General features: G+C 42.2%; 3 protein-coding genes and 3 long non-coding RNA genes across 22 annotated transcripts; 2 read left to right on the forward strand and 4 right to left on the reverse strand.

The window, feature by feature from the left end:
* Nucleotides 1–1,857: 1,857 nt before the first annotated feature.
* On the reverse strand, nt 1,858–2,889 carry LOC123381730. Its single transcript, XR_006589084.1, has 2 exons — nt 2,397–2,889; nt 1,858–2,195 (listed from the first exon to the last, which is right to left on the reverse strand). It is a non-coding gene; the product is annotated as an uncharacterized LOC123381730 (long non-coding RNA).
* A 7,872-nt stretch (nt 2,890–10,761) lies between these two features.
* Nucleotides 10,762–39,698, reverse strand: CD4H9orf153 (chromosome D4 C9orf153 homolog). 8 transcript variants are annotated; one of them, XM_019815830.3, is made up of 6 exons: nt 39,415–39,691; nt 38,222–38,289; nt 24,225–24,390; nt 16,194–16,285; nt 14,229–14,724; nt 10,762–11,010 (listed from the first exon to the last, which is right to left on the reverse strand). In XM_019815830.3, exons 4-6 carry the CDS (start codon nt 16,257–16,259, stop codon nt 10,787–10,789), a joined length of 786 nt encoding a protein of 261 aa, XP_019671389.1. In that variant the 5' UTR covers nt 16,260–16,285; nt 24,225–24,390; nt 38,222–38,289; nt 39,415–39,691; the 3' UTR covers nt 10,762–10,786. The 8 variants fall into 8 exon arrangements, with proteins under 8 accessions (XP_019671389.1, XP_044899438.1, XP_044899440.1 ...); XM_045043503.1 differs by having other exon boundaries at nt 38,222–38,369; XM_045043505.1 differs by lacking the exon at nt 24,225–24,390 and having other exon boundaries at nt 16,194–16,281.
* Nucleotides 39,699–45,789: 6,091 nt separating this feature from the next.
* On the reverse strand, nt 45,790–58,648 carry ISCA1 (iron-sulfur cluster assembly 1). The gene is made up of 4 exons (XM_003995454.5): nt 58,450–58,648; nt 50,899–50,952; nt 47,682–47,787; nt 45,790–46,077 (listed from the first exon to the last, which is right to left on the reverse strand). The coding sequence occupies exons 1-4, from the start codon at nt 58,528–58,530 to the stop codon at nt 45,929–45,931; spliced, it is 390 nt and encodes a 129-aa protein (XP_003995503.1). The 5' UTR covers nt 58,531–58,648; the 3' UTR covers nt 45,790–45,928.
* Nucleotides 58,649–58,732: 84 nt separating this feature from the next.
* Nucleotides 58,733–60,236, forward strand: LOC123381729. Its single transcript, XR_006589083.1, has 2 exons — nt 58,733–58,961; nt 59,130–60,236. It is a non-coding gene; the product is annotated as an uncharacterized LOC123381729 (long non-coding RNA).
* A 2,681-nt stretch (nt 60,237–62,917) lies between these two features.
* Nucleotides 62,918–126,079, reverse strand: TUT7 (terminal uridylyl transferase 7). 10 transcript variants are annotated; one of them, XM_019815832.3, is made up of 29 exons: nt 125,945–126,079; nt 124,212–124,762; nt 118,966–119,147; nt 118,537–118,653; nt 117,858–118,035; nt 116,071–116,159; nt 113,855–113,906; nt 112,857–112,926; nt 111,933–112,059; nt 108,665–108,784; nt 103,013–103,165; nt 99,428–99,608; nt 96,952–98,030; nt 96,431–96,581; nt 95,154–95,240; nt 94,189–94,289; nt 92,491–92,548; nt 87,485–87,588; nt 86,781–86,870; nt 86,301–86,414; nt 86,049–86,126; nt 85,226–85,403; nt 81,109–81,156; nt 80,931–81,022; nt 78,954–79,069; nt 77,517–77,842; nt 75,477–75,553; nt 75,054–75,117; nt 62,918–63,978 (listed from the first exon to the last, which is right to left on the reverse strand). In XM_019815832.3, exons 2-29 carry the CDS (start codon nt 124,729–124,731, stop codon nt 63,911–63,913), a joined length of 4,620 nt encoding a protein of 1,539 aa, XP_019671391.2. In that variant the 5' UTR covers nt 124,732–124,762; nt 125,945–126,079; the 3' UTR covers nt 62,918–63,910. The 10 variants fall into 10 exon arrangements, with proteins under 10 accessions (XP_019671391.2, XP_019671394.2, XP_019671392.2 ...); XM_019815835.3 differs by having other exon boundaries at nt 125,892–125,978; XM_019815833.3 differs by having other exon boundaries at nt 125,881–125,974.
* A 62,866-nt stretch (nt 126,080–188,945) lies between these two features.
* On the forward strand, nt 188,946–192,520 carry LOC123381664. Its single transcript, XR_006588952.1, has 2 exons — nt 188,946–190,028; nt 191,495–192,520. It is a non-coding gene; the product is annotated as an uncharacterized LOC123381664 (long non-coding RNA).
* Nucleotides 192,521–283,417: the final 90,897 nt, after the last annotated feature.

Genomic DNA, 283,417 nt, shown 5'->3' on the forward strand with positions numbered 1-283,417 from the left:
AGGATGTGTGAGGAGGAGAGTCAGGAGTGACCTCCAGGCACTTTCATGGTGCCTGCTTTCAAGGAAGGGGCAGTAGTTAAACCAATACAATACGCGGTTCGTGGGTTCAAGCCTCACGTTGGGCTGGGTGCTGATGGCTCAGAGCCTGAAGCCTGCTTCAGATTCTGTATCTTCCTCTCACTGTGCCCCTCCCCCCCCTCAAAAATAAACACTTAAAAAATTGTTTTAAACCAATACAACGACAGCTGAAATTAGTCTACGTAGGGACTTTTCCCAGTGGATGAGCAATGATACCTCCTCTCTTCCCCAGGCCAGCCCCCTGCCATCCCTGTTCTCACCTGTGATTCTGCAGCAGCACCTAGCTCAGGCCTCAGCGCGTGATAATCGACACAGCTTTGTGGGGGGGGGGGGGGGGAGAGGGTTCCCACCGGCAGTGTACTGAGTACTTAAAACCTTGTAGCCAACTTGTGAAATGGAGCGGATTCAACGCAGGAGGGGCCAAATCAATGACTCCTTTTTGAAAGGGCATCAGTAAAAAGCATCAGCAGTTAGCAGAACGGCAGAATGCGAGATGTGGTATTATAACTGACGAACTGATTAAGTCAGAAGTTTTTTTTTCTTTAAGTTTTTTAAGTTATTTTGGGTGGGGGAGAGGCAGAGAAAGGGGGAGAGAGAGAGCCCAACGTGGAAGCTCAAACCCACGAACCGACTGAGCCACCAGACGCCACGCCCCCAACTTTTTTTTTTAAGTCTAAAGAGCATAGCAAGGACTAAAGCTTACTGCCTCTGCTATGTCACATCTGCTCTGCCTCTGTTGGGGACACCCTCCTTCCTGGGGCTCCAAATAACGTGAAAAGCTCCCATTTACTTTTTTGAGATGAGACTTAAACATCTCTGCCTCTGGGAAGCTGCTCATGATCCGTCCAAACCAAGAGGACTTCAGGGAAGGTATTTATACTGGCTCCAGTTCAATGACTGCATTTGAAAGGGCGGGCCTACGCCGGCCGACTCCATCTTGTTCTGTGTCCTCCACCTTGAGTGACTATGTCCCCAACATGACCCCTTTTCCGGGAAAATCGCAGAAACCTCAGACCTCGCCTCCTCCCCTTGAGTAACCTCCCGCTCACCCGTTCAAACTTCCTGATCAAAACAGCCCAGCGACCTGCGTGACAGGACTCCGACCCTTCCCCCAGCCAATTGGCTGAGGCCACAGCCATTACCTCATCAACTGCCCCTAGGCCCCAATAAAACCTTTGTCCTTTTGAAACTTGCTCTCTCTCCCCTGTATCTCACCGCTGCATCCGTGCAGGTAGGGGATTGAGCTCGAGGTAGCTCGAATAAAGGCTCTTTTGCTTTTGCATCAGACTCGACTCTCTAGTGGTCTTTGGGGATCACGAATTCTGGGCATAACACATTTACACCTCTGCACCTGTTTGTGTCCAGCTGTCCCCGCTGAGGACAGGGGACCTGCACTTTGCATCCCAGCATCCATTAGAATGCCTCTCGTGGTAGTAGTGTTTCGGTCTAAAATCCTTTTTTTTTTTTATTTAAAAAAAATTTTTTTTTCAACGTTTATTTATTTTTGGGACAGAGAGAGACAGAGCATGAACGGGCGAGGGGCAGAGAGAGAGGGAGACACAGAATCAGAAACAGGCTCCAGGCTCTGGGCCATCAGCCCAGAGCCTGACGCGGAGCTCGAACTCACGGACCGCGAGATCGTGACCTGGCTGAAGTCGGACGCTTAACCGACTGCGCCACCCAGGCGCCCCTCTAAAATCCTTTTGGGGTCAAAGTGATCATAAGGATGAAAGAGAAAAAGAAAGGAGGAAAAGAAAAGAGAAGAGAAGAACAAGAATGTTCATCAGTTATTGTTTAATAAGAGATTGAAAATAATAATCAGTAAACATTTATTGAGGTACACAAAGCACATTTTGTTCAACTCAAGTTAGAGGCGGCATAGTTGCAGGGGGAAAAAAAAAAGTGTTGGACCTTGGATGCAGAAGTACCAGTTTTGACCCTTGACTTTGCTTACCCTGCTGGGTTTGGGTTTCTCATCTGTTAAGAGACGAGGGTTGGGCCACATCTGTATGGTTCTTTCCAGTTCTGAAGAGTCCGGACAGCAAGGTGGATGTCAGGAGGTCTGATTCCTATTCTATTCAACTGTCAAACATTCCAGCCAGATTCTGTGCTCAGCCCTGGGGGAGTTGGGAGCAAGGCCGGGGGGGGGGGGGGGGGGACGAGGAGGAGGGAGGGGCAAGGGGGAGGGGTAAAATAATGACTCAGAGCATTTTGCCCTTTTTTGCTCACGTGATGACTTACATGTTTCCAAAAGCCAGAACTAAATGCCCTTTTATATGGAAAATGCCATTCTCTCCCCTCTCCCTTTAATCCTGTACCTCCTCACCCCTTGTCGGCAATCAACTTCATTGTTTCCAGGTTGATCCTCTATGTTTCCTTTTTCGAAATAAGCAGATATGTTATGTTTTCTTATTTTCCTCCTTAAGCAGAATGTCGCTTTCCACATATGCTCTTTTGCACTTTGCTTTTCTCCGTTAACAGTATCTCCGAGAAATCACGACATATCAGTACATAGAGATCTTCCCCATTCTTTTTTGGAGCTGTGTACTTCTCCACGTAATGTGTGTGTGCGTATTGAACCAATCTCTTGTGCTTACACGCGTATTTTCATACTGCTGGAGAGACATCTTCTGAGTATGTGCATTGTGACAGACTTCCACACTTGTTGCAAACTTGGCCTCCAGAAAGCTGTTAAGTTATGCTTCCACTTCTAGTGCTTTCGACTGTATAATATTAAAAAAAAAAATGAGGGGCACCTGGGTGGCTCAGTCGGTTAAGCATCTGACTTTGGCTCAGAGCATGATCTCACAGTTTGTGGGTTCGAGCCCTGCATCTGTGCTGACAGCTCAGAGCCTAGAGCCTGCTTCAGATTCTCTCTCTCTCTCTCTCTCTCTCTCTCTCTCTCTCTCTCTCTCTCAAAAATAAAACATTTTTAAAAGCAACAAAAAAGAAAATAGACTTTTTGAATTTCATGGAATATTTGGTATTGTAGAATTAAATTTCTTCCTTTCTTTGTAAGGTGAAACCATCTATCAGATGTTTCTCTGCTTATTGAAGTCAAAAATTCAACTTGGAGTACGTTTTTTCTTTTTCTTTTTCTTTTTTTTTTTTTTTTTTTGCTCTGAGAAGAGTCACTAGGTGGTGAGTGGAAAATATAAGTGACTAACATATTATGTTCATCCCTTAGTGTATTTGTTTGAATAAACAATAATGCTGTCTGAATAGCCTTAGGTGAGAGAGGAAATTGAGATTATGCTTTATAAATGGTAGAACTCTGAACAAATAATCATCAGCCTCTCTACAGCTCAGAGACCACAAAAGTGCATCAGAAAAGGGCATGCTGTCAACTGGGGCTAAATTAAGTGTCTAGGCAGGGGCGACCAGCTGGTTCAGTCGGTGGAGCACACAGGAGCACACAACCCTCGATTTTGGGGTTGTGAGTTCAAGCCCCAGGTTGGGTATAGAAATTTCTTAAAAATAAAGTTTATCAATCAGTCAATCAGTAAGTAAGTGCCTAGGTATTATTTGGGCAAGAAGGGGGCATCTAAATAAACATTATATCCTAAATCTAAACCTGAAGGTACAGGGTGGCTCTGTCTCGATTTGAGGCTTAGCTCAGCATGATAGGTTTTGCTTATTTTCCTTTCTTCCTTCTATTCATGCGTATCCCAAATGCTTTGATTAGTGTCACCGAAGGATCTGGTTTATTATCACCCTATGCCTCTGGCGACATGAAAAATAATTCCCTTCCGGGGCAACTGGGTATCTCAGTCGGTTGAGTGTTGACTCTTGATTTTGGCTCAGGTCATGATCTCACGGTTCAGGAAATTGATCCTGCTTGGGATTCTCTCTCTCTCTCTCTCTCTTTCTCTCTTTGCCTCTCTCCCTCTCTCTCTCTGCCTCTCTCCCTCCCTCTTTCTCTCAGAATAAACACTTAAAAAATAATAATTCCCTTTCTTAATATCACAATGTCTATTTCTATTTTCAGACTTGACAGTCACTCAATTATTCTGTTTCTGGACCTGGTAAGAACAGTTCCTTTTTAATTGGTCCATTTCCCGTTAATAATTTCTTAATAGAGAGCTACATGAATTCAGAATTATTGTGCTCGTTTTCATCATATGATTGTATCATTCAAGCATTAATTTTCCCACAGTAATTCTGCAGATGATTATATTTTAATTATTTCAGAATCCTGATTATATTACATGCTCTTTTAACGAAACACCATATATTTCTGCAGGCCCTAATCCTATTTTTTAAAATATGATTTAGGCTGATTTTATTACCATTTAGAAACAGATACAACTTACAGGGAGATCAGAAACAAAACTGGCACACAACAGGTCCTCAATTTCATGATGCATTAAATTTGGAGGCAATTTATTACAAATGGGAAAAGTTCAAGTGGCAGCAATGGCAAAATATAACTGAGATCTTAGTGAGAGAGATGATTTTATCTTTAAGATCCAGTGCCAAGAAAACTCATCTATTCCCTGCCTGAATAGGAGTGACTTCATGGCTTTCATTTTCAATAGGGAAGCCTACAGATTATTCAGGGATTGATTCTGAAGTTTTTACTTTGGAAAAGGTGATCTCATCAACCGTGAGATCACAACTGAGCTGAAACCAAGGGTCAGACACTCAACCAACTGAGCCACCCAGGTGCTCCAAAGTAAAGAATTCTTTAATTTTTTTAAGGTTTTTATTTATTTTTGAGAGAGAGAAAGAGACAGAATCCAAAGCAGGCTCTAGGCTCTGAGCTGTCAGCACAGAGACCAATGTGGGTCTCAAACCCACCAACCATGAGATCGTGACCTGAGCTGAAGTCGAACGCTTCACTGACTAAGCCACCCAGGCTCAGTAAAGAATTCTCAGCGAAGAATTCTTAAACAGAACACTCAGAGCTTTAGCCACAAAGGAAAAGACTGATAAATTATACTACATTAGAATTAAGAATTTGTTTATCAAAGGACACCATTAAGAAAATTAAAAGACAATGTACGGAACCGGAGAAGGTATTTGAAATACATATACCAAAGAATTCATATCAGAATAAGGATTTTTGACAAATCAGTTAGGAAAATAAGGGCAACACAATAGCAAAATAGGAATGAAATTTGAATAGCATATTGCACAAGAGTAGTTCTACCTGGCTGGTAAACACATGAAAAGGGAGATCGCCTCACAAGTAAGCAGGGATATTCTAATAAAAATACAATGAAATATCACTACACCTACCAGAATGACTAAAACTTAAAGGAACAACAATATAGTCTTAGAGAGTACCGAGAATCCATATACTCTGCTGGTAGAACTCTAAACTCCAATGGACTTTGGAAAAATGCTTTGCATTATCTACTAAAGTTACCTATCTTCAGACCCTGTAACCTACAATTCCACCCAAGAGGAGTGTGTGCACATGTATCAAAAGACAGGAACATGACTGCATAACAACAGTGCTGTAGGGTTAATTCCAGCAGGCCTGGAATTAGCCTGAGCCGTTCTGCTACAGGTGCATCGCAATGTCCTTTGGCCAAGCGAGAAGCTTACTGATTCATACATAGTGTTGCTTTGTAACTATAGGTCTAAGAAGCTTTGGGATGGTTTGTATACTTTTCGACATTGTTTATTGATGAAATGGATGATTCTCACCTGGTTTGATGAGACTATCAGAGGCTGGTTATGGAACAGGCAAATGCCTACTTGGCCAACAAAATGTGAAAAGTAATTGAGACTCTAATTCATGCTCTCTGATTCGAAAATGTTCCATGCACACATTGATTCCTGATTGGAGAAAAAGAGTATGGTCCTTACAGAGGGAAGACAACTAGAGCCTGGGTCTCGTCCCTCTGGACTCCCTGCTGTTGTCTGTGATGCATATCCTTATTTTAATGCTTTGCCATCATAAATATTTTTAGTATAATAACTCGGAGACTTACAAGCATTCAGACTTTGGGTCCTGTGAGTCTTTTCTAGCAATCAAACCTTGCTTAATTGCCACTGGTATCTCAATAGCATTATTTGTAATAAATGGCCCAAATGTTCATCAACAGACTGGATAAATAAGTGAGGCTACATTCATACAGTTGAATACTGAACAGCAATGAAAATGACTACTCCTACATACAGAACATAGATGAATCTTACAAACATAATGCTGAAAGAAGCCAGGTACAAGAGAATCCATTGTATACATGTACAAATGTATGTTTACATTTGTATGAAACAGTGCAAAAATAGACAAAACGAATCTAAGGTACATGCTGGTCACCCTCGGAGGGGAGGGATGGAGTAATGATTAGGGGAGGACAGGCGAGGGGCTTGTGGGCAGTGTTCTAGCTCATGATCTGCAGTGGTTCCGTGGACATTTTCAGTTTGCTGTAATTCACCAAACTTGTGGTTTTGTGTATGACACTATAAGTTTTAAAAAGCTTATTAAAAACAGAACAAACACCAATGAGTCCACAATGTTACTCAAAAAGAGAGAGAGAGAAGCACTTTGTTGGTGGCCTTTGGAAGTAACTAGAAGAATAACACCTTAAGGTCGGAAAATTGGACACTAACGAGGGAAACTTCCTTTCTTGTACAGACTGTACTTCAGTGTAACTCAAATAGCCCGACTTGATGAGGGAAAGGTCTTCTTTACAAATTATTTCTGATTAATAAATGTGGAATTAACAACGGAATTAGAAAATTATGTCAATAAACCCTCGTGAAAATAATCCAGGCGAAGATCACTCTAGTAGTTACCTATTGCTAATAACAGATTACCTCAAAATGTAGCAGCTTAAAACAAACATGTCACTGGGGCACCTGGGTGGCTCGGTAGATTGAGCGTCTGGTGTCGTCACAGGTCATGATCTCCTGGGTTGTGAGTTCAAACCCCAAGTTGGGCTCTCTGCTGTCAGCACAGAGCCCGCGTTGAGTCCTCTGTCCCCCTCTCTCTGCCTCTATCTCAAAAATAAGTAAACGTTCATTTTTGAAACACAAAATAAATCTGGAGTCTGGGCCTGGCTTAACTGGGTGCCCCTGGCTCAGGGTCTCCCACTGGGTTGCAGTCAGCTGCCTTCTCCAGGCTCGACAGGGGGAAGGTCTGCTCCCAGGTTCACTCATGTGGCTGTGGGCTGATCTCAGATCCTCGCCGGCTGTTGACCAGAGATACATCAATTACTTCCACAGGGACCTCTCCATAGGGCATCTCAGAAGAGGGCAGCTGGCTTCCCTATGAGGTAGCAAGTAAGAGCAAGAGAGGGAGTCCAAGAGAGAACCAAGGTAGAACCAAGATAGACTATTTTTAGTAACTTACAAAATAGAAGCCACAGTTTTTGCGTAACTTAATCTTGAAAGGAGATGCTGTTACCTTTGCTGTATTCTATACATAGAAGCAAATCGTAAGTCTCGCTTAGACTCCTGGGAGGAAATTACACAAGGGTGTAACTACTGGGAGGCAGAGGTCACTGGAACCCTCCTAGAGGATGCCAACTGTAATCGTCAATGGATGGAAGCCATCAGGTGAAAGGTTGAGGGGTCACCACCTGGATCCACTACTCAATCTCATAATCACTAAAGCAGGAACAACCAGATATTGTTTGCCTTGTTGTGAGGCTGTCTGAAGTACACAGCGTCGCCTAACAAAGTATTCTTTCAAAAAACAGTTGAGCCTGAAAATAATTAAACTTGTAGCAAACATCCAATTTACAAGAAATATGGATAATGGGAGAAGTTAAATGACACCATGAGGGTCCAAATCTCATTTGTGGGAACTTCCACAGGACAATAGACGTAGTTCCTCAGTAAGTCACTTGGATGAAAAAACAATGAAGAATTGCTCTAGGTGAAAAGAACTTTATGAGGCCAAACAATCAAATGCAATCTTTAGACCTTGCTTGGATCCTGATTTAAACAAATCAACTAGAAAAAGGAACTTTTGAGACAATAAGGGGATTTTAAATATGGATAAATAAATGGTACCAAGGAATTACTGTTAATCTTCTTGGTATAATAATGGTATCAGGGTTATGAAAGAAAACGTGCATATTTTTCCGAGATACACACTCAAGCATATAAGGATGATATCTTAGACATGAAACCTAAGATTTGCTTTAAAATACTTCAGCAGGGGTGCCTGGTTGGCTCAGTCCATAGAACATGTGAATCTTGATCTCGGGGTTGTAAGTTTGAGTCCCACGTTGGGTGTAGAGATTACTTAGAAAAATAAAATCTTTAAAATATTTCAGCAGACACAGCAAACCCAGTAACAAAAGGAATAGATTAACTAAGTGTGGGAAAGTCATAATAAATATTGAATTGAGGTGATGAGGATGTGCAGGTTCATTACACAATTTTATTTATTTTTATGACTGTTTAAGCATTTTCATAGCAAAAATGGGAAGAAAGATGTCAGGACTAGATGGTTTTATAGCTGATTTCTAGCTAGATTTTAAAGAATAAATATATATTTTTTAATGTTTACTGATTTCTTTATTTTGAAGGGAGAAGGGGCAGAGAGAAGGAGAGAGAAAATCCCAAGCAGGATACACACCTAGCATGAAGCCTGACTTGGGGCTCAATCCCATAACTGCGAGATCATGACCTGAGCCAAAATCAAGAGTTGGACACCCAACCGACTGAGCCATCCAGGTGCCCCAAGAGGAAATATTCTCTCTTTTTTAAAGCTTTTATGTATGTATGTATTTTTTTTTAAGAGAGAGAGAGGGGGCATGAGTGAGCAAGGGACAGAGGGAGAGGGAGAGAGAATTCCACGAGGGCCAGAGAGAGAGAGAGAGAGAGAGAGAGAGAGAGAGAGAGAATCCCACACAGGCTCTGCACTGTCATCACAAAGTCCAAAGTGGGGCTTAAGCTCACCCCATGCAAGCTTCGAACTCAGGAACCGTGAGATCATGACCTGAGGCCAAGTCGGATGCTTAGCCAACTGAGCCATCCAGGTGCTCCAAGAATAAATATGTCTAATATCTAAATAGCTATGGCCTCATACAAAATGATAACTCCCCAACTCATTTTATGAAGGTCACGTAACTTTAAAGAATTTTTTTAACTATAACATGCACGAAGAAAAGTCGACAGAAGTGCATAGCTGGGGAGATTTTTGCATGCTCAACACAACTGGGCACACAGATGAAAAAACAGAATATTATGAGCACCCCAGAAACCTCCCTCATGCCCATTTCTCATGCTGAAGGTTTTCATTATGCTGAAGGTAAAATCCAATTAAAAAAAAAAATAGTACCAGGGGCGCCTGGGTGGCTCAGCCAGTCAAGTGTCCGATTCTTGGTTTCAGTTGAGGCCATGATCTCACTGTACGTGAGATTGAGCTCCGTGTTGGGCTCTGTGCTGACAGCATAGACCCTGCTTGGGATTCTCTCTCTCCCTCTCTGCCCTTGCTCATGCACCCTCGCTCACTTGCTCTCTCTCAAAATAAATGAAAATAAATAAACATTTAAAAAATAGTGCCAAAATAGGAAAACATAGACTAACTTGACTTAAATGGAGGCAGATTTTCTAAATAAAATATTAGGAACTAGAATCCAGAAATACATTTTAATATCTACACATACACATATATTATTAATCATTTATTTGCTTACCATTATTTCTTTAAAAAAATTTGTTTATGTTTATTCATTTTTGAGAGACAGAATACAAGCAGGGGTGTGGCAGAGCGGGGGGGTGGACAGAGAATCCGAAGTAGGCTCCAGGCTCTGAGCTGTCAGCATAGAGCCCCAAGCGGGGCTCGAACTCACGAACCATGAGATCATGACCTGAGCCAAAGTCGGATGCTCAACTGACTGAGCCACCCAGGCGCCCCTATTTCTTTTTTTTCTTTAATGTTTATTTGTTTTTGAGAGAGGGCGGTCAGGGGAGGGGCAGAGAAAGAGAGAGAAAGACAGAATCCAAAGCAGACTCCAGGCTCTGAGTTGTCAGCACAGAGCGTGATGCAGGGCTCAAACCCACAAACTGAGATTATGACATGAACCAAAGTCAGACGCTTAACCAACTGAGCCACCCAGGTGCCCCATTAACTTATTTTGTAATTTCTTCCTTTTTCTTACTGTGATATTCTCAGTGCTATCTTTCAACTCACTAATCCTCTGTCTTAAGATATATCCAGTATACCACTGAGATAATTTATTGAGGGACATTATAATTATTATTTTACTTCCAATAATTAGATTTTTCACTTTCAGGATTTCCAAATTGTTTTTTTCAAATCTTCCTGTTTTTATTTCATATGCTACTTCCTTCCTCATGTCTTTGAGCAGTTAACATATTATTGTTAAGTTCGCAGATTGATCTCTATATCCTCAGGGGTTAATTCTTCCATTTGTTAAATTTACCAACTAGTTTTATGATAATATACTTCTTCGTGTGCTTACTTTTTAAAGAGGTATTCTTACTTGGTAGTTCTTCTTCCTCGGTATCCTTACCTTTCACATGATCCAGATTTGCCTCAGCCTTGGTCCAGATGGGTTTCACAAGTCCAAACCTGGTCTTACCCAAGCAGATCAATTCGAATTTTTTTCTCCGTATTAATGGCTTGATTTTGGACCTTCCATGAATATTGTATGGATCCAGTTCTTATGTTACATGGCTCCTCCCCTCTGCTTCTTTACTTTTCATGTATAAGTTCAACGCTGTCAAAAGCAAAATCTACATCCAAGATATTTTAATAAGCTACATGTTTTATTTAAGAGGAAGTTGTACTTTTTGGATAATCAACCTGAGGATAAATGACTAAAGACCTATAAACTAGAGGGGGGGAAATAACACCAGGCATCTGCTGGCTCTCCACAAATCTCTTCTCACTGTTGTATTTTATATTTATGAATGAATCTGAAGTACCGTGCTTGCACTTCACGATCCCCTTGTAATACCTCCACTCCAGATCCCTTAGATCCATGAATTGTTTTTCTGCAAAGAATCACATTTTCAAAGAATTACATGATGGAGTGACTTAACCTTCAGTTACCCAGAGATGCTTTATGGACAGAATGAAACTTAGATGAACTGGAGTCTCCTTCTCCCTTCTGGTGGAAAGCTGTTTCTAGAGCTTTATAAACTAAAAGGTCACCTAAAGTGTTCATCTGATCTAGAGCTTTCTTCCAAATAGGAAATTGGGTGGGTCTGGCTAACTGGGCCGGAGTGGATGCTGCAGGGCCATAGCAGGTGGATGGGCTCTCATTTGGTGCTTGGATATTATAATGTACAAATGGAGAGACCCTACAGAGCACTGAGGTCAACAGGGAGGATCCTAATGAGGGCTTAATACAGGGACAAAGATTGGTTAGAAGTACATAGATTGCTAGTGTCATTTCTTCCAAGATGTTGGCTTAAGCCCTGGGTATAAAATGGCAGTGGCTTAGCTAGAATTTGGCTATTTCCCCTACTTTTTCAGGATCTACAAATTTGGGGTATCACTAGTGGTTACAATCCCTTCAAGAAGGGATCTTTTAAATGTTTATTTTATTTTTGAGGGAGAGACAGAGAACATGAGAGAGGAGGGACAGAGAGCGAGGGAGAGAGAATCCTAAGCAGGCTCTGTGCTGTCACCGCAGGGCCCGATGTGGGGTTTGAACTCATGAACCGTGAGATCATGACCTAAGCTGAAATCAAGAGTCTGGCACTTAACTGACTGAGCCACCCAGGTGCCCCAAGAACAGATCTTTTAATGACTAAATAAATTGTAAACCACCACCACCCTTCAAAGGAGAGAAAAAAAAAAAAAAAAAAAAGCAAGGCCCAAGGCAGAGATTTGAGTGTAAAGCCAGAGGCCAAAGAGCCAAGATGGTAAATGTAATACAAGGAGAATAATGGTACAGCAAACAAGCAGGAAGTCTGATCTATTTCTCTCTTACTATTGAGTTAATACCTTCCCTAGCGGAATAGATACTGGAGCAGGCTATTGGTGGTGAACACTGGGGGTCAACAGTCCTTCCCTAAGGGCAGTTACCAACTGTCAGGGAGTTTAACAAGATCTTGGCAGGCCTGGCATCGGAAGATCTGGTTATAGAAGGAAGGAAAGGGATATCTGACAAGAGAAAGCCACAGAGTTGATTATTTTGATTACCACAGAGCTTTATGTTGTTATCCGTGGCAGATACTATAGGTTGGTTCATTCCATACCCATTATGGTCCTCTTCTATAGAAAAGGGTCACCCTCTGACTATAGAGGGTGAAAAGCTAAGATTTCTAGTCACCACCCAGCAGTAAGGGGTGGCTGTTGGATGCAATTCTGACCAATGGGATGTAGGGAGAAGTCACCGGAGGAGGAGTGTTTGAGGAAGTTTTGCTTCTCTATTAAAAGAGGACAGAAGTAGCCAATATGGTCCTTTGTCTTAGCCCCTTTTCCTGCCTGGAATGTGGCCATAGAACCTGGAGGTGAAGGAGACCTCTTTTGTCCATGAAGACAAAAGCCACACACGAAAAGGTGGTGGAGCCTGGGTCCTTGACAATATAAAAAAGCATTGTCCCAACACTGTCTGCCTGCCTCCAGACTTCTATGTGTACAAGAAAAATAATCTTCATTTGCTTTCTCTGTCAAACACATTCTTAACCTACATGGTCCCACATGATTTAGCCTGAGCAAGAGTAACTGATGTGATAGAAGAAGAAAATGGCAGCACTCACTCTCGTTTCCTCCCCCAGTGCTTGAGGCTAGTAAGGATATGTTCTATAACATTCTTTGGTACACCAGGAGTCCTAAAGTTCTCCTGGGCTGAGAATACTTTAGCAACTGGCTGGCTGATAAAATAATAGTAATGCTGGGGAATATAGGATTGTAAAAGATGAATTGTTACAATACCAATTAAACCTAAGAAATTACTGGGTATTCTTCCTATGGATGCCTACCTGGCCTCATGCATGTTCCTTGAACAGACAGGATGTGTGCCTGAAATCCTACGTAAGGATCTGAGGAAACGAGGTCACGAAGACAGAGAAGAAACTCTAACACAGAGTCTGGAAGGCCACACAAGAGACCTGGAGAAGTTAGGAAGCCAGGGAAGGGAGGACAATTTGTCTCCTGTGGGTGTGGCAAAGCCACAAACATCCTATGAAGCATCCAAAGCCTTCAGTACTTTTCAATAAGTTCTGGCAGTATCTACTGATTACCAATACTTTCCATGACTTTTCCTCTCTGGTCCAAGGCTTGACCTTATGCACTTCTGTGGATTATCTAGGCCATTCCTATAATTGCCCCGATTTCTACTTCTGCCTGGGCTCCAGAACACACAAAGTGTGACTCTACCGAAGGAATCTGAAACCTGCATTAGACTCTGTCAGGACATCAGTGTGGGGAGTTACGGCAAAGACTGTTGCAGTATCTTGGAACAGATACGAGCAAATTAATCAATCTGTGCCTTTAAGTTTGCTCCTCTGTCTCTCCCACGACTTTTAATACAAAAATGGTGTTGTCAAAATATTTGCGGTGCAGATGGTTTCTCTTGAGTCGAGAACCTACTTCAGAAAGGTTCAAATATTTTATATCATTGATTTAATCTATCATTTTTTTACAGCTACACAGACTCACAAATTGTTACCTCCCTCAAATTAAGGAAAATGGAGACCTTATAAGACACTCCCTTCTCATTAAAACTCGCCACCATATATTTCCAACTTTCTCTGAATAATCTTTGGTCTTTTATGAATACCTCCCTATTAAAGAATCAGAAATGAAGGGAGGAGTTTCCTCTTGTTAATGTAACAGTAAAGAAGAGGTAAAGGTTCGTGAAAAAGTATCTAAAAAAGCTCTCAGTTGCATTAAAGCCAAGATGCTTGAGAAAAAGAAGCCATCTTCCAGTAAATAATTGGTTAAGTTCACATAACTAGAAAAAATAGTTATGAGTGCTTTAGAGGCCAAGCTTAACCTGCTCGTGTTGTAAAGGTGAGTGTAAGGACTGCATCTATACTCCTTTTTGAGACTGGACCTGAGATTTGACCCTGGAATGTTCGAGTCTCTGTTCTCTACCTCGCGTTGGCGCTGTAGGCGGCAAGCACATCAGTCGTGGACACTGTGACTGCCAGGTTCCCAGGGGTCACTATTTGACTATTTTGGCTCCGGCAACCTAAGTCAAAATTGCAGTCAGATTTCCACGAATTTCATCTCACACATCCTCATCCATGTAGATTACCTGGATCAACTAAGAAGTACTTAGCAATTTTGTGCTCAAAGGTGAAATTTTCTGGCATGATCCTGGAAATGCCCAGCCCGTGTAATATGTTAATTCTCTGAGTCTTCTGCGTGGGGAACAGTGACGAGGAGCTGGAGTGATCGATGAGAATCTCATGAGGAAAAGTGTGTGCAGGGGGAGGAATCCCACTCCGCAAGAGCCTCTGTTGGGATCTGGAGAGTCCCTTCCCCGGAGAGGTTGAGCTGGTCAACAAGCTTCGGTATAGCAGTTCGGTCATCGATTCTGGTTGCTCCTTTTCTTTTCTAACCACCTTGCACGTGAAAATGGGCCGGGGGTCTTCATCCCTCACATCAGCTCCACTGGTGAATGACATGGCATTGAGGTTTTGACTAAGCATTTCCTGTGCCTCACTAGGTGAAATACCGTGAGTTTTTCGGAGACTCGATTTCTTGCTCTCCTTATTAAAATTCTCAAGAAATGCATAAAATTCTGGCAGCTGTAGGACAAAGAGTGGGAAGTCATGAGATTAGTGAAAATGTAATTGTCTGGTGGACCCATAAACCCTAGAATAAAGAGGATAACAAACAACCATGAAAACAGAAGCACTGGAGCGCCTGGGTGGCTCTTGGTTTCGGCTCAAGTCATCACCTCACGGTTCCTGAGATCAAGCCCCGAGTTGGGCGCTGCGCTGACAGTGTGGAGCGGAACCTGCTTGGGTTTCTCTCTCTCTCCTCTCTCTGCCCTTCCCACCTCTCAAAATAAAGAAATAAACAAAAATAAAACAAAACAGGAGCATCTATCTTAGGGAAGATATGTCTGCCTCACTGACCCGAGTTAACAATGAATGGCAATGTGGAACCGAGACCAAAGGGTCAAATCTCTCAGTCATTCCCAGAAAGACATATTTAAAAAAAAAATTTTTTTTAATGCGTATTTTATTTTTGAGAGAGAGAGAGTGTGAGCAGGAGAGGAGCGGAGAGAGAGGGAAACATGGAATCTGAAGCAGGTTCCAGGCTCTGAGCTGTCAGCACAGAGCCCGACGCGGGGCTCGAACCCACGAACTGTGAGATCATGACCTGAGCTGAAGTCGGATGCTTAACTGACTGAGCCACCCAGGCGCCCCTCCAGAAAGACATATTATTAAGAACATGTCACTGAAACCCTCCATTATGAAAGGAGCCCATCAAACTTAGACTCTAAACTCTATAAGGTTTTTCCACTGTGAAATTCAGTGAGCTGCAATGGAGAGAAAGAGCTGTGGGGGGTTGCAGCCTTTGTTTTGAGGAAGGCTACATTGCTCTTAAGGAAGAAAGAGAGCCAGATAGTATGGATATCAAAGCTTCATCCTGGTGTCCGAAGGGCTCAGAATGTTCTGGAATGCAGTGCAAAGGAAACTATAAAAGTCCTAATTCACGGAGATATTTTACCAAAGCAAATAGTTACATCTGTGGGGTGTTTGGCAGTAGTTGTTGGCAAAGACAAAAATATTCCTCGGAGTACGTTTCTTATTTAAAATCCCGTATTGGAGGAATAAAATATCATTTTCCAGAGCATCTTGCCTCTTCATTCCATTATCCCTAAGAAGCTTCTTAGGCCACTCAGCTGGAAGGCCAAAAAGGCCAAAGTGAGAGCCCAAATTTGGATCAGTCAGCCCAGCGCAGGGCTCCCCTTCGGTCCTAGGCACTTCTGTGCAACAGCAACAAATACAGAGCGGGCTAAGGTGGGTGAGTGGCATTTTCAGTTGGTTGCCATTATCACGAAGACAACTTAGCTCTCACACTGGCCTGCCCACGGAAGTGTTGCCTTTCACTGGGACAAAAGAGCGTACGTCAGTGAAGAGGAATGTCTGTATTCCCTGTGGCCCCCAGGCTTGTCACCGGTATTCAGTAGCTCCACATTTTCCCCCCGACAATGTTTGAACGTAACATTTCCCGTGTAGATTATGACAGAATTGTAAGCACGTACTGAACACCTGGGAGGCTTGTCCGCCGTCTCATCTTCAGTTGGATCGGTGGCCCCGGTGAGGAGCATTGTGCTGGGATTTTATTCCCAACTTCCTGACAAAGCGATAGAAGAGAAGACAAAGTGAAAGATCAAACATCCAGCAAAGTATACTGGCGGGGGCAACACCTTTACAGTCTCTAAAACTTCATAAGCGGGGCCCTTTTGGGTTTTTTTCATGCAAGTTAGTTCACATGCAGTGTAGTCTTGGTTTCAGGAGTAGAACACAGTGATTCATCTCTTACGTAGGATGACACCCAACGCCCATTCCTAACAGTGGCCTCCTTAATGCCCGTCACCCAATCAGCCCACCCCCCCACCCACTTCCCCTCCAGCGGCCCTAAGTTTGTCCTCTGTATTTGAGAGTCTCTTATGGTTACTTTTTAAATTTTATACCATTTTAAGTTTTCTTCTTCCTCTAGGACTATCGAATTACTCACATGCCCATCAAATGTTTTCTCTGAAACACCTCAAATTCTTACATGACATATATCCTCAGGCATTTCATACTAATTCAAAGAATCCTATATGGGTGGTTTAAGATTTTTGTCTTACATATTTGAACAATTTCAGTTTATCCAAAGAAAATCTCACTTATTCGTTACTCAGGAAGAGTACTTTTTATTCAAGAGGAAAAGGCCAATGATGATAATAATGATAATAAAATAACAATAACAATGAACATTTTGAAATAATTTGCTTTGAGCCAGATATGCCAGTATGCATTTTACAGATGGACTTGCGTTTAATCCCTTTGTGAGGGATTAAATGGCCACAGATGGGTGCTCAGCTGACTCAGTCAGTAGAGTGTGTGACTCTTGATCTCAGGGTTGAGTTTGGGCCCCATGGTGAGTATAGAGGTCGCTCAAAAATAAATTCTTAAAAAAAAAAGAAAGAAAGAAACAGCACAGAATCTTTACAGTTGGTCTCATCAGTAAGTGGCAGTCTAGCCTGCTCCCACATTTGACCGTGGGCTGGCCTTACGCTTGGGTTTGACCAACACCATGAGGGCTTGTCTTTGACCGACAGCATGTGGTGTAAGTGGCTTTGTGTGAATGCCAGAGCCTAGGCCTTGAGCTTTGGAGCTCTGCTTCACACTCTTGGAATTCTGAGCCACCATGCAAAAACCAACCACTAGACATGTAAGTGAGACCATCTGGAATCACCCAGCCCCATTCGAGCCTCCAGATGGCTACAGCTGCATGAGTGACTCCAAATGATCCCAAATGAAGAACAACAGCCACTCAGCTGAGCTGGCCAACTCCAAAATTATGGCAAATAATGAATTACAGGGGCACCTGGGTGGCTCAGTCGGTGAAGACCTGACTCTTGGTTTCTTCTCAGGTCATGATCTCACAGTTTTTGAGTTCAAGCCCCATGTCAGGCTCTGTGCTGACAGCACAGAGCCTACTTGGGATTCTCTCTCTCCCTCTCTCTCTCTGTCCCTCCCTTACTTGTGCTCCCTCTCTCTCTCAAAATAAATAAACATTAAAATTTTTTAAAAAATGAATTATAGGGGCTCCTGGGTGGCACAGTCGGTTAAGCATCCGACTTCAGCTCAGGTCATGATCTCACAGTCTGTGAGTTCGAGCCCCACGTCGGGCTCTGTGCTGACAGCTCAGAGCGTGGAGCCTGCTTCAGAATCTGTGTCTCCCTCTCTCTCTCTGCCCCTCCCCTGCTCATGCTCTGTCTCTCTTTGTCTCAAAAATAAATAAAAACATTTTTAGAAAATTTAAAAATGAATTATAGTCATTTCAAGACACTAAGGTTTGAGCGGACTGTTACACAGCAATAAATACTAGATAAACCCCACAGTCTTCACATTCTTGATTTAATTTATTCCAGTGAAACCTCTGTTGGAGATCAGGGAATGAATGTAGGAGGGAAAATACCTTCCTGGGAACCACTGTATCCTGACTAGTAGCCGCAGTAACTGGGATGAGAATCAGAGAAGAACCAAAAGTGTTTGGGATGAAGCAACAACAATTAGGTTCTTCCTCTGTTCCCGGCAAAGCAGGAAAACCCAGAATGGGGGCACCTGGTGGTTCAGTTGGTTGAGCATCGACTTCTGCTCAGATCATGATCTCGTGGTTCATGAGGTCGAGCCCCACATCAGGCTTGCGGCTGTCAGCACAGAGCCTGCTTCGGATCCTCTGTTCCCCCCCGCCCCTCCCCTGCTTATGCACGCTCTCTCTCTCTCAAAAGTAACATTAAAAAAAGCAAAAGAAAGAAAAATCCAGAATAGAAAGAGATGCAAATACATATATGTACAATATATATACATATATCCAAATATATTACAGTCACTAGTGAGTACACTATGTCAATATCTATGACCAAAAAAAGACAATATAATGCAGCATGATGACCCCCTTTCCTACATTTGCATGGTGGCTTCATAAACATGTCTATCACCACCAGTTAAAATAAGACTTGATTGTACTTTTGTTAGTTCTTGCAAAGGAAAATATTTCTCTAGCTTCCTTCATCTGAAACCTCTCAGCGTCTCCCAGGCAGCCACCTGTCTTCTGGTGGTGCCACCCACCGGGAGAGGACTGCCTTTTCCCATGACAGGTGGACACTACGTTTTTCTCCCTTCTCCTCCCCTTAAAGAAGGCTTGGCTCGAGCCCCAACTACACGCACAGGCTGAACTTTAATCCGAATTGCTGATGCAGACAAATGATTTCCGACATCAGTTGCCCGTCTTGCAACGCTTCATACATATATTCAAAGCAATATCTGAGAAATCTGTACCCATTTCATTACTGTGAGATTGACAATAGGGAACGGGACACAAGACAGGTTAGCTTCTTGCTGTGTCTCTTTGAAGAATTACTATTGAGGACACCTCCCTCATGTTGAATGCTATTAACAGATCATTAGCTCAAAGATGCTTTTTAAAAATTTATTTGTTTTTAATTTTTTTTAACGTTTATTTATTTTTTGAAGGAGAGAGAGAGACAGAGTGTGAGTGGGGGAGGGGCAGAGAGAGAGAGACACAGAATCCAAAACAGACTCCAGGCTCCGAGCTGTCAGCACAGAGCCCCACACGGGGCTCGAACCCACAAACCGTGAGATCATGACCTGAGCCAAAGTTGGACGCCCAACCGACTGAGCCACACAGGTGCCCCTCAAAGATGCTTTTATCCATTCTGATGCTGACTTCACTAACATACTTCTCACTTTGGGCTATTCCCCATTGACTAAACCTTAGAGTAGCCCTTTATTTTATTTTATTTTATTTATTTTATTTTATTTTTAATTTTTTTAATGTTTTTATTTATTTTTGAGACAGAGAGAAACAGAGCATGAGCAGGGGAGGGGCAGAGAGAGAGGGAGACACAGATACTGAAGCAGGCTTCAGGCTCTGAGCTGTCAGCACAGAGCCCGACACAGGGCTCGAACTCACAGACTGTGAGATTATGACCTGAGCTGAAGTTGGATGCTTAACCGACTGAGCCCCACGGGCACCCCCAAAATTGCATTCTTGAAGGCAATACTGACTTCTTAATCAATTCTAATGTTGTTTTCACAGTCCTCATTTTTATCCATCTCAACTCTTAACTACCCCCTTTGTTTTGAAACTGATTCTTAAAAACTATCTTACCTATTCTTTCCAAATTCATTGCCATGACTCTAATAAGAAGCCTGATTAACTTCTGGGATGTGTGGCTGGCTCAGTTGGTTAAGCATCTGACTTGTGATTTCAGCTCAGGTCATGATTTCATGGTTCATGGGTTCGAGCGCCACATCAGACTCTGTGCTGATGGCACGGACCCTGCTTGGGATCCTCTCTCTCCCTCTCTCTCTCTGCCCCTCCCTGACCATGCTGTCTCTCTCTCTCTCTCTCTCTCTCTCTCTCTCAAAATAAACTTTAAGAAGACTGATTGACTTCAAACTGAACTATTCTAGCTCATTTCTTAGCCCTTATGTTATTGTTGTTGTTATTTTTGTAATCTATCCTAAGTCACCTCTTTATCCAACCATTCATTAGTCCTTTTTTTCTAATTTGCTTCTTTACTACTCACTTTTAGGATAAGATTTATATCTTCCCGATCAGACTTGCAAAACTAACCACAATCTGCTTCTAACACTTTCCCATGATCTAAAAATCATATTTCTATGCCACCGCAAGGCTATAACGTCTTCTCCATTTCAGCCAGCTGGCCCAATTCATTTTTTTCTGAAACAATCTCCTGTGCTTCTGTGCATCCTTGCTTGAGTCTGTGCTTGCTCTGACTTCTCATTTAATCAGCCAGGATGCCAATCCAGCATTCCTTCTCTTTTATATAAATCTAAATAAAAATTTATAGATAATAGAGTTAAAGATGAAATTCAGGGGCGCCTGGGTGGCGCAGTCGGTTAAGCGTCCGACTTCAGCCAGGTCACGATCTCGCGGTCCGTGAGTTCGAGCCCCGCGTCGGGCTCTGGGCTGATGGCTCGGAGCCTGGAGCCTGTTTCCGATTCTGTGTTTCCCTCTCTCTCTGCCCCTCCCCCGTTCATGCTCTGTCTCTCTCTGTCCCAAAAATAAATAAAAAACGTTGAAAAAAAAATTTAAAAAAGATGAAATTCAAAGAAGTGCAATGTTGAGTAGCTATTGTGGCAAACAAAAGTAAAATGTAAACAGGAAAAAAAAGTTAAAAATTCTTTTTGGAAGACTAGTATAATCAATTGATTTTTATAAGGTGGGCAAGACAATTCAGTGGAAGAAGAGTAGTCTTCTGGGTTTTTTTTTGTTTGTGTGTTTGTTTTTTTGTTTTTTGAGAGAGAGAGAGAGAGAGAGAGAGAGAGAGAGAGAGAGAGAGAGAGAGCAAGCATGAATGGGGGAGAGGCAGCGGGAGAGGGAAAGAGAGAATTGTAAGCAGGCTCCGTGCTGTCAGCAAGGAGTCAGATGAGGGGCTGGATCTCATAAACTGTGAGATCATGGCTTGAGCTGAAATCAAGAGTCAGATGCTTACCTGCTAAGGCACCTGGGTGCCCCAAGAATAGTCTTTTCAATAAATGGTAGAGAGACAATTGGATATCTAAAGGCAGAAGAATGAAGTTGGACTCTTACCTCAATCCATACAATGAAATTCACATAAAATGGATCACAGACCTGAACGTAGGGGGTAAAACTATAAAACCCCTGTAAGAACATAAGAGTAAATTTTCATGATCTTAGGTTAGGCAATGGTTTCTTCGATACAACACCAAAAGCTTAAGCATAAGAATAATAAAGTAGATAAATTGGAACTTCATCAGTTAAAACTTCTGTGCAAATAAATAAATAAATAAATCTTCTGTGTTTCCAAAGACACCCTAAAGGAAGGGGAAACACAACTCACAGAATGGGAGAAAAAAATTGTAAATCATATATCTGACAAGTGACTCGTGTCCAGGAACACAAGAACACTTACAACACAACAATACAAAGACTCTTATGGTAACTGGATTTAAAAATGGGCAAGGGGCCACCTGCGTGGCTCAGTCGGTTGAGCATTTGACTCTTGGTTTCGGCTCAGGTCATGATCTCACAGTTTGTGGGTTCAAGGCCCGCATTGGGCTCTGTGCTGCCAGCGCAGAGCCTGTTTGAGATTCTCTCTCTCTCTCTCTCTCTCTCTCTCTGTCCCTCCCCCACTTGCACTGTCTCTCTCTCAAAATATATAAAAAGCTTAAAAAAAAAAACAGGCAAGAGGGGTGGCTGCGTGGCTATAAACACATGACTGATAAACACATGAGGTACACAACATCATGAAATATCAGGAAAATGCAAATTTAAACCACAATAAGATATCTTTCATTCCCACTAGGATGGCTGTAATAAAAACAGATAATAGCAAGTGTTGACAAGGATTCAGAGAAATTAGAACCATCGTACGTTGTTGGTGGAAATAAAATATGGTGCAGTCATTTCGAAAATCAGTTTGGCTGTTCCTCAAAATGTTAAACACAGGAGCAGCCATATGATCCAGGAGTTTTACTCCTAGGTATGTATCCAAGAGAAATAAAAACACAGTCCACACAAAAACTTATATAGGAGTATTCACAGTGGCATTACTCATAATAGTCCAAAAGCCCATCATGTAATGAATGGATAAACCAAATGTGGTACTTCCATACAATAGAACACTGTTCAGCTATGACCAGGAATGAAGTTCTGATACCTGCTACAACATGATAACCCTTGAAAAAATTACGCAAAGGTCACATATTGGATGAGTGTATTCATATGAAATGAACAAAATAGGCAATCCACGCAGACGGGAAGTAGATTAGTAGAAAGTAGCCTAAGCCTGGGGGGCATGCAGGAATGGGGAGTGACTGCTGGTCAATACAGGGCTTCTTTGTGGGGTGATAAAAGTGCTCTGAAACTAATTGTGTGATGGTTGCACAACTCTCTGAATATACTTAAAATTATTGAACTGTGCACTTGGGAAGAATTTAATGGTATGTGAACTGTTTATCAGTAAAACTATTAAAAATGACTTGGAAAGAAAGTGATAGATCTGAAAGATAGACGATGGAGATACAAAATATTTAACTAGATACCTCAAAGGGAAAAGCCCCAAATCATGGAATAGAAAAATATTCATGGGGGGCATGGGTGGCTCAGTCGGTTAAGTGTTCGACTTCAGTTCAGGTCATGAGCTCACAGTCCGTGAGTTCGAGCCCAGTGTGAGCCTCTGTGCTGACAGCTCGGAGCCTGGAGCCTGCTTCATGTTCTGTGTCTCCCTCACTCTCTGCCCCGCCCCTGCTCACGCTGTCTCTCTCACTCTCAAAAATGAATAAATGTTAAAAAAAATTTTTTTTTAATTCAGGAAGATTTTCCTAAAATAAATAAACTCAAAAAAAAAAAAAAGATTTTCCTGGAATTGAAGATTTGAATCCACATCTTAAAATATCAGAATGGCTAGCACTAAGACATGTTCTGGTAAAGTAATTGAGTTTCAGGAAAAAAAAGAAGTCTGAGTTTTTCTAATTTTTATTTACTTATTTTGGAAAGAGAGAGAGCAAGAGTGAGTGGGTTTGAGGCAGAGAGAAAGAGGGAGAGAGAGAATTCCAAGGAGGCTCTGTACTGTCAGCACAGAGCCCAATGCAGGGCTTGAACCCACAAACTGTGAGATCATGACCTGAGCCAAAATCAAGAGTCAGAAGCCCAACTGACTCTTGGGCTTCGCAAGCTTTCTTTTTAATGTTTATTTATTTTTGAGAGAGAGAGCAAGAGAGTGCACACACAAGCAGGGAAGGGGCAAAGAGAGACGGGGACACAATATCTGAAGTGGGCTCTGTGCTGAGAGCAGAGAGCCCAATGTGGGGCTTGAACTCACGATCCGTGAGATCATGACCTCAGCCGAAGTCAGACACTTAAACGACTGAGCCATCCAGGCACCCCAAGAAGTCTAGTTTTATCCATAGCAACAGTCAGACAAAAAGACAAAAAAGTGAAACAAAGTTTGAGCCAAGCATCTTTCCAGTTATCCAAGTTGTATTCAAAAGAGTAAAACCTCAAGAGAAAGTTTTTGATCTTGCAAGAACTCAGGGAATACTGTTCCCGTGGGTCCTTCTTGAGAGAACTACCAGTCGATGGACTTCAGGCAGCCAAGGGATGAATGGACTTCAGAAGTAAAGAGTCTGTCAGCAGCAGGACAACCTTTCTTGTAAGGGAGAACTACAAATGCATCTACTCTCTGAACTTGAATTCCCACTCATAAGTATTATACATTCTTACATTTGGAAAAATATATATATTTGCATAGATAGCAGTGAAACACGACCGAGGTTATTCACTGCAACACTGTTCATAACAGTTACAGGATGAAAACAACTGGAGGGCCCTAGGGGAATGAAGGCTCCAGAAAGCTCAATGTCCATCCCAAGTGTAAAGGATAAGATGGGCTTTTTCACACAATAGAACAATCTTCAAAAGAGTCTATATTTGATGTTACGATGTATATAACACTCAACTATGAGCAAGCTTAATCTACAAGGTTAGGAGTCAGGATAGTTTTTACCTTGGGAGGGGTCAGTGCTGGAACATGAGACTCCCACAGCTCTGGTAACGTTTTGTTGACTTGATCTGAATGCTACTTGTGTTTAACTTCTAGAAATTCATTGAGCTTCATCTTTATAATCTGTGCACATTTTCATATGTATATTCGACATCAAGGGAAACCTTACCTAAGGGGGAGAAGAACAGTTTCCAGGAAAAAGGGAAGAAAGCCAAGAAAAATCCATTCACGCTGTTTTGGGGCAACCAGTGGGGCTGGATACAACTGTCAATATTGAATGATTAATGACAGTGGAAAGGATCCAGTATGATAAATAGATGTCACCAAGTAGGAGAAAAACACATTGGAGGAGAAGTATAAAACAAGCAAAATCTAGGTTAAGGATATTCTATGGTGAAACATGAGGGATCATGGTTGATAACCAACCATTGACTGTGTAACTGCTTCATTGAAATTCATTATATTCTACTTTTTTTTGCAATTTTTAAATTATATTCTTATTTCCACTTTTTTGCAATTCTATTTTTGTTTGCAACTTGTCACAATAAATAATTAATTTTTTAATGTTTATTTATTTATTTTGAGATAGAGAGATAAGGGTAAGAAGGGGAGGGGCAGAGAGAGAGAGAGAGAGAGAGAGAGAGAGAGAGAGAGAGAGAGACAGAATCCCAAGCATGCCCTGCACCATCAACAAGGAGCCCAATGAGGGTCATGACCTGAGCTGAAATCACTAGTCAGACTCTTAGTCAACTGAGCCACCGAGATGCCCCACAATAAATAATTTTTCTTTTATTCTTACATTTTTAAGATTTTATTTTTAAGTAATCTCTACACCGAGAGTGAAGCTTCGCCTTACAACCTCAAGATCAAGAGTCGTGTGCTCCAATGGCTGAGTCAGCCAGGTGCCCCTGTCATAATAAATAATTTTTAAAACAGTTTATGGAAGAAGTATTACTCAAGGAAACAAGACAGTTTTATAATCAAAATTCTCCACGTTCTGAGTAATGTATAGAATTGCCAAATCACTACATGTATACTTGACATTAATAGAACACTGCATGATGACTGTCCTGGGATTAAAAAGCTTAATAAAGGGGCGCCTGGGTGGCTCAGTCGGTTGGGCGTCCGACTTCAGCTCTGGTCATGATCTTGCGGTCTGTGAGTTCGAGCCCCGTGTTGGACTCTGTGCTGACAGCTCAGAGCCTGGAGCCTGTTTCGGATTCTGTGTCTCCCTCTCTCTCTCTGACCCTCCCCCGTTCATGCTCCGTCTCTCTCTGTCTCAAAAATAAATGAACATTAAAAAAAATTAAAAAATAAATAAATAAATAAATAAATAAATAAAAAGCTTAATAAAAAAAAAAATCTGTTAAAAAAATTCTTCGTGCTCTGAAAGAAAATAAAACACGGGATCCGTGAAAGAGACGCCTCAAAGAAGGGATAAGACGACAGAATAAAATGAAAAAAAAAAAAAAAGAACAAAGGCATTAATACTATAAGACGATGATAATTCTAATCCCCTGAAATCACTGTTGCACTATTTGTTAGCTAACTTGGGTGTAAATTTAAAAATTAATTAGTTAATTAATTAAAAAGACCACGATAATCATAAAACATAGTAAAGAACCAACACATGCATACTCGGTTTTACTAAAGAAGAAAAGAGAACAAAATAATAAACGGTATAATGTTTTCACTTTGCTAAATAAAAGGCCCATAATAATTTATTGTGACTGAAAAAGTATTAAGAATGATAGACATGGAGACACACATTGTGAAGGAAAATAAGAATCGCAAACGTGCAGAGCGCTTACAACGGGCCAGATGTTGCACCGAGTTCTTTTATACATTAAGTAATTGATATTCATACAAATGAGTAGATGCCATTATCATCAGCCCCAGCTTACAAACTGGGAACTGAGACAGAGGTAGGTTAAGAACGTAGTTAAGACTCCAGGATGGCAAAAGATAAAAACATGAAAATTATTTCATGTCGATGAGCTTTTGGGAAAAAGGCAAGCTTACAGAACATTTGGGGGGAATACAGCCTTCTTGGCAATCTGGCAATATCCATTAACACTCAAAATGTTCTTTTTCTTTTACTGTTTATTTTTAAGAGAGAGAGAGACAGAGACAGAGCGTGAGCGGGGCAGGGGCAGAGAGAGAGGGAGACACAGAATCCGAAGCAGGCTCCAGGCTCTGAGCCATCAGCCCAGAGCCTGACGCGGGGCTCGAACTCACAAACTGTGAGATCATGCCCTAAGCCGAAGTCAGATGCTTAAGTGACTGAGACACCCAGGTGCCCCCAAAATGTTCTTTTTTAATGACTCTACAGTTGCATTTCTTGAACGTTTTCCTGTAAAAATTGTTGGCCAAATATATAAATTATGAATCAAGCTAATCATGCAGCATTTTTGTAATAACAAGAAATAAGGAAATAAAGATACTAAGGAATTAAGATAATGTGCAGAAGAGAAACAGAGGTAAGACAAAGAGACACAGAGAAGGTCCTGGTGCCATTTGATTTCCTGGTGCCCATCGTTCCTGAAATTGGCACCACAGTGTGCCTCCTGCCTTGTAGTTTCGTTTGCCCAAAATTTCCCCTTTGCTCATGATCACTTATATTTGGGTTTCTGCCCTCCGCAACCCAATTCTGATAAATATACTTGATGTAGAAAGAGTTTTTAAATTAATTTTGTAAAGTTTATTTATTTTGAGAGAGAGCATGAGTGTAAGTGGGGGAGGGGCAGAGAGAGAAAAAGAGAGAATCCCAAGCAGTTTCCATGTTGCTAGCTCAGAGCCTGACGTGGGCCTATCATCCCACAAACAGTGAGATCATGACCTGAGCTGATATCAAGAGTCGGATACTTAACTGAGCCACTCAGGAGCCCCAAGAGTTGTTTTAAACCCCTAAGAAAAAGATAGGGGCGCCCGGGTGGCTCAGTCAGTCCAGCGTCCGACTTCGGCTCAGGTCACGATCTCACGATTCGTGAGTTTGAGCCCCACGTGGGGCTCTGGCAGGCTGTCCGGCTGACAGCTCGGAGCCTGGAGATCTGCCTCAGATTCTGTGTCTCTCTCTGTCGCTCCTCCCCCCCAAAGTAAACAAACATTAAAAAAAAGTTTTTTTAGGGGCGCCTGGGCGGCTCAGTCGGTTGAGCGTCCGACTTCGGCTCAGGTCATGATCTCATAGTTTGTGGGTTCAAGCCCCCCGTCAGGCTCACTGCTGTCAGTACGGAGCCTGCTTTGGATCCTCTGTCCCCTCTCTCTCTCTGCTCCTTCCCCTGCTCTCTCTCTCTCTCTTTCAAAAATAAAGATTTAAATATGTAAATAAATAAATGTATTACCATAGCAGCGCCTGACTGGGTCAGTTGGTGGAGCATGTGACTCTTGATCTTGGGTTGTGAGTTTGAGCCCCACTCTGAGTGTAGACATTACTTAAGAATAAAAGTTTTAAAAATGTTTATTTATTTTGAGAGAGAGAGAGAGAGAGAGAGAGAGACAGAGATTGAGCAGGGGAAAAGCAGAGAGAGAGGGAGACAGAGAATCCCAACCAGGTTCCACACTATCAGAGCAGAGCCCGTAATGGGGCTCAAACTCGCAGACCGTGAGATCATGACCTGAGCCAAAATCAAGAGTCGGTGGCCCAACCGACTGAGCCATCCAGGAGCCCCCAAAATAAAATCTTTAAAATAATAAAACAAAATCTTAAAAAAATTAATTAATTAAGGTATTAGTTTATCTTATTCACACAACTAAATCTGTTCTTTCCTGCCCAGGAAGTCTGATGGTTCTGTTGTGCCACCAGATGGCGCTCACTGGAAGTTTGTGTCCACTATTTCCTAATATTCTTTCTATTTCTCTCTCTCTTTCCTTTCTTCCTTCTTGACTGAATTCTTGGCTGTAAGACAACATTGATCCAACAACAGTTAGTGTTTATAATGTGTCGGGTACTGGGCTAAGCCTTAGGAATACAAAGGCAAATGAAGTGTAAAGGAAAAATTTCTAAAATATTTACAAATAATTCATTGAACACCTGTTATTAACCAGGCACAGCTTAGGCCCTTGGGATACACTGACAAGCAGAACAAACATTTCTGCTCCTGTGAAGTTTACATGCCAGCGAGGGGAGGCACACAGAAAATCATACACATAAAAAATGAGTTAATACTCAACACCCAAAAAATAACCCAATGAAGAAATGGGCAGAAGACATGAATAGACACTTTTCCAAAGAAGACATCCAGATGGCTAACAGACACATGAAAAGACGCTCAATATCACTTATCATCAGGGAAATACAAATCAAAACCACAATAAGACACCACCTCACACCTGTCGGAGTGGCTAAAATGAATAACTCAGGCCACAACAGATGTTGGTGAGGATGCCGAGAAAGAGGAACCCTCTTGCACTGTTGGTGGGAATGCAAATGGGGGCAGCCACTGTGTAGAACAGTATGGAGATTCCTCAAAAAGTTAAAAATAGAACTACCCCATGATTCAGCAATTTCACTAAGTATTTATCCAGAGGATACAAAAATACAGATTCAAAACGGCACATGCACTCTGATCTTTATAGCAGCACTATCAACGATAGCCAAACTATGGAGACACCCCAAATGTCCATCGACTCATGAATGGATAAAGAAATGGTATATACACCATATATATATACCATATATATATATACACCATATACACCATATATATATATATATATATATATATATATACACACCATATATACATACACCATATAAATTCCATGATATGTATATATATATTACTCATCCATCAAAAAGAATGAAATCTTGACATTTGCAGTGACATGGATGGAGCTAGAGTGTGTTATGCTAAGTGAAATAAGTCCGAGAAAGACAAATACCATAAAATTTCATTCATATGTGGAATTTAAGAAACAAAACAGTTGAATGTATGGGAAGGGGAAAAAGAGAGAGGGAAACAAACCCTAAGAGACTCTTAGAGACAGAATAAACTGATTTGTTGACAGAGGGCAGTGGGGGGAGATGGGCTAGATGGGTGATGGGTATTAAGGAGGGGACTCGTGGGGCGCCTGGGTGGCGCAGTCGGTTAAGCGTCCGACTTCGGCCAGGTCCGACATCTCGCGGTCGGTGAGTTCGAGCCCCGCGTCGGGCTCTGGGCTGATGGCTCGGAGCCTGGAGCCTGTTTCCGATTCTGTGTCTCCCTCTCTCTCTGCCCCTCCCCCGTTCATGCTCTGTCTCTCTCTGTCCCAAAAATAAATAAAAACGTTAAAAAAAAAAATTAAGGAGGGGACTCGTTATGATCAACACCGGGTGTTGTATGTAAGTGATGAATCACTGAATTCTACTCCTGAAGCCCATATTGCAGTGTATGTTAACTAACTAGAATTTAAATAAAAATTTGAAAAAAAATAAATGAATTAATAAGTTTGAAGTCAGAGTACTCTAAAGGAAGTAAAATATAACAGGGACAAGGTGGATTAGGAGTGCTGGGGGGCCAACTCTAACTTTAAATACAGTGGTTAGGATAGAATTCATTGGGAAGGTGACATCTGAGCAAGGATGCATAGGAAGTGTGAGCCCTGATAATAAATGGGGGGATTCCAGACAGAGACCAGTCAGGGCAAGGGCCGGATTCTTGGCTGACCGGAGACAGAACAGGTTTCAAGAGGACTGGAACAGAGGAAGCGAGGGAAAGAGGGCAGAGAGGAGGGAGGAGGGCCCTGATGCCCTGGGGCCTTGCAGGCAGACATGGAACTTTGGCTTTCCTCAGAGGGAACTGGGGAGCCACTGTAGGCCCTGTGACAGGCTCTGACTTACATTTTTAAAGAAGCACTCTGGCTGCTGTGTGGAGAAACATGTCACTAGAATATGCTCCACAAATGTTAATGGTCATTGTACATTGATTCCACACGTACAAAAATAAAGCCACATATGTATTTCGTGTAGCAGAGAAATAGTTTTGCATATGAAGTAGATATATGAACACAGTTGTCAACTCACAGAGAATCATCTGGAAGGACATGTACAATTTCAACAGAAGAGAGGTAACGGGAAGGGGATGGAAGGGGAGATTGCTCCCTCCTATTGATTACTAGTGTACATCTTGTTGGAGATTTTTATACAGCAAGCATGTATTTCTTTTGTAACGTCAAAACAATTCCCTTAGGACATGGCCGACTTCCTGTTTTGAGGAGAAAGGGTTACATATGGGAAAGAAAGATAACTTTATGTCTTCTTGTGTCTACAGAGTTACTTATGTGCTCAGTCACGGGATAGGCCCCCCTGAGGATACTGGGAACAATATTTGCAACAGTTCTTACTCTCAAGAATATTTTGGGGGGGCGCCTGGTGGCTCAGTTGGTTAAGCTTCTGACTTCAGCTTGGGTCACGATCCCACGGTTTGTGAGTTCGAGCCCCGCCTCGTGCTCTGTGCTGACAGCTCAGAGCCTGGAACCTGCTTCAGGTTCTGTGTCTCCCTCTCTCTCTCTGCCCCTCCCCTGCTGATGCTCTAGCTCTTAAAAATAAATAAACATTAAAAAACATTTTTTTAATTAAAAAAAATATTTTTTGATATACAAAACTGGTCCCAGAGACTTTTCTGTCTCCCTCCTGAATCCAATAGGATGACAATAAAGGAGTTAGTTGTTAAAGTATAAACTTACTACTACAACCAAACAGCAAAGAAGACGCTTGAGAGGGGAGCCACGTAGGCGTCGTACAGAGGGAAGGTTTGGGTTTGCAAACACCCGCTCTCCAACACACGTACCTCACAGGGGAAAATATGTGCAGGTGAGATCAGGGTGGTGGGAGCCATTAGGTGTTCTGCGTCCCCATGAGAGTGCCCGCTCAGGCCTCCTCATGGGGATATGCTTTCCTGCTGTCTGGGCCCACTAACCCTCAACCCCTTAGACCCCACACCATGCTCCAGCAGCCTGACAAGGTTATAAAAACCACCTTCCGCAAGCTCTTCCCCCGAATCTACCATTGAGGCTCCAGGTTTGCTCTCTTGGATGCGTCCAGCCCCATTTCCCTACATCATCCTTAGGCTTTGTAATAATAATCAGTCCTCGGGGCCCCTGGGTGGCTCAGTCGGTTGGGCATCCGACTTCAGCTCCGGTCATGATCTCACAGTCTGTGAGTTCGAGCCCCGCGTCGGGCTCTGTGCGGACAGCTCGGAGCCTGGAGCCTGGCTTCCGATTCTGTGTCTCTCTCTCTCTCTGCCCCTCCCCCGTTCATGCTCTGTCTCTGTCTCAAAAGTAAACATTAAAATAAATAAAAAATAATAATAATCAGTCCTCCCACCACACGTCCTGCATTGTAACTACCGTCTCGTAGCAACTTCACGCTTTAAAATCTCTGAAAAGTGGGGTACGTTTTACAACCAGCGGGGGTCTCACGGTTGATGTTGGCCCAGTGGCCATCAACAACGCTATCTTCATGGCCTGTACTCGCATGAAACTGGACATGGCCGTTGGTGTTGCTTGGTCTGATTTTGTTCAGGGCAACGACGTTGTTGAACGCCTGTTGTTCATTCACCTTAATCATATGCAATATGGTAGCACAGGCTGTGTTGAATCGATGTTTGCAGTGTTTTTCTCAGTCTGCGCTGTCCAGTATGGTGGCCACTGGCTAAGCGTGGCCACTGAGCCCTTGATTTGTGACTAGTCCAAACGGAGACGTGCGGTAGTAAGAAAAAAGAATCAAGATATGTCACTAAGGATTTGCATGCTGGTTATCTGCTGAAAACACACTATTTCAGACACACTGGGTTAAAGGAAACGGTTAACATTATTTTTGCCCGTTTCTTTTACTTTTTTGAATGTGGCTAGTGGAGAACTTAAAATCACACAAGTGACTCACATTCTGCTCTTTTTTGACCACGTTGATCTATAAAATAACACCAGTTTAGCAATGATCGCAAGCAGGTACCAAATACAGCAGCAGATATATATATAATAAAACTCAATGCCTAAATAGGCGAAAAGAGCTCAGTTTCTTTACTAGAGAGTAAATAACAGAAAAGGCAATAGAGAAGCACGTCAGCATTCAAATGGGAATGAATAATCATAGAGTTCCGTGTGCCCAAAACACGGACTAAGAGACAGAATGTCAGGAACGGCACTCTGTCCCCACTCACTGCCACCCTTCCCTTACCACACCCGGGGAGAACCACCCTCCTAAATTTAGTGTTTAGCATCCTCTTCCTTTTTCGCTTTTCTTTTTTTCTCTCCTCCGCCTCGTTTTCTTACCTATATATGTCTCCCGACAGATCCCTCCTTCAACTTGCTTCCCTCTTTTTAAAATTTTAATTGCACGGGGAGGAGCCTAGATGGCGGAACAGCATGGGATTTTTTTGCGCATCTCACGTCCGTGAAATACAGCCAGACCAACACTAAACCATCCTGCACACCTAAAGTTTTCATCGCAGTAAAATACACATAATAGAAAATTTACCAACACAACCATTTCTTTTTTTTTTTAAAGTTTATTTATTTTGAGGGTGGGGGAGGGGTAGAGGGAGGGAGAGAGAGAATCCCAAGGAGGCTCCGCGCCGTCAGCTCAGAGCCCGACGTGGGGCTCCATCTCACAAACTGTGAGATCGAATGGGGTGCTAAAAAGCTGGCAGGAAACTCTGCTCTCACTGATGGGGCTTGTAGGCTTTGGGTAGACCATTTGGGGGAGGATCCCCTAATGCGATCATCTTTAGGCCTTTCCTGGGCTAGTAAGAGTCCACCCTCCCTGATCTGGAGGGTGTTAAAGTATCTCACTGTGACAGGATAAATCAGAGCCGCAGAGTGGGGGGGAGGGGGAGGACTGGGGGGCCCTCGTATCAGGCACTTACTGCACATACGTTCACATAATCCCTTGTTTTGTTTGGGGGTCTGTTCCTTGTTTTACAGGGTGATGCTTGCACCCCCTGGTGGGCCTGGCCCCTCCCAAGTCTGCAGCCCCTGGATTAGCCTCTCCAGAGAGAAGTTCTTTAGATTACGGGCAGAGACATGAAGTGGGGGAAGGCATCTGAGGGTCCACCTTCTCAGAAACCGTCCTCTTGGCCCACCTTCCCCGTTGCCCTTAGTTCCAGGAAAGCCGGTGTCACCTGCAGTCGCATTCTGAGAATTCTGAAGCATAATAGGGCCGTCCGGTTCTTAGCCTGCCAAACCGTTAGCAACCCCTCATCCTTTTACCTTCCCACTTCCGAAATGTTTCTGATGTTAGCATCTCTCCAGATCTCGTCTTTGGGCCATGTCTTTTTAAAAAACGTCCCAGTGTTGCAGTTCCGTTCCGATGTGGAGGCATGGAATTACTTGGAGGTTTTAGTCCGTCATCTTCACGGACACTTAGTGGTCTCACTCTGTCCCCGTTTCTTTACAGGGCAGGGGGGCACGCAGTGGCCACAACTTGATCGTACGTGGCGTTCGCGGTATCCGTCCCAGTGACATGAAAACCAAGAGGAAGCTCCCTGGGAGTGAGACGGTATGGGGCGGGGGGCATTCAGAGACGTGCCCTTCATTTCTGGAATGAAGCGCTCCTCCACTGCTCCCTCCACTGCCCCTGAGGTAGGACACCTGGGCATCTGTTTCTGCCTACAATCCGCCTCTCCAATGGCTCTTCACTGCATGTTCAGTAACGCAGAGCAAAGCATCACTGTGGCTTTCTTCCTCATGTGTATATACAACACATAACATCAACAGCTATAGACCAGCTCACGTCTGCAACTGGAAATGATTTTGTCATATTGCATATTATTAATAGCAGTACAATAAGGTCTTTTGATGGGGCGCCCAGCTGGCTCAGTTGGGAGAGTGTGTGACTCTTGATCTCAGGGTCGTGAGTTCAAGCCCCACACTGGGTGTAGATTACTTAAGTAAATTAATTAATTAATTAATACACTCTAAAAAAAGAAATAAAAAATTCTCTTAAAAAAATAAGATCTTCTCACAGTTCATGGGTTCGGGCCCCACGTCGGGCTCTGTGCTGACAGCTCAGAGCCTGGAGCCTGCTTTGGAGTCTGTGTTTCCCTCTCTCTCTTCCCCTCCCCTGCTCACACTCTTTCTCTCTCTGTCTCAAAAAATGAATACATGTTAAAAGTAAAAATAAAATAAGATCTTTGGGGGTGCCTGGGTGGCTCAGTTGGTTAAGCATCTGACTTCAGCTCAGGTCATGATCTCGTGGTTCATGAGTTTGAGCCCTGCATCTATTTTTGCTTCAATAAGTAAAACTTTTCAATAACAGGTTGGCCATTTTTGACTTTACTCTGTGTTCAGCAATTAATCATTTTGTCCTAGAGAGCAACTTTTTTACTTCTTCTGGAAAAGTCCCACCATCTTTGTCGAATAACTCAAAAGCTTCAGTGGTACCGTCTGACCAGGTTTTGTAACTTTGCTGGGGAAGACCTGGGCAAGTACAAGCTTTAATCTAGTTAAATTCAGCTTTCAGATATTCATCGTGGCACCTCCTATTAAGTTTTTAAGTAAGCGCTACATCCAACGTGGGGCTCGAACTCATGACCCCAAGATCCGGAGTCATATCTCCTATTGAGTTTCCATTTTTAACTTCTTTGTATAAGAGCACACCTGCAGATTTGCTGGATCCGGTAAATCCTGACATTCTATATCCTTCTGGAGAGACAGTTACCTTGGGTATTCATAAGATTTTTCCGATTTGTAGGATATATAACACTGTTTCCATCACTATTTTATGCTTCAGTGAACACTTTTGGGCCACTAATCCTCGTGAAAAATGAAATCGAGTCAAATATAACCCAATTACAATAATAAAGATTGCAAATTTGATACCAGCCAATGGTATGAAAAATACACTAAACCATAGTGAACTTTGTTAACCGGATGTTACTTAAGATAATTGGATGCTGTCCTTATGGAAAATGCTCAACATTTTTTTAAAGTTTATTCATTTATTTTGAGAGACAGAGAGAGAGAGAGAGAGAGAGAGAATCCCAAACAGGCTCTGCACCGAGCCTGATGTGGGGCTCGAACCCACAAACTGTGAGATCATGACCTGATCCAAAACCAAGAGTCGAATGCTCAACTGACTGAGCCACCCAGGGACCCCAAATGCTCAACGTTTAAATATGGAATGGTTGCAGAGGACAAAATAGGGTTTCTGTGAAGTCACTAACTACAATCTTTCAGTCCCAACTCAAGAAGTTTGACTACTATTGTGTTGTTGCTTTTTCTCTGAACCCCCCGGGTGCCTGTGGCCCACTGGAGAGATTACGGGGTTCCATGCTTTGGGTATGTTGGTCTAAGTGAGAAGAGGACCCCTTTGGGAAGCAGGTGAGAGCCCACAGGGAACCCAGGATTCGTCTGGGCTTCGTTAGCTCTTGCCTGATTTCTCACCAAAATGCCTAGAGGGCTTTTCCTGGCTGATTTCCCTGGATTCCTCAGCCTCGGAATCTGCCTGCCCATAGGATCCGCTTGCCCGGCTTAGCGGCTGGTGCAGATTAGGTTCTCCATCACTACATGCCGCCTGCTCAGGTTTTCAGATGAATTGCATAGAACACAATTGATTAGGGGGTATAATGTGCTATTATTGATTGTAACTCAATCAGAAATGGAAACATGGATCCATCAGATTCAGCACCTCAGAGAGAGGAAAAGTCTGTGGCATTGACTAAGAGCAGATGAGGCAAGAACAATGCCTCAGGGAGCGCATTGTGGAAGGCTGCACGCACCACCCTGCGGCTGCTGATGTGCTGAGAGAGCTTATCGGTCTCGAGCAGAGACCAGACACGAAGGCCAGAGTGCTTTCTGATGCGTGGCTTTTATGGCAGTCCACAGCCTACTATTAAACATGATCTTTATTGGGGTGCCTGGCTGGCTCAGCCAGAAGAGCACACGACTCCTGATCTCAGGGGTGTGAGTTTGAGCCCCACGTTGGGAGTATTTAAGTGTACTTATAATTACTTAAATTAAAAAAATGACCTTTGGGGCGCCTGGGTGGCGCAGTCGGTTAAGCGTCCGACTTCAGCCAGGTCACGATCTCGCGGTCCGTGAGTTCGAGCCCCGCGTCAGGCTCTGGGCTGATGGCTTAGAGCCTGGAGCCTGTTTCCGATTCTGTGTCTCCCTCTCTCTCTGCCCCTCTCCCGTTCATGCTCTGTCTCTCTCTGTCCCAAAAATAAATAAACGTTGAAAAAAAAATTTAATAAAAAAAAGAGTTACCCCTTTAAAAAAATGACCTTTATCATTGAAATTCTGGTAGGAAAAATGAACGAAACTCAATTCTCCCTTTGAAGCAATTGCTTTCAAAATGCAATTTTTGAAAACCTGAGTTTTCTTAGGAATGTAAAACTATTGTCTTATTTTGCTAATAAAACATGTCTATTGAATCACTCCATTGTGCACCTAAAATTAATATAACACTGTATGTTAGCTATATTGAAATTAAAAGTTTTAAAAATGTTCTTAAAAAAAAGACTTCTAAATAATTGATAGATTTTTTTTTTTTTTTAGAGCAGTTTCAGGTTTACAGAAAATTGTTTGGAAAGGAGAGCATTTCCCACCGTTATAGACAATTTTTCCTATGACTTTCTTACATAGTGTGATGCATTACTTGTAACTGACGAACCGATATTGTTATCAACTAAGTCTTTAGTTTACATCGGGGTTGACTTTGTGCTGTATGTCCAATGGGTGCCGACCAACATATGACATGTATCCACCATCACACATCATACCATCATACAGAACAGTTTCAGTGCCCTAGAAATCCTGTGCTCCAACTTCTTACTTTCTATAAGCCACGCCGGGTCACCCTTCCTAAAAGAGAATTCTGATCCCGACTTGTTCGCGCTCAAAACCCTCAGTGGCTCTGCCCTGGCCCACAGCGCACAGGACATCAGCCTCGTGCTTGGGGCTTCTCAGCCGAGCCGCGAACCATGACCATCTGTATCCCCATCACTTCCCTCTCGGGCGACTCTACTCCCCGTAGCGTATCTTCTGACGTTCCCCACACACGACCCTCACTCTCATCCATGCTGGCTTATCTGCCCTCTGCATACGAAGGCCCCGGGGGCCCTTCTCCTCACAGCTCCGGTGTCTTGTGAAAACCCATCTCTGGGAGCGTCTGGGTGGCTCAGTCGGTTGAGTGCCCGACTTTGGATCAGGTCACGATCTCGCAGTTCGAGCTCCGTGTCAGGCTGGCTCTGCTGCCAGCTCAGAGCCTGGAACCTGCTTCGGAGTCTGTCTAGGTCTCTCCTTGCCCCTCCCCAGCTTGCACACTGTCTTCCTACCTCCCAGATATAAACAAACATTTAAAAATAAGTAAACATGAAAGAAAACAAACATCTCTGGAGCCGCCCCTCTGACATCCTCTGTTCCCTCATGTCCTCTCTTGCTCCTCTGAGCCTCCTGGACAGGGCTCCTGTGCCCCCTCAATGGCATTTATTGGCCTCAGTACTCAGTATACACATACGTAAAATGGGCGTGGTACGTATGGCGCCAACCACCTAGAGCTGTGTGAGGACTCAACCCCTTAACTCCTGCAGACTGCCAGCCAGGCGGCCGGCCCCTAGGACGTGTTCTTATAAGCGCTGGCTGCCTAATCACGGCCACTGCCACCAGCCGCTACTGCTGTGCTCTTCCTCCTCCCACCACCTCCCCCCTCCCACAGGGCCAGGTCCCGGAGGCACGTCTTTGTGTCCTCCGTGGTACGAGGCATGATGATAGCAAGGGCTCCATAGACGCTTAGCAACAGAACGGCTGGGGCCCTGTGGTCGCACACGGAAGGCAAGCCTGCAGCAAGGCAACGAGACAGCCCCGTGTGCTAAGACGGGGGCTCCTCAGTGCACTCCCCCAATGGACCAGCCCCCATCCCCCCTGGGCCTGTTAGAAAGGACGCGGTGCTGAGCATCTCGTGGTGCCGGCAGGTCATGGTTTCCTGTGGCACAAGCTCTCGGGGAAGGGGACGTGGGGGCAGCTCAGGTGCCTCAGGAGTGGCCAGTGGAGGATGCCAGTACTTTTAGAAATGGGAATCGTACCTGGTGTAGCCTCCAGGGAAGATCTCTGCTTGTTTCCGGTTTGCTTGGTGAGGGCGGCAGCACTTGACCTACAGGATGGAATCCCAAAAAGGAGCCAGATTCCCAAAGACAGAAACCAGAGGAGAGGGACACCATTCTGCTCGGCAATCTAGAGGAGGAGGAACAGAGTTCCTTGGGGGTTCCTGGGGGCCACACCCATCTCTGCACCTACAACCATTTCTACTCCCTTTGATACCGAAGAGCTGTGCATCGGCAGTGGGGCTCACCTCCCCACCTCTCCCCCAGGGACCTGACGAACACGGAGCGGGGTCCTAGGCCGGTCTGGAAGCACTGGCTGAGTCACCAGCCTTGGCTCTGTCTGCTGTCCACAATGCCAGTGTACTTGTGGGTGCCCTCGGCACCCGCGAAATGGGTACATACCCATGAGATGTAAGGTAGCATGTACAGAAGGTTAGAACGAAGGCCTCAGGTGGATAGCAGCTGGGGTAGGAGAAGGCGGCATGGGTTGGGACAGTACAATTCCACCCAAAGGGATTGTCGTTGGGCTGATGCTTACTGTCCTGTGGACAGTCCCCAGGGAAGGGTGCCTGCTCAGGGCCTCCATTCGTTGGATGGACAGTGGCCTTAGTGGCGGCCTTGAGGACAGACAGGCCTGTCCTGGAAGCCAGTTTGAGGAGTTCGGGCATTTCCACCATTCAGTTTGGGCCCATGAGAGACAGCTTGTCCACAAAAGCTGGCTCCAGAAAAGGGAGAGGAAGCTCACTACCATTTTTTGACCTCCTCCTCCTCCTCCTCCTCTTTCAGACTCATCTCTACTCTCAAGGCTGGATTTGGGGACAGGGGGAAGGGGCTATGGGTGTAGTGAGAACAGAGGCCAGTCAGGGCTAGGAGTCAGTGGCAACATGGTGGCGAGGGAAGAAGGCAGAGAAATCCACGAAGAGGGCAAGGCTAAGAGGGAAGGCCCAAAGGAAGAGACGGACTGTTGAGGCGCAGTCATGAACTGCCGGAAGGTCGGTTTCCCAGCCCTGATGTGTCGACACGAGCCCAGCTTCACATCTCTCAGCTCTAGCCTCTGCTTTCTCTCTCCCTACCGCCCACTTCCCCCGCATCTCCTGGCCAAGCCCAGGCTGGCCGAACGTTCACTTCTCTGTTCTCTCATTATGCCCCAGGAGTAGGTCAATCACAGCACTTACCACTTGCTTTACAGTTATGTTTATGTGGCCATCTTGTTTACGAATCTGCAGGGCTGGGTCTCATTCATCTGGTAGCCCCGTGGGCTAGCCTGGCATCTGCTAACGCTTAGTGTGAAGGAATAACTCACTGTCCATTGTGACATACGGACGTCCTCAAGGTCACATAAACAGCTGCATGACCCCAAAGGCCAGGGGATTATTTTCCTTCATGAGGGTGATAGGTGGAAGGTGGAGGATGGAAAGACATTTTAGGGGCGCCTGGGTGGCGCAGTCGGTTAAGCGTCCAACTTCAGCCAGGTCACGATCTCGCGGTCTGTGAGTTCGAGCCCCGCATTGGGCTCTGGGCTAATGGCTCAGAGCCTGGAGCCTGTTTCCGATTCTGTGTCTCCCTCTCTCTCTGCCCCTCGCCCGTTCATGCTCTGTCTCTCTCTGTCCCAAAAATAAATAAACGTTGAAAAAAAAAATAAAAAAAAAAAGTGAACATGTGCCATGAAACGCTAAAAAATGAACGAGCTGAATTGTGATTTTCTAATCAGTCAAGTTTTTCCTTCTATAGATACGGACAAGATGCAAAGGAGAAATCGAGGCAGTTAATAGGACACAGCGTCCTACGTCTGCCTACACAGTCTGGCCACAAGTGGATTGGGGCTGCATGAGAAAGAAAGGAAGGAGTAGGAGGTCTGTTGTAGCACCAAATGGTTTCGCTGGACTTCGTCCTGACAAGAGCTATATATTTCAAGTCCTGTCTATTGAATTTCCTTTGTAATACCTGATGTTTCTGCCCAGACTCCTCATGATGAATTTCGTCTGGGTCAGCCTAGTGCACAATCTTTTGATGCTTTTCTTAAACTGCCCTCAATTGTCCATAAATAACCATCAGCAGACACATCATCAAAGGAGTTTCACAGCGGACAAACTAAAGACTCCATCCGCGGTGGGTTAAAGAGCAACCGTGAGAACTGTTGAGGCCACGTCTCCTTGCTAATGAAGACCAAAACTGTTACCTCCGGACCAGACACAAAAGGACAAGTACTACAGGATCCCACTGCTCTGAGGCACCTAGACAAATCAGAGACGGGAAGTAGAATGCTGGTTACTAGGGACGGGAGGTGGCAAGGAACGAACAGTTAGTGTTTAATGGGGGCAGAGTTTCAGTTGGGAAGATGAGAAAGTTCTAGAGATGGATGGTGGTGATGGCTGTGCGGCACTATGAAGGTTCTTATGGCCGCTGAGACGCACACTTAAAAGTAGTGGTAAGTGGTAAATTTTGTCCTGTGCACACTTCCCACAAGACACATTTCCTGAGAAAGGCAATGCCCTGTGCCACCTTTTGTGGTTGTACAGAGAAAAGAAGGGCCATGCAAGGTGTCCCCTTCCTTGTAGGTCTCCCCGAGATGTCAAACCCAGCCTATTTGAGGACTCTGGTTCCAGAACATTAGGATCAAAACGATTCATGGACCACCCAGGTCGCCTGGTTGTGCCGGCGAAAGCAGTGGGGACTGAGTGGGGACCCAGCTACTGAATGGAAACGGGGCTGGACATCCTCGAGACGGTTTTAGGATTTCACTGAAAGGAACCAGACAGTCTTATAAAAACTGATGGGTAAGCTGTTCTGTCATCTCAGGCTGGCCACGGGGCTCTCTCATGCTGATCAGAGACCCTGAACACCACGGTGGGCGGTAAAAGCTACAGGTACAAACGATCACTTAATACAACCAAGTACCCCTGGAGACATTTTAAAACCTTGCTACTCAAAGGTGGTCTGCAGAGCAACAGCATGAGCTTCACCTGACCCTTGGCTCAACGTGCAGAAGCCCAGTCCCCTAGACCTTGGGGATCGACAAGATACCCATTTATTTACACTTTGAAGCTTGAGAAGGACTGCTTGAAGACCTGACTGCACAGAAAATAACCATGTACTTTAAAGTTTATTTATTTTTCTTAATAACCTCTACACCCAACCCGGGGAGGGAGGGGGCTTGAACTCACGACCCTGAGATCAAGAGTTGCATGCTCTTCCGACTGAGCCAGCCAGGTGCCCCTAACGTGTACTTTATAGTGAATAGCTGGGAACTATGTACTTATGGAAGTAAATCTGTGATGCCGTCCACTAGGGCTATCAAAGAAACAGGGTTTTGTGCTAGGGGGCCATCGCTGGTGCAGAGTCTTTGCCCTGGGGAAGGTTGCATTTTGTGCCACTGAGAACCCCAGCCTTCACTGAGGATTTTGGGGGACAGCAAGGGAGGCAGATTTCACACATCCCACCAGGACTCACCCCTGGCAAGGGCTCCACATTGCAAAGGAGGGAGAGGGTAGGTAGGCCGCCAGCCTGGCTTTCCCGTTGACCTGACCCTCCACCCTCTAAGCCCGTGGGGGTTCAGCTCGTCAGTTAAGAAACGTCTCTCTACACGGGAATTCTCTTCGTAGCTAATCAGCTACAAAGAGAATATAATTTCTGTTATTATATCTGTAGTTCTTTTCAATTAAGCTGTTGTGGTCATGTAAAGAGATACAGTGAATTGCCCCCAGATTTTAATGTGGGGCAGTAACTCCCTAATTATATGAAAACTCTTTCCCCGCACTCTTGCCTTGACTGATAACCATGGGTAAAAGGGACCAGAACCACTAAGTACTGAGTGTCATCTCTCAGCTGGATCCTGTTTATGTGCAGTTAGCTCATCCAATTTCCCCCAATTCTGAGACTGTTCCACAGATAGGGCAACAGGCTCAAGAGAAATCACCTAAACTGTGCCGGGTCAAAAGGTCACAAAGTGACAGAGCCCACGATTTAAATCCAGATGTATCTGACCCCCAGAGCTCTAGCTCTGACATCCCACGAACTTGCGGACTGAGCCCCAGCCATCAGGCTGGCTGCATTTATATTTACTCGAGTCGACACAGTCTCGTGGGCCAGGTCACGTCTGCTCTGAGGCCCAAACTGGACACTTATAAAGAGCTTTGTAGGCCACAAGGGTCTTACAGCTCTTCGATGGCATGGGAATGACCAGGCAGCTTAACATCACAGGCTTTTGCATTTCCTGATCTCTCAGGCATCAAAACGAGACAAGAAAGGCTCTTTTTAAAAGGGATTTCCTGACGAATGAAACCTGGAAGTCCTGCAAATCTTAGGGACTTCTGATCTTGTAGGGATTTTTCCAACCCCTCCCCACTTTCCTCTTTGTCAACAAGAAAATCATTCTTGTGGGTCGGAGACAGGGCAGGGACAGGGACACTCTGCAGCAGAACACCGCTGCAGCCCCCGTCTCCTGAAATTCTTCTGGGGCACGTCCACCACTGGAGTGGGCTCCTAAGCGTGTTCTTTTGATTAAGAAACCATCCCGCACGAAGCTCCTGCCGCGGCAGCTGACGTCCTCCGTGTCACACAGGCACTACCAGGTGACCTCTCATCGGACGCCAGGGTTTGGCGACGCTTGGCTGAAGCGAGAAAGAACATGACGCAGCCGTAGGCGAGCCATTTTGCCAAAGAGGATTACGACGTGCCTGTCGCGAAGTGCACACCAAAGAAATGACAAAGCTCCTACTTTTCAAGAAAACCTTTCAGTACTGTGCAAGAGACCAAAACCAAAACACCCGGTAAAGCGTTGCCAGTGTGATCGGCCACGGGCCACAGCGCCACGGCCCTGTCGAGGTTGGTCTGTTCGACGGGAGTCCTGCTGACGGCAGCTCCGAAGGCTCACCCCAGTGAGCCTCAGGTTTGGGGGTTCAGCGGCACTTCCCCGTCTTCCTCCCCTCCCAGCCCCCGACTTCTGAACGCAGAGGTTTTGACGGCTCCCAGCACCTACAGCAGCTAGAGAAAGCCGCAACGTGCTGTCCCCTCTACTGTCCCTTCTGTCCCGCACAGCCTCCTGAGTGCCTAGCTTCCTGCAGGTTTTCAGTTCTCTTTAGTTTTGTCCATGTCTTCCCTTTTCCCCAAATCTCTCAGGGGTTTTAAAAGCCCGAGGTGTCACAGCTTTTAAGTTAGCCTCTTAGAAGTGAACCATCTCGGGGGCGCCTGGGTGGCTCAGTCGGTTAAGCGTCTGACTTCAGCTCAGGTCACGATCTCGTGGTCCGTGAGTTCGAGCCCCGCGTCGGGCTCTGTGCTGATGGCTCAGAGCCTGGAGCCTGTTTCCGATTCTGTGTCTCCCTCTCTCTCTCTGCCCCTCCCCCGTTCATGCTCTGTCTCTCTCTGTCCCAAAAATAAATAAACGTTAAAAAAAAAAAAAAAAAAAGTGAACCATCTTGGTTCTCACTACACGTGGCACAACCCAACTGCTAGCAGCACGGGCGGGTCACTGTGACCCGGCCACCTCCTGTGGGACTCAGGTCAACTATTTTATTCATCCTGAGCTTTTAATTTCTCATCTAGGAGATGACAACAGTCAACCTACTTCACTAGCTTGTTGTGAAGATGATACTGGAACAGCTCCTGGCACGGAGCAAGTCTGTGTCACATTTTACCTATCATGACACTTACCCTACTCTCTTCAGTGGTGTCTCATTTGTCCATTCTAAGATGGCCGAGGCCAGGGACTGTCTCCGGTCATCTGTGAAACCTCAGGGCTTGGATAGCAGGTGCTTCCAAAGATGCCTGAGGTGAACGGCTGAGAACCTTTCTGGAGGTGAACATAAAGCCTGGATGACGGATGTGGGAAAAGCATCGCAGGCAGGGACAAGGACACAGGGGCTGTAAGGAGTCCGTGTGGGAGGGAGGAAGGGAAGCGGGGAGAAGACAAGGCTGAAGAAAGGCGATGCTCAGGTCTCTGGGGCCAAGAGCGATCCCAAAGGCTCTGTCTGTCAGAGGGCCAAATGGAGAACGACGCCAGAAGACTGGACACAAATGCATCGGGTGGGGAGAATTCCTGTTAGCGACGAGACTGGTTAGAAAAACGCAGCCATTACAGCTACAGCAACAGCTACAGCTATTATTCCCAAACCCTTCTTCCTTACAAAGAAAAGGCAATCTTATGATCACACAGAGGCCACGTTCTTTTTTATTGACAATTCATTCTCTACACACGTACAGTATTGCACAAATGACAGGTGGACCGACAAGTGTATTAACAATACGAACTTGCAAGCACCTACAGAGCCACCACACTAGGTTTTGGTGCATTCCGTGCCGGGTACTTCAGTAAATAGGACGGACAGAAGTGTGACAGCTACCTCATGAGAACCGGCTTTCAAAAAAAGCATATGTGTTGTAGAACAGTATGTCAAACCCAGGAAAATCACTAAATGACAAAAGGAACACTGTCAAAGAAAAGGTGGTAGTGACAACGTTAGGTTAAGAATTTCACTGAACTTGAGATTCAGAAAACGTACACGTACTGGGAATTTGAAGAAAAGACCCTCATGTTTGGCCCTCATGAAGACCCTCAACATTCGAGAAGGATATTTCTGGGGCGCTACAGTGTCCTCTCTACTGTAGAAAACATGTCTCATAGTTCTAAAGAAACAAGACGGTAATTCACATGAGTGGGTTTTAAAATAAGATTCTTCTCACTCAAAATAAAATAAACTAAATAACGATCTTTGTCAAATTACAAGAAAATCTTATCAGAATGCCAACCAGATAGAGAAGCCAGTCCACACGCCAACCGTTGCTGCCTGCCTCAGACTGTGGAGCCGGCGTGTCCCCTACACAGAAGGGGACACGAGAGTGGTCCCAGCTCCGCTGCTACAGAGCCTACGGTGTGAGGGTGGACAGAAGTCCTTCAGCTTCCCCGGGGGTTGCACCCCAGGTACAGAATTGAGGGGTGGACTGGATGGCTTCTTAAACACCTTTCAACCAAAAGATCTAAGCCAGCTGGAGACTCCACCGTGGAGGGGACACGGAGGGTGGCAAAAGAAATGGATTAAAAATGGTGGGTGAAGTAATTCTTACCTTGAGATGACACTGCTCGGAACCTTTCTGCACTGCAGTTCAAGGAAACCTTTGCTCGATACTTTTGTCTGCCAGCTGCTGCTAAGGGGTAAAGCAAATGAGGCATCTGACAATGAAATTTGGGACAAAAATGTAGAAACGCTGTACCAAGTTTGGGTAGAAAAAACAGTGCACTCCCGCGTCCCGCCGGTAGTCAGGATCTTCCGCCTCTGAACTTTAAGAGCCATCAATCTGGTTGGTAAATGCACATTCGCACCATTCAATGGAGATCTATGCAGTGCACGTGTATCAAGTACGTTTCCTGAAATCCTCCCAGGAAGGCGGCTTTCATGAAACTGGTTCTAATAAAAAGGATGAAGACAAGGAAGTGCAGGATAGGATTTTTTTTCTTTATAGATTAGGAAAATGACTCAAAGAGAGTAATGGCTTCTCATTTTCTGCCCTTTAAAAATAATACAAATATCACTTCTTTAGGAATCTAATACACTGGCTTCACTTTCAAAATGCATCATTTTATTTTCCTCATAAGGCAGTCATACATTATAACCTTTCAGCACGCGACAGTCACATCATTTCTTCAGTAAGCCCTAGGACTTCCATGAGTGTTCCCGGAGCTCACAGCCAGAGCAGTCAAATATTAAAGCTTTCTCCACAGCCACACGTTCCTTTGATGTTTGGGTTATTGAAAACAAACTCACTGGATAACTTATCTTCAACATAGTCCATTTCTGTTCCTAAAAGTGTCAGTTGTGCTTTCTTCTCGATGAACACTCTGACTCCTGGCGGGAGAAGAAAACAAGTGTCACATAAATAAAACCTGCAGAGTAAACACTCACAAAAGTCAAACAGGAAGCTTCTGGATCAGTCCCACTATTTCCTTTAAGGGATTTAGTGCTCAGTTTCCTGTCTGTCCCTTCTTTTCCACCCAATAACCTAAGTCAAACACAATGACACTGGCTAGACTGTTGTATATAAGCCAATCCCATGACAATCCTATGCAAAACTAGAATTTGCTTTGCACTTCACTCCTTTTTCCAATATGCAATATGAAGGAAATGAGTATATTCTCGGTGAGACTTCTGTAAAGACAAAGTCCGGAAAATGTGCGAGAACTCTGCAATGACGTCTGTACACATGACACAATGGCAAGCCTAGAGGCACACAAGGACTGTGATACACTGGGCTGGTTTCATAAGACCAACCAGTGCACCGCAGCCGTTTTGTGCTGCTTAGGGGCTGGAAAACTGGTAACAACCTAACTCCCTAGTAATTACACAGGTAGAAGTTGGTATCTTCGTAAATATAATTAGCTTAAGAAAGCTTTCCAGGGTGCCTGGGTGGCTCAGTGGTTAAGCATCCGACTTTAGTTCAGGTCATGATCTCGCAGTTCATGAAAACAAGACCGCATCAGGCTCTGTGCTGACAGCTCAGAGCCTGGGACCTGCACTGGATTCTGTGTCTCCCTCTCTCTCTGCCCCTCCCCTGCTTGCACGCTCTAAGATAAACAAACATTCAAAAAAAATAAAAAAAAAACCCCAAAACTTAAAAAAATAATAAAATAAAAAAGAGAAAGCTTTCCTTCTTATAAGAAACTTAGTAATTACTCATATATAAACTACACATAATTATTAGAACTCCTCTTCTTAAAAATGAAAACATTTAAGATATTTAATGTATTGATCTAAAAAACAACACACTGGGGCACCTGGGTGGCTCAGTCGGTTACGTTCGACTCTTGATTTTGACTCAGGTCATGATCCCAGGGTGGTGGGATCGAGCCCTGTGTTGGGCATGAAGCCTGCTTAAGATTCTGTCTCTCCCCCTCTCCCCCACTCGCTCTTTCTCTAAAATAAAAGAAAAATAAAAACTACCTATTAACAAAAATAGGTAGTTTTTTGTTTTCAATAGGTTTTATCAGATTCTTGGGTTGGGGCAGGAGGCAGGACATAATTAAAGCACTGACATTTTAAATAAAAATGAAAAATACAGATTCCTCAAAAGCATGAGATGACATTACTTATTTGGTACAGACGTCAAACTGCTGCTTCACACACGATGCATGGTTCAGTATGAAGTTTAATCATTTTAAAACCTTTCTGCACACAGTGATTATTTTTTGTAACTGAAATAAACACACAAATGATAATCCATCAGTTACTAAGAGCACAGCCTATTTAACCTCTCCATGCCTCAGTTTCTTCATCTGTAAAACGGGGCACGACATGGTACCATTCTCACTCAGCTGCTGTGTATGAATCACTTAATACACGAAAGGCCATCAAACCAGATACACTGAGCACCACATACGCCATTCCTGCTATCATCTTTACTCTTCTTGCTGTTCAAGGTTAAAGATTTGACACCAAGTTTGCTTAAAACTCACCGTCTTGAACAACTTCTTCATCAGAATCTCCTTTTGTCTTTGTATATTCTAGAGTATAAGAAAGGCCATTACAACCCCTGGTTCGGACACCAACTTTCAGACCTACCTGAAAAAGCATTGTAAATAAAACTTAAGTTTTAAAGTAGTACATATTAAACAATTACATTCATAAAAACCCTGGCTGGTTGACCCTGTGTGTTTCTTCGTAAGCTCAAAGATAAATATTAGATTTCTCGCTATAAAATGTCCCTTTAGGAAGTGGAAGGGGGAACATGCACTTAAAAAATTTAACTATTTAACAAACATCACTGCAACACTAGTGGGGATCCTAAAATAAAAAAACAATTATATGCAAAGAAAACAGTACAGAGGGGTCAAAACTCCAAAAAGCCAGTCACTATCACTCTACAAAAGATATCTCCTATGGTTTTCCCATTTTTCTTCCAGTCCTCGTCATATATACATACACTCGAAACACAGGTTTTATTACAGCAGGAATAAAAGTCTTATTGTCTGCTTTGTTTCTGCCACGTAAGACATCATCTTTCCGTGTGATCAGCCTTCACAACTATCATTTGCATGTAATGCCTCAGTAATCCACTGTACCACAGTAAGCTGTGCCCCACCCGGGGCGCGCACTCACCACCCCGTGATCCAGAGTCACATACTCTACTGACCGAGCCAGCCAGGTGCCTCTTAAAGAAGAGTTTTAATTCTAAACATTAAGATTTTTTTTTTTTAAAGGAAAAAGAAAAGTATCTGATGGCAGAGATGGCTACCTACAAATTCTCGATTGTCTGTGCCCCACCTCACTGCAGGAGATGCTCTCAGGAAGTTTCTGTGTGGCTAGGTTCACCGAGGCTCACAGGCTGTCATCTGGCAATCACCCTGCCTCTACACGGGGCCTTAACTCTAAGGCAGACCTGTGTACACATTCTCGAGTACCAGAAATCAGAAGATTGCAGCCAACACAGACGTAAGAAGTTTAAAAGGTGACCAAACCGCACTTTTAAAATACCAATGTCTATCTTAACGTGACTGCCTAACAACACCTACCAAATGCCTACTCTTGGATCTTATCTGCTTTTTCATTGAAGTGTATGGTAAAACTATCACCATACAAAGGAGGATTTCAGCCAGTAGACCCTGATTCTCAAAAGCAGCGATGTGCACTTGCTTCAGGAAAACAGGGAGTAGGAAAGACGTGTGGCAAAGAGGGGGGCTTACAATGTTGGGGTGCCTGGGAATCTGGATAGCTGAAGCATTCAGACAGCAGAGTGTGTCCTTATACCCTTACACAACACGGAGACAGAACTGTGCTCTTATTCACTTTCAGAGTGAGAGCTGACAGAACACGGGAGGGAGTGTCCCGTACTGGGCACCATCAATAAACCGTCTAGCTCAAATTCTGAGGCACGTGTCCTAAGTATGGGTTTAAGCTAGCTTTTATCTTTGTCACTAAGAGGCCTCCAGGAAGCAGGAAGTCCTACTACTAGGAACGAATACAGATGCTTACAGAATACATGAAAATACAGCTGTAGGTACCTGGAGCCTGGAAAAGGGATTGCCTGTGCCCTCAGCAACTCCAACGAAGTATGTGTTCCATCCTTTTCACGTCACTATAAACAAACATCCCTCAAATCTACACAGCTAAGTTCGTGGTCCATTTGGTCATCGATCTATCAATGGAGCTGGAATACTGATATATGTATGCAGTAATTCTTAGGAGGACCGTCCAGAACTTCATTCAATTGTAAGGTAGATCGCACAACAGAAGCTGGAAACCACTCTGTAGTCTAATTACTCAATATTAATAGTCTAGTACTTGGATGTGATTTATGGTACTCCACAGGCAATTAACAATGCACTAAGATGAAGGTGAGGCACACACCCCCTACTGCACAATTCTGCGTCTAGGACAGGCTATGTAGGTGCACTACACCATGCTTACAGGCTTAGCCCTCTAAGCAATGGGCCTGGCACGCTACAGACACGAAATGTTTGCTGCGTGATGGTTGTGGCAGCACTGGATGTAAACAACCCCAAAGACCGTTAGTATGGGCGGTTGGCTAAATAAATAAAACCTGTTCGATAAAACACACTAATAGATGCAACCATTAAAAAGAATGAGGTGGGTCTTCCTGTAATGACACAGAAAGAACCTCAAGCTATTATTATTAAGGACAAAAAGTCAAGTGTAACCACAGCATGTATGGAATGCTTTTATCTAAGTACGAAGAGATATACACACAAACAAGCACAGGCATAGTCTAGGTCAGTAGTCCCCATCAGGGAATCATTATTGGTTGTTACAACTAAGGAGTGGGGCAGTGCCACAGGTACCTATATGCAGAGGCCCAGGATACTACTGAACATCCTGCATTCCACCTCCAACAAAGAATTATCTGGCCCAAAACATCAACTGTGCAGAGACTGAGAAACCCCGGTGTAGGCAGATTAAAAATGTACAGATTGTGTTGGGAAGGACAATGGGAGGTAGCCCCTTAGAAGAATGAATGACAATCAAGAGTCTGGGGTCACAAAACGATGTCTTCTCCATTTAATACCTTGTTATGAAATAATTTTGTTTTTTTTAAAAACCTTGAGTGTACCTTTACTCTTTTTTTTCAACATACTTAATTTTATTTTTTTAAATTTACATCCAAATTAGTTAGCATATAGTACAACAAGGATTTCAGTAGATTCCTTAGTGCCCCTTCCCCATTTAGCCCATCCCCCCTCCCACAACCCCTCTAGTCACCCTCTGTTTGTTCTCCATATTTATGAGTCTCTTCTGCTTTGTCCCCCTCCTTGTTTTGATATTATTTTTGTTTCCCTTCCCTTCATCTATTTTGTCTCTTAAAGTCCTCATATGAGTAAAGTCATATGATATTTGTCTTTCTTTGACTAATTTCACTTAGCATAATACCCTCCAGTTCCATCCACGTAGTTGCAAATGGCAAGATTTCATTCTTTCTGATTGCCGAGTAATACTCCATTGTATACATATACCACATCTTCTAATCCATTCATCCATCGATGGACATTTGGGCTCTCTCCACACTTTGGCTATTGTTGATAGTGCTGGAGTGTAGCTTTACTCTTTAAATAAAAATCCTTAACCAATGAAAACATACTGTTTATCACAAGATAAATTCATTGTGAAAACAGGACTTCAATTTTTTTAGTAAATATTCAACTGATTGGTTTTACTTACGTGTTCAGGCTTATCTTTAAGAAGCTGTTTTATCTTGTTTACTGCTGAAGGTGTCTGAAAAAAGAACAAGTTATTAAGTTTTTAGTTGCAAAACTTGCTTTTTTTAAAGCCTTATAGTTCCCTAGTTTTGAGACTATTCAAGTCTATCTTCAGCAAACTCATGTGACAAATTTATATTCCACTCTTGCCCAAGTACTTTATGGCTTTTATAAACAAACATATGAACTCTCAATACAAAGCATTTTATTTTTATTTAAAAAAATTTTTTTTAATGTTTATTTTTGCCAGATAGACAAAGCGTGAGTGGGAGGGGCAGAGAGAGGAAGACACAGAATCCAAAGGAGGCTCCAGGGTCTGTGCTGTCAGCACACAGCCCGATGTAGGGCTTGAACTCATGAGCTGTGAGATCATGACCTGAGCCGAAGTCAGACGCTTAACCGACTGAGCCACCCAGGAGACCCTAGCAACATCCTTTGAGTCTTGCTCCCCCCCGTCAAGGTCAGCTCCCTGTCATTAGCGCTGGTACTCTCTACTTACATCACAAATGTAATTTTTCCAAGGAGCATCTATTTTGTGCTGCTACTACATGCTCAGCACAAGTACAATTCCCAACACAGAGATCAGGTGCTCAACAGTCAATGAATGACTCAAGGAATCACTGGGGAAGCCGATCTTCAGGCGGTTTTTCTGTTGATTATTATTAACTCTATTGCTTTTTTTTGCTTACCCCTAATCTATGTCAAACTCGTCAAAATGCATACAGGAAACAGTGATACCAGCATCAACCCAGGGTGTGCCTCGGTACAGTCCTGCCACATGGTCCTACAGATACTAAATGTGGCTTAAAACAACATCTCAGGATATCCGGACAAACAGAAATAAGCTGGTCAACTATAGAAGCAAACACAGGGAGGCATTTTTCAGGAGTAATGCTGTTTAATCTAGCCCATTTGTCCTCAAGATGGATCAGCATCACCAACCCCGCTTTCTCAGGAAGTGCAATTTTCCAAATTTACCAAACTGGTACTCTTGGATCCTGTCTGCTTTTTCACGGTGCTGTCAGGGACAAAGTCTGTTCCAGGGCATTCCTGCTCCACTTCTTGGCTGTGTCCCAGCCTGTGACTTGGCTTAAATGGGGAGAAGAGACCCTCCTCCTCAGGACTGTTGTGAGGATTCAATAAACGAGCTCACGAAGTACACTCCGAGCAGTGCCAGGCACAAAGAGCTCAATATAAACCAGCCCTTATCACAATGAAGAGAGTATATTAGTGAGGACATCATGTCCTTCCTACTTTGTTTTATTAGCTCCTCAGCTGGCAACGCTGTGCTGGTCCTCCAGTTTTTTGTACCGGCATCTTACTGGTTTGTGAAATCCCAGTGGACATTATGACCTATGACTCAGAAGCAACTGTAGCCAAAACTCAAGCCCGTGCTGAGGGAACAGACCCAAAGGATGGCCCCAAAGCGTGCTCTTCTGGCCTGCCTGGAGGGGGCTCAGCCAGGTAAGGATGTTGAAGCAGAGTCTGGACCCAATTTAGAAAGGCCACGAAACCAATTTAGAAAATTGAGACTAGTATTTTTTAAAAACACAAACTAGGGGCGCCTGGGTGACTCAGTTGGTTAAGCATCTGACTTTAGCTAAGGTCATGATCTCACAGCTCCTGAGTTTGAGCCCTGTGTTGAGCTCTCTGCTGTCAGGGCAGAGCCCAATTCAAAAGAAAAAAAAAAAAAAAAAGGTAAAAAAAAAAAGTCACCACCAGTCGGTGGTCTATTAAAAAGCCTTTTCCCACAATTCTACCAGAACAGGAGCCAAGCGGTGTGACAAAAGCAGACAACAGGGAACAGTACGCAGGGGGAAGAAGAAGGAAATGGAAAAGAGAATTTTGTGGGTTTTTTTCTCTTGATATTATGGCATATCAACCTCAAACAGTTACAGAAATATTTCTGAAAAGATGTTTAAAAACACTCATTTGTCCTTCTCAACAACTGCCAGTAAAAACTAGCTTCCGTAATTTTCATGGTCATACTTCCCACATTGAGTCCTGAATCTAACTACTGTCCTTAATCTAACTACTGTCAAAGAGCAAAGGATTTCCAATAAGTGAAAAAACAAACAGACAAACAAAAGCCCAGGCAGGGCCATGGAAAAATATCCATTTCAAGTATAACTTGCCCTGTGATGCTGGGAAGTCAAAGATGAGGAGGGTTCACCATTCACCTCTCCATGACCAAAACAAAGCAGACAGGGTACCAACACTACTCTGTCAGCAGCCCCTTGTGGTTTTTATCTCCAAGTGATGATTAAATCGCCTAACTTGGCTTTCCAAAATGATGTATTTTCTTCTTTTCTCAACTCTTAGTAGGAAACACTTAGACACAGTAAGTAAAAACAATTCTTGGAGTGGTCTCCCTATCCCAAAGCGGCTGACTTCACGCCTTGTACTGTTAAGGGAAAAGTAACTGGTGTACCTGGGAAACGTCATTATAGGAGCCAAACCAAGTCTTAATGTTCCTGTGTCAGAGGCCAAAACCAAACATACTCCATTGCGAGGAGTGTTATTAATGATGGAAACCCAGCTGAGTACTTATTTAAGGGAAAGATATGCATCTTACAACTTGCTGAGAAATTTGATTTTCAGAACAAGTCAGAATGACTAACAGGGAACATGTGGCACTTAAAAAAAATGCTAGCTCTTAAAGGTACTTTCTGTATCTTGGGGCCAGGCAGAAGCTGAGGATCACGCTGGGTTCTTTGTCTATTTGCATACACTAGCACCTCTGCAAGAAGTAAACTCAGTCTGGCAAACAGTGCGAGAACTTCAGCTAAACAACACGCTCCAGGCCTGGTAGCCTTCCAATTTCCAAGCACTCCCCCCAAACAACTAAGACACCTATACTTTTCCAAGGAAAGTATAATATACCTTAATTTAGGTATAATTAAGGACTTATTCACCTGAGATTTGACCAATGAATTAAAATTTAAGATTCCAGGGGCGTCTGGGTGGCTCAGTCGGTTGAGTAACCGACTTCGGCTCAGGTCATGATCTCACGGTTCATGGGTTTGAGCCCCACATCAGGCTCTGTGCTTAACACTTGCTCAGAGCCTGGAGCCTGCTTCCGATTCCATGTCTCCTTGTCTCTCTGCCCCTCCCCCGCTCACACTCTGTCTCACTCTGTCTCTCAAAAATAAATAAATGTAAAAAAAAAAAAAAATTAAGATTCCTGGGACGCCTGTGTGGCTTGGTCAGTTAAGCGTCTGACTTTGGATCAGGTCATGATCTCCTGGTTGTGGTTCGTGAGTTCGAGCCCTGCATCGTCTCTGCACTGACAGTGTGGAGTCTGCCTGGGATTCTCTCTCTCTGCCCCTCTCTCCCCTCAAAATAAATAAATAAACTTAAAACAAAATTAAGATTCTTGAAACTTGATTAACTACAAAGATAGTTTTTAATCTACTCATATGTATATCACAGAACAAGACAAAAGGCCCTTAAAAAAAGATTTCAGCCTGTTTCTGTAGCAGAAACTTTTCATTCGCAACACTGTATTTCCTTAATTCCTCATGCAATTTTAGTATTTTGCTGTTCAAGAAAACAAAATTAAAACCAGAGCTAACTCCAGGATTACGTATACTAAACACGCGTCAACAACTACAACCTATTTTAATTTCATTATAAATATGGCATTTTAATGTTTAGAAGATGGTAACTAGCAGCCAATGAATAAGTCACAGTATATTTTAACTTGTTCTTTAACAGCTAGGGGTGGCATTATAGTGTTTTCCCTTTTGTCTTTTCCTATTCATCTCTGTGTATTATGTAGCCCACATTTTATTTTTTTTTTTTAATTTTTTTTTCAACGTTTATTTATTTTTGGGACAGAAGGAGACAGAGCATGAACGGGGGAGGGGCAGAGAGAGAGGGAGACACAGAATCGGAAACAGGCTCCAGGCTCCGAGCCATCAGCCCAGAGCCCGACGTGGGGCTCGAACTCACGGACCGCGAGATCGTGACCTGGCTGAAGTCGGACGCTTAACCGACTGCGCCACCCAGGCGCCCCAGTAGCCCACATTTTAAAAGTTTAACATGTCTCTCATTTAATACATGGTAATAAGCACGTTATTAACGATTTACTAAGTACGTTCCAGGTGCTTAATGGTTTACATGCATCATCTTATTCTCACAATTCTGTGATTTAGGTATTAAAGATTAAATAATTTGCACAGAGACAGTAAGTTAAAGAACGAAGAGTTATGACTCCCAAACTTAAAAAAAAAAAAAAGTATTATTTACAGTGACTACACCAACTGAATGTACTCACCAACCCCATCTACTCTAATTTAACCAATCTCTCATTGTTACACATTTAGGCTACTCCCAATGGTTTCTTGGAGAATACCCTTAAATGGCCTAAATACAGAAATCTTACTGCTTGGTCACTGTTCCAAAGGACTTCTGGTACTTGTCCTTCAACGAATTAACAGCTCCTTACTGGGACTCTAGTATCACATTGTTCCCTACCCCTTCTCAACCAGGTGCCACCGGAAAGTTAAGTCTTAAGGCACCCACTGAACATAATGAATTAACTTCTCTGTGCTCATGAAGAATGATGCTGGCTATGAATCATTATTCTCTTACAGCTTTGCTTGAGCTTTATGCACAGCTGTAGGTACACCCCTCATCCTAAATTATGGTTACATTAATTCTGATTTGTAGAATGATGGAAATAAAAGCCTCTGCCAGCAGGGCAGTGTTAAATCTTCAAGTTCTTTTGTCATTTTTCACTCTGCCCCCTACAAACTCAATTTCAACCGTCAGTTCCTGGATATGTAGAGTAGGGACAGCATCCTCTTTGGATGTGCCTCTGAAGATGTCCAAAGGTACTCACTTTCATGCGGTGGGGTGGAGTCTTAAAACACTCAATCAAGGAACCATCTCTGGTTTGCACCAATGTGTTTAGGGCAGCCTATCACCAGATGAGGCCTTTTGTTCCAGCAACCCACCAATCCTCTCCTGGATTAACATCAGTTAATGTAGATAATTTGGAAGCATGGAACCATGTTTTCATTTCATCAATTCCTTTTCCTAGCCTTTTGATGACCTCTGGTAGGCTGCACAGGCACAGCACTTTAACAAGTTTGCGCCATGTCAAATTCCTGATGTGAAGTTTATACATCTAGGTAGCGCTGATCTCTTCCTCCTCATTTTACTGAAATCTCTAGTTTCATTTGCTTTCATCCACATTCACTCATTAGCCCTTTGATCACCTCCTTGCTTCTGCACTTGACTTAAAATATTTGCAAGGGACTTAAAATATCTGCTGGGACTTAAAATATTTTTTGCAAAAACACTAGAAAACAAACAGCAATACATGCATGCCATAATGTCTGGAGACTAGGGAACATATGCTAGGATTAAAACGACTGCATCAGGTGGAAAGGAGCAAGGACCTTTGTCTTTAGCACCAGCTAAGATCACAGGGAAAGAAACTTAAAAAGTCACCCAGACAGTTAAACAGGCTAAGTTCAGACAATGGACTTTGGCAAGTTAATCAGAACACTTGATCAGATGCCAACAACAGAGCCCTGCTGAAATAAGACATGACAAGGTAAGGGGCTGTTACAATTCTGTTAGCAGAATTAGCCTGGTAAGTGGTAACAGGTAATGAAGCAGGAGAAAGTAAGTGTAGACAGCTCAGGTCTGAGAATGTATACTGTCATTATTCCTAGTAATTCCTAAGGGTGGCCAAGGCCTGGCCCACAACTGTGTCCCTGGAGGGTGGGAAACTGTGTGACACATTCATTTCTTATACTGAAACAAAGGAGGTCTTAAATGTCAGCTGAATGACAAGGAGCAAAAGGGAATGACTTAGAGATTTTGAACGAGCAAGTAATGATATGCTAAATGATGGACTTCTCTTTCTGGCTCTACCATTACCAGTGGTAGAATTCTTTTCAATTCTGAGTACTATGTTTTTTGTTTTTTTAATGTTTATTTATTTTGAGAGAGAGACAGAGTGTGAGCAGGGGAGGGGCAGAGACAGAGGGAGACACAGAATCCGAAGCAGGCTCCAAGCTCTGAGCTGTCAGCACAGAGCCCAACGCGGGGCTCAAACCCACCAGCCACTGACATCATGACCTGAACTGAAGTCGGAGGCTTAACCGACGGAGCCACCCAGGTGCCCCAATTCTGAGTACTTGTGAACTGAGACCGAAAGACACAAAGTATGACTCGTGTCTTCTAGTATGACTTGTTGTGATTTCAAGACTTTGGAAAATTCTAAGCTCTGATAATGATTATCTTCCAGACATGAAAACAGGTGGGTGGTACAGAAAATAGCAATACAGAATAATCGGGATAACCTCTGTACAGGCTGAAAACAACGAACCATTATAAAAGTGAATTTTTACATCACAACTTTCTTCTGTTTTGCTACAACTAGTTTTCTGGCAACAGGCTTTCTTATAGCATTAGCTTGAATGGAATCTAGGATTCCTTTAGAGAATCTACTTTCCCACTCTCTAGGTGGTGAATGCTTGCACAAAGGCTTCTCCTTCATCTCTTGATGGGTGTGTGAGAAGTTATGCTGATCATAGGCTTTCCTATAAAATTCAACTCTTTCAAAATGGCAAACACAAGTGACTGCTTAACGGACATGAGAGTTTTCTCGGGGTGAAATGTTTTGGAACGAGATACAGGTGATGGTTGCACAACACTTGGTGCTAAATGCCACTGAATTGTACATTTTAAAGTGGTTAATGTTCTGTTATGTGAGTTTTCCCTAGGCTAAAAAGAAAAAAAAAAAAAAAAAAAAAAAACAACTGCACAGTGCACCAGGGATCCCGTATATGCATGGTAAGCCCTGCGGTGAGCATCTGCGGTATGGACTCTGGGGCTCTCCGAGTGTGTTTGACCTTTCACCTAGAAAACGCTCACCCAGGGTGGAGATTTTTATCCTTCTTTGTCCTTTGTGAGAGCCGACCGCGGCGGAGGCCTGCTGGAGGCACACAGGGTGTTTCAAAAAGCCTCCCCTCCCCGACCCCAGGAAGAAACCCTTTGTGCGCTGCAGCCTTGATCTCGGCGAGGGGTGGGCTTTGTTGAAGCTGCGCTCTCACATCGCTCGCCGCGCTCGCCCGGAGGTCCCTCGGCGAGCTACCGCCCTCCCGGCGCACCTCGAGGGCAGGGGTCGCGGTTCCCTCCCCCAAACTCCCCGGAGTGCCGGGCGCCGAGCTCTGAAAGGCCCGCGACGCACGCACAGTCGCGCCCCTGGGCTCGCGGCGGGCTGCCCCGGCCGGCCGGGGACTCGCGCACACGCGGCGTCCCCCAACCTCCGCATGCGGCGGCGCGCGGCCTGCTGGGAAACGTAGTTCCGGGGGCGCCAAGCTCCCGTGGAGCAGCCCCGCCCGGGCTTGTTTATCTCTCCAGCCGGGGCGAGGCGGGCAAGGCGGCGACGCGGCGGCCGCGGAGCGCGCCCAGAGCCCTGCTGCCGTGACCTCCTCGAGAGGGCGGAGGTGAACCAATGTCACCCGCCCGACCGAGCGCCCCGGCCACTCACCAGGGTGAGGGCGGCCCGAGTGGGCTGCAGCTTCCTCTTGCTCACAGCCCGGACAGTGGCCCGGACTAACGAAGCCGACATCCTCGCCGTCCCGGCGCCCCGGTGCCTCGGGCCGGAACTCGGCCACCTCAGCCTCTCTCCATGGACACAGCGGCCGCATTGACGCCACAAGCTCCGGCGCACGGCGCCCCAGGCCCCGCCCCGCGCGAGCCCGCCCCCGCCACCGCCATTGGGCGGGCCGTGTGAGTGACGGACAGAGGGCGGGGCGCGGAGCTCCGGCCATGGACACGTGACTTGATAGGCGCAAGGGCCCGGGGGCAAGGTTGTCTTTGCAAGGACGGCCTCCGCGCTACGTGGGGAGTGGGGCTGGGGCGCGCAGAACGCCTGCACTTGTGGACTCTGGAGGCGTGTCGCTCCACCACCTGCCCCTGGGCAAGATGCGGCGTCACTCCTTAAGAACGCTGAGCCACGAGCGCTGGTACTCTCCAAAGCAGAAGGGTTCCGAGGCGCAGGTACACACGTTGGTCTTCCTTTTGGTTCAGCTAGGCAGTTCTTAAGAGCATGGACTTACCGCAGAATTGCGAAATAAACAACCCAAATACTCACCAGGCTACCTCCTCACCGCAGGCTGTACTGCACCGGATGTTGGAAGATGGTGCTAATGCAAGTTTCGCTTTTAGGTGCTGACTTTGGAACGCCGACCAACCCGAAGATGTGATTGGACAGATCTGTCAACATTCATAGCGAGAACCATTCCGTAAGATTGGTTGAACGCCTGTTTGTCAGACCTTGTAGTGGCTGCTCAGGGCCTCCTGCCTTTTAATTCTCCAAGTACACCTAAGCTTTAGGCATTATACCAGGCATGCACTCACAGGAAGCCTGGTCAATGGAGGGTCCAGGAAAGAATGAGAGATCCTGGAGAACAGAAGTGCTGCAGGGTTAGCAGTAGGGGGGAGGAGGAGAACATAAAGGATGGGTGGCTTTTCTCGTGGAAGTGCTAGAGGTAGAGGGGAAAAGTAGGATCTGTGGAATGGTGATGGCGAGGAAAGATTCTTGCTCAGTGTTTTGATGTGAAAAGAACTAATCAGTGTGTTTTAGAGCCCAATTTATCTTTCATCCCCTAGAGCCTATAGGTTTGGATGGTTCAGAATTCCCTTAGGTAGTTCTGTCTCCCTGCTACTGAAATAGAACTGCACGACAGCAAGAGAATGGTTATCTTTGCCTCTAAGCCCTCTAAGCACGAAAGAAGCAGTGAGATTAGGCGATGGTAGTATGGTGGGTTTGTATCTTGGCTTCCTCTCCCTAGCTCGGTGATTTGGGACGGGGTATTTTACTTCTTGTGCCCTTCCTCTTACTGATGCTATGAAGACTAAATGGAAAGCCCTTAGAAGATTGTATGGCACCTAAGTACTAGGAACTCAATAAAGGTTGCTAGTTATTCATGGATAAAGATGTCATATACTGTGAAACCGTGGAACCACAGCGGTGGATACACATGCCATTCCACATTTGTCTAAACCCATAGAACGTGTCACACCAAGAATGAATCCTAATGTAAACAACGGACTTTGGGCGATAATGTTGTGTCCACATAGGCTGTCAGTTCTAACAAATACCCGACCCTGGTGCAGGATGTGGATAGTGGAGGGTTTTGGCTTGTGTGGGGACAGGGGTATCTGGGAATTCTGTACTTTCCATTGTTTTGTTGTGAACCTAAAACTGCTCTGAAAAATAGTGTTAATAAAACGTAAAAAAAAAAAAAAAGCCATGTATCATTCTTAATTATTGAAATATCATTATGCAGTCATGTAGCACGTTACAGGTTTCAAAAGCACCCTCGAGGGGCGCCTGGGTGGCTCCGTCGGTTAAGCACCGACTTCGGCTCAGGTCAGGATCTCACGGTTCGTGAGTTCGAGCCAGGCGTCTGGCTCTGTGCTGACAGCTGGGAGCCTGGAGCCTGCTTCGGATTCTGTGTCTCCCTCTTTCTCTGGCCCTCCCCTGCTCATGCTGTCTCCCTCTCAAAAAAATAAATAAACATTAAAAAAAAATTTAAAGCACCCTCGAGCACATAGTCTCATAGCAGCCTCACCGTTTTTTTTAGGCAGGTGTATTGGCATAGCTAGTTTAAAAATGATACATAAACTCTGGCCTTTTAGTAGGGTGTGCCAGAAAGTATTTTTAAAATCTAGTTCTAAATGTTCTGATTCAAGATCCCATGTATGCTTGATTCGTTCATCTATTTAATACACACTACTCAGTTTTGTTTTAACTTGGCTGGCTGTTTTGCATGTGAGTGGTAAGTCCCATAATCTACTTGTTCGTGGGTCAGGCATACCTACTGTTATTTTAAACTGGTGTAGGTGGCTGAGCTAAACTGGCGTTAGAAGAAAGTTTTCACGACTGTGTAAGAAATATGTGAGCGCCCTTATCTCAGGGCAGCAGCTGCCCTGGGGTGTCAGGAGGCGGCCGTAGTTAACTGCTGAAGGAGTTGGCAAGCTGGAACCACATTTAGATTCCCACCAATAGGAAGGACTTAAAATAGGGAAATGTTTAACACTGTGCACTTTGGCCCTTAGTTTCAGGGTTCTAGACGTTAAAGTGTTTTCCTAGTAAGACCTCCCTTGAGCATCACTGCTCTGTGAAAGGGCAGATATGCTTTGCATTTTGCAGGCAAGGAAACTGAACTGCGCAGAGAGAGGCTACGGGGATTGCCACAGTCTGCTGGAAAACTGGCAGAGCCAGACCCTAATGAAGTCTAGAATTCCACCCGGTGAAATGCGCTAAATTCTTGACGGCTGCTGTGTAAACACACCTGCTTTCAAAGAAAAAAGTACTGAGCGCATCTTCATGGTTTTATCGGAGTTTTGTTGAATACTATTTTCTTGTCAACAAATTTCTTTTTTTTTGCCTGTAACACTATGAACCCTTTTGACCTTCCTACCCAGGATTTTTTCCACTCAGGACCTTTTTTTTTTTAAATAAAACCATTTGTGAAACACATTTGAAAATGAAAAGTATACTGAAGTCATGTCAGAACATTTTAGTAACATCTCAGAAAGTGCGCACACTGTTGATACGTACGCGCTGAGCAAGGGATTAAAACATGTAGACCGGGGATGGAAGAATAGATTTCATCTTCCTGTTTGTTCCCGAGAGGAGGAGGAAAGGAGAAGTGGGCTAGTGGAGCCTTCGTGGAGCCTGCTGAGAGACAGGCCAGCTGCGCCTCAGGGGCTGGCCTCAGCGTGGGGCAGATGCGGCTGTCCCCTGGCTGGGGCGCTGAGAAGGGGCTGTGACCAGGCCCATGCCAAGGGAGCAAAGAACCTAGGGTCATCCATTCTCCAGGGCTGGTAAACACTGGTCACTGTCCCGTCGATCCAGTGTGAGGGACTGAAATCTAGCACAGGAATTAGAATAAAATGTAGGAAGCTTTTTAACATTCTCAAAAAGATAGAAGAAAACATGGTTTCCATAAAGAGGAAGATAATTAAAATTGAGAGGAAAGGGAAGGTGGCTGAAATAAGCTGAAGACAATTATAAATGAAATGACAAAATCCACATGAGAAACAGCAAACAGCAGAATGACACCAAAAATCCAGTCACTCATGTGGAGATTAAATTTGAAAAGTGTTCCTAGCATGGAGAAAGAGGAATACTGAAAAAAAGACAAAAGCATTTTTGAGAAAAAAAAAAAAAATTAAGAACACACGTTCCCAAGATGGAAAAAACCCAACAACCAAAAAACCAAACTGGGCTAGAGATACATGGGATTTGCTTTGGTTTCAGACAAAAGTCACTGACACAAAACTTATAGGGATAAACAAACACTGGAGCATCCAAGCAGAAAAATAAAACCTACCAGGAAACAAAAATTAGGCCGGTCTCTGATTTCTGGTATCAGGCCAGAAGACCGCATCACTAAGCTTTCCAAAGAAAGTGTGACGAGAAGTGTGTGCCCGGTCAAGCTCACTTTCAAGTTGAAGGCAAGAGAAATCAGAAGAGGAGCAGCTGAGGAAAGTCACGGGGAGCAGCTTCGGCCCCGGGTACATAATTCATGCTTTACTTCAGGAGTTTGGGTTCGTTAAAGCTGAGTAAGGAACGATCGCCGATCCTACCACAACTTGCCCAGATTCTGTAGTTCCTGGCGATAGGATTCTTCCTTAACTGGAATATGTCTTCCGGTAGGTGAAAAGAAGGGCTCACAGATGTCTTATTTTCCGAGCCCTCTCCTACCTGGGAACGCTTGCCCAGCAAACACCCTCTCCGTCCTTCTCTGTTTCCATCCCCCCAAGTCTGTGCCTCTCCCCTGCGCGTTCCCAGAGCTTGGCGCACAGTGGGGCCGATGGCCAGCAGCTGGCATGAGCACGAGGAGAGGGGGCGCCAGATGAAGAGGAGCAGTTCTGTACTGCCCTCCCTCCATCCGGTTTCCTCACGACATTAGGACTCTCGCTAGAAAGGAATGTGGATAAAATTACAGGTTGAAATTCTGATTTTATTTCAAAATGATAAATAAACCGAGGCATAGTTCTGGCCACGTACTACTTCTGGAAGGGCTTGTGGAGTTAGAGAAACAGTTCCAGGAGGGCTCCAGTCAGACCCCAAAATGACACCAACCAAACTTGTGATTGGCAGAGATGGCCTCTTTCATCTTCAGGGAGTTTTAAAAGGTCTCCACCCTAATTTCGGAGTATCATAAAAAGTAAAAAGCACTTCTATATTTTGTCGTTTTTCCTTTGAAAATGTTTTTAGCAGCAAACAGGACTATTCGTTTCCCTTACTTCATTTGTAGGAGCATAGTAATTTTATGTCAACTTAAAATTAGAGAGGGGGAAAAAAACCAAAGCCCCTCAGTGGCGCTGCATACTCCGGAAGGCTCACACAAATATGTACTCGTGTTCGCGTCATCACTTCTACAAATATCAATGAAATCGGCTTGTAAATCGTAGTAAGTACAGTAGTAGCGGTTCACACATATTTGATATGCTTTCACACAAGGATTCAGTAAACAACAATAAATATAATCTCCCCTCTTCAAAACAAAAAAGGGATTTATAGATGGAAAAAAAGGGGTAATTTACTAGGGGTTTATCAGCACACCAGTTTTAGTGTGCTCTGAAAGAATTAAAAACCATGAAATTGTATTCACTGAATACTGGCCCACAATTATGCTTTTTTTTTTTTTTTTAAACCTGGCTTAAAAAAAAAATAAAACCTGGCTTAAATACATACGTCATGGCTTTCTCTTAAAATCCTTATATCTATGGGGATTTGTCGTAGGTTAAGACTCTATTAATTTTTTTTTCCTCATTAACAATTTCATTAAGTTAAAAAAAAAAAATCTGACATTTCCCTAGAGTGTTAAGTAGAAGCCTGATCTACACTGCTGTGTCCTGTGAAATGAACCTAATTTCAAAGAGAATGGGACCGCCTGAGTGGCCATTTAGAGTGCTGCATTTTCCTTCCCTCATGATTCCTGCTGGGTCCTCTTCGCTGAGGCTTTTCCCTGAGTCATATATTTACTGGAAAGGCTACCTAGAGGGGGGGAAGAAACAAAACCCAACATAAATAAAACAAGCCTCACTTTATCACAAAAGCCATAAGATTACTTCTTATTATTCATTATTTACAGAAACTTTTCACACTGGCATTGGTCACTTGTTTTGAATTGAGTGAGTAGGGCTAGGTATAAAAAGGGCACGTATGGAACATGATCAATTAAACACACACCTAGTCAAAATTCTTTCTAAAGGCAGGCAAGTTGCTAGAGTGACATCATTCTAATACAGTGGCGTGTTCATTACGTCCGTATCGGTGCAGAAGGTCAGTGGACTTTTCAAAACCCCTGCTTTGCATAGATCAGTGTCTTCGTTTCCAACCACACAGAACAGATTGCAAAAAACTCTTTGGTTAGAAATAAATATCTTGCATCACTACTTTGTGGATATGAACCTGTGGATGGTCACATTCTAGCAATAACTTATGGATGTAAAAAGGAAAAAAAAACATTTATTATATTTACAGAAGGACAGAAATGTAGATTACTAATTAAAACCATACTACAGAACAGTTAATAAGTCTTGTTCTGGAGCATAAACAAATAGATCAATGAAACAAGAAAACTGAAAATCCTTAAGTGATTACATATAAGAAAGTAGTATATGCCAAGGGTTGCATTTTTAACCAATGAGGTAAAGTATGGATTGTTCAATAACTGGTAACGTGTCAAATAAGTATTTTGGGAGAAAGGGGGCTTAGGTATCTTTCTTACAACATATCCTTCCTCTCCACACAATTCCAAATGAATTAAATCTGAGAATTAAACAGAAGAGAGTCACAGTGTAAGAAGTAGTGAATATTTATATAATTTTGGGGTGGGGAAGTTTCCTAAGCTTTACCTATGAAAAAGGCTTGCTATGCTTACTACTAAAGAATTTACAAGTCAATAGGGAAAAGATGAACACCAACATACAGCTGGGAAAATGAAAAGCAATTTTGGGAAGAGGAAAAAAAAAAGCAGGAGTATATATAACAAACATTCAGTATCATTGGGTGATCAAAGGAATGCAAATTAAAATAATTTTTGATCACCAAATTGAAGGAAGATCAGAAGGACAGAGAGGTGGGTAGGAATTTTGCTAAATGAATAGTCATAGAAACCTAATAATAACTTAAGTATGCAAATAACTTAAATGTCCAAAACTTGTGATATGGCTAATGGAATATGAGGTATGCATAGGACAATTAATAACATAAAAAGTTATAAAACCACATGAATAGTATTTTCGTAAACATGAAAAATTAAAAACAAATGAAAAATCCCATCAATCATGTTTGGTGCCTCATTCCTTATCTGTAAAATGTGGGCCCTTACACCTATCCGCATTGGGATTATTGTGAAGAGTAGATCAATTAATACAGATAAAACAACTAAACAGTACCTGGGGTACACAGAAAGTACTCAATAAATGTTAGCCATTATTAGTGCATTGATAGAAAAAGATGGGAAGACTTTACTTCCAAAACCTAAATAGTAGTTATGCTCTAGAATTAGGTATAAATGGCTCTTTTTTCTTTATTTTGCTTAACTATCTACATTTTCTAAGGTAAACATATTAAGTATGCAAATAGAAATTTATGCCCCACAGAAGCAAACTTTTCAAAGCATAGCATCTAGATGATCAACTCATAGTGAAAAATGAGTGCTATCAGGAAGAAGCAAAGCATTCTCCTGTGGTATTTATACCCTAGAGTATCTACAGGCAACAAATCTTTGATATTCTGAACCGCCCAAAGTATCTAGGATCGACTTTTCATTCAAGCGACAAAAAGTTTATATCACTACACTTCATACTGTACGTACAATCCAGATGGGTTAAAGATCTAAACAGAAAAAGTTTTAAAGGTATTGGAAGAAAATACAGATGGATGTCTTGGAAGAATTTCTTGAAAAAAAAATTTTTTAATGTTTATTTTTGAGAGACAGAACACGAGCAGGGAAGGAAGGAGCAGAGAGAGAGGGAGACACAGAATCCGAAGCAGGCTCTAGGCGCTCGAACCCATGAACCGTGAGATCATGACCTGAGCCAAAGTTGGACGCTTAACTGACTGAGCCACCCAGGTGCCCGAGGAAGAATTTCTTAAAGATGACCCTAAAATCACTGAGCCACATGACCATGAAAACTAATCATGTAAAGTCAATCATTTGATTATCTTAAAATTTAAAACTCTGGAATGGCAACAGACCCAAGTAGAAAGACAAGATATACTAGAGGAAGATACATAGAATGTATATAATAAAGGAGCAGTATTCAGAATAAATGAAGAACACTTACAAATTAATAAGGAAACAATAATGCAACAGGAAAATGGGCAAATGATAGGAACAGAGACTTCACAGAAGAACTCCAACTGGTCAGCAAACAAGTAAGATGGGCTAATGATATGAACAGGCAACTCACAAAAGAATAACTCCAACTGCTTAATAAACAAAAACATCACCACAGTCTAGAAAATACACATGAGAACACCACCAAAGTATTTTTCACCTATCAGGGTTGCTGGTGGGAGTGGCAATTATTTCAACCAATAATTGACCATATCTAACTAAACTGAAAATGCACATATGTAATGACTCAACAGTTTGACTTCTAGGTATAAAAACTATAGAATCGCTCATATATGCTCAAGGAGACTCAGAAAAGAATGTTCACTACAGCACTGTTTATAGTAACAAAAAAACAAATGCAACCTAAATGCTCACGTGCTAGGTAATGTATAAAATATTCTGTATTCATACATGGAATACTGGAAAGAAAATAAAACTAAATGTATAAATAGCAATATATATTAATTTCAAAATTACTTCATTAAATAGATATGAAAAAGCAGGTTGTAGAACATTCTTATTACATGGTATAATACATCATTTAAATTAAAAAAATCACCAAGGACACATTCGTTAAAGGCTACATATGCAAGTTTAGAAAAGAACTGGAAGAACATCTGAATGCATAACAGATGCCTCTGGGGTGGAGGGGACACGATGCATGGAGTGGGTATGGGATGGTAGTCAAAGGGGACTTGTACCATCTTAATGATCTTTTATTAAAAAAAGATTGAAAAGAACATGTGAAAAAAATAAAGTCCATTCTCTAATAGATGGCTTCTATCTGTATCTTTACATTTTCTCCAAAATGTTCACAAACTACTCTTTTCTAAGAATAGTACTAACAGTCTTATTACTGCATCCCCTATATATAAAAATACATCTCCTGGAACCTGAAGAAGTTTCATATAAAAAATGTGCATGTAAAAACGTAAAACCACCAGAAATAAAACGTGGATGAACTTTCATGTAATGAGGGGCAAGAACAAGAAATTTACAAAACTATAAGCATGACTTGAAAGGACCTGAAAGTTGGCTAGATGAAACTACTAAACCAAACAAGCAAGTGACTACGTGGCAAAACGAATCATAAATGAGGCTGAAAGAATAATAAACTGGGATGGTAGCGGTGAAGGACAGAACATGTGACAAAACATGTATGGCTTTCTATGTGGAAAGAGCTAAAAAACAAAGATGAATACCCTAATTGAAAAACACAGAAACATTAAGAAATACAAATGAAAACATGAAAAATATGAGCCTTCAATGGAGGATACAAGCCAATTGGCAAAAGGGGCTGTTGCCATGACGTGAGGGTAGGGGAAACAGGCTGTCGGGGACTCCCTGGGATTGTCAGTAATCCCGTTTTGGCATTGCTGGCATCACTGTGAAAACGTGCATACTTTTTAACCTATCGCTCTTCTGACTAGGAATTTATCCTGAGGAAGTAACTAGGCAAATGTGCCTGATAGAGTTTTATATAAACAGTGGTCTTGAAACTCGGGCACGTGTATTACTGAGCCAATGGAACAGGACAAGAGGGCAGGGAGCTTGAGGGGACTTGACGGCAGTGTTCCAAGGCTCTGGGCTGGTTCTCAGGAGGCACACCTGTCTTTCATTCACAGTTCTTCTCCTACTTTAAAAAAGAGTGGCATGTCTCCTACTCATCCAAATATTAATGTGGTATGTGGATCTGGGGTGATGAAATGCTGGTATCTGTGGTCAGTGTGAATGCTTCTAATAAAAACCCCAAATTTTTAGCTTTCATAAAATTACACTGATAGCTGTGATCATCAAAAATTACTTCCTGATGATACACTACTATGTAATTTTTGGGCATTTAGTTAAAAAGAAATGACAATAACTGAGTGGCACTGCTGTAAAACATCTTCCATTCCCTGAAAAAGTATCTGTTATTTTTAGTATCCTATCATAGAGACTACTGAGGTTTCTCCACGGTTGCCAACTATAAAAACAAAAGATTCAGGGAAAAAAAATGGTTAAGGAACATCGTTTCATTCCTGCAATAAGTAGTATTGATCCAACAATACATGAATGCATGGAGAACTCCCATCTATCTCACTGAATGGCCGTCACATTTGGTACGTGAATATAAAAATTTTGGGGGGCGCCTGAGTGGCTCAGTTAGTTGAGCATCCGACTCTTGATTTCAGCTCAGGTCATGATCTCACAGTCATGGGATCAAGCCCTGTGTCGGGCTCCACACAGAGCATGGAGCCTGCTTAAAATTCTCTCTCTGCCCCATCTCTGACTTGTGCAAAAAAAAACAAAAAACAAAAAAAAAAAAAAAACAAAAAAAAACCAGTTTTTTCACCCATAAAAAGGTCATTTTTAATGAAAATTTGTTAACATTTGATCAATTATATATTCTAATGCAAAACTCAATTTAGAAATTTTTATACTTTGACAAAGATCATAACGATCCAATGTATGTATAAATATTTTTGTTACAGATGAGTAGGATAGGCTGATTAATAAAATGCTTGAATTTTAATCTTTTTTTCTAGGATTTTAATAAAAAAAATTTTTTTACGTTTATTATTTTTGAGACAGAGTGTGGCAGAGACAAAGGGGGACAGAGGATCCGAAGCAGGCTATGCGCTGACAGCAGAGAAGCATGATGTGGGTCTTGAACTCATGAACCGCAGATCATGACCTAGGCTGAGAGGTCAGAGGCTTAACTGACGGAGCCACCCAGGCGCCCCTTAAAATTTTATTTTTAAGGAATCTCTATATTCAACATGGGGCTTGAACTTATAACCCTGAGATCAAGAGTCGCATGCTCTACCGACTGAGTCACCTGGGTGCTCCTAAAATGCTTGAAATATATATGATAAAAATATACCACCTTAAGATGGAAGTAAAACAAAGGAATTCAAGGAGGAAAGTAAAATGATATAAAATTTCTGCCTGTTAAACAGCTGTAAATGAATAGTAGCTCATATGAAAAAGCATATTAATTTCATTTGAAACATTTAAGGCTAATTGAGAAGTTTTATTTTAAAATGTCAATATTTATTTTAATTTTTTTTTCAACGTTTATTTATTTTTGGGACAGAGAGAGACAGAGCATGAACGGGGGAGGGGCAGAGAGAGAGGGAGACACAGAATTGGAAACAGGCTCCAGGCTCTGAGCCATCAGCCCAGGGCCTGACACGGGGCTCGAACTCACGGACCGCGAGATCGTGACCTGGCTGAAGTCGGACGCTTAACCGACTGCGCCACCCAGGCGCCCCGTCAATATTTATTTTAAAAGACCCTGGGCGTTATATACTTTGCAATTCTAATGAAAAATTTAGATATCAACTTAAAAATATATGAGATGTATGGGTTTTCTCCATTTTGGGGGAAGAATATGAAAGCAAAAACGTCCTGGAAGACACTGACATACCAAATATTTGAAAATAGCTAGTCCATTAATAAGGAATGATTAAATAAATGGTATATTCACATACTGGAATATCAAAAAGGGTATCAAAAAGAATGATCTGTATTCAATAAGGTCTCCCCATATTGTTTACAAAGGTACTTCTGTTATTATATTTTTTAAGAGATTTTGTTTTTAAGTAATCTCTACACCCAACTTGGGACTTGAACTTACAACTCTGAGATCGAGAGTCACATGCTCTACTGACTGAGCCAGCCAGGTGCCCTTATCATAAAGACCCCCCCCCCTTTTTTTTTTTTCAGTAGGCTTTTAAATTCTGGTCAAGGAAAAAAGTTATACTAGTATATATACATCATTATGAGGGAGAAAAGATACCACCAATCTCTTACAACATCTCCAGTTTTTAAGATTTCAAACCTCTGGAATAAATGAAGAGACAGATGTAGTTTCTTTTTGTTGAAATGTAATTTTCTTTGCAAAATAGGGGAGGATTAAGGAATAGAAAAATGTTAGTTTTTTGAGATTCTCATACTGAATAAATTGTTACACGTAAACCAGAGTAATTCACTTAAGCATAAAAATCAGTTGATGGCTATGGTTCTACAACCTCCACGTACTCCTGTTTTTTTTGTTAAAAACTTCCATTATACATTTGTCCTCTAAGTTAGAAGAGGTAAGTAACAGTGGGGCAGGTTTTGTTTACAACAGTTAACAAGGCAGTGATAACTTGAGGGATAATATGTGCCAGGTGCTGTGTGAAGGGCTTTCTGTAGATGAAATTAATCCTTACAATTGTCCTGTGAGATGTTAGCCCCAATTTATGAATAAGGAAACTGAGGCACAGAGGTTCAGTAAGCCAGCAAATGGTTGGGCTGTACTTCAAACTCAAGTATGTCTGACCTGAAAGCTCATATTCTTGACCATTCTCCCACTTAGTTTTCCTTGTTCTTTCAAAATGTGTACACCTCTTATCAACAAGACTCACCGGACATCTAAGGCATTGTGGCAGCTGTGTGTGTGAGGTGGGGGGGGGGGGGGTCACAGTGAAGAACACGGGAATTCACCGAACTGTCTATCCACCGCTCTTCCCATTTGGGAGTTAAGAATTCTATACAGCCTAGTAGAAAGGAATGGAAAGTCAGGAAAGAGAACTTGGCCGAGTGCTTATTATGGGCTGGGTGTTTGAATCTCAGGGTCTGATGGGCTAAATGGTGCCGTCAGCACTGGTAGATGAGACGTCTGGAGCCCAGAGAAGCCGGGCTCTTGCCTACGGCCAATAAGGCTAATAGGAGAGAACAGGGGCTGTCCTACCAGCAGCTCGCTGGGGGGCTACCCGTGCACCACACATTCAGCACTGTGGAAAAGAGCAGCTCTGGGGAAATTTAATACTACTTACAGTCGAGACATATTTCAGATTTATAATATAGATAATTTGGGTAAATACACTGTGGGTAAATTTGACAAGTCTTAATAGCTATCATATACTTACTTGAAGAGTTCAATTAAGATCGATTTTAACCACCCATTAATGTTTTCTTTTTTTTTCTGGTATGAAGTAGACATATTTATTGTAATAATTTTTCTTCTGTAGCAAATGCAAGTTTTAAGTTTTACAGTTGCTCAAAATGTTTATAAATATGCAAGTCTTATGCAGAAGATAATTACAGTAATCCTTATTGTCAACTGGTAATGCCATTTCCAGGTATATGTCCGGATGTCCAACATCTGTATTCTTCCCCCACTTACAAACAATTTATAAAATCAGAATAAACTTCTGCATTCAAGATGTGTAAAAACCTTCAGCAGGAGCTATGCTGACGGATGCAGTTAGGAGCATTGATGCAATCACCATCCCTACAAACTTCTGTGCTGCTTGCTACACACAGGTGCTGTCCCAGTGCTTTCACATGGATTTCTCAACATCCCTACAAGTCAGGGATGATTATCCCCTTGTAACAGATGAGGAAACTGAGTCAAGTAGAGGCTAAGCAGGTTTTTCAAGATCACAGAGCTAGAAATCACACCCTGCAATCTGCCTGTAGAGGTGATGTTCTTCAACACCCTGACCTTAGCAAAAGGAACATCTTGATGAAGCAAGGATCGGTATTTTTCCTATGTGTAATGTTCTGGAAGTATCTGTTCAAGGCTGAATCTCGTAAAAACAACATTCTTTTGGCTTGTTTACATACGGTAACTCTGTGACCCTTAAACTCTCGCAGGATCTATGGGAAGTGATCCCACAAACGGCAGTGGGTCTGTTTCCCACATCTGGCTTTCAGACGCTGCTTGTCACCCTCCTCCTCTGTCCTTCGTGGTTGCTCTCACTGTCCATCAAATTGGCTCACGACAGGGCCCCGTTCCCATTTCACTTCTGTTTGATTTTGGAGGTTTCCCACTAGAACTCTTCTTGTTTTTACATCCATGCATTCCACTGAGAACAATTACATCTTCCCTGGAAACAGCTGCTCCTGCGTTTTCTCATAGAGCCTCCTGAGTCCTTTACCTTTTCGCACACCATTCCCTTTTTAGGTAAGGGGAGTAATTCTCTCAAGATTTCTGGTTCTTTCTCTTTGAATCACCTGACCTCTGTACCAACCTAACACCCATTCCTCTTAAATTGTAATCGTAAAGAGATTTGAGGTCACTTCACATGTTTTCTACAATCATTACACAAAACAGACCAAAAAAACCCAAAAAACCCTAAAATTCACATGGCATAAAAAGAAATGCCTAATCCTATTATTGTATATACTTGAGATACTTCATCTCCATCCTGACAGAAATGGAAGTAGCTAAATAATTTCATTATTCCATTTATTTTTCTCTTGTTAACAACATTCCAAGTAGAGACAACCAAACACTCCTTGTCTGGAACTCTCTTTGCTTTCCCAGGGTGGGGTCACTGCGCCCCAGCTTATTTCAGCCTGGGTGGGTGAGCGCAGGGAGGCACTCTCTCTACCGCGGGGGTTCAGAAGGCTGCCCCGGAATCGGGAGCGCTATTTCTCAGTGACGGTAGAGACAGCTTGTCTCTTCACATTCTAACTAACACAGCCACTCTCCAATCTAAAAACAGTGTGCCCACATTACACATGCAACATATATGGACTGAGCATAAAATATTGAGTTGCTTTACACTACATACAAAAATGTCGTTATATCAATGAAGTTTTAAAATTTCAGAAACTATATAATCAAGTTAAAAAGACTACACGTGCTCTATTTGCTTATACAATTTCCCTTCTTTAAACCTACTTTATTGAAACACACACACACACACACACACACACACACACACACGGCAAAGTTACTAAGAGGGTCTTCAGGCCAGAACTCAGAATATTTGTATCAAGTTTAAAGTTTCATCCCTTCTTACTAAAAAAGTATCTCAGTATATTAAAGTTACTTTGTTTTTCCTCCCACCACCCCTCAATTTCTCCCCTTCCCTTTCAGGATCAAAAGCATACTTGAACACCAGAAAGGCCTTCAGAGCCTCCTGATCTTGCCGTCCTTTGAGCATCTGTCCACAGGCCTGGCAGGCCGGAAAGGATGCTGGGAGGTCTGGTTGCCCAGACTGGTTCCAGCGCTTCTCACCAGAAATCCCTGCAATCAGGTTTTTGTCCTCTCCACTCCAGAGGCAGGGCTCTTTTCCGACTCACTGGTGACTTCTGCACTGCCACATGCAATGCTTACTGATCAGTCTACACCGCCCCAGACTTCCCAGCAGCAGCACCCACACATGGCCAAGCCCTTCTCTGAGGCCCCTTTTCCACTGGACTCCAGGAGCCGGCTCACTTGTTCCCTCACTGACCGTCTTCTGTCAGTCTCCTTTGTTTATTTTGAGCCTCTGAATGCTTTTCTCTTTTTGTTCTGTGTTTACCTCGGAGGCGATCCCACTCCTACCCAGGCCTTCAAATACTATCTCTGCCCTGACAATACTCAAGTCTCTATCTTCAGCCTAGGCCTCTGCTCTGAACGCCCAGTTCGTACATCTCATTGGCTACCTGGCATCTCTACTCAAACACACAGCGGCCAAATTTACATGGCTAAGGCTGGACTCTTTGTCCCCAAATCTGTTCTTCCTCTTTCTCTGCACAGGAAGTCCCACTTCTGGTCTTCTAGTTGCTCAGGCCAAAAATCGTAGTGTCATCTCGGGTGCATTCTGTCCTATGCAATCATCCAACCCAGCAACAGACCATGTTGGCACCACCTTCAGAATATCCAGAGCGTGACCAGTCCTCGAGTGCCCTGCTGCTTCCACCTGAGTGTGAGCCAGTGCCGGCTCTCCCCTAAGCTCCAGCAGGAGCCTCCTCGTGGCTCTGTTGCCACCCTCACCTCTGCCCAGCAGACTTTTACAACGGGAACCTTTGCCATCAGAATTCCCACAATACCGCCTGTGCTCCAAAGCCTCCAAAAGCTGTCCATCTCAGGGAGAGAAAGAAAGCCATCCCTGCCAGCGCTCAAGGCACCTCATGATCCAGATCCATCTACCCTGACCTCGCCTACCACCCCTCCCTGCTCACGTCACTCAGTGACACGGGGGGACAATGTGGTTTTCGTTCTGTGGTAACAGTCTAACTCCAACTTCCCCTAACTTGCCCCTCTTTTTATTTCTTTGTGTAAATGTTACTTCATCAGAGACGCCACAGTCCTATCCAGCATTCCCTTCCCCTTCCCTGCTTTGTGTTTCTTAGCACCTGTTGCCATAGGGAATATTTACGCCTCTCTTCTGACAAGGATGTGGAGTAAACGAGAGAAGGGGCTGGTCCACTGCTGTATTGTCAGTGTTGAGGCCCATATTCTGTGCTTAGAGGCTGGGCGGTAGGGGGGTGGTGGCTTAATCACTATTTGTTGAAGGAATGAATAAATGATGCAGCCGAGAGAAGGAGAGGGAGGGGGGCGGAGAGGGAGAGGGAGAGAGAGATAGAGAGAGAGAGAGAGAGAGGAGTTCAGGCCAACAATTTCTTTCTTTCCTTACTTTTGTGTATGGTAGATAGTCTCATGAGGAGAACATACTGCTGACAAGACAGTGGCAATTTCAAATCAGAAACAAAAAGCGTGGAAGAGGAACAAATAATTAAAGGCTATGGTTCTTACTTAGGGGTGATATAGGAACCACCTTAGAGCACAGGCTCTAGCCTAACCTCTGAAGGGTGGGGGGAGGGCAGCTGTATTTGTAAAAGTTCCCCAAGTGATTCTGACGTCCAGTCCCTGTTAAAACCACATACTCAAAGGAAGCATCTCAAAAGGCATGTGGTAAACTATGCAATAAATAAAATAACACACATTTGTTTGTTTTTTTTTAAACCCACATACCTGACTGGGGACTCAAAAATATGGTTGTTTTTTGTTTCTTTTTGTCTTCATGTAAAAGCACTGCCTAAAAAATGAAATAGACTGGTTTACAAAATCGAAAGGAAGAGCATCTGAAACAGCCTTAAAATCGTAACCATATCCAGAGAGGGCTGAAATTAGGCGTGTGGAAGGCAGAACTCTGCAAGTTAATTGAAAAGCAAGACAGAGACTCAGGAGCCCTGGAAGCGCCCCTGCCATCGGCACACAGCAAGCCTCACCACACGCGGCGCGGGGGTGCTGAGGGAGGAGCCAGGAGCGTTAGCCAGAAGGAAGAGGCCAGGGCCTGGGGCGCCCAGCACCTCGCCGAGGACTAGCACTCGGGGAAGTGCGTGCTGACAGACAGATGAGCCAAGGGCCTCCTGCTCAGGTCTGAGCTAGGTTTACCTGAGCAAATGTGCCAGTTGGTCTCAAGGGACTAGGTGGAGAAGGGGATCCAAACACACAATCTGATTTAGACATACCTGAGGAAAAAATTAGCACTTTTTGTTCTCACTGTAAAATGAAAGCAGTAGCCCCGTTTTCAAGCTCTCACAGAACATTTTTCTGTGGATGTGACAGAAGTTCCCACTGAGTATACTGTGTGGACAAAATAACGTATTTGAAGAAACGCGAGGGGGCAGCATAATTTTCGGACAGGAAGAAGCAACTGATTTACTCTGAGTTGCTGCTGGAGGAAACGCCCCGTTCTCTCCTCCCACTCCCCCCTTCCTATCTACCCATCCCTGCCCCGGGATCCCCCTGGCTCTCCTTGACTTGCTGCTACTGCCCCTGCAGCCTTCCAGAAGCGCCGCTCTACCTGGAGAACTTCACTAGTAGACAACGTAGAACTTGCTACCCACTGGGAGCGAGGAACCCATCAAAGCTGGGGGGATGCAGGGGCATCCCTTCACCTCTGTGTTGTACCCAAGAGGAGCACGATGATAATGTGCTTCGTGCTACTAGTAAACACACACCGCCCGTTCTTCAGAAGGGTCTACAAAAATAACTGGTCGAACTTCATTACGTCTTATCTGTGCTGTTTCCAGTTTCCTCATCTGTAAACTGGGGTTATCGATACCGCCTCTCATGGGGCTGGGGAGAAAATCAGAAGAGACTGCCCGCGTAAAGTACTTAAACTAGTGCCCGACTGAGTGAACGTTAGCTGTGGCTATTATTTTGATTTCTCTTAAATAGACTTACTCTTATAATCATAAAAGATCTGGTCTATGTAGCACGTCAGGGCACAACGAGTTTGAATTTAAATTTGTCTGAGTCCCTTAGAAGCAGGGCAAGCTGTAACTTCCATAAGCACTGAAGTCCCATTTTAAAACCAATAATTAAATAATTTAAAAATATACTTTCCATATAAAGCTCCTTTAAAAAAAAATAAGTGCTCTAAAAATCTTGTCTTTAAAAAAAGAGACACTATATTGCTGCTATGATATAATAAAACGGAAGAGAGGTACGAGGGTTCCAGGGACAATGACCGTAGAGTACTTTAAGGGAATTGTCAGCAGTGCTGACTTTTTTCCACTGTCCATACACATATGCAATTGAGGACAAACATGAAAGGTTACTACTTTAATCTAGAAAATGACTTCCCCGGGTTTCTCTTCTATGCCAATCAGATTCCATCCACTCTCTCAGGTTTGTTCGGAGAAACAAAGTGAGGGTGTGTAAACCGCTCTGTAAATCCTAACTTTTTATACGTACACAGAAGGTACCCCCACTGCTAACAGTCTGTTAAAAAGATGCCCAGAGTGGACGCTTTACCCATTTAAGAGAAAGGGTCAATGCAGATCCAACAACTCAAAGGGACAAGAAGTATGGATGATTTTCAAGTATGGACTGGTCATCTATCTTTCCTCATCGTAAGAATAACTCTGCTCGCTGCAGGAAAGTATTAAAACAGTCACATCCTCCTCTCTTCCGCGGTTAGAACCACCAGTCGCCGTGTAACAGAGTTCCTTTCAGTGCCTTTTCTAGGCATGTGCATGTACACAGGTAAAGAGAAGTACCAGTGGCTCACTATCCACCGCGTGGGGTCCTGACATGATTCTGCTGTGCCTCCCCCACGGCCAATCAGTGCTTCCACTTCCAAAGTGCACCTACTGAGAAGTGAAGCTCAAGAGGCGGCATGTTTTCTGGTCACTCGGGCTAGGGTTTCTAGGCACTGGGGATGACTGGGTTTTCCACTCACTGATCATCTTAGAAAAGTCAACCAAATGACTTTTATAAGCCTCTAAATGAAACCGGGAATAAGTTTAAGACATCTAGAAGGTCAGGGTTAAAGAAGAGGGAGGGTTCGCTTTCTTCAAAACGAAATCTTCCTCAGTAAGTAGGTTTGTTAAAGAAATAAATATATCTAAAATAGTAAAGGGCTTTAAAAGAGAGATTTCCCTTGAGATGCCAGGGCAAACATCGAGGTATGACCGGTATCCATACCTGCAGAGCCTTTAAATTGCGGGCATTCCTTTTTAATGTGCCCTTCTCTTCCACAAATAAAACAACGTTTTTCTCGTAAGTCTTTGTCATCCTGCCTCTTCCATTTTTCCACCGGTGGCCTGAGGATTTTCTCTCTGCCCAGGTCGACAGCTGTCCTCACTGGCTTGGCTTTCTGGGGCGTGCACTGCACGGGCTTCTCTTCTTTTGTCAACACGTCCCTCTCTGTGTGCTTGTTCTGAATGTCTTTGTCCTCTTTGCTCCTCTTCTCTTTGTTCTCAGGGTATCTTTGGTTCAGGGTATCTTCCTGATCACGCCGCCGCCTCACTCTAGAAGATGATATAACACCAGTAGGAAAAATCTAGACAGACACCTGACCAAATATTAAGAGCACTCCAGGTTTGGGAGATGACCAGAAACAGAAAGTGTCAGAGGGGAAAACAAGAATTTAACAAATGTTAAGTCCATCTGCTCTATCAAGAAGCAACCTCAGGGTGATGGTGTAGGTTTTCTTTTTGATTTTCACAGTTACTCTAGTGCCATAAAACCAGGGTTTGCAGTTAGTGGAACTCCCTGGGTTAGTACCCTACTGTGATACGGATGTGATGAAACTCGAATTCTCCTGGGGGTGAATTCTTGAAATTCTGCGGCCCATTCTTTACTAGGCACTAGAAATTTAAGCCATGGAAGTTCCAGTTCACAAGGAAACAAGGGTTAGGAGATTTATGTTCTTAAAACGTTAAAAACATTTCTTTCTTGTCGTATCAGTGATCAGTGACTATTATCTCAATAAAAAACCAAACTACTAAATAAGAGCCTCAAATTCTAGATGGTGCCTTATTTTAAGTAGCCTGTTTTTCAAATGAGTACTGTTGTCCAGCTAAGACCACACCACCCAAAACAACAGTTCGTCCCAAGCAAGCAACCCAAACCTCCCCCCTCCCCGACCCTCCTGCAAACATCACCAGAAGCATGGTGACCAAACTGAGCGGCTTCGCCACGGCAATTATTAAGGGTTAAACTGCATACAAGTGAAGGGTCCTATCTGGCAATAAACTGTAGACGAGTCTGGTACAGCTCAGTTCCTGTACACTGGAAGTGTCACTGATGTCCTGAAGGAACTCATTTCACTTTTCTCATCTCTTCTTTCACCCCTGTTGGAGAGGCCGGTGACCGAATGGCTGAGTAACAACTGGGGCAGTGACCAAAATGAGGAAAGGGGACCAGGCCTGGAAGACTGTTATCTGGAAACTCGAGGGACTTCTGGTCATCCGTGCTTAAAGGCGTGTTTTAAATCACTTCATATTCATTGCAAAAAATCATTTATCTGAGAACTGCTGGATTTAACACAAGTTTATTTTCTGTTACAACAGAACCTCATTTAAAAATTGGTACAATAAGAAAGTAAAACAGAACCACCCCTTTTGAACACGGACTTACTTTCTCCTCATAGGACAATCCTTCATGAAGTGTCCAATTTTCCCACAAATTCGGCAACATCTATCATTTGGTGCCAGCTCTCCTTCAGTTAGCACTTCTGGATCAAAAAAGTATTCCTAGCGGAACATACATATAGAAAACTATGAACGATTAATGTGAGGTCAAAACACAACAACTAACCAGGTATCGATCGGAAAACTTCTTTTGAATAACGATTACTATACTGCTTAGGGACAGTTTTACCTAAATTTCATGTTGGTTTATTCCTTTTCATCCCGCGGCCCACAGTTTCACCCTAACCATAAAGGGAGCCTGTTTTTCCAGGACATTTCTACACGAGAGCATCACCCATGCCCGTGAGTCAGCTTCCCCAGGACGCGGGGGAAGCCGCGGCCAGCTAAGAAGGCTTCGCTTTCTCATAAAATGAAAAGGCTAGAACCCAATAAATTGAGGATTATGATTTGCATTACACAGACTACATAGAGCAAAAGAAAGGAGCCATGTGTTGTTGCTTTGTTTTGTTGTGGCTTTGGAGAAACATATCAAAAGGAAGGGAAGACAATGGCTGGAGTGAAGCCTCCTTGCCACTGAAATTAAGGTGAGGACCGGAAGGGAGCACGGCCATCACCTGAGAGCCTGTAAGAAATCCAAGTCTTGGGCCCTACCCTAATCCCCTGGATTAGAATCCCCAAGGACAAAACCCCCAAGAAGATCTGCTGGATCAAGTTTCAGAAGCCTTGGCGTAGAGGGCAGCCATGGCATATCTAGCCAAAACGAGACGCACAGACACGATCCAGTGCTGAGGATACCCCCATACTCTTAATACACTCATATGCTTCAGGCTCGTTTAAAAAGTCTTTATAAAGAAAATTAGTGAAGGAAAAAAAAATTTTATTTTTAACAGAAAACCCTCTAGTTTTTGCTCACTGAAGGGAATTTTTGTGCAATTTGGCTTTGTTTTCAAAAAAAATTTTTTTTTCAACGTTTATTTATTTTTGGGACAGAGAGAGACAGAGCATGAATGGGGGAGGGGCAGAGAGAGAGGGAGACACAGAATCGGAAACAGGCTCCAGGCTCTGAGCCATCAGCCCAGAGCCTGACGCGGGGCTTGAACTCACGGACCGCGAGATCGTGACCTGGCTGAAGTTGGACGCTTAACCGACTGTGCCACCCAGGTGCCCCAATTTGGCTTTGTTTTTAATGAGTCTGGTCCCATAAAAATCTTGAGTATCAGGTTATAGGACACCAGCGAGCTTGCCAGCACAAGTGACACTGACTCTCTCCTGGTCCCACTAAGAGATGCATTGCTCTCAAGTAGACTGAAGGATCTAGACTTCATATGAGCAGGTGGAGGACCCTTAGTTGTGTGCGAGCTGGGCTTGGCACAGGCTGGCACGGAGCTGAATGCTGCTGGAACAGCAGTGCCATCTATGTGCGTTACCAAGGAAAAGCAGCAGCGCCAAAAGGCCTATTTTCCCACCCAAATTCCACGTGTGGCTGTTTCTCCCTGTTCTCCTGATAAATGGCCTCAGAACTGGGATGTTTAGAAAAAGGGATTCTAAAGGGAATTAGTAAAGGGATTACTTTGTATTGCAACTGTTTATCTTGGCTAGCTTCGCCAGACTTTCAAGAGTATTTATTACTGGAGTCATGTGTACAAACTAGGTGCTTAATAAAGGCTTTTACTTTTTATTTATTTTTCAAATAAACTTAAAAAAAGTATTTTTTAATGTTTATTCACTTCTGGGAGAGAGACAGAGCATGCGTGGGGGAGAGGCAGAGAGAGAGAGGGAGACAAAGAATCTGAAGCAGGCTCCAGGCTCTGACCTATCAGCACAGAGCCTGATGCGGGGCTCGAACTCGTGAACCATGAGATTGTGACCTGAGCTGAAGTCAGATGCTTAACCAACTGAGTCACCCAGGTGCCCTAATAAAGGCTTTTAGAATTGTTTTTTGGTATTTCCAAAGGACACTTACCATTTTTGACGGGTAGTCCTTCGGAAATCCTTTGACTGGAATACCAAACACTCTTCTACCATTAATAAATGCTTTCATTATAAAATTTGTCACTGAGAAGAAAAGAGTTAAAAGTGCTCAGTTAGATGGATTAAAAGGAAAAGGGACCACATTAACATTTATAAACAAAGCAACTTACTTTTCCTCGATAATCCAGCTCCAAGATTGTGATTCAAATCAAAGGGATCTACATAAAAACAAATTAATGAGAACAAAAAAGATAATGAAATAGGAAATGCCACTATTCATACATTAATGTGTGCATAAAAGACAGAGGAAGTATTACATACTTTATCATTAATAAAAGTACAGTTGACCCTTGAACAATGATAGGAGCACCAACCCCCTACAAGGTCAGAATTCCACACACATATTTAGAGTCCCACAACACTTACTACTAATAGCCTACACTTGACCACAGCCTTTCCTATAACATAGTTGATTAACATATATTTTATATATATATTACATACTACATCCTTATAATAAAGTAAGCTAAAACAAAGAATATGTCGGGGCACTTGGGTGGCTCAGTGGGTTAAGCATCCAACTCTTGGTTTCGGCTTGGGTCATGATCTCATGGTTTGTGAGCTCGAGCCCTATGTCGGGCTCTGTGCTGACAGGTGCAGAGCCTGTTTGGGATTCTCTTTCCCTCTCTCTCCCTGCCCCTCCACTGCTCTGTCTCAAAATAAATTAATAAATTAAAAAAAAAAAAGAAAACATTAAGAAAATCATAAGAGAAAATATATCTACAGTACTGTATTTATTGAAAAAAACTCACATTTAAGTGGACCCACGCAGTTCAAACTCATGTTGTTCAAGAGTCAACTGTGTTAAATGACTTCCTTTTTAATGAGTTTCAAATGTGTAATACAGCTAAGTAATATATATTCCTAAATATAAGTCAAGTGTTTTCTCGAAAGTGTCCATCAGAAAAGAAGGTGTTACTTTATGTTTGATTCTCTATAGACTCCTTCCTATTATGAGGAGTTGCTTCACTTTAAACAACAAAATATTGTTTGGAGAAGACCTATTAATCGAATATTATCTAAGGGTGCTAGTTTGGGAGGCATATAGAGGTCACAAATAGACTTAAAACATTTTAGCACTGGATGTTCCTGCTAACTAACAAGCATTTTAAGGATCACATCAGTCATCCTGGAGATCATAAAACACAAGATAAATTAAGACACACACACACACACACATACACACACACACACACACACACACACACACCTGCCCTATGCTACTCAGACCTCAGTTTTTAGTAAAAGCTTCATGAAGGACTCCCATATGATCTTAAATGTGTGCATCTTAAATGCACTAGGTAGGTATATATATATATGTTGGGTTCTGGAATATTATTTATTAGATGACCCAGAAAGTGGTAGGAAAGATGGGAAAAAATGCTGATGTCAAAGATTTATTCGAGATCTGAATAAATTTGTTCATGAAATAAATGGAGGTAAAGCACTATTTCTAATTTAAAATACTATTTTATGTATGATTTAAAACATACATACATAATAATTCATGCTTTGAATGTTTAATTATTTCCAATAAATGCCTAAAAATATTCAAGAAAAGCAATGGAAAAAAAAACCCCAACCCTTTTTGGGGATTATTAAGAAAATGGAGGACTGCATGCATACAATATATACAAAAAGAATAAAGATGGGGCATCTGGATGGCTCAGCTGGTTAAGTATCCAACTCTTGGATTTCAGCTCAGGTCACGATCTCATGCTTCAAGAGATGGAACCCCATGTTGGGCTCTGCACTGACAGCGTGGAGCCTGCTTGGGATTCTCTCTCTCTCTCTCTCTCTCTCTCTCTCTCTCTCTGGCCCTTCTCCGTTCTTTTTCTCTCTCAAAATAAATAAATAAACATTAAAAAAAAATCTTTGAAAAGGAGTAAAGAAGTAAAATGAGGCATCTTTCTGGTTGTCTGTTATGCTTTTAATGTGCAATAAGTGGGGCACACCATTCGGGATAAAGACTCAGTAGCACGTTACTGGAGTGTAGAAGCCTTCACTCAGTTTGACCCTACACTAACAACTGCTTTCAGAAGGTTACCTTCCTAGTAGGTCTGGTCACATTTTCTTCTGGTAACTTGTACATGTATTTTTGGTTGTTGCTTAATGTAGCAGAGACACTATAATATTAAGCTACTGTACAGTAAAAAACATCACTGTCACCACCACCCCTGGAATTCCTCCATTCTAGAAGAGCTGGTTAAAAGTCTTCCTTCTAAGGGTGCCTGGGTAGCTCAGTTGATTAAGCTTATCTGGCTCTTGATTTCAGCTCAGGTCATGATCTCATAGTTTCATGGGTCCGAGCCCCAAATCGGGCTCTGTGCTAGCGGTGCAGGGGGCCGCTTGGGATTTTCCCTCTTTCTTTGCCCCTCCTCCACTCACGTGCTCACATGCATACTCTTTCTCTCTCAAAATAAATAAATTTTTTAAAAAGTCTTCTTTCTAACTTAGCCTATTACTAATGGTTCATCTGAAAGGAATGTAAAAATTAGAAGATAATGAGACTTCAAAAATTAAAAACAATATATGAACAATTGGAGACGGTAAGGACCCACTGTGATAATGGAAAGGTTTAAGACAAAGTTCTGTTTTTGACATATGACATCCTAAAAAGTTAAAGTCATATCTAAAGCCATAGTGATCTGAATTTAATTTTACAAATGTTCACAGTATCTTAATGCTGCCAATAGGCAGAAGTAATGACGGAAACATAACCTAAAGTAACACACATGATTTAACGAATATAAGTGTATTTCCAAAAAAATAAAAGATTAAAACCAATAAAATATTTTTTAAGCCATTTCTCAGTTCAGTTTTAAACATTTAAACTCCCTTTTGACCCTAAAATTAAAATCCCACAAACTGGAGGGGTGCCTGGGTGGCTCAATCAGTTAAGTGTCCAACTCTTGGTTTTGGCCTTAGGTCATGATCCTGCAGTTGTGGGATCGAGCCCCATGTTGGGCTCCGTGCTGAATGTGAATGCTGCCTGGGATTCTCTTTCTTTCCCTCTGCCCCTCTCCCCCACTCATTCTCGCTCACTCTCTCTCTCAAATTAAACAAACAAAAAATATATAGTAAACAATTGACTACAAACATACATGGCCCACGGATCCTTGCATTCAATGGAAGAAAAGGCTTCAGCATGGGCAAAAGAAATGCCAAAGTTTACATATAATTACTTGTAGGTAAACCCCTTCATCAATAAATAGCAAATAAGGATCTTGAAAATTCAATTAGTGCCCACTTTTCAAACCCTCAATTCAGAAGGTGTTAAAAGTCCCACTCTCTCTCTTTTTTTTTTTTAAGTTTATTATTTATTTTGAGAGAGAGAAAAAGAGAGAGAAAAAGAGAAAGAGAGCGAGAGAGCATGTGAATACACAGCGGGGTAGGAACAGAGAGAGGGAGAGAGAGAGAATCCCAAGCAGGCTCTGAGCTGTCAGCGCAGAACCTGATGCAGGGCTCAAACTCACAAACCATGAGATCATGACCCGAGCTGACATCAGGAGTCAGATACTTAATCAACTGAGCTACCCAGGTGCCCCCAAAGTCCCACTCTTTTAAAGCTGCCTTATCTCTATTGCAAACTTATTCTCCACTAAGTGTTCAACAAAAGTCAAAGATGTGTCATGGTCAAAAGAGTTCTGAAGTGGGGAGAAGCCCCACAGGAGGACACCAGTCATTTAAAAATGTCTTTTTTTTTTTTTTTAACTTTTTTCCTAGTGCTTATTTATTCTAGGGTGGGGGACAGGGAAGGAGGGAGAGAGAGGGAGAGGGAGAGAGGGAGAGAGGGAGAGAGGGAGAGAGGGAGAGAGGGAGAGGGAGAGGGAGAGGGAGAGGGAGAGAGAGAGAGAGAGAGAGAGAGAGAGAGAGAGAGACTGAACACGCAGGGGAGGGGCACAGTGAGAGAGGGACACAGAATCCGAAGCAGGCTCCAGGCTCTGAGCTGTCAGCACAGAGCCCAATGAGGGGCTCGAACTCACAAGCCGTGAGATCATGACCTGAGCTGAAGTTGGATGCCTAACTGACTGAGCCACCAGGCACCCTTAAAAATAACTCTTCATCCTGGAAACAGACAAGTGTGCTGATGTGGACAGTAACAGAATGGCAGTGCTGCACATCCCAGCTGGTGGCTCCCTGTTGTTCTCTGCAGGGATGGAGAACGATGCCCTCCTAGTTCAAACTCTATATTCTATTCGATTTTAAGCTTCATTTTATTTGTACCTTCAATTACAATGTATTTTGAGGTCCACTGTTTCTTAAAAGTTGTAAGCAGACTTTTTCTCCTGATGCTAATAACATGTTCTTTAAAATCAAATTCTTCTGTGTAGAATCGAAGAAGTCCCAACCATAGCTGCCCAACAGATTCTGTATTTTTCCCATATTCTGGCCAATAGGTGGGCTAGAAATAGAAGGGAACAGAGATATCATGCTCTATAGTAAAGTGTTAATATCTATCTTCATTTGTATCTTAGGGAGTAAGTTTGGACTTATTAACTGGAATTTAAATACATAAAAATATAATTCTGTAACTTTTCTCTCACATTTTAAAATACCATTTTCATGACTTTATTAATCTCTACCCTGTGGCCTGGAGATAGGGAAAGCTCAGGGTTTTAAATGTCAAACCCCCGAGGGCATGTTTGTGGAAGAATCTGGAAATAGATTTTAAGAGCCTTGATGATGCCTGGGTTATTAGATCTTTGAACTCAAAGAAAGTCTTTCCAAACTGTTTGCAGAAAACCACTTAGCAAATATTTGTTCATTTGAAATAAAGCTACATAGCCATTTGGAATTAACAGGCATTAAAGAAATCCTACATATAGTCCCTGGAAACTCACCTGACTTAATTAAAATGTTTTCATTTTTATTAAAATGAAAATGTTTTCAACTTCAAAGGAAACATCTATATAGGCTAGTTTTTTTACTATCATAATATAAATAAATATAACAAGTGAAAACATAGTTGTTGACCATTACAGCACAGCATAGTACAGCTAACTTCTAGTCAAGGATGTAAAAAAATCTTTACTCTTAAAATACGTACCAGTTCATCTATTTGATCAAAAAAATAAATATTCCAGCCATCAACAAATATTTCAGGTTTCTTTTCACCTTTGTATATCTGAAATTAATTTTTAAACTATTAGTATGGATTACAAATTTAATGCATTGATACAAAAATTTGTAGGAAAATAGTTAAAAATTTAACTACAGAATCACAGAATATTAGAGAAGGAAGAGGGCTCAAAGATCACCCAGTTTTACAGATGAGAAACACAATTTCTTTTACTAATACCTCTTGAAGGACAGGAATGACTGGTGGATTCCTCTGCTGGAGAAAATATAGCACCATAAGCGTGTATGCGTATGACGATAAGCTGCCTCTAGAAGCATCACCGATATCACACATCTAGAGGGAAGGAAAATGAGGAACAGATCACCAATGTTTCCTGCTAAATTTGCAGCTATTCTACTATCACTAAAAGGAAAATGCTTCTATTGGGCATTAACAAAAAAGTTACATTTTCAAATGCCAAAGACCAACCAGAAGGACATCAAAAACAAAAACCCCCAACCATCAGCCACTAGCAAGATTAGATTATCGTACGTAAAACTTAAGACGACAAAATTTTAGCTTGCCACAAGCAGGGTTCCCAAACTAGTTAAAAGAAGCATTTAACATGGCTATCATTCTTTAAAAAATATAGACATGTTTTCAACTAAGTTTGAAGATGCAACGAAATTTCTAATGAATCACAACAGGAAGCATACTCACCTTTGTAAACACTTTCATGGTATAGCATAAATATTTCACTCTGGGATCAATGGCTGAATAAGCAGATAAGAGCCTTGTGTTATGAAGGGCCTGTCAAAAGGAAAATTGTAAGTTACCAAATAGAAGAAAAACATTTAAACTGGAATATTCTGAAAAGGTTTACAGTGTAATTCACTTTAGATTGAAGACATTTAGACTGACACGAGTATTTTCCCCCAAAGATGAGCTTCATTAACTTACTAAATAATAAGAATTATACATGACATCTGAGCTCATGACTTCCATGTTAATATGTCCTTAGTCTGAACATTTCTAGAAATAAGGGCTATTAAAATAATTCCATCTGTGTAGACGTAAGGATCCCCCACTTCACCCTGGCATTATTTAAACTGAATGCCCATAGCATCCAGAGAAGGTCCAGAAAGCCCTGCAGGAAACAAAGTGTGAGACCAAAGACACACACACGGTCCAAAATTAAAACAAAATTCAAGCCAAACAAAAAGCACCTGCCGCTCGGACCTCATAATAAATAAATACTATCTTAACTCTTTGTTAAGAGAGTCTGCCAGGCAAAAGGCAAACACTCCTAATGAAAACAACGAATAAGATCAAAGGAATGGCTTAATTTTACTTGCTATTTTGTAAATTAAGAGCCATTCGTTCCCTTTCATCTCCCTAAAGAAAAGTCCTGGGGAAAATCTTACCAGTGTGTTATACAAGCTGATGTCCACCTCCAGACCACTTCTCAAATGGAAGAACTTTACAATTGGCACCTTTGCTGTTGTAATAGGCAAGATGTTTCTAAGACCTAGGTTAGGAATAAGAGAGTACTGTTAAATACAGCAGCTGGGGCCATAAGCGGTTCTTATGTTAATATCCCAAAATAAGACGATGTAAACCGAACTCTGGCTAGTTTCACTGCAGTCACTAGGAATACTCGATTCTGTTACTAAACATCTGGGAAGACTCTTCTGGCAAAGTTTGTATTTGTTAAACACATCGATATCTGAAGTACAAGGATGAATGGGGTAGCCACTGTCCTCCAGGAATTCACTGGATCATGTGCATGTGTATAGGGCTGTCAGTCTGATAAACACCAGAACAGAAGAAACTACTACAGAGTCTAGACTACTCGGGCTCTATCTATTCTCTCCACGTGACTATATCTAATACAGAGAAAAGCCTACAGGGTGATCATCTGAATCCTCAAAACAAAAGTTATGCATCATGGAGCTAGAAGACAGTGAAAGAACAGAATCAAGTTCAATAGGAGAGGAGTGAATTGCCTGAACCAGGCTTTGAAAAAGGAGAGCAACAGGTTAAAAACAGAGGCGGCTGAGGGGATTTAGGAGGCAAGGGAAAAAAAAGCACATAAGGACAGGGCAAATGCCTAAAGCAGAAAGGATGTTCGAGAACTTCCATGGGATCGTGAAGGCTATTGAGTCGACTTGACGGAAAGGAATGAGTGATAGGAGATGGGGTAGAAACCAGGAAGGGCCCAAATAGAGAACATATATATCCTGCTAAGAATTATCCTTAGAGGCAAATAGACACCAATGAACTGTATAAGTTGGGAAGAATCACTGGCCATATCTATTCGGACAATGCCCCTGGCTATGGACAGACTGGAGGCACCCGGAATGGAGGCAGAGTGACCATTATAAAAAATGATCTGGACCTGAACTACCACGGTGGCACAGAGATGCAGAGAAGCAGCAAGACAGGCTTGAGAGCAGGTGTACCTGGATGGGCTGGGGAAGTGGAGGCGGTGGGGGGTGGGGGATAAGCGAGAAGGAATCGCTGTTAAGAGTAAGAGCTACTGGTTCCTGAGCTCCTAGGATCCTTCACTAACATTACCTCCTAAGACTAACCACCTTCACCCAACAGATTGAAAGACAGAGCCCCAGAGAAAGTAACTTGCTTAGGAATATGCAGCTAGTGGGGCACCTGGGTGGCTTAGTGGGCTACGCATCCGACTCTTGATTTCAGCTCAGGTCACGATCTCAGGGTTCATGAGATCGAGTCTGGAGTCAGGCTGATGGCATACAGCCTGCTTCGGATTCTCGCTCTCCCTTGTTCTCTGCCCCTCCCCTACTCGCCACTCTCTCTCTCTCTCAAAATAAATAAATAAACATTACATTAAAAAAAAAAAAAGGAACATGCAGCTAGAATATGAGCTGTGGAGCCGAGATTCATGTGTGGGTGTGACCAACTCTAAATTTCTACTGAACCTATTCTAGGACGAATGAATGATCACTTGACCCATTTTGGTGGATCCAAGGATGTCAATGTCAATGACCAAGAAAGTGGATTCAGAAGGAAGAGTGGGTTGCAGCAGAAGGAAGGTAAAGAGGAGCTCATTCTGAGATGGAGTTTGAGGTTTTTCTCAAAAAGGTAAATGGCAATATCTAGAGGGCAGATGCACAGTGATCCAGAGCTCAGGGAAAAAGTATGTATATGACAGAAGAAATTACAGAAAAATACATCTGTGTGGGAGACAGAGGAGGTCTAACTTACATTGACGTTCGAATCTGCTGAACACTTGGCGCATGCCAGATGCCGTACTTAAATGTACGACACCTTTCTTAACCTTAAATCCCATTATTGCTGATCTACTTCTGAAGATGAGGAACGGAGCACTTACAATGAGGCTGAGTGTCTTTCCAGGCACACACAGCCAACAAGTGGGGAGCCAAGGTTTAAAAGCAGAGAATCTGATTCCAGAACCCCCACCAACTACTCTGTTACCCTGCCTCTAAATTAGATAGCCTTTTACTCCATTTCCTTCCCATTCTAGAATTTGACACTAGCCTGTCCCATTACCAGCCTGTCCTCTAGGATTTATCCACAGCACATCATCCTGGTTCTTGTCAGTCCAAGGGCTCCTTTTTCAGTGTCCTTACTTAATTTCTACCCACAGAAATTAAGGCCTAGTCCTTAACTTCTCTCAAATGATCCCTTAGAATTGTCTTATTCTTCGTCTTTCTTTCTTCAAGGATTTCAATACAAAACTGTTTTCTTTTGTTCTTCAGTCCTGACAACTCTGTATTTCCAATTGCTTGCTGGACTCTTAGAAATTAAACCTTTATGGCAAACTAAACACCTCCACATGGTGTTCTCTGCCAACGTCCCCATTTCCCAAGTATCCAGACATTAGCCTGAACTCTTAGTTCTTACTTGTAGGTACCAAATCTAGGAAACTTCCCCTTGGGAATCTCTCCTATCCTTTTTGTTTTAGTTACGGTCCTTCTAACCTGAATTCACTTAGATTATACCTGCCCTGGGAGACTCTACCAGTTGCCTAAAAAGCTTAGTTTTTATTGGGTTGCTCTTCTCTTGGAGAAACTTCACTGGTTTCCAAATATCTGTGGGCTTTCCTTTATATACTAATAGTAACCACTTGAAGCTCCTCTCTACAAGTATTGATCTTCCCACTGTCGACACTCCAAAATATACTACAGCAACACTCACATTCAGGTGCACGTCCCGTTAGGAATGACTTCTCTTTTATCCTTTTTGAATCATACTCATCCCCTGAGATCAGAATAAACCCATCTCTTACATGAATCTCCCCTATGCAACTCTTGCCCAGAACTTCTCTCCCCTTAGAACTTACCAAACACTTACTGCAGCTTCTGACTCATTCTGAAAAATGAATACTACCTTACAGTGTTACATGGTCTGTGAGATTACCTTCCTGTTTGTAAGATCTGAAAGCTGTCCAAGGAAAAGACTTCTGTAGACTTATTTTTATTGCTCCACCATCCCCAAGTGCCCCATACAGTGCTGAGCACATAGTAGGCACCCAATAAGATAGTTTGGGAGACTTAGATTTCAGGGCACCTGGGTGGCTCAGTCAGTTTAGTATCTGACTCTTAATTTCAGCTCAGGTCATGATCTCATGGTTTGTGAGTTCGAGCCTCGCACTGGGCTCTGTGCTGACAGTGGGGAGTCTGAGTGGGATTCTCTGTCTTTCTCTGCCCCTCTCCAGCTCATGCTCTCTTTCAAAATAAAATAAATAAACATTAAAAAAAAATCTTCACATTTAAAAAGAAAAAAGATTTTATTTTTAAGTAATCTCTACAACCAAACGTGAGGCTCAAACTTACAATCCTGAGATCAAGAGTTGCGTGCTCTACCTCCTGAGCCAGCCGAGTGCCCCTAAAAATGACCTGTTTTTAACAATGGCTCATTCTTAGGAAATATACACTGCCGTATTTAAGTGAAAGGAACATGGAACATGCAGTTTAATCTCAAATGGTACAGAAAAAAATTGTGAGCAAGGAAGAGACAGAATGAGTATCGAATGTGGTAAAATGTTAACAACTGGGGGATCTGAATGAAGTACATGCAGCGTTCTTTATACAATTTTTACTGCTTTAATTTTCAAATTATTTCAAAATAAAAAGTCAAAATCTAGCTCAGTACTAAATAATTAATAATTGTGGCAACTTAGCAACTTAGTTTCTTTGCACACTCTTCAAAAAAATTTAAAAAGCTCATGATCTTTAGAGGTAAAATTCCTAAGTGAGGGGAACACTTATTTTCGATGGCAAAGAAAATTACATCAATGCATGTTATTAAAAAAAAATACTGATGCTCCAGGTTACCTTTCAGAAGAAATAAACCAAAATTAAGATTATCTTGTTATGGAAGTAACATGGTACCCTTTTTATTTAAACTCCTGGAAATAAAAAATATAAAACAAAAAGGGGAGATAGCACTCACGGTGTACGTTTGTGTGTCTATGTGTGTGCTGCCCGCGATGTTAACTTAAGTCTACTCTTGACTGAGATAAAATAAAGCTTTTGATGGACACATCATGGATTTTAAGTGTCAGGAGGGTACGGACCATATCTTGTTCACCTTCATTCCCAGCTCCCAGCTCCTAGCACAGAAATTTGCTGCATCACATTTTATTTTATTTTTTTTTAATTTTTTTTCAACGTTTATTTATTTTTGGAACAGAGAGAGACAGAGCATGAACGGGGGAGGGGCAGAGAGAGAGGGAGACACAGAATTGGAAACAGGCTCCAGGCTCTGAGCCATCAGCCCAGAGCCTGATGCGGGGCTCGAACTCACGGACCGCGAGATCGTGACCTGGCTGAAGTCGGACGCTTAACCGACTGCGCCACCCAGGCGCCCCTGCTGCATCACATTTTAAAAGAAGATTCTCACTGTTAACAGCATCCACAGCTGTCCCTGACAGCAAAAGAACATGTCAATGGCATGTCAGCACCGTGCACTATTCATAGCATCTACACATTTTATAGCTTTCTCAATTTATCGATGGCAAGGGATCAAGTAAAGTTAGATGACTTGTTCAGGGTTGCATACAGTTGTCCAGCAATACAGCTACAAGTACAATCCATAAGCCCCCAGTGCTTTCCATGTACTTCACGCTGCTGTCAGCAACCCCTACACTTTAGGTAATACAAGGTCAATAAAGAAAAAAGGTTTCCAAAACTTCTTGCCTGTATGGTATATGCTTGTTTTGAAATAAAACTGAGCCAGGCAACGATATGCACACCAATGACCACTGATTCCCTCAGTCTTTCATACTGAATGACAAAATTTTTTAAAGACACCAATACCGCACACGTGCTACCGATGAGCCACTCTATGGTTTCACTGGCATTGATGAATTCTAAGGATGCAAAACACTAATTAAAAAGACAAGACTATTTTTGGAATAAGTTTGTAGAGGTACCTGAATGTTTTTTGAGGACTCTCGCCAATTCTTCAATAGTTCTTACACAGTCCAACCCCTGCAACAAAAATTGCACATACTGAATCGAAAAGGGAAGACAGGTTCCTAACCTGGTAACAAACAGTTTCCATTACCTTTAGAAATAATAAGTTCAACCCATCTATATAGATTTTCTTCTCGTTTAGGCAAGCCTTGGTCAGTATTCATAGGAAATATCCTGAGGATGCAAAAGGTCCCCGCAGCCCTCACTTACTAATTGTACAACAAAGGCTGAAATCAGAGCACCTGGAAAAGTCTGAACCATGAGGACCTCCATTTCCCCTTCTCTGTAACCATGTTACTCAGAAGTACCCTCTGTGCCAGAAGAAGTAAGAGGGAGCTTCTGTGGCCCCTCTTATTCATTCTGGATGGACTTTCATTATCTTTCAATTACAAGAACTGCTGTGGAAAGTAATGAAGCTTAGATGCTCTCTCCACAGGACGAGGCGAATCAAGGTCATGTAGCAAATACCAATGTTTCAAATAAATCATACTTAAAAACAGCGGGCCGACATTTTACAACATAAGCCCTTTTGATGGTTATACACATCGCAGAACATATTTGGAATTTGACTTCAGAAATGCCCGCAAAGCTAGTTTTATAAGCCAGGTAAAAATTCATTATTGATGATGTGCAATAAGGTAATTCCACATATCCGACCCAACCTTGTTTATCCTCTTTACTCACCAAACTCAGGGTAGGTAACTTTTGGCTATTTTCCCCAAATCAGATACATCCCCAAAAGACAAAGACTTGAAAATAAGGAAAAACATAAAAAAGACCTTGAGTGACAGCAGCATCACTCATTTGGATATACAGCATTTGGACTGTTGTGAAAAATAAAAAAAGGGACTTAGCACTTCTTAGACTTTATACCTTTATGCAGGATTTCATATCTGTCAGGGGCCAGCAAACCTTTTCTGCTTTGCAAATCATACGACTCTGTTGCAAGTACTCGACTCGGTAGTTATCAAGTAAAAGCAGAAGCCGTAACCGCGTCACAAGTGAAGGGGTGTGACTGTGTTCTAATGAACCTGTACTGACAAAATATGCCCGTGGCTGGGTTTAGCCCGTGGGCCCTAGTCTGCGGGCTCCTGACAGGCGTGATCCAAGCTGATGTGCACAACAATCTCTGGGGGCAAGAGGAACAGAAATGATCCTTTTCATTTTCTAGGTTTATCAACCAAAGACCACATGTTTAGGAACTCACGAAACCAAGTCTGTCTTAAATCTAGGTCTCTGAACTGTAAGTTTAGCACTCTTATCATCGAATCCCATTTGACTGCCTGCTAAAAACCATCTCAGAAAAACACACTGCCTGCCTCCTCAAAACTTTTCAAGAAGTCTTATATGGGGTGTGTGTGGCCAAGTCAGCCTCCGGGCTACGCCAGGGGGACCCTGCGGGGGCTGGTTTGGCTTTGTCACGTTCCCACGGGTCACTTCCAAAGGCACTTTGTACCGTGGGTGGAAAAGACAAGCTTCGGTGCTCCTCAGGTTTACCTCTAAGCTTCTTAAGTATCTGACCAGAGAGACTGTGCCACATGGCATGCTCCGTATGGTATGCTCTGGTAGATGTGGAAAGTACCAAGATGTCCTGTCAGTCAAGATGGTCAAATCACACTGCCGCAGCAGATTTGAGTTTTACGTGGTCACCGTACCTCCGCGGTTTCAAGCCCGTTAATTGTCATGCAGACGTCAAGGTCACTCTGTTTGAACCCAAATCCATTTTTGGAGGAGCCAAACAAGCTCAATTTAGTTCCTGTTGGGGACAGACGAAAAGTGATAACTAATTACCTGAGTACATTTAATGTTCTGATCAAAACGGCCCTCACATGGATCAAAAATGCCCATCTGTTAACTATCCTCATTATATTGTCGTATTTATGACAAACTACTTTCTCTCAAAATTTACTTTAAACAAATACAATGTGTATATGGTGTGAAAGACCACCAAGTGCCACTTTTTTCTTAAATTGCAAGGACATTTCAAGGAAAATGTGGATCACACCAGTATATTTAGTAATGTAAGCTTACTGCTCTCTAAATATTCACTTTTTGGAATATTTTCCAAAGTCTGGAGGTGCAAACTTTGACTTCAAACATAACACGAAATGAAATTTCACTTGTGGTGTCTGCTAACAGAAATCCCACACTGCTGCTGTCCTCTCCCGTCGGTAAAGCAGCAGAGCAAAGAGCATCCAAAGTACATCACAAAGTAACCACAGCCCTGTCCCCACCATCCCCGCAAAACTTTCTCGTTCTCAAAGTTAACATGCTTGTAACACATGTGCTCGTTCTGAAGGAAGGTCACGCTACCTTTCTTTTCTTTAAAATTTTTTCTTAACATTTATTCATTTTTGAGAGTGAGAGAGACAGAGCATGAGCGGGGGAGGGGCAGAGAGAGAGGGAGACATAGAATCCGAAGCAGGCTCCAGGCTCCAAGCTGTCAGCACAGGGCCCGACGCGGGGCTTGAACTCACAGACTGCGAGATCGTGACCTGAGCGGAAGTAGGACGCTTAACTGACTGAGCCACCCAGACGCCCCATTTTTTTTTTAAATTTTTTAAACATTTATTCATTTTTGAGAGACCTTTCTTTTCTTAAAGGTTAAAAAGTTATTTACCTGGAAACTCCTGTCTTATGAAACTTTCTAGGTTTTGCCGAATATGTTCACGAGCCTGATCTTCCAAAATAGTTGGAGAAAAATCCTCTGTTTAAAATAAAAAACATTCAGAAACAAAGATTGTTCACATTCTTTGCGGGGGGGGGGGGGGAGGGGGAGGAGGGGAAGATCACACTTTTTATAAAACAAAATCTAGCAAGTTAAAAAGAAAGTCCTAAATTTCGAGCATCTTCTTGGTAGACAGCATTAGTAATATACAATAGAGTCTGTCTTTCTTTGAAAAACTTCTGCCCCCAGGAACTGCTCCTGAAATAGAAACAAATCTGAGTAGCGGTTCTGCTACTAGATTTCAGAGACCCCAGGGGTCTATAAAGGTGGTCTTCAGGCGACTCTCCCAAGGTGTGAACACAAACCTTTATGAGCATGTGCATATGTTTCTGAGGGGAACCTAGTTTTCCTTTCATAGCTTATCACCTCCAAAAAGGCTTGCAGAAGACTAACTCACTGGCTACGAACAAGTGCCTTCTGGCAGGGACACCTCAGGACGGAGAGCGGAGCGCTGTGAGGCGTCAGGCTCATCTCAAGTCGCCTGCCTCTCCTTTAAATGTTTTTCCTTTGTGGAACTTTAACCCTTTGTATACCAATGCTTCCCCACACTGGTGTTCCTCAAAGGGCTGTTAGGGAGCTATTAATTAGTGTTAATTAAAAAGTATATTATGCCCACATTTTGGGAATATTTCAATAAAGAGTTAAACAGGTTTTTTACTAGAACATTTCTCAGAAGCCATTATGATGCTAATATGCCCTGTAAATCTCTTGCCCCAACCCCAACATCCCCAGCCTCCGCTGAGGGTAGACGCATTCCCTCCTTGACCTGTGGAACTATTTTAAGTGCGGGGCTTGAACTCACGACCCTGAGATCATGACATGAGCTCAGATCAAGAGTCTGATGCTTAACCTACTGAACCACCCAGGTACCAACTGTCACGAAATACTAATAACTGCTTAGAAAAACAGTCCAAGGAACACCAGTTGGGAATGCTAGTACTCCAACAGCAAGGCTTAAAAGGTCCTCCCTCTCCCTGTTTTTCCTGCAACAATTATTTACTATGCATCTCAGTCAGAATAGGCATTACACACAGAGCTCCATGGACACGGGGGAAAATGGGACAGACTTGGTCCCAGTGATGGAGCTAACAGGTTAGTGAGTCAGCGGACTCTTGGGGCAAATGCCAATGCGACATTCTGACAAATGAAAAGAAGTGTTAGTAACTTACTGTAACACTGGATGCAAACTTGATCTAAGATATTTGAAAATTTGGGTGTCAGTGGCGGCAAAGGTTCCAGCTGAATTCTTTTGAAGTCTTCGGGACAGTCCTTCTTGAGATGACCTTCTCGTTTGCATAAACTGCACACGACTGTAGGAGACTATGGGAAGGTGGCAAAGCAAACCAAGACTTCGTTTACAACTCTATTTGCCAACTAAAGGGGTCCTGAATCATTTTCTCAAAAGCCCCACAGCCTACTCTGACTTCCCAAAGGAACAAAAATAACGTGCAACCGCTGCAAACTACTTGAGATGGGGACATCTTCTGGGATACTCAGGAGTAAAAGGGAGTTATTTCCACTCCCGACAGCATTCCCTACGGCCTATGCAAATTCCCAGGGGTCTAAGGAGGGCAGGACATGGAGCGGCCACCCAGACAGGGCACAGCTCTGTTCTAGTCCACAAAATTTCAAATTACATGCACTAAAAAACCATTTAACGTCTCTTAGTTCGAGGAGTGGCACGGATTACCTTGCCTTTGGTGAAGATGAGTTTACTAAATTCATAGAAGAAATCAGACTGATCTGCAGTGCAACTTTCCTCACATGCATTTTCTTCTTTAAGACTGATTTTATTCAATTCCATTAGTAGAGCCCCGTCCACATGTTTTCCATCTTCTTTCAGGTCTTTATACTTAGCAGATCCGCCTAATTCATCGTCCTCCTCAGACAGGGCGTCCTCGTCCCCTGATCCTGTGTACGGATTTTCTAACTCATCTTCATTTGCCAAGTCGTCCTCATCTTCCCTCCGGGGAATGGACAGCCTGGGTTCTTCATCGTCCTCCTCTTCCTCTTCCTCCTCCTCCTCCTCCTCCTCGGAATGAATGATTCTTGACACGTGACCCTGTCTTGAAGGGGCAAAGTGGCCTAGAGCATCTTCCAGCTCATCAGGACCTTCTACGCCTTCTTCATCAACATCAGCCTTGTCCTCTGAAGTGACGAATCCATCACACTCGTCGGCCGTAGGACTGTGGAAGTCTTCTACATCCAAAGTGTTATGTGTCTCCTTATTTTGTGTGCCGCCACGGAGGACAAGCTCTCCACGTCTGCTACTGCTTGGCCCTTGATCACCGGCAGGCAAAGGATGCTTGCCCTCGCTCCCAGCTTTACTTCCCGCTGCTTGACGGTGTGCTTTAACATCCTCACAACCATCACAACCGGCCCCTGTCCTGATACGGCTGGAGTTTTCCAGGTGGATGCTGACATGCGCGTGCCCCATTTCCTCTGTTGGGGGGCCTCCAAAGCTTTCAGCAGTCTCTGTAAGTGGCTGTACCTGGCAGGTGTTTGCACCTGAACTGGCAGCACCTGGCTCTTGAGCCAAAGCTGAGCTTTTGAGTTCATCACCTTTTGCTCGTGCCCCCACGTTTGCTACTTCTTTAGGGTGTTCGGAAATACGTGTGACAGTATTCAGAGGCTTTGGAAGGCTGGATTTTGTAATTTTGTGTGGAAGAGCAAAATACTTATATGTTGTCCTTAAACAATGAAGTATATATTCAAACACGGGCTGATTATTTAGAGTCCTTGCCACATTTCTTTTAACAGAGTAGGGATCTGTAACGAGAAGAAAAACAAACAAAAACCCACCACTTCATACGTTTCCATTTCACATTTTAAAAATTAGCCTGCTGTAGACAAGACAACAAACACACACTACTAGAATTTAGCGTGAATCTTGTATGCGTTTTACCAAACTGGGGGTGGGATGTGGTTTCAGAACAAAAAGAAATGTTTTCTTAAACATCTGCTCTATGAAGAGAACCCATTCTGCTGAGAACCAGTACCCCTTCCCTAGTCTGTTTTGTGACTGTGGAGGTAAAAAAGGTGTCATCAGTGTGGCTCTCGCGCCCTGGGGAAGGGAGGTCTTCCCACCAGGCTCTGCTGAGTGCTCTGCCTCCCCACTCAGCCAGGCCCTGTGGTGTGTAGAGCTTACCTCCACTCTTCTGCCCTGGGAAGCCCCATCACTGAACTGGCTGGACTGAATTCAGGGGCGAGAGGGAGGCACCAGGAGGAGACACCACTTCTCTCAATCTTTTCTCCTCCCCTAGAACTCCAGCAGGTTAGGCAATTGGCCAGAAGAGCTGAGCCAGAGAAACTGCAGGGGAGGGTTTAAAAATGTGAGATCCCCATGACTGCACACAGAATTTATGCAAAATGCAAAATGCAAAAAAAAACAAAAAACAAAAAACAAAAAACAAAAACCCTCTTATGCAATATAAAAGCTTGAAAAAAATCAAGCAAAAATACGAAAATTCCATTTAGGAGGTTCTTTAAATTATCTGAAGGAGGAGAACTAAGATTTCTAGAGGGTTTTCAACCTCCTGATTTTGCAAAGCTGAGAAGAGCTCGTCCATTTAATGTAGTCTACAGGGCACATCAGCGACTCTTTCATACAATGGTTTTAGTTAAATGAGCCTTCACTAGAAAAAGTGTTTTCAGGAATAAGTTCCAAATGCTATTGTAGATATTCCAAAAATAACTAGCCTCTCGCTATGAAGAGGAATCCAACCAAGAATTATTTTTCATGAGGAAAAGTATTTTCTCATCTTAAACATCTAAACAACATCAACAACCCATGAAAGGGCTGAATCTAAAAATCCAGCAATGAGAACAGCAGAGAGGAAAGGAGGATTCACACATCACCGGGGGAAAAAACTTTTTTTTGCGTTTAGGTTGGTAAGCAATTTACAAAGAAAGCGAGGACTCGCCCAGCCACTGTTTAGCTATTTTTTAACTAAGACATTTTATTGCAGTGCATAAAAAACCCAGAAAGAACAGTCTGGTCCCTTGGAATGACCACGGTAACACATGCCAGAGTCTAACTGTTTATTTCACTGTTGGGGTCAGGCCTATGTTACACGTGGGAGCTGAAAGGAGAATGAAATACAAAGCATGCGGTTAGACTGGTACCTTAAAAGGAAAGGAAATTTAAGAGAAACATTCTGAGATACCTTCAATGGCAATGCGCTTTTTGGGCCAATCCTTGGATTCACGAGACACTGATTCTTTGACACGGATACTTATCACTAAATCAGCCAAATTAAATTCTAATGCATAGAATCGAAGCATTTCCACCCAGAGCTGCCCAACTGGTACTGACGGCTGGTGCTTGAAATCAAATATTAATGATACCTAGAACAGTAAAGAGAAAACACACAGGTAGTTCCGAGGTCAGCACAATCTGAGAAACTCGAGATCATTCAAGCAAATTACAAACACTCTGAAAAACCATAGCAAACATAGGAATGTGACAATCCATCTGGGTAAATTGCATCTAGGTTCTATTTTGTTTGTGGCAAATACTGCACTCCTGGGATGAGAGCAGGTTAAAATCTAACCATCATCACAGGGGCGGGCGGGCACTTATAGGTAGCCAGGTGGCTGGCACTCCTAATTTTGAAGCCTTAGGTTCACGGGTCTCAGCACAGAGCTCTCCCGGGTGCTGCCGCTGAAGGGCACCTTTACACTCACGCACACTAAAATGGGCGGCAGGTTAAGGGTGTAGAGCAAAAGGCAAAACACTCCCTTCCTTTGCTCTGAGAAGCTATGCCAGGGGCAACTGATCTTCAAGTTAAAAAACTTTCTGTCTTTTTCAAAGTTTATTTAAGTAATCTCTACTCCCACCATGGGGCTCGAACTCATGACCCTGAGACCAAGAGTCGCATACTCTTACGAATGAGCCAGCCAGGGGCACCAGAGTCAAAGAACTCTTGGTTTCAGAAATTGACGTCAGTTTTACACTGACAGGCTCTCAACAAATTGGAACATACTGTGATGGGATGTACTGGAAGGTGCACAGGACCTAGAATGGGGGGGGGGGGGGAAGAGTCCAAATATTGACTCTGCCACTTCTCTTTTAACTGCTCCCTGACTTAGCGTCTTCACTCTCAGCTGGCACGACAGCACAGTGGCTAAAACTGCCTTTGCCACGGGACTTTTAAGTTTGAAATCCAACTCTGCCATATACTGGCTGTGTAGGATCCTGGCCAAGCTATAGGCAGTCTAAGCCTCAGTTTCCTCATCTGAACAATCGGGATTACAGTACCCACCTCAGAGGGTTGTTGGGAGGACTGAGTGAGAGAATGTCTGTAAAGAGCTTAGCACAGTGCCTGGCACACATGTTCAAAAAATGGTCGCTATCATTATCTGCAGAGTAGGGACGGTACCACCTATAACACAGGACAGTTATGAGGATTAAATGAGAGACAAGGGAAAGCATCTGGCACATTCGGTTGCTCTCTGTATTTTTTCACTTAGGTATATAGGCTTTTAAGTACAAGGAATCCACTAATCACTGAAACATGATGTCACAACCGTAAGGTGCTCTTGAGAGGTAATCTAGTTCAGTCCCCGGATGTTAGGAGAGAAAATGGAAGCCCAGAGTTGACGTGACTTGTCAAAGGTCCCGCTGCTTGTCAGTGGCAGCACGAGCAGCGTCTCAATCCCAGGACAGGGCTCTTTCATCACACCATACAATCAATCTCGACCCTATCTAGGTCTCCATTTCTGAAGTGGCAGCAGGATTAATCTCTCCACACGACACAAAGATGTAAAGATCAAGTATTTACTTCCACTCACAGCAACAGCTTTTCCTTCTGAGGTATACAAATTTGTCTCCCATCCCACTTCATTATACTGAGGATCAAAACAAGTGGTATGGTGTTTTATTAGCCACTAAATCCTGACCACAAACATTCTGTCAAATAAGGTCAGGTCATCGGGTAGATGTACAAAGCAGAAGTGACTGAAAATGGAAGTGGTCCATGTCCAAACACTGTGGTTGAGGACACGAAGAAAACCCCTAGAAATTGAAAGCCTCATGAAATTTCACCGCTTTATCCATAAGCCTTATTCAGCATCACTAAGGGCTTTTAATCCTCTCACCAAAATGACTTGAGGATACCACATGGAACTTAAGAGACCTTTGATAGGTCTACATTAGTGGTACTTAAGCTGTTTTTCGTTATTGATTTTATTCTTTTTTTTTTTTTTAATTTTTTTTCAACTTTTTTTAAATTTATTTTTGGGACAGAGAGAGACAGAGCATGAATGGGGGAGGGGCAGAGAGAGAGGGAGACACAGAATCGGAAACAGGCTCCAGGTTCTGAGCCATCAGCCCAGAGCCCGACGCGGGGCTCGAACTCCCGGACCACGAGATCGTGACCTGGCTGAAGTCGGACGCTTAACCGACTGCGCCACCCAGGCGCCCCTGATTTTATTCTTTTAAAGTAGGGAACACTTTCTCCTCCCCCCCTCCCCCCCGCAAAAAAAAAAAAGAAAGAGAAAAGAATGGCAGCTAACATTTACTGTGTGCTTACCACATGCTTGGCACTGAGTTAAGCATTCCATGAGTCAGTGACCCTCTGAGAGGGTACCAATATCATTTCCAGTTTTAGGTGAGGAAACTGGGACACAGGAAGATTAAGTCACTTGCCCAAGGACACACAGCTAGGAAGTGCGAGAGCTGGGATACGGATTCACATATTCTGGCTCCACAGCCTCTACTCTTATCCACTCCTGGAACCCCAAACAGGACACAGAAAAAAAGTGGGGGTGTTCTGGTGGTGGCAGAGGTTGAGTGGCACAGCTTCCCTTCTCTCTCCAATGCTCAAGGATTCTAGAAAACACAACGGGAGAATCTACCACTCACCACTATCTCCTCATTTTAGGCACAGACCAGAGGAGTGACCTGACTTGTTTGTGTGTAGCTAGGGTTCGAATCCTGGTCTCAGAAGTATTTTGTGGGTATTGCTGCCATTTCATCCCATAAGGTTATGGAGAAAGGCATGAGGTCAGGGACTGTCCACCAATTTGGGGCAGATTCCTATCATTTCTAAAATAATTACAATGCTCAGATTTCTGTTTGAAATTAAAAATTTTTTTTTCAATGTTTATTCATTATTGAGAGGTAAAGGCTGAGCATGAGCAGGGGAGGGGCAGAGAGAGGAGGAGACACAGAATCCGAAGCAGGCTCCAGGCTCTGAGCTGTCAGCACAGAACCCGATGAGGGGCTCGAACCCGAAAACTGTGAGATCATGACCTGAGCCGAAGTCGGACGTCCAACCGACTGAGCCACTCAGGCACCCCTGAAATGTAAATGGCAGTTCCTTCCCTGTGCATATATTTCCTTGCCAACCTCTAATGGTATGGATGAGGACGTGAAAATACATCATACCAAATACTCGCTATGATTTTAGTACCTTTGAGGTCAACGAACTTTTCATATATTTAAAACTCTTAATACCATCTAAGACATAAGCTCTTTGAGGATAGACAGGGGTTGATCTCTGAATTCTCAGTAACCCTCACAGGACCTGGCACACAGAAGAAACTACAGAAATAACTGTATCTGATGATCTGCATTTTACCTTTTGTCTTTGTCTAGTTGAAGGACCGGACAGACTAGAAAATGAAACATCCACGAAAGAGTTAAGATAGGTAAAGACAGAAAGGAGGCCTGATTAAGTCACAGAGTCCACAATGAACAATGACATCAAATAGAAATTGTACAATTAAAAATGAGAAAGAGAACAGACCTGTCCCCGCTTAACAGGCACTTCTCTTGGTGCCTCGTGTTCTGCTGTTTCCACATCTCCGGCAGCATTGTCAGCATACTCCCAAACCACGGTGTCTTCCTGAACGTCTTTAAGGTTGAAATTTCCTAGTTTGTTCAACGAGAACCCTTCAATCTAGGAAAAATTAGACACACGCTATTATTATAAGGTAGAAAGGATTCGATATCGACCAGAGCATTATTAATCCTGGAAGAAATGGAAACACACTTATAGCTCACTGAAAATAAAAGCGGGGCAGGGGGAGGGGGCGGGCGCCTGGGTGGCTCAGTCGGTTGAGCGTCTGACTTTGGCTCAGGTCACGATCTCACGGTTCTTGAGTTCAAGCCCCTCATCAGGCTGTGTGCTGACAGCTCAGAGCCTGGAGCCTGCATTTTGTGTCTCCCTCGCCCTCAGCCCCTCCCCCGCTCACGCTCTGTGCCTCTCTCTCAAAAGTAAACATTAATAAATTTTTTTTAATTAAAAAAAAAAGAAAAAGGTATTGTTTCTGGGATACCTCCAAGACATCTGTTAATTTGAAAATACTTTTTAAACTAAAAACCAAGGTTGTAATTGGCAAAAGAAATGGTGACTTTGTGAAATAATTTTTTAGTGAAGAGTCTGGGAGAAGGTAACATGGCTTAGGCCTAGAGCCATGGGTTCTGGAGTAAAACTGCCCAGGCCCTGACCTCAGCTCCCTCCTGGAGCTGTGAGACTTCCAGTCAGTGCTTGCTTTCTTCCCGTCGCAGGTTTTTGTAAAAATGGGTCGCAGTAGAACTCTCTTTATGGGATAGTTGTGACGTGAAATAATGGACATAAATCACTGACACAGGCCACAGCACGCAGTGAATACTCAATCTAAGAAACTGTTTCTATCGATGTTGTTGGGATGCAAATGGCTAAAGAAAACAGTTTGGGCTTAAAAGTTCCAAGAAATTTGGAACAAAGTTGAACAGCTTTCTTTATTGTAAAACGGGACTGATCATAGCCTTTAAACAGGTGCGTGTAGGGGGCACCTAGGTGGTTAAGTGACCGACTCTTGATTTCGGCTCAGGTCATTATCTCGAGGCTTGTGGGTTCGAGCCCCGCATCAGGCTCTGTGCTGACAGATCAGAGTCCGGAGCCTGCTTCTGATTCTGTGTCTCCCTTTCTCTCTGCCTCTCTCCACTCTCCCTCTCTCTCAAGAATAAATATTAACAACATTTTTTTAAAAGTGCCATTAATTTTGGAAAATTTCAGTCATCATTATCCCCAATTATTTCTTCTGTTCCTTTCTCTTCTTCTGATACTCTCATAATACATATATATCTCACAACTCCTGGTAATTGTCCTGCAGTTCTTTGATAGTCTGCTCTGGTTTTGTTTTTTGATCTTTGCTTTTCAGTTTGGGAAGCTTCTACTGAATGAAGCACACTGATTCTTTGCCCATCTGTGTCCAAGCTACTGATGAACCCACTGAAGGCATTCTTTATTTCTGTTACATATTTTATTTGTAGCACTTCCTTTTGATTCTTAGGGCTCCCATCTATCTCTCCACTTCTATTACTCACCTGTTCTTGCACGTCACCCATTTTTTCTGTCCGAGACCTTAGCATTTTAATCTAAGTTGTTTTAATTTACCAGTTGGATAATTCCAATGCTTGCTCTGACTCTTTAAACTATGGTGGGTTTTTTTTTTTTTTTTTTTTTGCCTTTTTAATACGACTTGTGATTTTCTGGTGGAAAGCTGGATAGGTGTACTGGGTAAAAGGGACAGAGACAGGCCTTTAGTGTGAAGATTTTTTTATTTTTTATTTTTTTTGTGGAATGTTTATTCAATTATTTTGAGAGGGAGAGAATCCCAGGTGGGCTCCATGCTCTCAGCACAGAGCCCAGCTTGGGGCTCAATCCCATAACCTAAGCCCAAATCAAGAGTCAGACGCTTAACCAACTGAGCCACCTAGGCACCCCAAGTGTGAGGTTTTATTTTGCTAGGAGTTAGGCTATGTGTTTGTTGTAGCTGTAGATGTCAAGAGGCTAAAACTTCATCTGGTGTCCTTGTTTTTGTCTCCCCTGTTGTCTTTGGGTTTCCTAACAGATTTCTTCTGAAATGAGGTGTTTCTGTTATAATCCCATTTTATGCAGGAGCCCTAATGATGTGGTGGTGAGGTCTGGGGGGAGGGGAAGCATTCTATATAGTCCTATGATCAGGTCTCAGTCTTTTAGTGACTGAGACCCTCCCCCTGCCTTCCCCCAGGTAAGAAGACAGGAAAGGTCAGGAAAGGGGCTGGAGTTAGGTACTCTCCTTTCCTCCAGGTCAGTTAAGCCCTGGTTAAAAGTTTCCCTTGAAGGCAAGCTTGTTTAGAAGAACAGAATGCTCTGGGCATACTTTAAAATTGTGACTTTTTCTCTCCCCCGGCCAAAGCACGAGGGGATTTTTCTTGGATCTTCACCCTGAGAAGCTGGTGGGGGTTCCTGGAAGTAAAACCTGTGAAATTGTTGGGGGTCCCCTAAGACTGGGGCTCCCTGTTATTTTTCACGCTCAAGCTTGTCCATACTGAGCCTCCAGAGCCATAGTCTAAGCCTTCCTACCCTGGTATAGGCTCCGTTCCTGGCCTCCTGCTCTGATAAGTTATAATTTGCTCTATTTGCCTGTCTCTCCAATTTTTTGGGCAATGGTTTTCCCTGTGACCTCAATTCTCTGATGGATCTAAGAAGAGCTGTTGATTTTCACTTTGTTTAGGTTTTTTTTGTTTTTTTTTCCCCCTTTTTTCTGAGTATAGAGTGATGACATCCAAGCTCGTTAATCCAAAAGACTGGACCGGTTCAGAAGTTAGAGACGAGCTGATTTTATACACAGAGTTAAGGGTTCTACTTCTAATATCTTTCCCTTCTGGGTTCTTCCCCTTTATCTGGTAGCCCTAATTCCTCTTGCCAGAAAGGGGACTGGTTTTTCTCGCAGAGCTGTCTTTAGGGGTAAAGCCACAGAAAAAACGGACACTCGCTCTGTGTTGGCCACCTGCTCCAAGGTCTGACTTCTCTCCAAAGTCGGCTTGCACTTGTTCAGTCTCCAGAGCGTTCGCGTTGTTGGTGTTTTTTTTTTTTTTTGGCATTTTGTTGAGAATTTATAGCTGTTACTTATACACGGATCACTTGCTTAGGAGTTCATGCCTCCATTTCATAAGTAGAACCTGACTTCCCATTGAGAGAGAAAAGGACTACATTTGTTCTCCTACTTTGTTTTAGGAACTTTACATTCATGGTCTCATTTCAGAATTTTTCAGATAAGGACTCCGAGGCTCAGAGAAAATAAATTGCTGGAGGTCACAGGGATATGTATAAATAACAAGAGCTGGAGGAATTATAGGGCTATCAAACTTTAAACTACTCTTCTTTCCATTACATTCGTTACCTGGCATCCTTCATGTGTAAAGGACTGTTTGCTAAAGGCTAAGCCTATATAACCCAAAACAAGACAGATCCCAAACAATATTTACTAGGAGACTAATAAGATATTACTGTAGTGGACAAAAGATGATGAGCAGACAAGGTTAAACCTATTCATCAGTCATTATTCACTATGATTTCAACTTTTAGTCAAATCAAGGCCTACTAACAATACATGGAAGTTAAGAGGTCAGCGAGGACAGCCCCCAACATGGAAGAGGTCTGCATAGGTTGGGAGAGAATGGCTGAAGAATTTCTGAGGAGACAGATTAGGGCACAGAGGTAGGATATTCTAAACTTCTTCATGGAGAATTTTGTCTTATTCATCTGTGTATTCCCTTCAGGGCCAAATACAATGACAAACCTACATAGTGTTTTAAAGACTGTGAAGGAATGAACAGTTTAGATACTTTCATTCACATCATTTAGAAATCTTCAATGGATTTTCTACAAAAATAATGATGTAAAATTTCTGGCACCAATAAGGGACTGAAATTAACTTCTTTACCTTCACTTGCTTTATATTTCTGTGACTCTAGCAGAAGCTTCTAGCATTGGTAAGACTCTAGTACTGGCAATTGACTAGCTTAAAACATTGAAAACTGCAGATCATTTTGGTTCAAGCAGTAGAGTGTGCCTTATTTGATCCATAGAATTCAATCCATGTTTGACCACCACATACCTGTTTCTCTCATTAAATCTTAAATGAACAAATTGTATAATCACAATCAAATTCAGTGTCACCATAGAGAATTTCCAGTATCACTGCCTAGGATGTAATATACTGGCCACAGGAAAGGGTATATTGACACTACTGTAGTCTTAAGTAAATCCTGAGGAGAACCCCCTTACCAGAATAGAAACATCCTTTTTCCTGCATCCTCACAGCAGTGACAGAGGACTACTCAGAGGTGACCAGGACCCAAGGAAAGGCATATCTCACCAAGACAATAGTGAGTATGGGAACCCATACAATGTGCTCTCAAGAGTCTAACTGGTTTGGTTCCATCCTAACGTCCTGTCTCTATTGGACTAACATGAGAGGAAAACTTGAGAGACAGACTCCCCTCTGGGTCTGATGGAAAAGGTTCTTTATCGGCTAAGGGTTGACTGTTCTCTCTTCGCTCCACCAGGAGAGCAGTCTAGCAGACACCCGCTGGGCCTGTGCATCCTTTCAGTTCAGTACAAGCACAAAGAGAGGGCCCTTCAGGCCACTGGGACACAGAGCCGACTGCGATCCCTCTGCCGGGACCATTTACGAGGGGCTCATTCTGCTTTAGTCTTTGTTCCTAGGACCCAGCAGGTCCTTGCTTAATTCTCAATCTGTTAAGTACAAAGAAAAAACTTTTCCCTATAATCATACAATTTTGCCATGTACCCATAGGTAAGAGCTACTGCTGTAGAACATACTCTCCTTAAATGATGAGAATCCTGGGTGCAGTAGGAAGAAAAGTGGTTAAAATACCAAATGTGCCCAAATAAGCTTTTCACCAAGGGAGACTTTTTACACAGTAAGTGTACATATAAGTTGTTCTCAAGATAAACACTTAGGGTTTAAAAGTGAGGTTTCCAAGAGGATGAGAATGGTATCTTGACTTTGAGACGGTCTCTCCTTAAATCCTATTTGAATAAACCAATTCAACCTTAATTTATGCAGGAAAGAGCGGCCACATCACTGAATTCTGAATCATCTTAAACACGAAAATATTACTCAAGCGGTGACAATGCTCTGCATCTTGCAGTACAGCCAGCAATCTCAACTCCTTCCTTTTGTTTCACAGGGAATGGGGAATGCAGAGGGCTGAGAGACTAGAAACAGAAAGTTACAGCAACCAAATGCTTCACGCAGTCTGTCTGGAGGTGATTTGTAAATTCAAGTATCTAGTCATACTCAGAGGAAGTATGTACCAAAGGATAAATTTAATTCAGGTTCACACCCTCTTGTTTAAAACCCTTAGGCTCATGTGTGTTTCACAAATTAAGAGGGTTCTCAGTTTAGAGAACTATTGCTACCCCTAGCACAGTATAGGCCAGCATCTTGTAGTCAAATACATTAATATTTCAGCAGTGAGAGGCATGAATGTTCAGACGAGGAGGAAAAATAAATTCATGTCACTTCTGGTTAGGTTTTTAGATTTTGAAATTATGCGTAAGCAACTGTGGCCCTGTAATAAAATCACTATCAGATATATAAGCAAAAAAATGTTATACCCATGATCCTAGATAAACAGGCAGAAGGGGTTCTTTCCTCTGTTGCAGAAAGAAAATGGCCATCAGGGCGAACACGTATGGTGGCAAACCTCCTTCTTCAGGGTGATCTATACTGCAAAGCTACAAATGAGAGAAAAAAGAGTAAACGTTCTTTTCTATCAACGTATCATTTACACAATTTTTTCTAACACCTCTAACTTCGGGACACGTGGGTGGCTCAGTCGCTTGAGTGTCTGACTTTGGCTCAGGTTCTGATCCTGTGGTTCGTGAGTTCGAGCCCCACACTGGACTCGCTGCCGTCGGCACAGGGCCTGCTTCAGATCCCGTCCCCTTCTCTCTGCCCCTCTTTCACTTGCACTGTCTCTCAAAAATAAATAAACATTAAAAAAACCCAACCAAACAAACGTGTAACTTCATTCCTGTGTGTTAGATGGTTTACTTCTCAGAATAGAACACCACAATGACAAAAAATAAAACTTCCTCATACTTTTGAAGCAACCACTTACTGTGGTTGAGTGGCAACTTCAATTTCAAATTTTAATCTCGTTAATTAAACTAATATTTGTTATTTCATTTTTTAAAAAACTTTAATTTATTTATTTTGAGAGAAAGAGCATGTGCACATGTGTGCACAAGTTGGGGAGCGGCAAAGAGAGAAAATCCCAAGCAGGCTCCACACTGTCAGCGCAGAGCCAGATGTGGGGCTTGAACTCACCAACCAACCCTGAGATCATGACTTGAGCCAAGATCAACAGTCAGACACTCAACCGACTGAAACACCCAGGTGCCCGTGTTATTTCATTTTTTGACACGCACGGCAAATCCACTCACTTGGTGAAAACACTTATTTATGAAATCATGGGGTTCCTGGTTGGCTCAGTTAAGCATCCAACTCTTGACTTCAGCTCAGGGTCATGATCTCATAGCTGGTGAGTTTGAGCCCCAGGCTCTGTGCTGGCAGAGTGGAGTCTGCTTGGGATTCTCTCTCTGCCCCTCCCCCACTCATGCATGTGCTCTCTCTCTCTCTCTCTCTATCAAAATAAATAAATATTTAAAAAAAAACCCACTTGAAAAAAATGATGAATTTTTTTTTATTACAATAATGCTATCAACCACAAGCATTATTGTAATAAAAAAATTCAGTAAGTAAATACGTATCAGGCAGGCTTTGATCTAAACCAAAGTTTCATGTGCATTGACTTCTCAGAAGACTTTTTTTTTTTTTTTTTAATTTTTTTTTTCGGCGTTTATTTTTGGGACAGGGAGAGGCAGAGCGTGGGCGGGGGGGGGCGGGGAGAGGGGGGACACAGGGTCGGGGGCGGGCTCCGGGCTCTGGGCCATCAGCCCGGAGCCCGGCGCGGGGCTCGAACTCACGGACGGCGGGATCGTGACCTGGCTAAGGTCGGACACTTGACCGGCTGCGCCACCCAGGCGCCCCGTCAGAAGACCTCTTTTTAGAATGCTTGAAGAAGTTGAGGAAAACAGTCAATGACAAGAATGACATAACTTCTAACAGAACAGAGCAAAAATAGAAACATCATTTGTATGTAGCTGTGTCTAATAAACATATTTTGAAATGTTCATTCAAAATTTAAACAGGAAGACTGTACACTTTCCTCAGTTAATAAGGAATAAAACCTTCATTTTAGTGTATTTTTTAGAAAGGTATGAATATGAGTTACAGTGGTTTTATATAGGATCCCATATTCAACTTCTTGGTTAATTAAATTTCACGGTAAACTCAGATATACCGACAAATTCAAATCAACATTTTTAGTTTAAGATTATCAGAAGATAGGCCTTTAGCTATATTTACTTTAAAATCTCATCTATACCAGAGGGTGAAATTTGCACGGTGAATTTTGTATCTCAGCTGGGAGCACTCATTAATTCTAGAGCTTAATATCTCCTGAATCATAAACCACTTACTTCCAAGCCCTTGGTTTCCATAACAGTGCTTTTTTCCTCCCCAGTATAATAGCTAGAATTTTACCAGAGTGCCTTTCCAAACTGCATTAAGCCTATGAGTATCATTCCTTGGTGTCTTATCAGAATAACTGAAAACACTTAACAAAACTGAATGAAATATTTATATTCTAGCTGTCTACCAATATAATGGACAGTGGTATACAAAACTAAGATCTTTTGCTTACGTTATTGTGTGTGTGTGTGTGTGTGTGCATACTCACATAATCAGAAACAAAGTTTGCCTTTCTGCATTTGAATTGTTATTTGTTTTAATAATTGCTTTTTAAAAACCTAGCATTTTAGTAAAATAATGCATTTAATGTAACTAAGACTTGAAAAACATTTTTCTAGTTTCAGTTAATTTTTATTAGCATGTTCATATTCTTTAAAAATAAACTTTTAAATTTCAAAAAAAAAAAAAACCACTTATTAATGTAATCAAAATGACAGTTCAATCCCAAGTACAAGCCAACTGGCTCTGCTCAGTTGAGTGGTCCCCTCATCTGAAGCTACTGCCTTGAAAATTCATGCATTGGTCAAAAAGATGATTGGGGAGAGAATGTAGGCAAATTCATTAGCACTAACAGGAAAAACAATTTAAGAGCATAGCCTACTTAGGGATGAAGCAGGAAGCAGCTTTCAAAGGATGGCATATTGTAATTATCAACTCACCCGGTTAAGGGTAAAGCAGTCCCCTGTTTATCCCGGACTGGGGCAACAGGGACTACCTACTGTTACTGTCATATCTTAATTAGTAAAGCTTTGGCTTTTCTCTACAAAGCACCTACCCAGAATCTCAATTTTATAATCATGATGGGACCTTATGTTTTAAGGAAATACTAAATGCTTAATAAATATTGAGATGTCATATTTAAAACATTATAGAAATGTAAGCACGACGAGAGAGTGGCTTCCATTTTTGGAGTCTCTGGGTACATTATTGAAATGGTATGAGAAGGTTTACCTCAAACTTTCCTGTGCCTAACAATCACCTTGGGAAACTAGTTAGAATGTAAATTCTTGGACCATATCCTCTGGGATTTGACCTATAAATCTGATTTTTAATAAGCACTATAAATCATTTTGATCTTTTGAGCAATACTGTTATAGTGAAATAGAAATACTGAATTTTCCTTTCCATAGACATTAAAATTTCTGTTCCAATACTCAGATGCCTATTCCCTTCATGTCTATAAATATGCATCCAAACATTTAAGATTAAATTAACCATGCAAAAATCAAAGCATACTGTTTATGCATACACAGTATGTATTTGTGCATTTAAAGAACTCAAACCTACCTTTGCCCAGTACCTAAACGCAATCACCAAAGGAACCAGCTTTGATTCAAGTTTTCCAAGGGCAGTTAAATGGTTTGTTGTCAGACAAGCATTTTCATTTCCTGCACTCACTTTACAAAGAAGACCACTGGTGGGGTAAAGGGTGGGGATGGGAGAGGAAAAGAGAAGGATAAAAAGTGTTATACAGGTATCAGGTATCTTTTAAACGCTGACAACTAATTTATACTGATAATAAAGATCTTCAAAATGAAAATTAAAAACTTACTAAATCTTTATGGGTTATTTAGGCCATTGCATTAAGAAAAAGATAGGGCAGCTACTCTCTGAGCAAATTTTATTTTTCAGAACTAGAACTTTGTATTGTCATATACTAAAACTATTTCTGAGGGGAAATGAAAATAAGGAAAATACTGTAAGATGTTTCAAATGAGAGTATGGATTCATCTTTGTAAGAATAAAAGAGTGTTTTCCCAAGAGTTGGAGGAATCTGCCTAATGAAGACTCATTACAGCCTACAAACCATCCATTTAACGTGGTGATGATGCTTCCAGATGGAGGAAGAGACACATGGGGGAAGTCACACTAATTGTTATTCAGCGCTGCTAAAAATGCTGCTGAAAGGGATGGCAATGTAAGGTGGCTCGATCAAGTAATGATTTGATAAAGTTGTTTTATACTGAAACCAAATGGGTCAAGATGCTTCCTCCCTATACTTCCTTTCAAATAATTCTATTCTTCTTAAAATAAAACACCTTTTCCTACTGCATCAAATGCCAAAAGTATAGAGAGAATGCTAATAGTGAGCCTGTGAAATCAACCACATAAGAAGCCTGTTATTCTAGAAACTGGACATGAAGATAATAAAGTACATGTGCTTCTGGCAAGTTTCTATTTAATATATAAACAGCTTAAAGAAACAGAGACCTTTGCTTTTCTCTGCACACCACCACTGGTACCCTAGCATGGAAGTCTGCGTCAACATCAACAAAAGACTCTGAGGAAAGAAGAAAAAAATATTAAGTAGGTTAATTAAATTCTGTTTGAAAGCAGAACTAGATAACGTACAAGTTGTGACTTAATCTGTTCAGCCTTTTGAAGGATGATTGTGAAATACAGCTGAGATGACTTGAAAAGGAGAACAGTATTATGGACAATAATCAAGTAATCACATTAACTTAAAACCTTCATTTCGCAAAATTCACGTTTGATTAGAAACGACTACGTTACTGGATCAGGACAGGTTAAGTGTTATGTGGATCAGCTAATTCGAAATGTGGACAGGACACTGGAAAACAAAATTGCTGCAAAAACTACTAAAATATCTGGGCTCAAAATACATCTTGACTGAAGTAAGAAGAAATGTTTAAATGTTTCAGTCAACCAAAACAGGAAGGATGGAAAAGACTAATTGAGATGAGACAGTTTAATGAGGCCTACGGAGAGCATTAGAAACTCAAAGTCCTAAGCTGGACATTACTCCGGATGACTAGTAACCCTAACCGGGAACAAGTGTTTGCTGAGTTATTAATCAGAGTTGGGTCGCATCTGTTTATCGTCTATAAAGTATTAAGTTAAAGAATAAAGCAGATCACACTTTAGTTTTGCCCTCAAGAGTAAATTTTACGTATTCTGCATCTTTTCAGTCTGGGTTTAGGACTCAATCTTTACAAATTGTGACATTATCAGCAAGCTAAAAACTTTACTTACAAAACAGTTATTTTGCATTGTAGAACAATTAGCAGGACTCCCAACTAGCTAATAATTCATGGGCATTTGCTTTGGTTTTCTGTTTGGATATTACCCAGAGAAATAATTAAAAGACACATGACTTCCTATTTTCAACATCTGACAAATAAGATATATCTAAATTACAGAGAAAATAAAACAATTAAGAGCAAAATATGGGAAGAGTTTGGCCTTACCGCTGTTCTTTAAACATTCTTGAACAAGTAAGAGAACATCTGGCTGAGACATCTAGGAAACAAATCAATGAATACATCAGGAATCCATATATACTTCTATTTCACTGAGATAATACACAGTCATCTGAAGTCATCCAAAGACCTTTCCAAATTAGAAAGCACACTGCTACCCAAGTAAAGAAATTAATCATGCTATGTGCACACAACAGAGGCATGAGAGATGAGCACCAGATGAGGGCAAGAGACCAGTTACACAGTTAACTCCTGATTAACTCATTCCTGAGGTAATCGGCCTCACAGCACATCTCAAAGACATGACACTGTTAATATCACCTCTCCTCTAGAAGACTACTTCAGCCCTGCCTCTCTCCAATCCTTGCTCTGCATAGGAACCAAAACCACTTAACGTCATAAATCAGACCTAGTCGTGCCTCTCCTTAAAACTCTCAATGGCTTCTTATTGCCCTTAGGTCACAGTGCAACTTTCCCACGGCCCACAGATCCAGCATGTTGGGCTCTAGTCTATCCTACCTTAATGCTGCTTCTTTCTCTTGGTCCCTCCACCTTGGCTATATAACCATCCCTTCAGCAACTTGAATAGGTCACACTCATACTGATTTAGGGTGTTTGCAAACGCTGCTTCCTCTGCCCCAAACACTTACCCTTTCACTTCTCCACTCTTATTCATCATTTAGAGCCTAGCTTAAATGTTATCACTTCAAAGGGGACCTTCATGACTACTGGATCTACACATCCCTTGTTCTTTTCTGTCACAGAACCTTGTTCCCCTGCATAGCTCTCATTACAATCAATCGTATAGATGTAATTACTTATCTCCTCCACCAGCTATGAGTTCCATGAGGGAGAAATCCTACCTGTTTTGTCCTCTGGAATCTAGTATAGTTCCTGGCATACAACATGGACTCAGTGAATATTTGCTAAATGAATGATGAGACTAAAATAACCACTATACTGGTAAATTACTCATCAGAATTTAAGGTTAAAGGAAGAATAGAATCTATTGGTCAGTTGACTATGTAGCTATAGCAGTTAGGGATGGCAAGAAAGGGGTGGTTGTAAAATAGACATATAGGGTGCTTCCCTTTATTTTTATTTATTTTTTTAATTAAATATAATTTATTGTCAAATTGGTTTCCATACAACACTCAGTGCTCATCCCAACAGGTGCCCTCCTCAATGCCCATCACCCACTTTCCCCTCTCCCCCATCCCCCATCAACCCTCAGGTTGTTCTCAGTATTTCAGAGTCTCTTATGGTTTGCCTCCCTCCCTCTCTGTATCTTTTTTTTCCTCCAGGGGGGAGGGGATCCACATATGAGTGAAAACATATGGTATCTGTCTTTCTCTGCCTGACTTATTTCACCTAGCTTAATACCTTCTAGTTCCATCCACATTGCTACAAATGGCCAGATTTCACTCTTTCTCATTACCAAGTAGTATTCCATTGTATATATAAACCACATCTTCTTTATCCATTTGTCAGTTTATGGACATTTAGGCTCTTTCCATAATTTGGCTATTGCTGAAAATGCAGCTATAAACACTGGGGTACAAGTGCCCCTATGCATCAGCACTCCTGTATCTCTTGGGTAAATTCTTAGCAGTGCTATTGCCAGGTCATAAGGTAGATCTATTTTTAATTTTTTGAGGAACCTCCACAGGAACCTTCTTTATTAACTAGCAACCCAGGCAAATGGGCATAAGCCATCTGCAACCTGGCCTGGGGAACCACTAACAGATAAATAGATAATCTATGAAAGTGCCTTCCAGGTTCAAAATTCTGAATCATCAACATCTTTTTAAATTACATTAAACCAGAAATCCAGGCTAGGTGTGGTTCTTTAAAAGCACAATTCTTTAACAAAGTAGATGTATAGAAGAGGAAACTCAGGAGCGAGTTGAGCTTTTGGGTCAAAAATGTTTACATGTACACACGGTTTAAAATCTGAAATTCTCTGATGTTAGAAAAGTTGACTTTACCAAGATAATTTAACCTTCTTAAGATAACAGAATCTAAAAAGCCCCATTAAGGTAGGCAGAAGAGCATAAAACTTGAAATTTTAGGGAAAAAAAGCTGCCACCAATACATTTACACTATCTTCAAATATCTAAAACATATCAATACATAGCTCATATTTGAAAAAAAGAATTTCCATACCACTCTGTGAAAATTCCAACATTTCATTTTGTACTTACAATGGCTGGAAATTGAATGTCGATGTTTACATCTGAATTTCTGAAACCCAATCTGCTACAGGATGACCCATATAATCTCAGAGAACAATCTGAAAAAAAAATTAAGTCATAAATAAAGTGAAATTTCTCAAAAGTCATAACAAAACACTGCTATTTCAGGAATGGAATCACCAATTAAAACTACACATGAAAGAAAGACAGTATTCAAGTCTGGCATAAACAAACTAAAAGGAATCGTTGACTCTCTGCTGTTGTCTTCACTTTTATTTTATGTAACAGGGAAGGCTATATTGTCTGTGGTTTAGCTTAACAGCCACACTTTTCATGTCAAGTGTAAAACATGTCTAAAAAAATTTCTAAATTATTACTTTTCATTTTGTGCAGAAAATACTATTTGCAATGATTTTTACAATGTGAAAGTCAAAAGGGCTGCCTAACTTTTAGTAATAATTTCTAAATTATTACTTTTCATTTTGTGCAGAAAATACTATTTGCAATGATTTTTACAATGTGAAAGTCAAAAAGGGCTGCCTAACTTTGTCTCAGATCTATAAACTTGATAGTATATTAAAGAGTTAACGGAAACATTTTACCTTTTAGAAAACATGCATAGATGTAATTTACTATAAAGATCATGTTCAGTAAAATAACCATAAAAATGACCTTCAGCATAAGGTTACTTTTCAGTAGGAATACTCATTATGAACAAAAAAGCCTTTAACATAATATACTCTATTTCAGAAAACTTTTGAAAATAATTATATCACTGATATTAACTTAAAATGCTAGTCAATAAGCAATTCACTCTTCAGACGAAGGGGTGTGTGTGTGTGTGTGTGTGTGTGTGTGTGTGTGTGTGTGTCCTGCCTATATTTACATACAGCATTTTCCCTGCTAAGTTTTACTGTTTACTACCATTGTGCCAAAAAATTATTCCTTCTCATCAAGGGATTTTTTTTTGTGGGGTTTTTAAGGTTTGTTAAATCAAGTGATTTCTCTGAGTTTTAACAGTCTTCCGTGACAAAGTACATTCAGTTTTACAATGGAAATCTATGGCAAAAATTATTGAAATTACACATGCCTTTTCAGGAACTTGTCTACAATGTAAAGGATGAGACACAGAAATGATGAAATGAACAGATATCTGCCCTTTATTTTTATGAAAGTATACAGAAGCATGAATGATGTACTATATGAATGATTTCTCAGTAGAACAAATAATTCTACGGGTGATATGGTGATAAATTCTGAATAGTGATTCCAACTCTCACTGTGGGTCAGAATCACTTGTGGAGCTTTCTACAAAATAGTTTTCTCTGGCTCCACGGGCAAAACTTGGAAAATTAACCAACAGCACACAAGATCTATTACAAAATAGTTTTCAGAGCTCATTATAAATGTTGCAATTCTTTTGAAAAGTGGCTAAACAGAACTTTTCTGGTACCTGAAAATTACTCAAATGTACTTCTTAACTCAAAATATTATGTCAATTTAAAGAGACAGGAAAGTAAACAAATATATGCACAAGGGATTCACAGTGCCCCAATAATATGGGGCATTTAAAGTACCTGTGTACAATGAAATTCATAGTGAAAACAGGTTTAAAAATAATGCACGTAAAAGTCTTTGTTACCTTAGGGAAAAGCCAGGAGAAACAAAAACACACAAAAAACTAAGAGCTTCAGGACACGGCAAATCAAGTTCTGTTAGATGAAAATCGCTACTCGTAGGAAAAATGAATGAGGTACTTTTAGGTAGCTAAATAGAAAAACAAATCTAGAAAATACCTGGTAACTTGTGTTGGAACACATTTTCCATGATACGTTTAATTTCTAGTCTCTGTTCCAAGTTCTCATTGTGTAAGCCAAACTCCTGTACCACTTTGTCAATGGCAATACCAATTGCATTTATCTGGGAGGGTGTAGGCGGGGGTAACGTAGTGAGCAACTCTTCCTCCTGCTTCTCCTTTTAAGATCAATATTGAGATTAAAAATGACTCACACAGTTTTTACCTTCTACCATTCACTGAGACAACACCCTGTAGAATACTCTGGAATTATTTTTCTTAGCTCTCCCTCTCACCTTAGCTGTGTTAGTCTTCATCTCATCAAACCTATATACTTCTTTATGCACATAAAGTGATAACAGAAGGCAGGAATTAGGAAAAAATGCAGGGAAAGAACATTAAAAGCAGCAATGACAAATTATTTGCTTTATTATGACTGGCATAAGGGCATATACCTATGTCCTATTAATGACTTCACTCATCCTGATACTGTTCTTAAAGAAATTCACAAGACTGTCCCGCAAAACATACCTGACCAATGTAAAGTATTTTGGCTAAAATAAATTCAATAATATAGTCATGTTATTAATATCACAGTCTTAAAGGGAGGAAAGTCAAAAGATGACAAGTAAAAACAACTGAAAAGTAAAACATATTTGTTTGGGTTGCATTGAAGTTACCTTAATGTTTTTCTTGTGCCTCTTCTCTTTGATATGCTTATGGGCAAATGCAATGGATTCAATTAAAACATCACAAAGTTTGCAGGTGTACTTAGCTGTAGGGTAGTTTCTTGGTCGCTGTAATTCGAAGAGATTTATAGAGACATATATATGTATCTTCCAAAATACAGGCAAACAAAAATTAGCCAGAAATGATTTCCCCATCACTTTCAAAGCTGTTAATATATTATTGTCACTCTTTACTATCTTAATAGTCATTTTTTTTGAAGTAACTCTATTAAATCAAACTATCACTTTTATTTTTTAACCTGTAGTCCTTAAATACTAAAAACTACAGTAGGATACCTGACTCCTCAAAGCACATATTCCCAATTACTAACACAGTTTAAACCAAGACAACGATTTTAAGTAACAAATAAAAGACATTACCCTTTTGAGCCTGTCAATGAAGTCTCTCTTTAATCGCTCCTCTGCCTGCTGTAAGCCCAGGAGCTCTTTCATTGAAAGCACAGACTCATCAATCACCGGGCCTTCCAAGTCTCCGTCCTGCTCATTTTCCTCATTTCTAGACCTCCGTGGCTTCCGAGGTCTGGATCTCTGCTTCTTGTTTTCTTAAGTTAGGGGGAAAATATTATTGGCAATATTGAATAATACTGCTCTGATGAAAAAGCAGACCGTACATATTTATGACGTAAATCATGTGATTATCAGAATGACATCTGAACACAGCAAAAGGAAAGCTCTTCCATGGATAAAATGCGTGAATATTCATTAACCACCTCATCTGGACACATCAGTCCTCAGAAATCCTCTTTTTGGAACACTGAAAAAGAATCCATTTCAACCAATGTGATTTTCTCATTTCTTCCTGGTGTGCTCCCATACTCAAGCAATAGTAAAAATTATCCTCTGAAGGCAAGCATACTTGGAATTCTAATATACCTAGTATGTCATAATTACAATGTTAATGCATCATATTCTAGTGTGCCTGTAAGTATACTTGCCATTCCAATGAAAACTATCCATATGTGCTTTCATTTTTTGTAAGTGAACAAGCTCAACAGAGCAAAGGACAACAGGGTTATCTCCAAAGAAGTCAGAAATCAACTACATTCTTATCTGGAGTGAAAATCCATCATCTAGTTGTAAATTTACCTTTCATGTGATTGGGCCCTCCTCCCATATTCATACAAGAAGTCCAGGCCAAAATTGTATTTACTGAGGACTAGTTCCCATCTTATCTTTACTTTCATTTTAGCTTCTTTAAACAGCCTGCACACTAAGTACATTTCAAAGAAAAACGACCAGTAGTTGGAAAAAAAGTTTTCTGTATGTACAGACTAATTCATTTAAACTCTGCTGTTAGTTCTACAAGCTTTGTTAACTAACAAAACTTTTTTCCTTTTTTTAAACTTACAACTTTTCTATCTGGGAAACTGAAGATGACTGTGGGATTGATCTATAAACAATGGTTTTCAAGAGCTTTGATAACTTCTATCAAGCTCTGAAAATGAAGCTACCAGTAATACCTATGATCAAAATAAAACTCATTTCCCCAATTAAAATGGTGACAAATGGTTTGAATAATGTTTAAGTGGCTTATCAAAAATTACAAATTTCAAAATAGAAATGTACTGAAAAGCCCTGCATGAACCAATTCCTAGGTCAAGTTTACAGTGGAACTCATTTCTTCTATGGCACTTACAATGAAATCAGTTGACTGAAAAAAATTCTGAGTCAGAAAAGGGAGGTACAGGATCTCTAATTTGAAAAAAGCTACTGTGAACAGCTCTAAAGAAAAAGTAGCAAGCATTGTGCTTAAAGTACCAGAAGGTGAATATATAGTGAAATTCTGTGAATAGCTTCTATAGTATAAGTGGCAATTAAAAGAAATTGAAGTATTAGGACAAATAGTTTCTTTAAAAAGGCAATCAAAATGGACCAAATAAAATACTAAAAGGTAAGTATCATTTGCAGACAAAAATCAGTCTACTTTAATACTTACCACTCCTCTACTCCCAATTAATTTATCATAATCTTTTAAGGACAGTGCTCTTGGTCTGCATGAACTTTTTTTTTTTTTAAAGTTTTATTTTTGAGAAAGAGAGAGCAGGGGAGGGGCAGAGAGAGAGAGGGAGATGGAGAATCCCAAACAGGCTCCACACCATCAGTGCAGAGCCTGAGGCAGGGCTCAAACCCACCAACCGTGAGATCATGACCTGAGCCAAAACCAGGAGTTGGACACTTAGGACGCTTAACTGACTGAGCTACCCAGGTGCCCCGGTCTGCATAAACTTCTGAGACAAGAACTTCTTTTAACTTAGCTATGTGTCTATTCACATGTAATTTGCCTATCATTACAAGGTCTACACTAAATAATTACATCTGTGATTTCAGTGTTCATAATAAGTTTCTTACTTTGACGCTCATTAGAGATTTACACTAATATGTGCAATACCCATTAGAAAAGTCCACATTAGCTTACAAAACTGTAATTGCTATGGAACCCAATTTCTTTAACTCCTCCCTTCTTGATCACAAAGGCTTCTCACCTATTTGCTGTCATTTTCCAGAGTGACTTCGATTTCCCTCCAAAGAGTACAATTAATTCCTTATTGCTTTTTTAAACATTTTATTTTCAAGTAATGTCTACACCCAACGTGAGACTCGAACTCACAACCCTGAGACCAAGAGTCCCACGCTCCACAGACTGAGCCAGCCAGGCACCCCATTCCTTGTTTTTATACAGAGAAGTGGATGGCTGCAGAAATTCAGATGATGATGACAGCAGCTGTCATTACTGAGTATTTTTTTATGCGACAGATGCAATGCAAGCACTTTATGTGCACTGCCTCGTTTAATCCCTACAGTGATCCTGTCATGGATGCTAATGTTATCCCCATTGTACAGATGGGGAAAATGCTGGCCCAAGAAAATAACTTGGTTCAGGGACACATGACTAAATCAAAGTTAACAGGATTTGAAGTAAAGATTGAAGCATGGATGGAATTCTGAAATCCAGCCTTTTATCTAACAATGTAAGAACTGGAAAGAACTTACTAAAATCCATATCCATTCACATTTAGAACAGACTGTAACTGACAAGACAGTATCACCTTCTGAACTGAGTTTCACAGGACTGCATGGTAAAAATAGCAAGTAAAATCTCATTGACGGGAATCTTGGAAGGATAAAGCTGGGTACTGCTAAAGAGTTCCCATAATTCGAGGAAGGCAACCTAGCTCATCCCATGTGTCTTGTAACATGAATTCTCTATATACACTATTCCAAGTCTCCCACATTTTATTTGCATATGGCCCATTATTCCATTCACAAAGGACATGTGTATTTGAGTGGATATTTTCCAGCTAAGATCACTAATGGCATTGTCCCAAATACATTACATTGGCAATCTAGGATATGTGAGGGATGAAGTACAGGGCGGTAACATAGAACTGAAAGATAGAAAATAAGTATTAAAAAACAAAGCAACTCTAAGATAATTTTCATTGTATCTTCTCACATCATTTAATGAGACCCTTGCTTATTAAGACATAATTCTGATTCAAGAAAATTTCAGTCCCTTTAACGAGATCCTTTTTAGGATCCTGAGTGCAGTGCAAAGTTTATACTTCAAATTGAATTTCTCTCTACAGTAAGCAATTTTATACCACAGCTTAAAATTATTTCCTTTCTGAAGATTTTCAGGGGCTAGAAGCTGAGCAGTCCTTCATTTAGCAAATGTGAAAGAACATACCTCTTTTTCATATGGAGAGAATATGGGGGTTTGGGGATTGCCTTCAATTAAAAGGATAGTAAAAGTATGTACTTCCTGTTCAAAACCACTTAAAAGCAACTTTTTTGGTTGCTTTTCAGACTAAACAAGAATACATATATGAGGCTTTCAGTCTGTTAACAGTCCCTATTAGTATTTGTCTGGTTGCAAACTTTCGTTCTATAAATCTTTTGTTTCTATAATGCTACTCAAGATCAACTTTTTAAAAAAAAAAACAAAAAAAACTATTGGTAACTAAGTTAAAATGTCCATGTCCTACCTGGACACAGTAATACAAAAATACTTAAATGTACACAGACTTTTAAAAAGAAAAACACAAATCAAAAGTCAAGAAATTATCAATACATGTTCCATTTCCCTCTGTCAAATTCAAGGTCCAGTGAGGCTGTTAATGGCCAAAGCAGCACAGTACTCAATTTCAGGTTCACTTCCTCATCTACCACCCAGCATAATCAGTCTGGATAAATTTAACCTTGCCAAGCCACAGCTGCCTGCTTTGCAAAATTGTGATTCTACCTTGATATATCACGACAGAGCACTGCATCAGACACTTCCTTCAAGTTCTTTCTAGCATCCTTTCTAGCTTCAAGATTTATGAGGCCAAGATTTTCTCTCCTGACTGATTCCTTTGTAACACCTCATTCTGTTTGTACTCTTTGATACAAGGAATTTTCTCTTGCTTTTCCTACCTTAAGAAATCTAAAACAGCACCTTTTCTCTCATTTAACACTATCAAAAGACCCTCTAAAAATAAGTGACATTTTCTCTGTTAAGTATTCTACATGTCCAGGTCACAAAATCAAACGCCTTACCAGTAAAATACAGAAATGTAAGCTGGCCACTGTGAGATAACATGAAAGAAAAAAGGCCTCTGGACACCTAGGAGAGTGCCAATATTGCCTAGATGCATTTAAATTTAAAACAAACAAGCAAACAAACAACTTTAAAGTGCTGGCCAGTTTGCCACCCATTCTATATGGTCACTAAAAAAAGGCTCCCAGCCAATAAATTTAAAAGCCCATTTTCCCAAGCATAATTTGCATTTTCAGACTAAATACTGTTTTACTCTTTCCTTCATATTTATGAGTTTATTTCATTTCAGTAATTATTGTCCATTACATAATTTTCCTGTTTATAGAAATTATGGCTACATGGACAAAATCTACTATCCACCTTTGAGAAAAATGTATAAATAATCACTTTGGGGCAATTATTATCAAGCACACCTGGCCCTTAGAAATGGGTTTTGGTTCTACGGAAACTAAAAGGCAAAACTTATCTGTATTTCTGACTTTCGAAACTTAAAGTGTCCCAGTCTGTTTGCCGTGCAGCTCACTGTTGAGCAAAGAAAAAAAAAAAAATCCTAGACTATCCTCCTCTGGAGATCGATGCTCCCTCCAAAAGACATATAATCCTCTGAGACAGGAAATCTATGTGGTCTATATTGTGTATTTACATCGAGTAAGATTTTTTGTTTTAGCTTTATATTCTGTCATTTATATTATGGACACATTCACTATTCAAATACAAAATTACAATACATAATTTAGAAAATACATATACACCACTCAGAAAATATGAAACAGTCCCCAGGGGGATATCATCACCCTCTTCTGTAGAAAGCACCAATGGGAAATATGTTTACCGAAGGAAAATGAGCCTCACGGCACAGTAAACTTTTAAAGAGACCAATACATGCAACGTGTTGAAGTTGCCCAAATGCCACGATTACAGTTCTTTCTTAAGAGTATTCGCATTAAATAAGCAGAGACTATGAAAAATTGGAACTGCAGTGCTGAAAATAATAAACCTCATTTGGATGACAAAGAAAAGATACTGCGACTTTGGGCTTGTCACTTGACAAGTTGGAACACATTACCAGGGCTTCCTGCTTCCATTTCTGACATGGTTTCTAGGCTTGTCAAGTCTTTATGAAACAGTCGTCTTACAGTTCTGCAGCCTCGTCCATCCTGCCACCTATATCCATCTTCGCTTTCTTGAAAGGAGTCTTTTCTTGGTCGGTTTAGAACAGGAATTCTAGGTCCCGGTTTGAATTCCCTCCAGCTGTCTGAATTACCAGCAAGTTCATCAGAGAGCCATCTCTTACTCTGATCTTTGTGGTTGTCATTCATCCAAGCGGGCTGACTGTAAATTGGGTTTTTAAATGCATAGGGATTGCTGGAAACAGCATATGGTCCTTTTCTGGGGGTATTCCCATAGTTCCCTGGTGTTAATTTTTTTTTTGGAAGGCCTTTTTCCATTTTACTGCTATGGCCTTTAACATAGTCATCCATTATTAAATAATCTTGCTGGGGGTGAGCCCTTCTGAAATCCTCATCATCTATAGTTCCTCGGTCTTTAGCGCGTTTCACAAAGTAAGGTTTTGCGGCATCTCCCATGGTCTTTGACTTCAGTTTTCTTACTCTGCACCTGGAAGAAGGCATTTTGGGAAATTATCAAACCATAACAAGATATCATACCAAGCATGTGAAATACCACACGTTTATTGCACAGGTGCCCAAAAGTCTGTAAGAAACTCTTCCTTTCCTAATTTCCATCACATCCTAATAATCAGCACATTACACCAAAAGTTGGGAGGCTTGCTTGAGTCCTATCATAGTCTCCATGAAAATTAGTACTTACTATTTAACGTGACGATTACATCTGTGACTAAGGGAAGCTCCCTACAGTCTTGAGAACTGCAGTATAAAAAAAATGTTACTCACACCAAGTTGGTTGGCTTTACCTATAAAACAAAAGCGCTCCTCCACAAAACAAAACAAAACCCTCATCCCAAGCCTACGCTGTTAGAAAGCTCCGGAAACAGTCTTAAAAAAAAAAGTTGGCAATTACTTTTAAGTGTTATACAAAGTAACCAAAACTTTGTGTGAACGTAGCTCATCTCCTCTCGGCTTCACTTTTCTGTCCCTTCTCCGTCCTCCAGGGAAGGGCTTCGGCTCCCCCTCACTACCACTATTCAGAACCACAGGCTTCGGTCGCCTGGGCTAAAGAGGGGCTCGCTCCCCACCAAGAGTCCCCTCTAGTGAAAGGGACTGGGTTTCCCACCAAGAGACAAGTCCAGCTCACCTCCCCAGTCCTCATTCTCTAACCCCAAACAAGTTTGGTTTTGTCAAGAACAGCATTTCTCCCTCTTCAACCCCCCGTCTGATCGCCCCACCCCCGATCTGCCTCAGTTTCCACCCTTCGAGGCCGGAGGCAGAGAAAGAGGAGGCGTCCCCGCACTCCTGGCCACGAAGCCACCTCGGGGACCAGGAAGCAGGAAGTGACCTGCCTCCTCGATGGGGTTCCGGGGTCCCCCCGGCCGGCCAGGGGGCCGGGGTCGAGTGCCTCCACCCAAGTCCCTTCTTCCCCGGCGCCGGCAGGGTCTGACACAAAGTGAAGATGCGGACTCGAACCCGGGAGCTCAGTCCCCGCCGGCCTGGGGGCTCCCCGGTCCTCGCAACTGGGGCGAGGAGGCCGGCGGGGGAAGGAGCCAACGTTTCTCCCGGGCCGGGCCCGCCCTCTACTCCGGAGACGAGGGAACCCACCGGAGACCCACCCCGGAGGCGAGTCTGGGAGGGACGCGGGCAGAAGGCGCCCCGGAGCACTCACCACCTCCGCCGCGGTCCCCCGCCTCTTCCTGTCCCGGCCGGGCTCCCTCTCCGTGTTTTCCTTCGGCCCCACTTCCGGCGCTCAGCGCTGTCTCATTGTGCGCGATTCGAAGCCGGCGGTGCCCCCGCCCGAGCGCACCGCCGCGCACGCCGGAAACGCGCGCTGCGCCCGCAGGGCCGCCCGCCGCCCCGCCCCGCCTCCGCCCCGCCCCCGGCCCGCCCCGCCCGCTTCCGCCGCCGCCGCGGTCGCGCGCACCCTCCGGGGCTCCGGCGTCGAGTCTGGCCGGGGTGCCCCGCTCCGCCCCTCCTCTCCTCTCCTCTCCCGGGGCCGGCTTCCTAGGCCTCGCTAGCACCCGGGAGGCGCGGGCGAGCGAGTCTCTTGTGCTCCGCGGGAGGCGCGGAGCCCGGGCGGCTCGTGCGCCGGCGGCGCGGCTTTGCCCCTGGATGCTCTTGGTTGCGGGCGAGTGCAGGGCAAGTGCAGCCTGAATGTGAGGCCTTGTAGCGCTCTTGCTGTTTTTCTGACGATTACGATTCCGCGAGGTCTTAGAAATGCCCGCATCTAAGCCGTTCACCCAGATCTCAGTGTGGTCAAGGGAAATGCTTCGCTTTTTTCTTAGACTGGCTACGGATTTGTTTTACTGAACAACACAAAACCGTGTTTTCGAGAGTCTGTGTAATCGCAAAGGATGATCCGGGAGAACCATGCTCGAAATTTTGAAAGAAGAATGCACACCTGGCATTAGCAAACAACTCGGGGTTCCTTTTCTTTTCTTCTTTTGACCGTGTTACCTTCCTTGCTGTCTTGTTCTAAATGCTTTGAAAGCCTCGAACAACTAATAAAATCAGGGAGTGTTGAGAAAAGTTGACAGTTTTGGTCTCTCTGCTTTTTAGGAGCATTTAAATTTAAATCCATGAGATGCTGCGGAGCAAAGGTCTTAGAATAATAATGGACACATAAGCCCTGGGTATTGTCAGGCACTGTTCTGAGGGGCTTTACAAATATTAACTCTAATCTTCACAACAAGTCCTTCAGGAAAATACCATTATGCCCGTTTTAAAGATGGGGAAATAGTATTTATGCTAAAGTAAAGGGCGCTGCTGGAAACCACTTAATGAGGCAGAGTCCTTTATTAACTACTGTCTATGCTAAAGGTGATTTAAAACGTGTTGGTGCTACTTTTGTATAATGCCTTATCTAGATGCTTTGGGGTCTGAACAGACGTGAGAATCTAGCCAATAATCTGTCTGACAGGCAGACAATGGCCTTTAATAGGGTCTAAAGGGAGTGTAGTGATACATGAATACATTTATTATGGGACAGTAGCGTCACCACACCCAGTTGAGTAATTTTTATACAAAAGACCTGGTTGAGGAAAATTCGGCCTCAAGTGTCTCGAGTTCTACAGGATCACTGGAGGATACATCCTTTAAGAATTTAAAATATTTTTTATTTGCATTCTCTTCGATGTGTTCCCCAATGCCTAGCATCCATTCTGAATGTGCTTTTGAGATTTGTCTTGAGGGTAAACGAGGCTCTCTCAAATGAGATGCAATACTAATAAAAAGATAATGGCAACATAGCTCTTTTTGTCCATATTATACTGCAATGGGGATTTAAATTAATCATGGGGATCCTTAAAATCCAGTTGTAAAGTTTGGTTTGATTCTTCTTTGGTTGTCACTGTAGGGAATGCTGAGTTTCTCAGAATCTTTGTGAGGATTGTTTCTTGATCTAGACATATCTGTAGCAACTTGAAGCAGAAATTTTGGGGGCGGTCTGGTTCAGGGGATATTAACACTGCTCCGTGTGTTACCATGTATCTTCTGTCTTCAACCACATGCCTGACATTGTGATACATCTTGACAAGTCAACCTTTAACACACCCAGGGCTGGTGTTCTTTTTCTTTGTAGCCGGGGAGTCAGAAGTTCAGCGGTTGTGTTCATAGCTTTGTAGGCCAATTTTTTTCCTAGTGTGTTTTATCTACTTTGTTCAGGGAACTGTTGGCTCCTTCAAATATGTCTGAAATCCGGTGTCTTGCCATCTCCACTACTTCCAACCTGTTACTTACCACTATGATTCACGGCATTGCTGCAATCATCAGCTTTTATTTTTGCCTTCCTTAATCTCTACACGACAGCCAGGAAACTGATATTTAAAATCTAAGCCAGACTATGGTTTCCCCCTCAAGACCCCTCAGTGGTTCCCCATTCCTGTGGAAGTAAAAGCCACAGTTCATAGAATGGCTACAAAGCCCCTCCCTGTACTTCTGATCTCACCCCTAATGCCTCTTACCCCTTCATTCACTCCACCCTAGCCACACTACCTTCTTGTGATTCCTTCATCACACCAGGAGAGTTCTTGCCTCAGGACTTTGCACTGGCTGTTCCCTTAACCTAGAATGCTTTCCTTTCTTTGGTGTCTGTTTTGTTCACACTCTCATCTCCTTACTATCTTCTCTCAAAAGTCATTTCTCCCTTCTTTTTACTTTTTAAAATTTTTATTTATTAATTTTTATTTATTTATTTTGAGAGAGGGAGATAGAGCGCGCACGCATGAGTAGGGGAGGGGCAGAAAGAGAGGGAAAGAGAATCCCAAGCAGGCTCCACACTATCAGTGCAGAGCCTGACACAGGTCTTGAAGCCGAAAACTAAGATCGTGACCTGAGTCAAAAACCAAGAGTTGGACGCTTAACCGACTGAGCCACCCAGGTACCCCTCTCAAAGGTCATTTCTCAGGGCACTGGGTGGCTCAGTCAGTTAAGCACAGAGCCCAACACGGGGCTTGAATTCACGGACTGCAAGATCATGACCTGAGCCGAAGTCGGATGCTTAACCTACCGAGCCACTCAGGCACCCCTGTAAAAACCCAATTTAAATTGTAACGAGGGCACAGGGCTGCAAGAGCACCTGGCTGCAGGGGTCCCAAGCAGGCCAGCCACTCACTCTTGACAAAATTCGAAGGCCGAGAGACAGTGGTGGTGAAACGGGAAAGGAATTTATTTCAGTGAGGCCAGCACCAGGAAGACCACAGACTAGAGTCTCATAGACTGTCTCCAAAGTGCTGAAAATACTTCTAGGTTTCTTTAAGGAGAATGTGGGGCAAAGTTGGGCGGGTACGTGCAGGTAAGCAGTGAAGTTCAGGTAGATCATTGTCTTGGAGTCAATCACGTGGGGTCTTGCTGGCTCGGGGCAGTGGTTATTGCTTGAGGGAGTAATTTCGGGTTCCCATCACAGGATGCTTTGCCCTGCAGAGTCTTTTGTGTGAGTTAAGAGATAAGCTGGAAGGAACTTAATTAGGAAGTACAGACTGAAGTCAAAATAGAGGTAGTTGAAGTCCTCTGTCAAAACTGGCTTATACAATGAGGATTATTTATTGGCTCACAAAACTGGAAGTTCAGAGTGGTGGTATAAGCTTCAATGTCAGCTTTATCCAGAGGTTACACCCTCCTGTGTATATGGACCTTGTCTTCACATACACAGGAGGGCATAACCCGGGGGGGCATGATGACAGTGGCAGTTCCGGATGTCACATCAGTCCACCACCATACCCAGCAGAAAGGAAGGTGGCCTCTGGAGGCCAGGAACAACTTTCCAAGAAACTCTTGCAAACTTAAATCAATCTTTGGGAAGGGGGATGCCATTACCCTCAGACCAGTGTTTCTCTACTATTGGACTACAGGCATTTTTGGGTTGGATAGTATTTGTTGGGGGGGGGGGAGGGGCTGTCCAGTGCATGGCAACATGTTTAGCAGTGTCCTTGGCCTCTACCAGTGGACTTCCCCCTAGTTGTGACAATCCAAAATATCTCCAGGCAGTGCCAAACATCCCTGGGGAGCAATATCACCTCCAGTTGAAAACCACGTCTTAGACCTTCAGGCTCACCCTCGGAGCGAGGGGGTAGGGTCGGTTGACTTTGGGGCACTTGCATTGTTTGAGAGAGGATGAGATAATGGATGAAATCTAGGTCCTATGAGGAATGAGAAAGGTGAGAATGCCAGCCAACAGTGTTCATTTCACCTCTCTTAAACAAATTCACCTCCAGACTTTGCAGCAAACTTTGGCTTTCCCGTAAATCAGGGTATACGTGGGAAAATTGAAAAATGTGTTTAGAATTTTGCTGTTTGATCAGGGAAGACCTTCCAGTCTGATATCCACCTTCTTAGAATATCAGAAGAGACAGATGCTCCTTCCTCTGCTCCATGGAAGTCAGAGGACAGAAGATAATTAGTGTTGTATTGGAGGGAGACAACATTCAGGGGGCCTTTGAGGGGCTCTCATTGTACATTCTTTTCAAAGACCTTCCTCCAAGTCAGGTTTAGGCTGGACTTTTCTTTTAAAAAACATTTTTTTTAATGTTTATTTTTGAGAGAAAGAGGCAGAGCGCGAGCGGGAGAGGGACAGAGAGAGAGAGGGAGACACAGAATCCAAAGCAGGCTCCAGGCTCTGAGCCGTCAGCACAGAGCCTGACACGGGGCTCAAACCCACAAACTGTGAGATCATGACCTGAGCGGAAGTCGGATGCCCAACTGACTGAGTCACCCAGGTGCCCCAAGTCTGGACTTTTCTAATTTCTGTGGCTTGAGGAATTGCCAAGAGCTAACAGACTCTCCAGCTCCTGCCTGCCGAAGAGTCTTAGCTTACATTATTCCAGGACCTTCTGTTTACAACCTGGAACATATGTTGCATAAAGTAAAAGAAGTTAATTTCCAGTGCACATTGTCAAATCCCAGGAAAATCAGGAAGCTAGTGAAAACAAATAACTCAAACCTAGATTTTGTTTTTCCTGAATTAGCCATACACTTATGGTCATTCATTTATTTCATTTTTTTTCGAGAAATGTCGAGTGCCTGATAAGGACCCTTATAAGTGAGGGAAAACAGACACAGTCCCAGATCTTGAAGGGTTGAAAAATACGGTAATGGTGGCAGATGTCCTGAATTTGAAAATTTAAGACTTGGCTTTGAGTCTCCTCCCCCACATTGATCTAGTCTTACTCTGGGGCCCTACTCTCTTCTGGGAACTATGGGAGAGAAATTTTAACTTGCCAATTAACATACCTCAGTCTTCGGATTTAAATCAGACCTTTGATGGTTTGTGTGAGCGATAAGCCCACCGACCCATCAGAGGAGGGATGAAGAGACTCGGAGCACAGTGAAGCAACATCCTTGCAAGAGCAGGTGTCTGATGGACAGGCACACCTGGGGCAGTTACAGCAGACAATTTATCTCCTAGCATTCAAGTCCCTCCCCTGGTTCCTCATTGGCTGAGTACTACAAAGGTTATAGCCTTACCCGGAAGTCTCCTATGCCCATGTAAGGTAAAAAGTAGCCTGACTTGGGGGGTGGTAGGTGTGCCTGGGTGGCTCAGTCAGTTAAGCATCTGATTTCAGCTCAGGTCATGATCTCCTCCTGGTTTGTGAGTTCGCATCCCATGTTAGACTCTGTGCTGACAGCTCAGAGCCTGGAGCCTGCTTCAGATTCTGTGTCTCCCTCTCTCTCTGCCCTTTCCCCACTCCACTCATGCTCTGTTTCTCTCTGTCTCTCTCGAAAAGAAATAAACATAAAAACAAAAATAAGAAAAAAAATAGTCTGATTGGAACAAATGTACCTTCCCTGAGGTGACGCAGAGACTGTCAGTCCCTCCTCCCTTTGTTCTTTGGCTCATGCTCATTGCAAAGCCCTTGAAAATAAGCATGCAAAATGGAGAGGGGAATAAGAACCAGGAAGTGAAGTATCTTAAGGTTTGGAACTCCATTGTTGGGGTGGTGAGAGGTTCATACATCTTTCCAATAGTCTGTAAACCTACTGTTAACCAGACAGCACAGCTTTTATTTGGTATTTCTGAAAATGAATCATCTCCTTCACTCCTCACAGTTTGGTCTCTTGAATATGTGTCCCATTGTTCAGATTTCCTTCTCCACTTTCCTAGGATGCTACCTGGGGATGTGATGCTCTGGAATCATAGGACCAGAAAGACGTGTCCCTGGGTACACATCCACAGGCTCTGTGAGTGGACCTGTTTCTTTTCTGGTGTCTTTCCCATTGCTCTTCTTTGCCTTGTTGCTAAATATCTATCTAAGGCTGAGTCTGAGGTTTGGGGACTCGTGGTTGGTTCTGTCAGCCCAGTCCACCCCCAGTGGTTCAATGTTGTCAACTCGGACCTGCCCTATACTTGATGACATTGTGCATCTCTCTTGAGGTCTAGCTGCAACTCCTAGGTGATTTTCAGCATGGGTGCTCTACAACCCACCCCCCAACCCCCGTCCCCTCCAGGTCTGGCAATTTCCAGGTTACTTTGCCATCTGTCTTCCTTGGCACTGAGAAGAATCCAGAAATACCTGGATTCTTTTCAAGGACATGTAGAATCTCAAGTATGCCTGAAGTGCCAATTTCAGCCTTCCTCTGTGTGACTGTGTCCTGCTGTTACTTTTACACTCCCCAGATCACCCTATTTGTCTCTTGGGTCATCTACTTCCGCCTGGTTCTGAGCTGGGGATGGTTCATGTGCTCCAAACTTTCCCCTCAACTAATCTCACCCTCTGAAGGATGGGAGGTTCTGCTTCCTCTTCCTGTTGCCATGGATATGAGCAGCCCTGTCTTTCCCTCCTCCCCGCCTCCCTTCCAAGCCACAGCCATCTCTTTTCCCATGGAAACCCAATACCCAACTCCAGGCTGTTTCTTAGATTCCACCGCATGTCTCTCAAATGTCATGGTGGAGAAAGAGCCTCTCATCTCCATACTCATCAAATGCCTCACTCTAGACTTCTCTAGGTTCCCTGTGGGTCTTCCACCCCCAGGGCTTCCTAAGGCTGAACCTCCCAAGAGGCCTCTGAGTGATGAAGGCGCATAAGGCAAGCTGAGGGCAAAGTACAAGCTGACAACCCCCGTCCCTCCCCCAGGGTGGAATATGTGTGGTATACCTCAGGCACTCCTGGCTGCCCAAGCACAAAGGAAAGGACAGAAAACAAATGGTTAAACTGATAGAGTCTCCATCAGTTTACAAATAGCTTATCAATAGCCTAATCTCCAGGAAGTGCCTACTGTGTTAATGATAATGCTTTGCTAGAGGGAAAAACAACCTTAGCTTGACAATAGCTAGGCCTCCAGTAATCTGTGAGTCTTTTTTAGCATATGGAAGTCCCTTTAAGAAACTTCTTCTTGACTTTACCTCCCTCAACTCCACAGTGTATAACCGGTCACTCTTCACCACCCCAGTGCAGCTCTTCCTGGCCACGGGTCCCATTCCCGTGCTATGATGAAATCACCTCTTTTGCACCAAAGACATCATCAAGAATTCTTTCTTTGCGGTCAGCTTCAGACTCCCACCACCACTCCAAAACCCCATCATGAGTGTTCACTGGATCTGGAACCTATGCCCCAAGGCCTGCAGCCCTCCCTAAAGCTGAGGCTATCTGAGGCCATCAGAACTCATCACTAGGCTGTCTTCGGCTTTCAAGATCCAACCCTCAGAAGATGCCAGGAAGCCACTGCCTCTCTCCTTGCCAATGGGCCCTGCACAGATGGAGAGCTGGATACTGGACCCAGGGGCAGTGAGGAAGAGAAATCAGGCAGAGGTTATTCAGAAAAAACAAGCCAAAACAAAACCGTATTTCTTTCAAAAGGAGACATAGCTGGGGGTGGGTGGGTCTGTGGCAGAAGGATGCAAACTTCAATTGATTGAATAAGCACTGGGTTGAGCACTCGGTACGTGGATCCAATAGTCCTCTTGTACTTCTGTGGTTTGTGTTATGTTATAAAACAGAGGCTCAAAGAGTGAACTCATGGGGCTATGGCAACACGGCTTTAGTTGAGACCTGACCAGAGTCTTTCTGAGTCCAGAGTTTTTATGTTCTTTTTAACCTGCCATGCACCAAGCTCCTGTCCTCTGATCAAGCCCTCCTACCCCCGAAGAACCACTGTTCCTTTTGAATGCTCCCATTCTGCGATCACACTCTGAAACTGGGACTACTGGTCTCCAGCTGTAGATCCTGTTCCATGTCTACTTTGCTTTAATTTTGGGCAACTTATCTTCCTTCCTGGGCCTCAGTTTCTCTAACTGTAAGCAAGAGATAAGGAACATTAAGCCAAACATCCACTATTCCTGACTGATCACAAGAAGTTCAGTTCTTCTCAGTAACTTATTTTGGGGTGTGCATTTTTATAAGTATATATATATATATATATATATATATATATATATATATATATAATTTTTTAATGTTTATTTATTTTTGAAGGAGAGAGAGAGACAGAGTATGAGCAGGGGAGGGGCAGAGAGAGAGGGAGACACAGAATCTGAAGCAGGTTCCAGGCTCTGAGTTGTCAGCACAGAGCCTGATGTGGGGCTTGAACTCACAAGCTGTGAGATCATGACCCGAGCCAAAGTCGGAGGCTGAACCGACTGAGCCGTTCAGGCACCCCTCTATGTTTATATATTTATAATGATTTACTTCTATTGATTATTTAAAATTTTTTTTTCAACGTTTATTTATTTTTGGGACAGAAAGAGACAGAGCATGAACGGGGGAGGGGCAGAGAGAGAGGGAGACACAGAATCGGAAACAGGCTCCAGGCTCTGAGCCATCAGCCCAGAGCCTGACGCGGGGCTTGAACTCACGGACCGCGAGATCGTGACCTGGCTGAAGTCGGACGCTTAACTGACTGCGCCACCCAGGCGCCCCTGATTATTTTAAATTAGAGTGAGAAATTAAATTATATGTATATGTTTTTTTTTAATTTCTAGATTTATCTTCTATTTGAGATACTAAATTTCCATTTAGAGTTTTGAAGTAAAATTTGCTAAAAAAAGTATTAAAAAGATCAACTCCATTTGATGAAAACTATTAATAATTATCCAGAGATGTCAAAAATCATAAAGATGATATATCCATGATTGAACTTTGCTAAGCACTGGACCTAAGGAAGAGAAAAGAAAATACCCATGAGACTGACTAACATTTACAGTAAGAACAATAAGAGAAGCTGATAAGGAAGACCAAAAAAGGAGGGGCTTCTATGATAAGGAATTTGAGAGAGGCTAATATGCAAGTCTTTTCCCTGGGCTGCTCTGGCCTCATGGATACCAAACGTACCAAAAATGCAAGACAAGACATCCAGGTGTTCTTGGGAGGGGAGGGCCCCTAAGCAGGTCACGGCATCTTACTAAAGGCATTGGGTGACTCAAATTCCCAGAAGCAATCCCTGCTAACTATTATCTGTTGCTTTGGAACTATTCTCACCCAAGCCACAGAGATGGAAGTTGAGAAGGGAAAAAAGGTAAAGGATGAGAAAAGCGAGGTATTCAGAAGTCAAAGCTGGGGAGAGCAGAGCAGGGGGAGAGGGGAACTTTGAAATGCAGTGACGGAAAAACCCTAAATTAGGGTTGTACCGACAATACATAAGGAGAAAATATGACTTGAGGAGTAGTCTTCATTAAAGAAGATTGAGGGGCACCTGGGTGGTTTGGTTGGTTAAGCCTCTGACTCGTGGTTTCGGCTCAGGGCATGATCTCACGGTTCGTGAGTTCTAGACCCAAAAGCAGGTTTTGTGTCCCGGTGCAGAGCCTACGTGGGATACTCTCTCTTTCTCTCTCTCTGTCTCTCCCCCGCTCACGCACACATATTGTCTCTCAAAAATAAGTAAATAAACTGTAAAGAAGGGTTGAGTTTGATTAAATAAGAATAGTAAGTAAAGAAACATAATATGGTCCTGACCTTGAGCTGTCCTGGGGTTCCTGACCTGGCATGCTTTATCCCCCGGGCATGGAGCAGGTCAAAGTGCCTCTTAGAGCCGGGCTGTCAGGTAAAATACAGCGTGATCAGGGCAATGTTTGGGGCATACTTATCCTAAAAAATTGTTCATTGTTTATCTGAAATTCAAATTTAACTGGTGTCCGGTATTGAGTTAATTGATTAAGTATTGTTGCTAAATTCAACTACCTCCAAATGTCTCTGGGGTTTTCTGCCGGAGCTTGCATTCTTGGTAAGGATTCACCAACTGATGAATGTTTACTGGTTCCCAGATTGTCTAATTATTCTGTCTTCTGACAGTGACCGTATAAAAAGCTCCCCCAGCCATGTTGCATTTTGCAAAATGTCAAACCGACAGAAAACTTGCAAGAAATGTACAATGAACATCTATTTACTATCTCCATAGCTCACTGATCTTAACATTTTGTTGCATTTTCTTTCTTTCTTTCTTTCTTTCTTTCTTTCTTTCTTTCTTTCTTTCTTTCTTTCTTTCTTCTTTCTTTCTTTCTTTCTTTCTTTCTTTCTTTCTTTCTTTCTTTCTTTCTCTTTCTTTCTCTGCCTCCCTCTTTTCCTCCCTTTGTGCCCGTGTGTGTGTGTTTAGCTGAACCATTTGAGAGTTACAGACATCCAGACACCTAAGCCCCCAACCCCTCAGCATGTAGCTTTTAAAAACAAGGATATTTTCCTGTATAACCACAATGCAATTCTCACATTCGGGACATTAATATTGACACAATACTATTTTCTAACATAAAGTTCATATTTTAATTTCTGCAATCACCTCAATAATGGCACACTTTGCCATTTAACACTGTTTTACTTTTGGGGTGTCTGGGTGGCTAAGTGGGTTAAGCATCTGACTCTTGATTTGGGCTCAGGTCATGATCTCACAGTTGTGAGATTGAGCTCTGTATTGGGCTCTGAGCTGAGCACGGAGCCTGCTTGGGATTCTCTCTCCCTGTCTCCCTTTCCCTTCCCTGCTTACATGCACACTCTCTCTCAAAAATAAACATTTAAACAGAAACAAAAACAAAGAAAACACTTTTTTAAATTTTTTCTTCCATACTTGAGCAAGAATCATATACTATATTTATTTTCATGTCTCTGTAGTGTTCTTTTTTTTTTTAAGTTCATTTATTTATTTTTGAGAGAAAGAGAGAGAGCAACTGGGGGAGGGGCAGAGAGAGGGAGAGAGAGAATCCCAAGCAGACTCCACACTGTCAGCACAGAGCCCAATGTAAGGCTCAAACTCAGAAACCATGAGATCATGACCTGAGCCAAAACCAAGAGTCCAACGCTCAAGCGACTGAGCCACCCAGGTACCCCTCTAGTCTTCTTTAACGTAGCTCGGCTTGCTGATGTTTTATTATTGTTTGGTTATTCATGACATTAGCATTTTCCAAGAGTCCAGGCCTATTCCATTTCAGATGTCTGGTTGTTTCCTAATGGTTAGACTTAAGTTAAACACATTTTGCAGGAATAATACCAGGTAATGTTGTATCACACATCATAGTGTATCAAAACAGAGGACCCATGAGGTGAATAGATTCGTAACAATGATGTTACGTTTGATCATCTGGCTAAGGTGTTTTCTACCATACTTCCCCCATTACAAAGATCTCTTTTCTCCCTTCGTAATTAATAAGTAACTTGGGATGTGACACTTTGGACTGTGTGAGTATCCTTCTTCCCCCATCTTTCTCCCTATGGTTTTAGTGTCCACGGATGATTCTCTCTTGAAATCAAATATTACGATGGTAGTTGTGAAATAGTGACTTTCCATTTCTGTCATCTCTTCTGTGTTTCTTAGTTGGCATTCTTCTATAAAGAAGCGTTTTCCTTTCTCTCCCTAATCCCTTAAAAAATTTAAAAACATACATCATGATGGACTCATGGATTCTACTTTATTCAGTGTGTTGTAATCGATTCCTGTCATTATCCATTTTAATGCTCAGATTGTCCCAAATCTGGCAGGTGACAGCCCCTTAAACTGGTTCTTGTATCTCTTTGGCATATCTTCCTCAGTTTCGAGCACTGCCTTGATTTCTGGCACAACAAGATATTCTGGGTTCACCTTGAAATTAAGCATTTTCTCAAAGGGTTTGGGGAATGGTGTTCAGGAAGCAAGACCTTGTTCCCTGTATGCTTATCGCTCTGGGGAGAAATTGCTCTTAGGTCTTCTCAGATGGACAGAACTAGGAAATGCTTTCCAAAAATCACGGGTTCATAATGATACCTCTAATTGATGCCCAATCCAAATAGGATTCTTCCTCTCCCCCCTCCATCCCACAGTTGCATTTTTGTTCTCCCACAGTGAACTCCCTGCTTTCTCAAAACATCAATATATTTACTCATTTGCTCAATCCTGCAATATACATAAAGCAGTTTCAGAATTGCCTCACCCACATCACTATGCAAACAAGCCTACCAAGTAAAGTTCAAGGTTTCTTTTGTCCTTAGAATCCCACTGAAAGCATACAGTCAGAATACGTTGTTATTATGTTCAAAAGCTTTTGGGATTCATTGTTTTTCTTTGTAATTTGTGTTATCAACTTGGTTATAATCAAGTACATTCCTTTCTTTCACTTTCAGGTTCTCCTACCGTCCCCCACCCCTGCCATTCTTGTTGATTTAGCTTTATTTTTTGAATATGTAAAATGTCGATGTGCTTCAAAATCCAAAACTGTATAAAAAGTTATACTCAGACACACCTGTCTCTTTCCATCTCTTCCATCCCATTCCCCCAAATCCCATAGGTAATCGAATTCATTCATTTCTTGTTTATCTTTTCTGGGTTTTTTTGTAAAAAAAAATGAATAAATATATTTCACCTTTATCATACCAGATGTAGCATACTACATATAATCTTTAGCACCTTGTTTTTTTTCCCACTCAATAATATATTCTGGAAATTAGTTTATGCCAGGGCATTGAAATCTTTTTTGTTTTTTAATTTTCTAGCTATATGGTACTCCACTGAGTACGTGCACCATAGTTTATTCAAACTTCTATATGGGCCTTTAGGGTGTTTCCAATATTTTGTAATTACAAATAAGGTTGTGGGGCGCCTGGGTGGTTCAGTCTGTTGAGCTCCTGATTCTTGGTTTTGGCTCGGGTCATGATCTTGCAGTTAGCGAGTTCAAGCCCCGCATCATGCTCCACACTAACAGTGCAGAACCTCCTTGGGATTCTTTCTCTCTCTCTCTCTCTCTCTCTCTCTCTGTCCCTCTCCTGGTTATGTTCTCGCTCTCCCTCTCTCAAATATAAAAAAATAAGCTTTAAAAAAATAAAAAAATAAAAAAATGATACTGTAAGGAATAACCTTGTGCATTTATTTTCTTGTATAGTTGGAGGTATTTTTAGAAGAAATTCCTAGATCTGCCAAAGAGTAAATACATATGTAGTTTTGCTACATATTATCCAATTCCCCTTCATGGGAACTGTACCATTTTGTACCCACCAGCCACAAATGAGAGTGTTTATTTTCCCCACAATGTGTCCAACGGACTGTTTTGTTAAGAGTTTACATTTTTTGTGAATGTGATGGGTGAGATATAGCATCTCATATGGTTTTAATCTCCACAGCTTTTTTTTTTATGAGTTGAGCATCTTTTTATATGTCCTTTCTCTTTTCAAGTAGGTATAACATTTTGAATACTTACCTTGAATCTTGCATCTGTGTTGCAATAAAGTGAAACAAACGTTTCTTCTCAAAGAATCTCGCTTTTGGTGGTTTTATGCACATGAGAAGTAGTTTTATAATGACCTTCAAGATAAAGCATTATTTTGTAACAAAATTGCAAAACAGTTTGATATGTTAAGTTAAAAAATTATCTGAGTGGAGTAAGTTGTGTGTTTTTCTGTGCAATTTGGAGAAAGGTTGATAATAATCTCTTTATTTTAGTATATAGCTCTGTTCCAAAAGATTTTCACTTTGATCCTGTGAGGTATGTTGGGCAATGGTAATTACCCCCTTTTTACAGATGAGGAAACTGAGATGGAGAGAAGTCTGGGGACTTACCCAAAGCCATGTGACTAATAACTGGCCAAGTCAGAATTAGAACTCAGGCTGTTTGACTTCTAATTCAGTGTTTTTTAGGTAACTAAATGCCGAACTATGAATTTATGTATTGGGCATTTGTGTTTTGATGGTGGTTCAGAAACGGGAGTTTTTATTGTACATTAATGGAAAATACATTTAAAAATATTATTTAAGTGAAATTACTAAGTTAACAATGCTACACGTTTTCTCTCCTGATTTTGGGCAATCTCAGTTGCTCAGGCTAAGCCAGATTCATAGTCAATGGAGATAACAAAGAGAGTGGGGATAAAGTATAAGCCGGGGTCTCTTTGCCATGTCCAGATTTTCTTGGGGATTTCTGTCAATTTCCTTTCAATGACTCCCCACTCGTCTTGAGATAAAGACTACTCCATCACATTGTCCTCAGTCCCCAAAGAGTCTGGTCCTTTCCTGCCTTTCAATGTCACCCTGCCCATTCTTCCTGGGCTCTTTCCCCTACTTGCCACTCTTTGCCCTTTCTCAGTCCTCAAACCTGCCTCCCCAGGGCTTTGCACACATTCTTCTTCCCAAGCTGCTTTTCTGTCCTTTCTTCGCTCATCACTCAGTGCTCAGGTCAGGCGATGCTTATTCAGGGAAGCATCTCAGGTCTCCCTGACTGGGCTAATCTCTGTTGCATTCAATATAGTTTCATGTAGCTCTTCTTCATAACAGTTGCAATTTTGCAAATGTTTGTGCAATGACTTGGTCAATGTCTGTCTCACCCACTAGTGTGCAAACCAGAGCAAGAACTCTGGCTTTGTTCGCAGCCCAGCACAGCGCCTGGCACATGGGCAGATTTCCACCAATACTGATGGAAGAGTGATGGTGTGCATGGTTGCACACAAGCATGAGCCCAAGCAGCTCCCTTGGCTGGGAAGACTGCTTCCGTTCCTTCTCATCTTTTCTAGGTCTTTTTTCACCTTTGCATATCTGCTCACACTTTGAGCCTGTAGTAGATGTACACATGATTAATCACTTTTTTTTCTAGCTCCGACCTCTGCATGTATGTTGTAACCTATCAACTCAGACACAAACTCTGTGTGAACTCATAACCCACTCCTAAGCCTTCCAGGGTTTAGTAGTGTGAGTGAGAACTTGTGGAGATGTGTCCTTCATTACTACCCATCATTTCACTGACTTTTTCTTCTCTCTTTCTAACAACTTTCTATATCCTCCTGACTCTTTTTTCTCTTCCACTTCTGGAGTGTCACAGGCACCTCACCCTGTGCAGGGTGATTTTGCAGAAGTCATGATGCTAGTCAACATCCATGACCCTTACGGGTATTTCTCTTCCCCAAATGGACTGACCTGGGCTTTTCCCCAACAAACATGGATCCCATGCAAGATGGGTACCAACTGGTGAAAGTAAGTAATAATAAAATAATGCCAGTTTATTGTGGTACAGTACAGTGATATCAGTTCTGGTCAAGTTTGAAGGATGTCCAGGGCCCTAGCCTATGCCATCTGGAGACAAATTGGTGGAGGGGAAGTCGAGAGGAAGTGAGAACAATGAGTAACTCCTTCTCACTTCCTGAGACACATCCTGTCGGCCACACTCCTGTCATAGACCCTCCCTATTACTTTCTAGCCACTTCCTCTCTTCCTGTTTCTACCCTCTGACAGAATAGTAGAAAAGATGACATTCTAGGTTCCTCTGAAGCCTTGGGCAAAATCAGATTCAGGACAGGTCATTTTAGTTTCTGGAGTTACGAGTTAGGACCTGCAGCCATTCAAGGAGCCCTGATTGTGATGCAAACACTTGCGTGCATCTGAGTTTTCAAAGTGGGTATTTCTGCGACCCTGGGTTCCTCTTGCAGATTTCATTGTACTCCTTTACCCCATGCTATCTCGTGCAAGCTTTTCATGTGTTGCTGTCACTTTCTGAGGCTGAGGTTTTGGTACCTATCCGGGAGGGTTTTATTCTGGTCTAGGTGTTTGTAAGTGTGAGCCTTGATTCAGATAAATCTACAATAAATGGCCTCCCCTGCTGTCATAGAATGCTTGTGTGTCAGAAGCTGTAGTATGGCAGTAACTGGCATTATCTCATTGTATCCTTACCGCTGTCCTTTGAGACAGATGGGTGAACTATTATCCCCCATTGTATAGGTGTGGAAACCGGGACTTGGGGGAAGAGAGGAAGCTTGTCCTAAGACACACAGGTAGGCAGAGTAGAACCAAGTTTTAAACTTCTGACTCAGACCAAAGCCAGTGAGTGTCAATATGTCAGGCTATTTACCGTGGCTGGCAGGAAGTGAGGGTAAGGAATGAAAATCAGTGTTAAGTCAACAGATGTTTACATGTCTCTAAACAGTGCAATTTCCCCATAGGAGTCACCCACGAAGAGGCAGTAACCCCTGAAAACACATTGGTGAACTTGGCTCTGCCTAAACTGCTGTTAGGTCTTGTTTTCTCTCATCCATGTCTTACTCTTTTTTTTTTTTTTTTTTTTTTGCTGGCATCTTTTTGTTATTCATTAACCAAAAAGCCTCAATGAACTCTCTTTTGGAATAACAGGTTTTATAGTTTTCTTGAAAAAAAGGCCACTTCTCTCTTTGCTTTTCCCTGGGACTTCTTCCCACAAAAGGCAACATCCCTAAATTTGTATCATATTCTAGGCATTAGAGATCCGGTGTCAAACCTTTATGGGACTTTAAGGTTATTTAATTCCTGCTGCGCACACACACACACACACACACACTGATTTTGTATAGTCATTATTTAAAATATAGATTTTATATATATATATATATATATATATATATATACACACACACACACACACACACACACACACACACACACACACTCCCTGGGCTGCTGGAAGTCAATAATTAATTAAGGTGACTTAAGAACATGTTGAGTTCATGAGAGTAGGGAAAGAGCCAGTTACGGTGTAAAGATCCACTTCACCATGAACCAGTTCTGGAAACTGCTTACAGACCACAAGGGTTTATACGGCAAGAGAGCTGGTGACATTATCCCTTCTAGAAAAATAGAGTGACTCAGAATACAGATGTTCCGCCTACCTACCCCTGCATTTATAATTGTAAGCTGGCTGTGGCAGTTCACAGGGACTTTTTGCATCATCTTTTCTTATATTTTCTGGTGCTGCTGCTCTTTTTAGAACAATCTAGGACATGTCAGCTGCAAAGTGCACCAGTTGCTTGCAAAGAGAGAGCTGCTTTTTATGTAAGGGTGGGGACACAGTTCTTCTCCCTCTCTGCTTGGTAACATGGTTGAGAGAATGAGCTAATAATCCTCAAGGAAGTATATGAATTCTAATGAACTCAGATACTTGGAGAACATCATGAAGGAAGGCAGTTTAATGCAACTTCTTTTTTTTAAGTTTATTTATTTATTGTGTGTGTGTGTGTGTGTGTGTGTGTGTGTGTGTGTGTGTGTGTTTGTGTGTGTGTGCGTGAGAGAGAGAGAGAGAGAGAGAGAGAGAGAGAGAGAGAATGAGCAGGGGAGGGGCAGAGAGAGAGAGAGAATCCCAAGTAGGCTCCACACTGTCAGTGCAGAGCCTGATGGGGGGCTTGGACTCAAAAACCATGAAATCATGAACTTAGCCAAAATCAAGAGTCAAACGCTTAACTTAACTGAGCCATCCAGTTGCCCCTAATGCAACTTCTAACTTTAGTCCTGGTATGTATAAATGAGGAAAATATGATCATTTCACTAAAAATTTTTTTCTTAGAGTTTATTTATTTTGAAAGAAAGAGAGAATGAGAGAGCCGGGGAGGGGCAGAGAGACAGGGAGAGAGAATCCCAAGCAGGCCCTGTGCCGACAGCACTGACAGCTGGGGGTCCCAAGCCCATGAACTGTGAGATCATGACCTGAGCCAAAACCAAGAGTCAGATGCTTAACCAACCGAGCCACCCAGGTGCCCTGATTTCATTTTAATAAATAAATATTAACACAAAGATAAACCAGAGAAACCTGAATTTGGATATAGCTTCATGAAGTAGAAATAAACTGGGTCCCTACTGCAAAATCATTTTTTGGTGCAGTGTGCCTTAGGACTGTGTCCCTCCTGGTATTTTTTCCTGTCTGCAATGGGTGTCCCAGTCCAGGTAGACCCTGGATTCAGATAAGCAAGTGGAACTTCAGGTCAGACAAGTTCATGGGTTTCCCTGGCACAGAAGAAAAGATATGATAATAATAATAATAATAATAATAATAATAGTTGTTGTTGTTATTTTTATTTGTCAAGTATTTTATCTGTATAAAGCATTCTACAAGGCACTAAATTCTGGTTTCCACTTCAGCCTTATTATCCCTTCAGTTCCTGAGATGTGGGGAGGGATGGTGGAAACAGAAGCAACAGTACCTTTTTTTTTATTTTTTTATTTTTAAGGTTTATTTATTTTTGTGTGTGTGTGTGAGAGAGAGAGTGAGCAGGGAAGGGAAAGACAGAGAGGGAGACACAGAATCTGAAGCAGGCCCCAGGCTCTGAGCTGTCAGCACAGAGCCCAACCCGGGGCTCAAACTCACAAGCCGTGAGAGCATGACTTGAGCGGAAGTTGGATGCTTAACTGACTGAGTCACCCAGGTTCCCCAGAAGCAATAGTATTAATATCACAGAACTTCAGAGCAAAAAAGCACTTCAGAGGAATACTCCTCAAGTGTTCCTTAAATAGAGATTTAGAGATTGGTGACAATTAACAAAAAATCTTCATCAGTTTGGACAAAATGAAAAAGAAACAAGAAAGTGAGTTTGTGTAAAGTTAAATGTACTTAACTTGAAAGGGAACTTTAAAAAAGAATGCTTGTCCTAAAAAGCCATTTTATGGTGATTTGGGGGGAATGAAATCTTTTACCTTCTACCATTTCTTTGCTGCCCCCTTTTCTGGGAATGACACCAGAATATGTCACTACAAAATATGCCTCTTTGATAGAAAAATGATTTTGAACTGAAAGCAATAAAGACAGAATGAACACAGGAAAAGCTCTCCCTTTTTTTCTGTCTAGAAGCAGAGTATGAGTCTCCTTTTACTGAAGATAGAGTCTCATCAGCCCAATGACATCAGAGGAATCTGCAAACAAATCTTACTTCATTAGTTTCCTCCCATGTATTTACCTTCCCACAGGTTGCCATCCTTGGGAGTCTTAAACTGCTTTCCTTTGTCCTGCCATTTCTCTAGAAATTTATTGTTCTAGGTTGAAGATGCTGCATAAGCTGGAGTTCTAAGCTACTGCTTTGAGTTGCTCTTCATTTCAGTTTTTCCCACGTGATGTGTGCTGCATGCTTTGCTTTTCTCTTGTTAATCTTTTCTTTCTTTTTCTTTTATTCTTTCTTTCTTTTTTGTTAAGGGATCCCAGGTAAAAACCTAAGATGGATAGAGGTACAGTTTTGCTTTCCTTGCACCTATCAAAAGAGAAGAAGCTGGAGAAACAGGTGGAGAACAAAGTGTCACTTTTGTCCCAAGCCAGGCGAAGGGACAGTGACACTCTAAGTCTAATCCAGAGGGCAGCCTCCTCCTCTCTCCCCCACAACTTAATTCACCAGGCCTATTCCACGAGGCTAATTGCCTCATAGCTGGTCACAGGCAGAGGAAGTAGAGCAGAGAGATTGTGGATTGCTTAGGATTGCTAGATGGGTTTAGTTGGCTTAACCACACGGAGAGGAGGAGAGGTACAGTGAACTCTTACCCAGGACCTTGCCTACCAATGGGCCATGCTCATGAATGTCAGCTCTCACCAATCAGGTTAGGTGCATCTCTTTTTTTTGGATGACAAGAACATGGAGTGGAAGCTCTCTTCCCAGATTGGCCTAGAGATGGAAATGTTGGAGGAAAAGCCTTCTTTTCTGAACCAAAGTGGGGAGTAAAGGAAGACTAGGTAGGCTATGGAGATTACTAAAAGAACCTCAAGATATGATGGTTTCATCTGCCATCACCAAATAGCTAAGTGTTAGAGAGAATCATAGAAAGCTGTTCTTAGTTCTACAATCAGGCTAAGGGAGACTTTTTTTTTAAATAAAAAAAAACCCATAAAAATTGTGGTAAAATACACATAACACAATATTGACAATCTTAACCATTAAAAAAATTTTAAAATGTTTATTATTTTTATTATTATTTTTTTGAGAGAGAGACAGAATCTGAATCAGGCTCCAGGCTCTGAAATAGAAGTACAGAGCTCAATGCATGGCTCAAACCCACAAACTGCGAGATCATGACCTGAGCTGAAGTCGGATCCTCAACCGACTGAGCTGCCCAGGCGTCCCTTGGATAAATTCTTTACCTCATCTGAGAAACCTCTTCTGCTATAACTCATCTGAGAGTTACAACAATCAAGAGCGAGATGCAGGAGTGCCCCTCAATCACTAGAACCATCTCAATCGCTCCTTTCTCAGGATCCATCCCATTGGAAGCTGCATGTGGATGGTTAGATGTACTTCTGGTTTGCTCCTGAAAGGACCTTTTGTGCCACTGACATCCAAGATCTTCTGTCTATAATACTTATGAAGGACACAGTTTTGATCTCAGGATCATGTACCTGGGAAGAAAATTCTTACTCTCCAGTAAATTTGAGAGACAGAAATATTGAAATGTAATGTCTTCAGACTTCAATTGACCAAAGTCAAAGGATTTCATCTTTGGAATTCAACCTCTCTCTGGAATTGTAATCATGGATGGGCTTTTTAAAAAGCTGAAAATTTGGGCTTTTTAAAAAAGTTTATTCATTTATTTTGAGAGAGAGAGAGAGAGAGAGAGAGGGAGGGAGAGAAAATGAGCTGGGGAGGGGCAGAGAGAGAAAGAGAGAGAGAGAATCCCAAGCAGGCTTCTCACTGTCAATGCAAGCCTGACATGGGGTTTGAACTCACGAACTGTGAGATCACGACCTGAGATGAAATCAAGAGTCAGATGCTCAACGAACTGAGCTACCCAGGCACTCCATCCATCTTTGTATCATTTGGAGTTTTTAGACTTTTGGCTGGTATTCGTTGTAAGATCTCCAAGAGTGATATTGATCATTGAGTGGAACATCATTTGAGATGGAAAACAGAAAAAGACAATGAATTTTGGTTTATGGTGCATATGGCTTTGAAGGTATCTCAATATTCTGTTTTGACCTGTTTCAGAGCCTTTTGGGGTACTAGCTCAGCTGCCCATCTCACAGCCTCTAGAAGCAACCACCAGGGGCAGGGGGCAGGGAACAGAAGCCCAGACTAATCTAGGTAGAAGAAGCACTCCCCTGATAGGCTGCTCTGCATGTGACTGTCATCAGGCGTGGTTGTTAAATCCAACTCATCGAGAGAGGCCAGCAGGTGTTCCCTTATTCAGCTTTATGAGCTTCCCTATTACTCTGTGGGACTTTTGGCACTTGACCAACCCCCTAATAAAGTTGTTTTTTGGGTCCTCATATGAATCTCTGTCAATTCTCCACTGGTTAGAGCCAGGGTGGGAGGAGGGATGAGTAGATGGTTGCAGTTGTCGATATCTTGAATTTATTTCAAAAACAAAGAGTTAATCCTTAATCTTTATTAATCTTGAAAATTAACCCCCATGTTAAGGTTTGTTTTTTTTTCAAACTGACCCATGGACTCATCGTCTAGAATCTACTACCTTAAAGACCACACAGATCTGCATGATCACTTTACAAATGAGGAATCTAAAGCCCAGAGAGTTTAGTTAATTTACCCATGGTCACACAGATGATGACCAAGCTGTCCTCGTTGTCACAAGCTGTTTTCAGCAAACCATTCAGAAGTCCCCAGTTGAGATCTAAGGTTTCTGCTGCATTCGCCCACTATAACTCACAGAGGAATGAAATTCACTCCAGGACTCAGAATGATCTGGTGGAAGGTGGGAGAGCCCCCTGGTCCTGTGCTGGCATGACAGTCATGTCCATGACCTTGGGAGGCTGCGGAGGAGACGGGAAAATAAGATGAGTTCAGCTTCCCTACTTAAAAGCCACAAAACAAGTGCAGTCAAAGATAACACCTGGTCCCATCGACACCACTGACATAACAGGAGGACAAATTCGATAACGAAGGTGTGAACACTTGGAAAATTAGGATGTGTGATCTGAAAGCAAAACCAGCGGCCAAGACAGATTTGCGTGAGCACATGGAAAACCAGCTACATTTTACAAGCATGTCTAAGGACCCGATTTCCAAATCAGCCTTTGTATCTCCATCCAGTGCAAATTGACCCATTCATGAGATACTTGAAAAAATTCTTTCTTGGTGATTTTTGAATAGTGAATTGAGCTTTCTCTAATGCTTCCAATTAGCGCAACAAAGTGCCAGAATCACAGACATTTTCCAAATTTCAGACGGAAAACCACCTTCCTTAAGCATTTCCTTTCTGCATTCCTTTCTTAAAGACTTCGGTATCTTTTCATGCCGTCTTCTAACTCCCAAATAAGTTTTTATAAAAATTTTTTTTTAACGTTTATTTATTTTTGAGACAGAGAGAGACGGAGCATGCACGGGGGAGGGTCAGAGAGAGGGAGACACAGAATCTGAAACAGGCTCCAGGCTCTGAGCCGTCAGCACAGAGCCCGACGCGGGGCTCAAACTCATGGACTGCGAGATCATGACCTGAGCCGAAGTCGGCCGCTTAACCGACTGAGCCACCCAGGCGTCCCCCAAATAAGTTTTAAAACAAGCTCTTTAGAGTTCTGATGCTCAAGGTTCAGAAATTCAGGTATCACAAGGGGCACCTGGGTGGCTCAGTCAGTTGGGTGTCTGACTTCAGCTCAGGTCATGATCTCGCGGTCCGTGGGTTCGAGCCCTGCGTCGGGCTCTGTGCTGACAGCTCGGAGCCTGGATCCTGCTTCAGATTCTGTGTCTCCTCCTCTCTCTGCCTCTCCCCCACTCATCTGTCTCAAAAATGAACATTAACAAAAAAATTTTTTTTAATTAAAAAAAGAAATTCAGTTATTGCTTTAGTTGAGCTAGGGATTGGAAAGATATGAAGACATACATTACAACTTACAAGGATGAAAACATCAGGAAAGGAGAGATTTTAAATGGAGATTATTAAATAGAAAGAAAGTGAGGCAACCTTATATAACTTGCTTTACTTCCTCCAGAACATTCTTTCTAAGATTCAGCCTAAGATGAGAATCTCTATCTTCTCTAGTTTGCTTTGTGTTTTTTTCCCCCTTTCTTTTCTTTTTTTTTTTTTTTTCAACGTTTATTTATTTTTGGGACAGAGAGAGACAGAGCATGAACGGGGGAGGGGCAGAGAGAGAGGGAGACACAGAATCGGAAACAGGCTCCAGGCTCTGAGCCATCAGCCCAGAGCCCGACGCGGGGCTCGAACTCACGGACCGCGAGATCGTGACCTGGCTGAAGTCGGATGCTTAACCGACTGCGCCACCCAGGAGCCCCAACCCCCTTTCTTTTCTTTTTAAATTATCTATCTATCATCTATTATAAGCAATAAGTAGATTTCTTTTTTTTTTAATGTTTATTTATTTTTGAGAGAGAGCAAGCGAGTGAGCACAAGTGGGGGAGGGGCAGAGAGAAGGGGAGACAGAGAATCCAAAGTAGGCTCCTCACTGTCAGCGCAAAACCCAAGGCAGGGCTCAAACCCATGAGCCATGAGATCACGACCTGAGATGATATCAAGAGTTGGACACTCAACCCACTGAGCTACCCAGGCACCCCGTTCTTTTTTTTTTTTTTTTTAAGTAAGCTTAACAGGGGCGCCTGGGTGACTCAGTCGGTTAAGCGTCCAACTTCAGCTCAGGTGGTGATCTCATGGTCAGTGAGTTTGAGCCCCACATCAGGCTGTGTGCTGACAGCTCAGAGCCTGGAACCTGCTTCAGATTCTGTGTCTCCCTCTCTCTCTGCACCTCCCTGCTTGTACTCTGTCTCTCTCCCTCTCTCTCTCTCTCTCTCTCTCAAAAAATAAACTTTAAAAAATTAAAAAAAATAAAGTTAGCTTTATGCCTAATGTGGGGCTCAAACTCACGACCCTGAGATCAAGAGTCCCATGCTCTACCGACGGAGCCAGCCAGGTGCCCTGATAACTGTTTTTGATGTCAGAATGTACCTCTCAGAGGAACGTTGACGTGAGTGGAAATATAGTCAGTGACTTCTAAGAAGTGCTTGTCTCCTCAGAAGGGTAGCGTTTAGATCTATTTGGGCCACTGTAACAGCATATCACAGACTGGGTGGTTTCAAACAACAGAAATTTATTTCTCATGGTCCTTAAGGTGAAAGCCTGAGATCAGGGAGCCGGCATGTTGGGTGAGGGCCCTGTTCCAGGTCACAGACTTCTAACTGTGTCCTCACATGGAGGAAGGGGCGAGGCAGTTCTGTCAGGCCTCTCTTCTGAGGACACCAATCCCTTTTCACGAGGGCTCCACTCTCATGACCAGAGCACCTGCCCAAGGCCCCACCTTCCAAATACCGTGCATCAGATTGGGCATTAGGTTTCAATCTATGAATTTTGTGGGGACATAAACACTTGGCCTAGAGCAAGAAGGGTGTGAGAAAAACCAGGCAGTGGCCTGCAAATGAGAATGTGGTCTTGCCAGGAGAGAAGGTGTCACAGTCACCAAGCAAAGCCAACGTTGCAAATACATCTTCACATCCATGTCTAGAGCGGCCCCACATTCCTTCATTTGTTCGATGAACATTTATCGCACGTGGTTCATGTGTGTGCCAGGTGTTGTTCCAGACACTGGGGATACATCAATGAACAAAAAGGGGCTGGGGGGGGGCAGTAAAAACCTCTGCTCTATGGAAGCTTCCATCCCAGTGGGGTGGACACCAATGGTCCTGTGTGGAAGGAGGCGGTGAGTCTGAGGAAAGAATGGGGAGCGGGTGTGTGTCCTCCTGTGGTCCCTTGTGGGGCAAAGCAGGGCCAACCAACTGTGGGCACAACCCTTCGCCTTTTCCATCTCTTTCTTTGCCTCTTTTTACCTTGGATCCTCGACATTTTCCCTTGTATTTCTGCCTTTCTCGGCTCCTGGGTGTCTCGTTTTAACGTTGCATGCTTTTCCTTCTGCACTTTCTTATATTTGTGTCCCACTCCTTGGTCTCTTTTAGTGTCTTTATTATTATTTTTCCCATCATTCCCTCCCTTTTGCCTTTGACTTTCTTCTTGGTTTCCCTCTTTTCTCTTCCCTCTTTCTAGCCTGTCCCACTGGAAAGAAGGAAAATGCCCCGCTGAAGACCTGAGTATGCCCTTGGAGTGAGAAGGGATGATGTAGGAATCGTTTGTGAGGCCAAATGGTCCAGAGGGTTTCACGGGGAAAAGCAAGCCATGGGGCGCCTGGGTGGCTCAGTCAGTAGACCACGTGACTTTGGATCTCAGTGTTGTGAGTTTGAGCCCCCCCCCAGCATGTTGCATGTAGAGATTACTCAGAATAAAATTACTGAAAAATAAAATCTTTAAAAAAAAATTAGAAAAGCAAGCCCTCTTGTCTAGCCTGTTTTCAAAATAGTGTGAAATACGGTCTAATTTTTAAAGTATATATTTTTTTCTTAGAAACTTTCCTTCATCCAAATCCAAGGAAAAAGGCCATGGTAGTTTATTCAGCAGTCGGACAGGCTTTGAATCCAGATACGGAAACAAAGAGTACACATTCACCTTCTCTTTTTCGCAGAGCCCCAAATTCTGTTCTCTCCACACTAGATGGCAGTAGAGTTAAAGAAGACACAGTCCAAAGCCGCTTTGGTTGAATTTCCCCACTAAGCTGGGATGAGACTAGAGCCAGAGCCCCACCTGCGTAAAGAGAAAGTTAAATTACAACCCAGGTGCGATGCGACACTCGGGCGTGTCACATGCCCCTTTTGGTAAAATGGATTTGGGGCAGAACCTCTCTTTCTCTCTCCATACTGTGTCTTCACAGGGTAAGTAAAGCGTTAGAGATCCATTAAATCTAGCTCCCAAAACACGATATAAGTTTTGGATGGCAAGGGGACGCTTTTGATTTGAACTTGTCTTTAAAAATAGCTCCTGGGTTTGTAAATATGTACTTCTTTCATCTTTTTTCTGCCACCCAAGATCAGTTAGGTCTCAGAGGACGTTTAAAGTGAAAATTGGAAACCCTCAGGAAGTCCGCTCTGTTGTGGTTCTCAGATGGTTTCGTAAGAAATTTAAGAGTCATGTGGTCAAGAGTCTCAACATAACAATAAAAATAATAAATATATGGGGGGCGATAAAGAAAATGTGTTAAACTGTTGGCAATTGGTGAGGCTCGGTGGAAGGAATATAGTGGTCATTATACTACTCTTGTAACTTGTCCACTGCTTTACGATTTTTCAAAATAAAAAACAGAAAGAAACAACATCTATTAAGTCACACACATAATAGATGGGCAAGAGGAATTACAGTGTGGCGTAATCAAAACTATAGCAAATATACCAAATATGAGAACCTGAGAAGCCCGAGAGAAGATCTATATCTTAATGGCAAATGAAGACCAAGTCTCAAGTATTCATTCATGGGCCCCAGACTGGTATTCACTCATCCCGTTATTCAACACATATTTATTGAACAGCTACTAAGTGTATAACACAGGGGTAAGAGCAGTGACCATTGCCAGGCAAATCCCCTGCCCTCCTGAAATTTGCATCCAACTGGAGGCACCAACAAAGGCAAATAAACACACTCAAGGCTGAGTGATGATGAGCAGTAGGAAGTTAGGGTAGAGAGTGACAGGGCATGGTTACTTTGTTTTTTCTTGTTTATTTATTTATTTTGAGAGACAGACAGGGTTGTGTGGGATCGAGCCCCTCATCGGGCTCCATGCTGGGTGTGGAGCCTGCTTGAGATTCTCTCTCTCTCTTCCTCTGCCCCCTCCCCCATTTGCTCTCTCTCTCTCAAATAAAAATCACATTAAGAAATTCTTACGTGAGTGAAGAATAGAAAATGAATTAAATGTTCAATAATTGAGAAATAATTAAGACGCTTAAAAAACTTTTTCAGTAGGATATTATGAGTCCATTAATATAATTACCACATGTGAAAATGCTTATGAAAAACTGCGAAATGAAAAAAAAAAAGGAAAAATTGTGATACGAAATGGCAAGCTGTAAAACTTTATATGAGGTAGGATCTCATTATCATTGGAAAAAATACAGACTCTGCACACTCCAGGAATTAAAAATAAAAGCAACTTGGGGCACCTGGATGGCTCAGTCGGTTAAGTGTCGGGCTCCTGATCTCAGCTCAGGTCGTGATCTCGAGGTTCGTGGGTTCAAACCCTGCATTGGGTTCTGTGCTGACAGCACGGAGCCTGCTTGGGATTCTGTCTTTCCTTCTCTCTGCCCCTCCCCTCCAGTGTTCTTTCCCTCTCTTGAATAAATAAACCAAAAAAAAAAAAAAAAAAGAAGAAGAAGAAGAAAAGAGAAGAAAAGCAAATTGACCAAGATGTTGATGGTGTCAATAATCTTGAGGTGCTTGTATTATGGGTGATATTTATTTTCATTGTATTTTTATGTATTTGCTTTCCCCCCAACTTTTTATTATGAAAATCTTCAAACAAAAAGAACATTTTAAAAACTAGTACAACAAACATCCATATTCTCTCTACTAAGATTCAATAACTGTTAATCTTTCCCTATATTAGCCTATCTATCTATTATCTATCTATCTACCAACATTACCTACCCACTATCTTCTATCATCGATGTATCTATCTGTTACATCAAAAGTTCCCAAACTATGGTCATCTGACTCAAACTATGGTCACCAAATTTGCCTCATCACCTGTTTTTGTACAGCCCTGAGTTAAGGGTTTTTATGCTTTCAGGTTTAGCTGGTTATATTGTTATCTATAAAATATCCTTGATTTTGTATCATGGTCTGCAAAGCCTAAAACATTTACTATCTCTATCTGGCTCTTTACAGAAAAAGTTGGTCAACTCTGGATCTATACACACACACACACACACACACACACACACACACACACACACACAGATACCATTGCTGAACCAAGTTACAGACATAACATTTCTCCCTCGAATGCTTTATTATAAGTCTCCTAAAAATAACTATTCCTACTTAACTGTAATACTATTATCACACCAAAGAAAATGAACATTTATTTCATTATACCATAAAATACCCATCCACCTGCTAATTTATGTGATTGCATTTGCCAATTTTACAAAATGAAAATGCATCACTTTATAACAATAAAAAATGTTTGAAATCAGATTTTCATAGTCATCAATTTTTATTATGCAAGGGACTTAGGAAAACTACTCTATGCAGCCACCCCGCTGGGCATTTCAGGTTGAAATTCAAAGTGTTTACAAGTCCAACAGCTCATATTCTGCAAAGCATTCAGTGTTGTTGGTGCTGTTATTGTTTGCTCTAGGTGTAGATGGGACAAGGTAGGAAGCTCTAGGATCTTTTCCTTGTATTTGAAAATATGGTTGTGTGGTTGGTAAACGGGAGTTTGTTGTATTCTTTCTCCTACCATTTTTGAGTGTGGTTGAAGATTTTCATAATAAAAGATATATGTGTGTATCGATCACTATATCAATAGACTTGATTCCTGACCTACATGCACTAAAGGCAAAGTTGCATTTAAACTGTGTCAGACCCCTGCGTGTGTATGAACCTCGTATTTTAGCATAAAAAATATGGTAGTTATGTCAAACAAAACATAGGAAGATTGGCTTAAAAATTTGAATGGATTTGAGAAAAGGCTACTTTGCCCTTTGGGAGACTTATTTTTGTAAACATTTCATTTTTTGTGGGATGTGAATCATGTGTTGGAATCACCTGATTTAGCTGTGGTATAACTAAGTCTGGAGGGCTTAGAGAAGACTCTGTTGTTAAAATTCCCCACCACCAATCATGATTATGGTTACATGAGATTCGTGTCTTGAAAAAAAGAGATCTGTGTCCCAAAGCTCTGGAATTATTTATACCATGTACTTTGTAAGCTCATCTTTGTTCTGTTTGAGCCATAATGTTATGTCTGCTTTTACCACAATCATATGGATAAGGAACTGGCAGGTCAGGCCCTTTCCCATCATGCCACAGTGTAGAATCTGCTCTATAAAGTCAGTAGAAAGAGCGAACAAATTCCTCCTCCTTGCTTTACGAAGAGCTCAGAGATAGTCCAGTGTATTTTTCTCTAAAAATGGATCGACTCATTCTGTCAGTCAGCAAAAAAAACATTTAATAATAAAAAATTTGGAAGAGTTATACAGTCAGTTCTTGAAAACTTTTGTGGTTAAAAAATGTGGTACCGGGGCGCCTGGGTGGCTAAGTCCGTTGAACATCCAACTCTTGATTTCAGCTCAGGTCGTGATCTCAGGGTCATGAAATCTAGCCCCATGCGGGCTCCACACCCAGCTTAAGAGCCTCTCTTTATCCCTCTTCCTCTGCTCCTCCCTTGCTCCTTCTCTTCACCCCCTCAAAAAAAAGTTGTACTAGTATATTTTTCCAGACATAAAATATATAGCTTTTTTAATGTGCTCAGTGAGATGCAAAGGAAAAATGCTAAAAACTATGGAGTGTTAAATTCAGGGCAGCTGGAAATGCTTGAATTTGTATGATAAATATTCATTCTTTTGGAAACAAATTGTCACAGAACATTTTCTTCCCATTGAGAAATGTACGTTTATTATCCCTTCCTTCTGTGTGTTATTATTATATAATAATTGATTTTCTGCCTATACTACATAATCTGACACTTCTTTACTATATCTATATAAAATTTTCTCGATCATTTTGGTTTCTCACGTGGGTTCCTGGAGAAGCTTTTCATCAGTTAATGTCATTTCTCCAACAGATGTCTTCTTTCCTTCATTTCCCCCCATGCATTTATTTACCATCCACTATAGTCAATTCTTACTAGTCACAGTAATTACGTTCTACAAAGTCCCCACAAACACTGAATTAGCAGTAACAAACCATTGCTCCTAGGGGAAAATACAGGGTTAGGTTCCTACCAGCCTCTGGCCACAATGTTTTTGTAAACCAATCAATACGTTTATATATGCTTTTGTGGTTATATATGCTTTATATATATAAACATATATATGTATATATATATGTTTATATATGCTTTTATTTAAGGACACCTTATTTAATATATATTGTTGACTTATATATGCTTTTGTGGTTATATATGCTTTATATATATAAACATATATATATATATGTTTATATATGCTTTTATTTAAGGACACCTTATTTAATATATATTGTTGACTTATTAACATTGAAATCACAGCCAACAGCACTAATAACTCATGCCTGAAGGAAGCTTATCTAACACACGTATTTTCTCTGGAAGGCACATCCCAGCCTTCTTGTGCCTGGGAATACTGGTCAGCACCTCAGCACAATGCTTGTGGGCCATTTTGAACAGTGAAAACACCAGCAAAAAGTACAAAATTATAAAAGAAAAAAAAGTGGCAAAAAGGTGGCCATGAGGACACGTGTTTGCAGTCTGAGAGCTGAAACAGGAAGGCAGAGAAATACCTCATTGGCTGTCGACTTGGAGTGTATGAGTGGGGCCGTTCCAAGTTTTCATCCTGTGACCACGGGCATGTTCACAAAAGTGCCCCTGATGTTGATTGTTGGATGACAAATAAACTTTAACAAATTCTCAGATATGGAATCCATGAATAATGAAGATTGACTGTCCTTTGTAGTTACTCTGCCAAATTCTGGGGACTCAAAATTGAGCATGGACTTTATTCTTATGCTTAAGTAACTCAAAATCCATCACATGGGAGGGATGTGAAGAGAACTGTGATATGGAGTAATAACCATGGTATTTGAACTATAAGCAAGATGTTACCAGTTTTAAGGACAAAGCACTGACTCTGTTAGGACTCACTGTGGAATAGTGAGAAGATATGGATCAACCCTGAAGTCAGACTTGAGCACCAGTTCTGGCCTGGTCCAGAAACAGCTGTGTGACTGCTTACAAGGCCTTGAAAACTTTGAGTCTCAGTCTACTCATTGGACAAATAAAAATTGTAGCACCTACCTTCCATAACTACTATGAGGAAAGTATATAACACTGTACTTGAAAAAGTAGTAGGTACTCAATTAAGGTACTTAAGGTGGGTGCCAGAAGTGTTAGCTTAAGGAGGTGACATTTGAGCTGTGCCTTGAAGCACGAGAGAGGGGTCGACAGGTGCACTGCTGAGGGAGGGGAGTGTCGGGCTTCTAAGCCCTTGGCGGTTTTGCACTTTATATGTCCCCATCTAGTCAAGTATGGTACTGGGGACATAATAGTCACTCAGTTAATAAATGTCAGGTTGGTTCTTTGGTTGAGTGAGTGAAAGGCGAGGCATTCCTTTTTGATCTCTTTGATGTCTGCTTCTTTGCTAAGCCATCTGTTTTCATCACAACACATAATTTTGGCAACTTTATGCCAATCTCTGGAGGTTTAGTCTACAGTAACTGAAGAAAAGAAGGTACGTCCTTCAGCTGGGAGTTGAATACTTCCAAATTGATTGAGTAAGAATGTGTCCGGAAAATGAGAGACAGGAAGGAAAAAAGAAGAAAATGCATGCGTGTGCGTGTGAGTGTAGGTGGGTGTGTATGTGTCTGTGGGTGGGTGTGGGAAAAAGAGAGAGAAGAGTGTGACACAAAACGATATGGGTATGTCTTAACAATGTAACGTTAGGTGAAATAATAATTCTCCCAAAACATATGTAAACATACAGTCTGGAGACACCAGGCAGCAATATAACCGAGGGATCAAAGCAAATATCGCCGACAAGGGGCCTCTGGCTGAGGTTCATGGAGAAAGGGCACGAAACACAGCATCGCTTCTGTGGTGTCACTGGCAGAAATGAATAACCTGAATGCAATCGAAAAGAAACATTAGGAAAACCCAAACTGAAGGATCTTAATAAAACCCCAGATGAACGGTAATGTCATGAAGAGCAAAGAAAAGCAGAAGAAAATTTCAGACTCAAGAGGACAGAAGAGACACGATAGCCGAGCACACGATGCAATTCTGGACCAGATTCCGTACTTGGAAAAATTGCTGTCAGTGCTATTATTGGGGCAATGGACAAAACTTCAAAATGGACTCTTCATTCAAAAAATGGACTGTGGATCAGACGTAAGTGTATAAGTATATTAATGTTTACTTTCCTCATTTGTGGTTATATGAGAGAATTTCCTTGTTCTTAGGAAATACACACTGATGTATTAATGGTATAAAGAGGCAAGACATATGAAACCACCTTTCAAATGATTTTTCTTTATATATATATTATTTTTTTTTTGAGAGAGAGAGAGAGAGAGAGAAGGCACAAATGAGCAAGGGGTAGAGAGAGAGAGAGAAAGAGAGAGAGGGACAGAGAAAGAGAGAGAAGTAGGGCTCACTGAAGGAGTGCTCATGTTTTACTCAAAGTGGGGCTCGTGTTCACCCAAAGTGGGGCACAAACTCACCTGATGTGGAGCTCAAACTCACAAACTGGGAGATCATGATCTGAGCCAAAGTCTGATGCTTAAGGACTGAGCCACCCAGGAGTCCCAACTCTCTGTCTCTGTCTCTCTGTCTCTGTCTCTGTGTGTGTGTGTATATATATATATATATATATATATATATATATGTATGTATATATAAACTATATGAAAGTTCTGTGTACTATCCTTGACATTTCTGTAAGTTTGAACTTATTTCAAGATTAAAACGTTTATAAAATAAAGCTAAAACAAAGAAAAAGCATGAATCTTTTCATAAAGCAAAAAAACTAGAATAATAAAAAAATTCTTTTTTATTTGAGAGAGAGCGAGCACATGTGGGAGAGAGGGACAGAGGCACCAAGAGAGAATCTTAAGCAGGCTCCATGCTTAGCATGGAGCCAGACTCGGGGCTTGATCTTATGACCCTAGGATCGTGACCTGAGGCCAAATTAAGAGTTGGACACTCAACCGACTGAGCCACCCAGGCTCCTCTAGAGTAAAAAGAATTGAACACTACACATTGATACAATTCATCAGTATTAAAAGAAAAGGAGGGATGCTGCCCAAGATTCGGCATGGTAGCTACCCTGGTGAGGGGCCGGGGGGATGGGGTAGTGGGCTACAAAATGGTTTGCTGTAGGATTATTGTTGTGATCCCTTTTTTTTTGTTTCAATGATTAGTAGATTCATTGGTGCTTATGACATAAAAACAAGTAATTAGAAAAAACATGAGCCAACAAAAGAACCTGCTGAGCGTGTCATGAAACAGTGATTTTTTTGCTTCCATTTGAGGCCAATTAAAAAGTAAAAGAAAGACAGGAAGTGGGAGAAGAGGGAGGAGGGCACAGGGGAAGAGAGAGAAATTGAAAAATCAAGGAGCAGGGAAAGAAACAGACGTCAGGTCTTTTGAAGGAAAAGAAAAAAAAACAAAACAACTCAAGGGAAAATAATCTGAAGAAATGAGTGTGGAAAGACCGAGCATATGCCCAAGAGAAGAGAAGAATGGATTGGAAGAAGCTGAAAGAATGAGAAATGGGAATGCTGAGGCAGAAGAAAAGCCTAAATGGTATTTCTGAGCCGCAAGAGGGACACTGTGTCTCCACAGAAGAGTGTCAGCCAAAGGGCTGGATTCCAGGAAAGGGTGATGTGGTTAAACAACACACCAAGGTTTGGTCTAACGGAAGACTGACACTCAGCCAGCTGGGCTTTTCCAAAAACTCAGAGTGTTGTGGTCACTTCTGGCTTCTTCAATACTCCAGGCTATTAATTTGGAGGAACCACTAGATTAACCCGTGGCCATAATCACCTATGATGAGAACTTATGCCCAGATGCTTGTGGGTAATTGAGGGCACTCCTCTGGGAGCTGCCATCTTGTTTTAGCCCTTCTGGTGCCCAGTGCAGGAATAGTGCATGCTGGGAACATGCCAGGGAAACCGGGCTCATGCAAAGTGCAAATTGCATTTATTAAGGACACTGGTCACTCCTAATAGCTGTCCTGAAGCCTCTGGGTGTTCGGTGATGGCTGATCAATAAATGATTGGCCTTGTCAGCATTAAAATTACTAGAATACTTTGGAAATATTCAAGCGGTCTCAAAGTTTCAGTCCTTCCTCTATTTTGCTCTATGGCCTTTAGAAGCAAAACCACCCAAAGAAAATGCCTTTTCTAGAGTGGGGAGGAGGATTCCCAGGTGCCAGGTGATTCAGTCTGCCCTGATGAAGGAGGAAAAACAAGGCTTTCTGTGATCTGGCTCCTGCTTCTCTGGACTTTTCTGTACCTCCCCTTGGGTCCCATTGTACTGAGCTCATCACAGCTCCCTGAACAAATAATGCTTTCCCCTTATCATTCTCTCCTTAGAATGTCCTATTTCCCTATTTCCCTCAATCCAGGGAATAACTCTTAAAAAAAAAAAATTAAATAAACACTCTATTCTGGTGGTACTTCTCCCATAAAACTTTTCCTGATATCCTGTACTCCTGCCCCATCTCACATATATACCGTGTCCCTTGGGATTCCCTCTCTTGTGCCTTTCAGAGCCCCAGAGCACTTTATGGTATTGATTTGTTTACACAGTTTTCTTCTACTTCTATCCTCGGTGGGCAGAGAATTAAAACCAGTGTTCGATGAGTGCTGAGCAGCTCAATGAATGAATGATAAGCGCTTTTTACAGGTCACGTAGGTGCTCTACACGTTTTACGTCATCTGAGCCTCATGCAGCCCTCAAAGGTGGTTACTATTATCAATCCTGTCCTAACAGACGAGGAAACCAAGGCTCACAGAGGTTAAGTCGTTCACTCAAGATCATATTAAGTCATAGAAGTTGGATTTAAAACAATTTTTTTAATGTTTATTCATTTTTTTGAGAGAGACAGAGCATGAGCGGGGGAGGGGCAGAGAGAGAGGAAGACACAGAATCCGAAGCAGGCTCCAGGCTCTGAGCTGTCAGCACAGAGCCTGACACGGGGCTCCAACTCAGGAACCAAAAGTTCATGACCTGGCCGAAGTTGGACACCTAACCAACTGAGCCACCCAGGCGCCCCACAGAGGTTGAATTTAAACCTAGTCTGATTCCAGAGTCCACTGCACAGCGCCGCCTCCTGAATAATCAGGAGTCGTAGGTCATACAAGGTACTAAGCATTACTACACACCCTGGATGTGATTATCTCCAGGCTCAATGAAATCACAATGCAACGTCTAACCGTAATGAGTATTCGCGATGTATAAGGCATGGGCTATGCCTCTAGGAGTTTGACCGAGTTGAAAAGCTTCAACTAATATTTGGAGCAATTTGTGAACAGGCAGTGTCATGTGCACTCATCTACATACATATTTTTGGCGCCTCTATGTACAAGGCATATTACTATAGATCGTGTGGGAATACAACTATATCATCCTCATTTCCCAGGATGGGATGTTAAAAATGACAACTTTATTGAAATATAGTTCATATACTATAAAATTCACCCTTTTAAAGTCTACAATTTAGTGGTTTTTAAGCACATTCATGGAGTTGTGCACCATTACCATTATATAATTTTAGAACATTTTCATTATCCCAACAGGAAACCCTGTACCCATTAGCAGCCATTTTCTATTCCACTCTGACAAGTCTCTGAGCCCCTGATAACGACTAATCTACTTTCTGGCTCTATAGATTTGCCTGTTAGCAAAATTGATTTTATTTATTTATTTTTAAAGTTTTTATTTATGTATTTATTTTGAGAGAGAGACAGAGAGTGAGCATTAGCAGGAGAGGGGCTGAGAAGGAGAATCCCAAGCAGGCTCCGCTGTCAGCACAGAGCCCGAAGTGGGGCTTGAACTCATGAATTTCAAGATCATGACCTGAGCTGAAGTCAAGAATCAGAAGTTTAACTGGCTGAACCACCCAGGCAACCTATTGATTTCATTTCTGTGCAATCTTATTCCATTTGCAGAATGGACAAGCTGATGATCCTAAAACTCAGATGGAAATGCAAAGGACTCCAAACAGCCAAAATAATCTTGAAAAAGGACAAAGTTGGAACTTTGTCAGTTCCTGCAAATAGAAAAGATTTCATGGAAATGTCATCATACAATATGTGACCTATCATGTCTGGCTTCTTTCACTTAGCATAGTGTTTTCAGGGTTCATCCATGTTGTAGCATATAGCATTATTTCGTTCCTTTTTATGGCCCCAAACATTCCATTGTATTGGTATACCAACCACATGTTGTTGATCCGTTTGTCTGTTGATGGACTTTTGTATTGTTTCTATTCTTTGGCTATTATAAATAATGCTGCCATAAAACATTCATGTACAAGTTTTTGTGCAGACAATTATTTTGATTTCCCTTAAGTACATCCTTACGAGTAGAATTGCCGGGTCACATGGCAACACCATGTTTAACTTTTTAAAGAACTGCTTTGGCAAACTAATCACACCATGTTACTTACTCACCAAGAACGCATGAATGTCCCAATTTCTCCACATCCTTGCCAACACTTGTTATCTATCTTTCTGATGATAGCCATCCTAGTGGGGGTGAAGTGGTATCTCTTTGTGGTTTCAATTTGTATTTCCCCATTGCCTAATGATACCGACATCTTTTCGGGTGCTCGTTGGCCATTCATGTGTCTCCTTGGGGCAATGTCTGTTCAAGTCCTTTGCCCATTTTTAACTTGGGTTGTTTATCTTTTTATTGTTGATTTGTAAGAGTTCATTTATTCCACATTCTAGACTTTTATATGATATACGATTTGCACATATTTTATCCTATTTTATCCCATTATGTACGTTGTCTTTTCACTTTCTTTTTTTTTTCTTTTTTTTTTTTCAACGTTTATTTATTTTTGGGACAGAGAGAGACAGAGCATGAATGGGGGAGGGGCAGAGAGAGAGGGAGACACAGAATCGGAAACAGGCTCCAGGCTCTGAGCCATCAGCCCAGAGCCCGACGCGGGGCTCGAACTCACGGACCGCGAGATCGTGACCTGGCTGAAGTCGGACGCTTAACTGACTGCGCCACCCAGGCGCCCCTTCACTTTCTTGATAATATCCTTCATGCACAAAAGATTTTAATTTTGATGAAGTCCAATGTATACATTTTTTCTTTTGTTACTCATGTTTTTGGTGTCATCTCCAGGAATCTGTTGCTAAATCTGAGGTCATAAAGATTACCCTTAGGTTTTCTTCTGGGAGTTTTATGGTTTTAGCTCTCTGGTTAATTGATCCATTTTTAGTTGATTTTTGTATATTGTGTGGTAGGGGGTCCAACTTTATTCTTTTGCACATGGATATCCAGGTGTCCAGGATGCTGAAGAGTCTATTCTTTCCCCAATGGATGGTCTTGACACTCTTGTCAAAAATCCATTGACCATAGAGATATAGGTTTATTTCTTTAAAAAAAAAAATGTTTATTGGGGCACCTGGATGGCTCAGTCAGTTAAGAGTCTGACTTTGGCTCAGGCCATGATCTCACAGCTTGTGGGTTTGAGCCCCATGTCAGGCTCTGTGCTGACAGCTCAGAGTCTGGAGCTGCTTCGGATTCTGTGTCTCCCTCTCTCTCTCTGCCTCTCCCTTGCTCACTCTCTCTCTCTCTCTCTCTCTCTCAAAAATAAATAAATGTGAAAAAAATGTAAAAATATGTTTATTTATTTTTGGGACAAAAAGAAGAGAGGCAGGGGAGGGGCAGAGAGAGAGCAGGACAGAGAATCTGAAGTGGGCTTTGTGCTGACAGCAGAGAGCCTGATATGGGGCTTGAGCTCATGAGCCGTGAGATCATGACCAAACTCATGAGCAATGAGATCATGACCTGAGCCAAAGTGGGACGCTTAACTGACTGAGCCACCCAGGTACCCCTCATTTAAAAGAAAATATTATATGATCTAAAGCACTACAAGTGGAAGCATAACTTAACATAACTTTAAGATCCCTCTCTAAGTTTTTTAAATGATGCCTTGTAGTTTTCATTGTATAATCCTTACACTTCTTTTATTAAATTAATTCCTAAGTATTTTATTCTTTTTGATGCTATTATAAATGGAATTTTTTAAATTTCATTTTTGTATTGTTCATAGTGTGTAGAGATACATTTAATTTTTTTCATGCTGATCTTCTATTCTGCAGACTTGCTGACTCATTTATTATTTCAATATAATTTTTAAAGGATTATTTGGGAATTTCTACATTCAAGATGATGCCACCTGTGAATAGAGACAGTTTCACTTCTTTCCAATCTGGATGCCTTTATTTCTTTTTCTTGACCAATCTCTCTGGCTGGAACCTCCCGTACAATGACTAGATGTGATTAGAACAGGCATTCTTGTCTTGTTCTTGATCACAGGGGAAAATATTTAGTCTTTCTTCATTAAGTATGATGTTAGCTGTGGGATTTTAGAAGATAGCCTTCATCAGGTTGATGCGGACGTTCCCTTTTATTCCTAGTTTTTTTGTGCTGTTGTTGGATGGAGTGTTCTATCAATGTTTGTTAGGTGCAGTTGGTTTATGTTGTTTTTCAGGTCTTTTATTTCTTTTTTGATCTTCTGCTTAATTGTTCTGTCCATTATTGAAAATGGGTTATTGAAATTATTGTTGCTGAATTATGTATTTCCTCAATTCTGTAAATTTTTCTGCATGTATTTTGGGACTCTCTTATTTGATACATATATGTTTATAATTGTTATGTCTTTCTGACGGATTGACCCTTTTATCATCATAAAATCCTTGTCTTGAAGTCAATTTATCTGATATTAATATAGGACTCCAACTCTTTTGGTTACTGTTTGCATGGTATATTATTTTACATCTTTTTAACTTTTAACCTAGTCATGTTTCTGAATTTAAAGTATATGTGACATAGACATATGCCAGAGTCCGGCTCCAGCGGTCCAGGGGTTCCCGAAGGATGAACGGTGTCGGCGAAAAGGTGAAAATAAAACAAAACTGGGGCGCCTGGGTGGCGCAGTCGGTTAAGCGTCCGACTTCAGCCACGTCATGATCTCGTGGTCCGTGAGTTCGAGCCCCGCGTCGGGCTCTGGGCTGATGGCTCAGAGCCTGGAGCCTGTTTCCGATTCTGTGTCTCCCTCTCTCTCTGCCCCTCCCCCGTTCATGCTCTGTCTCTCTCTGTCCCAAAAATAAATAAACGTTGAAAAAAAAAAACAAAACTAAAATAAAAACAAAAAATAAACACGGACACAGACAACAGCAGTGTGTTGAACTGGCCGATTTGTTGTAGTGAACGTGGCATGATATATACTAGTGATTTCCTTGTAACATACGTCATCTGTGTTTTTCTAACATTACCTAATTTTGAAAATGTTCCTATGTGTAAACAACCTTTAAGAAATAACATGGTGATTTTTCCCCTAAGTTTCCCGCATACCCTTTGATTATTGATTAATTTCTTACATTATTCCATTATGCATCTGCGTTTATCTATAATCCACAAAGCATTTGCTTTGCTGTTCTCATGAAAGGCCCTCTGTTTCTCAACACCTCAAGTGGAACAGTTACAGGGACATGACCTCCTAACCACATGAGGCCAGAAGAACAATGTGTTTACCTCGGTCCGGGGTGCCAGAAAGGGGCTGAAAAAGACTTAGAAACCCACGCCTCATACATTCTCAGAGAGACAATTCACCTAGGAACCAAGGAACCATTCTGTACCTTAACCTTCTAGCTTCAGTCATCATCTGGAATGCCTCCGGGGGCCCAGGTGGGCCTAGGGGTTGAAGTCACCTGTGCCCAGAGAAACACTCCTTAGTTGCCAGAGTGGGGCTTTCAAATCCATATGTCTCTCCTTAGTTGGCTGCCTTTGCTGGCAAAGGTATGAGGCTATCCTTCCTGCAAGTAGAGGAGTCTCCACAGGGGATGGCAAGGGCTAAACGTAAGGCTGCACAATTTCTTGCGACACCTTATTTTCTTTCCTAACGGTTCCTCTTTAATAGAGGGCCTGTCGAGAGCAGTTCCCCAACAGACAATAGCCCAGGTAGTTTTAAGGCTGAATTACCTAACAGCGGGAGTACAAGAAGCTTCACTGTCTGTGGGCCGCCCTGCAGTCATCAATCCGTCCACGGCCCGGGCCCTGCCACTCAGGCTGGGATAGCTCAGCTTCCAGCAGACATAGAATTGGATGATTTAAAAAACCTATTCTGCCTGGGGTGCCTGGGTTAATTGGTTAAGCATCTGACTTTGGCTCAGATCATGATCTCAGGGTTCGTGAGTTCAAGCCCTGCATCGGGCTCTCTACTATCAGTGTAGAGGCCCCTTAGGATCCTCTGCCTCCCTCTCTTTCTACTCCTCCTCTCTCTCTCTCTCTCTCTCTCTCAAAAATAAACGTTAAAAAAAATCTATTCTTCTCAATATCTGCCTTTTGATTGGGAACATTTAATTCATTTACATTTAATACAATTACTGATATGGTAGGATTTATGCCTATCATTTTAGTATTTGTTTCCTATATGTCTTATGTTCTTTTTGTTCTTCTATTTCTCCCTTACTGCCTTCTTTTGTGTTAGATACCATTTAAATTCTCTTAATCTTGTTTTTTTTTATTATATATTTTTTGTTATTTTCTTAGAAGTTGCCCTGGGGATTACAATTAACATCTTAATATAAAACAATCTAGTTACTGTTTGTAACCAATTCAGTTTCTATAGTACATAAAACTTTGCTGACAGACTGTATTTAGTAATAGTCTTTTCAAGAAAGGTGAGTTGTTAAATATGATTTTCTTTTATACCTTTTCAGGACTTCTTACATAATTCTATATCAGGTCATGTGTTTCTTGCTTCAAAGAACTTTTAATTTAGTTGAGGAGAAAATGCAGACATATGTGAACAGTCAGATAGCAGTGAAGTATTTAAATACTAATTCAGGGGGAACCTGGGTGGCTCAGTCGGTTAGGTGTCCAACTTCAGCTCAGGTCATGATCTCATAGTCCATGGGTTCGAGTGCCGCATCAGGCTCTGTGCTGACAGCTCGGAGCCTGGAGCCTGCTTCTGATTCTGTGTCTCCCTCTCTCTCTCTGCCCCTCCCCTGCTCATACTCTGTATCTCTCTGTCTCTCAAAAATAAATAAATGTAAAAAAATTTTTTTAAATACTAATTCAAAGCAATAGCAGACATAAGAAATACATGTATAGAGGGGCGCCTAGGTGGCTCAGTCAAGCGTCCAGCTTCAGCTCAGGTCATGATCTCACAGCTCGTGAGTTCGAGCCCCGCGTTGGGCTCTGTGCTGACAGCTCAGAGCCTGGAACCTGCTTTGGATTCTGTGTCTCCCTCTCTCTCTGCCCCTCCCCCACTCACACTCTATCACTCTCTCCTCAAAAATGAATAAACATTAGAAAATTAAAAAAAAGAAAATATGTGTATAGATAGGAAACATGTAGTGGCTTAATGACAGAATGTTTCAGAAAATCAGAGTTGGTGTGAGACCCATGGCCCAAACTGGTCAGAGATTTCATGGAGTTGGAGTTTGACCTAGTATATGTGGACACATATAAACTCATTGAGATGCAGGGACAATGAATGGGAGCTCACTAAACTGCCTTGTCTTTTCAGTGAAATGGGGTGAAATTGTCTGTTCACTACTATACCCATGGCCCCTAGGACATTGCCTGACCGATTGTAGGTGCTCAGTAAATATTTATCAGATGACCTAATGAGCGACTTTGGTTGACTAGATAGGTTAAGGGTAAAATTGGGACCTTGGAAGAGAGAGGATACATTGTGGTATGTCAACTTCAGACTGTATGCGTGATAATCAGTGAGGAGGAAATGGCCCCATGAAGCCACCTGACTAACAAACAATTGGCTGGTGTAAGGGGTGTGTCCAGTTGTTCCCATTATTCCTATTAGTTTTCAGGAAAGAAAAAATACCCCAGGGTTTTCACCTACACTTACCTGTATACAGCTATCCTCTTTTCTGGAAGTTCAGAGAAAACAGATATAAGGCCACCAAGTGTGTTTGCACATTTCGGTGATGGAAGAACGGGGTGACAAAGGCTCTGCCTGTCGTGAGAGGAGAGAGAATAGGAAATGCTTGGAAACATTGCTTCGACACGTCTGAAATAGCTTCATTATTATTTTCCTTTCTTAAATTCCCTCTCTAGTCCTTAAGAACTCTCCAGGGCAGAGTCAAGACAATCATCAGAAAATTTCAACAGTTTCAGCCACTATCCACAAAATAAATGAGTAGAATTTGTTTTTAAGGGTTTATGTTAACTCTTTAATGGGACGTTTGGGAAGGGCTCTGTAAATCTTTGGTTAAGGTTTAAGAAACTTGCACTGTCCATTTCTCGGTCTTTGGAGAGAGGAATCCAGCTAAAAGGCTGAGTTGTGAAGTTAACCTCATCTTTAACTGCAGGGGCATAGCCAGTAGAGGGAGCAGCATACTTACCTTTCCATGTCTGGGTTGGAAAGTAAGTGCATAGACAGGATACTGTTTAAATAGTCCAGATGACCAAGACTTCATTTTATCTAGAGCAAAAGGAGTCAAGGACTATAATTTTGGTTTTTGGCAATCATAACTTTATGTTAAGGAATTAGAGTTATAGAATTGCTTTATTACCATTGGCAAATGGTTGATGAGGGTGCTGCATGAAGACTGATCTTCTGTTTTGTTTCCCAGGCAAAACGTCATTTGAGATTTTTCTGGTACCAACTCCACAAAAAACTGGCTTGAATAAACTCATCAACTGGATTAGATTCTGGGTATCCAGGATGGTTTGCGCAATGGGTCGGGCAATTTTTCTAATCCTTGGAACCTTTGATGCGGCTGCAGAGGGGGAGCTGGGATGCATTCTCCCTCCCTGACTCATCAGCTCGCATTCCAGGAGTCTCCAGTGTCTGTCCCTCAGTATCTCCACAGCTGACTTAGCAGAGATAGGACCCCTCCTGTTCTCTCTTACCTCACCAGACTCACTCCTACAGTGTGATTCTTCCTTAGCAATGGGGCAGTGGGCAGCACCCCTCCTGCCCGCCCCCCCCCCCACGCTCTTCTGCTGCTGTGTTTTGTGCAACATTTTGCTCATCCTTTCTTCATTGGGTTTTCCTTGTGTTTGCAGTTAACCGTTCAAATACGCTTAAGCGGGGGTGGGTTTCTTTGCCTTCGCTTATTTTTTGGCATTGAAGTGAATGCTTCAGCAATATTATCAGCCCATTTTGTTTAGCATTTCTTTTGGATACAATTCTTTTGACAACCACTTTCGGTCTAGTGATATCTCTTGAATTTCTTGAGCAGGTGTTTAAATCTCTCCTTTTCTTTTAGACTTTTTCTTGTTTATGCCTTCTCTTCCCATCTAGAATGCAAATTAACATCCAGGGGTGAAAAGAAGCTCTTTTGACCTAGGATCATACTCTTCTATGTAAGAGTTAAGGACTTTTTTGTTTGGCTAAAGTGTTGTAGAGGAAAAAAATTATAGAAATTCAGTATAAATCAGTAATTCTGCCCTCCACCTTTTAAAACAAACAGAAAGAGGGGCGCCTGGGTGGCGCAGTCAGTTAAGCGTCCGACTTCAGCCAGGTCACGATCTCGCGGTCCGTGAGTTCGAGCCCCACGTCGGGCTCTGGGCTGATGGCTCAGAGCCTGGAGCCTGTTTCCGATTCTGTGTCTCCCTCTCTCTCTGCCCCTCCCCCGTTCATGCTCTGTCTCTCTCTGTCTCAAAAATAAATAAACGTTTAAAAACAAACAAACAAACAAACAAAAACAGAAAGAGCTTTGTGTTATTTGGGATTTAATTTATTTCCCCCTTTCCTCTGACAGGTTTTGGTCAATATCCAATTCCAATAATATGTTAACAGTTTCAGGGTCAATCTGGGTTAAAAAGTAAGTAAGTTCTGTTTTGTTCTTGTTCTCTTTGACTCTTTCTTACTGTCTCTTTTAGGCTGCTGCTGCTTCTTTTTTTTCTAATAGGTCAGAATCTGCCCTATGTTTGTTACAGGTCAGAAATGCTCGGAGGGAGCATTCTGGTCCAGTGCTCAGGTAATCACTAATCACGTGACCTACTTTGTGAGATAGACAAACTGTTGGCCATTCTTCAAAAAAAAACCTTTTTTTTTAATGTTTATTTATTTTTGAGAGAGACAGAGACAGAGTGTGAGCAGGGCAGGGGCAGAGAGACAGAATCCAGAGCAGGCTCCAGGCTCTGAGCAAGCTGTCAGCACGGAGCCTGAAGCGGGGCTCAAACTCACAAACCGCGAGATCACAACCTGAGCCAAAGTCAGGAGTCAGCCGCTTAACCAACTGAGCCACCCAGGCGCCCCAACTGTTGGCTATTCTTAAAAGAGAGTTACATTTCAAATGTCTTTGACCACTGTATTCAGAAAAGATCTTAAATATACGAATTTGGAAAAGGCAGCTTTATCTTTAAAAAGGACAAAGCAGGGTGCCTGGGTGGCTCAGTCGGTCAAGCTGCTGACTCTTGATTTTGGCTCAAGTCATGATCTCTGGGTTCAAGATCACGCCTTGCCTCGGGCTCTGCACTGACAGTGCAGAGCCTGCTTGGGATGCTCTCTCTCTCCCACACTCTCTTCCCCTCCCCCATTCATGCTTTCTCTCTCTCAAAATAAACTTTAAAAAATAAATTAAAAAGGTGAAGCACTTCCATCTGCTTTACTCTTGTTTGGCAACTGGTTCAGAGGTCAAGAAGGGAGCCGATGTCTCTGAAATCCCTGATGCCAAGATGAGATGAGAAAGGTTGAGTTTGAGGGTTTGGAGCAATAGAGTAGGTTTGGTGTTTGGTTGTTTTTGGAAAAAGGGAGGAAGCCAGAGGGTAAGACTATTGTGGTTAGGGATGGAAAAACTGAAGAGAACTCAGAATGCACGACCAGAGTCGGTGAGGATTCCAGGTATGGCTTATGTCAACTGGAAATGGACACAAAAATCGAAGGGGTTATGGACGGTGAGGCTCAAAAGCACGGTTACTATGTAACAGTTGTTACTGTTGACCTGGGAATTTCAGTCAAATAAGTGCAACTCATAACTTACTCTCAGCAAGAGAAATCTTACTGCTTTAGTGACCATTTTGTCTGATGCTTCTATAGCTACTTTAGCTTTTGTTTTGTTGGTATATACTTAGCATATATTTTCCCATCTTTTGTCATTTAAAAATTTTTAAGTGTATCTATTGATTTTGAGAGAGAGGGAGAGAAAGAGAGAGTGAGCGAGCGCACACACGGGTGGGGGGCAGGCACAGAGGGAGAGGGAGAGAGAATCCCAAGTAGGCTCTGTGATATCAGCATGGAGTGGAACGTGGGGCCCTATCTCAGGAACGGTGAGATCATGACCTGAGCAGAAATCAAGAGTTGGACAGTTAGCCAGCTGAGCCACCCAGGCGCTCCTATAGTTTTTTGTTTTGGTTTTGGGTTCCTCGCTTACAAACCGCATATCTTGGCTTCTGCCTTTTATTTTTTTAATTTTTTTTTAAACGTTTTATTTATTTTTGAGACAGAGAGAGACAGAGCATGAACGGGGGAGGGGCAGAGAGAGAGGGAGACACAGAATCGGAAGCAGGCTTCAGGCTCTGAGCCATCAGCCCAGAGCCTGACGCGGGGCTCGAACTCACGGACCGCGAGATGGTGACCTGAGCTGAAGTCGGACGCTTAACCGACTGAGCCACCCAGGCGCCCCGTGCCTTTTTTTTTTTTTTAATTGAGTTTTCCTTGTAAAAAAATTCTTCTTTCTTGACATCCTTTGGATTTAGTTTTGGTTTGCTTGTCTTTAAAATTTTTGCTAATTCTATTTTTGTTTGGAGGTGGTGTTCCATCTTTAAGTCACTTGCTGAAGCGAATTTAACATATTTGCCAATCAAAGTTTAAGTCAATCGGCATCTGTATTCTCTCATAAAATAGAAGGAACTTGGGAAACTTAAATTCTACTCCCTTTCTTCCCCTGGTATACTACAGCAGTTGTATTTTATCTTCAGAACGTTCTTTGCCACAAATTGGGCTACTGTTGTTTTACACAGTGAATTTGTTTGGATTTACTTACCTATTTACCACTCCAGGATCTTTGCTCACCATTTCAACTCAGATCAAATCCTTTCCATCTTAGATGAGCCTCTTGCCTGAGGTACTACCCTTGTAATATTTTAGTTAATCTAAAAATCTCACTGCCCTTCTTTCTTGAAAAATGGCCTTCCAATATTTTATTATGAAGGTTTGCAAATGTATTGCAAAGTCGAAAGAATTTTTTTTTTCAAGTGACACTTCATATTGAAATAAGACACTGATTAAATATTATTATTTTATTTCAAGTCTAATTTTGGTTCCAGAGAAGGCAGTGTTGTCTTAAAGGCTTGGATAAGGTTTTCTTTTTCTCTTGTTCCAGGAAGATCACTTAACAATAAATACTTGAGGTTTCTTAAGCGATGTAAAGCAATGATGCCTTTGCCTGTGATATTCCCACATGAAATTGTTTCCATTTCCAATATGCTTTTTTTTTTTGTAAATTTTCAAGTTTACTAAGTCTCTCCAAGAAGTTGGCCTTCACATAATGATGCTCACATAGTCTCATTTTTCCAACATGCTGTAAGCCCTCATGTGATCAAATCCCATGCTTGTGATACAAGAGCTGGTTGTGTCAATGCCTGAATCTTATGGACAAATGTCCAGTTCTAGACAAATGCCTGTATTTGTCCAGAGGGCCTGGAGGAATGGGAGGTTGTTTATTTATTTAGAACACCAGTGGAGGAAGGGCAGAGGGGGAGAGACAGAGAGAGAGAGAGAGAGAGAGAGAGAGAGAGAGAGAATCTTAAGTAGGCTCCTCCTCAGAGCTAAGCTGGAGGCAGGGCTCCATCCCATCATGGGTGAGAGGGTGACCTGAGCCGAAATCAAGACTTGGAGGCTCAACCGACTGAGCCACCCAGGCGCCCTCACCATCCACTTTATTATTATTATTTTTTAAAATTTCTTTTAACATTTATTCATTTTTTTGAGAGACAGACAGAGTGTGAGCCGAGAAGGGGCAGAGAGAGAGAGGGAGACGCAGAATCCGAAGCAGGCTCCACACTCTGAGCTGTCAGCACAGAGCCCGATGCAGGGCTCGAACCCATGAACTGTGCGATCACGACCTGAGCTGAAGTCAGACGCTTCCCAGGCGCCCCCATCCACTTTATTAAACACTGCATTCACCCAGCCCCAGGAGCATCTGCAGTCACATGACCCTGAGAGTTTCTTTAAACCACACAATTGCAGGAAATTTTTCCAAACAACCTGATCTGATCTGGGCAGTGCCTGCTGGGGGTCTGGTTGGGGGGGGGGGGGAGGGTTTCCCTGGGGGCTTCTCGGTGGCCACCGGCTGGCCCCGGGAGGCCCTAGCCGCTCTGCCAAGGTTCCGCAGAGTCAGCACCTGCCCCCTTCACTACTGCTTCTCTTGGTGGTGCCTCTTGCTGGACAGATGTCCCTGCTCTACTTGCTGTCCCCAGGCAGGACAGAAGGTCGGGGTCCTGTGCAGCCCGGCTCCGACCTCGGGTCCCAGGAGTGCCTTCAGTATTCATCCTTGGGTTTGTATGCCAGAGGAAAAGAATAAGGAAGGTGGCGTTGAGTAGAGTCAAGCACACTTCTCCCAAAGCTGAAAGAATTTTCTGGTCAACACCCATATGCTCACCACCTGCATTCTACCATTGCTTGAAAATAATTCCAGGTTGCTGGTTATTTTCTGTCTCTCAGTACATTGTTTCTGGGCCTCCAGTGGATGGATGTCAAGATGTCAGCTGTCAGTCATTGCCAACTTCTCTCTCTGGCCGTTTTTAAAAATTCTTTTCATCTCTGACGTTCGCTGTGATGTATCTGGTATAGGTTTGTTGGGGTTTCATTAAATGTCATGATCTGAGGACTGGTATCTTTCAGCAATTCTGAAAAATCTCACCCGTTACCTCTTTAAATATGCCTTCTTTGTTTTCTGTAATGATTCCTTCTGACGACTACTCTAAACTAACTTCTCCACTGTTATGAGCCTTTGGACTCAGGAACTGGTCCCGCAAACCCTGGAGAGGGCCACCCAGTGGGTAGGAACCCTCAGGGGAGATTTCTTCTCTCTCTTCTCCCGAGCATGGAGGACGGGGTGGGGTAGGCAGGTTTATCTGAGGTCCTCGAACTATGTAGAATCTGGTTCTCTTACACTCTCTCGGGGCTGTCCTGTGGGGCCTAAGCTCTACGCAGGGATCTTCTGACACATTCTCCCCACTGGCGGGCCCTGGGCTCTCCTGCCTGTCTCTCCCACAAGACGCTGGCAGCTCAACTCTAGGAATGCACAGCAAACACCAGGTAATGTCAGGTTTGGCCGTTCCCCCCCACCCCCCCGAGTGGTTGGCAAGTTAAGTAACACACGCATGGAGATTCTGGGTGAATTTGGCTGGATAAAATGAGCAAAACAACGGGAACCATTTCAAGGCCATGATCATCAGAAAATTAAACCCAGGACAACCTTTTCCAATCAAGTGCCGAACTTTCTGGGGACATAAGATTCGTGGGTATACCTCATAGTTACTTGACTCTCTCCAATGATGAGAAAGCCAGAAACTTTTAGAAATGACCATGAGTTCAGCTATCCTAGGCCGGACATGACGTATCGTCATCCATACCCGAAAATGGTGCTCCAAAATATCAGGTTAATTTGAAACTTTAATTTCTGTGAGAGGTAAGCTGTTTAAACATATGGAAACCTTTTTGTATCACGTTGACTTTTTGGAGGGGCCAGATGCATTCTCAGGACTTCTTTCATTCTAATTGTTAGAATTGTGTTTATATTGGCTTAACCCGTGCACGGAATTTCTAGCAGAAATTGATATCAAAAATTGTAAGTGCGGCCTTATCATCATCGATACTTAATGGTTTATGTAAATGTGTCAGGATGCGAATTAAATATCACTTGCCACTTGACTACATTTCTTTGGCTAGCTGGTTCCAACTATGTTTTGACCATATCTAAAAAGTTTTGTCATAATTTGTTCTTCTGGAATATTGTGTGTATACTTTGGCAGTTAATGAAAAGAGAGATGCCTCATGAAGATTGAAGCATTTGTACCCTTATGTCATTTTAATATATGACTCAATGGAGACGCTGAGAACTGTCAGTGAATCTATGCTGTTTACATTCGGAGAATAAAGCAAATGATGAAAAAAGTGAGTAAATTGCTGGGCTGCTATTTATACTTCCTAAATCATGGGACTGTGCTGAATTTTCAGTTACATTTTTCATGGAACCAGCCAATAATTATGAAATCATTATTTTCATAACCATTATTAATTGGCCACATGTGCACTTTGGCAGTAACATCTCACTAAGACTTTGTACATTTAAAATGAAATAATCCGTACTGTCATTTGTTATTTCATCCCGTGGAGCGTCAGCTCGATAATTATGTTCAATAAAAATGAGAAACAAACATGTGAAAAAAAAATGCACGGAGCCCACTGAACAAAGGGGAGCCCTCAAAACATGAGCAAATCTCTTAACCATCTAATTTATTATCAGAGAACCATTTAGGGCATTGGGCAATATGACTGAATACGTAATTCGAATCCTGCATGTTATTTTGGATTTTAGTGTAATTTCTTACATACAAGCCATGTGCTTTCAAGATTTATTTTGAAATCGATGTATTCTACCCACAGGAGTATAATTTAAGCTCCAAGGAGATAGAGACTTTTTTCCTCCAACAATCATTTCTAGTCTGGGACACAATAGTTACCAAAATTTTTTTTCGATGATCAAGTTAATAGAAACTAACTAATGGTGGAAAATATTCCAGTAAACACCAAAGAAATCAAACGTGGTCTGTATTTCAGTTAACATGTCCTCAAAACTATTTATTTAATGTACTTTGTGGCTCCAGGCTTAAGTGCATACAGAATTAAAGCAAGTATACTTTCCTGGTGTATTGTTCCTTTTATCAGTAATTAATGACCCTCTTAAACTGTTAATAATGATTTTAAAAAATTGTTTTGGTCTTAAAGTCTCTTTGTCTGATATTGCTATACTGGCTTCTTCCTGGGCTTCCCTAACCCTCATCTTTCCCTTTCATCTTCTTCCTCTTTCCTTCTCTCCCCCCCCTTCCCCTCTTCCCCTTCCTTCCCCTCCAATTCTCCCCTTCCATCTCTTTTCCCCCTCCCCTCCCCTCCTTCTTAGTATTTGTCTGGTACATACTCTTTCATTCTTGTCATTAGTTTACTTTTGACCGGTTTGAACCACTATAGATTCATTTTATAGAAAACAGCATATAGTTGGATTTTTTGTATCTGTCCTTTGAAATTCTGAGAATCTGCCCTTAAACAGGCATGTTTGTTGCCTTTTTTAGCCACTTTGATGATCAGTTTGTTATTGTTGTTGTTTTTTAACGTTTATTTATTTTTGAGACAGAGAGAGACAGAGCGTGAATAGGGGAGGGGCAGAGAGAGAGGGAGACACAGAATCAGAAACAGGCTCCGGGCTCTGAGCTGTCAGCACAGAGCCCGACGCAGGGCTCGAACTCACGGACCGTGAGATCATGACCTGAGCCGCAGTCAGACGCTTAACCGACTGAGGCACCTAGGCGCCCCTGTTGTTGTTGTTTTTTAATGTTTATTTATTTTGTGTGTGGGAAAGAGAATGCAGGTTGGGGGGAGAACACAGAGAGAGAGAGAATCCTAAGCAGTCTCCACGCTCAGTGTGGAGGGAGCCTGACTCAGGGCTCGATTTCGTGCCCCACGACAGTGAGATCATCACGTGAGCAAAAATTAAAAGTCTGATGCTTAACTGGCTAAGCCACCCAGATGTTCCATCACTGGGCTTACTTTATCATCTTACCGCACGTTTCTATTGATCATGCCTTTTGCTTTCTTCTTTCCTAACTTCTCTTGGAAAGACTGAGTTTTCTTTATTCCCACCCCCCGTCCAACCACCGGTTTGGAAGTTTTGTATTTTATTTCTGGTCTTTTAGTTGTCAACCTTAAAATTTTAACATTGACTCATGACTTACTGTGATTTCATATTAATTAATATGTCTATCCTCATACCCCCAGATATATATTAGCTCTTTCCTCCTATTCCAAAAATCCACTGGTTATTTTATCGTTCTTAAAATAGTATTCTTGGGGCACCTGGATGGCTCAGTCAGTTAAGCATCCGACTTCGGCTCAGGTCATGATCTCTCGGTTTGTGAGTTGGAGCCCCGCGACAGGCTCTGTGCTGACAGCTCAGAGCCTGGAGCCTGGTTCGGATTCCGTGTCTCCGTCTCTCTCTGCCCCTCCCCCACTTGTGCTCTGTCTCTCTCTATCAAAAATAAATAAAATGTAAAAAGAAATTAAATAAATAAATAAAATAGTATTCTTATTTACTAGTCAAGGTTTATTGAGATTTATAAGTAATTGCTTATCATTGCTCCTTACATCTTATATCTTATATCACTTTTCTTCTTCCTGAAGCACATACATCTTTTAGTTTTACTTTGAATCATACGAATTTTTTTTTTTTTGTGGGTCAAAAATGGCCAGATAGGAAATAGTTCACATGGTTCACCCTAAGAGTCATTTCAGGGAGGGATTGTGGGTAGTAAATGTTTTCAATCAGTTTATCTAAAAATGTTTTCATTTGCCATCACTGCTGTATAATTTAGCTGTATATACACTCTACACCAATGGGTATTTCCCCCTGTTGCTTAAAGATATTTCACTGCCTTCTGGAATCATTTGATGGGATGATGAGAAGTCAGCTGTCAGTCTAACTGCCATTTATTTATGGATAATTTGCCTTTAGTTTCTCATTCCTTTGTCATTGAAGTTTTCAAGTTTTTCTATAACACGTCTGAATGAGGGTATTTTCATTTGCTTTTAACTTCCATGACTTTGTCCTTTTCTAGGAGTTCTCACTGGCTTCTTTCCAAATTGGCTTGTTCTTTTTCATGATCTCTTGTCTTTACCTTATGGTTTTTGTTCCTTAGTTATCTCTTTATGAATTTTAAATAAACTTGTTTGTGGTCTCTTTCACACTGTATCTATTCCCTATTTAGGGGATGCTAATTTTCTTGTTGATTGCATTTTCTGAATCTCCCTCATGCTGTCTTGATTTCTCACTGCATTGAAAATGATTTTCAGGGGGATCTGGGAGGCTCAGTCAGTTGAGCATCGGACTCCTGACTTTAGCTCAGGTTATGATCCCAGGGTTGTAGGATTAAACCCCGAGAAGGGCTCACACTGAGTGTGGAGTCTGCTTAAGATTCTCTCTCCCTCTGCCCCTCTCCCCTGCTTGTTCATGGTCTCTCTCTCCATAATAAGAATAAAAAATAAATTAAAAAAGGAGGGAATTAAAACAAATGATTGTCAGCTCTGGTGACTCTTCTCCCTTGAGAGTTTCTTTTCTTTTTCTTCTTTTTTTTAATGTGTATTTATTTATTTATTTTGAGAGAGAGAGGGAGAGAGCATGCACTTGCATGTGAGTTGGGGAAAGAGGCAGAGACAGAGAGAGAGAATCCTAAGCAGGCCCCATGCTCTTTGCAGAGCAATGTGGCTCCATCCCACTATTGTGACATCACATCTACGACATTGCAACTGGGATATCAAGACCTGAGCGGATATCAAGAGTCTGATGCTTAACCAACTGAACCACCCAGGCACTCCTCTTCCACCATGAGAATTTCTTAAGCACCTGTTTTTAAAGTATCCCCAGGGAGTGGATTCACATTTTCTAGGATGCTAAGAGTCTTTTAGAACCATTTTGATATCAACTTCAGGGTTTGTGGTGCCTTAATGGTGTGGGTGTTACACATTGAAACCCTACCTTTATGTATAACGGATACCTGGCATTGTGATTTCTCATAGGTGATTTATTTTTGACCCATGGCCCTGGAGAGGCCAATCGTCCTTCCGAGGAGTTATTTCAGTGTTTTCGTGGGGGAAGTAATACTTCAAGGCTCCGTGATTCACAGGGCGGTATCCAACCACATCTCTCCCCCCACCCCACTCCCACCCTGAAAATATTCTCTCTCCTGTCCTTAAAGAGGCATTAGATGGGACACCTGGCTGGCTCAGTCAGTGGAGTGTGCGACTCTTGATCTCAGGGTTGTAAGTTCAGGCCCTATGTTGGGTGTAGAGGTTACTTAAAATTAAAAGATCTTAAAACAAAACAAAACTAAAAAGAGTCATTTGAACTTAGCTCTGAATCTCTAGGGTCTGTGATTGAGCTCGGAACTGCTGTTGGGTCACCTCTCTGCTCTGGCTTTGATTTCCCTATTTACCTTGCATATAGGGATCTTTTATTTTTTTTCTAACATGGTTATGTGTTAATTTTATTGTTGTTTTTGCCACATTTTCTCATAATTCTAAATGTTTATAATGAGCAGGTAATTCCTCCAGGACAACGTAGAAATTCATGTTCTTGAAAGTCCTATTTGCCTTGGAGATTTTTCTGGGCACTCATTTGGTTCTGGCCCATTTCTTGGGTTGTCTTTGTATTTCTTTGCTGTCCTTAAGTCTTTGGCCTTTTTTGTTGCTTTCAGTTGAAGCTCTGACATTCTGAGTATATGTTTCTAAATAAGCTGTATTATCTTAAAAATTTAATATGATGTTAATATAATTCATTTACATATACATATACATATACATATACATATACATATATATGTGTATATGTATGTAACAACTTCTCTTTTATCCAGATGCCTTTTGCCTGGTTAAACATATGTATTCTTACAGTTATGAAAATTCAGTTTGTTGAAAATTAGCCTTCTCAAGTTGGAGGACATTCCCTAAGAAAACAGGCACAAACTTTGAAATAATAACTTTTCTTCCCTCATCCTTACTAGGAATGCTGAAATGAAGGTTTTTTTTTTAAGTTTATTTATTTATTTTAAGAAAGAGAGAGAGAGAGAGAGAGACAGGGAGAGTGCACAAGTAGGGGAGGGGCAGAGAGAGAGAGAGGGAGAGAGAGAATCTGCACTGTCAACGCAGAGCCCAATATGGGGCTCAGACTCACAAACCGTGGGATCATGACCTGAGCCTAAATCAAGTGTCGGATGCTTAGCCGACTGAGCCACCCCGGTGTCTCTGAAATTAAGGTTTTTGAGACTATCAGTGTCCAAAGGCTAATGTAGGATTTTTAAGCAAGCATTCTAGAATGATCAACCATTTTTTAAATTCTTTTTTCCTTTTCACTCTTTTCTTCCATACATATATCAAATCATAAATAACCCAACACTTACCCTGCAGGATCATTAGGTCTTAAAGATGTTATGTTCTTGGATAAATACTTGATATCTATTTGTATAATGTTTTTCAATGGATGGAGATTTCTAATTTTTCAAAGAAATGATAGACCGTGATCAGTGAATCCTACTGTTTGTACTAAGGATATTTTATTTATTGAGTCATTTGAAAAATTGACAATCTGTTTCTATTTTTTATAGCTTCTTTTTTATTAATTAAAAAAAACGGGTAGTGTATAATTCATAGCAGAGTGGGGTACTGTATACACACACACACACACACACACACACACACACAGGGCTGTTCCATACCATCAACGTCATTTTCATTTACTTTTTGTTTTTTCTGGCAATAGTGGGACATGCCCTGACAGTCTACCTTCCATTACAACTATTTTTAAAATGAGGCAGGAGAGAGCCATCCCTTAGCCGCAGCCACATAATGTAATGAAGGATACACACAGCTGCAGGAACGCTGTGTAATTACTTAATTTGTTTTTGACAGCTCCCATTGGCAGAGGAAAGTATGAGCCACACGTGGGCAAGGATTTTATCTATGCCCGAATTTGTTCGTCAGTGGTGAATAATCACCCATTTTCTTGGGGAAGGGCACAAAGTATGGGGCAGGCAACCAAAGCCAACATTACACCCTTCCTAGTGTAGAAACAGCTCAACCCATTTGCTGTCCATGGAAAGTTGAAGCAAACATCCAAGTCAGTGTCTCCTTACTAGATGAGCAACCACTTTCCAGCTTGTGGTGCTAGGGTGGTAAAGTAAGTTAAGAATGCAGGCTTTAAAGACAACAACAACAAAAACGTAGAACTTGCTTATCTGATGGAAGAGCTCATTTGAATGAACACATGGAGCCTAAGACAGGCCACTATGTTTATCCCAAGCCACCTTTTCTAACGTTTATGCGTTGGGTGATGTGTTAGCTCTTCCTCTGGTTTCTAGAACCCAGCTCTGGGGGCTCAGGGCGCTCCTCAGCGTGCATATTTTAGGGAACTAATGTCAGTCTACACAGAACAGAGGTTGACAGGGCTGTGGGATGTTCCCTGGATCCCCTGAGGCAGGCCCTGAGTTGTTAGGGATTGGATGCTTTATGGGGCCTGGTCTTGAGGTAGAATTAGGGCAAGATGAAACCCAAAGATTGGGGATGTCTGATTGAATTTGAGCTCTTTCAGGGGGTATGAGAAGTTGCCTTACTGCGACTGGGTGTTGACGTGTGGTGCTCCCGAATGACAAATCCAGGCAATTCTGTGAGGGGGTGATGGAAGCATCACAAAGTAGGGAGGCCTTGGACCAGTGGGACAATTTGGGCTGGCCCAATATGCTGTTGGGACTATGCTTGAACCTGGAACCTGCCTAAATGCAAAGGGGGTGTATAAACTGTAGGGTGCTGAAAGTTGTGAGATGTCTTATTCTCTCTTGTTCTTCTGTTATCTTATTCCAGTTTTCAAGTTCAGTCTTCTAAAGAGCATTTTGAGCTAGAGTACTTAAGGTAGCAGTCACCTTACTCTACAGTCCTATCAAAATGTTGATGCCTTCATTAGTGGGCACATTTATATATCTTCATACATATTTACCTGAACTTTGGGGAGTGATTTTGCTTGATGAATCTCACCAGCTTAGTACCTGGCCATAAGGATTTGTCTAAAGGCATTGGCAAGTTGTGGATGGGCTTACTAAAGCCAAAGTCCTATGGTCCTGTATTGATTTTTCAAGTCCTCTATTTCACACTAGAAATATGTAAACTCTGATTGCATACTATTTAGATCTCCTGTTTTACATAGCATTGTTTAATGCTAGCTTACTCCTGAATACATATAGATGCTTTTTATAAAACTGGAGCTGCTAGTTACATTAGGTTAATTTAACTTATCAAAAATATTCCTGGAAGAAGAGTTCAAGGTAGAAAGAATTAACCATAGGTGTTTATTGCAGCTTTATTTACAATAGCCAACACATGGAAACAACAGATGTTGTGTCCATTGACAGATGAATGGGTAAGGAAGATGGGATATGTATAATGGAATATTATTTAGCCTTAAAAAGAAAAAAAATTCTGTGCAACAAAGCAGAAGGACCTTGAGGAAATTATGAAGTGAAATAAATGAGATAAGTCAGACAGAGAAAGACAAATATAATATGATCTTACTTACACGTGGAATCTTGGGGGGAAAAAAACAAACCCAAATCAAACTTACGGAAAAAGACATCAATTGTTGTTACCAGAGGTGGGGGGTTGGGAGTGGGGAATTGGACAAAGGTGATCAAAAAGTACACACTTCCAGGTGTAAGATAAATAAATACTTGGGATGTAATGTGCAGCATGATATCTACAGTTAACGTTGGCAAATGGTGTATTTGAAAATTGCTAACAGAGTGAATGCAATTTCTTTTTCACTTTATACAATGTATGTGTCCCTCAGGGATGCTAGATGTAGATCCAAATTTATTTCAGAAAATAAAGCTGTGTAATATTTTATATTATTTAGATATCACACTTTTTCCAACCAATTGGTAAGCATCATATGAGAAATGCATACTTGCTTTTTGTCTGAGGGCAAAAATGAGATCAGAAATATGGATTTGCCTTTAAGATTGAAAGTTGACCACTCAATAGCAAACTTCTTGCCAACTGGATTTCCAAGGCTGAGGAGAATCTGAAAAACAGGTACATTTCAGCTTTGTCCCCACGCTCATGACACATAAGAGGGAAAAGGCAAAAAGTTTTCCTAGTGCTGATAAACCTTACTTTCCTACACACATATAGACTATAGGACTTAGTTATTTCAAATGTGTTAGGAACACTGGATAATTACATAAGTCACAAAACAGTTGTTGCTGTGAAATTGATAATGATTTAAAAATGTAATAGCTGATGTAAGTGACTCATCAGGAAGCTTATTAAACCTTTCACAAAGGCCCACTGTACCAAAGAAAATCTACTGATGCTCATTTTGCCTTGAGGATGTTAGCTGAAGAATGAATTTAGGTATTTACTTATTGTAGTAGTTTGAAAAGAAAAAGCAATTTATGTCTATAGATGCAAACACAGTGCGCCCTGTCTTTGCTTAGCTTCTCCTTCCCGAGTACTTGAACCACTCCAGATAACCTGTGGTCAAAATGCCAGCACATATCTCTTCATGGACAACCACTTATTCCGCATAGGGGTGCAAGTTAGAGGGTAGAGCGCATTTCGCTTTTCAAGAAAGAGCGGCAGGTCATTTTTCTTTCTTTTTTTTTTTTTAATTTTTTTTCAACGTTTTTTATTTATTTTTGGGACAGAGAGAGATAGAGCATGAACGGGGAAGGGCCAGAGAGAGAGGGAGACACAGAATCGGAAACAGGCTCCAGGCTCTGAGCCATCAGCCCAGAGCCCGACGCGGGGCTCGAACTCACGGACCGTGAGATCGTGACCTGGCTGAAGTCGGACGCTTAACCGACTGTGCCACCCAGGCGCCCCGGCAGGTCATTTTTCTTATGAGTTATGGCAATTCAGAGAGCTCAAGGTGTTATACTGCTGCTCTAGAAGGGGAGATCAGGGGGCGTGCTAGCTTCAAACTGGCATCTTACAGCTGCCTTCAAGTTGTTCCCGCCTGGTCTAAATTTGCTCTCTCTCTCTCTCTCTTTTTGAATCTTTATTTATTTTGAGAGTGTGAGAGAGAGCGAGGGTGCATGAGCTGGGGGCAGAGAGAGACAGGAGAGTGAGAATCCCCAGTGGGCTCTGTGCTCAGCACAAAGCCTGACGTGGGGCTCAATCCCATGACCCTGAGATCATGACCCGAGCTAAAGTCAAGAGTCGGATGCTTAACCTACTGAGCCACCCAGGCGGCCCTTAATTTGCTCTTGAAATGGGAATTTGGAAGTGATATTTGGAAGTGGTCCAATGAGAAGTCCCCTCTACCTACCTCCTGCTCGATTTCTCGACCTCCCTGAGGAAGATGGATGGAACCTGAGGGTCCAGAAGACAATCAGATGAACACGGTTGCAAGAGTGGATGTTTCGGTCTTTGGAGCACAAGGAAGAAATCACCCTTCATCATGGCCCTTGATTACGTTGTTTCGGCAATTAGGTTTTCTATCTCTTGCAATTACCCATGGATGAAGGATAAGGAGAACCAAGTGGTGGGACTAGGAAGAAAAAAAGTGAAAAACCATCAATGTAAAGAAGTTTAGTTTGTATTCTCTGAGTTCGAGTCCTTCTCCTGGACATCAGCCTAGAGTTCCAGAAGCTCTGCTTTCAGAGTCCTCCCTTATTCTGGCCAGTGTCCACACAGAGACCGTAAACGGCCCATAAACCCCCGGTCTGAATCAAGGAACACTTGTGTGGAATTCCAGAGGTCAATTCTTCATGGGTTCTTTTTTCCCGGTGTCCACTCACCTGCTCAAATACGCTTTGTCTGCATGGCAGTCTGTGTTCCACCTCGGTCACCAGCAGCTGGGGGATGACCTATGCTTCCTCCACCCCCTGCTCGTCCCATGTTAGTTTATGTTCACTCCCAGCCCAGCCCAGCCCAGCCACATCCACATGGTGTTTAGGCGGCATATTTTAATTTTTATATTTTTATATGTTCTTTAATAGGTATTACAATATGACTAGCATATCACATGCATGCTTTAAAATAGTGAGAGTAAGTTTCGTTTTTTTTTTTTTTTTAATGTTTATTTATTTTTAAGAGGGAGATAGAGAGTGCATGGGAGCAGGGTAGGGACAGAGAGAGGGGGACAGAGGATCTGAAGCAAGCTCTGTGCTGTCAGCATGGTGCCCGATGTGGGGCTCGAACTCAGGAAGTGTGAGATCATGACCTGAGCTGAGGCTGGATGCCTAGCCCACTGAGCCACCGAGGCCTCCTTAAGGTTTCTTTTTATTTTATTAAAAAAAATTTTTTTTTAATATTATTGATAGAGAGACAGAGACAGAACGCAAGTAGGGGAGGGGCAGAGAGAAAGGGAGGCACAGAATTCAGAGCAGGCTTTAGGCTCCGAGCTGTCTGCGTAGAGCCCCTCGTGGGGCTCAAACTCATGCACTGTGAGATCATGACCTGAGCCATTGGACACTTGACCAACTGAGCCACCCAGGCGCCCCAAGGTTCCTTTTTAAAAAAACAAAGTAAAGAGATCACATACTATATGATTTGTTGTTGTTGTTGTTGTTTTTTAAAGATAGTCTGGAAGAGGCAGATTTATAGGACTGGAAATCACATCTATGACTGCTGGGACGGGGGGGGGGGTGGCGCGGAGGACACGGACTACAAAGAGGCACGAGGAAAAATTTTTTGGATGATAGAAATGTTTATCTTGATTGTGGTGGCGTTTACACAAGTCTGTTTATCAAAACTTTTCTGAATCGCACACCTTAGAAGAGTGAATTTTGCTATATGTAGATTATACCTTAATAAGCTGCCAAAAATTTGAATAAAGAGAAGGAGTTAATTTAAAGCAATTTTCACATAATTATGGAGGTGGTATGTAGCTATGATAAAAGACAGCCGGCAAACGGTCAGAAGTGGGACAGCTCAAAATTGGACTGTTACTTAGTAGTGCATTAGAACGTTACTTACAATATTTTTGCCTCCCTTTGGTTTTACAGTTTATTTGTGTATCAGACACCCTTTCAGGTTCCCAAGGCCTCCTCTGTCTCTTACTCAAGCCACCATTGTAATTGATTCTGCAGGGCTCTGAACACTTACACGCATGTGCCTCACCTCTGGCAATGAAACCTCTGGGCTCCCCTGGTGCAGACCCCAGACGTGCTGGACAGATACCCGTGCGGGCAAACCTGTGTCTAATGCAGGGTGGAGCCTGGAGAGAATTGCCTTTCCCTTTCTCCCTAATGGACGGTCTGGAGTCGCATTCCATAAAATTCACGGGACAATCCTGCAGGATCCAGCAGCCAGTCCCCTGCAATCCCGGTGGCCAGGTCCTCAAGGCCTCTTTGTTCTGGCTCTCTCTCCCCTCTGATTTTGCCCCCCCCTTTCCCTCATTCCTGTTCCCTAGGATTGCACTCCCTAATAAGGTGTTTTTTTTTAATTGTGGCAAAATACATGTAACATAAAATTTACCATCCTGACCATTTTTTAATTGAGATATAATGGACATATAACAGTCTATCAGTTTCAGGTGTACTACCTAAAGTTTAACATTTGTGGATATTGTGAAATGATCACCACAGTGAGTCTAGTCAATATCCATCACCACACATGGTTACAATTTTTTGTGTGTGATGAGAACTCTTAAGATTCCTTTTCTTAGCAACTCTCAAATATGTAATACAGTATTATTAACTGTAGGCATCATGCTATACATTATATCTCCAGGACTTACTTGTTTTGTAACTGGAAGTTTGTGTCTTTTCTCTGCGTCTCTGAGTTTTTGTTCTTTTTAGATTCCACATATAGGTGAGATCATATGGAATTTGTCTTTTTTTCCTCCTTTTTTTTTTTTAAGAGAGAGAGAGAGAGAAAAAAAAGTGGGGGAGAGGGGCAGAGGGAGAGAGAGAGAATCTCAAGGCAGCTTCACACTGAGTGTGGACCCTGATGTCAGGCTTGATCCCATAACCATGAGATCATGACCTGAGTTGGAATCAAGAGTTGGACGCTTAACTGATTGAACCACCCAGTTGCCCCTTGTCTTTTTCTGTCTGACTTATTTCACTTAGCATATGCCTTCAATATCTATCCATATTGTCACAAATGGCAGGATATCCTTTTCTAGGGCTAAATAATATTCCATTGTGTGCGTGTATCTATCACATTTTAAAACACTTATTTTTATTTTTTATTATTTATTTTTTAAATTAAATTTTGTTTTAATGTTTATTTACTTTTGAAGGAAAGAGAGACAGAGTGTGAGTGGGGGACGGGCAGAGACAGAGGAAGACACAGAATCCAAAGCAGGCTCCAGGCTCTGAGCTGTCAGCACAGAGCCCGACACAGGGCTCAAACTCACGAACTGCAAGATCATGACCTGAGCTGAAGTGGGACGCTTAACCGACTGAGCCACCCAGGTGCCCCTAATTTATTTTTTAACTTGCATCCAAGTTAGTTAGCATATAGTGCAACAATGATTTCAGGAGTAGATTCCTTAATGCCCCTTACCCATTTAGCCCATCCCCCTCCCACAATCCCTTCAGCAACCCTCTGTTCTCCATATTTAAGAGTCTCTTATGTTTTGTCCACCTCCCTGTTTTTATATTATTTTTGCTTCCCTTCCCTTATGTTCAACTGTTTTGTATCTTAAAGTCCTCATGTGAGTGAAGTTATATATTTGTCTTTCTCTGACTAATTTCACTTAGCATAATACCCTCCAGTTCCATCCATGTAGTTGCAAATGGCAAGATTTCATTCTTTTTGATTGCAGAGTAATACTCCATTGTATATATATACCACATCTTCTTTATCCATTCATCCATCAATGGACATTTGGGCTCTTTCCATACTTTGGCTATTGTTGATAGTGCTGCTATAAACATGGGGGTGCATGCATCCCTTCGAAACAGCATACCTGTATCCCTTGGATAGATACCTAGTAGTGCCATTGCTGGGTCCTAGGGTGGTTCTATTTTTAGTTTTTTGAGGAACCTCCAAACTGTTTTCCAGAGTGGCTGCACCAGTTTGCATGCCCACCAGCAATGCAAAAGAGATCCTCTTTCTCCGCATCCTTGCCAACATCTTTTGTTGCCTAAGTTGTTAACGTTAGCCATTCTGACTGGTGTGAGGTGGTATCTCATTGAGGTTAAAACATTTTTCAATGTATAGTCTAGTGGTATTAAGTGCATTCATATTATGCAACCATCACCATCATCTGTCTCCAGAATGCTTCATTTTGTTTAACTGAAACCCTAAACCCCATTGAACAATAACTCTCCATTCCCTCTCCGCACCCCCCACCCCGCCCCAATAAAGTTTTTGTTTATTGACCTTTGTCTAGGTTACTGCTTTCTGGGTAACTCACACAAAAAGTCCATTCCACATCCAGTCTACTTTTGTCCTTTGTTGAAATGAAAAGTCTCCCAGGGCGCCTGAGTAGCTCAGTTGGTTAAGCATCCAACTTCGGTTCAGGTCATGATCTCACAGTTCATGAGTTCAAGCCCTGTGTCAGGCTCTGTGTTGGTAGGTCAGAGCCTGGAGCCTGCTTCAGATTCAGTGTCTCCCTCTCTCTCTGCCCCTCCCCGCTCATGCTCTGTCTCTTTCTCCTTCAAAAATAAATAAACATTAGAATTTTTTTTTAAATGAAGGGTCTGAAAAACATAGTCTTGATATGCTAACATGTGAGTCATAATTTTTATTTGTTTAGTTTTCCTCTTTCTTGGACATGGTTTCTTTTCTTGTAAGAGATCTGCCATGCAGCTCTTAGATTCGATGTCCTTCTTCACTCAAATATTAGTTAAGGTCTTATTCTGGGGCAGAGGAGTGGACCACTAGAGGTTGGTACACTGTGGCCCTCGGGCTGCATATGGGTCCACATCTTCCTTTGTTTGATCTTTTCATTTGGCTTCCATGACGTTTTGAAAAGATTTTGTAATTGACAGACATTCTCCTTGGCCTTGAGACAAGTAGCTCAGGCAATTGTGTTTGTTACTTGACCCCCTTTGCCACTTGAGTGTGTGGTCCCTGGCTATCTTGATGGCGGTGGGGTGAAGCAGGGCTTACTCCTGAATCCTAGGGAGGGTAAGGGCCCAACATTATGTGAAAGTGCAGCCAAGGACAATGGTTGAGCCCTCTGCTTCTCAAACACAGCTTCTGTTCTCCCAGCTGCGCAAGGGTGTGGTTTCTCCTGTGCTTTTGCACATGATGTGTCCTTCCGAGCAGTCTATTTTACTCCATGGTGAGCCGTTCACCTCATATCAGCCTATATTGAAAAGAATAAAGCTACTCTATGAGACAACTGCACATTTTTCATTGATTTTTAAGATACATGATATTTACAAATGCCGTCGCCGTGCCCATCTGTTTCCAGTCATGCCTCCAGTATCTCTAAGAATATGAATTTACTCTGGCACTAGTTTCCTTGGAAGAATCTGAAAAGCCCAGTGCTAAGGCACTCCTTGGCCTCTTTGGCCTTGCCCTCCTTTAGTAAGTGAGCTTGAACTTGGCAATTTTCGGTCCCTTCCCTCTGACTGTGAGCACCCCTGATCTTGACTTGGTGACCTGGATCTTACCTGTTGTGTTCTTGACCTGGCTCTCTCTTTTCTGACTCTTTCTTGCCTCAGGTTTTTATCTTTAGTTTTTTAACTCTGGTTTGGCATCTGGATTCTGTTTGAAACCTCAGCCAGAGGCACCTGGGGCCCCTCCTCCTGACATTTGGGTAAAACGAAGCAAAGGCTAAAAACCATATAGGACTTTCAGCAACTTGGACATAGATTCCACTTTCTTGCCTGTTAGGCCTTTACCTCTGTGTTTCTTTCTCTCAGTGTTTTTTACATGGTCTCTACGTAGCTATTTTCAATAGCTGTTTTATACGCAACCTTTCCATTCCAAGACGTTTCAAAACGTTCCTTCCTGTTTGCAAACGAGTTTTTCTTACAAGTGGGTTAGTGCCACCGTGCTGACTCTCTTTTAACAATAAGATTTCTTGTTTTCCCCACATTTTTCAAAACCTGAGAATTAAATTTCCAGGAATGCCAAACCGCTGCATTTCATCTTGACTAATTTGTCACACGGGCAGGCCTCCTGCTGCCAAATCAGCATGAGTTTAAGCTTTTTTTGTTGTTGTTGTTGAAAGAAAAAGAGAGCAGTATGATTCTCTGGCAGACATTCACATTACTTTCCCAGCAATCTGATAAAATCCCATCCCTGCATTCCCCAAAAGCCAACCTTGAGCTAAACTTTCAACTTTTTTTTTTTTTTTGAAAGGGGCTTAAATAAATGCACTCAACAATTTTGGAGAACAGATCTCTCTCTCTAGGCAAGGCAGGCTGGGCTGCATTCCTGCATTTCTCATGCTGCAGAGGGAAAAGTTCACGAATGTAAGGGCATGCTTTTCTAAAGTTATCTGCGAAGGGAAAGGGATAATTACGTCTGTGTGATTCAAACCTGGGCACCATCCAGGTTCCCCCAATTCGCTGAAAGAACAGTGCCTTCTATTGTGTCTTGGAAAATTCCAGGAAAATTTGCTTCTCTCCTCAGTGTGAATAACAGCACGGTCCAGCCAGCTTCTTCTCGGTTCACAAGAGGCCCACGTGAGGACAGAGACGTTACGAGAAGAACAGCGCCAGGGGACGAAAAGGGAGCCATGATGTAACTTTGTATATTTCCCTAGGGGGAAAAAAAATCAGAAACTTCTGCATTACGAGGGGTGATTGAGTAGAGACACTTGTTCATCCATGGGGAGATGGTGGGAGTTCTAAAATGTGTTTATCTTTTCCTTCTTTCTTTGGGTAACCCTGTTTTTCAGTATAGCTTGTACTTCTGAAGTCATACTGGACTAGGGGGAAAATGAAGGTGAAAATAAGTCACAATAGAGGCTCTGCCTCTACAAACTCTGGAAACTCCAGATTCTCAAATTCTTCCTACGTGGTGCTGGGGGTCCATATGGAGACACTCCACATGCTTCATGGGCCCGATGTGGCACCGTTTCCTGCTTTTCCAGGTTTGGTCCACATAGGGCCACCATATTGTTTGTTTTCTCTGATGACCCTGATACCTGGTATTTTTTTTTAATGTTTCTTTCTTTTTGAGAGAGAGAGAGAGAGAGAGCCAGTGCGCATGAGAGAGTGAGTACACAAGTGGGAGAAGGGCAGAGGCGGGGAGGGACAGAAGATCCAAAGCGGGCCCTGCACTGACAGCAGAGAGCCTGATGCTGGGCTTGAACTCACAAACTGCAAGATCATGGCCTGAGCCCAAGTTGGGTGTTTAATCGCCTGAGTCACCCAGGTGCCCCAGACCCTGTATTGAGGCTCTGGGGTCTTGATGTCGTCCTCACCTGTCAAGACATCACTGTCAATCAGGTTGCCTGCTGACGGGCTGAGGCTTGGCAAAGGTCACGCCAAGTGATCAGAATGTGGTCTTTGCTTCATCTATGTAGGCAAGGATAGATCTTTGGGGTGTGTGTGTGTGTGTGTGTGTAGGGGGTAAAAATTCCAGAGCCCACTTCCGTGCCTCTTTTGTACATTGACTCCCAAATCTATGACTCCAGTCTAGATCTTTCTCCTGTGCTTCTGATTCTCCTTTTCCACAGAATCTCCTCCTGTAATCCCTGTTTCCATCAATGGACCAACCAGCTTCTAAGCTAGACTCAACTTATATCCTCCCCCCACACACACAACCAAAACCTCAATTATAAAATTAAACACAAAACCTTTGACAGTTCTAATATTAGCAGAAAGGGACAGGAGAGTGTGGGTTATGAGACCTATATTTTTCTTTAGAAAAAATATACTGGAAAACAATATCTAATAATTGAAACGTTGAATTAATACTCTTTGTCCTAATAGGAGGGAAAGGTTTCACTTACAACTTTTATGGGATGAAACCCATCAAAATTCTTTTTCTGTCATTTACTAATATCTCCAGTAGTCAAAATAACTTGGCCGTATTCAAGACATGAAAAAGGAACATATTGTCCTAAAAATAAGCACAGGTGGGGAGCACATATTTGGGCAATGTGCTGCAGGTATGTATGTTATCTCCTTTAGGGCAAGGCAAAAAAAAATCAGCATGTGTAATTTTTTAAAAAACATGCTATTCTCTGCATTTAAACTCAGAACGTTTAAAAGCAACGGATGACCCATCTGTGAATGCTCCTCAAGAAACCAGTCAAGATAGGAGGTGAATCTACGTGCTGGCAGCTGTCGAGATTGGTTGGAGGGAAGTCTTCAAGACATCATGAGTACCTGGGGTCCTGGCAGTGGAGACGAGGCCTCCTAATCATGGAATCCCACATTATCCGTGACTGGAGGTAAAGGCTGACATGATGTGCATCATCTTGTCTGAACATTTGGCTTTGGGTGGAACTGAGCATTTCCACTGAGGGAAGCCTGGCTTCATCACAACCTGCGAATTAATAGTTTAACTAACTGAACGCTGAATTCAACTCATTGGACATGTAACCAGACTACGTCTAAACTTTTGCTGCCAACGCCAATAGTTCTCTGCAGGGGTGGTTTTATGCGAGCACAGATGGCTTTATGAGGTTTCAGCTCTCTTGGGATTCATGAAGGAGGTGCTCTAGAAGGAGGTAACAAGGCACTTGAAAGTGTATAGAAGTTCTCTACATCTAGTGCTCACATGAAAATGGAGTCTTGAGTCTTGAGGCTGTACAATGTATTATAACTCGTGCTACGGTTGAATTAGAATTATGTTCCAAAAGCAAACCGTCGTGAGGATGCAGTAAGGGGTTCCCTTGCTGCAACAATATTAATATGCAGAAGTATAACGAAAAGACTGGTAAAGTTTAGTTTAATCTACAATGAGACATTAGCACAAAACTTAGGTCAGCAGGAACATGGAGACAGAGGAGCCTCAGGTATTGGCTTTCCTGCCTAATGGCTGTGTGATTTTAGACAGCTTATTTAAAATGCCTTCCCCACTTTTTTGAAAAGAGTACCCTCCTCTCCATTTATTTATATTTTATTTGCTTTCTTTCTACACTGTGTCATAGTTTTCTGGACATAGATTTGTACGTACTTTGCTGGATTTATAACTAAATATTCCAATTTTGGGTGCTATTGTAAGTGGTATTTTAAAAAATTTCAATTCTGGTTGCTCGTGGCTGGCATAGAGGAAATCCATTGACGTTTGTATATTGATGTCTTTTGCTTTTTGTTCTCTCCATCCACCATCATTAAGACTGGGATGCTGCATTCCATGTCCATCACTTTTTTCCCCCATGGAACTGCTGATCTCTCTTTTTTCTTAAAAATTTTTTTATTGTGGCAAAAATACTAAACATGATAGGTATCTTCTTAAAAAATTTTAAAGTGCACAATCCAGTATTGTTAATTATAGGAACAATGTCATACAGCAGACCTTATTCATCTTGCGACTGAAGCTTTATACCCATTGGACACCAAAGATCTACACAGTCTAAAGCCCAGTTCTTTTTTCAGTATCCATAAAGTTTTATTGGAACACAGCAACACCCATTAATTCACGTATTATCTATGGCTGCTTTTGTATTGCAACACAGACTTTTCTCCCAGCTTTAGTGAGATATAATGGACATATAACAAGTTTAGGTGTACAACGTGATGATTTGATACACACACACACACACATATATATATATATATATTGCAAAAATCACTGCCACAATCAGGTTAGTTACCTGTCTATCTCTATCACCTCACACAATTACCATTTTTTAATGAGGAGAACCTACTTTCTTAGGAGTTTTCAAGTACATTATACAGTATTGTTAACTGTAGCCACTGGGCTGCACATTAGATCCCTGCAACTTATTCACCCTATAACTTTTAACATTTCCCTCACCTCCAAGCCCCTGGCAACCCTCATTCTACTCTCTGCTTCTGTGAGTTTGACTGTTTTAGATTCCACATAGAATTAGGATCTAACGGTATTTGTCTTTCTCTGACTTATTCCGCTTAGCACAATGCCCTCAAGGCCCATCCATGTTGTGGCAAAAGGCAGGATTTCCTTCCTTTTAATGACTGAATAAGGTTCCATGTGGGATGTGCCACTTGGCACATCTTTCTTTTTTATCCACTCATCCGTGGATGGTCACAGGTTGTCTCCAAGTCTCGGCTAGCACATATAATACTGCAATGAACATGGGGTGCAGATCTTGTTTCAAGATAGTGATTTCATGTCTTTGGGATGAACACCCAGAAGTGGGATTTCCGGATCCTATGGTGGTTCAATTTTTCACGTTTGGAGGAAACGCCATACTCTTCTCTCTAGCAGTTGCGGCAGTTTGCATTCCTACCAACAGCGTATAAGGTGAAACTGAGGATTTCTTATCTGTGAAATAGAACGAAGAATATCCATTTGAATCGTTGAGGCTAGGCTTAACATAATGCTCACGAAGTGCTTATGATAGCTTCCTATGCTTTCTGTGGACACAGCAGCTATTAGGAGTTCTCCTTCTGTGTATGAGATATGAACATATCCATATGTTCTGAAAGTGAGAACAGTATGAATGGAGTTGTTGGTGGAGTGTTTGGTCCCGGAGCTAAGCACTGGTCATATTCCACTTCTCCCCTTAGGCTATGGATTCCTTAAGGGCAGATAGGACCTTATTGGTCGCTGACACTTACTAGGCTCCTGACGTGTGTTGAGATCTCTGAACTTCAGAGTGGCTTAAATTTTTTTTCAGAGATTATTTGAAGAAGTCTAGATGCTCGATGGTTTTTTTTTCTTTTTTTTTTTTCTCCCTTCGTTGACTGAAAAGCAAGGAATGCATTATCTGTGGGTGTTTGGCCTGAGGGAGATTTCAGGAAAGCAACTAACTAGAAATGTACTATTAAATGTCAGACTCACTACAAATTAGCACGAATCTAAGATTGGTATTTTATGGGAGAATTCTTATGTTATTTTTTTCAAGAGTTTCCTTCGAAAATATTTTAACAATTTGCCCCGAGAATAGTTTGGGTTTAGTCCACTTAATGCCCTGGGTTTTTTCCTTAGAGGTGAGTGGTTTTGTTGACCAAAATTCACTAGTTCATAACAAAGCTACAATATGAGATTGTTGAGTGTGATTTTTTTTTTCTTTTTAGTCTAAATTGGAACCTTATGGACATTGAACCTAGAAACATATGCTGATGTGATTTATACGTAGAAAATCTCTTTTCATATTATGAACAAAATCACTATTGTGTTCCAATCTTTGTTCTCTGGGGATGAATCTTAGTAAATCACTTCCTGCCATTCAGATACTTCAGAGCTCAAAATGCCTGAAGCTTAACAACAGATTCATCAGAAAATACAATGCAAAAATCTAAAAGGTTATGATGACAGGAAAAATGTTTCCCATTTCTCCTGAAGGGGTGGGGAGGGGACAGGAAGGAAAGGGGAGAATTTTAGAATCCGGTTCTTCTATGTCTGAAAGAAGACAGTTCAGATTAATTACTAGGGCCTTAAATAAGAAACAGGACAATGTCCTCCATGGAGAGAGTCACGTTAGCCAACCATGAACCTTTGGCACTCACCCTCAGGCTCCAGGCGCAAAGAGAAGTTTAGACAGGTCTGAAAAAAATCAACCCAAGCATGCCTTTAAAAATGAAAATTGGAAATAAAACTCATTGTGCTCACACTGTTCCTCTTCAGACCCATCAGCTCCCTCTGTATCTTGAGTCTATCATTTTAACAACCCTGGAAAGTTCAAGGTTTTGCCAGTACATGTGTATCTACTATTCTCCAACCCCTCCCCCTTCCCCCCATAGAACATATTTTACCAATTTAGTTTACAAAGAGATTTAGGTCTTCCCTGTTGTGCTTTATTCACCTATAACGTGGGGGATCATAAATATGTTTCCATCTCCTGGGGAACATTTTCTCACATTGCATTTCCAAGATGTGCGCTCCAGATGTGAAAGGTTAAGTTACTTTGTAAATTTCTTCAGCACAGGGATCTCTTAATGGAGTACATTGTTATGCATGCAATGCCAGGTTGGTAAAGGATGCCTTTGTTAGGATAAACAAGATGTATCTGAGCTTTTCCTTTCTCTGGTGATTTCCAGTCCGGGCGGCTGAGATGATAGAAAAGAGGCTGAGAATTTGGAGGTGGTTTGAGGAGGGTGTCAGATTGATTCAAATCTACTTTTTTTCTAATTCCTGAATGCTCAGGTTTTATGTGCTTGTTGCTCCCTGTGAGTTTCTTAATTCTTGGGAGGCCGCCCACAAACGCTGGCTCGGAAGCTACTGGTGTGCTTCTGGGACCAGTGGCAAGAGTGGATCAAGAGCAGTGAGAATTTCTTTTGTGTGAAACCCACAGTGGCTTGATCCAGGCTATGAATTAGACGATGCGGGTTTTTTTTTCTTTGAAGAATTCATCCTCTTTTTATATCAGTTAGAAAATCCTCCATTTTTTGAAAAGGGAAACACTTTGGAGGGAAAGCAGATGGTCAGGGAAAGCATGGAGTTTCATGTATTGATTCTACCCGTAAAGACGGGATTGATAGCCCCAACCAATCAAGAGCACAATAGGAACCTTTATATTCCTTCTGCTTGTCTTTCCTTGGTGCTTGTAATTGCTTCCCAAAATGTAAATAAAGGGAATCTTAGGGGCTCTTGAGCTTGAATCTTCTCCTCAGGGGGTGAAGGGAAAAGAGATTGTTTAGAACCTGGACATTCTGCACAAGATACCTTAAAAGCCCTGAGCTATGTATTGCATTTAACACATTTTAATGGGGGAGAAATAATTTGGAATCAAACGATTTGGGCCTGTAAGTATTTGCTGAGTGTTTTGTGCCAGTTTCTTAACTTTTCTGAACGTCAGCTTAATTAGTCAAACAGGACTGATAATATCTTCTTCACAAAGTGGCTGTAAGGACCCAATGAAATACACCACACTGAGCCATAGGAAATTGCTTGCGTTTGATTGTTTTTGACCTTTGCCAACAACCACCTTGAGGACAAACTCATACAGGCAATATTGTATAAGTTGTAAAGTACATGTGACTTTTAGTTAAAGTGAAAAGTTACTTTTTCCTCTCTGTGTGAGGGAGAAGTGGAACTTTCTTAGAGAAAGACTGGAGAACATTGTGACAGAAGATGTGTGCAGAATTTAAAGGGAAAGGACGAGGAAGAGAAAAATAAGTGATGAAATGAATTTTTACCTTTTGGGCAATTTTTTTCTGCTTTAATGCGGACTGGGGATTAGGTGGCTCTGTTTCATCAATCTGTTTAATGAGCTGTGTGTAGGGACACCTGGAGGGCTCAGTCGGTTAAGTGCCCAACTCTTGATATCAGCTCAGGTCCTGAACTTGTGATCTTGAGATCGATCCCCACATTGGGCTCTACGCTGACAGCATGGAGCCTATTTGGGATTCTCTCTGTCCCTCTCTCTCTCTCTGCCCTTGCCCTTGCTCTCCCGTACACATGCAGGTGCTCTCTCTCTCTCTCAAGACAAATAAACATTAAGAAAAAAGAAAACAAAATTTTTCTTCTATAAAAAAAAAAATGAGCTGTGGAGGCACCTGGGTGGCTCAGTTGGTTAAGCAGCCAACTTTGGCTCAGGTCATGATCTCACGGTTCATGAGTTCAAACCCAGTGTCGGGCTCTGTGCTGACAGCTTAGAGCCTGGAGCCTGCTTCGGATTCTGTCTCCATCTCTCTGCTCTTTCTGAAATATAAGTAAACATTAAAAAAAAATTTTAAAAATTTAAAACACTAAAAAAAAAAACTTTAACACTTAAAAAAAAAGAGCTGTGTAAAAATGAAATATTCACGCCATCCTTTGTTAATAGTTTGGAAAGTGAGTTTATTAATATCAAGCCAGGCTTGATATTGTCTTTTTCAAAGGACAAAACATTTCCTATGCAAGCCCCTCCGTCAAAACCCTCCAATTTAATATGATTAATAAGGTAATTTGAAATTTGGATAATATTCCCACATTGCATAAAGGAAAAGTAACTTGATGTTACAGGCCATCTGGAATAGATAATCCATCTAATACTTATTTTGAGGAAAGAACACAGAGAAATACAGCACTAGCATTTGTTTTTGATGTGATCATAGTTTAAGGTGCAGCAAGGCCTCGTAAATAAATGGGCTAACCCAGGATGGGTATTAAACTTGACATGTTTTCTTCTTATTTAGTTGAGGTATGTTAATAAATAAAGCTTATTTCTGCTCCCCATCTTTCAGACTGATGTTTGGAAGCCAGAGTTAATAGTTTAGCTTTTTTTGAAAAAAATGTTTATTTATTTATTTTGAGAGAGAGAGAGTGCGTGGGCGCATGAGCAGGGGAAGGGTGGGAGGAGCAGAGAGAAAGGGAGAGAAAGATTCCTAAGCAGGGTCAGTGCTGTTAGTGTAGAGCCCGACACAGGGTTCGATCCCACAAGCTGTGAGAACATGACCTGAGCTGAAATCCAAGACTTGACGCTTAACTGACCCAGCCACGCAGTTGCCCCAATAGTTTAGGCTTAAATCCTTTAATAATGGTTGTGACTGCCAAAGTGGAAGACTTTAAGCAGTGCTAATTTTCTACCTTAAGAGAAAAAGATCAATTAGGAAGAGTTAGTATTTTCCAAAGGTGCAAGAATCCTGTAATCATGTGGTTTTGTGAAACATAAAATGAGGGTATTCATATTGAAATTCTCAGACATGAGTTTTTGTCTTGGGTTTGGCAATGACTTATGAAAACTGTTTAGTTGTAGAGGGTTTCCATATGAGCAGCATGCACACAAATATTGAATATTTGGATGTTTTGGGGGGTCTGTAAGATAACTTAGAAACACCGAAAAGGTCTCTATCTGCTTCCTACTATTTTAATTCTAAACCATGGGAGATATTTAGAAACCCAAGAAAGATGTTTTCTTTTTTTAATTTTTTAAATGTTTATTTATTTTTAAGAAAGAGAGAGAGAGAGAGACAAGGTATGAATGGGGGATGGGCAGAGAGAGAGGGAGACATAGAACCTGAAGCAGGCTCCAGGCTCTGAGCTGTCAGCACAGAGCCGGAAGTGGGGCTCCAACTTTTGAACGGTGAGATCATCACCTGAGCTGAAGTCAGCTGCTTAACTGACTGAGCCACCCAGGGGGGTGCCAGGATGTACAGCTGGGGACTGTCACCCCCCAGTTTTGGGGGTTGTTACGATGTTATCCTTCTGTTTGCCCAAAGTGTTTTGCAGCCTGATGTTAGAGATTGTGAAGAGGTGGGTGGATAAGATACTGGGGACATTGCCAGTGTTGGGGGAGACGAAGGGAACTGGTGGTGGTCTGGGATGTACCTGGGGCTGAGTTACAGAAGGGCCCACAGGCTCTCCCAACAGTGTTTTACTGAATCACTGGGTCATGATTATAGCATTTCAGAGTTGGAAGTGGCCTAAGAACTTAATCTCGTTTCTCCTTTTGCCTCAAGTAGACGTGCACTGACGTCCCGATGGCCTGTGGAATCAAGTTCTAGTACGTCATTGCAACGTGTTTCCTCCCGGGCATGTGGAGCAGCAGGCTCGCCCGGAGAGTCAAAGCAGGCTTGGTAGTGGATGTTTCAAAGAAATTGGTGCAACAGGTTATTCAGAGGACTGAACACACAGTTGGAAATGGGAAATGTGTCATTAAAGCTCAGATAACAAATAGTAGGTGACATGGTTCTGGGTTATTGGCCAATCCCTGCCTCAGTGTGACTTAGTGAAGGTGTGGCAGAGGAAAAAGTTTTTTTTTGGATAGTTTCTGGATTTTCTTCCCTATCAACCCATTCTCCCATGACCCCTCTTTATCATTGTTCTGGATCCAGTTTCTGTTCTTCTTTTTTTTAGGTGTATTTGTTTTGAGAGAGACAGAAACAGTGGGAGTGGGGGAGGGGCAGAGAGAGCCAGAGCGAGACGGAAAATCCCAAGCAGGCTCTGTACTCTCAGCGTGGAGCCTGATGCGGGGCTCAAACTCACCGTGAGATCATGACTGGAGCCGAAACCAAGAGTCGGATCTTAACGGACGGGACCACCCAGGCGCCCCCAGCTTCTGTTATTCTTGAGAACTATTTGGTCCTCCCTCAGCCATTTGCAACCCTCTGAAGGTTCATGCTGTCAACCAGTGCTGGGGGCCTGACTTGCTCAGCAGTCACCACCCCCACCTGCCGAGGAGCCCCCATGCATGACACCAAGCAGGGGGAGATCCCTGTCTCCAGAGAACTGACTGATGACACCCGCAGGAGACTCCGGATTCCTCAGGGACTGCCTTCAGGTGACAGTACCAGAATGTGGGGGTTAGGAAGTGGCGGGGGGAGAGCAAGCCAATGCATCGGCCAAACATAGAAGGGTCTCAGGAGTCTCTCTGGAGGTCGATCACAAAGACCCAGCAACAAATGGCTTGTTGTAGAGCCTCGCCCCGCTTAGAACATCTTTATAGATCGTCTTTCTACCTCCTCACCCCTCCTTGGCGATGACTTTGCTGATTGGCAGGTCGCTTTCTTTCCTTGGGAGGCTCCCTTAAAAATCTCTCTTTGTTGTGTTTATTATTTATTCGGTGAATATATCTTGAACCCTTCCTTAGTGCCAAGATGATGCTAGTTGCAGTTTCTTGTGGGCTGTACTAAGAAGTTTGATGAAAGAGTTTTCATTGTTTTAAAGTTTATTTATTTATTTTGAAAGCGAGAGAGAGACAGAGAGAGAGCAAGTGGGGGAGGGGCAGAGAGAGAGAGAGAGAGAGACGGAATCGGAAGCAGGCTCTGTGCTGTCAGCGCAAAGCCTGATGTGGGGCTCGAATTCACAAGCCGTGAGATTATAACCTGAGCTAAGATTAAGAGTCGGACGCTTAAATGACTGAGCCACCCAGGTGCCCCTCGTTTTTTTAATTAAAAAAAAAATAGGGAGTGATATGATCTAGTAAAAAGAGCTTAAAAGGAGCCTTTCTGCTGTAAGGGACGGCTGCTGGCAGGCATGGAAGCAGGAAGAACGCCTGGGGGCTGCCCTGATGCCATCCACGGGAGCTGGAGCAGGGCGTGGTGTTGGTCAGGATGGGGAGGGGTGGACGGATTTATAATACTATTTAGAAACAGAAAGGATATTGTTTGGCACTGGATTGAATCAGGTGAGGATGGAGGAAGAGAGCATTAACAATGACTCCTAGGTTTGTGACAGGTAGACATGGGCAATTATTCACTGAGCTGAGGAAGCTGGCTGGGGGTGGGGTCACAGGAGGATGACCATTCTTGTGGGGTAAATGAGAACCTTTCAAACTTTTCGTGGACTTGAAGGCATGTCACGAATTTACTTCTTAAAAATCCCTTTTTCAGCTAAACAACTGTACTTGACAAGATAAATTTATTTTAACATGCCCACATTGGCTCATGGTTGACTATTGTGTAAAGATAGCCATTTAAAAAAAAAAATCTCTTTCTCTTGAATTCTGTGACTTTTTTCCAATGTTTTTTCCTTACCCATTAAGGAGTTCTGCTCTTGGGGTACCTTGGTGGCTCAGTTTGTTAATCAACTAACTCTTGATTTCAGCTCAGGTCATGATCTCATGGTTTGTGAGTTTGAGCCCCACCCATGTCACTGACAGCATGGAGTCTGCTTGGAATTCTCTCTCCCTCTTTCTCTGCCCCTCCTTGGCTCGCGTGGGCTGGAGCTCTCTCTCTCTCTGTCTCTCAAAACAAATAACTAAACTAAACAAAAAAAGAGTTCTGCTCTCATTGTATACCTTCGGTTCATTTAATTTAAACAACATATTTTGAGGTGCCTGGATGGCTTAGTCAGTTAAGCGTCAGACTTTTGGTTTCTACTCGGGTTGTGATCTCACAATTGGTGGGATCAAGTCCTGTGCTGGGCTCTGCACTGACAGTGTGAAGGCTGCTTGGGATTCTCTCTATCCCTCTTTTCTGCCCCTCCTCAGCCTTCGGACTCTCTCTCTCTCTTTAGATAAACATCCAAAAAAAAAACAAAAACCAACATATTTTGTTTAACTTTTTGTACTTGTGAACTAAACTTGATCTTTTATCACCACCAATAATATGTCTTCTACATCTCACAGCTTTATTTTTCAGTACATAGCCAGTGCTCATAGTTATAACTATTTTTTTTTTAATTTTAAATGGGCATTTTCCTTTGTTCAACAGAAAAATAGTGCAGAAATAGGGGACAAAGATCTTTAGTGTAAGCACGTTGATAGAAGTCTTTCTGGCAAGAGCTAAAGGAATAATTCAGGAGGAAAATTGCTCCGGAAAATACCCACTTTCTATTCTTTAAATATTAGTTGTCAAGGAAAGTTTCATAAATCATTGGTTAATGTCTGAAGACAAATATGGAATTAGATCAAAATGTTTTCCCCCAAAATATCCCAGCTGTTCCCAACAGAACCTCAGAGTCTCACTTCCAATCAGGATCTGGATTGAACAATAGTCATTTTAGGACAACTCTTCCCCAATGCCAAGATTTTTGTGGCTGGAAAAGTCAAGAGAGAAATTTAGACCAGCTTTATCGTACTTGGTCAGTAATTTTCAGTACTTGTTCGGTAATCACTTTGGAAGATAACAGCAGAAGAATTCTACTTCAGAATATCGTTGGCAAATAACCATTTGGAATTTAATCTTAGAATTTCCTCTGGACCCCACTAAATTTTCATGAATTTATATTTTTCTGGTTTTCTGTGGATATCGCTTGTCTGAGCCTTGTATTCTTGAGAAGTACCCATGTTTAGAATCAAAAAACAAATCAGAACTTTCCTGAGGTTGAAACTTTGCTGGTGAGGCTTATATTTAAGAATTAAGATAAGCACTTGGTTGAATGTTTAGCCTTTCCTGGCCCCCCAGATTTGTTTCCCATTTTTAGTTGCTGGGTGGATTATTAATGTTTCATTTTGACATAAGCTCGGTGTTTGGAACATGTAGCCAAGATCTTTCCTCTTGGGATTGAAATTTATTCTGTGATCAGTGATTCATATCTTGACTTTGGGATTTTGAGGTTTAAAATGAATACTGATTCAAAGGGGACACATGCATCCTGATGTTTATAGCAACACTATCAACAATAACGAAATTAGGGAAAAATCCCAAATGTCCATAGGCTGATGAATGGATAAAGAAGATGTGCCACACACACACACACACACACACACACACACACACACACTGGAATATTACCCAGCCATCAAAATAATGAAATCTTGTCATTTGCAATGACATGGATGGAAGTAGAATATATTATGCTAAGTGAAACAAGTCAGCCAGAGAAAGACAAATATCATATGCTTTCACTCATATGTGGAATTTAAGAAACAAAACAGATGAACATAGGGGAAGGGAAAAAAAAAAAGAAAGGGAAGCAAACCGTTAAGAGACTCTTAATGATAGAGAACAAACTGAGGGTTCATGGAAGGAGGTGGGTAGGGGATGGGCTTACAGGTGACAGACTCTAAGGAGGGCACTTGTTGGGATGAGCACTGGGTGTTGTATGTAAGTGATGACTCACGAAATTCTACTCCTGAAACTCATATGACACTCTATGTTAACTAACTAGAATTTAAATACAGACTTACTTAAAAAACAATCAAATGAATATAGTAATTTCCTTCTTCCTTCGGGTGGGGGTGGAGGGCTGTTGTGGAGCTTCATTAATTTGTCATTTGTCATATGCTTTGGAGAGTAAAGAAAAAACTTCATAGAAATAAGAAACATTGTTATTACGCCAACTTCCGGTGTAGGTCAGCAAACTAGTAACTTAATTGAAGCCGTTTACGTGTCAAAAATAAAGTGAACACTTGGCGATGCCTTGGTTGATTTAATAAATGCAGACAGCTGAAAAACACACTTCATTTCATAAAGTGGACTTTTTTTTTTTTTTTTTTTTTTTTTTCTGGAGGAGGAGGTAGTCTTGAATAGACCAGTTCCCTGTTCTCATTACACAGACGAGCTGAAAGACCCTCAAAGCTTTTACTTAGTAGATGCAGCTTCTACCGGGATAGCAAGTGGTTTCGGTTGGTTTATTTTTGTTCTTTGAAATGAAGTAGGCACTTCTCCTGACAACGTTACGCAGTGGCAGGGATTAGGGCTGCCAGAAAAAAACACAGTGCAATTTGAATTTTGGATAAACAAGGCATGTTTTAGTGTAGGCGTGTCCCATGCAGCGGTGGGGTGGAGAAATGAATTGTGGTGTGCTCCTACAACAGAGAAATAAGAATAGGCAGCAGGGGGAATAAACAAACTGCAGCTATTGGCAGCAGCAGGGATGAACTTCAGAAAACATAATATTGAGAGAAGGCAGGAGTCCCGGAGTGCACGCTGTATCATCCCATTTATATGGAATTTAAAGAGAGACAAAACTAAACTACGCGGGTGGGTCAGCCTTGTAGTTCCTCTTGGAAAGCTGTGCCTGGGCGGGGCAGGAAGGGGCCCTGGGGGTGCTGGTCGCGTCCTGTTTCATGATCTGGATGCTTTGTTTTATGAAAGTTCATTGAGGTGTTATGATGCATGCAATTTTCTTCATGTGTATTATAGCTGAACACAATTTATAAGAAAAGAGAAACATAGCATGCTTTAACATACTTGAACAAATTTCTGAACTTCAAAAAGTTTCAAGGGAGACATTTGAGAAAGTGAAAATGACAAATATTCATATAATTGTTCATTAACTACTTTACATACCTATTTATTCCATGAAATTAAGATAGCTATTTAAGCTTAAGCTTAAGGTGACTTTTTTTCTTTAAAATTTTTTTAACGTTTATTTATTATTGGGAGACAGAGAGACACAGAGTGTGAGCAGGGGAGGGGTAGAGAGAAGGGGAAACACGGAATCTAAAGTAGGCTCCAGGCTCTGAGCTTCAGCACAGAGCCCAACCGGGGGTTTGAACTCATAAACTGCGAGATCATGACCCGAGCCGAAGTCGGTAGCTTAACCAACTGAGCCACCCAGGCGCCCCTTAAGGTGACTTTTCATATCATTATTTGTTCCTAAAAAATACTTGGGCTACATAAAAACTAACAATTTGGCCTTAACTCTTTGCTCATAAACTGAGTGATTTTTTTTTTTTTACTTTTTAGTGGGAACTACATGGAACAATGATTTCCTGATTTGATCAGAAATATTTAATGGATCTATTTTTTTAAGTTTATTTGAGAGAGAGAGAGAGAGAGGGAGAGAGAGAATCCCAAGCAGATTCTGCACTGTCAGCACAGAGTCCGACTCTGGGCTCGATCTCATGAACTGTGAGATCATGACCTGAGCTGAGATCAAGGGTCAGATGCTCAGCCGGTAGAGCCACCCAGGTGCCCCTAGTGGATTCTATGTTTAAAAATTGCTTTGGTAAGAATAGTGTAAATGGATTAACTGCTCACTAACAGACAAATAACTATTTAAAAAAGGGAGAAAAATATCTGGATTTATGTAAAACTGAAAATCTACCAAATAATGACTTTTCCCTGATGAGAAGTTAAAGCAGTGCTGTGGGGTACAAATATTATTGAATGTCTCCATGAGCAATCAAGCACTGAGCACCTTATCATGTAAATATCTACTAGTGGGTGGTGGCTGTCTAACAGCCTTTAAGATAAATGCAGAGAACTGACTGGTGATTTTAAAAACTGACTTGACCAGTAAAAGTCCAAAAACACCCTACCAAATAAAGTATCCATAAAATAAATATGTGAAAATACATAGGTCCACATTGAAAGACTTCTTGCTCTAATCATTGAAAAAATAGATAAGCTGAATGTGGAGAAACATTTTCAGATGAAGAATATTTTATCCTGTTAGCAATACAATTAATAATGTAGGGTTGTCCTTAATTGATATTTGGATTTACCAATTACAATGCATATATATGTGAGGTGTGATATAGTAAAGTGTTTCATTTTATTTTATGTTTTTAAAAGTTTATTTATTTTGAGAGAAAGGAGAGAGAGAGAGAGAGAGAAGGTGCACACACACAAGAGAAGAGAAGGGGCAGAGGGAGGAGAGAGAGAATCCCAAACAGGCTCTTTGAGGTTATCACAGAGCCCGATGTAGGGCTCGAACTCACCACTGTGAGATCATGACCTGAGCCAAAATCAAAAGTCTGACACTCAACTGACAGAGCCACCCAGGTGCTCCATAAGTGGTTAGTTTTAGAAATAAACAGCCTAGAGCTCATGCATTCAAGTGTATCTTTACTTTGGAAGACAACAGTCATTTGGGTGTTGGTAGTTTGGTAGCCTGATGAGATGGGTGCTCTGATTTGTGGTTACAAGCTTATCCACCTCTATTGGTACATGAGAGGGTCCACTGCACCATTGTTCAGCTCTCAGGCACTTTCCAGATCCTTGATTTCATGACTCTGACCTCCTCATTGTTCCTTATTGGAAGGTGACACTAATAAGCACCCTTTATAAAAGATTGGAAAGGGTTCCATGATGCTCCAACTCAGATGGCTGTAGTTTCTGGGAAGGAGACAGCTAGAGTGGAGTGATTAAAATCATACCTAGGCTTCAAAAATAGACATGGCCATGAATCTTGACTGAGAAGCTAATTAGCTACCTTGGCAGTCCAGTTCACCTCTCTGAGCCTCATTTTCTTCATCCATAAAATAGGGATAGTGATATCTTATGCTTTAAAGAGGTTGTTGTATATAAGAAAGAAAATAACAATAAAACATGGAGTTTAGTTAATGAGGAAGGTACTCAATACAACAAAGAGCAGATGAAGAAAACCAGCAAATCAATACCTCATTTAGGCCTAAAATCCTTATACGTTCCTCTGGTTGTCAGTTTTAGCTGTAGATATTATTCTACTCTGGGTCAAGTAGAGGCTACAAACTGGACTGGGAAAATAGAACATAGGTTTGCTGGTGGCAAGCTCTAAACATTCATGCAGTGTAGTAACCCAATGTATTTCTTTCACTCATGTACACATGGCTGGCTGGAGGTAGGATGGAGAGGCTTGCTTTTGGTCTTGAATCCCATGAAATAAAAGAATCAGGTTGAAGTGTTACCATAACTTTCAAATGGGCCCATCATGGACATGTCTGTCTATGGGTGACCTCATCTTTGGTCTTTCAAATTTCTCATTTCTGATCATCTCAAGATCTGCCTTTTAGACTAACCTCTATGTAGGACGGTGCATGTATGTGTGTGTCAAAATTATCCAGTGTGAAGACAGGCTATTCAAAGTTGGGTGACTTGGAGGCACCCTTGTTGTGGAATGGCAGTGGTTTGTGAAGCAGAGCTGGTGGGAAGCTTTGTGAAGGAGTTTTCATTCCCATCCTGGTGGCCAGGACACTGGCCATACTGTGTGTTCCAGCTTTCTCAGAAATGAAGCATAAAACTGTTGTCTAAAACCTATCATTCCTCAGTAGTTGTGAACAAGGATGCCTTTTAAACAATGTTTTCTTTTTAAATTTGTATTGATTTACTTGAGAGAGAGAGAGAGAGAGAGAGAGAGAGAGAATGAGTGAGGGAGGGGCAGAGAGAGAAGGATTAAGAATCCCAAGTAGGCTCCCCTCAGTGTGGAACCAGATGCGGGGCTTGAAGTCATGAACTGTGAGATCATGACCTGAGCTGAAACCAAGAGTTGGATGCTTAATGGACTGAGCCACCCAAGTGCCCCAGCATTAGGATGCCTTTTAAACATCAGACAATTCAGGGCACCTGGGTGGCTCAGTCTGACTTCGGCTCTGGTCATGATCTCAGGGTTTGTGGGTTTGAGCCCCGCATTGGGCTCTGTGCTGATGACTCAGAACCTGGAGCCTGCTTTGGATTCTATGTCTCTCTCTCTGCCCCTCTCCCATTTGCGTTCTGTCCCTTTCCCTCTCAAAAATAAATAACAGTAAAAAAATTGTTTTTAAACATCAGACAATTTAATGGACCCCATGTGCTTATGGTTGCACTTTTGATCTCTGTTGGTTGAGAAGACAAAGTGGCACAAAGATATAGTAAAGTCAGTGACACTTCTTTGAATGTGTATTTTATCGGTAATAAGCATTGAAAAAACGAGCAGGGCATATTGTCTACTTTGTAGGTGACACTTGGTGCACCTGTGGATTTACGGTGCCTTGCATTGACTCCAGTGCCCCCTCAGTAGTCTCCCTTGTTGGGAGCACAGCCCTAAATTTTCTCTGGGAAGCAAGCCTGGTGGCCAGCCATCATGCATGAGGTATTTCACTGAGTGAAATCTACACTGTGCAGGGGCCCCTCTGGCTGTGGCATCTCAGGCAAACCAAGTCACCATTTGCACAATGGGACTAGTAGCTTACTCCCTGGGATTGTTGTGAGGATTAAATTAGACAACCCAGAAGCTCCTAGAATAGTCAGGCACAAAATGTCAGCTCCGTAAATGTTAGTTCCCTCTAGCGGCCATAATTGTCTTTTAAAACTGTAAATGAGATCATGTTACTTTCCTACTCAAATCTCTTCAAAGGCTTCCCATTGTTGCTAGAGTGAAATTCAAAGTCATCTCTGGCCTTCCTCGTTAATCCCGCCCCCTCAGGCTTCATTCCTCTGGGGCCCCCCTGCTTTCCTGTGGGTGCCTAGGAACACCCCCAGCTTCTTCAGCCTTTGCTTCTCTCTCTTGGGTCGGCTGAAGAGGCAACTCCTCAGAGAGGCTGTGTCTGGAGCACGCTTTCCTGAGCACTCCTGTCCTCTGTTGGCATTGGTTTCTGTTATAGCATATATCATAATAAAAATTAAGGAACTAACTACCTTTCCTGTTTATTTTCTGTCTCCATCGGGACAAGGTCTTGGCCTGCCGTGTTCACTGCTGCCCACTGTGCTCACAGGGCCTGGCACTGAGTAGGGGATTAAAGTGTATGTGTTGGGTCAACACGTCTGGCACACAGTAGGTGCTTCATAAGTGTCAACTGATTGTTTTATGGAAGAAGTATCCTACCAAACAACCAGCTTTTGTTTAAAACATGTGATCATTTACTGCATTTACCCTGCTTATTCTTTGCTGTAGAAATATAGAAATCTAACTGCATCCCACTTCTCTTTCTTCTTCTTCTTCTTCTTCTTCTTCTTCTTTTTGAGAGAGAGAGAGGCAGACAGAGAAAGAGAGAGCAGGGGAGAAGGACAGAAGGAGAGAGAACCTTAAGCAGGCTCCATGATCAGAGCAGAGCTCAATGTGGGCTTGATCCCACAACCATGGGATCATGGCCTGAGCTGAAATCCAGAGTCTGGTGCTAAACCGACTGAGCTGCCCAGGTGCACCCCCCCAGCCCCGGAACTTCTTTTGGAGGGCCTGTCATGCTGCTGTCATCATGTGATATGGGGTGTGTGTGTGTGTGTGTGTGTTTGCTTAGCACAGTAACTGGCACATAGTAGGCACTATGTGATGTTAGCTATCATCATCGCCATCGCCAATATTAACATGTGTTGGGATCATATTCCTTTCTCTTTTTTTCCAGGCTTCCTGGCATGGCACCCTGTGTCTTTCTTGGTGGCCATCTTTGGCTAATGGGCAGTGGGCCTTCCTCCTTCCTCTGGCTGATGTTTTTACCACTCCTCTATCCTTAAGGGAGATGCTGCTGCTCTCCTAACCACTGCATCTCTAGTGGGGAGTTTTCTTTTCCTTATACCCCGCTCGAAACAGAGGCCAGGCCGCAAGTTTCACCAGGTCCTTTTTTAGGCCCAGGAATAACTGACATGAGGACCCACAGGAACGTGACTCATGTAGCTCCCAGGAGTGGTTCTGCTGTAATCCCAGGGACCCAGAGTCTCCTTAGAGTCTTTCTCAGCTGCCCCATTTCACCTCCACCCTCGGGACATGTTTGAGAGAGACAAAAAGAGAGAATTAAATCTCTTTCTCTCACTCAGGAAAGCAAGAAAGCCTCTGAGTCACAATTCTGACTCAATTCTATGTAACAATTGACATTTCCAAATGAAGGCTTAACTTCCTCTCCTAAAAGCGCTGTATGAAATTAGATTTTTGTTGTTGTTGTTGTTGTTGTTTGTTTCCTCCCCTGAGAACCATTGAGAGTGTTCTTGACTTGTATTAATGTAACCAAAGGGCATATTTTGGTGTTTTTTTCTAAAATAAGGTAATAGTAGCTGGGAAGGTGAATTCAATCTTCTTTGCAGAGATAGAAAACTGCTTTGAAATGTAAGGTTTTCTCTTTCTCACTCTCCCTATCTTTTCACTGCAAGCTTCAGGCACTCAAGGCCTGAACATAAGGATCGTCTCACACATTGCTGTCCATACTGCCTTGTGATTGCAGGTGCATATCAGTCAGGTTTGCCTTTGGCATGCTGTGGTAACAAACATCTCTAAAATGCTAGTGGCCCAAACCATGAAGATCTGTTGCTCACCTACATTACATGTTCAGGCCAAAGGCTATGATCCTGGGATTCTCCCAGAGACCCAAGATGGCTAAGCAGCCGCCATCTTGAATTGCATGCCATTGTGCCACGGGGAATAGAGAACTCTGCGTCTTGCGTCAATAGCTCACTGATCTGTCCCAGAAGGGGCACGTGTCATTTCAGCTCTCTACTCATTGACCAAAATAAGTCACACAGCTCCTCCCTACCAGCTGGGAGCCTGGAAGTGCAATTCTCCCCTGATTCTGGGAGAGCTGACTGTTTGGGTGAGCAACACCAATATTCCTAACAATATTCTGGGTAAATATTTGGTGACTGATCTCACTTCTTTTCCCAGAAAGAGCTCATGATCTTTTTTTACTTCTACTTGGATTCTCTTTCATTTCTCTTCTTGAGGACTTAGAGACAAAAAATAAGGCATATCACATAGTATCAAGAATGCATTTTAGTTTTCAACCTGGTCTTCTCTTTATTTTCCTTGTGTTATTTCCTCCATTCCTGGGACTTTTGATGTGTTATGTCCTCTTCTAGCTTTGACATTACTCTGAAAACTTAAGACTGGAAACACTGGGAAAAGGTATTCAGCTTGCCTCCCTTTTTGGGTCCTGCCTTGTGTCACACTTTTTTCCCCCTCCCAATTATTCATGTATAGTATCACCAGATTCCTGCACATTCCTGAGAGAGCCTCATATCCTTACCCCCCCTCCTCTCCTGAACTTCCAACTCAAAATCTCTTGGACTACATAAAGGGAATTGTGCTGTGAATATCACAACACTGGCTACAATCGAGTATCTCTTCTAGTAAAAGAAAGTAGGTTTCACGAGAGAAGGAGCTTTGTTGCAAGATGGTCCTGGTTGCTTCCTACATTTTGTCTGTTCAGATGTAATGCGCATGTTGCAGGGTTTAGTAACCATTTTGGTGGTTCAGGTCAAAGCTGTAGTATTGTGATTTATCTACTCAGGTATTGCAAATAGTAGCTGCTAAACGGAATTACACAAAACCAGTTTCTTCCAAGCGAAAAAGTGACATATATATTTTTTTAAAACAGAGACATTGTTTATAATCAAACTCTTTATAAATGTTGGTGTCTATTCAGCAGACTTCAACTTTCCCATGACGAGATAGTTCACTCTGAGGTAAAACAGATAGATGTGTTTATCTAAACATGGGTGTAGTCTTACGTCTAACCCCTTCCCTTAGAGCCATCTACAGAGATATACACAGCTAGAGAAGTGTCTTTGCAACAGGAAAATGCAGTGGAAAATAAACCAGACCATGCTTTGCATTGAAAGCAAATGATGTGATATATTATAGGGCAGTCAATTTTAAACACTTCTGTTAGGTCAGGCTAATTTTCTAGTCTAAGACCAGAATGCAAACATGGCTAGGCCAATGTATGTGGATTTCTACACAAAACATATGTGAATAATATTATTTTTTTGGGAGATTATGGGCAGGCCCTTTTTTTGTAAATATAATTATTTAGGATTATGGTTCAATTCCTGGCACTGTCTGTGAAGATTAAAAGCTTTCCAGGGAATGGAAGTTTTTACTCTCTGTATGTCATTTGACTGAGAATAATGGGACGGGTTGTTTTGTTTTCTCCCCCACCAGATGCAGGATGCTCCTGTGGCAAGATCAGCAGAGGCTCCTTCCCAGAAAAGACAAAGCGATCGAAACTGAGAAAAAAATATTCAAGTGTGACAAAAAAATTGAACCCATCAAGTTTTTCCAAATACGGTAGTCCACCCCTCGTCTGAGTTCCGACTTCCACGATTTCAGTTACCCACGGTCAGGGGGGATCCGGAAGCAGATGATCCCCCTCCTCAGGGATAATCTAAAGGTCAGTAGTAGCCTTACTTACTTACCACATCACAGTGCCTACCTCATTCACCTCACCTCATCCCATTGTGTAGACATTTTATCATCATCTCATGTCATCACAAGAAGAAGGGTGAGTAGCGTACAGTAAGATACTTGGGGGGAGAGAGAGAGAGAGAGAGAGAGACCACATTGACATAACTTTTATTACAGAATATTGTTATAATTGCTCCATTTTATTATTGGTTATTGTTAATTTCTTATTGTGCCTAACTTAGACATTAAACTTTATCATAAGTATGTATGTATAGGAAAAAAAAAAACAGTGTGTGTATAAGGTTCAGTAATATTTGCTGTTTCAGGCATCTCCTGGGGGTCTTGGAAAGTATTCCCCCCACCCCGCCCCCGCCCCCTTCCATGGATAAGGGGTGGGGGGATAACTGTAAGTTTGTCTCCATTCCACAAGGTGGCGGTAATTACATTCCTAAGTAGCCATCCGCTCGCGAGAAGGATGAAGTCCCTAAGTGGCAAAGTATTATTTCAAGAGTGTGCTGTAGGAATAGATGCTATTGAAACCAGAGCAAACACGTTTAAAGCCTGGTTGAGTGTTGTTCGTGAGAGGCTCCCTCTGCAGCCCCCTTCCTTAGCTCTCAGGAGGGGAGTGAAAGGAAAAGAATACAAGTGCAGTTTGACTTCATACCAAGAATTTCTGTCTCCCGGAATTGGAACCTCAAGCTGGAGACCAGCACTTGCCTTCTCTCCACTGCAATCTTAAAGCTTTTCTTGAAGTGAGATAATAGCAAGCCATCTATTGGCTTTCAAGGCCAATCTAAGACTGAATGGTGAATCAGACAAAAAGAAGTTCAGACCCAAGCATCGTGCTTTGAGCAAGATGTCATGGAATGACCCACTGACACTAACATTAGCTTGTTTGGATTTTTTTTTTTTTTAACCTGGAAAGATAAATCCACCTGCAACTCAGAAGCAGCATATTCCAATCGTTAAATTACAACTTCTTCTGTGTTTTTCGTTTCCATTAGCACTGGAAAAAGAACGTGCCAGATTTAGGCTAGATACGGTAAGTTTCTAAACATGGGAATTGAAGACCTTCTTCTGCAGGTCTAGCTGAATTGGATGATTTCATATGAATTATTCAAGGCCCTGCTAATCCTAATATGAATCCACATCTCTCCCCTGGAGGGGAGGATCAAGTCCTTGGAAGTGTTGGACCACTTGCACAAAGCCAACAAATGTTGGTTGAGCAATCACTGTTGAATTCTGGCCCTGAAACTCACGGACGAAGAAAGGCACAAAGTCTGCCCTCAAGGAAGGGTGGAAAGTCTTTTCTTCTCCCTCTCTGCAAAAATTGGTTGGTAGCCTTGTTTATGACCTTTGTTTCCATCTAAACTTGGGAGGATATTTGAGGAAGAATTGATCTGAAGTTTCTGTTGGGCCCCCGAATAGGCATTTAGTTGTAGAACTGGTGCTCCTCTGGGTCTTTCTCATGACCATTGTGTGGCTAGTGAAGTTAGAGCTTCCATTACTTTGCCTTGGCAGGGGCTACAAAATAGGTTTATTTTCCTCCCTGGTCAGAAGACGATCCATAGCTACTAAGCAGCATTCTCTTGGGACAAAGGGAGGAAATAAAGTTTTAATATAAACATTATATTGAGGACTTCCTTTCTAGTGAGCTCAGTCTGCTCCTAAAACAAGGCATAAAACATGGAGAAGCATTATTGTCCCCACTTGATAGATGGGGAGACTGAGGCAATGACAAATTAAGAAATGCATCCATTCTCATCCATTCTCATGTCATCTGTCATCGATAGAGCTAGTTGTAGGGTACGGCAGCCTGTTGACATCTGATTATATGTTGTATCTCATGCACAGGGCCCCCGTTTGACTAGAAAGTGCTTTTCTCGGGCATCAGGGAAAGGGACACCCCTTGGGCAAAAGGATCATGGGCTGCATTTCAGTTCTTACTTAGCTCCTTGGTTGGGTGTCATTGTGTAGTACACAACTTTGTGTCCTCCCTGGCCAGGTTGTCACTTTTTCCTTGGGAATCAGACTCTCAAGTGACTTGGCAAGAAGATTGAGCCTTGGAAAAGCCAGAATGGCAGATATGTCATATGGCAGATGTATAATAAGTGTTTGTTCAACGAATGGATTAGGGCAAGCATCCCATCATGTGGTCACCCTGCACCATTGCCCCCGTGGCCACGGACCTCCCTAAAAACGCATGTTTGGAGCAGAAGTAGAGACTAAGGCTAGGCACAGTTCTCAGTTGTGTGCCTCTTCTTCCTGAGTGTTAAATTCCTTTGAAAGTACTTGCTCCCAACTTTTATGAGTAAGAGGAATAAAACCACTAACACCACTGGTTATTTCTTTGGGATTGACCACCCACCTATAAATAGGTGGGCACCCTACATGCAGGGCTGGGAAGAGGAAACCAACAGCTGTCCTCCTTCCACGCCCCCTTGGAGTCTGGGATGAGAGGGTGTGACCAAGGCCATCTGCGGGTTCTATCAGATGGACTGAAATTGACAAACAGCCATCGGATGGGAAGCCCTGGGGGCAGTCGGGGGAATGCCCCTCCCTTTCCATCAGGGTCACAGAGATTGCTCCGGAAGGAGTTAGAGAAAATGGATTTTTGTGTTCAAGCACCCTGTCAGCACTCTAAGATGGAGTGGAGAGAAGCAAGACTGAGGGCTTCCCTATTTTAGTTATATCAGTGGAAAATTCTGAGGAGCAACAGAGTCTTTTCTGCTCCTGTGTCTTTGGTCACACGGAGCCTGTTAGTCTGGGCAGGTCAGAGTAGGCTCTTGATTAATACCTAGAGCTGCTGATAATGCCGGGTTGGGTCTAGGAAGGGTGTGAGCCCCGGGGTGGGTGGGGTACGAGATAAGCCACAGAGAACTTCTCTTTGTGAGTGACAGATTTAGCCCATTGTATCTATTGTCAGTTGTTTTCACAAAGTAACTGTAAAAATGAAATTATCCTGTGTTGAAAAAGAGACCCCCCACCCCCACCCGCTTGGCTCCCCGAACAGCATCAGTTAATCATCATGAACTCCTTTTTCCTCTCGTGTCCCAAACCCCTCAACTTCATCTTTCTTGGGCAACTCAAGGATCAGATCTGGACTGTTTAAGTCCTGAAACAAACACGATTTTTCTGTCGTTTTCATTTTTACATTTTGAATGAAATTAAAAAAAAAAAAAGAATTCCGGTATAGTTAACATTTGGACGAATTTTTAGAACTCGGCTGCCATTATTTAATTTCTTGGTTGCTGATGTGTTAATCTTTTCTGGGGGGGAGGTGAGTGAGCAAGTGGGAATCAGAGGATTCTCTCATTGGAGAAACTCTAGGCCAGCAGCTGAGTAGCAAGCACGAACCCCTCCGCTGTAATTTCTGAATTCAGACACACAGAATCTTTACCGCACGTACGATGTAAACATAGGTCAATAGATTCCTGCTGTTGGAAAGATTTGATAGTTGTCCCGTGACAATATGATGCTGAGGCCCCGAGGCATACAAGAGTGTCTTTAGATGAGGAGATTTATTCACAGGGGGCAGCCGCCTAGGGAGCAGATAAAGACCAGAAGGCAGGGCTATCTGCTGGGAAACATTGCTTCTCTTTTCTTTTTTTTTAACGTTTATTTATTTTTGAGAGAGAGACAGAGTGTGAGCAGGGGAGGGGCAGAGAGAGAGAGAGAGGGAGACACAGAATCCGAAGCAGGCTTCAGGCTCCGAGCTGTCAGCACAGCCCAATGCGGGGCTTGAACCCACAAACTGCGAGATCACGACTTGAGATGAAGTGATGCTTAGCCGACTGAGCCACCCAGGGGCCCTGGGAAACATTTCTTAAATCTGTATTTTGCCTTGAGAACTACAGGCAGATGTACATTGCCATGGCAATATTTCCAGGTAGGAATTATTTCTTTATCAGTTGGAGTTTCATTTCTTTTCTGTTTCCTGTTTCATTTTGAAATAACGTTTCCAAGCATAAATTTGACTGGTGTTCCTTCAGGAGCAACGACGGGCAAGATCACTTAACTAATTACTAGCTTCCCAAGCCTCTGCTTTGCACCAGCTCCTGAGAAATTAGCCCTTGAACCGTGGTCAGTTGACATAATAATGTATTAGGCTGAAGGTTCTCCACATAAAAGCAATACCACATTGTGTATTTGTTTTCCTAGAAACTTTCTTTTCTGACTGAAAGTTCAACTTTTGAGGTTCTTACCAGTTTTTTTTTTTTTTTAGCTCTGAATCTGTGTGATCCCAGCTTTTAGCATAGTGTCAGGGACACAGAAATAGCTGTAATGGATGAATAGAATGACCACGAGAGCTTTCGGGTACACTTAAGTGTCTTACTGCGTGGGGCTCTCTGCCTTGTTGCCAAGGCTCATCAAAACCATAGACAGCTTCAAAAGCTAACACGTTTGGCCTCACTGATCTGGGGAAATCATCGAGCCACAAAAATGCTCCTGATGATGTAAATTTCCAGTGGTCAGTGGGCATTTCCACGGTCATCTCTTCCTTTGTTTACTTATCGAAAGCCTTAGAGATCACAAACCATATGCACTGAAGAATTCTCCTCTTTTTTTAAAAAAAAATTTTTTTTTTTTTTAACGTTTATTTTTGAGACAGAGAGAGACAGAGAGAGACAGAGCATGAACGGGGGAGGGTCAGAGAGAGGGAGACACAGAATCTGAAACAGGCTCCGGGCTCCCGAGCTATCAGCACAGAGCCGGATGCGGGGCTCGAACCCACGGAAGGCGAGATCATGACCTGAGCCGAAGTCGGACGCTTAAGTGACTGAGCCACCCAGGCCCCCCGAGAATTCTCCTCTTGACTCATGAAATCCAGGGGGAAAAGATGGAGCGGGAGGGGCCCATGGTTTGGTATTTTGTGTGACATCCATTTTCTGGTTCTCGCTGGGTCGGCTTTGCTTTCTCTCTGGCCCGGGCTTGTGGGGCAGGGTGAATTTGTGCGGTCACCTGCAGACACGGTGCTCTAAATTTGACCACGGATTGATGTAACTCACCAAAACTCATAAGGTAACGGGATCAAGTTAGGGATCTAGCCTCAGTAATTGATAAGTCACACCACAAATGCTGAGATGGGGTGTCGAGCCCTGGGGTTCCACGCTAGTGGCATTCTGCAAGGACCCATCCTGTGCTGTCCTATTCCCAGTTTGCGTATTCTGTCACGACTAATTCGATAATTGTAACAGCTTCCGTTTGACGTCTGTTGTGAAAAGAGATAGCGATTAAAAGGCACGCACGTTTTGAAATGTGTGGCGAACCATTCGGCACAGAGGTGGTGAGATTCATCCGCTCACTTATTTATTATTCTGAATGCCCAGGATATTGTCCGGCAGGCAGGAGGCAGTCAGGTCATGTGTGCGAGTGAGAAAGACAGGACATTACACCCAGTTTTGGACATGTCAAAGCCACCAGCAGTTTTTATCAACGTTTATTTATTTTTGGGACAGAGAGATACAGAGCATGAATGGGGGAGGGGCAGAGAGAGAGAGGGAGACACAGAATCGGAAACAGGCTCCAGGCTCCGAGCCATCAGCCCAGAGCCCGACGCGGGGCTCGAACTCACGGACCGCGAGATCGTGACCTGGCTGAAGTCGGACGCTTAACCGACTGCGCCACCCAGGCGCCCCGCCACGAGCAGTTTTTAATGCACAAAAATGTGTATGGCTTAGTGCCAGGCACAGTTGTAAATGCTTCGCCTATATCGGCCCATTCAATCCTCCTAACAGTCCCCAGAGAGGTGCTTTTCATTGCTGACCCCAGCGTACAGAGAAACTACGGGCACGCGAGGTGCCCAACTCAGTAAGTGGCAGAGCTGAGGTTTGAATTCAGGCCTTCTGTGGCCAAAGACTATGCCCTTAACCATGATCCCACACCGCCTTTCACATTTTGATACCGCCCACATTCTTGGGCCCCCCAGGGAAGGAGTATACGTAAGATAAATTCATTAAAAAAAAAAAAAAAAAAGCCTCTTTTCTTCAAGTCCATTCCAGACTTGAGACAAATGTTTGGGATTTGGTTTAGGAGTTAGGGAGGATGAGTGGAATCCAGCTAACACACCAATGTACTGAAATCTTATCTCTGCTAATTTCTTATCTCATATTTCATGTTGCACATAAAATACTGCTGGACTTCTTTGTCCTCAGAAACCCACACAAAGGGCACTTGATTTAATGACGTCAAGTGATCAATCTTTGTACAGCAGTCTTATCACAAGTGTTATGAAACCATTTTTATTGTGTTTCCTTGTGAGCAGCTAGGAAGACAAGTCCAGATCCACAGCTAATTCCCCTTTCCACGAAACTTCCGTAGCATATGGTGGGCGTTCACGTCTAGACAGTCCGTCCCGCATGTTGTACATGAAATTAAACTTGAAGGGAGAAGCTCATGAGTCTGGATGATGGGTTCAGTTCCAGAGGCGCTCCCTTTGTGTTCTCTTATTTATAATTTTCAGTTATGCTTACTAATTATGAAAGTAACATGTAAGTGTAGTCACAAATGAAACAATATAAAGATGTATAAAGAGAGAGTTAATAAGCACTTTCCCAACATACACACACACACACACGCACGTGTGCGCACACACACGCATGTACACACACATACATTCCTCTCCATCCTAGAGTAAGTGATTGTAACATCTAGGTATTTGTCCTTCTATACTATCTAGTAAAAAATTATGCAAATATAGATACACATATTATTACGTACATTAATGAGAATTTTTTTCATAACTTATTAGACTTTATTTTTTTAGAGCAGTTTTAGGTTCACAACATAATTGAGTAGATGGTAGAGATTACCCATATACCCCCACTCCCACACCTGCACAGCCTCCCCTCCCTTATTAACGTTCCCCAGCAGAGCGGTCCACTTGTTATAATTGATCAACCTGACTGCAATGTGTTTTTGTTTTTTTTATTAAAAAAAATTTTTTTTAACGTTTATTTATTTTTGAGACAGAGAGAGACAGAGCATGAACAGGGGAGGGGCAGAGAGAGAGGGAGACACAGAATCCAAAGCAGGCTCCAGGTTCTGAGCTGTCAGCACAGAGCCCGACGCGGGGCTCGAACTCACGGACCGTGAGATCATGACCTGAGCTGAAGTCGGCCGCTTAACTGACTGAGCCACCCAGGCGCCCCGGCAATGTGTTTTTTAATACGATAACATATGAAGTTGCCAGTATTTGACTATTTTGACCTACAAAAATTGGCAATTTCAGATGGTTCAACATAATAGCAGATCCAGCGATATAGATTTTTATAATAATTTTATTTATTTATTTATTTATTTATTTATTTATTTATGTTTTAAAGTCTATTTATTTATTTTGAGAGAGATAGAGACAGTGTGAGTTGGGGAGGGGCAGAGAGAAGGAGAGAGAGAGAGAAGCCTCAGCTTTGTTGGACCGTAACTCACATACTATACAATTGCTTTATTTATTTGTTTATTTATTTATTTATTTATTTATTTATTGAGAGAGCATGCGTGTGCATGCACACACGTGCATGCACAAGCAGGGAAGGGACAGAAGGGAGAGAAAGAATCCCAAGGAGGCTCCATGCCCAGTGCAGAGCCTGATTTGGGGCTTGATCTTCACAACCGTGAGATCATGACCTGAGCCAAAATCGAGTCAGATGCTTGATCAACTGAGCCACCTAGGCACCCCTACATTTCCCCCAGTTAAAGTGAATGCTTCAGTGGGTTTTTAGCATATTCACAGATGTGTACAACCATCATCACAGTCGATTTTAAAACATTTTCATCATGTCAAAAAGAAATCTCATAGACTTTGTAATTGGGTGAGTTGTCTTCTTCTTCTTCTTGAGTTTAGGGGTTCTTTATATATGCTGGATACTAGACCCTTATCAGATCTATACAGCTTCCTTTTCGCTGAAATTCTACACATGGTATTTCCCACTTTCTTCAGCTGACCCTGCTTGCTTTTAAGTGATGTGCCCATGAGGCACACGGGGAACCAGGAGGAAAGAGCTCTGTGTACAAGTGTAAAGTATGGATGTCTCCAGCTGACATTTGAGAGCATGCTATGCCCATCTCCTTACTGTGATGGATCCCATGGCAATAAAGCCAGAGCTGGTCTTTTTCAAAAACTACCTCACTGCTGAGGGCTGCTTCTTGGGCAGTGGATTAATGTCCAAACCTCCTAGCTAATTTGTGTGGAACACAAATCACCCTTATGTGATAAGGCTTGACAATAAAATGAGAGATCAATGTGAATGTTTCAACTGGATGTCCACCCCTTAGAAACTTTGAGACAGCTGGACGAGCTGTTTGTGCCTTCATTAGCACACTGCTGATAACTTCCATGTTATGACTAATAATTTCTGTTTTGTGCAATCACTTTATGGAAAAATCCAAGATGATTTATACAGTAAGGTTATTTCCTGGAGCTCTAAATGGAGAATTAATCTTGCATAATTTGATTTCATTGCAGAATGATACTTTTGTGGATTTCTGTGATGGGAAGAAGTCTGAATTAGTTAGCAAGGAGACAAGACCAATGGAACACGATTGGTGGAGTAATTGTTAAGTTGCAAATGGAGAAATTAACAATCACTACCCAGCATGCCCTTGAATTTCTCTTAATAGACATAGTATATCTAAATTGGTATCTGAAGCTCTTACTTGAAGGACAGTCCTTTGGATAGATGCCTGACATTTATTTTTTAACATAGCTGTCTCCCCTTATAAAACATACTGTGTGGTGCTTATTAGTATATGACAAGTCTGGTTGTACTCATTGGCTTCTCAGAAACTGAATTTGTGGCAACATGAATATTTTTCTTTTAATTTATTGAGCTGGGTGATTTTAAAGCCACCCACCCTAAAGAAGACTGATCCTCACAAGAGAGGATTTTTTAAAAAATTGAGATATAATTGACATATAAGATTGTTCAAGGCAAGTTTAAGGTGTATGACAAGTTGATCTGAAAATTTATGTACTGCAATATGATTACCCCCTTTATGTTAACTGAAATCACATAATTACCATTTTTTCTGTGGTGAGAATAGTTAGGATCTAGTCTCTTAGCAACTTTGAGGTTTACAATACAGTATTGTTGTAATCACTCTCGTGTACATTAGATCTCCAGAAGTTATTGATCTACTAGTTTGCAAGTTTGTACTCTTAAACAACATCTCCTCCCCAAGTACCCTACTCCCAGCCCCTAGTAACCACCATCCTCTGTTTTTACAAGTTTGGGTTTTTTTAGATTCCAAATATAAGTGGTATCATAGAGTATTTATCTTTCTTTGTTTGATTTATCTCACATAGCATAATGTTTACAAAAGAGTCTTGCTGACTACTGAAGATCCAAAACTCTACATGTAACTGAATTGCCAAATTAGAGTTCGCTGGCCACATGAGGGTGGTGTTGACTATAAGAACACCTTTGTAGAATTCAAAACTATACGCGAGGCTTCCCAGGGTGGCGGTGATGGAACCTTGCACCTACCTGAGTCTTCTGTGTAGGACACAGTGCCTGGCTCAGGTTCCCACTGGAATTTTCCTTTTGGCTGGGAAAGAACATGGATGGGGGAGTGAGACAGACCTGTGCCAGACTCCTAGGTCCATCCCTCACTAACTTAATGATGTAGGACAAGTTACTTGATATCTCTGAGTATCTATAGAGATGATGGCTTAACTCATAAGTTCATTGCCAGGAATAAATGAGAACATATTTATAAAATGCCTCTTCCAGTAACTGGCACAAGGCAGGCACTAACCACCTGCTACTTTCCCTCCTCTTCCCTCTTTGTTTTCTGCCCTCTTTCCTCCCACCAAATTGCCCTCCACAATTTAGGCCAACTAAGCACTTGAGCTCTTGGGACAGTTGGCTTGATCCACGACCAAGAAAACAGATGGTGTCCTAACACCCACCCTCAGACCTATGTGTAACGTAGAACTTATTTCTACTTATCACTGACCTTTTGACAAAATTGACTGCAGTTCCCAGTCCCTAACTCTTTTCCTTATACAAGTTCCTCCCAGTTATTTTGGTGGTGGTTGTTGTTAAATTGAGATAGAATTGACATGTAACAATTGTCTTCGTTTCAGGTATACAACGTAACTATTTGACGTGTGTGTGTGTGTGTGTGTGTGTGTGTGTGTGTGTGTGTACTGTGAAATGGCCACCATAATAAGACTAGTTAACATCCATCGCAACACATAGTTAAAATTTTTTGCTTGTGATGAGAACTTTTAAGATTTTACTGTCTTAGCAACTCTGAAATGTACAATATAGTGCTATTAATGATAGTCACCACCCAGTTATGCTTGACCTCGGCTGCGAATTCCACTCGTCTTCTATTCGCCTCATAGATGTGTCATTTAAGAGGCAACATAGGAAAAGACAACCACCCCAGTGAAATCAATGGCAATTTATAGATGAGGGAGGTAACAAGATTAAAGAGTTATGAAAATATGTTCTAGTCCACTGGTAATGGGGAAAATGCAGATAAAGTAAGCCATGTAATAAGACTGGCAAAATTTAGAAGATTGTAATATCTACGCACGGCTAGTTGCAAGGCAAATTACATCGTGTTTATGGAAACAACCACGCAGCTGCTAATGAATGTAGCCATAAAAACAATCTATTAAAACTTTAAAATACATGGTTTTCAAGGTAGTGGCCCACTCCTGTGACTAGAAATGAAAGTCAATATAGGAGGTTATATTTACAAGGATATCTATTGAAGCATGGTTAGTGAAGGACAAAGTACAACCACAAACAAACAAATACAAGCTAGAAATAAAGAGGAAGAAAAGCCGGTAAAGAAATTGGTATCATCTGACCAAGGTGTATTTTTAGGTATTAAAAATAATGTGCTAGAACTACCACAGTTGACAAGGTATTATAGAACGAGGAAATAAGGGATGCAGAGAAATCCGTATAAAATGATCCAACTTGTTCAATAAACACGGGCTAACAAAATTCCACGTGCGTGCATACGTTTATGATGATACGAGTACAGACAAAAATAAGGACGATAGCTTTGGAGATCCTGAGTAATTGTAAAGATGGGGACATGGGGGCAAGTGGAAAGGAAATAAAAAGACTGCACTAAGCAGATCCCCGTCAAACGTGACATGATTCTATTTACGCAAAAATTAATGTGTGTATGCGTATACGTATAAAGAAATAAGAATGAGGAGTTAGAACTTGCTCTACTGACTCGTAGATACAATTGCTATATAGCGAAAAAAAGAAAATTATCAAAAGTAAAAAACGCAGAGGCCAGCTAATGGTTATCAAGGGCTGAGGGGCAGTTTATGAACCGGAAAAGAATCCGGTTGGCTGTCTCAGATGGCATTAACTCAAGGTGGAAGAAGTTATTGGTGAGTTGAAAATGAAAATAGTAAGAGGGAATGTATGTATCCAGAGCTCATTTGTGGGCCAGAACAGTCCTAGCTCCTGACAACTTCAGCCAGGAGAGCTAAGCTGCAATCAATAAGGCATTCCAACCCTGACCTCTGTCTCCGAGGGGTCATCTTTCAAAGGCAGGGCCTGGCTGATCAAGTGCCTAGACAGAGTTTGTGGTTTTCTTGCCCAGCACTCCAGATTTCCAACTGGACTGTCTCTCTAGCTTCCATGAAACGTCCCAGAATTCTATGAACTTGAGGTTAAACACTGGCCAGTACACAGCAAACCTGGGAACTGCTTTTCCAAAACAATCCTTTAAAACATCTCCTGGCCCCGATGGGGCGAGGATCAAGAGGAGGGAGGGAGGACCCCGGCATTATGTGCTAGTGGATATTCCGCCAAGCAAAGTTGCGAAGCTGCTTAGAGCACTGGGCAGAAAATTAATGAAAGATTTTGTTTTCCCATGACTTGAGGTTTGTCTGACAGCTGCTGTTGGAATTCCAGACTCTTTTGGATCACTGTGATCGTTGACATTCTGTTGAGCTTTAAAGAGATCCTTGGGGTTTAGAGAGGTGGGACACTGAGTAGCTCTCCTTGTCCTGACTTTTCGCCACTGAACACGATGAACAGCGAACTAACACTCCTCCTCTACATTCTGCCTCAATGTCCCCCAACATTTTTCTTCTCCCCCAAATCTCCATAATGTCACAAGGCAGTTACAGATGTCAAATCGAAGTACATCATTGCAACGGAATTTTATCTCATGTGACTGTTTCTTTGGATGGATATTACGACTGAATGTTACAAATCTTTTTAAAAATTTTTTTTCAATGTTTATTTATTTTTGGGACAGAGAGAGACAGAGCATGAACAGGGGAGGGGCAGAGAGAGAGGGAGACACAGAATCGGAAACAGGCTCCAGGCTCTGAGCCATCAGCCCAGAGCCCGACGCGGGGCTCGAACTCACGGACCGCGAGATCGTGACCTGGCTGAAGTCGGACGCTTAACCGACTGCGCCACCCAGGCGCCCCTACCAATCTTTTAAGAGTGCTGATCTATTATGTAACCCTAATCCAGAAAATTCATAGACATATTGCCTAATTATGACAAAGGCACAAGAGCACTGACTGAAGAGGTCTAGTGACAATTTCTGATATATGTTAGACCACTTGCAATGTCCCCTTTGGATTTGTAGTTGTTGTTTTTTTAAGCCAAGAATTCTATATAGGTATAAGAGGAGAACAGAAACATTTCTGGACATACTGCTTCTCAGTCTTACTCAGAAAATACCTGGTCTTTGGGAAAGAATGGAGTAATCCAGACACAGTAAAATGCTAGTTACTTTGGGCAAATTTGTATTCTTTGCCCTTAAGCTCACTTTGATAACTTCTGAAGTAACTGCTAGGTTTGCAAAGATGAAAAACATCTAACCTCAACACTTTTCCTTCAAATAACAGACGCTGTTTATCCCTCAGTCCACATATTTTGCGTGTTTAATTTCTCTCTTGGCTGTTTTGCAACACGCTTATTGTAAGATGCCTCAAATATGATGCTCGACCCTTAGGCATTCATTCCATATTTTTATCTCAAGGAATGCCATGATGATGAATGCATTTAGTCAGGATGGGCTGGGTTATGCAGTTGTAACAAATCACTTTGTGACTTAAAATCTCAGTGGCTTAGCACAACAAAAGTATATTTCTTGCTCATCACAAACTCTGATGTGAGTTGATGTGGATGTTCCACATCTGGCGCGTTGGGGATTCCCTTCAGTTCGTGAGGTCATTCTCTCAACACCTGATTTCCAGAGTTGTCCCAGCAAAAGAAGAAAAAGATGAAGGTGACCTACTGACTCTTGAGTGCCTTGGAATGGAGATGGCACATAACTTCCTCACATTCCTCCATGTTGGATGCAATCATATAGCCCCAATCCAACAACAGGGCAGCATGAGAGATGCAGGGAGCCCATGAATACTCAGTGACCACTAATGGTCTCTGCCGATCTTGAGTTTTAGGAAACAGGGAGGTATAAATTAAAAGCCAAGGCAATATTTTACATTTTTAGTTGTCTATACTTTATTACTACCCCTAGTACTACAAATCACTTAGTGGCGAAAAATATTTTTTCATGTTTGGGAAACGCTGACTACTATATTTACTTCGTTGAATTTATAATGTGCAATTAATTATTAAAGGTTTTTAAAAATTTCACATTAGGGGTACCTGGGTGGCTCAGTTGATTAAGTCTCTGACTTGATTTCAGCTCAGGTCATGATCTCACGGGCTCTGTGCTGATGGCACGGGGCCTGCCTGGGATTCTCTGTCTCCCTCTGTCTCTCAAAAATAAATAAATAAACATTTAAAAAAGCGTCACATTAAAGAAGCCTGTTTAATTAGAATAGGCAAGATATCAGACAGTGAAGTCAATTTATTTATTTTATTTGATAAACGTTTTTTGAACACCTATTATTTGCCAGGGGTTGAGCTAGACATTTGGGGAGAAATTAGATGCAGAAGGCCTTGTCTGTGCCCACAAGGAAATCAATTCCAAGGGAGGAGTATAAAGCAATTTCATGTGAGTACTCACATTACAGTAGAGGGAAAATGTTTACCTATTCGTTGATACCTTTTTACGCCAAAGAAAACAGTTTTGTGACTCACCTGAGCTTATTTGAGGGACTATTTTATAGCATATTCATCTTATAGTAGGTAGGCAATTCTTTTTTACTCGACTTTATTTTTTACAGCAATTTGAGGTTCACAGTAAAATTTAGCAGAAGGCATGGAGATTTCTCATATACTCCCTAAGTGGGTAATTTTGAAATATAATCTTACAGCCTATGATCTAAGTCCTCTCATCTTTCTTTTCCCAGAAGTAATTGCTCTTACCATTTTTCCTGTGTTCTTCTAGAGATAGTCTATTTTATATACATATGTACATGCAAATACACGTATATCCCATATATATGTATCTATCCGTCCATCTTTCCATCTATCTGTCTACTTATCTATTATCCATCCATCCATCCATTATCTCTCTCTCTCTCTCTCTCACTCTATCTATCATCTATCATCTGTTTTTAAACACAAATGATAACCTGTGACTATTCTGTACTTATGTGTTTTTTTTAAATTAGAAACATACATAAAATTTCATCCCCCCCATAATGAATATACTATAATTTATGTAGCTTATACCTTACAGATTATTTAAGTCACAATGACTTTTAAAGTTTATTTTACAATATTTCATGTTTTTGAATTAAAAAAAAACAACAAAAGTTAATTAATGCATGTCCTTAAAATGTGGTTCTTGTGAGACATTTTTAATACCCAAATGAGTTTTTTAAGGATACTCTTTTAAGTGTACTCTTTTGCATTTTATTTGGATTTTTTTGGAATAAGCTTTATGTCCAAAGTGGGGCTTTTCATATCCAAATGGGTTTTTTTTTTTCAAGTGTCCTCTTTTGCATTTTTTAAAAAGTAAGCACTATATCCAACATGGGGCTCGAACTCCCGACGCTGAGATCAAGAGTTATGTGATCTACCGACTGATCCAGCCAGGCACCCCCTCTGTTTCATTTTTTAAATGTGTAAGAATATATCTAAAAGTTCATTTTACATGTGTATGATTGTGCTTTGTCTGCACTTTAAAAATGTGGTTTTTTTTTTCTTTTAAATTTCTTTTCTTTCTTTTAAAAGAAGGTTAACTGATTTTAAGTGTTAGCTGCATTAGCAAAGAGCATTCAAGATGCATCCACTTTTGAACTCTTAGGAATACACCCTCAGACATCACATGGGCAGAAATTGTTGCATAGAAATAATTCTTGGTGATAATTCCATAGCCGTTGCAGAAGTTTACAAAGATGTTCATTTTAAGTTCTTGCATCTAAAAATATTAATGCTTTCTGTGTTGTGATGAAAACATGTAAAACTGAGAACGCAGAAATTTTGGCAAAGGGGCCACTGGGTTTCTCTTCAGATAACCCATGTTAATAGGAAGAGGGAGAGGGAAGGGCATTACTTTTTCTCCCTCATCTAAGATGAAGCAAACTGCCAGGTCACTGGGATGGATGGAGGGCTTGGGCCAAACGTCTTCCACCTGCTACAGCAATGAGCAGTCACCCTCATCTGTGAAGTGATTTACAAACCTTAATGAAGCTTCCCCAAAAGCCGTATATGGCAGGGAGGTTATAATTACCCTGTTTTACAAAGGGGAAATGGAGACACAATTAGGGTCAGTGCTATGCCGCAGGCACACTGAGGTTCCTCCAGGAGTTATACTGACTCCGCAGAGGAGCTTGGCATCATGAGCTGTGCTCACAGTCCTACTCTGGGTGGCCCTCCTGTCCTTCCAGAGGGAGACCCCTGCCCTGCAGCGACAGCACTGTCCTGAGAAAACCAAGATCAGGTCTCTACCAGGGCAGAGAGGTAGAGGACTGGAGCCACAGTGAGGTAATTCAGTAAATCTGCATAGATATGCTCCTTTGCTGTCTAAGGGCAAGACGGGGAATGTCCTTCCATATGGATATGCACCCAGTGGCCATTCAGCAAGGATGTGGTGTTGGATCCCACAAACCATGAGATCGTGACCTGAGCCAAAATCAAGAGTTGAACGCTTGATTGACTCAGCCACCCAAGCGCCCCCAGAGTGCTTCTTTAAAATGTAAGGCAGAGTTGAGAAAACTGTGTGGCTGATATAAAATGATCTATAGATTGGCAACCTGGAAATGAGGAATTGGGCCTATCTTAGTACTTGTCCTAATCCTGTAACATTTAGATGTAGTACTTGTTAATATTGTTGGAATTCTGAAGGTGAAAACGTATGTAAAGGAAAGTGTAAAGAGAAAGCTTTTAGTAAATTTCATTCATTCATTCATTCATTCATTTCCTATTTGTTGGGTATAGGGTAAGCTTGGGGAAAGGTAAGAATCAGAGAGTGGGTAAATTTTTTAGAAATGGTGCTTCATTATAGCTCAAGAATTGATGAACAATTTCTAACTGGCTTCCTGTAATCTACAACAGTGGGGACAGCCAGTGGGCAAGCTAACTTCAGGACACATGCCACTTACAGAAAAGACCTCCACAGAATCTTAGACAACACATCTTGGACAATGTACGTGCACATATACATACACACGCACACACCCACAGGGTAAACATTTCTCATCATTAAGTGTGTATGAGGAAATAACTACATACATAAATACAAACATAAATAAATGAATACATAAATAAATAGTACATTTACTCCATTGTACCTTTTGTACATGTGTGTGTTTTAGTTATTTGTGCAAGTGTCTCACCTCCTTATAAAGCAGTAAGCTCCCTGAAATTGGACAGACCATACTACTTTTGTGTTTTTCACCTTACCTGAGACTTAAGCACAGTTTTTCGCTTATAATTTGTTGAAAAATTTCCAAATATGTCTGGGGAGCCTGGGTGGCTCAGTCGGTTGAGTGTCCGACTTCAGCTCAGGTCATGATCTTGCAGTTGACGAGTTTGAGCTCCGCGTCAGGCTCTGTGCCGACAGCTCAGAGCCTGGAGTCTGCTTCAGATTCTGTGTCTCCCTTTCTCTCTGCCTCTCCCCTGCTCATGCTCTCTCTCTCTCTCTCTCTCTCTGTCTCAAACATTAAAAAAAAGAAAAAAGAAAAATAACCAAATATGTGTAAATAAAGGCATAGTCTACGTTCTCAAGAGACTTAACACTCTGAAATACTAGCCAGGATTGCTTGATCTTTCAGGGCTTTGCTACAGGGGAAATCAATCTAGAAGTCTTTCTTAGGAAGGGCTTTCCAGGGGCACCTGGCTGGCTCAGTCGTTAGAGTGTGTGACTTCTTGATCTCAGGATTGTAAGTTTGAGCCCCACGTTGGATGTAGAGATTACTTAAAATAAAATAAAATCTCCATATAAAAAAAAAAGAAGGGGCTAATAACCCCAGTGTAATTACTCTAAGTTTAGAGATGGGGTCCAAAGATAAAGGCCGAAGTTTATAATTTAAATGTCTTCTTGGCCACTGTCACCTTGTATTTTTCTGTAACAAGGAACAAGAGTTAACAAAAACTAGGGAGTACTGCAGGAGAGTCACTAAGGTGATTAATATTTCTCTCCCCCACCTACATCTCAGGAGTTTAGAACTTGAGTAAGTTTCAGTGGGTTTCAGTGGGTTCTCTGGTTTTTCCCCTTTCCCTGAACTCCTAACCGAGTGAGTAACCTTCAGTGTTTTTCCAACTCTTCATTTTTCTCTTGAAGTGTTCTGGTAAAGTCCACAGATGTCGAAACTGCATGTTAAAAATGCACGCATCTCTAGGTTTTTCAAAATGAAAAAAATCAAAGCGAAACCAAACCACAATGTAAAAAATTCGTCCCTCTTATGTTTGTATACCGATAACTCGGAACGTTCCTTGAGGAATGAATTCCACTGCCATTTACTCATCTTTGCAATCGTTTTTGGAACTTAAAAAAAAAAAATGTTTATTTATTTATTTTGAGACAGACAGAGGCAGAGAGAAAGGGAAAGAGAGAATCCCAAGGAGGCTCCGCTGTGTCAGCGCAGAGCCCCAGGTGGGGCTCCAGCTCCAGAAGCGTAGATCATGACCTGAGCAGAAATCAAGAGTCGGCCACTTAACTGACGGAGCCACCCGGGTGCCCCTCATCTTTGCATTTTTTCCGTCGATGCAGAAATCTTGCTGTTGTTTCCTGCTGCCTGTGATACCTCTTCAGCGTTTGGTTGCTTTCTCTCCCTGGTGAGCTCACTTCTTGTAGTTAGTTATGGCTTCTGGGTGGTTGCTAGCTGCCGTGCGAGTTCCCGCTTTATTATTTTACATTCTCCCCTTGGTCCTGGGTGTTCTTTCAGCCAGCACGGGGCCCTTCCTGCTCCAGTGGTGCTCATCCACCTGTGGGTAGATCAATTCCATCTGCGTTCTTTGAACAGTGGCTCACTTCAGAGCCATAAATGCCTGGGTCCATGAGCTAATCCAGTCTCCCTGGTTGATAGAATCCATGACAGGATCACAAGCCGCAGGGTCATAAACATCATTTGGGTGCTAATAAATTCAAAGCTTTGAAAAGAGGTGTTTATGTCTAGCAAGAGATACTGTTTGCAGAAGGAACTTTCTTGGGGGCGTCTGTAATTTGTTTGGTGGCAGGGACACCTCCGTGGCCTGGCAAGAGACTGTCTCGCTGCTCTCAGGTGAAGGGAGGAGGGCGCCATTTGGTAGCAAGAGCCCTGGGGCTGCCTGATCCGCTTTCCCAGTCTCAACCCCTCCCCTGACACCTCATCCGTTGTGCGATTATTTTCACAGTGCGTCTCTGCTGGCGGACTCTCTGGGGAAAGGGTGTTCATTTGTATTACGTTCTCCAGCCCTCTTTGGTCCCCCCCATGTGCATGCTCTCCTCCTTTGGTGACAGAATTTTGGAACCTTGACCTTTCAGTCCAGCGTGTTGGGTTGGAGCATGCAGTAAAACGTGCAAGTTTGTTCTCTGGGTGTCTTTAAAAAATAGGAGAGGTTCCTATTTCTGTTGGGCTGTGCTGTGTGGTCTGATGTGTTCAACCGGTCGCTCAGACAGGGCCGTATTGATGGGTAAGCGTTTATGAGTGAGCTGCTTATTCAGGACTCTTGGGTTAGGATGGAGATCCGAAGGAAAGAGAAGGCATGGCCTTGCGGTCTGGCTGGGAAGGAAAGAGGCGAGGGAATGGGCATAAGCGAGCCTGTGGCTAGAGTGATGTGCGGTCCACTCCCTTTGAACCGAGGCAGCCTGGAGGGGCTGGCTGGGTCCCTCACAGTGTGCTGTGTATCTTCCAGGCCGAGGGGTCGTGGGGACGCACCGCCTGGCCTCACCAGCTGGGCGACCAGCTACTTTGGCTGACGGCTTTGTCAAGACAGGAGCTGGGTTAAGTGCTTCAGCATTCCCAGAGATGGTGGGAGGGTCTGGTTGGTCCTGGGTACTGGCTGATCCGCGGTGCTTTTCCAGTTTTCTCTCCCCCTCGGCTACCCCTCGCGCTCGGGTGCACCCCCTCCATTTTGGAAGGGCGGCTAGGTTGACATGTGAATGCAGAACTTGTTCTTCAGAACAAACATCCGCCTGTCATAGGAGGAGCTTTGTGGTCAGAGAGTGAAGAGACGTCAGCAAGTCAGTTTCCTTCAGTCCTCTGGGGGGGGGGGATCCACCAGAAGGCTGGTGGATCTACGTTTTAATTTTTATTTTATTTTAAAGGTTTTATTTCTTTTAGAGAGAGAAAGCGTGAGCAGGAGAGGGGCAGAGGGGGGTGCGGAGGATCCCAAGCAGGCTCTGAGCTGACAGCTGTGAGCCCGATGAGGGGACTGAACTCATGAACCCTGAAATCGTGACCTGAGCCAAAGTTGGCTCAACCGACTGAGCAACTCCCCCCCCCCCCCCCCCCCCCCCCGCTGCAAGGGGTCTTTCTACTTTTTTTATTTTTAAAGGTGAGAGGCCATGTAGCTGTCACCAGCACAAAGTCCCCGACCAGCGAGAAGTGCCCTGGTAAACCACAGCTCCGGCCGTCAACTTTTGCCCTAACTCCTCAGTGTTCCCCCCACCCCCTTTTAAATATGCACCTGACACGCTAATGGATGGAGGCTTCTCTGTGGAGGTCCTGTGGGTAACGAGTCTGCAGCTGATTAAATCACAGGTTTCCCATATCATTCTTAGGAGTTCTGTAGCTCGGTTCCTTGAGCTGACAGCTGTACAATAATACCTTTTGAACTGTTCCTGGTCTCATGCCAGAAAACTTATCTTTTAATGGTTTTGCACCCACCTCCCAACTCCTCGGGTAAGCAGAGAAAGGAAGGAATATGCTTTGAAAGAAATTCCAGGCTTCTATTGTGCGTTTTCCCCATTTTGCAGTCCAGTTTATTGTGGATGAAAGCATCGTGGAAAATAGCAGAAATGCAGGCTGTTTTAGACTGTCTGCGTAAAGGCCAAGTTCATCTTTTTTAAAAAAGTCTATTGAAGGCTTATTATTTACCGGGCACTCGGCTCCGGGCTGGGGATAGCAGGTTTGCAAACAGTGTTTTGTCATTAGAGTTCTTTGTGACTTTCGGCTCTAAATTGCACATCATGATTATGAAGTAGGTGCGTTACTGTCAGTGTTTTGTTTGTTTGTTGTTTTGAAGAAGGTCCCATACTAGAAAGTAAAGACCAACAATATCTTCCTTTCTCCCGTGTTGTTTTCCATAACCGAAATAGATACTGCTCTATGAAAACTAATTTCTGTAGGATTCTCTTGATGTAGCAGTATTTTTTTTTTTTTCTGGTGGTGGTGTTATTGTTTTTTGTTGTTGTTATTTTCTTTTGTTATTATTATTATTTTTTTAAATCAAGACTCATGAAAGACGCATGAGAGAAACTTTAGGACTCACCTGCTTGAATATCTGGAATCCTCAACAAGTAAGTGGTTTGCTTTGATCCTGTGGATGCTGTGAAGTCAGAAACTTGTGTTTTTCTCTTTGTGGAGATGTTAGGATACTCACGCTAGTGAGAACCCAGGATGCAAGTTATAACGTGCATTCCCTCCCCCCCCCCCCCCCACCAAATGTTATTTCTAACTTCATTTGGTTTTCCTATCCTGATTTTCCTTCTGTTATGGTTTTCTCACTTATTTTAATCTTACAGGATTATTGACACACACTTAAAAAATGTTTATTTATTGTCAAAGAGAGAGCAAGCAGGGGAAGGGCAGAGAGAGAGGGAGAGAGAGAATCCCAAGCAGGCTCTGCACCATCAGCACAGAGCTGGACGTGGGGCTCGATCTGACAAACTGTGAGATCATGCCTTGAGGGGAAACCAAGAGTCGGTCGCTTAACTGACTGAGCCACCCAAGGTGCCCCTACTTACCCACATTTTAATAAATATCGAATTCTGCTTGTTACATTTAAGAAAACTCTATGCCAGGTATATTTTATGCTTAAAAATTTCTGGAGGTTTTAAGAATTGTATCTAGATGTTTTTCATGTTCTTCAGGTCCCCGAGTAAAAAATTCATATATAGCTGGCCCCTTGAGCAATTGAAAATCCACTTATAACTCTTTTATTTAAAACATTTTTTTAAATGTTTATTTATTTTTGACAGAGAGAGAGGGAGAGAGAGAGAGTGTGTGTGCGCATGAGTGGGGAAGGGGCAGAGAGAGAGAGAGGGAGACATAGAATCCAAAGCAGGCTCCAGGCTCTGAGCTGTCAGCACAGAGCCCGACGCGGGGCTCGAACTCACAGACTGCGAGATCATGACCTGAGCCGAAGGCGGACACTCAACCGACTGAGCCACCCAGGCGCCCCCACCAAAGGGCACCCCACCAAGCTTTTGACTCCACCAAAAACTTACTATAATAACTTGTTGTTAACTGGAAGCCTTATCAATAACAGAGTCTATTAACACATATTTAGTGTGTGATATGTCTTATATACTCTATTCTTCAATAAAGTGAGCTAGAAAAAAAGACAACATAAGAAAGCTATCAAAAAGAGAAAATGCATTTATAGTATTATACTGTATTTATTGGGGAAAAAAAAAAACCCGTATAAGTGTGTCTGTGCAGTTCAAACCTATGTTGTTCAAGGGTCAACCGTACTTCAAGAGAGTTTTTTTCTTTTTTCTTTTTCTTTTTAAAGTAGGCTTCACACCCAGCGCAGAGCCCAACGTGAGGCTTGAACTCATGACTCTGAGATCAAGACCTGAGCTGAGATCAAGTGTCTGACGCTTAACTGACTGAGCCATCTAGGTCGCCCTAAAGAGAGTGTTATAGTCAAGGTGGATCACAGGATATCTAGTTTGTTTTAGAGAATATTATTCATTTATTCTTGTTGGGGTTTGTGCATACAGAATAAGACAGCATATTTTTTCCAATTTCATGGTATAAAAATAATACAAGCTCATGTCAAACATTTCACACAGCATATAAATTGAAATTAAGTGCTACAAACTGCTAGGAATTTACCCAAGGGATACAGGAGTACTGATGCACAGGGGCACTTGTACCCCAATGTTTATAGCAGCACTCTCAACAATAGCCAAATTGTGGAAAGAGACTAAATGTCCATCAGCTGATGAATGGATAGAGAAATTGTGGTTTATATACACAAAGGAGTACTACGTGGCAATGAGAAAGAACGAAATATGGCCCTTTGTAGCAACGTGGATGGAACTGGACAGTGTGATGCTAAGTGAAATAAGCCATACAGAGAAAGACAGATACGCTATCTGTTCACTCTTATGTGGATTCTGAGAAACTTAACAGAAACCCATGGGGGAGGGGAAGAAAAAAAAAAAAGGTTAGAGTGGGAGAGAGCCAAAGCATAAGAGGCTCTTAAAAACTGGGAACAAACTGAGGGTTGATGGGGGGTGGGAGGGAGGGGAGGGTGGGTGATGGGTATTGAGGAGGGCACCTTTTGGGATGAGCACTGGGTGTTGTGTGGAAACCAATTTGACAATAAATTTCGTATATTGAAGAAAAAATGAAATTAAGTGCTACAAGTCTTTTCCCTCCACAATATCTAAATTTCATCCCCCATGTATAACACTGTAGACTTTTCTCTGTACCTATAGGAATATGCATGTATGTGGTACTTTGGTGATACTTGAAGGAATCATATTCCTCTGTGAAGTAGGCTTTTGTAAATTGACAAAATATGGACTTTTTTTTTTTTTTTACAGAGCTGTATAATTAGCTTTTATTCTTTTTATGGCAGGTTATTATTCCATCGTGTGACGACTTCTTGCTTTCTTTGACTGGTTTTCTAATGATGGACACATAGGACTCTCCTTTTACTCAAGCAAACATTGCTATAACCAGTGTCCTTGTTCTTATAATTTTTATACTCCTGAAGGAAAGATACTTTTCTGGAAAGATAACGATTGGGCCAGCATGTTGAAATTTTTGATAGATACCACCAAATGGCCCTTCAAAATGGGGTTCTCCGGTGAAGTTTATCCTTTTTCCCTCATCCCCCCCTCACCCCCCTTACAAAGTCCGGTATAATGAAACTTCCTTTTCTTATAAGGAACGCAAAAAATGGCATTTTAAGTCTGTTTTCAATATTTCTAGTATTGGAAAGGTTTAATTTTGAGGGGAGAGGGGTTGGCTCTATTTATTTGTCAAATTAAAGAAAAATTGAGATATAATTCACATACATTCTATTCGTTTCAGGTGCACAAGTCAATGACTTGATAGGTAGGTGTATGTATTGCAAAACGATCAATACAAGGTCCAGTTAACCTTTCTCTTTACAGACCGTTACAGACTTTTTTCTCGTCTGTACAGACAACTTTTAAGATCTACTCTCTTAGCAACTTTCAAAAACACAATCCAGTATTATTAAGTATTGTTGCCATGCTGTACATTATGTCCTCAGGACTTGTTCATTTCATAACTGGAAGTTTGTACCTTTTGACCCCCTTCACACATTTTGCCAACCTCCCACCTCCACCTCTGGCAACAACCCATTTGTTCTCTGGATCTATGAGCTTGTTTTTGTCTTTGTGTTTTGTTTTTGTTTTTAAATTCCACATATAAGTGATTTATTTTTTAGATTCCACATACAGTATTTATCTTTCTGTGTCTAAATTATTTCACTTAGCATAATGCCTTCGAGGTATACCTATGTTGTCACATAATGGCAGGATTTTCTTCTTTTTATGGCTTAATTATATCTAATATCTAATATAATATATATGTGTATAAACACCATGTTTTCTTTATTCATTCATCCATTGATGAACATTTAAGTTGTTTCCATATTTTGGCTATTGTAAATAATGTTGTGGGGCGCCTGGGTGGCTCAGTTGGTTAAGCGGCCGACTTCGGCTCAGGTCATGATCTCACGGTCCACGAGTTCGAGCCCCGCGTCGGGCTCTGTGGTGACAGCTCAGAGCCTGGAGCCTGCTTCTGTTTCTGTGTCTCCCTCTCTCTCTGCCCCTCCCCCATTCGTGCTCTGTCTCTCTCTGCCTTTCAGAAAAAATGAATAAATGTTAAAAAAAAAATTAAGAATAAATAAATAAATAAATAAATAATGTTGCAATGAATGCGGGACTGCATATATGTTTTTCAAATTAGTGTTTTCATTTGGAGGGGAGGATAAATACCCAGAAGTGGAATTGCTGGATCTTCCATTTTTAAATTTTTGAGGAACCTCCATGTTGTTTATCAAGTGGCTGCATCAGTTTGCATTCCCACCAACTGTGCATGAGGGTTTCCTTTTCTGGAGAAATCCTCACGAACACCTGTTATTTGTTGCACTTTGACAGGTATGAGGTGGTATCCCGTTGTGGTTTTGATATACCTTTCCATGATGACGAGGGTTGGTGAGCATCTTTTCATGTGTCTGCTGGCCATCTGTGTGTCTTCTTTGGAAAAATGTCTGTTCAGGTCCTCTGCCCATTTTTAAGTCAGATTGTTTGTTTTTTCTGTGCAGTTGTATGAGTTCCTTATGTATTTTGGGTATTAACTCCTTATCAGATATATGATTTGCAGATATTATCTCTCACTCAGGAGGCTGCCTCTTCATCCGGCTGACGTTTGCCTTTGCTGTGCGGAAACTTTTTTAGGTTGATGGAGTCCCACTTGTTTATTTTTGTTTTTGTTTTCTTTGCTTTTGGGGTCAAATCCAAAGAGTCAATGCCTAGGCTGATGTCGAGGAGCCTACGTTTTCTTCTAGGAGTTCTGTGGTTTTAGGCCTGTCACACAAGATTTAGTCCATTTTGAGTAAGTTTTTGGGTATGGCAGAAGATAGTGGTTCAGTTTCATTCTGTTGCGTGTGGCCGTCCAGTTTTCCCAGCACCGCTTAACCAAGAGACTGTCCTTTCCCTATTGTATATTCTTGACTCCTTTGGCGTAAATCAAGTGACCAGGAAGTTAAAGTTTTTTTTTAGTTTTAGAATGTATTTGCCTATATGCAGATTGTTTGAGTCTAATTAACCTGTGCTTGGATTTCCCATGGGACCCTGGGGGGGTGTGGGAAACGGGCTGGGGTAAGTGAACTGAATCGGCCAGCTGGGCTCTGTGAGCCTCTACAAGAAATCCACTGGAGCCACCAGCTAATATGCCGCTATGATCACATATTTAGAGTTGCTGAAGTGCTTTCCTAGGTACTATCTCATTAATCCTCACCACAGTCTTGTAAGGTAGAGGTTGCTATTCCTATTTTTGGAAAACGACTTTCACAAAGGTTCTGTCCGAACTTTGGTCAGCATCACACAGCTCCCCCTCGGCACAGCCAGGACTCCTGCCCCAGGTTCCTGGGGCACTTCTCCCGGACCACAGATGCTCATTCCCAGGGCTGATGCTGGATCCTCTCCGCTCAACATTACCCTCACCGTGCGGTGCTCCTTCTTCAGGCCTTTGAGCAGATGATTTCTCAACTGGATCTGAGGTTTTATTTGTGGCTCCCATTCAGTTAAGTCCCCAGACACCCTTTTGGAAAGTATATATACCTTTTGGAAATACCCTGCTGGCTGACCAACGTCAAGGCCCTGTGCCCTTGGCCTTTGCAGTTCCTTCAGCTGGGCGGGGGGTGGTGAGGGGGGTGGGGCTGGCAGTGGATGACCAGGCCTACATAGTGCTTTCTTTCTTAAAAGGATTAAGTTTTCCACTCTTTGCTTTTTAACATTTTTTTTAAAGAAGGGAATTTTTCTTTAACGCTATAAATTCTTTGGGCAGATAGGTATCAGCAGCCTCCGTGATGGCAAAATACTTTTTAGCAGACAGAGTCAGCTTGACAGACAAATGTGCCGCGTAATTAAAGGATTAAGCATCCTTTCTCCTGAAATTCAAGTAAAAAGGAGAGGCTTCTGCGCTAACTTGTTTATGATAAAATTATTTGTGGTCGTTTTGCAGGGAATAGCTCTCAAGCCATGGGGTAGTGTCAGGTTTGATATTTTCGCCTCCGAGGCAGACGGGAAATGACATTTATACATGACACTGACCACCGTGGCACATACCTGAATTGTCTCCAGGTTGTCCAATCCAGAAGCTTCCCCTTTCACGAATGAGGGGGAATACTTCCCTCCTTCTCCCTGCTTGGTTTTAATGTGGAGGGAAAAACGTCTCACCTTCCAGTGGATTCTGGAAGCAACTGACGTTTGTGCAGATGCCACGCTTGCTCTCATTGGGTGATTCGATCTCTCTCTCTCTGACCCAGGCCACGGGGACTGCGGAGGGGGGCTGGGGAAGACTGATTGGGGGGACCTTGAGGGGCAGAAGACCTGGCTAAAGGACTGTGCAGAAGACCAGTTTTATCTAGTTAGCAAAGTCTGTTTTGCAACTTCTGACCTGCTGCTGCTTTCTCCTATGCAGGTGTTTTCCTGTCTGCACAGAGGCAGAGTTCATCTGGCTGGAACATCCTGGGCATTTGCTTCATCAAGCCCTTTGGTGCAGGGGTGGGTGGGGCGGCGGGGGTGGCGGGGGGAGTGCTGTTTGTCTTTAGCTGAGGCTCTGGCCAAGCCAGATTGCCAGTGTCTGTGCTCTGGGAGGGGTTTCACCTCTAGGAGACCCTGAAGGAGCCGCCCAAGTGTCTGATGCAAGAGGAAGAGCTGAGCCAGGTCTTGACAGTACTTTGGACCCCAAGTCCATGCTTTCTCTCCACTATGCTGCCTCCGAAAGAGGGTGTGCAAAGTGGGGCTTTGAAGGATAGGATTATTTTAGGCTCAGATTAAATTCGGGGCGGGGGGGGGGGAGTGGGAGGAAAAAGCAGGAAGATTGGAAACATCTTTGGGGAGGAGAGGGAGAGGTTTTGGGAGCCTCCTTGTGCCTTGAGTCATGTCCCTGTGCCCCTCCTGTGACTTTTGTGCCTCTGTGGTGCCCACAGAGGTAACCAGCTCCACGGCACCATCTCCCCTCTTTTCCTGCCTCACTCTCTGCTCCCTCGATCCTGCTTCCTGGGCTCCCCTTTCAAATACGCCACCTGCATATGATTTATTGGCACGGAGGAAAACACTGAAGGGCAGACACTGGTTGTTAGCTTGAGTTAGTTGGTGTAGAGCAGGCAGGTGATGCTGAGGAATATGGGTGAGGCGGATGGAAGAAAGCATGGGGGTGACGGGCATAATATATACCGGTGCCCCCACTCCCCCTTAGACACAGCATCCCGGGCTCCTCGATAGATAATCTGTAAGGCAACGAGAAGGATGGATGGGCAGCCTTTGAGGAGAAGAAATGAAGACTTTTCAGATTTTTAAACATACGGGCAAGACCAACCTCGACGTCCAGGATTTCATACTCGGGTGATGAGACGATCAAGAAACACAAGAAAAGTATCGGCGCGAAAGTCCCATCCGCGATCACCTTTCAGAAATGGGCAATGGCTAGGGTGGAGCCTATGACAGGGATTTTGAAGGTTCTATTTCTTGACCTGGGGGGTGATTGTAATAATTCATGACTGTTTACGTTCGTTTTGAGTACTTTTCTGCACCCATATTGAATTTTACTTTATAAGGGAAAATTTAGAAATCCTGGTAGGTATGACACAATCAGTCTGTGCACTTACGAAAAATTGTGTGTGTCTGCAGGAAAACAAGTAAGCGAGTGAAAACAGCAGCTGAGCAGCGGGTTCCTAAAATTACCCCTGACAGCTAAGGAGAATATTCCAGAATCAGGTCGGGGACTCTCCCTTTCCAAATCTATGAGGCCTCAAGGCACCAGCCTGGGCAGCTCTCCTACCTAACTTTGTCCAGACAGATGAAGGCAGGAAGGATCAGTTTTGATCATGACTGCTGGATGTGTGAGTAACATTCTGCCTGGTAATTAGTTTTGACATTTGACGGTTCTGGGCACCACCTTTTACAGCTCTGAAATGTTGGCAGGGCACTTAGTTTTGAAGTGTTCATATTTTCCTATAGGTAGCCAAGTATTCACCAGATACCTCTTTGGGTGCTTAATTTCAAATGAAGGTAGAGCGTTATGGAAAGTCACAGACCCCGAAGGAAGCTTGGAGTTTCGGGCAATAATTTATCGCTTAGCGACGCCAATAACCACAACAAAAGTGGGACTTATATTTATTTATTTTTATTAAAAAAAGGTTTAAAGTTGATTTGTTTTAGTAATCTCTACACCCAATGTGGGGCTTGAACCCATAACCCACGAGAGTTTCATGCTCTTCTGACTGAGCCAGCCAGGCACCCCGAAAGTGGGACTTTTTAAAATAATTAAAGAAAAACAAACAAACAAAAAACACACAACTCAGCTCCCTTGTATAGAATTGGGCTTACAGTTTTTCAGAGCAGATACTGGGTGAATCTTTGCTCTCAGATTTCTCCCCCACCTGTCTGCCCTGCACTGCTGAAATTCCAGATCTTTTAGATCACTCAGTGGGCTCGATTAAAATGCAAATATGCCTGGAAGAGCTAGCCAGGTGAAGAGGCTCATGCTGTGGTGAAAAGAACACATAAAGAAAGGGATTCTGAACTGGAGGGGGGAGGAGGAACATTGTAAAGGGCAGGGAATGGCTCAGAAGAAAAATGCCTGGAGCTTGGCCAAAGAGGCAATAAAAAGGCACCCAATGTCTGCAGTGACATGTATGGGGATTTTATAAATTAGGTTCTTTAGGTTTTAAGTGGCAGAAAATTCAACATAACTGGAATTAAGGAAAAAATGAAAATTTATTGGCTTATATAATTTAAAAGTCCAATAGTAGTAGATTGGGGGTGAGGTTTCAGGTATGGTGTGGTCAAGGTGCTCAAACAATACTTTCGAAACTTTTTTCTGCTCTTGCACCTACTTTTTCTCTCTTCTGGATTCCCTCTCAGCAGACCCTCTCCTAGCAGGGGCTCCTGTGATTTCTGAAGTGTAACATAACAGGCTCTTTCTTGGCCTGATCACTGTGGAAAAAAAATTATGGTAAATTGGCTTTAATCGGCTCTGATTAGCCATACACTTCTCTCTGAATCAATCATGGCGGCCGCCGGATGCAATGCTGTGCTGGGCCATGCTGGAGTTTTGTGCTTCCTCCTGGAGTCAGAGACGGGTCGGTTCAATCAATTCACTTGCACTGAGATAACACGGAAGTGAGTAGAGAGGAGAAATGGGTGCTGGAGATGTAGATGGCCCACGTCCTCCTCGGCGGTCTTTGCGAGTTCCCACTCAGGGTGGCTATGAAATCGAGTTGGTGGATCACGGCCAGCATCACAAAATTATAATAGAAGGGAATTTAATAGAATAGAAGATATCTGAGTGTGTACACATATGTGTGGATATACGTGTATATCTATGTACGTGTGCATGCAAATATGTGGATAAATGAGTATAAAACATCTCTCCCCATGGGGCATGGTAAGAAGGTACACAAATGCTGCTTCCTAGGATCCTGTGTGCCAGGCAATGTGAAGCGATATTGCCTTTCCAGTTTACACGTGTCCCTTCCAGTCTCTCTGTTTTAACTCTTGTTGCTCACCCAGCTTGGCGTGACCTCTCTCCGGTTCTCAGCTACTCCCTCCTTGTCTTCAAGGTCTGGCCTAAAAGTCGCTTTCTCCATGAAGACTGCTTCCTGATATCCCCTCCCATGCTGAAGCACCAAGCTCTTCTTTATGTGTTCAGAGACACTGCCATTTGCCTTGTCCTGTCAGGTACGGGTGCCCTGCTTACCTGAAAAAGGGGCACCATCCAATATGGCCGCCATCAGCCTCAGTTGGCCACCGAGCGCTTAAAAAGCGATGTTCTGTAACTGTTAAATATTCCTTGGACTTGGAAGATGAAAAAAAATTGTAAAATGTCTCATGAGTAGTTTTTGTCCTTATTACATGTTGATAGGATAGCGTTTACAAATATATTAGGTTAAATAAAAATGAATAATTAAAATTAGTTTCATCTGTTTTTTCTTAGCTTTTTCCAAATGTGGCTACTAGAAAATGTAGAGTTATACTCGTGGGTGGGTTGCATTGTATGTGTACTAAACAGCTCCGGGGTAGAGCATGACAGATGAAGACTGGGCCCTGAGGGCAGATAGAAGTGAGCGTGATTCTGGGTGAACCCCTGATTTCCATACTAGAGATAATAAGAACTGGATTTGTGGGATATTTGTGCCTATTAATAGAATTAATGGCATGTGGGGTGCACTTCATCAATGGTTGCTGTTGCCTCTGTTACACATGGCGAGGTCTCATCTCTCTACTGGATTATCTCTCTCAGGATTTCTTTTATAGCGCCTAACACACTGCCTGCCTCATAGTGGAATCGACTTCATATTTCTTGAATGAATGAATGGACGAAAGAATGAATGAATCAATCAACATCAGAAATGATTTGAGAAAAATTTCCCAAGACAAAATTGACCCACTTGGCAATTTGATTGAGAACCAGTCTATCAGACATTTCGGGCCCCTTTATGATTTGCCTGTAAGAAAATTTATAGCTGGTAACTATGGCAGCCGAGCAATGCACAGCAATCCTTCTCACCCCAGACATGTCTCACTTCTTGTCAGTGGGTCTGGAGGTTGACCTAATCTCCTGTCTGAATGAGCGTTTAAGCATTTTCAGTTTCTACCATTCTTGTTCGCCGTTTTCTTTTTTATTTAAACTTTTTTTTTTCAAAGCCACATCTTTTTCAGTTTTATACTTGAGATGTGTAATCAATACCATGTGACAATTGCATGCACTTTGCAGTGTAACTTTACGTGGTTTTCCCATGAGCTATTAAAAATGTGTGTGTGCGCGCACACACACACACACACACATTTTTTTTTTTTTTTACCCTAAGGGCATTTGACATAGCAGATTCAGAAATGAAACTTTTGTGTTACAAGTCCCCACAGGAGATGGGGGTACAGTGGTGTTAAAAACATCAGGGTAAGGGAAAATTTCATACCACGGAAGGGCTGAGGCTTATAGAAACTGGCCAGGAGTTCCTGGGAGAAACGCCTTCATGTATTTTTTGACCTCATTTCTCCCTGCCTCTCCCTACTCCTCCCTGAGATTCTGGCTCTAACAATTGCATAAATGTGCCAGAACACAACTCCTCTGGACATGACAGGCTGGGAATCTGGAGCCTCTGCTTATTATCCTGAGGGGTACTGGGGCAATTCTCCAGTTCCATGAGGACACACTGGGACCCTGGGGAAAGTTCTTTGGCTCTCTGGAGCCTCCTTTTATTCATCTGCAAAATGATGAGGGTACACCATTTGCCCCACAGCGTTTTTATAGAGATTAAATGTGATAATATATTTGCAAATAGTGCGTCAAATATGAGATACCTTAGAAGTGTAGGCAGAAAGACACATGTGAGTCTTGGAGTTGGCAAGAGAGTTGAAGACCTGAATTAAGATAGGGTCCAAGGAGGGGGTTTCGGAGTTGGCTAATTCGGTCCTCCACTTTACAAGACTGGGCTTGTGTGATGAATAATCGGAAAGTCTATTTAACTAAAATTCTAGCTAAAGTGGAATTATGCCCTTGAGACAAAGACTGTTAAACAAACAAAAGCCAGTTCCTAGAGACATTAAGTACTCATGATTTCTAGAAGGTCCTAGCGAGGGACAGGTGCCCAAATGGCAGGGCATATCTAAACCAGATGAGGGACTTTGAAGAAGAGAACCCTTTAGGGGCGCGAATCCCTTCTACACTTGCCCCCCCAAGTTTACCAGAGACAGAGGTGCAAACAAAGGGCCATAGCCCTGTTAAGAGGACAACCACTTGGAAGGAAAAGGTCCATGGCCTGAGGGCTTCCTGAGGGACATACAGTTGGACTGAGCCTGTGAGAGGGCAGAGGGTGGGTAAGTGATGAGAAGTGGGAAAGGAGAATATAGTTGGTGGGGGGTGGCATGAGGGAAAACATAGCTGTGGAGAGCCTCCTGCCATCTGCTGGGAGATTGGGCAGGATGATCAAGCTGGACTGAACGAATGGGGAAACACAGGGGCACGGAAATAAAACTGAGAATTTGAGTTGGCATCATACCAGGAGCTCGATGGAGGAACTTTTACCGTATTGGGTAAATACTAGGAAGTCACTGAAGCATTCTGAGCAAGGGAGTGTCATGATCAAACTAATATTTAAAGAATAGTGGGTAGAATATGTAGGATGGATGGGAAATGAATAGATAGGAAAAGCTTCTTCGTCAGGTTCCAGTGGAAAGAGTAAGGGAAAGATTTGGAATCGGACTTAATTTTTGTTCTTGACCCTGTGACTTATTAGTAGTGTGAACTTGGGGATGTTATTTCAACTTCTGTAAACCTCACTTTTCCATATATAAAATGGGGATAAAATAATATTTACCTCAAAGGACTGTTCACTGCGATTCTGCAAAGAATTAATAGTACCTGACACGGGATCTGGCATACATCAGTGAGTGGATAGGTAGTATTGGTAGGCAGAAGGCACATAATAAGGCTTAGGCAGCAGCTCTAAAGGAAACCAAATGTCCTACTCTGGTGGGGGATGTTTGATAATGGGGGAGGCTCTGCATGTGTGGGAGCTGGTGGCATATTGGAAATCTCTGTATCTTCTTCTCAATTCCGTTGTGAACCTTAAACTGCCATAAAATATAAAGTTAAAAAATTCTTAAAGGACTACATAGTTGATTTATGAGCCAAAGAGTCCTCCCAGCTTGGTTAGAATAAAAAAAAAAAATGGGAGAAGTTACAGTGTTTTTAGGGAATGAACGAAACTGAATAAGACAGAGGGAGAGTCTAGCAAAGAGGAGCTTCTAGAGAGGCGGACACTGGTCACCCAGGATTCGCTGTGCAGACCAAGGAAGAGATGGCCCCATGTCTGCTGCATCTCGTGCTCTCAGGAGTGGGTTGCAAGGCTGTGTGGCCTGTGCACCTGCTCTTGTTTGCTTTCTTTGCTGCTGAAGGATTAGGCAGTAGGAGGGTCCTGCTTGTCTGCAAGTGACTCTAAGTTATTTTGAGAATTTTTAGCTCCATGGGTGTGAAGTGAGGGGGAGCTGTCAGGGAGGCTGCTTGGGTTTTATGTGCCCTGTGTCCCCAAATGAAGATGGTCGTCAGTGATCTGCCTTTCTTTCTATCTCAAGCACAGAGCCTGCAGGCCTCTGAATGAATGGCACAGTTGGGTGAACGTGTGTGCAGTAACTGTAACCTTGGCTATTTCCTGCTGGGGACCATAGACCTAGGAAGGTAGAGGCTGGTGTGTGTGTGTGTGTGTGTGTGTGTGTGTGTGTGTGTGTAAAGCAGTTTTTTTTTTTCTCTCCTGTTGTTGCCCCCAAAAGGAGGATGTAGAATATCGGGAGGGAAGGGGAAATGTTTTTCTTGAGATGGGAGACTAAGGGGACACTATATTTCCAAACTTGGGCAAGTCAATCTCAGGTCAGTCTTCAGGATCTTAGTGAGAACTGGTTTTAAGACAGGGATATGAAAATTCACTCCTGGGCTAGTCTGCTCCATATCCTACCCACCATGATGCAACCCAGCTATTGAAGGGCTCTGGAATAAGAACGTTCTGAAAATCGTTGCCTCTTCCTATTCTAGAAAAGATCGCCATCGTCTGGTGGACACAGAGCTGGGTGTGTCTTGGGTGAGGGTATGTTGGGGGTATTGCTCTGGTGGTTGCTAGGAAGGCTGGATAAAGTCTAGGAAGAGGATTTTCCTCTTCGCGTTGTGTCTGGGGCATCCATCTGCCTGGAGGAAAAGGAGAGCAAGAGCGAGGACAGAGTGAGGTGGATGGCAGAGAAAGGAGGAAGAGGAATGGATGACAAGAAAGAACCAATACGTGGGAAAGAATAGGACTGTGCTCATCATATTTAATCACGGCTCTCCTGCCTTCCCCTTCCTGTCCCACACAGCCAGTCTTAGTCCCATGGCTTTGCATCCAATGGAGTCAGTGTGGAGCACATGGGTGCCACCCTGACAGGAGTGGGAATGGATTGATCTTTGAGCACAAAGACGGTATCTCCCTGGATACTGTCAGACAAGGCATCTTCCTATCTGGGGAAGGTGCTCTTGATGGCTTCTTTTAGCCATGTTGGTTCCCAATGTGACAGATCTCGTTCTTGGTGTGAAGAGTTCGCCCTTCTTGTGATCTTTGTGCCCTAGATTTTCTCCAGAAACACCCACAGACAGTGGACAACAGACGGGCCCTCCTTCTTGTGCTGAGGGTTTGGTGACCCCAGGGATCACCTTGTTTTCCTAGTCAGACCATTGAACTCAACATAGGCCAAAGTCCCCAGTGGTTCCTCATTCTCATATACAACCATGCTGTTTGGGATCAAGTTATTGTAGGGTCAAGTTGGCTGGAGAGCTGCAAGAAGTTGTTGGAAAAGACAAAGGTGGCATGTGGAACACCATGAATGGGGTAGAGAAAAAAGCCACTGAAGCCACCTACGTTATTACCAGTGGTCTTCATTCCTAGAAAGGTGGAGAGTTCAGGGCCGTGCGGCTCATTCTGGCTCCCCCAGACTCTTACCCCACCTAGCTCCTGGATTGTGAGCCTAGAAAAGCAACTTTTAGTGAAGTCAGGAAGGCCAGAGTGAGGAAGACCAATAAGGAGACAATCCAGAGATTAGAATAGCGAGAAGGTGTTACCACCACAAGGGAGGAGGCCACAGTTAACCATGTGGAGCTCTGTGGACAGGGGCTGGCTGCTCACTGCAGGGGAGAGAAGTAAGGTGAGACCAGCCATTGTGAGTTTGATTCTACCAAGTACCTGCAAGGCACTGACAGGGTGAGGCAAGCGAGGTGCTTGCCCAGGGCATAACATTTAAGGCTCAAAAGCTTAGTAATCAAGAGAAATAATGTTCTAAAGTTGTTTTGTTTTTTTTTTTAAGTTTCTTTATTTACTTTGACAGAGAAAGAAAGCATGAGTCAGGGAAGGTCAGAGAAAGAGGAAGAGAGAGAGAAGAAGCCCAAGCAGGCTCTGTGCTGCATTGCAGAGCCCGACGGAGGGCTCAAACCCACGAACTCTGAGATCACGACCTGAGCCACATTCAGATGCTTAACTGACTGAGCCACCCAGGCACCCTAAAGAGAAGTAATATTTTAATGCAATGTTTTACAAAATCAAAATTAGAGCAAAAGTCCATGATGAAAAAAATGCCAAAATGTTAGGACGGGATCTGACCCTGCACTTTGCATGACTTATTATTTCAATCACCTCATCCTAATTCTGACTCTGTTAAATCCTGTCTGTATTTGAAACGTGATCTTTAGCTCGTTATGGACTTTTGAATTACTTTAAAACTTTTAAAACATTGCATTAAACTATTATTTTTTGATCACTGAGCTTCTTGGTGTTCCATAAATTCTGCATTTGAAGCGAGTGCTTCCCTCTCCTCACCCTAGATGTAATCCTGGGGTCAGAACCCATGGTACAGAGCAGAGCAGGGGAAGAGTGAGGGCGGGATCTGAGGCTAACACTGGAAGTGGGCATTCTGGTAGGGAGTGGTGGAACCAGACACTGCTCAAAGAGAGTGACTCCAGACCCCGTATTCTTAACCAGTTTGGAAACCCAGATCTGGATCAGAGGGGATTAGAACGCAATTGGGGGATGAATTGGGAGGGCATTGCAGTGATTCAGGCCAGAGGTGAGTTGGCTTGGGCTGTGTTGATGTCCATGGTCAAGAGAAGTTGGTGGATTCCAGTAGATCAGTTATTAAAGTATCGAGCAATTTTCATTTCAATTGGTGTGATGGATAACTTTATGTGCCAATTTGAGTCGCATGGTGCCTAGGTATTTGGTTGAACATTATTCTGGGTGTGTCTGTGAGGATGTTTTTGAATGAGATGAAGATTTATTTATTTATTTATTTATTTATTTATAAGTTTATTTATTTATTTTGAGAGAGAGAGGGAAAGCACAAGCGGGGGAAAGGCAATGAGACAGAGAGAAAGAGAGAATCCCAAGCAGGCTCCATGCTGTTAGCACAGAGTCCAATGAGGGGCTCGAACTCAGAAAACCACTAGATCATGACCTGAACCCAAATCAAGAGTTGGCCGTTTCACCAACTGAGCCACCCAGTTGCCCTAGAATGAGATAAACATTTAAATTGCTTGACTGGCTAAAGCAGATTCCCCTCCCTAGTCTGGGCGGGTCTCATCTAATCAGTCGAAGACCTGAATAGAACAAGAAGTTTGACCTTCCCTTAGAAAGAATTCTTCCTTCCTGATGGCCTTGGGACTAGGACATTATTTGTTTTTCCTGTGTTCAGACTCAAACTGAAATATCCGCTCTTCTCCCATCTTGAGTCTGCCGGCCCTCAGACTGGAACTACACCATGAGTTTTTCTGGGTCCTTGGCTTGCTGACTCATCCTGCAGATTTTGAGACCTGCCAATCTCCAAGCTCTGTGAGCCGATTCCTTATAATAAATCTCTTTCTAACTATACACACATCCTACTGGTTTTGTTGTTCTGGAGAACCCTGACTCATATAGTTGATAATTAGTTGCTGTTCCCAGCTCCTGGAGTGCCCCCTACTCCCATAATTCCAGCCTGCCTCGTCCTGAGACTCACCCACCTGCCCGTGATCCAGCAAGTGAGTGGTAAAGCTGGGCTCATCATCAGGGGGCCTCCTGATCCACACTGAGTCTTGTCTGTGCTTCTCTTAGGTCCCGGCCAGTTGTCTCAGTGAGGCTTGGGTGGACTCTAATGGGGGCCCCTTTAGCATCCACTGGTCCCTCCAGCATCTCATCAAGGCACCCTCAGGGGGCCTAGTGGAAAGATAGCACCCACAGCAGTGTCAGCAGCAAATGCTCATTAGTACCAGTTAAATATTTTGAACATCGCACCTGGTGTTAGGGCCTATTTTTGAGGTAGGAGCAACAAGTTATTGCTTGAATGTAGGAAGTGAGTCAAGGGAAGAGATCAGCAATGACTTTCAGGTTTGGCTTGAACAACTTGGCAAATGGTGCTGCCATTTTGTGAGCTGGAGAACACCGGGAAAGAACAGGCTTGGTGGGGAGGGGAAGGAAACAGGAATTCTAGAGGGACATGTCATTTTAGATGCTCATGAGATCTCCACGTGGCGTGTAAGAGGCTGCTGGGTATATGAGTCTGGAGATGAGAGTTTTGAGCTGACGATAAACATGGGGAGTTGTCACCACATAGATGGTATTTAAAGCCATAAGGATAGAGGTGGTCACTGTGGGAAAGAATGAAGAAGAAAGAGAGGACTAAGGGACTGAGCTGCCCAAGGGAAACTCCAATGTTTAGAGAGCAGGTTCAGGAAGATGAACCTGCCAAGGGTGTCTTGGTGGAGCTATCAGTGAGGTAGGATAAAGGGCAGGAAACAAAAATATTTCAAGAGCAAGGATGCTTGTATTGAATGCTGCTGAGAATAAAATTTAAAGATTATAGGCTTAAAAGGCATTCGACTTTATTTTTTTTTTCATAATTTGTAAGACTTTGACTATAAACCAGCTTCCAAATTTTTCAATATGGAAAGAAAAATTGGAGTTGTTGGTTGCCAACACGGCCCAAAGGCACAGCCCATTTATTTTACGCCAAGGATTGGCCCAAGCCAGTGACTTGGTTAAGTATTTGTGGATGAATGAATGAATGAAATTGATTTACTAAAAACAAATGATTCTAATACCCCTGAGAAAGCCAGACTGGTCTGACTAGTTTTCCTTTGAGCTCATGCCTGCCTCATGGAATTTGGGTTTGTTAGAGAGTTGGGTTTAACCTATCGGCAGGACGGGCTGCTTGTAGATACAGCTCTTTTATCTAGCTCTGCAGCTCTCAACCTCTGCCAAACATATAATCGGAATGTTTTCAATCCTCAAAAATACATTTCTGTAGAAAACATTTTAGAGATTATGAGGGTTGTTATAGGCAGAGCTCAAGATGTCTTTTCAGACATCTCGGGGAGTGCAAATAAGCTTGCCAGATCTCTGAATTTTCCCTGGTGTTTCTTTCCACTTAAAATGTTTTTGCTTCCAGGATAGAAAGCAGACTGAGAAAAAAGTATTCACTGAAGTTTTTGCATTCAAGGAGCAAGCCAGATATATTTTCTATTTTTTTTTGATCAAGTGCGCTAAAAATTCGAATACATTAATATGCAAATTCTTGCTTAAATGACTAGTTGTCCTTGTATTTCCCTTTGGGTCCAAGAAAAGATTGTACATGTTGGGGTAGAGTCAAGGGTCTGTGTTGGCCTTGGGACCCTATGGGGCTCTGCCAGACCTCAGACAGGACATGGAAATTAATTTATTTCCTTCTTTAATTCTGTCCCCACGTGACCTATCCGGGGATAGTGATGAGCTATCTGCGTGTGTCTGTGCCAATGAAGGGACAATGAGGGCTTGAGATGCATAAGGGCTCATGTGAATAAGGTTAATTCGGAAATCAAAACGAAACAGTAGCTTAAAGATAAGAAATATCACATAAAGCCAGTCTGTCAGTGAAGAATGACCTATGTCATAGGGAATAACAGTCTTGAGACATTCTGAAATTTCTAGCTTTTATCTCAAACTTAGTTCCGAAATCGTGTGAGTTGCAAACTCTGATATAGGAGAACATAGTATGCTAAGAGAAAATGCAGAATGACAGTGATCTTTCTGTTGGGATGTGCTAATTAGGCCTTGCTTCATGGGTACCAAAAGTGGTCATGGGGCAATGGTTCCTTCAAGTTGAGGAATGAGGGGAAGATGAAAACAGAAAGAGGAAGCATGAGGCAAAAGTGAGGAAAACCAGGACAGGAGTGGGAGGTAGAGTCAGGCAGGTGGGGAAAGCGCTTCTAGATGGATCCAGAAGAAATGTACCAGAAGGAGGAGAAGAAAGAGAAGGCACTTGTGTGGCTTTGACACTAGGGCACAGCCTAGGGCTTGAAGCCATAGAAGAAATGGGTAGGACCAGACAGATATTAAATGATAATTATTTTTCAAATGCGTGATAATAGAGGCGCCAGTGATCCAAGGCATAAGTTTCTAGCATTGGATATGTCTTTAAAAAACGTGCCTAAGGGCGCCTGGGTGGCGCAGTCGGTTAAGCGTCCGACTTCAGCCAGGTCACGATCTCGCGCTCCGTGAGTTCGAGCCCCGCGTCGGGCTCTGGGCTGATGGCTCGGAGCCTGGAGCCTGTTTCCGATTCTGTGTCTCCTTCTCTCTCTGCCCCTCCCCCGTTCATGCTCTGTCTCTCTCTGTCCCAAAAATAAATAAACGTTGAAAAAAAAAATTAAAAAAAAATAAAAATAAAAAACGTGCCTAACTGGCAGTTGAAAATGACCTTAACTTTATATGCATAAATCTGATTATTGTTGAACATTTCCACATGCACTTCCTTAGAATTTCTCTTTCCTTTTATGAATTATCTCTAATTTTTCTCTGCTTATTTTCAGTGGACGTGTGCCCAGCTGACTGGACATATCTATTCTCAAAATGGAAGTTGCTTTATCATCCTGGCCACTAATAGATTAAAAATTATACCTGCACCCTGTAAAAATTCAGACTTTCATCAAGGGGTAGAGAAGTGAAAACCACGCATAATTCTACCACTCCGAGAATATTTTCTTTAATAATAATAATTCTATTATTATTGTTTTACATCTGTCTGTATATATATATATATATATATGTATATATATATATATATATATGTTTTAAGCAGGCTTTACACCCAGCGCAGAGCCCAATGCGAAGCTTGAACTCACAACCCTGAGATCAAGACCTGACCTGACCTGAGTACATAACCGACTGAGCCACCCAGGTTGCCTGTACATCAGTATTTCTCTTCACATTTATGAAAATTAGATTTAATCAAGCATGTCGCTTGTTTATTGTGGTAAAATACACGTAACATAAAATATTTATCATTTTAGCCATGTTGAAGTATACAATTCAGGGGCATCAGCTGTATTCACATCTAGTGCAAACAAGCTATGTTTACTCCGAATTGTTTGGCTTACATTGATAACTCGTCATGTAAAAAATACAGGCATGATTCTTTCAAGGTTCCCTAGCGTTCCATGGTGGGTCTGGCCCTGGTGTCCCCACTGATGAACACTTGGGTATCTCCAATGTTCTTAGCTGTTAAAAACCATATTGTGATGTACATTCTTTGGGGCGCCTGGGTGGCGTAGTCGGTTAAGCGTCCGACTTCAGCCAGGTCACGATCTCGCGGTCCGTGAGTTCGAGCCCCGCGTCAGGCTCTGGGCTGATGGCTCAGAGCCTGGAGCCTGCTTCCGATTCTGTGTCTCCCTCTCTCTGCCCCTCCCCTGTTCATGCTCTGTCTCTCTCTGTCCCCAAAATAAATGTGATGTACATTCTTATGTCAATACTTGTATGTGTTTATAGACCTACTTACTCTCAGATGAATCCCCAGAGGATGAATGGCTGGAAAAGAACAATATTCACATGTATTATTCATTTTATACATATTATCAGATTGTCTTCCAGAAATGTCAACCAGTTAGTTACACTCCCACCAGCAGTGAAGGAGAGTGTGGGACAGTATTTTACTGATACATGTATACTTTTTTGTGGGTGAATTTTTTAGTAGAGTAAAAGTTATTACACACTTATCTTTCCTATACATCTACTACAAATAACACCACTGATTTGTTTTCTGACTACGGGTTCCCATTCTGTCAACACTGTTGATCAAAATTTTTTTTCTGTTGGTTTCTATTGTATTTATTTTTCTATTGTTTTAAAAATTTAGGGGCGCCTGGGTGGCACAGTCGGTTAAGCGTCCGACTTCAGCCAGGTCACGATCTCGCGGTCCGTGAGTTCGAGCCCCGCGTCGGGCTCTGGGCTGATGGCTCAGAGCCTGGAGCCTGTTTCTGATTCTGTGTCTCCCTCTCTCTCTCTCTGCCCCTCCCCCGTTCATGCTCTGTCTCTCTCTGTCCCAAAAATAAATAAACGTTGAAAAAAAATTAAAAAAAAATTTTAAAAGTCCTCCCCTCTAGAAATTGAATCTAGTGATTTGTTGATTCATTCAGGTATTTATTTATTGGATACCAGCCTTAGAGGGGTTGTAGGCACTGAGGATAAACAGTGACCAAAATTATTCACCGTCCACAAAAATTGTCCACTTAAAATAAGCTTGTCTTTTAAAGGAGTAACTAGAATATCTACTTTGATAAACCTCAAGTCCTTTTTAATTTGCATTTCTCGAGTGTAAAAAACTTATCTATCTAGAATTTATTTTGGTATATGGTGTGAGAAAGCAAGCCTCAAATTGCTAAGCAATTGTTATAAAATTGATTAAATGCTCCCTTCATTCCCTATCTGATTTGTGATGCTTACTTCGTCATACATTTTATTGAGGAAAGAGTCCTACTTTCACTTTTAATATGTAATAACACAAAGCAGGGTTGCCGTTAAATTGATAAATATTGGTGTGCCATCCAAATGCCAGAACTTTCAAAGTATAAAAGTTTATTGTATTATCTCCTTTTATTTTATTATGTTCCAAGGATACTGTTATTCATCTCAGAGCACAGTCCAATTTTATCATGGACGTTGATAGTAAAATAGGATTTGCTTCAGTTTACTGAAGTTTCTTGGAGTACTACTGGGTAAGGGACAGTTGGGAGAGACACCATGACCTTCATGGTGTAGCACGCTTGGTAAAAAATTTGGGATGGACAAGTCATAGCTCTTATATATTCAACACTGTTCCTGAATAAACAAGTTATTTACGTTAATCTGTAGGATTACTAATGAGTAATGATAAAACAGCAATGTTACCACTAAATCTTGTGGTCTGTTTGTGTTGGTTGATATTTACCTATTATCCATCCGTCCATCCATCCATCCATCCATCCTCTACTTTGGAAAATAACTCAAGATGGTCTTGATAAATTGTCACAGTTTTTAAAATTGTGGTTTGTAGGCATTTACATTAGAATAATTCCAGGTGCTCTTTCAAAATGTGGATTCTTGAGCCCCATCAGGAACCCATTAAACTTGGGATCTCTAGCGGGTGGAGCCTGGGCATCTGCATAACAGCCCCTTCCACCACGTGATTCTGATGTACTCTAAAGTGTGTGAACAAGCAGAGAACGTTGGGATTTTGGAGTGTTGAAATCTGATCCTTCAAGCAAGTTAATTAATCTCTGTATGGAGCACAGCGGCTGTTCTAATTCTGTGCCTATTTCTTCAACCACTCGCTGTTTTTTATTACTGGGAGTCATGCAAAAAATGTTGCCCACCCTCAAATGTTATTACATAGCTTTGGAAATCCCTTCATCCCAATCCAGAGTTTTTCTCTAAGAAAAGAAACAATGTAGCGAAGGAAAACATCTGAAGAGCAATACACATTTATTTTTCAAGGCAAGTTTTGAAGGAAATTGTTAGGTGTTTTCAAAAGCAACACTTTTTCCCTGAAGGCAAAGGACGAGGACACGGATCTTTTGAGCCACCTGATTCCACTGAAAGGGACCCACAAACACGTGCCCTTGGGGAGGGGGCGGTAATAGTCTTTCCCTAAATCCTCACAGTTAAGAACCATCTAGAGATAAACCGCCAAAGATACAGATTCTGGGGCTCTACCGAAAAGATGTGAAATCAGAATCTCCAGGGGAGTGGACTGAGAATCAGATTTTAAACAAATGCCACGGAAGGTTCTCGTGCTCAGGCAAGGTTGCTTTCGGAGCCAGATATGCTTGGGTTTAAATTCTTGCTCTCTTAGCTTGGTGGTTCTGGGCAAATTCCTTACTTAACTTCTCCAAGCCTCAGTTTCCCCATTTATAAAATGGAGGTGCTTCTTTACTTAGGGGTCTTCTAAAATTAAATAAACTAATAGGAGATTGAACTGCCAACCGTTTCTAACACGTAGCTGGAGCTTAATAATTGTTACTTTCCATTCTACTCCCTTTAGTACAGTTATGTTTGTTCAAATCCCACGGACTTTTCCAGAGTTTATGATAGTCCTTTATGCAAATAATCCAGACTGGCTTGCTGGCGGGGAAGCATATGGCAAAACTACTAAAGGAAACATCTCCCTGTAGATCTGAGCTTTGTTTCTCAAAGTGTGGTCCATGCTTCTGAGTCACTGATGGCTTGCTTAAAAAATAATTATACCAATAAACTAGATTCCCGGCTCTCATTCCATCAGATCAGAAACTCTAGGAGCAGGATCCATGATCAGCTTTTGAAACAAGTACTCTTAGTAATCCTTACTTATATTTCTAAAATCGAGAAGCAGAGAGAAAGGGCTTTTATCAATCAGAAGGACCTCCTTCCAGGGAGACCCCAGAATTGGCATCTGACATGTTAGTGTCTGTGCTAGAGCCCATCTTATTCCTCAGCATCCTTCCTGGTGACAGTGTTCTTTGTCACTCTGGCCCCCTGCCCTTGCTTAACTGTGCCTGGCTCTTGGATGTTTAGGGGACACCATCGTTCCAGCTGGATTGGAAAAGAAATTTGATCTAGCATTTCCTGCCATGCCTCCTGGTTTCCGTAACCTTCTTCATGGTCCTCCTCCACCCCCTCTCTCCTGGCAGTGAGGGCTGTAAGTTGTGCACAACTGTTCGGTTGCATCATCTCAGGTTGACAGTGGTCCTTCTGGGAGTGCTGGCCGAGAAGACCACCTTTGTTGAAAAGCCATCTAAGCAACATGATCCCTAAAACAAAATGCTCAAGTACGGCATGTCCCGAGGGCTGCTTTGCAAAAGTGACAGGTGGTGACTGGGCTCAACTCAAAGATGCCCAAATATTCCAAGAACCAGTGCCAAATGCTGGTCCCTCCTAGCCTCCCAGTTCTCCAGTGACCCCAACTTCAGTGTCTGAACACAGGGAGCACCTCAGTTTCTAGATTTGTTCTCATTTGAGAAGGGCTTGTCTTGTCTGCCAACAGTCTCCAGGAGTCCCCATTGCTTCAAATTCAGGCTCCTGTGCCCAGGTGCTGGCCAATAGCTAATGGGTGAGGGCGGGTTCAAACTCAGAGATGGAGTTTTGTCTCTTTCATGACTATGCCATTGGTCAGCCATTGAGGAAGACCTGCCTCGAACTCGTTTTGAGAGAGCCAAGCACATGAGAGGCTGAGCTTCTCAGCACTCAGAGTGGTCCCGACAGTGGTACTCAGGTTTGTACTTCCAAAAGAGCACAAGGGGAGTAAAGGGGAAAAGGGTTCTGCTCTTTTCTTAGGACGTGGGTTCCTCCTTCTCTGCCCTTTCTGAGTAGAGATGAAGGGTGATTTGTTGCAACCGATATTTGAACAGTGTTCCTCATCCTGGCTGTTGATTTAAAAAATCTGAGAAAAATCACAATTAGTCAGGTCTCCACGGCCACAATGAGTCATACAACTGAACAAACAAAACCCAGAGAACAACCAGCAGAGATCCCTTCCCTCCCCTCCCCTTCCCCCAGTTAACAAATGTATCCACACTGGCATTCTATGCTACTTTTTATTTGATAAACAGTTTGTCCTAATGTTAATAATTCTTGTATCCGAGAAACACACATTCTTGAGTCAAATGTCTCAACAAACTGATGATCCAAATTTCCTATGGATTATTTTTCAGGCATGAGAAATGAATTGTTCAAGCATAATCCAGGGGTGTAGCTGGAGATGTAGCAAGTTTACTGTAGAAAGTTGTCAAGATATAGATGTTGTTGTGGGTCAGGAGGCAGATTCCGATGAGGGAATTTGGTCTGTGGTGTTTTTATTAAGGAGTTCCCTGGGAAGGAGAATGCCAAAAGGGAGGGAAAGCAATCAGGACTGGATGGGATGTAGGCACATGGCAGTCTCAGGTGCCTCGGGAGCTCTGAGTCTAGAATGCTCCTTCAGAGTTGCCCCAAGTAGGGCTGAGATGGATCAGAGATTGGATATGGGCTGCCCCAGGGAGAGGCATGACTTTGGACTAGGCAGCTTTGCCACCATCTTGGAGCTCCTCCCTGAGCACATCTTTATGTCCGTCATAGATGGTGCTCCATCCGCCTGCCAATAACCCCACCGTGAGAAACATATTATTGTGATTTTTGCACCACTTCCCACTTTGCACTGGGGATCTCCCTCTTTCTCTCTCTCCTGTTCTTATCTTCATTGTCTTATTCTCTCTCCTGCCTTTCAAGATAACTCTCTATCCAGCTTCTAGCTAGGAGAAGGCAGAACCATTAACATCTGTGCCAGCATTCAGTCGTGCCATCCACACTGGACCCTGCTTTGCGAGTTGGTTTTTGAGCACTGATCCAAATCCCTGCATTCCTTGTGTGCCACACCCACACCTTCCTCTGACAAAGGCCATCGCCCTTGCTGTGGATCTCAGCCCCCTTTTACAGAAAGAGAACACTAAAATTCAGCTTGGGTTTGAAATAAGGCAATGGCCCAGAGACCGTGTACTGTCTCTGACAGTTAACTTTGCCCTTTCCCTTGAGGAAGACCCTTAAGATTATGTTGGGATCTATTCTCAGACGTGCATCTATTGCATTGTTCTCAGTCTTTGTCTCTTCTAAAAAACGAGCTGGCTACCCATTAGGGGCCCTGTGGTAAAAGCTCGTATCCATGAACTTTTAAGGGCATGCCACTGAGTGTTCTTTACTACCCAAGACCAGGAAGACCTGGAAGAAATGAGTCTCCCTTAGTTACCACCGTCATAGAATCAGCAGTAACAGCTGCTTCTTATTTGCTGCTCAGATTCAGCCGAAGCGCATCAGAAATCAGATCTGCCGAGGGCCTTAGTTCTGATGACTACACTAACTTCATTTGATCCAGTTTCCAGCCAAGTCAAGCTGGTTGCTGAGTCCTTTGTCCTGTTGTTTCCTTTGGACCAATTTGGAACGGTGGTGCTTCATGAATAATCCATGAGCACTAACCAGCTGCACACATAAGGGCATTTCCACTGCTCTGCCGTGGAATTTTAGATGGTTCTTATGCAATTCATAAATAATGCGGAAGAGCCAGACTCTGACAAAGTATCTAGGGACCTTTGAAGGTCCTTTCAAGTTTCCAAAGGGAAGGCACAATATTAACTTATTTGTAAGTGGTCATAACAGGGATCTCCTCCCCGGAGACTCTTTAATGGTATAGTTGGAAATATAACCGGGACAAAGCCTAGATGAAGATACGTCTCAGGTTATGTGGAAAACAACTTTATGCCAGCTTTTGTGGGTCCTTTTGGTTTGTTGTCGCCTTAATTACCAAGTAGTGAGGGTTAAAACAAAAGCTATAATTAAATTGAACTGTGTGTGTGTGTGTGTGCGTGTGTGTGTGTGTGTTGGGGGGTGGGGATATTTGGGCAACTTTGCTTAAACGGAAGCAGGTGGTGTTGGAATGCTCCATGGACGTGAGCTGTGAGGAGGGAATGAAGATTTTTGTCATTGAAAACAGTTAAAAATACTTGTGGTCTTCTGCGCCAGGCTGTGATTAAGATGTATATACATATATGGACCTTAATCGCATATGTAAATCCCAATTTCAAACAACTGCGATGGAAAAGCAATACAGTTTTTATGTAAGAGTGGTCTTTTTAGGGAAGGGAGCACGGGATTCTGTTTGTGGGCCTTTGTGTTTGTGTATTTGGGTGTGTGTGTTTATTTCTGGGGTTGATTTCAATAAAGACGTTCTATTCCAGTTAAAATGGGATTTCATTTTGTAGTCCTTTCAGGTACTCGTCTGTGGCATTCAGCAATGCCATGGAAAGGAGGAGTGATGGGAGGATTTGTCTCTCACCCCATTGGCTGCCTGGGTGGACAAAATGGTAGCCTATTATTCCCTAATCACTTGGGGGTTTTCCCTTCTGAGACCACGTGTTTGTTCCACGGAACTCTCTCAGGAGAGTAACGTGTCCCTAGGCATAGGGAGTAAAGACAGGACCACAGCCCCCCTGTGTGAAGTGCCAATTTCCCTTCGAATGACATTGCCAGATAAGATGCATGATGCCTACTTAAGTTTGAATTCCGGATAAATAATAAAAAAATTTTTGTACAGGTATGTCCTAGGCAATATTTGGGACTAAAAATTATCCATCTTTTATCTGAAGGTCAAGGTTATCTGGGTGTCTGTATTTTTATTTGTTAAATCAGACACTCCTGCCTCCAAGGGGCGACTCTTCCCTCCGGTGGTCGGCCAGACATTTCCTGAAGTCTCAGCTTTTTGTTGTGTTATCATTTCTGTTTTTGACTTCGTTACGTTCACAAGGATGCCTGGACTTTTTACAGCTCCAATTCCTTCATTGAAATGGAAGCAGGTTTTATTATTTCTGCTTTTTTTTTTAAAGGATAATTGGCCAGCATGCTCTCCCACTTGCGAGTTCCCATTCAATTTTGCTTATTTGAATGCACAACATAAATGCCAAGTTGGTAAATATAATTTGCCAAGTTGATTCTTTGAGGATTTTTACAGGTGGGGAAAAACATTAGGGTTGTGTCATGGGAAAGCCAGTTATAAAAGGAAAGGAAGTTTCTTAGCCCATAATGGATCGAGGATGTTCAGTTAAATGTGTGTGATATTACAGGTTCTGTTTCCGGCTCTGAGGCTAACTAGCTGTGTGACCTTAAGCGAAGCACTTCACTTCTCTCGGCCTTATTTCCTCCTTTTATAAAGTCAGCTGGCTAGGTTAGGTGACTCCTAAAGCTCATTCTGACTCCTTATTCTACTAAAAATTAGTCATTTTCCCAGCTCTCCAGTGTTATCCCATTTCTAATTCGGCAACTTGGGAGTCTGCTTCTGTAGGAAGCTGGGGAAAAGTACTTTTCAGGCATAAAGGGATTTCTCCAATGAATACGGCTAGAAGTCCTACCACGTCAGCAGCAGTGACCGATTTCAGAAACAGTTCCTGCTTGCTCATTTCACTTGTTCATCCAGCCATTTTGTGTGCTTGTGTGGGTTTGAGATACCAGGAAGTATAAGACAGGTCTTCTGTCTCCCTCTGGGGTGGAGCAAAGTTGGGTATCGAGAGAGACACAAGAGGAGTCAGCACCACATGGTAAGTGCTAGGCTGGAGACAGTGGTGAAGTATTACGAAATACAACACATGTGATTGAGTTTAAGGAAATTGTTTTCCTAGTTGTTGCTGATTGAACTGGCTATAAATTCTAGTATCTCCAGTATAAATTCTAGTATCTGCTCTGGTCAGACGTACTTGTCAGAATCACTTACTCGTTCCTGTTATTATGGCGTGCATGTATACTTTAGCTGGTGCACACACACACACACACACACACACACACACACGTACACAAGAGGGAAGCCTTTCTAGAGATGGAACAAAAAACACCCAACGAAAACATGGGTGCAGAAGAAAGACGGACAAACTGCGGTTCAAAAGGGCCACCTCCTGGGGCACCTCGGTGGCTCAGTCAGTCGAGCGATGGACTCTTGATCTCGGCTCAGGTCGCAATCTCATGGTTGGTGGCACCAAGCCCCGCGTTGGGCTCTGTGCTGACTGTGCAGATTCTAGTTGGGATTCTCTCTCTCCCTTTCTCTCCACCTCTCCCTTCTCGTGCTCACTCTTTCTCTCTCTCTCTCTCTCTCAAAATAAACACATAGACATTAAAAAACGGGTCCCCTTCCATCTTTATTTTTTCTACTCTATTATACTACTAAGGTAAGGGATTAAAAATAGTAGCCAAAATTTATGAAGTACTTATTCTGTTCTAGTCATTCTTTTTAATGTTTATTTTTGAGAGAGAGAGACAGAGAGACAGAGCATGAGCAGTGAGGAACAGAGAGAGAGGGAGACATAGAATCTAAAGCAGGCTTCAGACTCTGAGCTGTCAGCACAGAGCCCGACGTGGGGCTCAAACTCACAGACCACGAGAGTATGACCCAAGCCAAAGTCGGACGCTTAACCAACCGATCCACCCAGGCACCCCTGCTAGTCATTTTTTAAAAATGTGTTACATACATTCACTCAACAACTCTGTGCAATAGATGCTATTGTTAACCCCATTTAAAGACGAGGAAACTGAGGTGCAAAGAGTTTTTTCTTTTTCTTTTTCTTTCTTTTTTTGCTGGTATGTTTTATGTTTTCCTGTGTTGTTTTAGATTAGAAATCCCTCTGCTGACATTCAAATGTGATTAGCACAGGTCTAAGAATACATTCAGTGTTATATGAGGGACTCTATCTCCTGAAGAATGAATGATAAGGATTTTGTGAAATATTTCTCTATATCTGGCTTTGCGTATCTCAAGTGTAATGCTTTACCTTACAACTATTTCTTACATCTTCCCTAGATCCCACTGACTAGATTTTTCCCTCATTATTTGCAAAAGGACTGATAGTTATACAATGTGTATGCTTCCCTGCCCTGAAGATTAATCAGTATATTATTTGAATTAGTTTGCACAAATAATTGAGAAACCACTTTTTATTTTATTTTTTTTTGAATTTTTTTTCAACGTTTTTATTTATTTTTGGGACAGAGAGAGACAGAGCATGAACGGGGGAGGGGCAGAGAGAGAGGGAGACACAGAATCAGAAACAGGCTCCAGGCTCCGAGCCATCAGCCCAGAGCCTGATGCAGGGCTCGAACTCACGGACTGCGAGATCGTGACCTGGCTGAAGTCGGACGCTTAACCGACTGCGCCACCCAGGCGCCCCGAGAAACCACTTTTTAAAGAACTAGCAGATGTGGACATGAGTGTTCCAGTCTGGGCATTCGATTAGAAGCCACGGGATCTTTAACCATGATCAGCATAAGAATTCACTAGAAACTCAAGTGAAGCTTTGACTGGAGTTGTAGTGCCACCACGGAAGGTAGAGCTGGTTCTTGGCAGTAATCATTGTCCATGATAATGGGCTTGAGGATGGAGAATCCACTTGAGGCTGGAGAATAACAAAGGACAATGCAAATGCTAACAGTCTTCTCTGTCGTGTACCTGGGAAACTCATCTTGGATTTATTAGCCACATAAATTACTTTCCTGCACAGCACGGCCATAAATCACCACAGAAAGAGTGAAATGGTATCATTTCCTTGGGAATAATAAGCTGGAGGTGGCATGGCGGCCCAAGAGCAATTATAACACAATTAAATGTTCAGGTTCCTCCCTCCCTCTCATGATTTATGCCTGAGAAAAGTGTACTGAAAGGTCAGAGCTGTTGAGTAGCCAAGAACAACAAAAAAGACACCGAAGATTCCTAAGCTAAAGAGACCAGCAACTTGCCATTTCTTTCCTACAATGGAAAACATGTATATCATGTAAAACATGTAAAAACATATATACCACTAAAGAACACATATCATGTAAACACGTAAAACGTGTACCATGTGCACCAAAAGCCTTATGTGTACAATGTAAACATTTATACCATGTAGACATGTAAAAAAGACATATGTCAAAACTAATGTATATTTTTATGATTTTTTTTCTAAGAGCACAATGAGAAACCATCTGTTGGTTTTGGGAAATTATAGTATTTCTGAAATATGACTGCAAACAGCCTTAGAGTTCGAGAATGTTTGAGTTGGATGGAAAGTCAGTTATCATTCTCTTCAGCCAAATAGATGCAGGAAACCATTTGGCAAACACATATTATTTACTTCCTGCTAAGTGTATGGTGTTAATCTAGGTACTTCGGGTAAAAAAGAAGTACAATGATGCTGTTATTGCATGAGCAACAAGAAAAAAAAATTGGATAATTGAACTTCTTCAAAACTAAAAGCATGGACATTATCAAGAAAGGGAAAAGACAGAATAGAGAATAGGAGAAAATATTTTCAAGTGGCATCTTTGATAAGGGCCTAGCATTCAGAATATGAAGAAGTCATATTCTCTACAGTGAGAAAAAGACAAATAGGGGAGCCTGGGTGGCTCAGTCGGTTAAGTGTCCGACTTCGGCTCAGGTCATGATCTCACGGCTCATGAGTTCGAGCCCTGCGTCAGGCTCTGTGCTGACAGCTCAGAGCCTGGAACTTGCTTCAGATTCTGTGTCTCCCCCGCTCTCTCTCTGCCCCTCCCCTGCTCACACTCTCTCTCCCTCTCTCTCAAAAATAAACATTAAAAGACAAATAATCCAATTAAAAGAGGGAAGGGCTTGAATAGACAGTTCTTCAAAGAACTATATAGCCAACAAGCCCACGAGAAGATGTTCAACATCAGTAGTCACGAGGGAAATGCACATCAAAACCAGACGAGATACTGCTTCACACCCACTAGGGTAACTATAACAACAAAAGAAGTTAAAGAAAGGAAGATGATAGCTGTTGGAGAGGATGTGGAGAAACTGGACCCCCCCCCCCCCATTCACTACCGATGGGAATATAAAATGGTTCAGCCACTGTGGAAAACGGTTTGGTGATTCCCTGAAAAGTTAAACATAGAATTACCATATCGCCCAGCAATTCCCCTTCTAGGCATACACCCAAAGAACTGAAAACAGGGACTCAAACCTATGTGTACATGCACACCCACAGCAGCATGATTCACAATAGCCGAAAGGTGGAAACAATCCGGGTGTCCATCAGTGGAAGGATGGACAGACAAGTTGTGGCGTAGACCCGCAAGGGAATGCTTCAATCATACAAAGGGATGGAGTGCTGATACATTCTACAGCACTGGTGACCCTCAAAAAATGATGCTAAGTGAACCAAGGCATACACAAAAAGTTACTTATTGTCTGACGCTTTTTATATGAAATACCCGGCAAAAGTAATCCGGAGACAAAGAAAACAGGCTAATGGTCGCCCCTAGCGGTTTGGGGTGATGAAAATGTTTTGGAACTTGAGAAACGCGGTGGTTGCGTAACATCGGGCCTATGCCAAAAGCCACTGGGTTTCACGCGTTAAGATGGTGAATTTCACCTTAACTAGAAACTAAAGAAAAAACGTAGAACATCGTATGGTGAAAGGGACGCTGGATTTGGAATCAGACTTGGGTTTGCGCCTTGGCTCTTCCAGTTTCTCTTTACGTGAATCTGGAGAAGTCATGCAATCTCACTCTGGAACATGCAGTTCCAACCTGCCTCGGGCGGGCTTTTAGCTAACAATTGGCAGACAAATGGAGATAACACAGCCGGATGCTTCCCTATCTGTGCTCACTACTTTCGCACACACTACACACCCATGAATCTATCCTTCTCATTTGCTGGCAGTTGCAGTCACGCCTGTGGGACAAATGCACAGATACTGTGGAAAGGAAGGAATGTGGGAGGAAGCCGAGCACTGCGGAGGTACCCCCGGAGAGACCAGAAGGGTTTGGGTCCTCTGCTGGCCTTCTCACGTTTCTGGGGAGGCGGGAACACACTGTGCGAGTTAAGCAAAGGATCAGGCAGTGGTGGGAGAAAAAGAAGGACGTGGCTCGGCCTCAGTGGGACTGACCGCTGCTGTAACTGAGAGTTGGCAAGCCCTGGGACGTTAGGATCCGCACCCGGTGAGGCGCCCTCAGCCTGGCCTGGGCCGAGTCCACTGTGGCTGACTCAAAGGGCTGCTCATTAGGTTGATTTATTTTGCAATGTACGGACTTGCCCAGTTCCCCAGGCGCGGGGGGCACCACAGTGATAACGATGCAATTCATCAGCCTTTGTGGCATCTTCTCCATGAAGCCGGGCCACGTGGCCACTGACAGGTGACTCTGCCAAAGAAGAGAGAGGCAGGCAAGGGAGATCCTGGTGACCTGGGAGGAGGTGTTCACGCAGGCACACAGGAAACAACCGCAACCGGCTATATCTTCAAGAGCAAGGTCATGGATGAGGTCTTTGTTCAGGAGAAAGAAATCCTTTGTGTATTGGGTCAGCAGAGGTCAGAAAGGCAAATTTGCTCTCTTATTTCCAGTCATGGCAAAATATGTTGTTTGCCACCAGGCAGGTAGTTATTTATTATGTAAATATTTGATTTTGCTCTAAATATTATCTAGATGTGTGTGTATGTGTACAATCATATTAACGTTCACTACAGCTTCACCAGAAGTCCTATCCTGGAATGAACCTAAAGGAGGATAAATGAAAACATTTGGAAACCTTCAACCTTCACCGTGCGTTGTGTGTGCGTGCATGCACGTGCGTGTCACACGTGTGCACGTGAGTTTGTGCCAAGGCCCACTGCTGAGGAAGCACGGAGCCCCGGTGTAGATTTGAGTCTCCAGCTCACCTGCCAGCCGCTCTGGCTCAGAGGATTCACGGTTTCAATTGTTCACAGTGTAGGAAGTTCAGGTAGAAGCACGGAGTGACCCAAGTTAAGCCTCTACTTAAATCACTTCAGTGTCATGGGGTGTCTGTTTCTACCAGAAATGGATCTTGAACTTCTTTGGATTTGCTTTTTTTTTTTTTTTTTTTTTTTTTTTTGTACAAGACATACTTTTCTACCTGAGAAGGAATAAGGACTTTACGAACTTTCCAGAACAGATGAGTGGCATGTAAGTCACCTAGACTATGCAAAGGTGAACTGACATGGAAGGTGTGACAAAGGATTGTCTTCCAAGGTGTCATCACGGCCACCATTGCCCTGTAGCAGTGGTCTGTTGAGTAGCAGGAGCCCAAATACCACAGCCTGAGCAGAAAGTGCTGACGGTCTTCTGCTGTTTGGGAGAAAAGGCCAGCATGTTAAGGCCAGAAGCTGATATGTATATTTTTAAATATGTAAATAACATTTTATTTTATTTTATTTTATTTTATTTTATTTTATTTTATTTTATTTTATTATTTTATTTTATTTTATTTCATTTATTTTATTTTTTTATTTATTTTGTTTTGTTTTATTTTGTTTTGTTTTATTTTGTTTTATTTTATTTCATTTCATTTATTTTATTTTTTTATTTATTTTGTTTTGTTTTATTTTGTTTTGTTTTATTTTGTTTTATTTTATTTCATTTCATTTATTTTATTTTTTTATTTTGTTTTGTTTTATTTTGTTTTGTTTTATTTTGTTTTATTTTATTTTATTTCATTTATTTTATTTTTTTATTTATTTTGTTTTGTTTTGTTTTATTTTATTTATTTTATTTTTAATTTTATTTATTTATTTATTTTATTTTATTTTATTTTATTTATTTTGTTTTGTTTTATTTTGTTTTATTTTGTTTTATTTTATTTTATTTTATTTTATTTTATTTTATTTTATTTTTTAATTTATTCTCAAGTTAGTTAACATACAGTGTAGTCTTGGCTTTGGGGGTAGAATCCAGTGATTCATCTCTTACATACGACACCCAGTGCTCTTCCCAACAAGTGCCCTCCTCAATGCCCGTCACCCATTTTCCCCAACCCCATCAACCCTCAGTTTGTTCTCTGTATGTAAGAGTCACTTAGGGTTTGCCTCCCTCTGTGTTTTTCTTATTTTTCATTCCCTTCCTTTATGATCATCTGGTAAGTTTCTAAAATTCTACATATAAGTGAAATCATGTGATCTCTGTCTTTCTCTGACTGACTTATTTTGCTTAGCATAATACCTTCCAGTTTTATCCTCGTTGTTGCAAATGGCAAGATTTCTTTCTTTTTCATTGCCAAGTATATTCCATTATATCTATATCTATACCTATACCGATACCTATATCTATATATTATCCATTCATCAGTTGATGGCCATTTAGACTCTTTCCATAATTTGGCTATTGTTGATAGGGCTGCTATAAACATTGGGGTGCATGTGCCCTGTATCCTTTGGGGTAAATTCCTAGTAGTGCAATTGCTGGGTCAGAGGGTAATTCTATATTTAATTTTTTGAGGATCCTCCACACCATTTTCCAGAGTGGCTGCGCCAGTTTGCGTTCCCATCCATAGTGCAAGAGGGTTCGTTCCCCTTTCTCCACATCCTTGTCAGCAACTGTTGTTTCTTGAGTTGTTCATTTTAGCCACTCTGACCAGTGTGAGGTAGTATCTGACTGTGGTTTCGATTTGTATTTCCCTGATGATGAGTGACGTTGAGCATCTTTTCATGTGTCTATTTGCCATCTGGATGTCTTCTTTGGAAAAGTGTCTATTCATGTCTTCTGCCCATTTCTTCACTGGATTGTTTGTTTTTTGGGTGTTGAGTTTGCTAAGTTCTTTATAGATTTTGGATATGAACCCTTTATCTGATATGTCATTTGCAAAAATCTTCTCCCATTCTGTCGGTTGCCTTTTAGTTTTGTTGATTGTTTCCTTTGCGGTGCAGAAGTTTTTATCTTGATGAGGTCCCAACAGTTCATTTTTGAGAAGCTGATCGTGATGAGGAGAGGAGACAGATTGGGGACAAGGGGAGGGAGAAAGCAGTAGGGCCACTACCTTGGAAGAGAGACGTGAAAGTCCAGGAAAGGCAAATGGGAAAAATGGTTATTTTTCTCCTGTGAAAGACTTTCCCCCTCTCTGCCTCTCCCAGTGAACATTACAAAAATGTAGAATTATGAAATAGTTTTGAAGGATGAAAAACATGTTTGAGACAAGTTGTTTACCTGGCACAGAAGCCTTAAAAATTAATTTTTAAAAATTGTGCAAGAGGAAGACTTACTTAGAAACATGTTTCCATTCATTATAAGCCACCACAATGACAAACAGCACTGGTACAAAATTCCAGTTGGAGTATGAGAGACACTTCTCACGGAAGGGAGTACTTTTTAGTGTTGACAGTGGCTGCTACGGACCAAGGGCATTAAGGCACTTTATGGCCTATTAATGGCTATCAATCAATCAATCACTTTTCTAGATTAAAGGCATCCTCAATCTAATGTCCTTTCTATTTAAGTCTCTACAGACATGAAGTTATATGGAGAACTACCGTAAGATTAAAAACCATTCACTGATGAATTGGCCACTTAAAGCATTAGTCATCCCTCAAACACCCTTCTGTCTTGACAGTAAAGTCAATTCCGCTGATTGTCAGATGTTGCAAACAGCCAATAAAACAACGTAAATACAGTATCAGCCAGGAGAATATAATCCTTCCCTTGGTAATGACAAAGGCAAGACTCTTCAGTGATCCTGTGGCATCTGTACCCCTATCCAATGATGTTTTTGGCAACAGTACAGTGTCTCAGGGTGAGATTTAGGAGCTTTTCCTACTGATGGGGAAGCTGCTGCTCTGCCCCTGCTCCATAGTCCTGGGCTGTCCCATGCTGTGTAAGTTTCCTGAGTCACATCGGTGTCAACCATGTGATGATAATGCATGTGTACATCTTAGTCCATTTGGGCTGTTTTAACAGAATACCACAGGCTGGGTGATTTATAAAAATGACAGAAATTTATTTCTCGTGGCTCCCGAGGCTGGAAGTCCACAATCAAGGCACCAGAAGATTCCGTGTCTGGTGAGGACCACTTTGTGGTTCATAGATGGTGTCTTCTTACTGTGTCCTCACATAGTGGAAAAGACTAGGAAGCTCTCTGGGGCCTCTTTTATTTTTGAGGGCTCTACCCTCATGACTTAATCACCTACCAAAGGCCACACGTCCTAAGATCATCACATTGGGGTTAGATTTCAGCATATGAATTTTGCAGGGACACAAACATTCAGTCCATAGCAGTGTGAATAGATGACCGGGTCCGTGTATGGGAGAATAAGGCACCTAAAAGGCAGGAATAGTTGAAGTAATACCAGACCTACAGACTGTATCAATTGCAAAATATATCAAAAACAGGGAGAAGAAAAGTGTGTTTGGCTGACCATCGGTATAAGTGCAGAACCATGAACCTCCCATAGCCCAGCTTACATCATGGTGACAACACATGACTGTCGGCCCCATCTACAGAGGCCAAAAAAACAAGCCCTTTTGTTTGGGTATACAGCCTATGGTCTTGTTATAGTCTATCATCTTCAGTCTTTTTTTTTTTTTTTTTTTCCAAAAAGAAGCAAGGAAAGACAAAGCTTGATGTAGTCAAGACACTGCAAGAAAGAGTTAACAGTTAAAAAGTTTGAAAATAGCCAAGTTGTGCAATGAAATGCCTTGGTGGTTAGGAAGGGCCCGGCATCCAACTGGAGCACTTCCATAGGATGCCAGCCTCTTGGTCATCGTGTGTCCGAAGCAGCCAGTTCATTTTGGTCAGAATCCCTTTTGGAGAGCTCCAGCTTCAGTAATAATCTCAGAAGACTTCTGCCGAAGGGCAGAAGAAAGAAAAGGGCCTGTTGAGGCCCTGGAAGAATATCAGAAAATTGTTTGTGCTCCCCAGAATCTTCTCGAATCTAAATCTAAGGCAGAAGTGCAAGACAGAGAAGGCTTTTGATCAAGACAAGACACTGTTCCACCATAATACAATGCAAGCAGGACCTCCGGGCCTTGGTATTGAAAAGTCACATTCAAGGGCAGGGTCTGATCTGGGCCAACACCATCTGGGGTCCAGCCATCATATGATGGAAGGCATCCACTATCTCATTTTTCTTCCTTCTTGCTTGCTCCAAAGACTGGTTTGTAGCAGCTCCACCTCAAACAAATACAAATAACGTGTTTCCTCCTTGCTCCATACCATGGATGATATCACCACAGAAAGTACGATTCTCCTTTTTAACCTTAATATTGGTGTTTGCCTGAGTTCTCCATACTTTTGCCAACTTATCATAAACTGGCAAACCTCACTGTTAGGTTAGATTTCTTAAAGCCCCTCGATATAGAATTCTTTGTAAAGATATTAAATTTGGACATATTCTCCTTAGAGATTAACACACAGAATGGGACCCTTTACAAACAATCCATGTAATGCCTCTTCCTTCTTTCTCTTCTGTCATTGGGTTTTCTCCCTTAAATATGATGCCATATTATAGGCTCCACTTCTCTCTCTCTCTTCTTTGGTTCTGCAAGGGGAAGGGAGGAAAGAGGGTGGAAACTTCTATGCTCATACATTTTTCCGGCTGCACGTGATATATTTTACCTTCCTAAACACGTCAAGATGCTCACTTCATCAATGGGAATAAAAGGCGAGTTGGATCCATTGTAGTATCTCCCCACCTGCTCCCGTCACTTGCCAACCAACAGCCCCGTACAAGATTATCTTTTCATTTCTTTTCATATCTTACGTTTCTCCAAAGGCTCTAACTGAGGATACTGGATGTGATTCATTCAGTAAGGAAAGGAATGGGGATGCTTGATGTTATTCTGGAATATGAGTTTCTCTCATTATAACGTCTTCAAGACATTTCTGCTTCCCAAGTACCTAGCCCAATGCCCGGCACGATTACAGGCTCCCTAAATGACCAATGGATTGAACTGACATCCAAGAAGGTTTTTTTTTCTTTTTTTGGCTAGAAAAACGATGGTGGCTTTTGTTGTAACCAACACCTGGGAAGGGGCATTGGGTTAGTGAGGCCAATCCTTAAACACATTCTAAAAGTAGGTTGGAAATATGTTTTGTTCAGAGATGACAATGTGAGAGAAAGTGCAGTGTCCGTATTAGAAGTTAGCTCACCAAGGGGCACCTGGGTGGCTCAGTCGGTTGAGCGTCCGACCCGACTTCAACTCAGGTCATGACTCACTGTCCGTGAGTTCAAGCCCTGCTTCGGGGCTCTGTGCTGACACCTGGGAGCCTGGAGCCTGCTTCAGTTTCTGTGTCTCCCTCTCTCTCTGCCCCTCCCCCCACTCACAGTCTGTCTGTCTCTCTCTCAAAAATAAATGAACACACACACAAAAAAAGTTAGCTCACCAAGGGGCACATGGGTGGCTCAGTCGGTTGAGCATCCGACTCTTGATTTCGCCTCAGGTCATGATCTCGTGGTTTTGTGGGTTCCCACCCCATGTTGGGCTGTGTGCTGACTTTGCAGAGCCTGCTTGGGATTCTCTCTCTCTCTCTCTCTCTGTCCCTCCCTGCCTCCTGCTCTCTCTGTCTCAAACAAACTTAAAAAAATTGTACAATAAAAAAAAGTTGGCTCATCAAGTAGCCAATGGAAAAGGGGTGCAAGTTCCAGAAAAGAGGAAGGAAATTAATATTTGTTATTGAACACCTGATACGTATCAGAGAGTGTGACCTGCAGAAGTAAAGGTGAGACATGAATTGTTTCATACAATCCCCTATGGGGATTAATTTTATTTCCATTTCACAGAGGAGGAAACTGATGTTCAGAGAAGCTTGTAACTTGCATAGGATTATAGTTAATAAGTGTCAGAACCAGGATTCTTATCCAGGTCTGGCTAACTCGAAAGCCTATGCCTTTCCCCAATGGGGAAATTCTCCTCACCTCTCTAAGTTTAAGAGGAAAAATAAATAAATACATTTAGGAGGATATTAATCCCGCTGGGGACACCTCTCTGATTTTTCCTCCTGTACTCAGCACTCCTGGTCACAGCTCCCACATAGAAACCTACCCTTCAGAACCTTCCACCCTGCAGAAGATTCCACAATGCCAATGTGATTAATGTTAATACTAATAATGGGGTTAGTGGGAGTCTTTTTTTTTTTTTTTAAAGCTCTTGGGAGCTACAGAGCTGGGCGGTTGAATGGGAGACTGGCCCAAAGCAATGTATGGAGGGAAGGAAAGATCACTGCATGAGTGGTAGGAAGGTGTGTGACACAGAATTCAGGCTCCAGAACTTGGGCAAGTCTTCCTTTTGGGAGCTTATGGTTCATAAAGCCAACACAGACTCAAATAGCTCTTGCTGACCACAAAAGGAGGCGAGATTGGAGAAGGATGGACCCAGTCATGACAGGTCTTGCTTCTTCTGGATTGTATACGTTGCATTACCCTGTGGTTTAAATTTCATTGTTAAAAAAGCACCGAGCTCAAGATGTGTAAGTTCTTTTAGCTCACTTTTTGCAAAATTCATCTTTTAAAATGCAATATGTATATATATTGGACTATAGTGAAATAGGAAAGAATTTTGCTTAGTGAGATACGAAGCTCTTCCTGGGCAGATCCAAATGTTGGGGGGAAACATAAGAGAGAAGAAAAATAAGTGGAAATAAACAAAAAAGCAAAATTCTTTTGTGTTGTACCTACCTAAAAGATGACCTAAATGATCCCTGGCATCATTTCTCTCTCTAACCTGTAGACTGGCATAATTAAAAGAAAAAGGATCAAAACTAGGGTCTGGCAAACAGGAAAACATTTCAAATATAGTTTAAACTGTTAAATGCCCTCTGAGTCAAGACTCTGTGTCTCCATCAGACTCAAACGTGGTACACAGGAACGTAGAAGGGCAGCCTTCTAGACACTGATAGAAACATGTTTTTCAGAGGGAAACCCCCAAGAGATGGGAGGAGACTTCTATTTTTTCTTCTCAAATATTTTATTACTGCAAATACCCCTGGATGAAGTGACTCACACTGTAAATACATTGGAGAGACATGAGGTGGTTTAAAGAAATAATTCCCTTTTATATCATGAGACGTGATTAAAAAGGGGAGCTTGCCAGATTTCTGTGTGTATTATGGCGATGATACTTTTGAGTCATGGAAGGAAATTATTTTATGAGGCTTCGTTTAGTTTTACGAGGAAAGTTCACCTCGGAGGAGAAAGTGGGTTTTGAGCTTCATCCTTGGAGCTGGATGGTCCTGGGGTTCTGAGATCCTTAAGGTCTGTGATCTGGACAAGAAAAAGAGTCCACAGTGCTCCACGGTGGTGCGAGGCAGGGGCAGACGTGTGGGGTGCAGCCTGCAGTGTTGGGTGATGTGAATGAGGCCACCTCCTGATGTGGTGCCCGGAGAGATGAACAGGGTCACTCCAGTCCCTTCCCCAGAGCTGCTGCTCTGTGCTTCCCCTCCTCTTGGTGAAGGCCTAAAATCATCTAAAAGCCTAAACAGAAAAAATAAAACAGAGAATCAAACTCTCACTCTACAGAGAGGTGCCTCTGTATGTTCTGTTTGTGAGTAATTCACCAATCAGAGTCGGGCACGCTGGAAATATTGGACATTGCCAGAAATGACGAAAACGGTGGGGAAAAAGTAAAAATAATGAGAATGAAGAGGAATGATTATCAGAACTCCTTCATTGCTGTCCTGTGCCAAAAGCACAGTGAAATAATCAGTTGCGTGCAGATGGCCGTCTTTCCTAGTTTAGAAAGAAGTGTCAGAGCACGTGGTGTGTTTGTTCTCTGCCGGCCTTTTATCAATGTCCTGTATCAACTGTTTACTGGCTCATTCATTCATTCATTCCCCCGTGTGTTCATTCATTCACCTGTTCGTTCATTCGCACATTCGTTCTCTGTGTCCGAATGACAAAAAGATCAATTTGCAACAAACCTGATCCCCCAAATGTTCACATGTTTTCGTTTAGCTTTTGAGTGTAACCATGCATACACTGATTGAGGACCAAGACCTTAGGTAGGCTCTCCTTGCTGGATTCTAATGAATCAATGGCTCATAGCCTTTCTATACGCACATGATGATCATGGGAACAATGACATTTCCAGAGAATCTGGCCCTGTTTTTTTCTTCTTTATGGTCTTGTCAATTTTCTATGCCTTCATCATTATCCATAGTTTAATCCCTTAGGAAAGTGAATGGATAGGGAATAAGAACAAAATGACTGAGGTGGTAAAAAAGAATTACTATGAAAGCACCATATTATCATATATACTGACTACTTATGTTACCTCCTGAGCCTTTTTGTAAAACTTAATTAAAAATTTTTTTCATAATTTATTGTCAAGTTAGCTAACATACAGTGTATACAGTGTGGTCTTGGCTTCAGGAGAAGATTCCTGTGATTCATCACTTACATACAACACCCAGTGCTCAACCCAGCATGTGCTCTCCTCAATGCCCATCACCCATTTTCCCCACCCCCTACCCAACCCCCCACACTCATCAACCCTTGGTTTGTTCTCTTTATTTAAGAGTCTCTTATGGTTTGGGGCGCCTGGGTAGCTCAGTCCATTAAGTGTCCAGCTTTGGCTCAGGTCATGATCTCACAGTTCATGGGTTCAAGCCCTGCGTGGGGCTCTGTGCTGACAGCTGGGAGCCTGGAACCTACTTCGGATTCTGTGTCTCTCTCTGTCTCTGTTCTCCCCGGCTTGTGCTCTCTCAAAAAATAAACATTACAAAAAAAAAATACACACAAAAAAAGAGTCTCTTATGGTTTGCCTCCCTCTCTGTTTGTAACTTATTGTTGCTTCCCTTCCCCTATGGTCTTCCTTTAAGTTTCTCAAATTCCACATATGAACAAAAACATATGATATCTGTTTTTCTCTGACTGACTACCATCCAATTCCATCCACGTTGTTGTAAATGGCAAGATTTCATTCGTTTTCATTGCCAAGTTGTATTCCATTGTATGTATATGCAACATCTTCTTTATCCGTTCATCAGTTGATGGACATTTGGGTTCTCTCCATAATTTGGCTATTGTCAATAACACTGCTTTAAACCTTGGGGTACATGTGCCCCTATGAATGAGCACTCCTGTATCCTTTGGATAAATTCTTAGTGGTGCAATTGCTGGGTCATAGGGTAATTCTCGTTCTAATTTTTTGACGAAACTCCACACTGTTTTCCAGAGTGGCTGCACCAGTTTGCATTCCCACCCACAGTGCAAGAGGGTTCCTCTTTCTCCACATCCTCACCAACATCTGTTGTTTGTTTCCTGAGTTGTTTATTTAAGCCACGCTGGTGTGAAGTGGTATCTCAATGTTGTTTTGATTTGTATTTCCCTGATGATGAGCGATGTTGAGCATCTTTCCATATATCTGTTAGCCATCTGGATGTCTTCTTTGGAAAAGTATTTATTCATGTATTCTGTCCGTTTCTTCACTGGATTATTTGTTTTTTGGGTGTTCAGTTTATGAAGTTCTTTATAGAGTTTTTGATACTCACCCTTTATCTGATATGCCATTTGCAAATATCTTCTCCCATTCCGTCAGTTGTCTTCTGGTTTTATTGATTGCTTCCTTTGTGGTGTAGAAGCTTTTTATCTTGATGAGGTCCCAATAGTTCATTTTTGCTTTTATTTCCCTTGCCTTTAGATACATATCAAGTAAGAAGTTGCTGTGGCCAAGGTCCAAGAGGTTGCTGCCTGTTTTCTCCTCTAGGATTTTGATGGTTTCCTGTCTCACACTTAGGTCTTTCATCCATTTTGAATTTACTTTTGGGTAGGGTGTAAGAAAGGGGTCCAGTTTCATTCTTCTGCATGTTGCTGTCCAGTTCTCCCAGCACCATTTGCTAGAGAGACTGTCTTTTTTTCCATTGGATATTCTTTTCTGCTTTGTCAAAGATAGTTAGTTGGCCATACATTTGTGGGTCCAGTTCTGGGTTCTCTATTCTATTCCATTGGTCTATGTGTCTGTTTTTGTGCCAATACCATACTATCTTGATGATTACAGCTTTGTAGTAGAAGCTTAAGTCCGGGATTGTGATGCCTCCAGCTTTGGTTTTCTTTTGCAACATTACTTTGGCTATTTGGGGTCTTTTGTGGTTCCATACAAATTTTAGGATTATTTGTTCTAGCTTTGAGAAGAATGGTGGTGCACTTTTGATTGGGATTACACTGAATGTGTAGATTGTGTAGGTAATATTGACACTTTAACAATATTTGTTCTTCCAATCCATGAGCATGGAATGTTTTCCCATTTCTTTGTGTCTCCTTCAATTTCTTTCATAAGTTTTCTATAGTTTTCAGCATACAGGTCTTTCACGTCTTTGGTTAGGCTTATTCCTAGGTATTTTATGGTTTTCAGTGCAATTGTAAATGGGAAGAATTTCTTGATTTCTCTTTCTGTTGCTTCGTTATTGGGGTATAGACATGCACCCGATTTCTGTGCCTTGATTTTATATCCTAGACTTCACTGAATTCATGTATCGGTTCTAGCAGTTTTTTGGTGTAGTCTTTTGAATTTCCCATGTAGAGTATCATGGCATCTGTGAAAAGTGAAAGGTTGACTTCTACTTTGCCAATTTGGATGCCTCTTATTTCATTTTGTTGTCTGACTGCTGATGCTAAGACTTGTAACACCATGTTAAACAACAGTGGTGAGAGAGGACATCCCAGCTGTGTTCTTGATCTCAGGGGGAAAGCTCTCAGCTTTTCCCCATTGAGGATGATATTAGCTCTGGGTCTTTCATATATGGCTTTTATGACGTTAAGATATGTTCTTTCTATCCCTATCTTGATGTTTTTATCAAGAAAGGATGCTGCATGTTGTCAAATGCTTTTCCTGCATCTATTGACAGGATCATATGGTTCTTATCCTTTCTTCTGTTAATGTGAAGTATCAAATTGATTAACTTGCGAATATTGAATCAGCTTTGCAGCCAGGAATGAATCCCACTGGATCATCGATCATATACTGTTGAATTCTATTTGCTAGTATCTTGTCGAGAATTTTTGTATCCATGTTCATCAGGGATATTGACCTGTAATTCCCTTTTCTGATGGGGTCTTTGGTTTGGGAATCAAGGTAATGCTAGCTTCATAGAAAAAGTCTGGAAGCTTCCCTTCTGTTTCTACTTTTTGGAACAGCTTGAGAAGAATAGGTATTAACTCTGCTTTAAATGTCTGGTAGAATTCCCCTGGGAAGCCATCTGGCCCAGAGTTCTTATTTGTTGGGAGATTTTTGATAACCAATTCAATTTCTTTGCTGGTCATGTGTTTGTTCAAATTTTCTCTTTCTTCCCTTTTGAGTTTTGGTAATGTGTGGGTGTGTAGGAATTTGTCCATTTCTTCCAGATTGCCCAGTTTGTTGGCATATAATTTTTCATAGTATTCTCTAATAATTGTTTGTATTTCTGTGGTGTTGGTTGTGATCTCTCCTCTTTCATTTGTGATTTTATCTATTTGGGTCCTCTCTCTTTTCTTTTTGAGAAGTCTGGCTAGGGTTTTCTCAATTTTGTTTATTCTTTCAAAAAGTCAGCTCTTAGATCATCGATCTGTTCTGCTGGGGTTTTTTGATTCTATATTGTTTATTTCTGCTCTAATCTTTATTATTTCTCTTCTCTGCTGGATTTGGGCTTTCATTGCTGTTGTGTTTCTAGTCCCTTTAGTTGTGAGTTAGGTTCTATATTTGGGACCTTTTTTGCTTCTTGAGATAGGCCTGCACTGCAACGTATTTTCCTCTTAGGACTGCCTTTGCTGCATCCCAAAGGGTTTGGACTCTTGCGTTTTCATTTTCATTTGCTTCCATATATTTTTTATTTTCTTCTTTAATCTGGTTGACTCATTGCTTCTTTAGGAGGATGTTTTTAACCTCCATGTATTTGGAGGCTTTCCAAATTTTTTCTTGTGGTTGATTTCAAGTTTCATAGCATTGTGATCTGAAAATATGCATGGCATGATCTCAATCCTTTTATATTTGTCAAGGGCTGTTTTGTGACCCAGTATGTGATCTATTTTAGAGAATGCTCCATGCACACTCGAGAAGAATGTGTATTCTGCTGCTTTTGGAGGAAAAGTTCTGAATATATCTGTTAAGTCCATCTATTCCAATGTCATTCAGAACCATTGTTTCCTTATTGATTTTCTGCCTAGATGATCTGTCCACTATTGTAAGTGGAGTATTAAAGTCCTCTACAATCACAGCGTTGTTATCTATACATTTATTTATGCTTGTGGTTAATTGATTTATATATTTGGGTGTTCACATTGGGGGCATAAACATTTACAATTGTTAGCTTGATGGACAGACCCCTTAATTATGATATAATGCCCCTCTTCATCGCTTGTTACAGTCTCTGTTTTAAAATTGAGTTTGTCTGGTAGAAGTGTGGCTATTCCAGCTTTCTTTTGACATCAGTAGCATGATAGATGATTTTCTATCCCCTCACTTTCAATCTGCAGGTGTCCTCAGATCTAAAATGAATCTCTTGTCGGCAGAATATACATGGATCTTGTTTTTTAATGCATTCTGATGCCCTATGTCTTTTGATTTGGGTATTTAGTCCATTTACATTCAGAGTGACTATTGAAAGATATGGGTTTAGCATCATTGTGTTATCCGTAGGTTTCTGGATTTAGCGTTATTGTGTTATCTGTAGGTTTCATGCTTGTGGTGATGTCTCTGGTACTTTGTAGTCTTTGTTGCTTTCCACTCAGAGTCCCCCTTAGGATCTCCTGCAGGGCTCGTTTAATAGTCATGAACTTCTTGAGTTTGTGTTTGTCTGGGAAAGCCTTTATCTCTCCTTCTATTCTGAATGACAGCCTTGCTGAATAAAGGATTCTTGGCTGCATATTTTTCCTATTCAGCAGATTGAATATTTCCTGCCACTCCTTTCTGGCCTGCCAAGTTTCAGTGGACAGGTTGCTACTACCCTTATGTGTCCCTAGCTGCTTTCAGAATTCTCTCTTTATCTTTGTATTTTGCCAGTTTCACTATGATACTTTTGTGGTATTGACCTGTTTTTGTTGATCTTGAAGGGAGTTCTCTGTACCTCCTGGACTTGGATGTCTGCTTCCTTCTCCAGATTAGGAAATTTCTCAGCTATAATTTGTTCAAATAAACGTTCTCCCCTTTTATCTCTCTCTTCTTCTTCTGTAACTCCTACGATATGGATATTATTTTGTTTCACTGAATCGCTTAGGTCTCTAATTCTCCCCTCATGTTCTATTAATTTCCTTTCCCTCTTTTTCTCAACTTCATCATCTTCCATAATTTTATCTTCCATTTTACCTATTCTCTCCACTGCTTCTCCTATCCTTGCTGTTTATTTTGCATCTAGTTTATTTTGCATTTCGCTTACAGCATTTCTTAATTCACTGTGACTATTTCTTAGGCCTTTGATCTGCAAGAATAGATTCTCTGCTGTCTTCTATGCCTTTTTCAAGCCCAGCTATGAGTCTTTGACTATTATTCTAAATTCTCGTTCAGATTCATTGTTTATACCTGTTTTGAGCAATTTTCTGACTGTCATCTCTTCCTGGAATTTCTTTTGGGAGAATTCTTCTGTTTCATCACTTTGGCTAGTTTTCTGCCTTTTTCTGTGTTTTAGTAGCTTGTTATGTGTCTTGGACCTGTGAGTACTACTATATTTTAAAAAAAAATTTTTTTAATGTTTATTTATTTTTCAGACATAGAGAGACAGAGCATGAGTGGAGGAGGGACAGAGAGAGAGGGAGACACAGAATCAGAAGCAGGCTCCAGGCTCTGAGCCATCAGCCCAGAGCCTGACGTGGGGCTCGAACTCACGGACCGCGAGATCGTGACCTGAGCTGAAGTCAGACACTTAACCGACTGAGCCACCCAGGCACCCCGAGTACTACTATATTAAAAAGGTGTCATGCACTGTCCAGTGCCTGACACTTCAGGAAGTGTCTTTGGAGTATGTGTGTGCACTCTGTCGTTGCATCTTTGGCCGCTTTATCTCACTGCTTGTAGTGGTGGATTGGACCTTCCACCAAGTGTGCTTCAATTTGTTTGTTGGAGTAACCTTGGAAAAAAGGAAAAAGGAATGGAGGAAGACACTTTATTCCATAGAAAGAGAGAAATGACAAGGGCAGAAAAAAAGGTCAGGCAGAGAATCAAAGAATCTATAAGGCTTAATCCAGAGAGAGAGAGACAGACGGGAAAATAAAGGAGATACAGAAAATGTGTAAAAAGAAGAGAGTAAAAATGTCTGATTAAACAAACAACCAGAACAAAGAAAGAAAGAAAGAGAAAAGAAAAGAAAAGAAAGAAAATATATAAGGATTGACGAAAAATTGAATCAGACACTAGGATGCTGATTTCAAAGGAGGAAGAAAAAAAAGAAGAGAATAGAAAGAAAAAGAAGGGAAAAGACGAGGAAAGAGAAGAAAAATAGACTAACGTACAAAACCACGGGGCAGTTGTCTGTTGGTATCTAGGATCCGTGGTTGTGCTGGTCTGGAGGGGGGCCGTCTGGTTTGGTTAGTGTCAGTTTCGCTCCAGGAGATAAGCAATTACCAGGCACCCAGGGGCGGGGATGGTGTAAGCGGGTCCTGCCTCCACTGGGGGCCGGTGTGCTGCTCCTGAAGCCCCACTGTGTTGGTGATGGGGCGAAAAATGGCGACACCCCAGTCTCTCCTCCCCGGACAGGGCGTCTCAAACCAGGCTGTTCAGGCTGCCTTCACAGAGTAGAATGGGCAGGCGGCTGGCTTGTCCTGCTCCACAGTCTCCCATGTCTCCCATGCACAGGACTGGGATTCAAAACCCGATTTCTTAAAGGATCCCGCACCCCATAGACCTGGTTCTTGGCTAGCCCCGCTGACAAAAGGCCTCTGGCTGGCACCTGCAGGGTCTTTTTTCCTTGGTTGGGGGCAACATAACTTCTTTCCACAGTGCTCAAGGGAGGCGACTGTTCTATCCCAGTGCACCCCCTGAGATCGCTACCGCGCCCTGGGGTGGCTGCCTTCCAGGCGTGAGCACACGGCCATCTTCAGTGCAGAGAATGTCTTGCACCCCAGATAACTCCAGTCTTTAGTTCCTAAGGCTGTTTGTAAAGTTGAAACTGGCTCTTTCCATATTTCTCGTTCCCCCGTCCATGGTCTGGAGAGGTCTTTCTCTTGTCCAAATACAATCCCACACTTTCACAGCTTCTCTTTCTCTTCCTTTTGTTTTTCCACTGAAGAGGTTCCCTACTCCATGCTTACACCACCCCTTTTATGCCTCCCAATTCGCATACATGCACCTCTGTCCTGCCGAGCTGTCTCTTTCCATCTCTGGAGATTTTTTTTGTCACTCTGCAGCCTGTATTCCTGGTATTCCAAGTGTTCTGACCTCAATACTGCTATGTTTGAGGGAGGAGGGAAATTCCAGTCCCCCTACTTCTCCACCATCTTGACTTCTCTTCTCCTGAGCCTTTATAAATATCTCTATGGGTTACATACATTACCACTATTCTTTTGTGTGTTTCTTCCTCTTATAGCCACCTGATTCGGTAGATATAAGGGACTCACTCGACCAAGGTCACATAACCAGGACATACAGAAGTGGATTTAACTGGTCCCCAAGTCTGTCCAATACCTGAGGATGTCCTGTTATCCTATAGGGACCCTTGGTGATCCCATATAGGGATCAGCCTCTTGGCTTTTCAATTTGCCTTTGCTAAATCCAAAAGTAAAACCAATGTGCTGTGTCCTTTGGTGGAAGAAGGGAACTGGGGGAAGTGTCTCTTCTCATGTCTTTCCATTGGCTGGACCTAAAACTGACGGGAGGCCAGAGGGCTTGATGTGGTCCATTAAAGTCAAGGAGGAGGGGGGCAGAGAGAGGATGTGGAAGACAAAGGAAGAATTCTATCACCTGGGTGCTTAAAGAAAGTTGATTATATAGAGCTGAGTAGATGCCTTCATAGCTTTCCAAGTTTCTTCTATATTTGTGGTGATTTTCTAATTTTGTGTATTTGTTTTCTCCTCTTAAAAAAAATACTTGCTTACCTAATGATTTCCTTCCTCCCTTCCTTCCTCCCTCCCTTTCTTCCTTTTCATTTTTTCTTGATTAAAGAACTAGATCTTCATGTTATTAATTAGCTCATCTTTTCTGTTTGGTAATTTACTGATGTTTGCTTTTACCTTATTTAGTCCCCAGTCTGATATGTATATATATATATATATATATGTGTGTGTGTGTGTGTGTGTGTGTGTGTATTTTATTTATTATTTTTTTTTAAGTTTTAAAATGTTATTTAAATCCAAGTTCGTTAACATATAGTGTAATAATGATTTCAGAAGTAGGATTCAGTGATTCATCACTTACATATAACACCCAGTGCTCATCCCAACAAATGCTCTCCTACTTGGGAAAACCCATCCCCCATTTAGCCCATCCCCCCACCCACCTCCCCTCCAGCAACCTTCAGTTCGTTTTCTGTATTTAAGAGTCTCTTATGGTTTGCCTCCCTCTCTGTTCTTATCTGACTTTTCCTTCCCTTCCCTTTTGTTCATCTGTTTCCCGATCCGATATTTAAATTTATTTCTACCAATTCATTTTTTTTTGTTATCCATAATGCTTTTTAAATACTTATTTATGTTTCTTCTTGCCTGCTTCCTATTTTGATTTACCAAGTTTTCTTTATATTTCTGCCTTCTAATTGGAGGTTATTCTTTCTTGCTCTAGTCCTTAGTGGTTACCTTTGCATTTAAAATCTTTTCTCTAGTTTTTAATAAAATTTTTTTCTGGAATAATTTTAGATTTACATAAAAGTTACAAGTGTAAAATAGAGAATTTTTTTTATAACCCTCACTCAGTTTTCCCTGTTAACATCTTATAAGCCATGGCACATTAGTTAAAATTAAAAAAAAACCCAAAGCAACAGGGATGCATTACTATTAACTAAACTCTAGATTTTAATTGGATTTTACCAGTTTTTCCACTTACGTACTTTTTGTTTGTTTGTTTCGAGATCCAATCCAGAGTAACACATTGCATTAAGCACCCTTAGATTTTTAATATGCATCTTTGACCTAACAAGATTTAACAAGATCTTGACAAGATCTATTGTGCGCATCATCTTTTTGAACAAATCTATGAACACATTTACCCTGGTTCACGTGTGATTTTTGTCAAGCATTTTCAATCCATTTGGGTTTAAACTATCCTAAATTAGTCATTATTATTATTACTATTAATTTCACAGCCAACATTTGCTTACACTTACCTAAATTTTAAACAACTGTTTAGCTGATCTTCACCCCTTGTATTTGCACTCTTCCTTTGGCTTAACTTTCTTTTTAAAAAAAAAAAATTAGATATTTGTTTATTTTTGAGAGAGAGAGAGAGAGAGAGAGCGCGTGCACGCAGGGGAAGGGCAGAGACAGAGGGAGACACAGAATCCAAAGCAGGCTCCCGGCTCTGGGCTGTCAACACAGAGCCCAACGGGGAGCTTGAACTCAAGAATCACGAGACCATGACCTGAGCTGATGTTGGTCACTTATCCAACTGAGCCACCCAGGTGCCCCTCAACTTTCCTTCTCACTGAAGTACATCCTTTTGAATCTTTTCGAGTGGGAATCTGTGAATTATAAATCATGTTGGCATTTATTTGCCTAAAATATCTTTAATTTGTGTACTGTTGATTACAGAATAAAGTATAGAAGTTTATGTGAGTATAGAATTTTAGGTTGAACATTTTCATCCCTTGGGATTTTCACAACATTCCACTGTCTTCTGGTCTCCACTATAGCTACTGAGTTATGTTAAATTTTGTTTCTCTCTCTCTTTTTTTTAAAAGGAATTTCTCTTCAGCATTCATGTTTTGCAGTTTCAATATGCTATTCTTGTTGTGGGTTTATTTTTATTCATTCTGCATGGGATTCACACTCATTAAATCTGAACATTCATGTCTTTCATCTATTTGAGCAAATTCTGAGACACTTCTTCTTGGAATATTGCTTCTACTCCAACTAGACATATGTTTGACCCTCTCATTATATCATCCATGGTTTCTTAATGTTTCATATTTTCTACCTTGTTACTTTTCTGTGCTATATTTGATCCCTTTTTTTCAAATCTAACTTGGGTGATTTGCTGTTTCATTGCCCGTTCACTTTTTAATTTTCATGAAAATATTTTCCATTTGTAGAGGTTTTGATTCATTCCTTTTCAAATCTGCTGGTTCATTTTTTCATAGAGTCCAATTTTTTCCCTTATATTTCTAATACTTAAAGAAATGCTTTTATACTTTAAGCATACTTGCTTTATAGTTTCTCTTACATTGTCTTTCTATTATCTCAAGTTCTTGATGAATTAATCATCTGTTGTACTCGCTGACTTTTACTCACAGTGGATTGTTTTCTTAAGCATTTTATAATTATTAATGGGAAATTACTTTAAGAAGAGCTTTTGCTTTGTATTTACTTGTTAATTTCTTGACTTTGGCCTGGGGTTTCTGAAAGCCTGTGCGTAGCTCCAATAAAAATTTATGGCAGTGTAAGACACAGGCACAGAGATTTTTTTTTTTTTGCCCATCCAGAGCCATTGTAGACGGAGGCTTCCTGGTAATTTTGCTGAACCAATGGGGTCATTGAAATTCATTAATCTGACTTCTGGATGGTTTTT

Source organism: Felis catus, chromosome D4, assembly GCF_018350175.1.
Source record: "Felis catus isolate Fca126 chromosome D4, F.catus_Fca126_mat1.0, whole genome shotgun sequence".
NCBI classification, from domain to species: domain Eukaryota; kingdom Metazoa; phylum Chordata; class Mammalia; order Carnivora; family Felidae; genus Felis; species Felis catus.

Bases quoted from the DNA above. Each gene is read 5' to 3' on its own strand.
- TUT7 (XM_019815832.3), bottom strand. From the start codon at position 124,731: ATGGGAGATGCCGCAAAACCTTACTTTGTGAAACGCGCTAAAGACCGA. The intron at 86,127-86,300 runs GTATTAGTAAAA...AATTAATTTCAG, and splicing joins TCATTCCTGTCCTTCAAGAG to ATATACAAAGGTGAAAAGAA. The intron at 75,554-77,516 runs GTATGGATACCG...TTTTTTCCTCAG, and splicing joins GCAATTTAAAGGCTCTGCAG to GTATGTCTAAATCAGATTGT.
- ISCA1 (XM_003995454.5), bottom strand. From the start codon at position 58,530: ATGTCGGCTTCGTTAGTCCGGGCCACTGTCCGGGCTGTGAGCAAGAGG. The intron at 50,953-58,449 runs GTGAGTGGCCGG...TTCTTTTTTCAG, and splicing joins CTCGGGCCGCCCTCACCCTG to ACACCTTCAGCAGTAAACAA. The intron at 47,788-50,898 runs GTAAGTAAAACC...ATGCTTTTTCAG, and splicing joins TTAAAGATAAGCCTGAACAC to GTAGGTCTGAAAGTTGGTGT.
- CD4H9orf153 (XM_019815828.3), bottom strand. From the start codon at position 38,356: ATGGTGTCCCTCTCCTCTGGTTTCTGTCTTTGGGAATCTGGCTCCTTT. The intron at 14,725-38,221 runs GTACGATTCCCA...TTTGTCCTACAG, and splicing joins TTCCCTGGAGGCTACACCAG to CTGCCAGAATTTTATGCATT. The intron at 11,011-14,228 runs GTAATCTACATG...GATTCTTTGCAG, and splicing joins GTACTTCTTAGTTGATCCAG to AAAAACAATTCATGGATCTA.